General features: G+C 39.4%; 19 protein-coding genes and 2 long non-coding RNA genes across 26 annotated transcripts; 10 read left to right on the top strand and 11 right to left on the bottom strand.

Annotated features, from left to right (window-relative positions):
* Positions 1-19,255: 19,255 nt before the first annotated feature.
* On the bottom strand, positions 19,256-35,514 carry LOC139637491 (uncharacterized). Its single transcript, XR_011694602.1, has 5 exons — positions 33,843-35,514; positions 32,843-32,901; positions 26,683-26,753; positions 20,630-20,719; positions 19,256-19,920 (listed from the first exon to the last, which is right to left on the bottom strand). It is a non-coding gene; the product is annotated as an uncharacterized lncRNA (long non-coding RNA).
* A 773-nt stretch (positions 35,515-36,287) lies between these two features.
* LOC139637473 (replication protein A 70 kDa DNA-binding subunit-like) lies at positions 36,288-77,563 on the bottom strand. Of its 4 annotated transcripts, XM_071506208.1 has the most exons (18): positions 73,083-73,217; positions 72,543-72,590; positions 72,003-72,081; positions 71,717-71,825; positions 71,534-71,625; positions 71,340-71,438; positions 65,164-65,337; positions 64,983-65,133; positions 62,943-63,045; positions 62,758-62,826; positions 59,455-59,647; positions 54,691-54,827; positions 53,913-54,061; positions 51,972-52,101; positions 45,434-45,610; positions 45,173-45,280; positions 44,844-44,930; positions 36,288-37,044 (listed from the first exon to the last, which is right to left on the bottom strand). In XM_071506208.1, exons 1-18 carry the CDS (start codon positions 73,113-73,115, stop codon positions 36,943-36,945), a joined length of 2,040 nt encoding a protein of 679 aa, XP_071362309.1. In that variant the 5' UTR covers positions 73,116-73,217; the 3' UTR covers positions 36,288-36,942. The 4 variants fall into 4 exon arrangements, with proteins under 4 accessions (XP_071362309.1, XP_071362310.1, XP_071362308.1 ...); XM_071506209.1 differs by lacking the exon at positions 73,083-73,217 and adding an exon at positions 77,426-77,563 and having other exon boundaries at positions 64,983-65,337; XM_071506207.1 differs by having other exon boundaries at positions 64,983-65,334.
* Positions 73,355-81,668, top strand: smyd4 (SET and MYND domain containing 4). Its single transcript, XM_071506204.1, has 10 exons — positions 73,355-74,656; positions 75,038-75,182; positions 75,604-75,693; positions 77,286-78,309; positions 78,652-78,918; positions 79,302-79,483; positions 79,609-79,756; positions 79,867-79,983; positions 81,158-81,281; positions 81,457-81,668. Exons 1-10 carry the CDS (start codon positions 74,523-74,525, stop codon positions 81,578-81,580), a joined length of 2,355 nt encoding a protein of 784 aa, XP_071362305.1. The 5' UTR covers positions 73,355-74,522; the 3' UTR covers positions 81,581-81,668.
* Positions 81,669-90,819: 9,151 nt separating this feature from the next.
* LOC139637481 (olfactory receptor 2AT4-like) lies at positions 90,820-176,449 on the bottom strand. Of its 3 annotated transcripts, none has more exons than XR_011694600.1 (4): positions 176,168-176,323; positions 173,505-173,570; positions 173,234-173,318; positions 90,820-91,478 (listed from the first exon to the last, which is right to left on the bottom strand). XR_011694600.1 is itself a non-coding variant. In XM_071506218.1 (4 exons), the coding sequence occupies exon 4, from the start codon at positions 163,956-163,958 to the stop codon at positions 163,131-163,133; it is 828 nt and encodes a 275-aa protein (XP_071362319.1). In that variant the 5' UTR covers positions 163,959-163,978; positions 173,234-173,318; positions 173,505-173,570; positions 176,168-176,449; the 3' UTR covers positions 162,293-163,130. The 3 variants fall into 3 exon arrangements, 1 of the variants encoding a protein (XP_071362319.1); XR_011694601.1 differs by lacking the exon at positions 90,820-91,478 and adding an exon at positions 161,420-162,282; XM_071506218.1 differs by lacking the exon at positions 90,820-91,478 and adding an exon at positions 162,293-163,978 and having other exon boundaries at positions 176,168-176,449.
* tpbgl (trophoblast glycoprotein like) lies at positions 91,494-113,370 on the top strand. The gene is made up of 2 exons (XM_071506212.1): positions 91,494-108,343; positions 108,393-113,370. Exon 1 carries the CDS (start codon positions 95,991-95,993, stop codon positions 97,062-97,064), a length of 1,074 nt encoding a protein of 357 aa, XP_071362313.1. The 5' UTR covers positions 91,494-95,990; the 3' UTR covers positions 97,065-108,343; positions 108,393-113,370.
* On the top strand, positions 113,379-116,774 carry LOC139637488 (olfactory receptor 1M1-like). Its single transcript, XM_071506225.1, has one exon. The coding sequence runs from the start codon at positions 113,970-113,972 to the stop codon at positions 114,927-114,929; it is 960 nt and encodes a 319-aa protein (XP_071362326.1). The 5' UTR covers positions 113,379-113,969; the 3' UTR covers positions 114,930-116,774.
* On the top strand, positions 116,811-121,245 carry LOC139637487 (olfactory receptor 1M1-like). The gene has a single exon (XM_071506223.1). It carries the CDS (start codon positions 118,029-118,031, stop codon positions 118,986-118,988), a length of 960 nt encoding a protein of 319 aa, XP_071362324.1. The 5' UTR covers positions 116,811-118,028; the 3' UTR covers positions 118,989-121,245.
* coa4 (cytochrome c oxidase assembly factor 4 homolog) lies at positions 121,442-123,366 on the top strand. Its single transcript, XM_071506227.1, has 2 exons — positions 121,442-121,598; positions 122,732-123,366. The coding sequence occupies exon 2, from the start codon at positions 122,733-122,735 to the stop codon at positions 122,985-122,987; it is 255 nt and encodes an 84-aa protein (XP_071362328.1). The 5' UTR covers positions 121,442-121,598; position 122,732; the 3' UTR covers positions 122,988-123,366.
* On the top strand, positions 123,519-126,442 carry LOC139637480 (olfactory receptor 1M1-like). Its single transcript, XM_071506217.1, has one exon. It carries the CDS (start codon positions 124,902-124,904, stop codon positions 125,898-125,900), a length of 999 nt encoding a protein of 332 aa, XP_071362318.1. The 5' UTR covers positions 123,519-124,901; the 3' UTR covers positions 125,901-126,442.
* On the top strand, positions 126,454-129,459 carry LOC139637478 (olfactory receptor 1M1-like). Its single transcript, XM_071506215.1, has one exon. The coding sequence runs from the start codon at positions 128,389-128,391 to the stop codon at positions 129,457-129,459; it is 1,071 nt and encodes a 356-aa protein (XP_071362316.1). The 5' UTR covers positions 126,454-128,388.
* On the top strand, positions 131,831-134,267 carry LOC139637475 (olfactory receptor 1M1-like). The gene has a single exon (XM_071506211.1). The coding sequence runs from the start codon at positions 131,843-131,845 to the stop codon at positions 132,935-132,937; it is 1,095 nt and encodes a 364-aa protein (XP_071362312.1). The 5' UTR covers positions 131,831-131,842; the 3' UTR covers positions 132,938-134,267.
* Positions 134,328-139,782, bottom strand: LOC139637477 (olfactory receptor 1-like). The gene has a single exon (XM_071506213.1). It carries the CDS (start codon positions 139,124-139,126, stop codon positions 138,053-138,055), a length of 1,074 nt encoding a protein of 357 aa, XP_071362314.1. The 5' UTR covers positions 139,127-139,782; the 3' UTR covers positions 134,328-138,052.
* LOC139637474 (olfactory receptor 1-like) lies at positions 139,794-143,278 on the bottom strand. The gene has a single exon (XM_071506210.1). The coding sequence runs from the start codon at positions 143,208-143,210 to the stop codon at positions 142,044-142,046; it is 1,167 nt and encodes a 388-aa protein (XP_071362311.1). The 5' UTR covers positions 143,211-143,278; the 3' UTR covers positions 139,794-142,043.
* Positions 143,432-146,715, bottom strand: LOC139637479 (olfactory receptor 1496-like). Its single transcript, XM_071506216.1, has one exon. It carries the CDS (start codon positions 145,744-145,746, stop codon positions 144,721-144,723), a length of 1,026 nt encoding a protein of 341 aa, XP_071362317.1. The 5' UTR covers positions 145,747-146,715; the 3' UTR covers positions 143,432-144,720.
* On the bottom strand, positions 148,234-150,467 carry LOC139637482 (olfactory receptor 1f45-like). The gene has a single exon (XM_071506219.1). It carries the CDS (start codon positions 150,087-150,089, stop codon positions 149,109-149,111), a length of 981 nt encoding a protein of 326 aa, XP_071362320.1. The 5' UTR covers positions 150,090-150,467; the 3' UTR covers positions 148,234-149,108.
* On the bottom strand, positions 151,295-154,326 carry LOC139637486 (olfactory receptor 1-like). The gene has a single exon (XM_071506222.1). It carries the CDS (start codon positions 152,915-152,917, stop codon positions 151,946-151,948), a length of 972 nt encoding a protein of 323 aa, XP_071362323.1. The 5' UTR covers positions 152,918-154,326; the 3' UTR covers positions 151,295-151,945.
* On the bottom strand, positions 154,679-158,583 carry LOC139637485 (olfactory receptor 1-like). Its single transcript, XM_071506221.1, has one exon. It carries the CDS (start codon positions 156,786-156,788, stop codon positions 155,817-155,819), a length of 972 nt encoding a protein of 323 aa, XP_071362322.1. The 5' UTR covers positions 156,789-158,583; the 3' UTR covers positions 154,679-155,816.
* Positions 158,733-161,404, bottom strand: LOC139637483 (olfactory receptor 1E16-like). The gene has a single exon (XM_071506220.1). The coding sequence runs from the start codon at positions 159,729-159,731 to the stop codon at positions 158,760-158,762; it is 972 nt and encodes a 323-aa protein (XP_071362321.1). The 5' UTR covers positions 159,732-161,404; the 3' UTR covers positions 158,733-158,759.
* Positions 176,450-183,310: 6,861 nt separating the features above from the next.
* LOC139637492 (uncharacterized) lies at positions 183,311-185,669 on the top strand. The gene is made up of 2 exons (XR_011694603.1): positions 183,311-183,472; positions 183,888-185,669. It is a non-coding gene; the product is annotated as an uncharacterized lncRNA (long non-coding RNA).
* A 1,052-nt stretch (positions 185,670-186,721) lies between these two features.
* Positions 186,722-188,909, top strand: LOC139637489 (olfactory receptor 1E16-like). The gene is made up of 4 exons (XM_071506226.1): positions 186,722-186,969; positions 187,577-187,754; positions 187,882-188,185; positions 188,395-188,909. The coding sequence occupies exons 1-4, from the start codon at positions 186,747-186,749 to the stop codon at positions 188,686-188,688; spliced, it is 999 nt and encodes a 332-aa protein (XP_071362327.1). The 5' UTR covers positions 186,722-186,746; the 3' UTR covers positions 188,689-188,909.
* Positions 188,910-192,276: 3,367 nt separating this feature from the next.
* ubl3a (ubiquitin-like 3a) lies at positions 192,277-228,343 on the bottom strand. The gene is made up of 5 exons (XM_071505857.1): positions 227,784-228,343; positions 201,117-201,225; positions 198,562-198,648; positions 196,860-196,937; positions 192,277-194,237 (listed from the first exon to the last, which is right to left on the bottom strand). Exons 1-5 carry the CDS (start codon positions 227,808-227,810, stop codon positions 194,185-194,187), a joined length of 354 nt encoding a protein of 117 aa, XP_071361958.1. The 5' UTR covers positions 227,811-228,343; the 3' UTR covers positions 192,277-194,184.
* Between the last annotated feature and the right edge of the window lie 4,805 nt (positions 228,344-233,148).

Here is a 233,148-nt window from a genome sequence, read left to right as displayed (position 1 = left end):
CGGTGTGATGGTGTGAGGGAGGAGTCTTATGTCAGGTCAAGGTGAGGTCAAATAAAGAGCTCCCACGTGCCACGTCTACTTTGATTGTTTGCACGGTGTTCATATCCATGCATGTGTGTTTGTTCGTGGCATTGAATCGTTCTAGGCCTTTGTGTGTTTGTGTACTATATGTGCGTGTCCACCGGTGTTCAAAGTACGCCCACTGTCACGGCAGATCCTGGCTGACAGCCGGCTAGGGCAGGGTGAGAGGTGTGCCTCTGAGAGACAGTATCACTGCTCTGTTTGTAAAACAAAGCTGACAATTGGGAGAGAGAGGGAGAGAGAGAAAGAGACGGAGTAAAGCACAAGGATTTAAAGGCAGAGGGCTGGAGATATCTGCGAAAGAAATCCATGAAGGAGTTATCAGTGGCAAGCAGACCGGCAGCCAGTATATTATGGGTGGCTGCAGCATCTGCTTCGAGTTCAGTCAATCACACGTGTCCTGAACGAAGCCTGGGCTGCACTTTCAATGTGTTCATCCATCTATGGGCAGTGTGCACTGAAGATCGGAATTTAAATTAGAGCACAGAGCTTCTGTTTGAGCGAGTTTAGTGACATTTATAAACATGAATCCACTTCTAAAACAGAACTCACATCAGTAAAGGTATAGTAATTATGAAGGGACTTAAAATTAAAAGGGTATACAGCAGTAAAAAATGACTGGTGAGGCTGAGGGAGGAGACAATCAAAGGAGCAAGGTAATAAGGAAAGAAGAGAAGAATGAAGAGTAATAAAAAGAAAGAAAGATTAAAGATGCAAGAGTAAAAAGAAGGATGAAGCCAGGGAGGATGTCAAAAACAGAGGAATGAATCAATGTATTACTGGAGGAAGAAAGATGGCAGACAGGTAGTAAACAGCAAAGGGAGAAAGGTCAGAACGAAGAAAGAAAAATGTTTATGGCCAAAGAGAATGAGAAAGTATGTGAGGAGGGACTGCAGAAAAAAGGGGAAAGGAAACCAAAGTAGGGAAGGAAAGAAGGGAACAGTTAACGATAAATAAGAGATGGGAAGAGGGATGGATGAAATGCAGGAAAAGGGAGAGAGTTGAGAGAAAAGAAAGGATAAAGGTATAAAGCCAAGAAGGAAATGTGATAGAAGGCAAAAGAGAGACTATAAAGATGCAGTTAAGGTCAATCACAGCAAAGCAATAAGGTAAAGGAGCAAGAAAGAGAAAATAAGGTAGTGAGGAAGAGGAAGAGGAAGAGTTGTGGAGTGAGGGACACACAGGGAAAGAGAGCAATCATCCATAGAGATGCATGTATACAGGAGCACAGCTCATCCACTAGTTCAGTCCCTAAGCTGAGGATCTGAAATGGCCGCATGTGAATATTTATATATGCCTATGTTCCTTCCAAAGGCAAAGAGGCCAGGCAAAATTGATTTCTCTGTATGAATCCCTGTAGAGTTGAGACTCAGCAAAAGACAAGCAGAAAAGAGTGAGGGAGAGTGAAAAAGAGAGAAATAAAGCACCACTAGAATGAACAGTCGGAGATTTTGTGAAACGAGCGGAAAACTTAGAAATGGGAGAAACCTTCAGTGAAACGCAAATGCATGATGTTTCCACCAAATTGATGCATACACCATTTGTCTTGCAGAATGCAAGCAGAATATTCCCTCTGCGTGATTTGATTTTCATTCCCATCACCATCCAAGCACATGGCATCTATCACGCACCGGCTCACATGTCTTACAGTACCTTCCTGTAAGCACCGTTTAACACCGGCCGCCTCTTTTCTGTCATAACTCTATCAGGCTACATTACACTCATTATAGGCAGATATCTGATTCTAATTAGGAAAAAGGTCAAAGAGTGGAACCGTAATGGAGCAAATGAGGAAATGCAGCCATGAAACCACCAGCCCGTACCTGCTCCACTTGACTTAATCTGTCAGAAAAACGTAATACCCGTCTGTTTCAAATTAAAACTTTCATAACATTCACTCACACTCTCACGTCTCCTGACAGCTGCTTTTGCTCCATCTTATTCTTAAACCACCATACTGAGTGGTTCCTTTGTTAAATAGTCTACACATTATTGTCACTAGACTAAGTCCAAATATCACAGTTTTAAAGGGGAACAAAAGTTCCTGTGCATAAGAAGGGGAACAGTCAGCCACAGTTTGAAACATTTTCAATCTTTTAGCAGCAGAGTCTTAGACAAGGAAATCTGAGAAACGACACTGGAATATGCAGCTGATGTCTTCATCATCTGTTGTGTGTGTTTTCATCAGCGTTAGAGTCTTGCTGCAGCTTTATTAAACGTTTCATCATCCTGGATTAAATAAGAGAAGTCTCTGTATCTGCACTGTAACACACAGGCCTGTGTTGTCTCAACAATAACAATATTTGTGTTTCTAACTACATTTTTAATGCACTGTGCCCTCAACTAAACAATCTCCAAACAGATGTCTAGATTAATTTAAACACATCCAACAGTGACAGTTAGGGTTAGGGTCAGGCATTACTGTCACCATGCTGGTTCCCATCTGAGAGCTGAACAACACTGACAAACCATGACCGAGCAGGGCTGCTGCTTTCTTATTTGTGGGTGTAAATAATAAATAAATGTGGTGAGTGAAACAAAGAAGGAGTTGGCCCAAGTGTGTTTTGGACCAAACAAGACTGCACTTAAAAAGGTGCTATATTATATACAGTCGTCCTCAAAATTATTCATACCCTTGCTGATTCTTGTGATTTTTTTCATTTAGTGATGAAATAAATGCTTGTTTTCAAATTTGTGTTTTAGCTCCATGTGACCAACAATTGAAAGAATGACAACAATATAAAATAATTTTAAAAAATCATTTCTGGGGTATTTTATTAACGGAGTCCAAAAAAAATGCCATGTTCAAAATTATTCATACCCTAGTCCATCGTCTTTATTTAATAGTCAATGGCATAGCCTTTATTCTTTATGACTGCTTCCAGACGATTCTTGTACGTGTCCACAAGCTTCTTGCACGTCTCCTGTGGGATGTTGGCCCACTCTTCCTTGGCGAATGCCTCAAGCTGGGTCAGGTTGGTTGGTTTCCTCGCCATCACTCTGGTCTTCAAGTGATGCCACAAATTCTCAATTGGATTGAGGTCAGGACTTTGACTTGGCCATTCCAGGACACTGATGTCATTGTCCTTGAACCATTTCTTGACTACCTTGGCGGTGTGTTTAGGATCATTGTCTTGCTGGTACATCCAGTTTTGGCCAAGCTTGAGTTTTTCAGCAGATTCCTTGACATTTTCATCAAGTATCCTGATATAATCCTCCTTTTTCATGATACCTTGGACCTTGACGAGATTGCCTGTGCCACTGGAAGAGAAACATCCCCACAGCATTATGCTTCCACCACCATACTTGACAGTGGGCACAGTGTTCTTTGGTCTATAGGCTTCTCCTTTCTTCCTCCAGACATACTGGGTATCCATATGGCCAAATAACTCCAGTTTTGTCTCATCAGACCACAGGATGGTTGACCAAAAGCTGGGATCTTGCTTCAGATGACCTCTACAAAAGGCCAGGCGAGCTACCAGATGTTTTTTCCTGAGCAGCGGCGTCTTCCGAGGTTTACGTCCATGGAGACCTCCTCTGTGCAAAACTCGCTCAATGGTGGACCGTGACACCTTTGTCCCGGTCTGCTCAAGGGTTTGAATTAGGGCCTTGGTTGTGGTCCGTGGGTTGGTGTTGACCTCTCGGCAGATTCTCCTGGCAAGTTTGGGGGACACCTTACACTTTCGGCCACGCCCACTGAGGTTTTTGACAGTGTTGAACCTCTTGTGCTTGTTGATGATGCTCTGGACGGTTGAGACAGGGACACCATACTGCTTGGAAATGGCCTTGTAACCCTTTCCTTCACTGTGGGCCTGCACAAGACGCTGACGCAGGTCCTCACTGAGCTCCTTCTTCTTTACCATGATGACCAGAGATTAACAATGACCTGAACACTTTCCCACTATTTATACTCTTCTGGAAAGATGCTATTTTTTTAACCTTGTTTAACATTTGGTCAACAAAAAAGGTATTCATTCCAATGAGACATCATGAAATAACTTTGGGACAAAGATGAACACATTTGGGACATTTTTGTTGAGATATTGCCAGGGGTATGAATAATTTTGAACATGGCATTTTTTGGTAATCCGACAATAAAATACCCATGAATTTAAGAGTTTCTTGAATTGTGTATTGTTGTCGTTCTTTCACTTGTTGGTCACATATAATTCATAAACAAACTTGACAAAAATGCATTAGTTTCATCGCAAAAATAAAAAATCACAAAATTAACAAGGGTATGAATAATTTTGAGGACGGCTGTATAGCACTTACTTTAAAAAAAAAAAAAAAGCCTTTAATTCTTTAATTCTTGCACAAAAGCCACAAAACTGTTCAGATGTCACGGATTCTACCAGCCTCAGATCCTCAGGCAGCGAGTTCCAGAGCTGAAGGGCATCGACTATAAAAGCCCAGTCACCTTTAGTCTTGAGTCTGCAGCAGAGCCCTGCCTGAGGACCTGAGGCTGTAGCTCATAGAGGAGCAACAAATCAGCAATGTAGCTGGGAGCTGATCCATTAAGTGTTTTAAAGGTGATCAGTAAAATCTTAAAGTCAATTCTAAGACCAACTAGTAACAGTGAAGAGAGGACAAAACAGGGGTGATATGACCAGGTCTTCTAGTATTAGTTCAAAGCCAAGAAGCTGCATTTTGCACTAGCTGTCTCGTCTAGTCTGCCCTCAGTCCTACATGAGAGGATGAAAAAGCAGAACGGCCCAGAGGGCAAGAATCCATGTTCACCAGCAAAGAAAGAAGTGATAGTACAGAAGGAAACAAGGGATAACATCTGCATTTGTTTCAGCGGGTGGATACAGCTCTAAAGGAATGAAGTTTGACACTGAACTCACAACATTTCTTCTAGACTGGTAAGTAAACAGCTCTTAGTGCTAACTTTGGCTATGTAACAATAGTAAGACAAAATAAAACTTAGAGCTCCTTCAAACACAGTGTGTCAGCAACCTAATATGCGCACAATGACAATACCACTGTAACACACTCTTGTTTAGCCAGTTTAGTTTACGACTGTACATTAGTTTGTAAACATGCTAACAATTGTTAATTAGCAGTAAGCATAAAGTGCACCTGAGGCTGATGGGAATAGTTATGCAAGTCAGTAAGTACTGGACAGATGAAAACACAATTCATGAATGTCTTTGCAAAATTTCATGGCAAACCATCAAGAAACTGTCAAGACAATTCACTCAAAACCTCCAAAAGCCAACGTCCACTGGCACTAAAGGAAAAGTTACTGAGTGTGCCAGCAGTTGTTGAGATATTTGAATCTGGACTAAAGTGTTTTAACGGGGGACAAGCTGATAGACTGACCTGACAATCAATCAATTCAATGTGATGCCATCTACTCTAAACTCCTCCTACTAAAAACCTTCACTGAGAAGTATGAGAAAGACTGTATTTTTCTGTATTTTTTCCTACTTTTTCCTCGAGAAGAAACAGAGACGTTGGGAACATCATCCAGAGCTCACTCACTAATGGGGTCCTATCTATTATTTCTGAGTGCTCTGCTGTGCCGGGTGGTTCGAAACCATTCCTAGAGGAGACAGCATCTCACTTTTAGTCCTCCACCTGTCATCTAGATGCCGTCCCAACTCATTTCATACACCATAAGTCTTTCTATATTATTAATTATTTGCTGCTTTTTGGCAGTGAGTCTCTCTCTTTTTAGTTTTTAAAATGCTTAAGTTCACCTGCTGCATTTATAAAAAAAAAAAAAAACCTTGTCTTGATTTTTGATGTCACAACGTCACAACATCCCAACTTATGAACTTACATTCCTATCAAATTATCACACTTGTCACATGCAATGAATGCACAAGGGATTTTGCTTGGGTAAGCTGTGTTCAGTCATCTCCACTTCTCACTGAGACTGAGAGGGCGGATGTCTTTCTTACAGTATGAGATAGACTGGCTCCACTACCTGAAGTCACCCAGATCACAAAGCAGCTCCTTAAAACTAGGAAGTATTAATGAACTCTATCCATTTGTGAACCTCTCTTGTCAACTTCCACATTCATCCAGAATTTTAACAGGTTACAGTTTTTAACAGTTTTTCACTTTTTTCTGATTTTAGATTGAGGACTTCCTTACTTTTGAAAAGCTTTCAAAAATGTTACTGTAACTTCAAGTTGTATGGAATTATATTAAAAAGGCAACCATGAGGTTGTATGACTCTGAACAGGTCGCTAATTATCAATTAGAGCAGAACTTGCCTTTTAACTGGTGCAGACATTACAATGCAGACATCAACATGTGTGGGTATCACCCATTCAACACACTGTACACAGTCAACTCACACAGAACAGACTCATGTGAATACAGAATATGTGCAGAGCAGATATTTGACGTCTTCACTCTGATCTCATCGCTTTCTGCAATCTTACACTAAGCTCAGCTCAGCAGAGAAGCCACAGTCATGATAAACTTACTCCAAAACCACACTACAGTAGATACAGAGCCCAACAACAGATATTATTCGGATGTCATGTGGCTAATCCCCAAAAGAGCACCTCCAACCAGTGCAGGGAAGATAATATTTAGTGCACCAATATGGATAAATCTAAATCCAGAAATTCACCTGATATGCAGCTGCAGGATAAAACACAGCCCCTGTACATATAGTAATTATTCACTCATCATAAGCAAATTAGAAAATCAAACATTCATGGCTTGGCTCAGACAGTGATAGGCAGTAATGGTGACAGTAAGTGCAGCCACAGCAGCAGCGTTAACCATAGAGGAGAAGCAGTTAAAATGCAATTATGACATGAAGAATAGTAAAGCAAGATGTCACATAACCCCAAAGGTAAAATTTCTATCTAATGTTTGGCTGAATATGAAGCCTGTGGAAAAATATACATAATTGTATGTGTGACAAAAACATCTTCATCCTCACGTCCTCTGATGTGAATGTGCTGTGTACAAGACAATGGTCATGTTTACATCCCAGAAGCTGTGGTAGAGACTCAAGGCTGTTGCAAGGCAACAGGAAATGCCTTAAACAACAGCAACAAGCTGTAGTGTTATTAAAGGTCACAATACTCAAGGGTCATATTTCACCACTTGTAAATCAACACTATGAAAGTATCACAAAACACCAGCCAAACAACAGCCAGAGAAAAGGCAAAAAAGATCAGCCACAACATGAAAGTAAGTCATATTGAATACCAACGCAAATAATGTACTCTGTAATTTTATATTACATGCAAACACATACTGATGCCAAATAAATTAATAAATAGACTGCATTTAATTTCCTTTTAATATTCAAAGGATCTTTCAATTTGCCTCACATTCATGCAAATGACAGATTCAGTGTCTTGCTCAGAGACACTTTGGCATCTAAAGGCCAGCATCAAACTGCCAACCTTTCCATTAGTGGATGACACGTTCTACGTGCAGAGCCACAAATGCCACAGCCTCCCCAGTTTATCTGTAATTGGCTAAAATTGCTGGATAACGTTGTATCAGTCAGGATCTACTTGTAACAGTTCTGGGACAAAAACAAGACAGTAGTACTGGCAGCCATATTACCAAGCTCACAAACACAGACTGAGCACATCCCCTGACATCCATCCATGACATGCATTAGCACCAGTAGAGGATACTTACGACTGTAAAGTGAAGCAGTGACCCCTCGTATCTCAGCAGGGAGCAAACATCCAAGCTGGTGACAGGATCTTGATGCTAATAGCAGATATAACCAATGTCCAACAAGGTGAGTCACAGCAGCAGGGAATGGTGCCACAAAAACATCCTGGAACAACATGTTTAGACTGTTGGCTGTTGATCCTCTGTAGAAAGCCATGGGTGGATTACTGAAAGGGCCTGACAGTGGGCACAGACCCAGAGAGGTCAGGGGGCTCCTGGGCCTGAGCCTCTGTGTGAGGGGACTGTTAATATTTCTTATTTGGACATCACTCAGTTGAAGACAAAAGAACAACAAAAGGGTGAAAAACAATCCCAAGAAACGACAAAGAGACACAGAACAACCACAAAGATACACAACTGTCCTCTCCAGGTGTAGCTAATTAACATCCTAATTTATACAAGCAACATCATGATGGCGATACTCAGTCAAAGATTGTTTCATCAGGGCGACACACCACTCTCTATCTCTTTGATGGTTTAAATGGGTGAATGTAGTTTTGCGATTCAAAAACAGGAACAGAGTGGTGGGTCGCTCACTAAATTAATATCTAGATGATGAACTGTAAGTTTACTGTGTCTGGTGCAGAGTGAAGTATTGTTGGAATTAAAGTTTAACACATCAGATTGTTTTACCTTAAAGAAATGAATGTATGGTATATATAAATATTTACATTTTTCTAGTCTACTGTAACATTAGTTATATAATGTTTTGTAGCTGACCTGCCTGTAAAGGCCCCTACGCAGTTAGTCCACACCTCTGACTTTCAGTCATTTTCACTGCTTAATCCATCCATCCATTCTCTTTTCTGTTGTTTATCCAGGTCATCCTCATGTTTAATGATTAATTATATTATTCTGAATACGCCAATGACAACAAGAAGAAAGTTGAATATCTTTCTTCGTCTGTCTCTCACACAGAGCACAGCCTCTGACTGGGATCCACAATAGTTTAGCCTTTATTTATGCCTATATCTCAACCCCAGGACAGAACAGAACCCTGTAACAGACTTTCATTATTTGTAACTCCCTCTGATTGATATGTATTAGTGAAGCCTCTTGTTAGTCGCCTGTTTGCTGTGTTAAAGTTACTGCATTACATGTTAATACAAACTAGACACTTCCTGTAATTTCAAATGAAAAGCCCTCTAATGTTTCAGTGGCCAGAAAGCCTTTATGTGTTACAGTAACAGCTGTGCTGCCATAGGCTTATTGTTGCTTACATACTATTCAGATCTACTAGTTAGGTGGGTAACTACTACTACTACTACTACTACTACTACTACTACTACTACTACTACTACTACTACGTAATTACGGAAAAAGTCATCACAACCATATGTTTTTTCTTAGGTTCAAAATTCTTTATTATTCCACCCTTTTTTGATCCCTATGTCCTTCTAGATGCTTCAACATATGAACTCCATTCAAACTTTTGTTAAATTCAATTAGGACATTATCAGATATATTCAGGGTTTTATATATATTCAGCATTTTTCTGACATTTTTTCCCATTAACATGAATGGACAGAATGTTCAAAATCTCCAATTTTCCAAAACTTTTCATGCATTTTTCATTCCCCTTATACTCATTCATACTTTCAGATAGAATCTTATTTCAAAAGTCAAAATATTCAGAAACTTTCATTCATTTTTTGTTGTGTTGTGTTTGAAATCACATTCATACTTTTTACACAGTGACAAGTTTCATGATTGTTTCTGGAGCTTCTCAGATTGTGGTGGGATGTTCACTGCTCGAGGGCGTGACATCACACACAGAGTGGAGAGAAGCTGTTCAACTGGTCCGAAAATTTCCAATCAGAGGGGAGGTGGGTCTGTTGCCTTCAACAGCTTCTGCACCACAGATCCTGAGATTTTCAAGCCTGTGCTGTCATCTATCTTGAAAATTGACAACACCTTTGAGGATCATCTGTTGAAAGGGAGGCAACGGAGCAACCTGCTCTCTGATTGAACTCTTCTTCATGATTGGATGTCATTGTCCAATCAGATTCAGGTCTAAAACATGATCAAAATTCTACTCGTAACTTGTTACACAGTGTGTGCGAACTCTGAGTACCAAGTTTTACAGTATTCAGCTCAGTATCTATTCCCAGACTTTGACAAAAGCACTATAATTTGTTCACAGATTTGAATCACATCATCGTTTTTTTTGTTTGTTTGTTTTGGGGTTTTTTTTACAAATACAAATCTGTTTTTTAGTCCTCTTTTTCTTCTTTCTTTCTTAACACTTAATTACAACATCTTCAGCAGACAGTAGGGTAGTGATAATTTGGTTGCAGAACGCAAACGCACCTTATGACTGACAATAATACATATCTCTGAGTCTACTCCTCTAAAGGTTATGAATGATTATGAATCTGTAATCAGCAGACACAGGGTGATCTTCAGTTTTAATCCTCATAGTGAAAGGTTCAGCACTGTATCATGCCACTGTGATTGACTCTATCATGAACTTTGCAGATGTTATTGCACGTGTGATACATGGGCACACAGTGACAGAAATTCATAGATAATGTGGAGAAAATGGACTGCAGGAGAGCGGAGTAAACAGGACGACAATACCACTTTGTATTCCACTGTTGCAGCTCCAGCACAGCTATTAACAGTGGAGAGTTGAGAGTATCTCAAAGTGCAGTAGTAGTGTACAACAGGGGCAATCATGCCTCAGAGCAAATAATGCTGAGACTGTCCTTAAAGTCAAGAACGCCACGGATGCTGAATGATGTACAGCTGTAATCCTCTGAGTGCAGGTTTCAACAATGTGTTGCTCCATTTTGGTCACTCACATGACTTCACCCCCACTGATCAATAACATATTGTGCCTTTTTTCAATTTTCAATTCACATCTGGTAATCCAGAGTACATTCTGGTTCATTACATCTATATTTTCTGCAGTGTCTCCACCATCCTTTTCCAGCTTTTGATGTACAGGAATTTCATCATATCACATATTTTGTATTCTGTGACTAGAGATTGATATGGTTTTACATAATCTACTGTACGGATGTCAGAGGAGGCAGAGACCATTACCAGAGTCATACTTCTAATACCTGTGTCTGCACAGACATCTGAGCATGTATTCATTTTGAACAAATTGATTCCATAAGGAAATTCCCACTGGTGTATTATCTTAGAATACTGTGAATTATATTTGAAGAATTGGATGCACTTTTTTTTTGTTGTTGTTTAATTTTCAACATTATCCAGTGCAATATATATCTGGTGCAAAATGTGTGTAGAGTTGTAGGATGGGGTGTGGTTGGGCTTTGGGTGGATATTATGGTGGATATTATGTTGTTGAGAGGGAGAAAATGGAGCAGTCCTCAGGAGTAGTAGTTGATATTCTCAGAAATGCTTTCAGTCTGTTTCCCTTATTAATTAAATTCTAAGCATTTGGAAAATTAAAGCCACACAGAGGGAGAGAGAGAGAACAATAGCTTAAGTGCACCTGGTTTGTTCCCTCAGCTTTGTGTGTGTGTATGTGTGCACATTTTTTTGTGTTCACAAAATGGCAGGGAAAACAGTCAGGAGGAGGGAGGAAGAGAGAGAGCATGTTGGAGCAAGAGGAGGGGAAATAAAGGAGAAACAAAAGAGCTTCTTGTCATTCTTGTCCTTATCTCCTTCTCCTTTTCATAACTTCACCCTGTTTATCCGACTTCTTTTGCAGATTCCCTGATCCATCATGGTTTAATCTGTTTTTATGAGCCTGCCTAAGCTTTGTGTGTGTGTGTGTGTGTGTGTGTGTGTGTGTGTGTGTGTGTGTGTGTGTGTGTGTGTGTGTGTGTGTGTGTAACAGGGGACCGGTTTATTTGGTTATCGTCATTCCAAGTCACAAGACTACTCTGCGTCCTTAGAGACTGGGGGTGATGTAGCATTTACGAAAATCCTCAAGGCAGGAATACTACTGACAACATGTTGCCATGGTATTTATTGACAAATCCTGTGCAGGGATGGTTGCCACGGTATTTATCATTACAGATAAGATTTTTGTCGTTGGGCAGTTTATCTGTAGAGTGGCCGAAAGTAGTTTAGGAGGTGGATGTAAGCAAGCGTAACAAAACTCATCAGAGACATCATTAAAACCAGTCATCACTGGCCCCAATACACATATGTTTATGCTGTATGTATGTGTCTTTGCAGGAGAAACAAAGTGTTTCCTGATGATGCAACATCTGTATTCAGCATTGATATTTCTCTTCTCCTGTCCCTTTATTCAATCAAGTAAAGGTCCACTGAGATGGAAAACTTAAGAAAGAGATCTGGACAAGGGGGGGAAACATAGAACAGTGTCAAAACAGATCATAGAGCATAGAGAATATTGTAGCTATTTCAGGTTTACATACAAGTATTTACACATAAGCTTTGACTGAGTGTTGTACATGAAGTGAGTTCTTGCTTGGATGACTTCAGGTCCTTCTGTGCTCTGTTCTAGGTCAAGGAAACGTATATTATTATAAACCCAAAGAATTTTATGTTAAATTCTAGTTGAGATCCCAAATTTTCAAACAAGTGGAAATAGCACTACAATAAAAAGTTGGAATATGCACAAGCACTTAGAAGATATTATAGGAAAGTGTGGAATAGGCAGAACCAGGTAACGGGATCAGATATAGGGGAAAGAGGAAGTGAAACTGGGCCAGTATAAGTAGTGAGAACCTGATGGGAATGGGGAACAGGTGATTAGGACTGGTGTGAAAGTCCAAGGGCATTTGGTGGGCAAGTGGAGAGTAGCAGGTCTGGAAAGGTTCATAAGAATGCAGGGGCATAAGTCTAAATTTACCATCTACAGTAAACATCTGGGGGATTGTTCGGTGAATGTTCATATGAGCAAGTTGATTCTTGATCAGTTCACATGACAAAATAATATCAAGTCGCTTGGTTTGAGATTATTCTGTCATTTCATTATTTTTCCAGCTAGTAAGTGAATCAGGAGCTGAGATCATTTTGTCCCACAGTCATATAAATCAGTTTTGTGAGGGTGATAGAAAACTGTTGATAACATGGACATACTATGAGAAAACTGACCCCCAGGCAAAGGCAAGTAAAAGGCCCCTCACTCCTCTTGTTTAGGACTCCCACACTGAAAGTCTCTTTATGGTCAGGTTTTGTCTCTCGTCGGTCGTTTTGTGTTTCTTTGTGGTCGTTTTAGTCTCACTATGGTCATTTGCGTCTCTTTGGTGTCATTGTGAGTCTGTTTGTGGTCATTTTGTGTCTTTTAAATGAGCTCTGTGACTTTCAAACAGGAAAAATTAACTCTATAAAGCCTCTTAGTTAGGGTAAATGACTCAAGAGTAACATAAGAAGTAACACAGGCAGTGAATTCTTTCCCGTGGGTACTGGGTAAAGTTAACGTATTTAAAGTAATGTGTTGGTGTTACATTGTCACAAATTAGATCAGTTTTGACTGAGAGATTTTTTTGTGTGCAATGCATAATGAAAACAGGTCATGCTAGTTTAGAAAAAAATAACTCAGCTCATAGAAAATCAGACTTTTTTTGGCAAATCATTGAAGTTCTTATAGAGAAGCTGAACTTGAATTGAACCTGAATTCAAAAAGGCAGATGCAGAACTTGCAGGCGGCCCCTTGTAGTCTAAGCTCCCTGCGTTCTTACTTCTAAAACACAGAAAATTGTGTTTGTATGAGTTTAAATTTGCCTCATGCACGGCTGTCATAACATGCCTCAACTTTCTTCATTGTTTGCAAAAGACTGACTGAATTCTAAAGAATGAATTCTCTAGAAATGGAGGGAAACTACCCTAAACTATATGTTGCTGGTTCATGATATACACAAGAAAGGAATTGCTTATACTCCACGAAAAAAAAAACTCCCTGCAAAAAAAAAGTGATTCAACACTCATTGTCACTCACTGTTTCTCTCTAAAGCTTTTCTGAGCTCCCTGTCCAAGAGCCCATGAATATCTGAAGAAAAGCGATGGAAGTGAAATCTTTTTGTTTCTTTTCTCTCTTTTTACTGGACAGAAAAGCTGTCAGCAGATTATGTGGGAGGACAGAGAGTTGACAAGATTTGTCAGTTTTCAATCTCATCCTCCCTCCCTCCTGCTCTCACACATAAACACACACACACACACACTTAGAAACATGCATGCAGGAAAAGCCCATCACTCTTACAACCTCTAACCAAATAAATAAGAGGGACGTAAGGATAAACATGCTGATTTAAATGTATTACACTCGATTTGCCTCTTTTTCGCTGCTCGTTATCCCTGCCTTACTTGCTGCTTTTCCTTCCCTCCATCAAACCCTCTCTGCTTCTCATTTTCTCCATCACTCTGTCTAGTTTTGTCTCACTCACCCACTCTCTAACTCTGTCACCTCTCCTTATGTCTCACATCTCAGCCCCCCCTTCCTCCTCCATCCTGCCAGATGCCTATGATTCATATTCTAAGTGTTTATACCTCCTGCTGTTCTTATCTTTCCTCCCACCCTCATACTCTTACCTCATCCTTACGGGTTTTCTCTTTTGCCCCCCCCCCCCATCCCCCCCCCCCTTCTCATTTCTTCTTCTTCTTCCTCTCCCACTGTCTTCTCCCTCCTCCTGTGCCTCTTTAGATAACTGTCTTCACTGCTGACACTTTCATCACTGTAAGACCAATAGAGTCGGAGGAGGGCACAACACCCATCCATGTCACCCTGTCACTCCCCCTTCATCCCTCTGTGTGGATTCCTCCCATCTTTTCTTCTGCAGCAGCTTTCTGAGATCCATCACTTCCTCCGTCCTTGTCAATCACCTCCTCCCTTCTCTGTTTTTCTGTGAGACTTTTCTTATGTTCTGCTGTGACAAAGTTGCTCCAGTGGTGGCCTCAATAGTTGCTTTATATTGTGTATGTCTCAGCGGTAGTCCATCTGTCAACACAGAGCTATACAATGCATGAATCTGAAAGATTTTCAACAGGAATGATGCAGTTGTGTGTTCAGCTATAATCTTGCAGCATTGTCTCATTTTGAATTTTATGTCTTTGATCATTTCATAGGAGGGAGTGAGGGCTAAAAAAAAAGAAAAAAAATGGTTACCGTTATGATTATCTTGATAAAATACAATACACGATTTCAAGTTTTGGCAAAAACAGATCTGTACCTAACCTGAGGCTGCTTTTCAAAGAAAGAACAGGAAACAAACTTTAGTGAAAAACTTCTGAATTCTGAAATTAGCATAGTGAGTGAGGTAAGCTAACACCTGTCCCCATGGTTTAAATATGTCCACATTTGTTTCCGATTTTTAATAATGTGTGTGTAAACAGGTGGCTCATATACTGTCAGCTGTGCAAGTCTAGGGACCATAATAAGTATTATGATGTGGTTATTATTGTCTGTCTTTACAGCTGCTTTACTTTATGTTTTAATGTTAATGGTGGATCAAAAGACAATGTGTATGCAAAAGGTGTCACTCGAAGTGACAAACCCACAGGGAATTATCACTCAATTCTGCATTTTCCCCTCAGTTCTTCAGAGCGTTTCAGCATTTTTTTTTTCCCCCAACTCTTTGTTTTCCTTTTGCAGCCTGCAGCTCTCACCAGCGTTGCTTTTGTCTGCAGTAGGCAGCTGTTTTCAGCAAAAAAGCTCTAAAAAAAACCTACAGAACACGACCTGCTCCCAAGACCAGACACAGTTAGTGACTAGCCGGTGAACCTAATGGAGCATGAAGCAACTAAAGAGTCAGATTTCTCCCTCAGTTAATGCAGGTTTAAGCATACTTTTACCTAAGTATGGGAACACAGATGTGGATTCTTTCATTTGGTAAGTTTCTTTGGACAAAATCCATAACTCAACATGAACACAGACTGAAGACTCAACAGGCAACAACAGGATGAAGCCATCATCTATGATTTGTGATCTCTAACTTGTCTTGTATGCCTTGAAAACTCTCTTGATTCATTACCTCTGCAGGGACGTTTGAACAGATGTTGAGTATGCTGCTGGGCTGCATGTTTGTGCACTTACTGTATGTGTGCACTTGGGTTTATGGAGTCACAGACTTAGATTCAGGTGATATTACTGTGTTTTTCTAATATTTGATATTCATTGTGTTGTTTTAGTTTATTTAGTTTATAGCTTTTTGTTTTGTTTGAGAGTATTTGATGCAATAATCTTAACTTGTCTTGTTACTAGGTGTAATCTGTCTGTTTTTGTTACTTCCACACTGATGAAGACCCTCTGAGGAAGAAACAGGTCTAAATTTTTAACCATTACACCCAAATAAATGGCTTTTAAAATAATTTTTCTCCTTTCTCCACCAAGAATTGTCTGAAAAATGTTTTTTTTCTGTGTAAAAATAGTTGTTCTCACTAACAGTCATTGTTGTTTAAGCCCTCCAGCCTGATGAAATATCTGGCCTCACTGCAGGCAACATATTACAGCATCCAATAACCCCATCCAACTTCTCCCCAATCACTCCATGCTATGTGACTGCTGTGTGGCTGTTTCAAATTTTAAAAGAGAGCTCACAGAAACATGGCACATTTGCTTTTCATACAATTTCCTACAATTCACAATGAGTTCAGGCTTAAGTCACAGACTCTCTCTCTCACACTCACACACACACACACACACACACACACACACACACACACACACACACACACACACACACACACACACACACTTGGGTGACTCAGACAATGTGCTCTGGTGATACCAGATTGGGGGGGGGCTTACAGCAGACAAATACAGCTGGCCATGCTTGTACACTCCACTAAACCATTCTGCAAACACACATCAATGCGCCACAAAGCACAGAAACATCCACAAATGCTCACATGCATGTGAAGACGCTCTCTTGGCACCAAGTTCTGTCAAAAAATCCTGTCAAGTCATGATCGGTTACACAACACCATTCACTAGAATTAAAATCATTTCCAAAAAGGATGTTTTTCAGTTCTAAGGGCTGTCATCTATTATGATCTACAGCCCACTTAACCTTTTACTTTTGTTTTTATGATTTTGGTATATTATTTCTATCTAATTACCAACTGCAGTATCATTTTATCTGCTGACATTCAAATAATCCTGATCTGATAAGTGTCCAGACTGTTCCCATATGGTGACTGCTGAGCCATATGCATGTTTTCTATCATCCTCTATCTAACAGGCCTCCAGTATTTTTCCAGATCAGCATTTTCAATACTAATAAAGATTCCTCTATTTTTGGCATAAGAGACAACTGACAGAAAACTGACCCAAGCCCTCAGTTTTTCTTTCACATAACAAAATACTGCCCATTAGAAAGTCCAGATGAAGCATGCTGCGTGAAGTGAAGCTCCATCTGGCTCCATCCACAGTCCTCATTATTTCTGCCTGCCCAGTGGCCCAGCACCACACAGGCAGCTATTTACTGATGACAGCTAACTTACTCCACAGGCCGGGGAACTTTAGCTCATGTTTTCCCTTTGGACTTCTTGGTAGCAGAGCTGACCCCCCCCCACCCTCCACCCCCACTCACACACACACATATGCATATAAACATGCCTCTCAGGTATTGCTCTTTAGGTTATACACACACATACGTACGCACACATATTGTCTCTGGTGAATTGTCCCAGACAGATAGTCCTGCTCCCTCATAAATGCTAACCTACATTGTATGTGTGTCCTAGTTCTGCCTAGTGGGCTGCAAAACCCTTCTACCTAATGAACACACGCGCGCGCACACGCACACGCGCACACACACACACACACACACACACACACACACACACACACACACACACACACACACACACACACACACACTCACACTCTTTCTCTTTTGGCTATGAAGTGTAAAACCTAATGAGTCCTCTAAGCCAGTTTACCCTAAATTACTATTGTTAGTCCCACAGAAGTCAAGGATCTTCCATATGAAGGAAACACAGGTGTGAACATGGTATGTGAGGGTGGTGCAATAGTGCATATAAAATATCATGGGATAAAATACTAACACAACATATTTCACAGCGAAAAAACAATCAAACTGCGGCTCTGTTGGGCTGCATATAAAGACGTAAAGAATCCACACCCATCAGGACAGAAATGCTTCATCACAGGATAAAAGTGATCAGAACAAGTCAGAACAACTTTGTGTTGATTTATGGACACCCTTCCTTCTAAGGGTACTCGCCCACTTGTCGAGAATATGTTGAAGGAGGACTCATCTGATCATATCACTTTTCTCCACATCTCTGTAGACCAGTGCCTATATGGTTTTTGCACCACTGACCTCTTATATGTGCATTCATCTTTTTAATAAGGGGTTCATGCACTGCAACCCTCCTATAATATCCCTCTCTGTGCAACTATCGATGGACCTTTTCTTGCTGACGCAGTACGATCACATCCTGCAGAGAGATTCTCAGTTCTCAGCTCCTCTGTTCTTCCTCACATATCACACTAATGCACAAGCATCACGGTCATTAAGTGTGCGACCCTATTTACTGATGTCTTTTCCATAGATCTAAATGCAGATGTCATTTTAATTACTGTTCTTATTGAAACATTATCAAATTTAGTCTTCCTTGTGACTGAAGCATCTGCATTCACTGTATTTCTCCACTTATTAAGGTTTTTCTTTTCATGTGTCTGTATGTCTCAGCTGGACTTTCAAAAACCCGTCCATGCATTACCTTATGTACATTTACAGCTATCACACACGTGTCAATACGACAGCAGATCCAGACAGCCACAGCTGGAGTCGTCCCCAAAACCAATTCTCAAAATCAAGGAACTGATTTTAAAATTCATTTCTGATCAGCTGCTACATTATGAACAGTCCTCTCAGGGCGTCATTTTTGCTTTCTGTCCCCAGAGGCAAAACTAAATATGGAGAAGCAGTGTTCAGTGTCTATGACCCACATATTTGGAACAAACTCCCAGAAAAATTGAAGAGTGCTCCAACTCAGTCCTTTTAAATCTATACTTAAAACTTTCCATTTGTCACTAAAGATGAGATTATTCATTCATGCACTGTAACTGCAGTCTAATTTTTAGTCTCATGTTAAATGTTGTATTCAGATGTAGATTATTTAGATTTTATATTTTATTTTACTTTTTCTACATCATATTTGTATGTCTCTTTAAATCACCTTGCATTTCATTTATATTTTGTCTCAATGACCTTTCATGTTTCATATGAAATGCTAATGGTGAAGACTAAAGCTTTTATTTTTATCCTGTTTTATGTGGTCTTTCCACATCCCTGACCAAGTGAATTTCCTTTTTGGATAATTAAGAGTCACAAATGAGCAGTGAGTCCGCACATGAGCTGTAGTGAAATAAATCTTATTTATACAAAATAAAGTGTTCACAGAATGAACAGTAGGGTGAGAGATCAGCTACACCAGCAATGAAATGGATGTGTCAGTTATGTGCTGTGGAGGTGTTGAGCGTGCACAAGGAAAAGAAGATGATGCACAGTGGATGTCAGCTGAAGGAAGAGTGTGCCAGTCCGGGTGAACTAGATGAACTGGCAACCCTCTACTGTCAGACAGTTGTCTGCTGCCAGGCTTGACAAGGACAGTTCTCTGGACAACAAGAGGGACATCACACACAGCCCAGTTCATCCTTAACTTAACATAGACAGACAGACAGACAGATAACGCGGTCGCAAAAATGGCTTTAATGAATGTGTTTAGTCAAATCTGCATCTGGCAACAACAGCTGAGGTGTTAACATAGTCGTGTTCACAGTTTAAATTAATATTAATAGTAATAAAATACTTTTAACCAAAAATTTGTTAACGTTCAGTCCATACTTTCACATTTACAGAGACAACCAATGCTAGTATTGTTACCCACCAAATACTGAATACATGCTGGGAAATTTACTGCTTATATTTCTTTGTTTCATGCTGTTAAAGTCCTACACCTGCCCATGTTTTATCTTAGACCTCGCGCCTAATGTAACATCATACTCAACCCTGAGATCAATTGTAACCCAGACACTAAATCGCTCCACTGCTCTATGTATCACCTGGAATTCAGTGGACTCTTCATAAACACTTTGTGTTAGGAGTATCAGCAATGGACTATCCAAAAACATCCAAATGCTTTGCAGCTTACAGCTCAACAGAGGATTCAGATTCAGCTGTTGACTGCTATTAAAGTGGAAACAGGCTTCTCCCCCCGTTCAGCTACAACACAGGACACAAACCAGTCAACACTACACTGGAAATAAGAGAAAAGAAAGAAGCATGTTCACTGAAGAGGTAAAGTGAAATTGTCATAATTTGGTATTTGTTAGCAACATGGCCACGTTAACTGGGGAAAGCTACCGGGGAAAACAAAATCAGCTATCCTCTTCCTGTTTTAGTTGTGCAGTGGCAGACGCGCTTCCTTTAAGCCGTATATTGAGGCTTAATTTTCCTGTGAGATTTTGTGCCCAGTGGCAGATAGAATTACACAGTGAGAGCGAAGATAGAGGGAACCAAACACTGTGTCTTTGGTCTACAGCCATTACACTGTGCAATCAACATTTGTGTCATAATGATAAGTTAAAGCAAAAAAACGTGTCCATTTCCACTTCAAGATCGTGAATCAGTTTATTTTAGATTTAAATTATTATTCCAGTCTGGTGCAGGCAGTTACATATCATCAGTAAAACTCAGAGTTGATAGATGTCTCATGTATAAATACAGAATAATGGAATTGTGCAGCAGTTTCAGTGCAGTGCTGTAAAACCTGCTAATACAGTTCTGCCACGTTTCTCACTTAAATTTTTTTCTCTCTGTATCTTACAATCACACACTTAGCAGAAGGAGGTGTGTCACTGATTGAATCAGCCTACTCACAACATGTTTCTGAGTCAGTGCTTTTGGAAACATAACAGAACCATAAATTAGATTATCATTTAACAGCCACACTGAACAGTCATTACCTTACACTGCATGAGCCTGCTCCTGAATGCAGCACACAACATACAGCACGTACAGCGTTTCCCCTGCTCTTGTGTCTTCAGATCTGTGGTCTAAGGAATAGGAGGAAGGAACAATATCATTGAACAATGTCCAACTGCAGTCTTACAACAACACAATAAGTCACTATTCCCCTGAAAACCCTCAATACAAGACTATCTGTAATGAAATATGTTATTATTCCTCTGCGAAACACCTCTTCCAGTTTGCCTTCCCCAGTATGATAACTTTCCCTCCAATTATGTCTGCGCTCCAGAAACACGCTACGGTGGTGGGGTGGGGGGGGGGTCTTTGTGTTAAAGAAATCTACTGTGACTCTTGAAAGGGCACAAAAGAGATCAGCTTCATTTTAAAAAAGACAGACAGAGAAAGAAACCTTTTTTTTTTTTTTTTTAAATGAAACCTCCTCATGAATGATCTCAACATTTCATTAGTTTCTAAGTGAAATGGAATGCCTGATTAAGCCCAACTCATTAGCAGAAGGTGCAGGATAAATGGGAAGGCAAAGAACTGAGGAGAGAGCGTCTCTAATTAGACTGAAGACAAAACGACCAGAGAGGATCTCTGTTATGTTATTACAAAGAGGGCTATGTTTAAAAAGAAAAAAAGATGCTCACTCACAGGAGATTAAGAGTGGTGGTACTGTCAAAGGATAAATGCCCCGATTAAAGCACACTGAAATCTACACTGGCTTTTTTAGTATAAATTTTATACCTCATTTTATGGTACAACAAATAAGAATTTGCTTGCATGTTTAAGCTTTGATGAATGTGGGTGCTTGTTGCCTAAATCAAGTTTGTAAGATTTAAAGCAGTGAAATATCTGAGAAATTATTGAATAACATTGGGTCAGGATGCTCACATCGAGGTGAAGGGAGTTAACAGCAAGGCTGCAGAGCGCACTCTGTTATGTTTATACTGACCACATACTGAGCAAGATAGGTCATGGTCATACATAATAGGGATGTATGGAACATGTGAGTAACACGTGAACTCCGCGACTGCCTGGAGCTCTATTTTGATGCTGTGTGAAAGCTCACAATCACTAAATATGTTTTTCTTAAAGCAGATAGCACAGTCATTCTTACAGCATGTTTAAATGACCACTGAACAAAAGAAAAAAAAAACATCTGTGTTCAAACAGATGTTGCATTTCAGTCCTCTTTCACACCCCATTTATGCCCATTCATGCTGGCTTGAGTCATGCCTCACAATTGTTATACAAGAATCAACTGATGGAAACTGCAGTGTCTCTCCAAATTGCACCACGTCTCGCTCATGGGCTGAACAGAAGGTTTGAGAGGTTTGCATTTAGTTACAAGACGCCCACAACTAAAAGATTAAAAAGGTACAACAGTGGTAGAAACAAGACACTGGAGTTTAGGGATGAATACACTATACTGCTGTTTTTTTTTCTCCATTGTATTTCTTGACAGCATATGGTAAAACTGATAACAACCAAGGCAACTATCACATAAGTGCAGTTTTATTAACATCAAGACAGGTTAAAGTGGTTACAGTCTAATGGAGGAAATGTGGTGGTTGAAAAAGTTACTTAGTGAGGCGTCTGGTGGCTGAATGGATAAAGTGTACACCACAGAACTGCTAAGTCCACACTTTGATTCCTGGCTGGAGGACATTTGTTGCATGCACAGCCCTCACGCCGTCTCTGTCCTAGTTTCCTGTTTGCCTCTCTCCAGACTGTCAAATCTCAAATAAAAGGCAAAAATACCATAAAAATAATCTAAGATTTATTAATGTCAAGTCAGATCAAAGTGTGAATGGTTTTATTGTGCTATGACAAATGATCAACATGCTATTACTAAACGTGCACTAAATGAGGATTATGTAGGTGTAATCTACTTTATAGGCTGCAGAAATTTCATGGAATTTAGGATTAAGTCTAGAAGACACTGGACAATTGTTTTTAAAGCCACATCCCTAAAATGTATCATCAGAAATGGTGTTCAATCGATGATCAGCGATACCTAATTATACTTGGTGCAAAAGCAAATAACTCCTCTGTTGCCTATTGCTGCTTCAAACCAGGATCTTAAAATGGAGTTGGGCGAAGTGTGGGTGTGGCACATGAAAATCACACAGTGGAAAATAATTTGTCCAGACGGGCATTTTGAGGTTTATAGTTCCACTTCATTGTTCAATGCCTTCTAATCATGAGCTACAAAGATCAAAGTTTGCACAGTGAAGTTTGATGAAACTAGACTTGCCGGCTCACGGTTGTATGTCTCCACCTACCAGCCAAGTTACCGGACGCATGGTCACAACCTTCACTTCTGTTCCTGATTTAGGGCACTGAATATGGGCCAGAAGTGTTTTTGCAGCACTTTATGATGTCACAGTGAAGTTGACCTCTGACCATTTGACTGACAATGTAATTTTATTCTATTAGACAAGTTATGGCCAAAAACATGTTTTGTGAGGTCTGCATGACCAAGACCTTTAACCACCAAAATCTAATCATTTCATCTTGAAAACATAATGACTCCAACATTGGCTGTCACTGGCGCAGAAGCCTATAGAAAAAAAAGAAAAAAGACAGCAACCACCACGGCAGAGTGATTGCCTGTCAATCAAGCTAAGTATCAGACAAAACATACCAGCTTTTAAGCTTTTGCAGCTTCTGCGTGATCAGTAATTTTAAAAATTGTCTCTAAGACATGCAGAAGTGGTCTGAACATGTGATTTTTGCAGTAAAAAAGTGAAGGCGCCCCGTGGAGTTCATTGTATAACTTAGTTTTCAGAGTGTTCATCAAAAACACTTGGTGTGTATCTGTGTGTCCTTACTGTCCGATTTTATGCCTCATGAAACACTTGCAAAGTCTGTTTTGTATATTTTTAAACTTGCATTTTGAAACATGGAGACTTTTACACTGCATTAAGGCCACTGGCTCTCGATACGCTCTGTGCAGTCTGCAGAACTGTGTATCATGCCACCATGACATTAGGCCACACTGCAGCATGCATGTGTGGCCTCATGTGCCAGTGTGTGATACAAACAATGTGGGGGAACTGTTCATAAAAACACTGGTCAGCAGCGCCGTTGGTGGTGAAAAACGTCCAGTGTAATTTAGCCTTTACTTGCCACTTCCTAAAAGGATACTCAGTGTGTCCTCCAACTAAGCTGCTTTTTTCATTCTCTGACAATATTGGGACAGCCAGGCTGGAGGGGCAAACATCAATTTTTATGGAGGACAAAGAAAAGAAGCAGGAAGTGCAGAAAGAGGGAGACATTTGTACTGTGACGGGACACATCCCATCTGTCCTTTTCTTTCTCTCTCCAGTGTGCTGGGTGATGCAATGTGTGAAAGTGTTTCTTGATAACGTGTTGGTTGTTTCTGTTGCACGAGTGCTGGTACTGTTTTTGTAAAAACACAACAACATGGAGTCCAAGGCAAATTAACCTACAGGGATAATTATACAATGTTCTCTTCTCCTCTCTCTCTCTCTCCTCCCTGATGATTTAAAAAGGTGCCGCTGCAGTTTAGTACTTTCACACAGATCTTAGATTTTACACCTTATGTGAAATGGTGATAGGTTTTTGACTGGGGCTATTGTTATTGTTATTCCACTTTCTCTTTTGTGTTTTTCATCTTTTTCTGAGTGTTTGTGTGAAAACAAGGCTCAAGGCTATGACAATAAAGAAGACTGTAAATGAGCTGAAATCATCTTAGCATGTTAAGAGCGTGATTGGTGGACGGATTTTATGCATCTGCTCACATGTTTCATGCGAGTGTGGATCACATTCACGACAAACAATGTCTTTGAACAAGTTGATGTAATAGCACAAGGAAGAACAGATCATTTTTTACACATTAACTCGACTCTGACAGCCCTTACTCTCCAATCCCCCATTTAATATAAACTTCCTCCTTTTTTCCCCTTTAAAATCTAATTTAATACAAGGTTGTAAAATTTTCAGCAATCACCACCACCCGAGGTTGTGTGTCTAAGAATGAGGTCTGCAGCATTGTTGCTTGCTACCTCCTGCACTGATAATCTGGTTAAATGACTGAGCTTCAGACATGTGGTGCATCTGTGATTAGCCACGTCCCCGTGGGAGACAGATTTATGAGCTTCAAACCGCATTGTTTTATTCTAAGTCAGATACTAGGTATTGGAAAGCTAAGGCATGTTCCATTATGTTGGCTTTCTCATATGGCTCTTTTTTTTTCTTATTAATCCTGCTTTAACTGCAAGATTTAAAGGCTGTTTGAATGTTTAATTAATGTAAGCTTCGAGAAGATCCTCCCAACAGCACCTCACAGATGTACCTGTTATGAATACACACACACACACACACACACACACACACACACACACGTAAAGAGCCTCCACCACACTTCCCTCACATTCAGTACGTACTGCGCACTCAATGTGTAACTTCTCATAGGGGCATAATTACGTTTGTGGTGTAAACTGGATAATTAGCCATGTCTCCACTTAGCTCTCAGCTGGAGCCACGGAGAAGAGCGAGCACTGCGGCAGACAGAAACATCACATCTGCTGACTGTGATTCAGTAGCAGCATAATGAAATTCCTACACTACAAAACACATGCTAGCACAATGAGAATGATCCATATGTTGTATATACAATCATCATTTCCCCCTTTATGTTTAGCCCTCCACTGCTGAAGTACCCTTTATGTGAAAACAATTGCACTACTCAGTGTCGACGCCCACATGAATATGAGGATGGAGTGACCTGGTATTTGTATTCTCACACATTAGAGAATTTTAAGACAATCTTCTGATTCATCTGATTCTAATCAGAATCATTGGCAACTATCGAGCCAAACATCATACATCAGGTTTTCAATTGCATCTCAGTCCCACACCCCACTGCTGACGAAGAACTTAGACTACGATATGCGGTTGAAAGCTCCAGGAAACAGCTACTGAGTAGATCAATCAGCTCTCCCACTCAACCTATTTACTTCATGACTGACAGCTTTAGGCTGCTCTTAGTGTCATGTTAATGCTTTAAAAAATTAAGTATTCATGATTTTGACAATAAACTCTTCACTGAATCCACCTGTTTTGTTGTCACTCCAGTTTCCTTGGTGCTTGCACTTACTGTTGTGCATGTGCCTTTGTTCCTGACTTATGTTGCAATTAATTCACTTCAGAGGACAGTTATTTCCAACCAGAAAAATTACGAGCAACTCGTCTTCTTAGGGCAGGCAGGATATAAATATGTGCACAGTCAGTAGAGCGTAATTGTTTACACAAATGAAAGGGAGGAGGAAAAATGATGGATAAGGTGACAGGCTGTCACATAATATTTTACACTAATTTAGAGTCAGAATATTACACACAAAAGTAATTTCAAATGTTATTTACTAATCTAGCCTAAGTAATTAGTTTTCATCTTGAGTTTTTTTTTCTTCTTCATTTAATATTTCTGTGGACACTGTTATATTGAGGATATCATTCCATCATACTCTCTGAAGTAGGGGGTTATAACATTTGAGTTCTGAGTTGTCTAACACAGCATTAAAACCTACAGGTGACAAGCTGTTAAATCAGCATTTACTGATTTTATGGCCACCTGGGGCAGTGCAACAAGCTGCCATCTTATAAGGGTTTTTTTTTTTTTTTTGCAGAAAACAGCTGCCTGATATATTGGGAGATGATGCTGATAAGAGCATGAGAGTAGAGCTGAGCATTAAGACTGTGAGCCATAAAACCAAAACAAGCTGAAAGACTCTAAAGCACTCCGTGAAGCTGCAGAGCACTGCAGAGATGTGCGATAATCTGCGCATGAGATTCTTTTTACAAAGTAAATTCAAATTCCACAGTAATTTGATTAATTGCTAATAAAGTTATTGAGAATGCTGAGACAGACAGACTAAATATTTCATTTTGTTTTAACAAGTTGTACAGACAGCATGTAACTGTGTTTTACTATCAAGTGAGGCCTGAAACTTCAACAATGTGATGGTGAAAACAAGCCCATTAATCATGAATATAAAATTAGTTAAAATCGCTGCCATACCTCTCTTCCTCTTACTACCTGGTAATGGAAAAGTAGAATAAGTAGAGCCATCCCCGTAGGTGCATCTAATCCTGTAGATAAGCAAAACAAACAAGGAGTTATCACAGTCATCTCCCTCTGATCAGATTAGAGGTTATGAAGACAGAGGCTTACGACAGTTATCTACTGGCTCCTCCTGAGGACGCTACAGGTGCACATGGAGATCACATGGACTGACTGAAAAACACTGAGCCGCTGGGTGGGCACATTGCTAGGAATTAATAAACACTAGTATTAGTATTACTTTTTGAAATGGTCCTTGTCATCAACATCTTGCACAGTTGTCGTGTTCTTACCACTGTGAGGGAAGTGAGGTTTTAATGAAACTCAGAATTATGTGTACCGTTTCTTTTTTTGCTAGCAGGACACAGAATCCAGAATCAAGCAGAACCAACCACAACATGCAGAAAACAGGTGGGTGTCAAAAAAAAAGAAAAGACAAGGCAGCCTGGCCAATCTGACAAAGGCCAGCAAGAAAATGTCAGCTGTGTGTGTGTGTGTGTGTGTGTGTGTAAATGAGTTGAGGCAGACAGCAGGTCACAAGAGCTGATAAGGGAAACAGCGACAGGTGTGCAGAGGTGGAAGACGCTGAGGGAGCCTGGTGGACAGGTGAGGAATGACACTGTCAGTCAGGCCAGTGATGGTTCACCCAAATCATTCCAAAAAACACACAAAACCATCTTATATTATTTACTGTAGTCAACATGCAAAAAAGGTAGTTTAGGTTTATTTGCCCAGTTTGTAAGATTTTTGTCTCCACCTTATTACAATTGACAAGGATGAAATTTCAGTCTCTTACTTAGAAAGATGATTAATGATAGTTTTGGTATTCATTAAATTATACATGATAATCATCAGCATACTCACATTGTCATTGTGAGCATGCTGACATCATTTAGCTCAAGTATGTCATCACAGAGCCTCTAGCATGGCCGTAAACTTATCACCCAGGTTTCCTTTAAAATTAGATCTTTGTCACAAGATTTAAGGCATTTTTAAAAAATAAGTTATTACGATCACAATGATAACCGTTATTATGATAATTTGTGGTGTTCACAGCTTTGAGAATAAAATACTACCTTTCTGAACAATCTGTTTTCATAGGAAATACTTTCTAGTGAAGACATAGTCCTCATGAAAACTGCTGGCAGTGTGTGCTGTGGATTAGAGTAACAGTGACTGCTTCTGATTGATATTGTCAAAATGTTAATGTACCCCCCAGTACTTTAAAGCTTAGCAGAACTATAACCTAATTCTCATCAGTTTGATGTATAGAGTTAATTTACCTTGGAATAATGTAAAGCTTTGTATTCCTTTTTTGCAATTAAAACATTCAAGCAAAAATCACTCCCTCCAAATAAAAAACATAAGGATTGCTTTTGTAGAGGCACCCTTCTGGCCATATGTTTTATAATTATAGAGGGAAACATCCGAAGAAAAGGCGGCGTGCTCTTGGAGGCAGTAAAGTGACATTTAGTTCGGCCATCCACAGGTTGTTTTCCAGCCCACTGATATTTTATCAAATTACTGTGAACTTGACTGTGGCTGAGTGGGGGAAGCTGGATTTATAATTGTGGCAGAAGCAATCATAAGAGGCATTGCAATTTGGATGCCATGCATTACAGGTATTTGTGCTTATACCTCCCACCCACCACAGGCATACTGAAGCACAGGATGCAGGTTTGTTTTGCTTTGCCAGCCTGTGGTTGCACCAGGTAATATATACACATGCACATACAGACGGATGACAAATTACTGGAAAAAACGAAAAGAAAAACCAGAATACAACCATTAAACCAGCTTTAATGCTCCTTAGAATAAATCTACAAATCTGATCTCTACTGGAGGGATGAGCATTGATCCAGAATATATTCCCCCGTCTGGTGTTTTGATGAAGGTGGAGCCCACTGTCTAACCAGTCAGCCCAACATCTCCCATGGAAACTTGAAGCCTCCAGCTCACATTCACTCAGAGTGGACTTTTCAGTGAAGTAGGACTTGTCTTACACCTAGCAGTCCATCTTTTGGAACAGAACATATTTGCATATTCATAGATTTTATTCCCCCCCCCCCCCAAATGAGGGAAAAGAAGTAGCTGTACTTTCAAAAAATGTATTTCAGAAAAAATACCAACTTCTAAGATCCTCTCCTAACTGTACCACGGGCTGAACTGCATGAACCAAACCTTTAGAAACGAAAGAAAAGAGGCTAATTTGATTGATGACTGACACCGGCCCCTACCACATCTTAATAATATATTTCACATAATCACACCGTTTCCACCTGCACTTCAATTGTGCCACATGCCCCCAGCTTTGAAATATCCAAAAGTCAGCTACCACAGTGGGAGTGCAACACTCTGCACCACTGATCCTTTAGAACAGGGCCCAGAGACACCCATTTGCTGGTTGATAGCAGGCACAATAGACAAAAATATTATTACAGTGTTTTAAGTAATGCCTACTATTCACACATTTTTCTCTTAAATTTGTGTCTCCTGCTCGCTTGATATAACCACTGCTCTCTTTACCAACATTATAAGTGCAGCAAGTTCTGATACCATCCCTGAGAGGAGCTGCAAAAACATTCTAGTAAATCATTAAACAAAGAGGAAGTAGTCATGTGCAATGGTCCCAATTCAGCTCTATAAAATACTCTACACACTAATAAGATTAATAAAAGAAATAGTCAAACCATGTTGTATAGTGACAGATTGTGTAGGTAAAAAGCAAATCAAATGTTCCAAATTTAACGACATAATATGTGGTTGGTCCAGGCCGTCTAGAACGACATGCAGAAGTGTCTCCTGATCTGACGCCATCTTTGTTGAGGCTGGGCATCTTTGTCATGTTTATAATAAAACAAGGGGACAACTGTGATGGTTCAATCGCGTCTCCTGGAAATTAGGTTCATATTAAACTAAACCACAGCACCAAATTTTGTATGAAATGTAATCTCTGCCTGCATTATGTTCACATTTTTTGAATTAATGAAGCTGTGGTCTGGTTAGGTTTAGGCAACAAAAGCACTCTGGTTTAGGTAGGAAAGATTGTGGTTTTTAGGTTTTGTGGTTTGTATACATTATTACTGCATCCAGAAAAATCACCTTTCAAGTTACAACCCATCACGTGCCTCGATTCATGTTGTTCACAGCTTTATGAACTGACTCGCACTGGAAATTTAAAATCTTTCCATCTCTGAAGAGTTAACATGCAGAAGTGCAGGCACATAGTGTGCACTGTGCATGCTGGCCTTGGTTTCAGTATGGCCTCTGGCTCTCCAAGTGGAGCAGAGGAAAAAAAAACGTACATGAATGCCCTCAGGCCAAAACTGTTTATGATGGAGAGAGAGATGGCAAAAAGGGAAGGTTTATTTAACTGGTGGTGGGTAGGAGAGAAACAAAGACAAGATGATGAGAGGCAGCATGGGGTGGAAGAAGAAATCGATGAGGAGCTCAGAGAGAAATGATGATGATGTGGAAACTGTATGAAAAAGAAACACATACAGTAGGTGTAAAGGAAGGCAAGAGGGAAAGACAGATGAAGAGAATAATGGAGCAAGTGGGGTGTTGAAGGGGGTTTGGGTAATTTATGTAAGAAGTGGCAGGGGGCAAGAAGGAAAGAATGACCTCCTACGGGAGAGAAAAGTTAAGAGTTAGAGTGAGAAATCTGCACCGATGGCTCCCTGCTGAAAACATATATCATGAAAGTCCAGAATTCTGCACAATACATGTGCTGCTGCTGCTGGAGCCCTTTTATACTGAGATAACACAGATCATACATACATTAATGCACCACACACACACAGTCACATCACAGAAAATGGAGCCTATAAATACTCCCGTGGGACTGAAGTGACATTGATAACAGTGAAATTCTTGAGCAGAAACAGGCAGTCAAATCATCTATTAAAATATTCGGTAAGAGCAGTTGGCCAACTGATGAGCACAGTCCTCATTGAGCTTTGGAGAAAAACAATTTATTTTTCCTGCCAGTTGATGCATGTTGTGGATTAAACAAGATTTTTTTAGTTATGCACATCAATGCACAACACAGATAGCTGATGGGAAGCTGTGTGCTGGCTGGATTCAGTTTTTTTCCCTTGAATCTGACCCCCTGGAGCACTGTTCACAAACAATGTTCATATAATTGTTTGAGTATTTTTCAGACATTAAACAAATTGAACCCTCTAAAAGAACAAAGTGTGTGATATTTGAAATTTGCACTTTTCCTTTGTTTTAGACAAACAACCCCCTCATCTTCATTTACACTTTTGTTTCTTTGTATTACACTTTCCTAACACAGTCTTGTACGTAGTCTGACCTAGTATTGTACTTGTTGGATTTCAAATGTATTCAATATTGACTTGAACTTTACAAGAGCAGATCTTTTGTTTATATCTGTTTAATGGCAGGTTATATACTGCCACTAGAGGTCTAGTGAGACAACAGGATCTAGTCTGGGATCTATCTGGGATCCAAACAAATGCTTTGTAAGCTACACCTCCAGCCTCCCTTTGACCACAGCTACCCCTCCCTTCTTGTTCTTAGCAAGGTGTTGCGAATCCCAGAAAAAGCAACCCGTAAACACCCAATGAGAAGCACAACTATAAATAAAGTTATAATAAATTGTGTACACAGGGAATAAAGTTACCCTGTGTACACAAGAGCCAACAAAACAACCCAGCCACAAGCATTAACCCACTCTTGCATTGCTGTGATGTGCTCCACAGCAATGCTGATAATGAGCCAACCAGAGATAGCAACATTTTAGATATGTAACCGTATGTACACGACTTATTTACGCATCCAGAATAAGAAAGGCTAGTTCCAAACCAAGCTGGAGCCGTTTAGCAGCTCATAAGGCTCTCCATCTTGGTAAAGCCAGACCAGTATTGGCTTCATGGGTCGGACTGGAAAGAAAATCAGCCTTGGGCCCATTTGCAGGGAAAAGCACTGACGGAGCCGGTAAAAACTTAAAGGACGTTTTGATGGGCCACCAGGCCAGGATTTGAGCTGGTACTCCCCCTGGCCAGTCTACCTGTGCTCTGGTCTTATCTCTTTCTTTGTTGGAGACCTTTTTAAGCTGAAAAACTTGAGGGTTGCCTTTACCTTAACATTGTGTACTACACTGTCATCTTGTGTGCGGGAGGCCATGGTCTTTATATATGTGGGGAGGGCCAGCAGTTTCACAGATAGGGACTCACATTAACTAATACACACACCATGATGGATGTGTCATTAAGCAACTGTTTATTAACAAGTTCACCATATCAAAGCGACGATGTGTCAGTGTTGTGTTCCCAAACAGATACACAATCTTTAAATCGAATCAAATTTTGCTTTGGTCAACAGTCATCTGAATAAGAACGACTTAATGTAACTTTGTTTGCTTCAGTGGCTCAAACAGGGAAATAATACTCACATTTGTTTACCTAGGTAATGCAAATTATATTGCACATGCTATCACAACAACTACTCACCCAACCAAGTAGTCGTGATCGTATAGTGGTTAGTACTCTGCGTTGTGGCCGCAGCAACCCCGGTTCAAATCCGGGTCATGGCAATAATAGACAGGTATGTTGTTTTACGTATACTTACGGCATTTGACTTGTGTTCTCTACAAAATACTAAACCGCAACATTTACGTGCAATCCTGTCCCTGAAAAGAACTTGAATCCTTCATTCACAGCTTTCATGGAGCCACTGTTGCTGTTGTAGAAAGGACTTGTGGTGCAATGGATAACATGTCTGACTATGAAGAATATGGAGTGTGTGTGTGTATGTATATATATATATATATATATATATATATATATATATATATACACATACATATACATACATACATACATACATACATATATATACATACATATACATACATACACACACACACACACACAATATCAAAAATATATCTGTCCATATCTGTTGTTTCCATACCCACTCCTCTATATATCATGTATCAAAATATAGCAGTCAAATGGTAGGTAAATGGCTTTTTAACGGTTGCTAAAAATAGAGCCTGAATCCTTCATTCACAGCTTTCATGGAGCCACTGGTGCTTTTGTATTTAAAGAAAGCCGCAGAGGTGGAAACATGCTATATCACAACTACTCACCCAACCAAGTAGCCGTGATCGTATAGTGGTTAGTACTCTGCGTTGTGGCCGCAGGAACCCTGAGTCAAAAATAGGTCATGGCAACAATAAACAGGTATGTTTTACTTTGGTGCGTCACGTATACCTACAATGTTCTCTACAAAATACTGAACTGCAACATTTACATGCAATCCTGTCCCTGAAAAGAACTTGAATCCTTCATTCACAGCTTTCATGGAGCCACAGCTGCTGTCGTAGTGATGGCTTGTGGTGCAATGGATAACATGTCTGACTACAGATCAGACGTTTCTAGGTTTGACTGCTGGCTAGCTGGACTTCAATTTTAACTTGTAACCTGTCCATCATTTCCATACCCCCTCCTCTATATACCACAAATCAAAAGATAATAGTCAAATAATAAGTACATGGCCTTGCAACATGTGCTAAAAAGAGCCTGAATCCTTCATTCACAGCTGTCATGGAGCCACTGTTGCTTTTGTATTTAACTACTCGTCATATTAATTGTAAAGACAAAAATTGGTCCACGAAGAAAATATACAGTGATGGATCATATTTGGTATTCTTTTGTTACAGATAAAGTAGAGGAATCTTTGGTATTCATAGGTGGAAAAATGGTATCACGACAACAACTCTAATCCTTTATGGGACAGAAAGCAGATGTAAGGAAAGATATCACCTCCACTTCAGTATTGCTCTTATTTATGTATGTTTTTAAGCTTCAAGTGGGCAAGCACTGTAATAACAGAGAGAACTAAGGGTTGTATAAGTTTTTAGACTTAAGAGATGAAAAAAAAAGAGATATTAAACAATTAGAGGAGAGGAGAGGAGAGCGTTGGTAAACATTATGGACATCGATAAAACCAAGTTATGATGAGTACCCGTGCTTGTAGTTCTTTCATGGTAGCTGTATTATAGTCTCTGATCAAAAGGTCATAATTTAACTGTAAATTAGTTACATGGAAGTTTTAGCTAACGTTGGCATTAACATTTGTTTACTTACCAGTCTAGAAGAAACGTTGCCTTTCAGCGTCCAGTCGGCCCTGTAGAAGTAACGCAGCTCGGAGGACCTATGACCTCTTGTACTGTGAACACACTACTTAAAAAGCAAACATCTCCAGCACCTGCTCCCGGCTAGAAACCACGTTCGACGGCAGAGCAAACTTACATAGCTACAAAACTTACAAACTACATAGCCCCATTAAAAATCACAAAAAGGGGAAAATAAATCCCATGGACAACGTTAACTGCATTGAGTTACAGAGGCTAGTGAGCTAGAGTCAGACTTTGGTTCTTTGGTTCTCCATAGTCCACCTGCACAGGTGTTTTCAATTCTGCTCTCTAATTAGCTCTCTTTTCAAGAAAGTGTGGGCGTGTCAGTCAGCAGAGGTTGAAAGCACCTGTGTGGTGAACCGGGTTCAGGACCAGGAAATCTTTCCGTTGTAAAAACAAATGTTATTTGAATGATACATGTACACAGTATCGCAATGAAAAGCAAGTGTGTGGGAGGCCTGTGTCTCCAGTCTAAATGTTTGCAAACTAATGGTTTGGTGTAACTATAGGTCTGCATGTACCAGGTCTTTGGGCAAGTCTCGCGCTCACACACACACACACACAGGAGCACTTGACTGAACTACAGTGTGTTTTAAGATAAGACTACGGACAGATAGACTGTGATCGGGACTACAGCCTCTGAGATAACCACAGCTCATTTCCATTTGCTGTCCTTGTTGCCTCAGACACATTCTGGAGATAGAGACGAACTGCATATTCACATGACAGAAGGTCCCACATTCACAGAGAGAAGATATGACAACCTTACCAGCAATTCGGTTCACTACTGCTTAGCACATCACATTCAGATAAAGTTCTCAAAGGATAATACAGGAAGAAAAATGTATGGCTATTTTTCTTCTCTTAATCTTTACTATGTCCTCCCCTGTCCCACAATGCCTTAGGGCCGGCTGAGGCTGCAGAGTGACGTGTCTCCGTCTTAAGTCTCAATCACAACCAAGGCTTCAAGTTGGAAATGACTTTCTGATCTCATGGACTCGGTTGTAGATTTACTGAACAGAACACAGAGTTACTCTCACTTCATCTGCTTAAACCATCAAATAATAAATGTCTGATTAGATTTTTGACTGGGCAAAGTTACAGAGTAAAACAAACCTCATAATTAGGTGAATATTAGTTGTTTGAATAGTGTGGGACCATTTGTGTTTATCAGTGAATCCACAGCCTCCACGCACTACGAACAAAAGGAAGACAGAGATAATGGGACAAACCTGAGGGAAAGGTGACACTGGGATGAAAAGATCTGTGTGCGTGTTTAATCTCCCAAACCTCTGCACACAGCATGGCAGACAGCAGGCAGGAGATGGTACCGATGGTGCTCGGAGTGAGGGGAGCAGGCGGCGTGCTGCCAACATAAATCAGTGTCATGCCCTTGAGCCACACCTTAGTAGAGAGGCACGCCACTGAAGCGCTGTCCTTGCTTTCCAGTGTTTGTATGTGTACCCGTATTGAATATGAAGCAATTTGAAATGTTGATACGGACATTTCATTTCAAAGTGGTTCAACGCAAAACAGCTATTTATGAAAAATAAAATGCCTGATTCAATTTAATTTAGTACTTTCTTTGACACCACACAAGACACAAACATGTTTCACAGTCACAAAATATGAAGGTACGATGGAAAACCAGTAGGGACAATACGGCCTAAATTTATTATACAATAGTATATAACAATAATTCCTAATGATAGAATAAATTGAATTTATTCGACCTGAATTTATTCCTTTGAGTTTGTTTAAGTTTTTGCTAAAAATCAACAAGCTTCCTAGCTACAGTGACCCAGCAGTTGTGGCAATATTTGCAACAGATCCTACTTTCAGTTTATTGGCATTAGTAATGCATTATTTACTTTTTTCAATAACATGTACTTAAAGGATTACAAGTTGAAATTCAGTGTTTAGATTACAGATACTTCCCGGAAACTCTCCTTTACTTTGACATTTGGAGGTCAGCTTGTTCCCTGGAGGTTTGATACCAGACTGGATTCTCTGCATGCAAGCTTTCACATATTTGTGCACACTCAGGGGAGCTGGCGGGTGTGTTACTGCACTTCTGAGGTCGGGACTTCTGGAGAGCTCCGTGCACACTGAGGCTGGGCGAGCTGCAGGATGGGCAGTGAAACTCCAAACAAATTGTATGGCTGCTTGTTTGTTTAAGTGCAGTATCTTGTTCTCTATATCTGCGTGTGCTAAATGAAAAACATGAGACATGAGGTGGTGGAGGATTTGGAGTCAAACAGGAGATGACAGTTGAGTGTTGAGCAAGTTGCTGCTGAGTAATACAGAATGTTTTTACTTTTTCAATGAGTCATTTGTAATGATTAACTGATTATAGTTTTCCAGTAACAACAACAGCAACAGTAATAAAGACAAACACTGTTTACACATCTTTTTAATAACTTTTCTCTTCTTGGATATTTTTTTGGAGAACAGAAAGCAAACCAAAATGTACAGAAAAAATCAAACAAAGATCAGTTTAACAATCAATAGACACTGTGAATAGTTAAAAAGACATGCAAACACATGCATCTCCCACACACTTTTGCCACGCCTTCATTTTAAAAAACGAAACAATGAAAAACTAAATAGATCTGACTCATCTACATCTTACTCAGCTAACACAGAGCCTCATCAAGACACACTGAGCTCAAATGACATGAGTCATTTGTAAAAGAAAAAAGGGAAAGTGCAGCGATCTATTCAACACACAAAAGACATAAATGAAAACAGGTATAGAATACACCAATATAAAACAGACAAACCTCTTCCTTAAAATGTCATTAAACTAAAAGTTAAAAGTCATTAACATCACTTTTCCAGCGTTTCACAACTGTTCTGTCGAAGGAGTTGAACATCTAAATATCAGCCTTTTGTTTGGCTGCCATTTAGTCAGATGAATCACTGGCTGTCCCTCTGCTGCCTCTGTCAGATATGCTGTTATCTCACTAGTGGAAAAAGTCAGACTGGTCAGAGACCAGTCAAAGGCATGTTTAATTACCAGGCAGCCATTTGGATGACTGGGACCAAGTTCAGCTGGCCAATTTTCGGATGTTACTGAGGAGTCTCCTGCTGTATTCCCTGTGGTCGACTGGTTGAACTTCCATTACAGTTACCTTCACTCGACTTTCATCCTGAGGAGGGAAGAAAAACAGTCTTGAATTTCTAACACCTTTGATCAGCATCATTCAAAAGTGGACTCAAATAAATTCTATAAGAATGTAAACCAACAGATGGTTTAATAAGTGAATGGATTTAAATTGTAACCAAACTCCAAGTGCCAATCTGTGTAAAACTGGGTGCCTGATGGTGGTTTTGGTGGAGCACTGAACCGTCCGTCAGCTACTGGCTGCTCTTTGGTGCCTCACTATAGATCAGTGATCCCAAAATCTTTCAATCTAACAAAACTTGCAGATCTGAGTCCACAGACTGGCAATTCCTTGTCTTGTTTTTCCATTTATACCAGGGATAAGAAAGCTAGGTCACACAGATATAATGAGATTGGCAATACCACTCTGAATGCAACAACAACGTATATCCAGCTCCCAAAGGAAGCCAGCATCTGTGCAATGTTGTAGATTTTAATGTGCAGCCTAAGTTCAGTTTGGCGTTCCCAAGATACTGCGCTCTCAGGAATGGGACGTACGTGGGCTCACAATGACCTTGACTTTTCACCACCAAAACCTAATTAGTCCATGTTTGAGTCAACGTTCATGCTTGGCATTCCTGAGATATTATGCTCAGGAGAACACAGAACATGTGATCACGAGAACCTGAAAAGACATCCAGTCATAGCTGGCTGTCACCGGCTGACCGTGCTCAAAAGCAGTAACTTGGTCTAATGTATGACAAGACTTACCAACCTGACTGGACTGCTAACCAGCTAGCCACAGTTAGAGGGCATATTATAACCTCTTGTATTATAAATGCAACCATGGCTGAAGGTAAGACTGGTAAGTAGACAGCTGTTAATGCTAGCATTGGCTATGCAGCAATAGCAAAACTTACAAACAGCTCCTTTAAGACATAAAGCCAAGAAGTCATTTCCATTATAATTGCACACACAGTAAGTAGCATTAATATCGAGCCAGTTCATTAATCAATTAGCAATTCAGCCAGCATAAAGAGCATCAAATATTTAACACTTTCCCATTATCTCATGTGTGATTCAACACCTCTGCTTGTATTTTCAATTTGCATCTACCTGAGGATAGCAGGCAAATTAAACAATACGGGTTGCTGTCAAGACAAAGGTTCCACTTGATGAAAGGTGATAACTTGTTCAAAACTAATGGTTTTCCAAAGGACAGACTACTGTGAGAGAGAAGGTTTGTTCATTTAATGTGCTCGGACTAATATTCCACACCACATCACATCAAGAGAAAACAATTACTCAGTGGCCTAACATTCACCCCTGTTCTCTAACTCAGTTTCAGATGATAGGGTGAGGTCGGGTTCCTTCCCTGAGGAATTAAACAACACAACTTCTGGAGGTTGGCACACTGACAGAACATGTATAAACATGCAGCAAAGAGCCAATACACACCTCTTACTGATGCCACTGAATAATAAAATTACATAAAACAAAGGATCCCTGGAGAGAAATTTGTATAACAAAGCGGTAGATAATACTTGACAGCGATAGGTTAGATGTGATTGAGAATTATATCAAATTCACAAACTGCGTGTGTGGCTTTAATGACTTCTCTGTTAATATGAATGTACAGTATTCATTGAGACAAAATCAATTCATTCACTTCAGATAGATGCACAAACTGTTCATACCTGTGTGTACATTACTACTACAGTAGTGTCTCATAGAGTATCAGACAACCATACAGCCTGGAGCAGATATATAGGCTCAATAAAACTTGGACTCAATGTTCTGCATCTAGCTTATGGTTGGAAATCAGATGAACTTACCGAAATTCTTTATGCATCAATAATCTTTGATGGTCTTTAAAACAAATGCAAATAGATGCTTATGTGAAAAATGAGATCAATCTGTTTTTAGTAATTCCAATCCTGCAGGCCAAATCTGATCTTAGCCATTATCTGAACTCCATTAACTCTACCTGTAGCAGAGTGCAATGGCCTCTACTGCACAAGTATCTGATTCATTGCACACTCTCCTGTCTCTGTGGGGAACCACCTTAATGAAATGTGATGTTTTTCTGCCTCTCACAATGCCTGTAACTTTCTGAAACCAACATGACAATCTAGTCCAGTTCACACAGCAACGCGCCAAGTGTGTGGAAGTGAATGAAGTAAAAAGGAAACTTAAACTTCACCATTAAAGTGATGGTTCAGGTTATTTGATGTGGGGTGTGTAAGGTACTTATCTATAGTCAGTGTATTACCTGCAGTAGATTTGGATCAGCGTGCTCCCAGTTTAGAGAAGCAGTCATATTCCAAAGGAAAGGACTGATTGATGACAAGATGAAGTCGTGAAAATATTCAAAATAACACTTGAGCTGATATTATTTTTTTGTGAGTATTTCTTTTAAGTGGCTAAAAAACATTTTTTGTGGCCCCCTTCCACAGTGGCAAATCACCCAGCTTCTGTGCCATTGTTTCTGACTGCTTCTCTAAACTGGGAGTGCCCTTATCCAAATCTACTGCAGATAATACACTGACTATAGGTAAGTACATCACACAAGCTCACATCAAATAACCTGAATTATCACTTTAAGCTCTCTATTTTCATTCTTTATACAACTATTTATGTCAGTTTTCATGTGTACAACTCTGTGCAAAAACTGTGAATATCTTCCAGCAGAGACAGTCTGAAAATGTGCACCATCATCCACATATTTAAACATATAAATATAAACACTTTTGCCTTCCAATTAAAGAGAGACAGATCGTATATCCGACATACACCTGGAAAAAGAAGCAAATGCAAATCCTGCAGAAAACTGAAGTTACCAAGTACTGACTTAGTTGAGTGCCCAAAACCTTAGCACATGCCCTTTTTTTAAATTCACAAATTAAAACCTAACAGTGCATTAACATTTGAAGAAAGGCTTATTTCAGTGTCTGTTTGCTGTAGGGGTTGTTTACTTCTTGTGTGTAATTTGCCCTGTTTTTCTGTTTACCACACATTGTATGAAGTTAATTGATAAAACTAGCCATGGCATTTTTTTTTTTTCCCAAAAGAATCCTCACTTCATCTCACTAAAGCAGGTCTGGATATTTACACACTGGGGCAATGGATTACTCATGTATGTGGCCTGAGTATTGTAATGAATGTAGCCACTTGAACGCAGTTTATCTTATTTTGCTGTATTTATGTTTTAAATTGTTCTTTATCAGTTTCTTACCTCTTTAATTTTTTTCTTGTACTGTGTAACATGAAATTCCCCACTACTGATTATTAAGGTTTGTCTAAATCACAATATAAACCTAACAGACATTTATATGAAATTGTTGATTATTCATTTTCAACAAATCTGTGATAAACTGTAGTCCAATGTTCAAGATACAGTTTTTAAAAATGCAAAATCAAGCCTAAAAAGCAAGAGATGAACCAAAGAGTGCTGCACCACTGGAATCACCAACTGTATAACAATCAGCTACAGGCTCATGCATTTTAATATTTACAGTTGATGGCAGAAAAAACTTTTGGGGTTTTGAGTGCATTGTGCTTTTTACATCTAAAAATCAGTGTGTATAATCTGTGCTCTGCCATAAAATAATACAAACTTGAATTTATATGCAAAAGAAGTTCAAACAGAAACTTAAATATAATCCAAAACACCATTGTTCTTTCTCTGCGTGTCCCTGCTATGAAAAATGACAAAGTATAAATCTTGTAATTTCATTAGTCTTGTTAAGATCTGACATTTCGTCACATTAACCCATTTTTATGAAAACACTGTGGTAGATGTCAGATCTCTTCGTCTATGGGAAAGAGGCTGAGAGAGAAAAACGCTCTGTAAATCTCAAGTGAATCACAGACTCTCTCTGTGCTCATCTTTTTGGATCACTTTGAAATAAAAACAGTAAACCTTGACTAACAACCACTGAAAATGAGTACTGCATACACTGATTTGTACTGTACACTGTAGAAGATGTGTCTGCTCCGAGCTCATTATCTACTTTATGGAATACAGTAATCATCAGTTTTATTTTGTTCCTGTTGGGGATTCAATTCTTGCCAGTTCCTCCAACACAAATTAATTAGATGGCACAGGAAACTTGCAGTCATGATTTCGTGACTGTAACTGTAAATTCTGTTTGTGGTTTTGACATCTTAGAAAATGTCAACAACACCTGTTTGGCACCTTACTAAGGTACAATGTAACCTCTAAAGTGTGAGTTTTTCCAGTAATTGATATATTATGCCAATCTCATTATATTTTTTTAACAGTTAAATTAATTAGGCAACAATAATGAAGTATAGTTGTATGCAAAAGTTTGGGTACCGGTGGGCAAATTACACATTTGATGAGTTGTTAGTGTTTGAAGTGGTCTTCCAGAACTTCACTTCACTTTCACCACTCTGCTTAACGGCCACTTCAGACATTTCACACAGTGGAGATTTCAAACTTGAAGTGCTTTAACTACTTGTTAAGGCCTCTCCTGATTTGTAGGCATCAATTACCTTCATTATTAGATCCTTGGTCAGTTGCTTCGAGGAGCCTGTGGTTGTTGAGTGTCACCAAAATCTTTGAAGAGTATGAAAATTAATCAGCTGTGGAAATGTTATCAGCTGACAATTCTTGACCTGCCTCACAAGTCCTAAACAGTCAATTAATGCCTAACAAGCTAATGAAGCTCTGAGTGTTTTGTGAGAAGAAAGGTGCCCAAACTGTTGCATGTGCAACAATTATTGTTGAGTTTTTTTCTGAAATGAAAAGTAAGTGCATTAATATTTGAAGAAATAATTATTTTAATGTGTGTTTGCTGCGGGGGCTGTATTTACCTCTTTGCACTTCAAAAGTGAACAAAAAATATAATTTGCCCAAACATTTGCATACAACTGTATTTGTGAAGTATTAGCTGTCGGTATGGGCGTAACACACATCGCTAAATGACGCATATGTCTCACTCTCTATGCCTCATATACATCTATACACTGCAATATACAGACTTTAATCACACCAGGGTTTTGCTGCTTAAGAGAATTATGAGGTGGCCGCCTCCATTAAATTTCATGCTGCTTCCAGCTCTCGACGAACTCTGACGGGTTATTTTCTAACAAGCGTTTTGGTGGATTTCTGTGATTTGTAACTGCAACTGCTGAGTTACGCCAATTCAGTGGCGCTGTATCGAAGCCAGAACAGTGCAACTGTAAAGGTGCTGCTAAAACTTCCAAAGAAGAAAAGAGCTGCAAATTTCTTCCAAAGAGAGTCATTTCCCCACAGCAAGGGTGTGTCAGGTGGCAGCGCCCTGATATTTCCTGGCTGTTTAGACAGGTGAATATTGTCTCTTTTGCATCCAAGCATGTTCAGTTTCTGAAAAAGGTTTCCTAAATTCACGTTACATCCCAATCAGTTCAGAATCATGAGGGCAGGTGAAACAGTGCAGACATCACCTGATTTTTACAGACAGCTCAAAAAAAGTAATAATTCGTGTTACTGATGAGATGCTATTAATTTGTCAGGTCTAAAAACCTGTGCACAACCACAAGAAGTGGAAGTGAACTGTGATGGAGAGGACCAGGAGACAGGGCCAGGAGTCAAGGTGAGGGGGTTCCGGTGACAAGTCATTAAGAGTGTTTAATGCAAAGCTGATGTTTACATGATTTTAATGTCGTATTTTATCAATCTTCCCCAAAGACATTTTAATCTGCCTGATTTTAAACTTCCTCCGGAGACAAACATACATTTGTCTTTCCTTTGTTGTGGGGCACTGTTTGTCTTTCCTCATTTCAAAATAATCAATAATGTCTGGTGGTACAAATGTGTACCACCAGACATTAAATTCTTCATTCTGTTTGTTGTTAGCTCTTCAGTTTTTAAAATGTCATGAAACTGTGCCACATGCACAAGGTGACTTCTCTGAAATTGTTATTGTTTATTATTGTCCTTTTGGAAATTCTTCAGGATTCACTAGACCTCCTTAAATATGTTGCTTGTAAAAAGCGTTTACCTGAACTAGGTCAAGGCTCAGTTCATGTGCACATGTGTGCACATAGTCAGGATGGGCCCACCTCTGCCTCAGTACACTGCACAAGTGCTTATTGTGTCTTGTAAGGCAATTTGTTCATCTTAGAGAGATTTGGTACAGGCACAGACAGGGAACAAAGTGACCAGCCAGTCTGTTGTTTTGCTCAGTAGATTACTTGAAACAGCTGCTGAAACACTTTTGACATGTTCACTTTTCCATTTCCTTTTTTTGCCAGGTGGGGCCTCTGGACTGTGATGAATGTGGGTCTGTCTGTCTCATACTTTATGTCCAGATTGCTGTGGATTCTCATGGTCCTAAGAGGACAATTTACTGGGAACATTCGTGCTGCCACATATTTGTTTTCAATGACACCGTGACTCTTCCTGTAATGCAGCACCTGCGGACAAACTGGATTTAAGTTCCACCACTGCTAAGACTATAATAAAAGCGAAATCATCAGTATGTTGTTTATTCTGCCCAACACTTGTGTGTTGTGGGCTGTATTTTAAAATGTAGCCTCCAGCAGCTGCCAGTGGTGCTTCAGGCTTTCTCTCATTAGTTGGTCAGTAGCAGTGCTACGCTGACATTTGCTGTAAAAAGTCCAGCTTGTTTTAGTTCATACGTGAATGTAACTCTTTAGTGCAATACATATCACCATATGTAAAATTAGACTGCAGCTACAGAAAGTGTCACTTTGAGTGTATTAAGCCTGAATGGCAATACGTTGCCTAAACTTTGTGTAATTCCTCATTGAAAATGTTTAACATTATCCTCCGGACTAAGAAGAAATGTCTCATAAACTCTGAGTAACATTCCTTGTAGGTTTTCCTGCGGACAGGACACAGACTATTCACAGCTCATCCTACATCTCAATCATTCCCCTCAGACTCTTGGTATGTGCCCTCTGTAGCAAATTAGTCTCTGAATAATTAAGTTAATTAGGCTTAGACAGACAATAGCTAAATGCTAATTAGTGCCTAATTAAGAGAAATGAATCCACAGCTGTATTTGTTTTCTGTTATCCAAAGTGCACTGGCTACATAACCGCTCCCTCGTCACTGTGATACTAATTGAAATGATTTCGGATTCATGTTGTGTGACTGACAGGGTGTTGTGATTATATTGCATTTTACGCATCTTGTTTTGTGGCTTTACATGCTCGGGGCCAAAGTTCAGGGGGAGATAATAACCGACGATGAGTCTGGTCGGTACACATTCATGGATGGCCTGCAGCTAATTAACACTACACTGCAATGTAGCACACTTTAACACCAGGGGATGATTAACATGAAAGAATGAATTTTCACTTTTAGTTTCACTATTTGGAAAACATTTCACCTCTGTCTGCAACTAGTTCCTCCTAAAGGTTGCTGCTGATCAGTAAATACTTGATACCAATCAAAACATAAAATCTGTAGACACTGCAAGCATCACACGGTGTCAATGGAGAAAGTGCTACTTGGATCTGACAAAAACAGAATCCTGTGTGGTTGATTAATATTAAATGAAGCAATTTTCAATTACAATTTCATAACTAAGAAATGGTCACTGTCATATGAAATAAACTGCTTTAACAGACACACACCATTATTACTGTATGAGAGGAATAAAATGCCAGTTGGTTTAGTTTTTCAGAACAGCGATAAGTTTGTAATAGACATGAACTGGTCGATTAGGGTTGAGCACTCCTGCAAAGAAAAATCTTGCAGCTAGTAGGACAGTGATGAGCACCACTGTACTGTATGTCATTATATTTAGTTCTTTTAATCCTGGAAAATAAACTGCACTGTATCAAATTCTACTGTTTATAGCTACTTACATTGTACGTCTCCAGTTTGACTCTGTTTTTAAAGATGTATGTTGTGAAGGTAGCTTTCTGGAAGACTTCATCAAATGCGGTCTCGTCCTACACACACACACACACACACACACACACACACACACACACACACACACACACACACACACACACACACACACACAATAAAAACAGAAATGCAAAGTCAGGGTTTTCAGGAAGTAGTCTGTTAAAGTAAGACCTCCTGAAAAAGCTATAAAAGAAATTTTCTTGTCATATGTGAACAGACAAGCTTTAGAAGAACTATGGGTAGGAGTGTATGTGTATGTGTGTCTGTGCACGAGTCTCACTGTGTCTCTTAACTCTCCCAGTGTTTCTGCACTGTGACCCAACAGGACCTCAGCTGTCTCCTGGAAGCATGTCACCCACTGGTTATCCCCGAAGTCTGCTAAGTTGGCCTGAGTCAGACAGACAGAGATGAGAAAGGGGAGAGAGATTATTTATGCGTGTGTGTGTGCATGTGCGATCACAGAAGATACAATATTTCTCTAAGTCAGCATCACTGTGTGTCAATGTGTTAATGATGTGCACTGTATGCACTTTGCACTTACAGAAAGTAGGAGTCTGTATTTAAAGTTGGGGAACTCTCGGTTACACTTTTCGCAGCGGTACAGTCCGTTCTGTTGGTCTATGACCTTCTTGTTGCAGTCTGCAGATGGACAGGCCTGGTACAGACAATTCTCCTTACGAGTGTAAAGCACTGTCGCCACGCAGCTGAAATAGTCCGCCTGAATAGAGAGAACAAAAACAGGACAGGAAGAAATCTAATTATGGGGAGAGAACTGCACAATCAATAAAAACCACTAAATCACATCAAACTGCTGCAATTTGAACGTCTAAGAGGCTGCAGTTAATTTGCAGGTGCTGTCCCCTTACACAATATTGTGCTGAGGAGAAATCTAACCTGAAAATCAAGTTACATACTAGTGAAATCTTCCAAACCAAATGAACCTTCAAAACAATCATTTAACTGCAGAAAATGTTTGTATTGCATTTTGTATATTTTATTTTAAACTTAGTGATCATCAGTTTAACTGGCACCGCTCTTATTTGAATGTGGCTGCTTGTAGAGCTGGCAGATGTTAAAATCATGAAGAGAACTGTGGCTGTCCTTGTGAGTGCCTGATAGTTGCCTTGTTCAATTAAAATTTAAGAACATTTCGTTCGAGTCTTGAGTAAAAACTGTTACCAAGAGGTTCAGTTACATTTTCAATGTGACAAAAATAAATTGCACAAGAATTTAAGCTCATAAATCGCTGTATAGACATAGAACAGCTTCTCATACAAGGCTGCCTCCATGAGGCCACAAATGTGACTATTCCACATATCCCTCTCAACAGATAATTATGGACTTCTTAGCCTAAAAATTAATACTGAAAAAGTGTAATATTTATGAAGACAAAGCTCCTTTACTGTTGACATTGAAACTATCTTCTTCATTGAATATGAATATGAATATTAGAAGCTGGCAAAGTTTTCAAACTTATCTTCCTTTTACAAATAAATAAGGATTCAGTAGGTCTCATTTTGAGTTTGAATGGTAGAAAAAAGAAATGCTGCCCCTGCTGAAGAAGTGGATCCTGTCTGTATGTACAGAATTTCATCAGCAGGAGATACACAGGTGTGATTGTACAGACTTTAAAAAGCCATATTTCTGTGTGCCAGAGGTTTGAGTACTGCACAGAGTGTCGCTACACTTTAAAAAGCAGCCGTCCTAAAAGGTGTACGATAAATAGACCTGAAAAAGGCACCTCTTTAAAGTGTTGTTATGTAGGAGGCTGCATCTTGGTAGAGGAACAAGACACCAGGTGGCTCAGGCCACACGAACAAAATGAGTAAACACGAATCCACAGTACAAGAGTGAAAATCACAAGACATTTGTAGTGTATGATGACCAATTTCAGAGCACACAATGACTCAAACTCTTTCCTGTCAGGGTACAACTGCAGATAACTGGAAAAGGCAGCTCTCCTGCCCACCATAAACTAAAGCCTACTTTAAGTAGTCTAAAAAACATCAGTAAAGGACTGTTGCTACCTTAAAAAAAGGTCTGAGTCTGATGAATCCCAACCACAATGGTCAGCCACATGAAGTGATGCATCACACGCATGGTAACAAGTGTGACAGGCCATGCTCAATAATTATTGACCATCATGAAGCTTGGGTGGATTCTCTGTTCTCTTCCAGATGCTATGAGTTTTCTTTTGGCATTTTCTTGCATTGTCATTATTGGTATATTTTAATTATAACTTGGCAGCAAACAGCAAATGTCATAAAACTAAAGTCCATCAAACTGAAGGGAGATAAAAAAAACCAAACACGTAAGACATCAAGAGACAAACAGCTAGAGTGCTCCTTCTAGTGGAGGCAGGTACGACAGTTTTAAGAAATTAATAAGCTGCTTAGAATGAGAAGAGAAACATTAAATAAAATAAAAATAAACTCGGATCAAACTTGGCATCATAAGTACAACTGCTGCCAACGAGTCAGTCCAGCTGGTAGATGCACGCTGTTTACACATCTCTATTTGACTTCCAAACAATCTTGGAACAGTTTAAAAAGAGAGCAGAGGGAGTTTGAGAATCCTATGCATAATAGATGCAAGATGAGAAGAATCTCTCTCTCCCTCTCGAATACATAAATTGTGCTAATGTACACATACACACCAGCGCACTGACACATGCACATGAGTAACATGCAAGGTTATATGCAAAGACCCAAGCTTACACATTTGCAAAACTGATACAGTGAGCTAAACTTATTTCAGCTAGGAATTTAAATGAAAGTGTACACAGTCAAACAGAATCAAATTAAAATGCAGCGATGTGTTGTGGTAATTTAAACAGATATTAGCACCTTAGGCGGCAGAACTCACACTGGTAAAATCAACAGCTAAAAAGGAAAGAAATGCATATACTGGAGGGAAAAGGCTATTCTCTCATCCTGTGGAGAAGCACAGCATTTGATTTCCATAAATATAAATATAAAGAATGCACACAGCAGATGAACTGTGTCTCATTGGGAAGAGGCACATACGTGTACACGCCTGCATGCAAACAAACACACATGGATAGAAACAGACGCGAGCACCAAACCGATAAATACGATATACACGCACATGGAGGGAACCACAGAAAAATCCTTTTTCCGAGCTTCACCAGAGGGTATTTTGTCTACCAGGAGAGCAGGCCTTAAACAAGATGTTGGAATTACAGCCAGAAATTAAAATGAAATGCTTTAAAATGCATTCTAAACAACAACTACAAGCTAGAGCTGGGCCAGACTCATTACTAATGTTGGCCTAAATGAGTCTATCAAAGACTCTTTTTAGGATACAGGCCAAATTCACACACACTGACTGACTGAGCATTGCTGTTCCTTCATTACACAACCCACACTTTCTGTTAAGTGTTTAGTAAGAGCATCGAATGTGAAAAGGCCATTGTGTTCTCTGCATCCCCTGTGAGATAGCTGATGCTGTCCTATGTCCCCGCGACCTCTACGGATACTGTCAGTCAGACTTAGAGCTCTCTCTGACACTTTCTTCCCGCTAGCTAACACTGACTCACAGCCTCATAATCTGTCCAGCCATCCATCTACCCAGTACCCACGCCACACAGCAAGAACCCCCTCCAAAACACTTACTAAGAAGGTTTATTAATTAGGAGGATTTCTCCCGTAAGCAACAGCCCTCTCCTCTTCAACACTCCGCTCCCATGTTTCCGCCCGCGTGCCTGCCTCATCACATTTCGCAGATTAGAGCGCTGGAAGGCTGGAGAGGTGGGAAGGCGATGGGTGGGGAAGGTGGTAGGAGGGTGGACACGGCAGGAAGAAAAGAACAGGATGCTTTCTTTAGGGGCGTGTTGAGGGCTCCTGGTGTTGGCAGATGCTACAGAAAATGTGAGGTGGGAGGTCAGCAGGATGCGGACCATAGCACTTCCATCACAACAAGCTCACTCTAAATAAATCCCCCTGTATTTGCCATCATGTCTCCCCTTCTCCTTCAATTTTTTTTTTTTTTAACTCTCCCTCTGTACTCCAGCGTGTACACAGGGACCTTGAGGCAAAGTCTTAACCTTAAGCACACTGTAGAGAACCTAGAAGAGCAGCATGACTAACGCTGCACACAAAAACAGACACACAAAAACGCTCACAAACACAAAAATGTGTGCGCGGACTTACCTAAAGATTGAAACATGCAGCCACAGTCACACACACACGCACAAAACATTCTGAAAATACTTTTCATTCTTATCACAGTAAATCCCTGTGTCACCTTCTGGCACCTAAATGCAATTAAAATTTGTATGTGGAAGGGCAACCAAGTGAAAATCTACTTCACATAATTGACGCGTCTGCACATGCCAAATTTAATGCTTGTCCCAAAACCCCAACACGTACAAACAGACACACAGCTACGTTAATTAGGAATGGCTTGCACACTTGCATCCACACACACAAATTCTCATGCATACATGAGGCAAACAGGTAGAATGTCAAATTAGGTTCCTTCAACCTATAAGCTACTGATTTGGATTTCATTATTATGGACAACCTCCTTTAAGGTGTTCAATTACAGAAATGTTTGGGGGTTACATACAAGGCAGAGAGAGAAAAGAGGAGAAGACAAAGAGAAGAAGGGAAGGGAAAAAAACTGAAAAAAGGAGAGAAAAAAAAGAGCTTGAATTATTTACACATTCTCACATTTCAACTCCTTTCCCCACATCTGCCAGTGAACCATTCGGATCTGTATCCTTTTCTCAATATCCCTTGTCACTTGTCTCTATTTGTCACCACACTCTTCCCTTTTCACCCACTCCCCTTTTCTTCCTGTGGCCTTGTTTCCTTCCATCCTTCAACGCAGCTATGTAAGTGACAAGAAGTTTAAGTGGCTCTGCCTGGCTTGTCTACCCCCCCTCTCACTCTTCCATGTTCTCAAGTCTGCGCTACTTCCCTTCTGGTAACATTATGCCTTATAGGCTTCCTCCACCTCAAACACATAATTAGAAATTTTTATTAGAAACGACACTGATGTTGGAGCTACTTGTAAGGGGCTTCTAATTAAATGTGACGAATGAGGGAGACTAGTTGAAGATTAGTCTAATTAGATAGAAAGTTTTTGAGAGGCACATACCACTTACATGCACTCTACTTTTAGCTGAAAGCATGATAATACTGTGCGATGACACCTCTTGAAAAGGCACACAGTTAAATTTGAGAGTGCTCACATGCCCCTCCAACAGCAGAAAGCAGTCCATTCAATACTGTTAATATATGAACATCCCTATCTCCCTCCCACTGCTAAAACAAGAGAACCAACCTCTAATCCATGAAGTCAAAGCAAGGTGCAGCCTACAGTGGCTCTATTTACAATGAATGAGAGACTGGCTGTGGCTTTGTGTTTGTCTAAACGCTTACATTCAAATGATACTGTGAAGCAGTCAGTTTCATAAATCACTAAGTCCATGTTAGTTCACGGGAAATTATCTTTGGTAGTTTCAATAAGAGAACTTTAGTCTAAATAATAATTGATAATAAAAAAAAAAAACACCATTTAACATTTCACCCATTATATCCCTGTAATGTTTAGTAGCAGTTGTTTTTAGCCTACCTGATGTCAATTTCCTACCTAAGATTTCCTAAATTTTCCAAATGTATTTTGACAAGCCCTGTTAACAGATGATTGAGCTAAATTCAGCTGTGGTTTACACTACATGAGCAGGTAGATAAAACATGAAGCATAGCGATAAGGTAGTAAGAGCGAGTAAGTGAAAGAAGTTTGGACTCTTGACATTAAAGGTCATCAACATGATAGATTTTTTCTTGGTGTGACTGTGAAACTTTGGTGCAAAATAGTGAAGCTCTAACCCTTTGATTCTGAGGGACTGATACCAAAACCTGGTGTTTACCGTGCTCGTCTAACAACACTGTAACATTTTCTGCCTTCTAAGTCTGTTGTACTGTAGCCGTGCTGATGTTACGTCATCTGTAGGGGTGTCTTACATTCCTCCTCAAACAGTAGCCAGCTGCCTGAGTGAGAAGACTTTACTGACTCACACATCAATCTGCTCCTGGCCAAAGTTTTCATGAAGAACTAACTAACAAGATTTGCTTTTCGCTGTTACACACCTGGTAGCTCCATTTTATTTCATCTATTGAATATCCTCTTTTCTGTGACTCAAATGCAAGAGGATGAATCAATGTAAAGCTCAGAAATCAAACCTGAAATTACGCAGCCCAATAAAAACAACTAAAATGATTAGTGCCACAGTTGCTTGTGGTTCTCATAATGGTTCCTACATTCAGGCCCTTTATTGTGGACTGAACCGAATCATCCAAGTGTCTAAATGAATTTACACCCAAAGCCAAATACTATATACGCAACACATTCAGTGAAATGAACTAAGGTTTTATTGCTTTTCGTTGCTTGGAATTTCCACCATTCATTTGGTCTTCAAGTTTGAAGAGTAAGTAATAGTCCATTCATACTGTATTAATAAAATATGAGTTCCATGAATAAAAATGAACTCTGACTTATAGACCGATTTAGCCATAGTTTTACTGTAAAGCTGACTCTATTAGTCAGTTAACATAAAATTAAACTGCAACTATTTTCAAGTAAAAATTCCAAACATTCCCTTGTCTCAGCTTCCCAGTTGTGAGGATTTGCTGCTTTTCTGTGTTTAATATCACAGCAACATGAAAATCTTTAGGTTTTGGACAGCTAGTTGGGCAAAACTAGACATAAGAAGGTGACACTAGGGGAAACCTATACATTTTTCTGACAATTTATAGACCAACTGGTTAATTAGCTGGGAGAGAGAAGACAACACTAAAATCTATTTTATGGTGGATTTTTCTTTAAAATGGTCAGTTAATCCATATTACAAAAAACACCCTGATTTTTTCACTTACCTCTAATTGTTCATCTGCCCTGGTTTTGAGAATTCTGCCTCTGATACTTATTGTAATTTGGGTGAAACAACCCTTTAAAGAGTCACTTTTAAATGTAAGAGCCTCTAATACTGATCTCTGTTTTTGGATCAATTTCCTGCTGCATATATGCATGTAAGCATGTGGGTACTGCACCTTCTCTCCTTGTCCCATGTTTTCATTCTTAATGTCGCTCAGTGTTTTCCAGTTCATCTTTGTTCCACTGCCCACTGACCTCGTCTCTGTCAGGGATTGGCTGTCCAGCATATACCCTGTCCGGTCATACCTGGACATTAAAACACAAACACACGTACAAATAAAGGTATGTTCAAACACGCTTGTACCCTAAAATAACCATACACTCTTTCATATGATACACCATTATTATTAGACCTATGTGAATATCTTTTAATGAAGAAGAGATTGTGAAACCAGGTGTGTTTGTTTACATGTATGCACATACGTTACATTGCTCTGAAGCTGTATTACACACTACACTATATTTGCTACAATCTAAAGATAGCAATGACTGAATTTCACCCGTGATTGAACTGCATCTGTATCCTGCCACTTCTTTCATCTGATAGGGCTGACTATCACAGACAAATGTATTTACACTGTAAATCAATCAGGCTTTTATACTTACTTATATTTCTGGCCATATACACAGTTTCTTCACTGACGACAAACAAGGAACAAAAACTTGCCCATCTCTGTCCTTGTCTACCCACTTTATCTTTTCATTTATCTACCATTTTAATATTCCCTTTAAAGTCTTAATGCATCAGTGTGACTCCTGCTCTGTATTCTAGCCGAGCAGAACAATCTAATCAAGGCATCATCCAAATTCATCAGTTTTCTTCAATTATGCAAGGAAGCCTAGTCAAAACAATCCCACAAAGCACCACGTCGCCACAGGAACTGAAGTCAGACAGACAATCTTTCTCTTTGTAAAGCGCAGACGTAAATGTTAAAAAGGAGTGGAAAACACTCCGTCTGCTCCTTGAATAACATTCATTGTCATTTGTTCACCGCTGTCAGCATGTAAACTGGGGAGAAGACCAAACAGCAGCAGAGATCAGGGAAAAGCCAGGGATTAGAGAAGAATGGGAGAAGGAATGAAAGGAGGGAGGGTCCCAGCCTTTTAGTTATTTAGCCCTTTGAATGTCAGGATGAGATGGTGTATTGACCAGAGACTAATAAGAGCAAGATTAAAGCTGGAGCAATGGAGCCTTCCCCTCCTCTCTCCTTCTCTCTCTCCTTCTCTCTCTCTCTCTCACACACACACACACACACACACACACACACACACACACACACACACACACACACGCTCACTGTTGTAACTAATAAAAGGCACACACAAAAAATGGCCAGTGCTATTGTTAATGGAGCAATTAGCTAAATTTATAAACCAGACATTAACATCTGAAAGAGTGAGCAAAACAATGCCCACAGGTAGCAACAAATATGCCCCTTTATTTACTGGGTTCACACTGTGAAGCTGTGAGCATGCTGTTTGACGCACATTTATGCCTAAGAATAGCTTTCAGTCTAACACACAGGCATTCATATGCACACTGCAGTATCATGTACATACACAGAATAAAAGGAAAAAAAAAAAAGCACGTTTATATTTCAGCGGTGGCCAGACTTGGGAACAGCCTTAATGAGTGAATGAGTCATAATTCAAAATCCCTCCACAGGAACTAGAATCCAGTTTGATGCGGCTCGCCGTGTGCCCATCTCTTTGCGCATGTACAGTAGCAGTTCAGAGCTAGAATCCAGAAATATCCATGTTCTGTTTTTCTGTTATTCCCTCCATCCAATCCTGTCTACATCCTGTCTAGAGTCCCGCTGGGACTGAGGAAGCACATGCCACCAGTCTCCTGACACGTGATTATCAGGGCTTTGCACGCGGGATTGTTCATCTGTGTCTATGAGTGAACATGACATGTGTTTAGTTTTTATTATAGAAGATGAACATATACTGCATCTTCTGTGGTGCTCGTATCAAGTGTACATACACACTGCACATGCAAGCATGAGCACATCGTATGGACAATTCTATATGTGTTTTGAATGTGTGTAACTCACCAGCCCCTCAATCTAAAGGCCTCCGGTATGTCTGGGTTGACCAGGACTGTTGAGCTGAACAGAGCAGAGAGAGATCTGCCCCCAAAATCAGACAAGCGAGCTCCTTTGATGGCGACCACAGGCTGCCCAGAGCCGTCAAACTTCTCTGCCTGGTGACGGACAGAAGTGTGTGAGACAATAATTCAGGACAGAATGACAACAAACAAGAGACAGCAAAAGCACTGTTTTTTTAACTGTCCCTCATGTGTTCAGTCTGTGTCTGCAGCTTGGAAAGACCAGAAAGTAATATGTGGTATAGTTTGCTTTAATAATTGGACAACCTACAAGTTAATTTGAAAGTCATTTTTGGATTTTGGCAAAGAGGAGGATTAGCTCTTGCAGATTGAATGAGCTTAGAGAAGAATAGTGCCATTTCATGCACATTCGAGAGTTATTTAGCCTTCCGTCTCAAATCAGGGACTCTGGTCCAAAACACTCCTGAAGGTCACAGGAGTGATTTGACCGATCCAAAATTTTCAGCCTCAAAAACTCAATCAAACTGCTCTCTCACTACACACACACACACACACACACACACACACACACACACACACACACACACACACACACACACACACACACACACACACACACACACACACACACACACCTTCATAAACACACGATTAATTACAGTCTGCTCAACATGTTTTTATGTTAAACCATAAATCCATTCCTCGATAGAGGGAGAGCAAGGAGAGAGAGAGAGAGAGAGAGAGGGGGGGATTATAGTTATTACCTCCTCTCCCCACAGAGTGACTGTCACCACTTTGCCAGTTGTGTCTATTAGGTTGAGGGCCCTCTTGGAGACTTCTCTGCTGGTCTTAGTGGTGATACGGGATACATCCTCTGCACTCTTACACACTCCAATAACATCTACAGGCAGAGAGAATCATTTTATCTCCACCTATAGATAGCTCATGGATACAGGTAGAACAATATGCTTAGACAGACATTAGAAACAGGAAGCAATAGTGCGTTATTTGAACAGAGCCTTTTGAAAGGTCTCTACATGGTGTCGAGTGTAAAAATGCCCCCTAGATATTCTCTGCACACTGTGAAGTGTTATCACTCCCTAAGCAGTAAAGATCCAACCCAACAGAGAGTTGACACTCCCCTCTGATATTGCCAAGTCACAGCAGACTGACATAAATGTCATAACAGGCTGGCTAAAACCCAGGCCCATATTCCAAATCACAACAAACACACTCATTCCTCATTCATGTTTCCTGTCATGCTCAAGGCCTAAACACTTCACTCAGGATTACTGCACTGAGGAGCAGTCACTGCTGAGCTCTAAGAAGGTGAAGACCCTGCCCTTATTATGACTAAACTAAATCAGAAAAAGGCAAATTAATTTTTAAAGCCCTTATTGTACAAACATGATTTTAACAAGGTTACTGAAAACGAAAGAAACAAATGCATCAATCACGACGCAGTGTAGAAAAGATTAATGTATCTCAATACGGTGACAATTGTTAGATTTACTGTTACATTTTTAATTGAACGAATCAAACTTTGTGTGTGCACAAGGTTCCTTGTAATGTGCAAAGATAAAACAATGACAAATGCCATCATGTGATAAGCAGTGATGACTTTAAAATGCTTTTTTTTTTCCACAAATTACATTCATGTGAGACAAGGGAAAAGCAGCCATATTTAAGAAGCTGAGCAGCAGAGGTTTGTCATTTGTACTTGATTAATAACTAAAGGTTCCTTGTGGAGTTTTGTTGCAGGCAAAAAATTTTATATTTACATTGACAAGGCACTGTGAGTATCATTGGGGCCTGACAAATGTGTTCCATGCATTTTCAAATAACATTTACAAAGCCGATCTTTTGAATGCTGCCAAATTGTGTATTGTATATTTGAAGGTCTTCACGAAGTCTCCTTCCTTCAAAACTCCACAGAGCACCTTTCAATGGTTTAACAAAAATCACAAATTTGGTGGCTAATTTCCTGTCAGTCATCTCATGCCATCAGGACTGGTGCCCATGCATTAAATAAAATGAGTGAACAGAATTATTATAAAGACTTCTCAAAACCAGTCATTCTGTGAACTTCATCCGCCTGTCTGCCACCTCTGCTAACCTTTTTCTAAACCCCCACCTCCGTCCCTCCCTTGCTGTCTGTCTGCGCTCTCTCAGCTCTCCTTAATTCCATTATGATTGAGACGATGTCATCCACCTCTGAACTCCATTATCACCACAGGAACAGACTGACAGTTCTCATTACCATGTTATAATCCCCTATTTAACAAAGACGTGGAGAGAGAGGGGGAGTGGAGAGAGAGTGAATGGAGAGACAACAGATGATGCGCAGGACATGTAACGCTGCCCCTCAGCAACCAACGCAAACACGCTCCTCCAGGTAAACCACTCAGCGCATCCCTGAACTCTGCAGTGTGCTGCTGTGCTGGCAGGTATTGCTCATAGTTTACACTAATTTAATCATGTAATATTAATGCTCTAAATGTAAACCCACATTAATCTTCCACTTTGTAGGCTGCAGTATGTTGTTTACTTTACGACCATTAAGTTGTTCTCTAATACGGCATGTCCAACACTTAAAAGAATTAATGGCCCTGTTTTGCTTCCTTCCAGTAGCTGCTGTATGTTTTGCTGATTCTATGCAGTAGAGCACTTAACTACTATGCAATGCAAAAATCACATATGGATGCCTGATCTCAAGTACAAGGGACCACACAGACCTGTGCTGAAGGGTGTTGTGAGAAATGCAACAGACATGAACCTTTAAACCCACTGAAATCCATACACTTTAAATTCCACTGTAACCATGCTAATAACCCCCTTATAGCTCTTATCAGAATCAGAATTAGAATCAGAATCAGTTTTATTGCCAAGTATGTTTTCACATACAAGGAATTTTTTCTGGTGATTGGTGCAATTGAGGATCAGGGGGATCAGCAACAGTGGGGCTCTCTAGCCTTGTTGATAAGGCTAATAGCAGATGGGAAGAAGCTATTTTTGTGGCGAGAGGTTTTGGTCCTGAAGGACCGCAGCCTCCTGCCAGAGGGGAGTGTCACAAAAAGTTTGTGTCCAGGGTGGGAGGAGTCAGCTACAATCTTCCTTGCACGCCTCAAAGTCCTTGAGGCGTACAGGTCCTGGAGGGATGGAAGATTGCAGCCAATCACCTTCTCCGCAGAGTGGATGATACGCTGCAGTCTGTTATTGTCCCTCTCCATGGCAGCAGCGTACCAGATGGTGATGGAGGAGGTGAGGATGGACTCAATGATGGAGGTGCAGAAGTTCACCATCATAGTCCTTGGCAGGTTGAACTTCTTCTTATATAGCACATGCTCATCTTGCTGTGAAATCTGTTACCTTTTGGGTGCAGACTGAAATGTGTTTCAACACCAGATATAAAAAAAAAAAAGAAATGGGGGGCTGGAGCCAATCCCAGTGGACTTTGGGCGAGGCCGGGGTATACCCTGGAAAGGTCGCCAGTCTATCACAGGGTTGACATATACACAAACTGATACTAATAATGAAAATCTTTAAATGATAGCCATCCCTATTCATACTTTACAAACAACTGACATGATACGACAAAAATCACCTACAAATAGACAAATATTGTCACGTACACATTATGTCCTCACCTTTCAGCAACAGACTAAGAGCAGTCTCTAAAAATACACCTTTACTGCCAGAACTACAGAAACATCACTGTTGAACCTCTGCATCATCTCACTAATAACACTGAGCAGCAGGCTAACAGCACACTGTTGAATCACTAATTCCAACCCCAATCTACACGTGGACCATCCCAATTTACCTGTCGGAGAGATAAGACATTCCTGTCAGGCACAGAGGGCAGGCACTGCAGCTAACCTTCATGAAAACATTGGAATGAGCCTTATCCTCTTTTTATCTTTCTCTTTACTGTATGCCTGAATTAACCTTCCCTTTGACCTTGTCATAATGTATTCTTCCATGACATCTGGCTCACAACTGACTGGCATGTGCCCTTCTATTAGCTCAGGTTTTTTAATTTTTTTTTTAATCATTTATATTGAGGACTATGAATCGCCTAGGTTGACTGAGCAGTTAGAGAGATGGTCTAGTTGAAAACCCACAAAATGATAACATGTCCTAGCCTGACTGCATCAGCCCACTTACTCAACAGACCTCATGCAAGAAGCAGTTGTACAAATGGATTTGTTCTGAATTTTTAAGAGAATTTGTGGCATTTCTTGTACCAAGAACAAATGAAATTCACACATTGGCCTTGGTCATGCAGAGCTCCTTTTTTTTTTTTTTTTTTTTTTTAAATTCATTTAATTTTATTAGAATATACTGGTATACAAATTTCACGACTTACAAAATTGAGTAGTTGTTGGAAAATTCTCTCACTCCGGCAGTTGCCTCAGGGTCTTCACGCAGGTCGCTGCTGAGCATATTCCTCTCTCACCCAACAGTGTAACATCACCTACTAGAGGCTGTAAAACTCTCTCATCTAATGGCTATATGACAGTCATGTCACCGTCCTGCCCGCTTCTCATATTAGTCATGGACTGCTTTGCTTTAGAAAGACGTCAGAACAGCCGCTATTTATTTCTGTCACAGTACAGTGCTGCTCTGAAGACGTCATTGACAACTATTTATTGCTGTGTAATTGTTTCAGGTCCTCTACCACTATAATGACGCTGCAAAGATTTCGCTTCTGACAGAAGGACTTCAAGCTCTGTGGTGTGTGAGTAACATTTTTTTGAATGAAACTTACCCACGCATGGAGCAGAACGGGTAGCCTTATATAGCAGTTTTAGGGGGAAAATTTATGATAAGTTTTTCCAGTCAAGAGAGTTTGGTGAATCTAACCTGGGAAACTCGTACAAGCAAACATCCCAGAAAGATCTAGAATAAATATATGAAAATGTTCCTGCATGAGGCCCAAGGGTGTTTTTTACACTGACGTCAGTCCGAGTAACTTGTAGTGCAAAAGATTACTGACAGTTCACATAAATATAATATGAATCTCTTCTTCACTTGATTGGATTAATGCACCTCTCGCTGGGCTATTGCTGGTGTTTGCTTCTGATTTTCAAAACAGATGTACTAGCAGCCATTTGTGAATGTGGTAAAACGTCTCCTTAATTATCCACAAAAGTCACTATCTGAAGTCAAATCTGAATGTGTAGCAACAAAAAAAGAAACAAAAGCCATGCGGTTCCTGAATCACACCTCTACAACTTCAACTTCCAGTAGTTGATCAAAGTTTGGAGAGGCAGTGAGTCACATCATTATCTGAACACTCACCACAGAGTGCTGATTGGTTTGACACATACCTATCTGCATCAGATGATTATCAATGTTTTCGAGCCTTGATTGCATAAATTGAGGCTGAAAAAGTTGAGCTGCCACGTCTGCTGCTTTTATCCCAACTGTCCGTTGCACTAAAGCTCCACCTGCTCTCTCACTTTTTGATCTTTTACTGATAGAATGGTAGAAATAAAGTCTCACCGATGAACTTCTTCTCTTACCAATGATGGCGTCCTTGTCTCTGTTCTCCAGCTCTGCGATGGGCACAAAGTCACAGTGCACTGTGGGGACGCCCTGGCTGTCATTGCACGGTATAATGGATGAATGAGCATGGAGGGTCATCTCGTAGTCGTTCTTCAGCGTGCTGTACTGTTTGTTGGCTGCCTTCAGTGTAGCCTTGGAGATGTAGTACACCTACAGAGAACAGGTGAATGAGGTGTGCTGGTATTATAAAATTAGACCTAATCAAACTGGCTATTCTCAGTGAATTTGCAGCAACTATGACTGATTGAATTGAGCGACCAGTTTATTGATCCTGCTTAGGAAATCATTATTATAATAAAGCTTCTGTTCCATCAAAACCTCTTAATATGAATGGAAAAACCTTAAGGTCTGAGTAAGATGTGGTGTCATATCAGCCCCATCACTTCTCTAATTCACCAGAAAATAAGCAGCAGCTGAGGGTGAGTCTGCTAAACAGTACAATTTAAACTCGATCTGCAGGGCACACTTCTTCATTTACTCTCCCAGCTCTGCATCCAATATCCACTCTCTCTCTCTCTGCCTCTGAGTTTGGTTCTGTGGCTCACTCTTTCCTTTCCTTCATCCCTCTCTCTCTCTGCTTTACCCCACACAGAGATAGGAGCATGAAACTAATGTGATAAGCATTCTGGCCACACAGAGCCAGTCACACCCACTCACTGTTCTGTCAATACTCAGATCACGAAGCAAAGACGGATTCATTCCTTTATTTATCTTTGGAGGGCAGAGGGCACAAATTGGATCTGGGGCTGTGTTGGGAGTCACTGCCGGTTGCTGATACCTGAGCCAGTGTGACTAGCAAAATGATGGCCAGGGTTAATTGAGTTATTAAGCTCTGTGGGCCAGACTGAGTTGAGCAAGAGCTTTAGCATGTTCTACCTGGCTGTAAAAGCATAGTTTTAGGGAAACATGGAAAGGGCATGTTAGGACACAAACAACACACATTAATAAGACCTATTTTCTCTCTTGCATAAACAATAGCATGGTGATTATTCTTTCAGCTGGTCCCCAAGACTGGTGCTAACTCTCATTCTAGGAAAAAGTACAGCTATCTCTCACTGTGTCATCATGCATCTCTACACTTATCTTACATTTAACTTTTTATCACTTGTCTATTAATTTTGATTTTATTATATAAAGACTTAAGACTTAAAGCCCTCCACTTCTCACAGGTATCAATATAGAATTTTTATTATGAAAATGAATTATTCCTCTTAATATTCATGATTATTTAATGATATTACAATCTATACTTTCTAATTCTTGCATAAAATTCTGTTTGGTATGCAGTCCTTCAGCAAGGTCAGAGGTCATTGTCACTGTCAGTTGTGTAACAGGAGCTTGAGCTAGGCACTATATTTCTTACAAAAGGACAGTAAAACAGATGCTGGCTGACACAAGGTCCTGAACCAGGGCCCTCTGGTTGAAAGATGATCCTTTTAACAAACACTGCCTCCAAAACTCTTAGACCAACGGGTTTGGTGAAAAGATATATGTACAGCAGATTTTAACTTAAGCAAAGGAAAGGCGTTGATTTTTTTTTTTTTTTTTTTGGTCTAGCTTAATATGATATGCAAATGCCCATATATGTTGTGACAGTTGTTGGGTATTCATCATTCTCCTTGCGATGTGACAACAATGAAACTGAGACTAACACAAAGTTGCCTCTAGAAGTCTGAGTAAGTTGTCTTCCACCACTGAATACTTGACAATTTGTTAAATTGAGGCACATTTGCTCTGTAAGGAAGAACTCCATTCTGTCTGTCTGTCCTCTCACTGTGCCGTCTGCTCCCACACAACACACACGCACAACAAATAAAATGCCTGGAAGCAGGGTCTTGTCCTTGTTCCGAGCAAAATGCACTCTGAAATTTAGCCAAAGTTAATATGAGTCTTCAGTAGTCTGAATTTTTCCAAAGTTACGGCCTGCTTTGATTCTTTGAATGAAATTCCCTCTTTGTGTGTCCGTGTCTCCGTACACCATGTTCACACAGCAGGTCTACATGCAGCAGAGCAGCAACTGTGTGCGTCTACACAGGAGGTGTCCAGACACAGTTGCAGGTCACAAGCATTTTGGAAGTGCTCAGAGCAAAACACACAATCACTGTCGTAAAAATACACTTTGGGTTATGATTCTGTGCTTTTAGAACAAGTATTGCATTGATTAAAACTGAAGTGTATTTGTCCCATCAGACACGTGAGGTAGAGGCCTAAAAAATGCAGCTTAAATGCTTTCTGTGTAGGCACGCTCTTACTGAGCCACCACTATGGGATACATCCTTGGAAGTTACATAACCAGGACACAACACTGGCAATAAGCCAACATGTGACTACTAGAAGGAAGATGGTGATTTAATTAGAAGACTGCTGAAGCCTCGTATAATATAGCCTCTCTGTGACGGGGTTGCTTCATGGCCAGAATGGAGAGGAGGAATGATTACAGTGACCATTCATACTCGCCAAATATATACAGGCATGTTAGTAAAAACAGATAAAAATCCAAACCTATCCTTTAAAATCTTACAGGAATACTTCACTCATGAGTTATAATCTCAGTATCAATCACTTAAGCTCTGTAATCTGAAACAGTGAAAGCAAAAACTTAATACACGCATCCCCCATGGAGAGGCCTGCAAGACTGGCAGCCGTTTTTGATACGATGATGATAACCACAAAATTTAACAACAGCAGAACAATAAAACAATAACATCAGATTTTAAACCTTTTTTCAAACTGTAATTGGCTTCATATTCCCCGCCTCATACATCCACTCAACTTCTTAGTATGTCTCAAACATACATTGTATATATTTCAGTAAAATATGAGTTAATAAATCCCCTCCACAAAATCCTCTAATACTTGCCTGCAGCTCATTCATTGGTCAGAAGTCCTGCAGGCATGGGAGGATTTTGCAGAAAGGGTTTATTAGACACTATTTTACCAATGATACACTTGTTTGAGGCGCTGTGTGCATACAAAACAGATACCTGTCACTGAGGCTTAGTCTGCAAGTAGTCTGCAAATTTGTTATAGCCTGTAGATATTGTCTTGCTGCTGTCAAAATGAGTCTCGTGTTAACCACTGACCCAGCTACGTGTGGAAGCTCCTTTTGAAAGAATGTCAGTACAAACATTTACTTCCAGCACTCAGCCATCCTGGGCAAACGTACAACACATACTCAAGTTATCATTTTTGTGTGAAATTTCCAACAAGGTCTTATCACCTCAAGTGTGGATGGATATGGGTGAGTGGGACTTGCTCACCTGGCCCTGCTCCACCAGAGAGAAAAACTTGTCCACTTCCTTGTTGAAGGCCGTGATCTTGATTTCTCCCTGCACATTTCCATTAAGCAGCATTTCGTTGACCGGATAAAACAAAAAACAGCCATGTGTGACATGTGATAACATGCAACAGACAGATATTCAGACGTCTCTGCTCTTCTACTCACGCTCTCATCCACTATCTCAAAGGAGAAGAGCTTGCCCTCTCCTTTAGAGTTACTCCAGGTGCGGATATTGGACTTGTTGGTGACTCGGGCTCTGACAGTCCACCTAAGGATACACAGAGTAGACATCTGTAATACTTAATCAGAACTTACTTAAGTAACTCTGGTGTCAAGTGTCAACAGAACTTAATTATTCACAATGTGCTAGTGTGATTTTGGAGATATTTTTCTGAAGGAGAAAACTTGCCCAAATGCCAAATGACCAAAATCTAAGCTCAGCAAGTGTTTTGTTTAAAACATTTACATGAATGCCTGCAGTCAAGCTTTCATTTTCTATTTCCACCAACCGATTTCTTTTATGTGAGTGCATAAAAACACTTAACAAACAGTACATCCTTTTAAAGAAATAATTCTAAAAAGTTTTCTTTGACCAACACAGTTTCGTGCAACTTAACTAAAGGAGCTGCAGTCTGAAGGTCAGCACACACAGGGAGGAAAATGCTGCAGAGACATTTTAAGAACCTTCCTTTCTTTGTTAATGAGCATCCCACCTCAGCTCACATCACTTACCAATGTGAAACACAAGTGCACAAAAGAACAATTCCCAAGGAAACTGGATGGGTGTATTTTCAGTTTTTTAAAGTTCAACAAAAGAAAAAAAAAAGAAAAAAAGCATTCAACAACTTTCTTTTCAAAGAGTGAACTAGGTTTTATACATCTGCCAACTCCTGGATGCATTTAAAATGTGCTTCTCCTTCTGTTTTTAACAACAGCCAGCCAGGCGCGGCAGTTTATGCAGCAGTGAGCTTTTTGACTGCGCTGATAATTGTGCAGTGGAGGATATTCATACATAACTTTGCTTGCAATTAAATCCCCTATCATGAGAGCAGCTGCTTGCCCAGAGTGAACCCCATTCCCTGCTCAGTATGGATAAGACTGCTACACCGAGGTTTTATGGCAGCCAAAAGTCAATTATAGTCTGCTCTTGATGTTATTACTTAACACCAGTAGAATGGGATGAGAGAGCCATGCAAACGCCCATAAAAGACCATGTGCACATACAGAGCATCTCTATTTAATCTGCCGTATGAAACACTTTGTGTCACGCACAGACACACACCCGCACTTCTCATTTCATGCAAACATACATGGAAGAACCAGAGCTGCTGAAGTCATCCATTTCACTCACTGTAGGTACTCCCTAACTTCAAAGTTAGAACAGTCATCAGTTTATTACAACTCCTACAGGCACAGTTATCTTTACAGCTTGCAATTTCAAACAGAGCTACGTTATCAGAGCCCAAACATAGAGGGAGAGTTGACACGGTACTTTTACTCCAATCTAGACAACTACATCTTGCTATACTGTGCTCTTGTCTTTCTGTGGCCAACTTTAAGGTCAGAGACAGAGACTTAAGCCTAATGAAACGATAAGAAGCAAGAGGAGGGGGAAAAAAAAGCAGTAAAATGGAGCCCTGGAGGAGGTGAAGAAATTGTGAGAAGGAAGGAAGGGTGGGGAAAAAAAACGAGGTTGGTCAAATCCCCACTGGGCTAAATAACAGAATCAAAACCTTAGCAGCAGATCATAAAGACCCAGCAGTACCTGTCATTAAAGGGTTCGTTTCTGAGGCAAGATCGGTCATTTCATTTCATTTCCATGCAAATGACTAACATGCACAAATCCACACAGCTACATGCAATGACATAAAAAAATTTTTTTTTAAAAAGAATGCTCACACATGCATGCACAAATACATATCCACACATTTCCAAACATGCCCCAAAGTGCCACTCAGGAATGGCAGCAAACACGGACGTAGAGGTACAGCAGGAGAGCAAATAGCTGATGGTTGAGCAGAAGCGGGAAGAGAAAATCAAAGTGAAATCATATCATAAATGAACGTATACAGAAAAGATTTTCTTGAAATATGATTTATAACTATCCCCTACAGAATTTAACTCATGTTTAAATTCTCTTACAAACACCACACATGTATGTGAGAGCAGGCACATACAGACATGGACACACGCTCTTCAACTTACTTGCTCTGGTAGGGATTCAGGGTAGCAATCGGAATCACTTTTGTTGAAGAGCCTGGAGAACCTGGAGAACCCTTCATGGGTGAAAACTTTGCGGGTGAACCCTTCATGGGTGAAAACTTTGCGGGCGAACCCTTCATGGGTGAAAACTTTGCGGGCGAACCCTTCATCGGTGAAAACTTTGTAGGTGTGGCCTTCATGGGTAAAAACTTTGCGGGTGAAGCCTTCATGGGAGAAAACTTTGCGGGTGAAGCCTTCATGGGAGAAAACTTTGCGGGTGAAGCCTGCATGGGTGAAGCCTTCATGGGTGACTTTCCCACAAAACCACTTCCATGGCCCCGAGGAGGCGAATCGGCTGCTGGGAAACAAAGTGAAATACTTAAGAAGAACTCCAAATTAATAAAATGGCTATTTCATAGTGCTAAAAGATTAGTGAATTAATTTATTACTCAGAGATCTTTTCATTTACCAAGCAAACATACAACATATTTTCTGGTTCTACATTCTCCAATGTCTCCAATGCATTCCCCAAAAGTATGAATACTAATGCAGCGGAGTCTCTAAGCAGAGGTGAGGAGTGGGCTACAGAGGTCTGGCAAGATCATTTCTTTCTGCTGTGACAACCCAGCCCACTCTGTTTGTGGCTCCTAGTGTTTTTCCCTTTTCCTTCCTGTTTAAGAGGCTGGGCCAGGAGGCGTGTCAGGAGAGTTGAGCCACACCTGAACCCACTTCTGAAAGTGATATAAAGGGCTGGAGAAATCACTTTTCGCTCTCTCTCTTCCCAACAAGCAGGACTTTGGTTTGATTATGGTTTGGGTTTTGGGTTAGCTTAAGTTTATCATTTTATTGACTACATATTTCACTCACTCATGCACTCACCACAGCACAGAGCCTACTGATATACATGTACCTACATTTTATTTGCTTTTAACCTTCTTTCTTTGTGTGGTCTCCCTTGTTTTGTTTTGAAAAAATAAAATATGGCAAAGGTAGCATTTTTATAATTTGCTCTATTGACTGTACAGGCGTTCTGTACACTGTGAGGTAGTACATGTCAAAGTAATCAATAACAGAATCTCATGTTGACAAATTTATTTGCAGATACTGATATGTAACTGATAGAGCACCTACCAGTTTTACAAAGCTAATTAAAACACCCAGACAACACATTTCAACAGTTATTAAGTATCAGTGGTGGTGCTGTTATCTGATCATGTTAACAGCTGCCAAAATAATAAAATAGCTGAGAAAATAAAAACCCTCCTTACAGATCTCTCCAAAGTCACTCAACTCTCTGCTAATATCAGGTTGTGCCAATAATTTAAACTGTCTTTCCTCATGGGAAAGGCTGCCAAACAATTATTAATTTCATAATTACTGTTCTTATGCCTTTCAGTCATCGCAAAAATAATAATAATAATATTAATTACAATTTGTTATCAGAATACCAGTCTTGTGGCCAAGACACTGACATAAATCTGTAAACCCACGATCCACCATTCACACCCACTTCATGCTGTGATTGGTCAGCTGTGCTGAGGTGAGAAAGTACACTTGGATTGAACTTCTCTCTAGTGCTGTTTTTTCATTTGCTACACAACTACTTGTGGCACTTTTCACAAGGAACTGAGATCAACACTACGAGTGTCTTCCTGTAATAATTAATAATCATTATACCAGTTTTTAAACGATACTGTGTTGGCAAACGGCAAACTCTTCATTCCACCTTCAAGTGGGGCCTGAAAACTTAATTTCCTCTTCTTTTGGTAAACAATGGCAGAAAACTTGAACAGTTTGGACCAGCCCACAGAATCACAAGGTGTCTTCCCCAACTCGCACAATAACGTAGCATCAGCCCCAGATAGATAGCTGTTGTCAGAACACATTCTATGCAATGCCTCATTTTGGCATGAATGATCTGCCATATTGGGAAGAATTGTCCGGGACAAAAAGATGCAATTACACAGAGACCACTCGACCGATTTAAGCTCCAATGCTGGAGAACAGCAAACACTCACCTCTATGATACCCTCCTTATACTTCTGTGTGTGTGTGTGTATGTGTGTGTGTGTGTGTGTGTGTGTGTGTGTGTGTGTGTGCGTGTGTAGTAAATTCCTTAGGGAAATCACAGGTTGAACAGCTATTTTCAGGCGAGGGGTAATTAACATCAATATTCATACACACGCTATCTGGATAGAGTGTAAGAGGGAGGGAGCTGGTGGTGAAAGAAGAGAAGGGAAGACGATAGGTGATGGGAATGGGTGGAGGGAGGGTGAAGAACAGAGCAAAGAGTGGCACAGAGCTGTATCAAGGATCCTCATTTTTTGTGATGGAGATCAGAACATGCTCCTAATATGTATGCCAGTGGTGTTTGTGAAGCCTCCTTGGTGGTGAAGACAGTGTAGGAGAGAAATATATAGACAAGAAAAAAAGCAATAAACAGAGAAAGTGAATAAAAGCGAGTGTGTGAAGTGTGTGTGTTTATGAGAGACAGGGAGAGTAGAAGAGAGAAAGTGTTGTGAGGACAAAGGAAACCTGCAGAGAATGGTTACCAATGAATAATGAATATTTTTTTTTTTAGCTGCACTTCAGTGAGCGCTGATCTCACTGGAATTTAAATATCATCGGTGAAGCAGTTTGAAGGTAGTATATTTTAAGTGATGGCTGCTGATGAATATTCAAATGATAATACAGAACTGTCAGTGGCTACTATATCATGACCTCTGACTCCACATCACTGCTTAAAGACTGTTTTCTGTCTGTTATTTCAGAATATTAACATGATGTGTTTGGAATAGAGAGAGTACAATGTCACTTGTGACTGACATGATCAAACAGTATTAAATGCTCCACACATTTATAATTTGTTATTCACACTCTGCTGACACCTGAGGAAAAAGGTTCTCTGACCACATCCTCCCACTCCAGTGATGTCAGAGGTCACTACAGAACAGAATAGCTTGAGTTGAAAGGGGGGCGCTTTCCATTCAGCTAAGTACGCTTTTTTCTGTCCTCCAGTCCTTGACCTGGATTAAGGTCTGCCATCAAGGATGTTTCAACCCTGAAATACGTCTTGGAGAAGACAAGGCATGTGAGGGGAGGAGGGAGAAAATTTTTTTTTTTAAATTTAAACTACATAGCAACACTGTTTCAGTCCAAATCTATTCAGTGATTAGTCAGGTGATCTGATGAGACAGTAAAGGAGTGGACAGATGGACTGTTGTAGAAACAGCAATATTGTAATATTATTATTATTGCTTGATTGCATTACTGCTGAACAAAAAACAGCCCCAGTGATTGCTCAACGTTTTTCTTGTATAGCCAGGGAATCAAAATTATTAGATGTGTTTATTCTGAATAAGGAATGAATCAATCAGTCACAACCAACTGTGTTTTATTCATCGGTCAAAGACTTTTCCTTTCTTCTTCTTCTTCTTTTATTTTCTGCTCCAAGTGTATCTGAGCTTATTCAGGGAAAATGTTTGTGTATCCTAAATAGATGATAAGTCACAGAATTATTTGTCCTATAAAATCGAGCCTGAGCCAGAATAGTATGGGCTTAATATACCTGTAGCCTTTCACAGCCAAATTATTGATTTTATTTTATTACTAACTCTTGTCCATTCTATTATATCACTAATAAACAACTGTGTTTGTCTGCTGGTGTTATTTATATCGTGCTCTGATACAGCAATAGATCTATAATTGGTGCTGGAGCAGCAGTCATCAGGCCTCAGGTGATTTCTTTTGAAATTCCAGTTCAATTATTTCCACGTATTATGGGACTGTTGAGATGCTCTGCAACATGAGTAGTTACAGTCTCATGAAAATGATGTTGTAGTGAGTGAGGAGGTCTCGTTTGGTAAATGCAGCTCCTCTGTCTTTGCGTCTCCTCCTCGTGTCTTAGCTCTCTGCAGCATCCCCCTGGCAGGAGGTACTAAGACATGAGGAAGAGACGTAAGTGAAGGAAGCAGGGAGCCACATTAGCTAAATGGAAGAGCTCAGAGATTCAGTTTGTTGCTCAAAGACTGAACTCTTTATAGAGGCTTTAACCCAGACCCTCTGATGAAACTGCAGCCTCTTTAGTCATTACGTTGCCCGCAGCTCATTGGAAATGCACACAAATTTATTGACTTACTGCAAATGCAATTTACAAAATATTGGAAAGTAATCAAACACTTAGCTGCATCCAGTAAGAGAAAACTGTGAGACTTTATGCATCAGGCCCAATACAGCACCATTTAACCAAGAGAACAATTAAACTGAGCAGCAGGTTTTCTGTATCTGGTGAGATCTCTGAAATAACATGGATCAAAGGATATAACGAGGAGAGTCTCGGATGTGCTACTTAATGCAGAGCCTCCTCCTTGCTGAGTCAAATTGGTTGACTTTCTTTCTCTCTATCCGTCTGTGCATCGCGACATGGGGATTCAGTCGACAACACAATATTCATGAAGCCATGAACTGGAGGAGCCATCAGCCCACACAAGCTCCCTCAGTCACAACACACACATACGGACACACACCTACACATGCACAAACACACAACATATACCAAGCACTCATTATCCACCCACATGCCTACATCCTCCACTGAGGAGAATATTGGGTATGTTTCTGCCATACAACAAAATCAATGTCGATGCTGTGAGCAGTTGGTGGTATAAAACAACTGAGGGAACCAAAGGCTAAGCTAATAAAAGAAGATCCAATAAAACACAGGCTACTTTAGGCATGATACATGGCAGCAGCCAGTTTGGCAGGAAACCAAGTATCATTCGGGGCGTCCTATTTTGTTATAAAATTCTGGTTGGTATTAAAACAGTGAAAGGGTGAGTTATGGACTCCAGTAGCCGCGTTGGCCAGTGGGCAACAAGATAGTTTCCTGCTCTGATGGCTGAGCAGTAAATATGATAAAAGTGCACAATGTGATGTATAAAAAAGGCACTCGAGCTGAAGAAACTACAGTCTTCCATTAATTTAGCATTTCCTGTGGCTACCTTCAACTGCTTGAAAACCATGCTGTGCCTTCTGATCCTGTTTCATGTGGTTCTTCACCCACACTCAGACTACAGCCTTTCACCACTGAACGCTATGAATTTTTGAGCAATGAAAACTTTACTTTTTAGTCAAAGTGGTCAAAGTGTGGCATGGTAAATGATATTGAAAACTGAACAACAAAGACTCTGTTGGTCCAAAATGAAAGCTGCAGAACAACAGTGCTGAGGAGAAAAACTGGTGAGGGAGCTGCAAGTCATTCATCAGCACCCTTCCTTCAAAGGGTACATGGCTCCCTCTGTTGGTGAGATTAGAGTTTGTCAAATTAATCTAATATTCTCCAAAATAACTGGGGCAAAGCTCAACAATCTAACCAGCCCCCAAAATGTACTGTTATTCTGAAAGTACTATTAAGTTCTCACCACAGTGCAACGCGCCTGAATTATGGCTGGTGTAAACAAACAACACAACACTCATGTTAAGATGTGAGACTAACGAATGATCTCTGATAAACAGAGGATCATCTAAAATGAAGACACAATAACAAAGAAGATAACATTTTACAGTCCAAAAATGGTGTTTAATTAGTTATTATTTGCTTCAGTGGCTTCATTTTACTATTCATAGATATTGTTTGGTCTACAAGCAGCACGTTTCCAGAGCTGCCTCTCCAGAATAAAGAATAAAGTCTGTGACTTCCAGTTGACAAAACTGTTTTTAGGCTGAGTAAAGCCCTAATGATCAGTGCATTTAATTTGTAAATGAAGAAATAAGAACTTGTTTATATTAGTGAGGTATTTAATTACTGTAATCTGTTTAGCAAATAAGTAGCATTAATCTGTATGACATGTAATATGCACAAACATAGAGCTTGAGGGCCTCTGGGGGCATTGCTTTGTTGTTTTTCAAACGGATTTATTCAGACATCTCTGCCTTGCATGCAGTGGCTTGGAAAAGCATGCACATATATTTTTGGACGAGTGTCAATACTCCACGGGTGCTACTGGTTTATAAACCACAGCCTCGTGTTGCTTACTTGTACAAAGTGAAGGTTTTACTGTAGTATATTCTTAGAATATCTGGAAATGTGAGAGAACTAATCAATAGGTGTGTGTGTGTGAGGGTCCTGCTCCCCAGGATACATCATCTGTTCACTGCAAAATGCTAAACACTAATCAGACTTCACTTTAAATGCTGCTGTAAATGAGAAGTCAACGTTGCAAGAGGCTGTAATAAAGGCATATTTAAGACTAATACAGGTAAAGACTGTTAACACTGACTAGCACTTGAAGCATGTGTAATGACTGAGGGGATATAAGATCCATATATACAGAAGCTGGAAAACTTTGATATGACACTCACTGCTGTTGCTCATATAGGAGGGTCCAGGTTCTGCAGCTGATGGAGGGCTTGGTGAGACAGAGGTGCTCGAGATAGACTTCTGTGGAGATGATGTCTTATCTGTAAATTGAAGAAAACGCATAAAGGACCTGCAGAGCCTTTTCAGAGTATTAATGTTTATAACTTCATGCATGCACATTTCAAAAAGACCATACCATCTGTATTGAATGGAGTAGGATTTCCAATCTTCCCTCCGGTTTCCTCAGCTGATTGCAAAATATCCATGCCCATCACAACTACCACATGCCTGCAACACAACAAGGGGGAGAAACTAAAAATAAAGCCAAAGGAGATTACATGCAGCAAAAAGACAGGTGAGGAAGAGAGGAAACACATACCTGCCATCTGCCAATGTGTTGGTGATGGTCTTCTTCAGCATACACACACAGTTTGGTGCCAGGAGGTTCTCTTCTGCCAGATTGTTCAACTGGGTGGCTAACAGGAAGGCTACATACACAAACACATCCAAAACAAATATACTCACGTACATCTCAGAGCTGATCTTCTGAGCTGCAAAATTTCCTTAGCACTACTGCTGCATTTTATAGTTGATAACAACAACACATCAGAGACCTATCAGTGCCTTATCAAAGCAAAGTATCAAAGTTACCACATGATACTCACAAGACCAAAAGTGCAGACCGTCACTCATCATAAGCCTGAACCTGGGTGGGCCTGAGGTGTTACTGATCAGACGCATGTTCTGACAAACACAGGGAACAATACTTTATTATCACTCATTTTCTTTTATGTCATTTTGCCTTTACTTACTTCATAGTATGAGAGCACATATAAAAAAAATTATAGCAAAGACAGATATTCCTTTAATGTCTTTAGTTGTACTAGACCACTGACATCATTGAGTAAGACTGAGTGAAACAGCGATCTTGGATTTTTACATATTTGCATCAATGTGATGAAGTACCTTCAATTTAAATTCACAAATTTAATTCACTGAATAAGTCAAAAAACAGAAACTCCCTTCTACCTAATTTTAATCCATAACTGGTTTATCATTTAAAATGTACTATATCCCATTATACTGACATCATGATGTCAAGTTACACACACTAATAGATTGAATCCATGCACCCTTCTAAAGTGGAGTTCGAAATAAAATATAGCTGGACTAGCTGGCCAAGTGGGCTCCTAAAATCTACTCACCAGCAGCTGCAGCACGGGATTGTTCACCTGTGAGCCTTTGAGCAGGGCCTACACAACAAAACAATTTCATGTATCAGTACCTCCTGCACATCATCACCATCTTGCTGGTATAAAGTCAAATATTGGAGACTAATGAGATGCCAATAATTTTTTACTGCCCCTATCAGATAAACATTAGCTTGTAAGCTAAACGGAGATTCATCCACTCTCCGGACCCAAAATTATTGGAAAGAAGTGATCGAATATCAAGGTTTTATTCTAACTACTTAATCATAGCATAGTTGTCAATATTTGAATAGGTGGAGCACACCAGCATTTACTCGAGCACCATGTGTAGAGAAACTCTATTATCTGACATGTTTTGCAAAGACCACCAAAGTGAAAGATATGTGAGCTGTAGATGCAGCTGACTCTTTAAATCTCATTAGCTCACGGAGCTAGCATGGTGCACTTAGTAAGCGTTACGTGGCTAAACATCAGCCTGGCAACATCGAGTCAAGAGGAAAACGGCAACTCGGTTATATCAATATTCATATTTACTTCAACCGCCCCTTCTGTGAGTGTTACACTCATGTCTCCCCAGTAAAGTCGCTCCCAAAGCAGGCAGACTTCAGCTGTTTTCCTGTGTAACCCAAGGTAGAGGCGCGGGACTTATCGCGAGAAAAGCAAGGCAAACGATACTTTCGCAATGCCCACAAAAAGCTACGTCACGCAAAGGGGACTATACCGGATATGGTACATTTCTGCCTTCAAAATAATAGAGATGACGTGGCCAGGATATTGTGTGGCAGACATAATGGCACAGCACCACCATGAGCAGGGGTGTTGTAATTGAGGGGAGCAGAGGAACTAAACACCCAGGACAGCATCACAGGCACGGCCCTCAAAGAGCCTGGAATTACATTTGTTTTCATCTGCCATTTTTAATTTTATGTAATAGGCATTATAAATGTTGGCTGAATAAATAGTTTAACAATCTATTTCTTGTGGCTAAAACAATATTAGAGCCTTTCTCTGTATTGAGAGCAGCCAGTCTGTTTTATTGTGATAGCAGGTTCTAATCTTGTGCTGTTTGTTTACATGCTGGAGCTGCCTTTTCGTGGATTGTGCCTTTAGGTTTCTTCTAATGTGCAACCAACTGGGTAAACACTTTACTTCTATAAATAAAACTTGATTTCAGTGGAATATTACTTTGTTAACTTTTATTATTAAATACAGTAATCCTTTAGCAGTGTAGGGGCCAAAAATGGACTTTCAGCTTTGTCTTATGCTGAACCTTTTTAATGAAGGCTTTAAACCTGTCAGGATTAAGGTTTTATAAAAAGCTTTATTGCTTTATTTCATTTGTGTGTGTTAACATTTCATTACTGATAACCCTAATGGCCACTACAGATACATGAGTTTACTTGTTGATTCAATTATTTCTGCTGGTGGGACGGTGTATGTATTAAATGGGGTTGGTAGACCCACTGAGGCAGCATTTATATGTGGCCCAGATCTTTGGGTTACACAACTGACTACAAGTGATCCGATAAGACATAACATTACTTTAGAGTTCAGTATAACTGCGATTAGGAATGTAAAGACACCAGATTATTCATGTAAAATGTGAAAATTAACTAAGGTAAAATACTCTGGATTTGTTATTTATAATAATCTCCTACATCTTCACCTTTTTCTTGACCTGAGAAATCAGCTGTGTTTATGACAATGAATTTAAGGCATTCCAGAGCGTTTTAATTTGTTTATTAGCCATGAAGCACATTTTCCTCAACCCTTAATTATGCTTGTCTTATTTCCCTTTGTTTAGAAAGCAAAGGCAGGGTACGGGCTTTATTTTGAAGGTTCTTGTCGGAAACTCCCTTTGAGTCAAAGCCAGCTTGACAGCGATGTAGTCACCGCTTAAAAGTGGCGTGAAACGGAATCAAAATAAACCCAAAGCTGCCCTGCGGTGCACATGAGGCTTTCGTACACCTCCTGATGGATCCTCCGTGCGTCCAGTGGCAAGATCACGTTGCACAGAAATGGACCGCACTCGACCCCGAGTTAAAGGAGCATTTCACATCCCAGCTTGAAATAGATGATGTTTTTAAGTGTGCCTTAACTCTGGCAAGGTGAGCAGCTAGCTAACAACTGAAGTCAAGTACCAGTGGATTTAAAGCACTTGTCTGATCAGTTAGACCCCTGTTTATTATCCAACTGAAATCTTGGCCATGGGGCCATAAAACTAATTAAAACTTACTGTTTTGATCAACTACAAGAGGACACCGCATTGTAGTTGACTGAACCAATTGATCCACTTTTCTGATATTAACTTATCCAAAGCAAACTATTGTCCAAAGTGAATAAATTAAATAATTAATTCAATGGAGTCAATGAAGCCCAACTTCCTAGATAATGCTGCTGGGGAAAGTTTTTGAAGGTACTGCTTTAGTTCACAGACAAAGTGTTTCCTCTGTGTATTCTTATAATGGTATATATCTCTTGTTTTTCAGCCAAGATGATCTTGATTTTCTGCAGTCAATCTCTGCAGGATACTCAGTGCAGAAGGACACAGGGCAAGCAACCAAATGCAGGGAGAGGGGTAACTCCAGCTTCAAGTCCAGGGACTACGCTGCAGCTGCCCTCCACTATTCACAGGTGAGGTGAAAACAAACTCAAAGACTGGATAGATGTTAAAGTCCATCATTCCATTCAAAATACCACTTAGCTTTTGATTATGTCCATTGGGCATATTTTTTCGATCTTGTTACGTTAATGTTTACAGTTACTTTTATCCATGTTAACTTTCTAATTCATGTTTTAGTTGATGGTATTACAGTTGATTACATTTAATGTAATAATGGTTGTGTAATAGCTCTGATGTGATACAGAAGCACCAGTGTTCACCAGAGAAAAATGTTTTCATCTATAGCCATTATATGTCAGACATTTATATTTTGAGAGCAGTAGTCTAAAAATACATTTGGGATTAAATGGCAGTATGCCTTAAAGTTGACATGCCTCTCAGTCCCAATTAATTCACATCAACACTCAGCTTCTCTGTCTCCTGTCATGACAGGGTGTATGTTTTGCTCCCCAAACTTCGGAGCAGCTGTCTCTGTGTTATGCCAACCGCTCGGCTGCACTCCTCCATCTGCAGCACTACCAGGTGAGACGGAGCCACCTTCTACAACTAGATAATGAAGCAGTGTAGCACTTGTATTATCATTAAAAGCTGTGCAGACCAGTTCTTACAGTTATTGCATGAGAACAGTACCCTCGCAGGCTTAACTTTGCTGTTGAAACTAGTTATAAATAGCAGATTATTTGCAAGAGCACATAAATAAATGATTTTATAATAATTTGTCAGGATTTTGACCTTTTCACGTATCACAATAAACACTCAGTTGGCACTTTATTAGGCACATCTGCAATAGATCCCACCTTCATGACAGTTATAGTGTTCAGTTTGTGTTGAAACCATTTTAGAGAAGCGTTGATTCAACTTTATGGTCATTTTGGAGAGTGCAGTTTGTGGTGCTGTTGAACTGTATTGCATTATATATTACAACAACAAAACAATTTCAATAAAAGCTGAATCATATAAACCTCTTGAAGGAGGATTCTTTGCAGGGCTGCTGTATTAGACTGCATTAGGTTTAACATGGTGTACCTAATCAACTGCCAACTGAGAGTATGATTGGAGGACACACATTTTGGCTCTAACACCAATCTGTCGACATGTGGTCTGGAAGCAGTTTCACCATGAGCGCAACTGTATCCCTATAATTTCGCCCATTTCCATTGTATGAACCAGTGAAATATCATTGAGAGATCATTGTAAATATTCAGGTACTTGTGGAACCAGGAGCTCATCTTCTAAAATGCCTCATTTTATTGAGGCCGATCAGTCTCGTGATTGGATAATTGGCTCAACCTTGTTTCACAAATTCAATTTTTTTTTTTCAACTCTAATGAGGCATGTCAGGGACATTCCAGAGTCTGTTATGGACTGATGTTAGCGCTCGTGCAGGGCACATTATCTCTACAGAATAAATCTGAAACATGCAGGACAACCAGTTATTCTCTGGCCTTTTGAGGTTTAACTAACCCAGGGATGAAGCTCAGATTCCTGCTACTTCCTGCTTTGCTTCAATGACCACTCATCTCATCATATGAGTTTTAAAACACTCGCTGAGCTGTTGTAATAATCCTCCTGAATTTGTTACCTAAAGTGTAAAGAAGCCTGTATGATCTAGGTCTACAACAAGCAGTTTACTGCTGCTGGTCCTCAGCTTAACCCCCACTGACTGTGGCCAAGCCAAGGAAACATTCTCTCCTGCTGTTGCTCAGTTTTACTCAAACATCTCTCATAATCTTAGAAGTTCATAAAGATAGCAGAGAAGCCTACATAATATGTGAAACCTTGAAACTACTTATGAAGCAAATGAAAATTGGAAAGAATGTGAGCAAATTGCCTTTTCCAAGCTTCACACATTAGTTTGACTCATTTAGTTTCTTTTCTTTTTTTTTTTGCATCAGTCACAAGTTGTTCCAGTGTATGCAGGCAGAAATGGCTTTACTATTCCTTTCTCAGCCTTCTCACGACTTTGTTTCCTGGTTTAGGTTTAGATTAATACTCATTCCTAGACTTTAAACATTTTATTGCTAAATGATGACTTTTCTAAGTTGGTAAAAGTCAGTCATCTTATGTTTTGCTAATAAGTTTGGATTTTCTCCATTATTTCTGTTTTCCCTTAGGAATGCCTTGACGATATTGACAAGGCCGTGAAGAATGGCTACCCCTCTCATCTTTTACACAAACTAGAGGACCGTCGCTCACAGTGTCTCAAACAGCTCTCTGGAGGTCAAAAGAGACAAGAAGATCATCACAATCTTACCTCAAATCATAAAGGTCCAGACGTGGTCAAAGCACCATCTGTTGAGCGTCTCACATGTGGGATTCATCCCCAAGTTACCGTTGGCTACAGCCTGGAGAAAGGTCGACACTTGGTGGCTGCCGAGAGAATAGCAGCTGGGGAGGTGATCCTTAATGACAGGCCGTACAGCTGTGTCCTCATACCAGGGATGGAGGAGGTGAAAGGGAAGAGAGGAAGGCTGGACACAGAGAGAGGAGTGTTTGGAATAGAGCACAGGTTCTGTCACAGGTGTCTGACTGAGACGCTGTGTCCTGTGCCGTGTGAGGGATGTAGTTACAGCCGGTACTGTTCAACTGGCTGTCAGCAGGACGCCTGGGAAGAACATCACCGCTGGGAATGTCCACTGGGAGCAGATCTGATGGTGATGGGTGTGATGTCACAGCTCGCTCTGAGGGTCACACTAAAGGCGGGGTTAAGAAACGTCCAAATGGCCAGGGAAACAATCAGAGATGAGCACACAAAGTCAGAGCCAAGCTGTCTAAACAGAGAGTCCAGCGAGTCCAGTCCAAGTCATACAAATCAACCCGATCCTTCTACATCATACTTCGGTGACTCCTACCTGAGCGTGTTTCACTTGCTGCACCACTTAAATCGCCACAGCCCCGCTCTGCGTTTCCTGAGTGCTGTTACCGTAGCAACACTCTACCTGAGGCTGAGTAAGGCAGGACCTCCACCTGCAACTTGGGCCCTCAGTAGCACCTCAGGGGCAAATGGGCAATCACCAGACGAGGAGGGACATAATGCAGACTGGAGCGAGGAGCTGTGGCTGCTGGGAAGTGTAGTTCTGAGGCACATCCTGCAGCTTAGGTGTAACGCCCAGGCAATCCTCATGTTGCAAGATACAGGTAACTCTCATACAGAATATTTACCTTGCCTCAAATTTTGTCGCAATAAACAATTGTAATAATGTAAGCAGTTTCTTCCCTCTTTTAAAAATGAGTGTTGCATCTGCATTTGAGTTAGTTCGAACCAGTAATTTTTTTAATTATTTATCTAAAATTGTTGTCAAATTATTTTCTGGTGATCAACTTATTAATTGATTCAGTTCCTCTGTAAGTGCATCAATGCTTATAGTGTGGTACAATCCACTGTAGAAGAATTGGTGCCTTTTTAATAATCGCATCTCCTGCCATGAATGTTCTCGAGTCACACACTTATCTTTACTTTCTGGTCTTTGCATCTGACAGGAGCAGCAAACTCACCAGTGCAGTCCAGCCAGGAAATCCGCATTGCTACGGCAATATTTCCAACTCTTAGTCTTCTGAATCACTCCTGCTGTCCCAACACCAGCCTGGTGTTCAGCACTGGAACGAGCATTGATCCCCTTGGATTGGATCTGTCTGCAGACTTCAGTGAGAGTGTAGCCGAGCGCGGAAGCTCAGCGCGCGGAGTCACTGTAACTGTCAGAGCAGCCAAAGGTATCACTCCAGGACAGGAGATCCTGCACTGCTATGGTAAGAAAATGATTATGAACATTTGTATGAATCAGAATCACTTTGATTGGAGATTAATAGATGTCACTGTCAGGGCGCATACAGATGTTAAAACACAGTAGTAGAAGTACAGAGCAATACAGAACCTGAGAACACAGAATGTTTATATTTCAATGTATTTTTGTAAAAATTGTGCAGATTTATTTGTCAAAAAACAAACTGGTATCTCTAAAATATGATCACATTATTATATCAAAGGATTACAGAGCACTACAGCACTCTCTATAGAAATGATCATGTCGTTGTTTACAACTTGCTCTGTGGTTCTATAACCATCTTATCACCTTGTTGATCTTGCTTTATGTATAAGTTATTCCAGTATCACCAAACTGTCTCCCCTTCAGGTCCTCACAGCAGTAGGATGGTGACCCGAGAACGCCAGCGTCTCCTGCAGGAACAATACTATTTCCTGTGTCAGTGTGAGGCCTGCACCCAGACCCAGGAGGTGGAGGAAGGTACAGAGGGCAGACAGCAGCGGGCGGGCGGGTCTGGACTCCTGTGTGGAAAGTGCAGAGGATCTGTCAAAGTGCGTGTTAGTTTGTGCCACTGTGGATTCTTCTTTACACTTACTTTTTTTTTTTACTCTCAAGATTTACCCTACTGCTGCTGACATTTCCTTCTGAATCATTTGAGACACTGTATGATTTTCAGAAAAGCGGTGTGGACAAAGGCGCAGCATTTATTTGTTCGCAGTCATCCTGTGGTCACTGTATATCCTCATCTGAAGTGAGCTGCTGGCTGCAGGAGATCAGGGTCGACCTGGAGAAGGCTGTGGAGCTCATGGAGAGAGAGAGGCCGGGTGAGAAACAACTGCTGATACAGAATGTAGATACAGTAATGTGTCATTGTCATTTGTTCAGAAGGTCTTTGTTACATCTCCATGTTGTTCTGCTGCTCTGCTTCCCTCAGACGAGGCTCTGAGTCTGTTGAAGAGGGCTCAGTGTCAGTCCGGATTAATCCTTGCAGAGACACACCCCGTACACGGGGAGCTGGCTGATGCAATGGCCAGAGCATATGCCACAATGGGTGAGAAATATAATGCATGAGTAGTTGCATGTGAGCTGTGTGGTTAATACAACCCCTTCCTTCACTAACAGAGTCAGGGGTTATGTTTTTGCTCTGTTCTGTCCTGTTCTGTTTGTCTGTCGGCTGGATATCTACATGTAGTTTCTTAAAAACTGGGTTAATCCTCTAATGGTCACACAAATGTTTGACTTGTCCATTAATGCTTAATGTGCATCTCTGCCAAACAGTAGGAATGTCTGTCGGTCTGAATAGAATGAATGGCAAGTTTCCATTTTAAGTACAATAAAGGCTATTTTTCAATTCCCCACCTCTCTTTATGAACAAAAACAGTATGGAAAAAAGTAAGAAATAAAATATGTTACAAATTGCATAGTTGAATAAAAAATGGTCATAATATACAGTTCAGTCAAAAATGATACTGATAAAAATTTACAGACATGTACAATATGATAACAGTTTAAAATAAGAAAACATAATTAATTTTACGTGATATAATTATATTATTTATTATCCATGGGAATATTCAGTTTTTATAAGATGGACTTTTACCATTAACGACCATCTCTACTGTTGTATAACACTGTATAGTCTTTAATCGTTAGTCGTTAATTAACTTCCTGGATGGTTGGCACATGACATCTGGTTTCTAAAAGCCACAGTGCAAACTGGGGATTGTTTGAGGCTAAACATACTATAATCATGTGAGAATAGAGATGGCAGAATCAGGTTGAGTTTATTTGATGTAAAAGATGTCTATAAATATGCTCCGTCAAACAGTAGAGAAGACCATTAAAAACTGATAGGAACACCATTAGCTTAATGTGCTTTTCCAGCAGGTGTAAAAGCATTGCTGGCTGGGGCAGCAGTGTAGCAGTGGAGGGCTTATTTTTAGGTCAGAAATAACCACCTTGACACTTTTCCCAAAACCAGGTACAGACTTAAAAAGAGGAGTAATCCTGGCAGCTGCTGAACATGCACATGGCCACATGATGCTGTGATAATCAGCAGAAATGTGTAATAATGTCATGTTTAATTTTAGATATAGTAGCTAAAGCCAAGAAACCAATAACGGAACTGTCAGACACCCTGGGGTATCAAATAACTTCCAGCTTTGGTCGTGACGAGAGCTGTGCGTAGTTATGACTTTGCACTCTCACTGCTTTGCTTCCTGTAGGTGATTGGAATAATGCAGCTTCTCACCTGGAGCGAAGTGCCGTAGCTATTTGCACCCAGTACGGAGAGGACAGTATTGAACTGGGTCAACAACTCTTCAAATTAGCTCAGCTACACTTCAATGGGTGAGTAAGTCATACTGTGGACAGAGAGGGAAATGTATGTGTGAACTCACAGTGCAATTGTACAAGTAACTCTCTTAACCATCTTAATTAATCAATTAAGTAACTATCTTATTGTTTTGACTGATATTATAAGTAGAAATAACAGCTCTGTGTCTTTCCCCTCTCCTTCTCCCAGTGGTGCCAGAGACCCGGCCCTCTCTGTCATCCCCAAGGTCAGACGACTGCTCTGCCTTCACTGGGGCCCTCACTGCAATGAATTACAGGAGCTGCAAGCCATGGAGGACTGTCTGCGAGGGTAGCCTTAAATAATCACAAGAGGGAACAATTTTACAATTTAATTACAGTTTTGTACTCAGTGAAAATGAATAAAACTGTGAAATTATCTGATGTAAGCGCAAGCATTTATTACTGCCTTAATAATAATACTGTTTTGGAAGCAGCGTGTAAGTCTGCACAGATGCCAAATGACCACTGGTACACATGCAGTGCATCGTGGCTCTCTGACCCCTTGGTGTCAGAATGTATCCATCAATAATTTCAATTTCATGCTTCAGCGGTGGTCTTGCAGTGTGAGTCAACTTATCCACCAGGTGCTTCCAGGTTAAACGTGTTTCTCTAAATGAAACTGAAGTGTGTGTGTGTGTGTGTGTGTGTGTGTGTGTGTGTGTGTGTTTTTCATGATCTTTTTGTTTGAAGCCTGTCAAGAAATGCTTCAAATTGTAGCAGCTTAATCTGTCTGTACAATCTGCAAATACATTTCAGCTGCATATACATACAGTAGAGGTAGCCTTCTGACCTTTAGGTGGCAGCAGTTATCCTCTGACAAATTCAATTTCATGCTTGGATGGCTGGAACAAAGATGTAGCTGTGACTCTTGAACCTACAGTACCCACCTTTGTGTCCTCCAAGACCTCTATACCTTGATTTTAAAAGTCTTTATGAGACAGTTCTATTAAAGCATTATGTCAAGGCTTTAATTTTTTTTTCTCTTTAAGCTTTCAACTATGTAACTGGTGGACAAGAAATAAACCCTAGGGTGCCATATAAACAACTTAGTAATAAGGGGTTGGAATTACTGTAAAGCTCTGCTGTGGAGGCTTGTTGGTTTTCTAAGATGGATGAAAGCTGATGTTCAGCAGGGACAATAAATTCTCAATCACAGCTGGAACTCCTGAGGCATCTGCCAGTTAGACATCACCAGTATCTGGAGGCCAGCCAATCTGACAGATGTGGATGCGTGCATAAAGAAAGTCAAGGTCAAGATGAATAACTCAGAGGCAGATGGTGAAATTAGCTGAGGAGTGGTGTAACATTTAACCTAAAAGGCTCCACTGGGCAGGTTTCTGCTGATTGCTGTGGTGACAAGGTCACTGCAGGGTACCAAACCAAAAAATGTAAAGCAATTGAAGAACTGTTGGAACTAAGCTGAAGTCAGCAGAGAATGAAAAACAGTGTGATTGTATCACAGGAATTAATCCAAGGGGTTTATTACTCTTTCATTAAGTCTTTTCAGAGACAATTATTTTCATTGTCTATGAATCTTCTGATTATTTTCTCAATTAATCATTTGGCCTATGAAACATCAGAAGGCACTTACAAATGCTCATCAAAATATCCTAGAGCCCAAAGTCACATCAGTAAATTCTTGTTTTGCTTGAAAAATTACTTATCACTTAGTGATTATCAAAATATTTTTCAGTTTATTTTCTTTCAATTGCAGCTTTAACTGAAATTATGCACAAGTTGATGCAACCTTCTTGAAAACATAAATATTAAAGGCAAATATATCCTCTGACAATCAGTGCTGCAAACAGAAAATTGTATCTTCAAAATCAATTTTCAATTACCCCGGATTAGTTAATCTTATTTTGTGTTAAAATATTGAATGTTTACAAATTCTTGTATATTTTGTTATGTTCCAACTAGCTGGCATGAATGAATGTGAAACCACCTCAGTTTGCCACTATACAAAATATAAGAAAAACATACTTCAGGATGCTATATTGTAAAGTAAAAGTGACTCCAAGTTGTATTTTTAACAGGTAACTTTCTCGTATAAATCGCTGATGTGGCCTACAGTCTGTTGCCACTTGACAAAGTAATGTCCCTTTTTGCACAGTTTATCCTAATGAGCTACTGTATATTAACATAATGTTAACATGACATGACAGATAACAGGGGAAGAGTCACAGATGTAGCCTAAAAATCTATAAATGCAGAGCCAGAGATAAAGTGGTACAGCACACAATAGATGTTCACTAATGCATCTTAACAACCCCAAATGCAGAGCGGGTGACAACATAGTTGTCACAGTATTCGTGGAGATAATAAAGCTACAGTATCTGAATGTTAAAATCCAGGAACATCCCCCTGTAACACCCTGATCAAAGACAAGTTAAAATGGCAAAGTTTCTCATTGGTATTTTTACCACAGAGGAATAACCATCGACCAGCGCAGATTCCCATTGTATTTGTGTGTACACTTCCCGTGTCTGAGACTCTGTATATCTCTGCTTATTCTGTCTTCCCAGCTATTTGTTTGTTTGTTTGTTCTTCCTGTATTTGTTTGCTCAGTCATGTGTGCTTCTATATCAGTCAGGAGCTGAGAGGGAAAACTTGAGCTCATGCTGAACAGGAGTCAGACGAGTGAAATAAGACTGTGCAGCGGGGAGGGACGAGGAGGATGAGAAAGAGAAACGCAGTCGGCACGGATAAGCCGTCTCCTTGCTGCTCCAGTATCAGATCACAAGTTACTAATTTGACTGCCCAGTGCCATTTGAGGCCATTTCCAGTGGCTGTGATCTCAGTCTTATCAGATGTCTTGCTATACATAATGCAATCAAAACTGGCCAGACCGCAAAACAAAGAGCTGTTGCCTGTGTGTGTGTCTTCTGTAACAAGGTCTGCGTCGATATCTGTGACACACACTCAGCTTGTATCCCGTAAGCTGTTGGTCCTCAACATGACAACCACCCCTGCATGAATTATATACACAGCCGTAACCATAACAATGAACTCTGACCTTGAGTCTGAAGGTGTGGCTGGAATGGTAAAGTGAAAGAAAAGACCAACATACTGACTGTGAAGTCCAAACACTTGCTACTAGCATCTGTCAGTGGTAGACAAAGTGCTCATGAGTAAAAGTACTCATGCATGGACCATTCAGAAAAATATGTATTATACAATCTGAATCTGAAAAATGACTAGTAACTAAAGCTGTCAAATGTTTACCTTTGAAATGTGGAGTGGAGCAGAAGTATAAAGTTGCATAAAATAGAAATACTCACATAAAGTACAAGTACCTAAAAACTGTATTTGGGTAAATGTACTCAGTTAATTTCCAACAGGATGAGAAATGATGTATGTCATTACTGCTGCGTACCTTTGACAATGCAAAGACATCATGTGATCACAAACCAAACTGTCATAAGAAGAACCTGAAACTAATAAAACTGCACAATATTACAACAACTTGAGGGGTAAAGAAACTGGATTAGTGTCACAAATCACAGTAAAGGAGTATTCCAGCAATTTTATACTGCTCTGCCATTAATTTGGGGGAGATTTCAAAACAAAAGCTCACAAATCATGCAGCAGAGGCTGGGATGTCCTGACTTTTAGGCCTTAATATGGGGGGACAGTTATAGCCATGCTTGTGGCATGATAATGTTGGTTGGTTGGTTGTTTGGTTGGTTGGTCGTTCCAGCCTGAAATATTTCAACAACTGTTGGGTGATAGGTCATGTAATTAAATAAATAAAGATATTCATGTTCCCCTGAGGATGAAATATGACTTTGATGATCCCCCAACTTTTCATCTAGCACCACCAGCACGTCAAGTTTTAGTTTGTTACCCTTTTTTTGTTGCCATTTCACTGGGTTTTCAAATTTTTGGGGAACCTGTGTTCTTTATTTTGGTGTTTAGTTTTCTAGGCATGACTGTCAGGCTGACAGTCCAGTTGATGACCAATAGATGAGCAGATGCCTGATTCTTAAAATCATTGTCTCCATATCATTCCCAAAGATGCTTTAGTCAAACTGAGAAACACAGCCCAAAAGCTGAATACCTAAAGCAACAGGTAAGCAAAGCAGTCAGTTTCACATTAAGCTCTTTGTCATTTTTGTCGCTTTCATCATAACGTCTTTTCATAGTACATAGCAATGATCCCACTGACCTCCCTTTCACCACTCATCCATCAACCTGCGCTTTGTATAATCCCTGCAGACCCCTGTGTAGGGTCTCATGTTAACCTTTATCGGACAAAATATCCCCTCTGACCACCACACCCGCATCCTGATAGTTACATGAGCCCCTCACTCCTCACTCTGAGAGCTCCAACCCCCTCAAACTCTCCGATGTCTGCATCTGCCTTTAAGTGGATTTGTTCCTTTAGTCAGCCTCCTCCTATGCTCCATCTTTCAGCCCCTCTCTCCACAGCGGAGGACATCTGATACATGATGCAAATGATGGTAATGTGGCTGGTGCTCATGTAAAAATAAAATCCCCATCGCTCTCTTACACAGGCAAGGTTATTACCAACTATTATGGAAATGGCTGACAGTAAATCATAGTCATGCCCGACTGAATGTTAAGTACAGTGATGAATTTAAAACAGTTTGGATAGACTCAGTTGCTCTCAATTTCTGATGGAGCAAAAATAGAAACATTCATTAGTATTTTTTGCCTGCACTTGTAGGCTGCAATTTCAACATCCAAATCATTGTTAGAAAGAGAGAGACAGGGGTCATAGGTTGAATGAATCACGATCTATGTGTATGAGGGCTGATGCAATTTCAGCTGTGGAGAGAGAGGGCCTTGCTAAATTTGGCACGTGTACACCACTGGACAAGGTGAGAGTCAGCTGGCCGACAGACCCACCAGCAATCACTCTCCTAAAAAGACTGTTCACCTTGCTAGAACACAGTCACACACCTATGACTAAGCAGCTTGAAAACACAAGGTTAGGCTTTGACTGGCACTCCAATCTTCTGCACTTTAGCTCTGGGGATGGCAATGTCGGTCTGTCGACTGGTGGGCCGGCGGGTCGCTCCACCACTTTGGTCCGGACTGAAATAATCTTAACTGTTGGATGTATGGCCGTGACATTTTGTGCAGATATTCAACAATGAATCCTGGTGATCCCCTGACTTTTTCCCTATAGCACCACGGTCAGATCAAAGTTTTGACTTATGAACTTATTATTGTGAGCACAACAGGATCATAGATGTGGTTCACATGCTGAACTTTGACTCTTAGTATAGTTGTTTTTGGTTTTTGACTTTGGTCAGTTAAATTGGACTTACGTCAGCTGGTTCTTGGGATTTAAACCCTCAACAATTTTAGTAGCTCTTATTTGCATGTTGCAGTTTTTATTTAATAATTATCTAATTTTGGTTTCATTGTGGTCATGTTATCTTCCACAGTCAGAGGAGCTGTTGTTGACAGGCTCTATAGAGGAACGCACTCTTCCATCTCCTGACTAGTGTCTGCTCTCTTGTTATGATGTTCCTAGATATGAAAGCCGAATATTGCTGACATTATTCATCCCACTCCAGGGGACAATAACAAAGGTGACATACTTCCCAAAAAGCAAATAAAAAAATATTGAGGAGAAAGTCGCCCTTGGGGAAATTTATTTATTTACTTAGTTTATATTCTGTGGCATCAGCAGTCCCCTCTGCCTTCTGGGGAACTAAATATGTTTAGTGAGGAATAAAAGGCCTTCAACTCTTTTTGTTTTCTTTTTTCATAACTGCCATAAAAGTGTACTCATCTGACAATCTCATAATAATTTCAAAAGAAGTGGATGTTTTCTTCTCTTTTGTGTGTTTGATGAAGCAGTAGTTTGGGCTCACATAAAACTGTAGAGCTATCTTGTCGACCAGCCATAGGGGTGAAAGCTAAGAATAGGTCCCTCTCTCTCTTCTCTCCAGATAAAAATAATGACCTCCCCTGTTTAATTTGCTCCACCATAATAAATGTAAGATAATCTCCTCCTCCTCTTCGCCCATCTATCCCCACCTTCTTTTCTCTGTGAATGTCCCCCACTGTTCTCAGCCGTAATGGCACAAGTATTTTCAGCACTGTGGTGAAACGTGGATGGATGATGAAGACATTTACCCCTATGATTGCTCATGCTTCTTATTAATCAGTTATCCCTCCCTGTAATGTAATGTGATCCTTTATTGCTCTCTGTAGGGAAATTTCCTTTTAACTTTCTCCCTGCAAAACAAAAGTGTGGGATCAGCTGCAGAACAGGTTGGGATTTGGTGTTGTGTTCAAGGACATCAGTAGAGATAATGCTTGTTGGTCCTCCTGTTAAAAACAGGTCTCACTACTGCGATGATTCCCAGAAACGCATGTCAGCACCAGCAAACAAACACACATCTAAGTTTGCTTGAGGTTCTTTTTATCCAATAGTTAAATGCATCTGTCCCCACTGATACCATCATTTCTACTGTATGAGTCTTCATGAGCTTGGTCAACTGATTATCTGGTAAAAATACTCCATTACAAGTAAAGATCCTTCATTCAAAATCCGATTTAAGTAAAAGTACTAAAGTATTATCTGCAAAATGTACTTAAAGTATCAATAGTGCCTCCTGTGGCTGATATAATTATACAGTATATGAGATTATGAGACTGTTCCTACTGATGCATCAATGTGTAAGCAGTGTTTAACTGTTGATGCTGGTCAAGGCGGTTTTAATTACTTTATATAGAGTTGGTTTTTTAGTGCTCCTCGACCTAGGGGTAGGTCACCCTCCAATAGGGCACAAGATGAGAGGTCGTTAGATGATTAATGGGACAAGAGAGAAGCAGAAACAAAGTTCAGCCACAAGAATTCGCATCCATATTTTAAATTTTTTCTTGTCTTTGTACTGTTGGATAATTTAACCTCTCTGGGATTTGAACAGTTATATAATAAAACCAGGTGAGAGATTTAGTGGGGAATTGTGTCTTTGTTGGACCTTCAACCGGAGACGTAGACCTGATATATAAATGCAATGTAACTGGTAAATGCAGCTGTCAAGTAAATGTTGTGGAGTAAAAAGTACAATAATTCCTCTGAAATGTAGTGAAGTAGAAGTATAAAGTAGAAGAAAATAGAAATACTCAAGTGAAGTACTGAAATTCTGCTTAAGAACAGTATTTGAGTAAATACACAGTTAATTTCCACATCTGTTTGGTGGCTGCTAACTTTTCCTAACTTCCCTCTTTCACCACACACAGTTTTGGAGTTCTCACATCGCACGTCTCTAAGCAGCTACAAATACATTAATTATTGAATAAATGTGAGACGAGAGCCGTAGAGTCTGGTCACTCGTCGTCAATCTCCACACTATCCCACTGGCCTGGGTGCAGAGCAGATCAGCGGCAGCTTGCCCCAGGAAAGTTCACCCTGACTGTGGGTGGAAGTGATGAGCAATCTAGCTGCTGATGGATGGATATGATTGCCTGGCCCTGCCAAACATAAATATCATCTCTTACTTTGTCTGTTCAGGACAGCCTGCCAGTGCCAAGGTTTACTGAGGGATGTTGAGAAAGTGATGTCAGGATGGCAAGGCCACAATCGGCATGTAAATGTAAATGGCTCTGTTCTGCAAAGATGGTTTTGTAGTCCTTTATCTGTCCTTTTTATTTGCTATATTTTACTGTTTTTGGATAGATGAGTGCAGGTATTTAAGAGTTTGGTAACAAAAGTTTAAACAACATTGTCACTTGATTATCTGATGACCTCTGCAAACACTGGAAACTCAAACTCTTGACTTAAACTGAACCCAAATGAGAACCCTGACCCTGACCCATGTTAATCCTGACCCCAGTTTTAAACTTAAACTAGACACCAAACTACTGTCGAACACCTACCTCAGTGTTATATTCCCTCAAAGCAAACAGCCTGTAATGACACCTGATGGCCTTGTAGTGGTTTGAAAGTTCAGTATCAGCAATGTACTACTGTATTAAAATAAAATGTGACCAAAAATAGAAAGCTAGGATAGGGTATTATGTACTCAAATGAGTGACTGAGCACATTTTGTAAGGAAAGAAAGAAAGCATGCAATGCAGTATCTGTAGCGCAATTATCTAACAGACAAATGGAAGTAAATCCCATTTTCCAAAACATTTTATGTGTATAGTGGTACTGAAACAGTATCACCCAGCACTGGGACTGATTAACCCCTTCTAACAGGACTGGCGGGAAGCCAGTGTCTTCCCCTGACTCAGGTGGTTGGTCCACTTTCCAAGGTGTCACTGATACACTTCACCCCTCAGCTGGAGTGTCTCAGCTGCCATGAGGGCCTCGATATTGTCAGTCAATGACAGCCAGAAGGACAAACAGCGGTCAGCTGAACATCAGATATCAACCATTTTGTAATTCAATCATTTGTTTGCTTCGTGATCGTTAGGAACTTAATGTTCTTTATGGACCAGGAAGAGATGTAAACCAATCCAAGTGGCTACTGGAGGAGTCAATACTAACTGTGTAAAACCATAACAGCTTCTGGGAGTTAAAAATATACAGAAAATCATGAATGTCTGTTTATGTGTGTTATCACCTCCTATCTCCCATGATTCCTTGGTCATATTCATTTGCACTGAAGTCCTCATATCCTAAGGGTATACTTGCAACTAAATAAACAACATGGCTACACAACATACAAGTTAAATAGGTATTAGAGGAACTACAAACATGTTTTTGACCAAGACAATGTCATAATAACCCTGAGGGACTCTTGTGTGACTCTTGTGTACTCTGTAATTCAATCTAAATATCCTCTTAGCAGGTCAAGTACCCACATCCACTGATCCACTGTTACATGATCATTTTCAAATCAGTGTTCCATAACTGAACTGTAACTGTTGAATCACCTGAATTTAAAGAGCCTTATATCTATTGAGAGAAGAAAGTGTGTGAACATGATCTTCACCACTCCCCTGACCTATTGATTCCCAGATCGTATTACATTCAGATTCTAAAACCTAAGAGTTTGAGGACTATGGATTACCGCTGAATTAATGTGATTCATCACATGGAAAGTACACCCCCCAGTCAAGACTGTAATTTAAAAAATGATGCATTTATGCATCACTGTGACTGTAAGGTTTGAAAACATCCTTCATCTGCAACCTTGAAATTGAATATTAAGTTTTTATTATATGGCGGATATTTGATGGGCATGTAGGATGGTTAATGGAATATTATATGATTTAAATAAATCATTTTATATTACATTATAATATCATATATAAAGAGAAGAACTAACCGAGAAAAAGTTGTGAATTTATATACTGTACTTTTTAGTATGTTTTTTTTTTTTTTTTTTTTAAATTTTGGGGATGTTTTTGCCTTTACTATAGCTGCAGTGAGAGAGAGAGAGAGAGAGAGAGAGAGAGAGAGAGAGAGAGAGACCAGAAAGTCAGGAAGAGAGAGAGAAAGAGGGGATGACATTCAGTAAATAGCCTCGGGTCGGACTCCAACACAGGCTGCTGCAGTAATAAGCCTTCATGATATGCATTCTACCGGGTGAGCCACTGGGGCACCACCAGTTATGAACTTATATAGCCTTCATACAGCTCTTTAATTTGCTTTTAATATTCTCTTTTATGTTGTTTTGATGTGCCAACTTTTTCTGACTTCCGATGCTTTTGGCCTATTTTTAGAGATCCCATATCGAATATTTTGTCTTTTTTTATACCCTTTCTCATTATCATTTACTGGTGTTGTTTTGAAGATGAAATTCTGATGATATTATAATATATATAAGATGATATTACTATTATTTTATAAATTATCCTACATATGCTCCTCCATGTGTCTCTGAAAACCCAAGAATCCAACAAAGAGAATATATCTGTTATATGTTTAATCATACCTTGACTCAGTAATAGTTTTCCAGTGATCAGAAGCCACAGCTAATTCCTCTGACCGAGTGACTTGGCTTTGTTTGACCGGTTGTGTCTGTCTGGCTGCGGCTCACTCCATTACAAGTCTAAATGACTAATTAATGGTCCTGGGACAGATGACACCGGCTCCTCAAGATCTATTTACACCCTGATCCCCACACAGCTCTGACTGGACTCCACTGCACTTCTTCACTTCTCATCCACTTCCATCCTCTCCTCTCCTCCCTCATCCCCTCATCCCCTCATCTCTTATTCATCCAGTGGCGGAGTACTGTTTAAGGAGCAGGTCTGCAGATAGACAGATGGACAGATTGAGAGACGGGCGGACAAATAGAGGTGCAGACTGCATCTGGGATGGGAGGGAGTGTGAAATAGAAAGAGTGAGGTGGTTGATGTGTTACTATCTTTACAGGTCTTCTGCAGTAGTTTATCTGGAGGGGAGATAGATGAACCCTGATCTCTGCCTGCCTACGTTCACAGCACACCCACTCTCCTCTTTGAAGAGGTTTATGCTGGGTCAGATAGATAGTGCTAGACCATGTGCGCGTGCATGTGTGTGTGTGTGCGAGCGTGTGTGTGTGTGTGTGTATATAAACCACATTATTCACAGTTGCTACAGAGTCCTTCAACTTCTCACCACAGCTGCTTTTTCTAAGTGAAGGACACTATCAAACATACACACATAGTGCAAGGAGAAACATTAAAGAAGATTTTAGATGGAATTACTGCTACTCATAAGCACTCTGGTGTACCACAGTATGTCCCCTGGCACCCAGTCTCTGCCGAGAATGAAAGAAATTTTCACTTTTATTAAAGTTTGTCCTCAACTTTAACTCCATTTCATGCAAAACCTAAATGAATATTGCTAATCCCTCAAAGGTAAGAAGGGCAGAATCTATTGAAGATGTAATACGGCAAACTGTGAGAGGCAAAAAGCGGTTTGACATAACAGCTAGAGAGACCGCATTCAGAATTGATTTTCTGAATGCACCATTAATATGGGAGAAGTTGGAAAGAGGAATTGGAAGAACAAAACTGTTTTACTCCTTAATACATTGTAATAACACAACATCTCAAACTAGAACCTAAAATATTACCTGAATGAGTTGAGCATCTCTTTCCCACTGTCACAACCAAAACTGCTCATTATAAACATTATTAGCACAGAGATGATCAGCTAAAAATGTAAATGTGCACTCAAACACTCGTGTGCGTTCTGTCATAAACATACTACAAAATATACTACAAAGTTACCGCAAAATTTCTGAGCTACAGTATCTTCTTTCGTTGGGTCTTCACACAGTATTCTTTCTATGTGATAATGTGCCAGAGAAATGATCAAGGTGCAGGTACTGTTTCTGATGTGCTGAGACATTGTGTTTACCGATGTGTGAAGATCTAAGCTTACATCAACATTTTTGTGTGTTGTGATACCCTCAAGCATGGAGGACTGTTTCTGCAGTCTTTTTACTCATGCTTGTGTCCTTTACTTGGGCCATATTGGAACCTATTAAATCATGACTAAGTCCAGTATGTGTCAGTCATGTGCCAGCTGGAGGGAGGATGAAGGGAAGACAGGTTGGCTGTTAAAACAAGGTTAACGAATGATGAATGACAAAGCAAGGACGAAGGAGGAAACCAAAATCTGAGAGTGGAATGCAGGAGCATTTTGCAGTGGACATACAACGCACACAAAATGTCATTATGCGTACATAGCGCACAGTACATGTACACACAAAACAGCTGCTAATTTAGCATGACGCTGCTAATTTAGCATGTGCACCAGAGCTGTCAGAAATAATGACACTGGAGGAAAACTCCACTGCCAAGGTTATTGGCAACTGGTCTCACACACACTCTCTCACACACACACAGAGACTGTAGACAGGAGATAGGGATGGGCAGCCTTGAGTAAATCAATTACGAGGTTCAGAGTCAAGTTGAAGGCCACAAGGAGGGCACCATAACAATATCCCAGCAGCAGCCTGTGAATAGCTGCCGCCACTAAATCAGCTCTCTGCACAGGCAGATAGAGCGAACACCCGTGGAGCAGGCGCCGGGGTCCTGAGCGGAGAGGAGGACTGAACAGATGTCCTTGTTTGTTTGGAGGAAGAAATACTATCCCATATGCCTGAACAGGGAAAACAACCTGACGTTAATATGGCCCTTTGTGCTTATCAGAAGCACCAGCAGCAGGGCTATTCTCCATCATTCGCTATCTCTTTCTGTCTCGTTGTCCCTGTCTCAGCTCCTCGTTCTCTCCCTTTCCCAGTGTCTATATTTACATTCCTTCCACAGCCATTTCTGTCCATCCATTCCAAATGGAGTGCTACAAAAACACTAGGCCTAAGGTTCCTATTGACCTTTAGAGGAATACTTTGTCATTTCGGGAAATATGCTTATTTACTTTCTTGCTGCAACTTAGATGCCTGATACCATTCTCACATCCATTACATTCCCATTTCTTTATTATCTAAGACGCATCAGAGTAAATTGTGAGTAAGAATTTATATACTGTATATACACTAAAGTGCAAAAAGTATGAGGAAATACCAGTCCGGATAATTTTGTTTGCTTCTGTTCTGAGGTTGTTTTAAATGGTTTGGGACCCTTAGATCAAATTATGTGAAATTTCAATATTACAGCATTTATATAGATACTCTAGACAACATGGTGCTTCTAACAATTTGGGGAAGATCCTTGAATGTTTCAACAGCACAAACTCAGGTCAATAAAGAAATGTTTTACCCAGTTTGGTGTGAAGGAACTGGATGAATTGAGACCTAGGTAGGTTGTTGCCCAACATCACTTCCTAACCGCTGGTGCTGCTGTGGTGCTGCTGTGGCTTCATTCACACAAATGCAGAAAAAAAGTGATAAAACTAATTCTCATAGTTGTGCTCATTGTGCCAGAGACTAGGTGTCATTAAGGATGATCCATGACTAATGACAGCTTACTGTTACTCTGCAGCTGCTTAGATTAAATAAACCCCAAATCTTTTGATTTGAACTGGAAAATGGAACCAAACTTGACTGTTAGGTAGGATTCCTTCATTCAACTATTTTCTGTCGTGTTTTACTCCTCTGTGCTATCCATGGTCCTGAATCTGTCTTTCTCTTAAATGCTTCATTCCTTCCAACTTTTTTATTTCTTCTCTTTTCTTCTTTCTCCCTGCACTGAGAGCTAACTGTGCTGTGCTGCCATGAGGAGCTGTCCATGGTGCTGAACCTTTCCCTGACCTTTCTCTGTTCTCTGAGAAACTGTTCTCTGACCTTCTCCCTGTCCCCCTCTTCAGATCTTTTCTTCTTCCTCAGCTTATGTTGTCTTTGTTGTCAGAGAAACAAAATCATCTTCCTCTTTTCCTCACCCATTCTCTTCATCCTTCCATTTGCAGCCCACTTCTTTCATTTCTTCCTTCTAGGCACAGAACAAAGCAAATCTGTGCATAGTGAAGTACTGTAATGAACTGCTGAACCTTTCCCTCTGTCAGTCTTACTCTGGGCAGATTTTCCTTCGATCTCTCTTTCTTTCTTGCTGACTACTAAAATACTTTATTAAACTGATACATTCTCAGTGCTTCTACCTTATCCATGTGTCCTCCACTAACCACTGGTTTATTGATAAACAGTCTAAATATTGTCACAGTGTCTGGTCAAGATAAAATATGTATTGAACTTTAGCAATGTACTTTACTGTGACGCCCTAATACTAAAGCTTCAAGCCAGCCAATTTCTTAATTAAAGCATAATTCACTTCACCCTCATTATTTCCAGACTTAAATGTAAAACCCTGTTGTTTAAGCTCCTTGTTTCCAGTTGAGTTATGAACAGACACAAAATGACAGATCAGTCCCACATGGCAGTCCAGCTCCACACCCCAATGCAAATCTCTGAGTTGGAAGCGGTTTATGTATTCAAGCTTATTGACCTGTTTGCCAACTCTATACTGTAGACGTGGAGAGCGTGAGCAACACTCTGAAAGTGAATTTTCTTTCTTTGGAAAAGGGATCAATCGGAAAGAACTGACCAAGGCCCCATTAAACAGGCTCCACTGCCCTCATGTAATTACAGCAGCTGATTTGCAGCAAACATAATGGGCTGTAAATCAAGGCTTTAACAATGGAAACCTGATGAACAACTAGAGTTAAAATATCAAGGCATGATAAATGGTGCAATCATTTGTGTTCAAACTGGTGGAAATGGGTTTCACAGTTACATTTCATACAACAGTGAACTCTTGAGATTATCGAGAAAGGCCTCCTCACTTAGTCTGTGATACTGAGATTTTTCCATAAGCAGATCAAGAGTATTTCCTCAGGCAACACTGAGTGAACGTTACCGTCATTTCACTCTGAATAACTTCAAGTATTCAAATCCTCTCCATATTACATTCTCCTCTGAAAATAAGAAATAATGTTTTTAAATAATGAAACAACGAACGGAAAATTAGGATTAATCAAAAGCAGTTGCGTTGCAGCGTGTATCTCTCGCTCTCTCTCTGTCTCTCTCTCTCCCTGTGTGTGTGTGACAGGCGTCAAAAATACCACCAAGGGAGCGCGGATCAGCAGCTTTACCACGTAGCCCCACTCGGCTCTTGTCCACCGTTCCGATGCGTAAATATCTCTCCAAAGAGAAACACGCAGCACCGACACCTTAATGGATGGAGCGTTTTTTCCGTTCTGACGGTTCAAAGTAAGCGATGCCGGACTGATTCGACTTTACATACCTCAGAGGGTTGTAGTCGGTCGCCTTCATCTTTGCAAGACACACCGGCACAGCCTGTACCTGCTTTGAGATCAAAATGAGGGAGAAGATGTGGATATTTTGCAGTGCCACTAATTCAAAGCGTCTTTTTTCTACTTGGAACCTGTGGTGTTTGTGTTTCGCTGCAGTGGTGTGTTGGTTGATTTCGCCGGTCAGGACGGATGATGCTTGCCCGCCGTCCTGCATCTGTGCTAGAGACTCGGGGACGGTGGCATGCCGTGACGGGGAGGACACCGAGGTACCAGGAGACATACCAGAGTGGACGTCCACCTTGATACTCAAGGGGAGAAACATCTCAACTTTACAGCGCGGTGCGTTCATGACCAACGGCACGGAGTTGGAAATGACAACACTCTCACTGTCCTACAACGGGATACAGGCTATTGAACCTTACGCCTTCCTGGGGCTCCCCCGACTGCATTTGCTGGACCTGAGCCACAATCAGTTGGAGTCTATCTCAGCCAGGGCTTTCCACGGATTACCTGAGCTACGCTCTCTTTACCTGAATGAGTCTGTTTTGCCCCTGGCCACGGCGCAGCTCTCATATGCGCTCAGCACACAAAGTTTGGGCAACCTCCACAGGCTGGAGTTGGCGGGAAACAGACTGAAGTCCATACCTCTTATGAGACTAGATATCTATAACCTCCACGCGTTAGTGCTGGTAAATAACTCTATAGAGAGCATCGGGTGGGAAAACGTGACCAACCTGTACCAGCAAAGGCGCATACGCGTCTACTTGTCATTAAACCCGTTTCGGTGCAACTGTGAACTGGAGGCGTTTTACTTCTGGCTGAAGAACTCGTCCCAGTGCCCAGATGCAGGGCGTCTCCTGTGCAGCGAGCCGGAGGCCAAGTTGGGGGTTCCGGTGGAGAAGCTCCGGGAAGAGGACGTGGATTGTATGAACGAGAACCTTGAGGCGGTTTCATACGTGTTCCTCGGTATAGTGTTAGCTCTGATCGGGGTGGTGTTTCTAATGGTGCTGTATCTCAACCGGGGGGGCATCAAACGGTGGCTCAACAACATCAGAGAAGCGTGCCGAGACCAGATGGAGGTCTACCACTACCGCTACGAGCAGGACTCAGACCCGAGACTGGCCAACGTGGCTGTTTAACCTACGGAGTCATCAGGCCTGTGCTGTTCAGTGAGGAGACACGGGAGGCAGTGAGTCAGCTGGAGAAGTGCTTTCTCAAAAAGACTGCGAACATTCCCTGGCACTGTCCTGTCACAATCAAAATCAATAGTTTCTAAAAAACAGTTTTGTCATTTTCAGCAGCTGGGCCATGAACTGCAAGTGGTAGGCTATCCCTCTCACTCTGGGATACGCACTGAGCCAAAGACAGTTAAGAGACTATGAAGTGTTCATCTTGCACAACTGAACGCTCAAGCCTCTAAGCGGTATTGTACATATTGTATAGCCTAGAAGTATCTCCTCAAGAGAGAAGCGCTTTTCATGGATCATGTTAACTTACACAGTCTAACTTAGTATTATTTATCTTATGAATAATCAAGAGACAAATATACAGTAATGTACAGACATTCAGATTTAAAAAGCTTGAATGGCACGGTGAATTAGTGGTATTGATAAAAACTGCAGCCCTTGCAAACTGTCTACATTCAGGAAACCCTGCAGGGAGAACAAACAAGGTGATTCTACTTGTAATCTACTGAGGGAGAGAGATGATGGAGAGGGAGGCTGGTGCAGGCAATGAAACTGACATGTTTTTTGGAGGAGGCAATATTGGAGTAAATTGTCCTATTTCATCATCAGCCACATGGGATAAGTTACCAACCTTGTCTTTATGAACAATCTTCGACCTCTAAAAATAGCAGACATGCATCATTTGACAGCAGGTCAGTTTATCAGTAAAGGTGCTAAAGAGAAAGAGACTAAATCTAACCATGCATGTGAGTGTTGTAGGCACAGAAAACCATCCAAAACATGAATAAAAGGTCAAGTAGAGATGGGTGAGTTAGCAGTGTTCTTTACATCAGTGCATTTTACCATCACTGTCAGGAAATGTTGACTTCATGCAGCACTGTGCCAGACATAAAAACAGAGGAAATGTTTCCCTGTTGTATTTTGTAAAAATAAAATTTGCCAGCAGCAGGTGTGAGTGAATGCCTCTGCTCTCTGTGACTCATACTCTGAACTACAGTAAGATGCCACGTCGTGGGCTCAGCAGAAAAGGTGTAGACTAACTCACCTGCTGTTTTTGAAGCACCAGAGGTGCAGCGTTAATCTCCCCAGGACTGTGACTAACGAACCATGGAGAATGACGATCGACCTGGGAAGTCAGTGTCTCTCTTTGGCCCAGAGCTCATCCACTGTGTTAACTAAGGGTCTATATTACAATCACAAGGATTTTGGAGCCAAAATCAAACATGAAAACCAGAGGAAAAAATAGGACAGTAGGTGTGTGTGTGTGAGTGAGAGACAGTAATGGTACAGTAATTTAAGTCCTGTATGTAAACTCGTAATAGCAGAGTTTTAAAAATGTAAGGCAAAGGACAGATTAAGTGGATGTTACAATCAAATTTTTGTGATGACTTTTCTTTCATAAACAAGTAAGAGTCCGCCTTTGTTCATAACTCACCAAACATCAGCAGTGGAGCACGAGAGCGAGTGCTTACGCAAATGACATATGGCCGACAAAACTATCCAGAATCAGTGTGAGTTCACCTGCTTCCACTGTCCTGTAGGTCGTAATAAACATGATTAACATACCAGATTTCAGACAATGAGGCATCTACAGTAGAGTGTGATGATGATTAGCTGGAGAAACTTCCAGCCACAAAGACAGATGAAACCCAGAAGAAGATAGATAGATAGATAGATAGATATTTGTATGCTCTTGATGTGAGTACTTCACTACATCAGCAGTGCAGGAGCTGCCTTTATATAATGATGACATCAAAAAGTACGACACAGTCACTTCTTCTGTACCATAAACTGTCATGTTGTATATGGAGGGAGAAGAGATAAACCCAATCATATGGACAGCAGTGTTCAAGCATAAAAGTGTTGACTTGATTCATTTTGACATCATGTACTTAACGTATAGTCATAAATGAGCATACAGTCCCAGGATGGTGTTTCAAGGCTTTAAGAGATTCATTAACAAAAGAACAAAATATACAACGCAAACACCCACTTGTGTGTGATGGGGAAATGTAAAGTACAAGTCACAAAATAAAGTACCTCCACGTATGGGACTGAAAAAAAACTCACATCGTGCAAATTACACATGACAGTGAATGAGAAATATGTTGTGACAGAAGTTGTAAAAGTTGGAGGAGTGTGTGTCCACGCATGTGTTTGTGTGTTGTGTAGGATACATGTCCCAGGTAACGAGAGTCCACTGCTGTCTACTCACAGTAGTGCTTGGAACTAAATGCTAACATCAGTGTGATAACCTGCTCACAGTGTTAGAACTAAACACCAAGTAAAGCTGAGGCTGATGTAAATGTCATTAGATTTGCAGGTATATGGTCATAAACTAAAATATTGGACAAATTACAGTTTTTAATTTGTTGATTGTTCTAGAGGAAAAGTTTTGGGGTCACCAAAGTGATTAGAAATTATCCTGGAAGGTGGGGGCATGAAAGTCCAGGGAATCCATCTAATAGTTGTTAAACCTTACAGTGGTGGTGGAGAAAAGGTCAAGGGATTAACAAAATCCTCAAGAGTTATCCTTTGTAAGCCATGAATGTTTCATGGAAGTCCAATCAACAGTCTCTGGGATATTTCAGCTAACGCCAATGTCGTGGACTGACCAGCCAAGCAGCATTGCCACCCCCACAGCGTGGCTAGAAATTAAATTGTTAGGCTTTATAATAGCCCAATGTTGATGCGCAACTATCCACAAACATCTAATGTGATACATACTGAAATGTGACTGTGTCTGAAACTCTCCTGTTGAGGTCGTTCTTAGAGTTTGGGGTTCATCTTAGAAATGGTCCAGGTCACATATGCAATAAATAGTGAAGCGACACATTATTTCCATCTGGTATTTAATTAAGCAGAGTAACATTGGATCATTGTGGGATGAAAAGCCAAGACATGTAGATGATAATGTTAAGCTCATGCAGAGCGTGAATGAAACAAAAGAGAGAATCTTACTGTATGTCCACAAATGTTGGGCTTCATGGTTCTTTACTGTACCTAATATATCGAAATATAAGCCTCGAATGATCTTAAAACACACACACACTTCAGTGGAACCACAAGCACTCCACTGGTTTGGAATCACATCTTTCCAGACTATTCTCTGTTGTCTCCTTCTTTAACACTCATTACCCAGTCAACTGGACACTATTGTACATAATTAACTGATATTTGATGATCTTTTCTTTGTTATTTTAACAGTCTTACCCCAGCCTGTCTTTGACTGCATCTCCTCTACCTTTCTTCTGTGTGGCATTAAACTCTTCAACCGTTGGCTTTCTCTACTTTTTGGGATTCGGGGATATAAATAAGGAAGTAGAAAAACCACAATATTCTGTTGTTTGTCAAAAAGACTGACTTTCTCATTCGAAGTAGTCAGGCTTCAACTATCTCGCTGTCTCTCCATGTACTTCACTTGTCATTGCTCCATTTCTTTGTTCTTCTTCCATTTTGCTACGTTCTCCTAACAAATACAGCATTTGTCAAAGACTTTCTCTCTGCCCCACTCCCTCCCTCCGTCAATTCCCCTCTCTCACTCCTCTTCATTCAGGTAAATGACTTTATCCAGCTGAGTGACTTTGTAAGGACGCAGGGACAGGGTTTAAGCTGAGCCCAGCAAAAGGGAAGAGCGGCAAAGGAAAGATAAAGAAAAGGGGAGTAGAGAAAAGATTCATTAGAGTTTTTTAGTCCAGGCACCAAATGTCCTTGCCTTATGCAAAACGATGACTCATCGTCTCGCTCTATATATGAATGTCTGGGAGGCCAAATCCCGACTATGAACTACGGGGGTGGTCTGAAATGAATGTGAAAATATAATGTTGAACAGCTGCTGCTATCAGAGAATTCAATCATATCCGAGCATCTAAACTTTAAATGGCCACCATCTTTCCTCCCAAGGAACACTTTCATCATGGCGTGCGTGTCTAATGTCGCACAGCCCATCAACCCTTTGACTGAACAGTATGGCCACCTTTAAACATGCACCACTAGGTGTTGCAGGCGGAGGTTACAGCAGTGCCGTCCCGTCAGGACAAGCATTGACAGATTAAAGCTAAAAATAGAAATCAGAACAAAACCAAAGTGAAAGCGATATCTCTCACTACATCAAAAAACACCGTTGTGTCCCATGAAGAATTTGATATTGGCTGTTTGCATCCATCTTGTAATTTAGTGCCCTCTTATGGCTGCAGCAGGCTACTGTGCACTATGGTGCACAGGTCAGGTCAGCTGAATGTATCAGAAAGAGCTGAACTTCACTTTTTTTTTTAATGGCAGATAAAGCGCTGAAAATATCCCAAATGAAGCGTACATCTTAAAGGATCTTGGATTGTTTTGGTTGGCCCCTGTGCACAGCATCACATCATTCTGCTAGTGTGCCGATGCTCTTTGCTTCCTCTCCGAACTGGTGAAGATGATCCAAATCATCTGCACTGACTATGTATGACTACCTCACAACCCCATGTCAAATAACCCAAACTTTTACTTTAAGAGAGATTTACCACTGCTACTGCCATGAAAAGCTACATTTTTGTCTGGTGCATTTTTCTCGTCAGTATGGTAAACAGCTGAATCGCACATTGAAATGATGGTTTGTGGAAGGAGGGGGGACAGTTGGCCCACATAACCAAATATAGGTAAATGTTCACGGCCTGCCCAGGTGAAATTACTGAGATGCTGAATGTAAGAAGTATGGAAATGAGTTTGCTAGTTTGTAGAATGCTGATTATGGGTTATTGATTGCTGGATGTGCCTCTGCCAATGGGGGTGCTGTGGGCAGGAGGAGGTTGAAAGTCAAATCTCTTAGAAAATGTTTAAATGTTAAACTTTCTGGAACATCCAAGGACAGTTTAGTGTTTCAGAGCACAATTTCAAGAGTAAAAGAGCTAAACTGCAATAGAAAAGGTAAATATGACCTCTCTATTTGAAGGAAACTGTATGGAATGAAGTGATTCGTTTCTGCTAATAATGTCCTATCAATTTCCAAAACTAGCGAGCATAACTTTCTTCTGCATCTAAGAATAAAAGAGTGTATTCTGAAACATCAATCTTTAGCATACTGCCACAACAATGAGACATTTATTGCAATTCTGATTCATTGTTAACAGAAATGGTTATGGAGAGAACGAGAAAGTAGCTGTTAATTTGAATGAAAGGGGGTCAGTGGAGGGCATTTCATAGTAACTGAATCATTTGACATTGCCTTTTACTTCTCCTCTGGGTATTACAGTACATACTGTGGCACTGTACATCATACAAGCAGCCACTGACAGAGTGAAGGAGCAGCGTCTAATGGGCACAGAGGACTGAAGATTAAATGCATCTTCCCTCAATCACTTTGAGAATAATTAAAACCAGGTTGAAGAGTAAGGAATACATTTTTGCAGATTAGTTACTTTCTGTTAGTTTTCTCACACTGCCGGAAATGAAACTTCAATACTTTTTGGATACTGACAAATGTTTCTCAATACCGGGACTGGTATTATTTTCACCTGTGTGTGTGTGTGTGTGTGTGTGTCTGTATGTGTCATACTGTAGCAGGAACTACCACAGAGGCGTTTTCTTTAACCTTAGAAAACCAGTCATTCCTTGTTGGCGTAAAACACATCGCTACCGGTGGGCCAGTGCAGAAATGTTGACACGAGATTTCAAACTTCAGCATGCTGCTAAATACAGAGAGATTTACCCGGTGCTTCATCAGCATAGTGTGATCTCGTTTGGCAAGAGCTTGACTGTAACAGATGCTCATTTATATGTAAAAGTCCCACACACAGGCTTTAAGTACCAAAAGTTGGCAATGAACATCCAGTCACATTCTAGCTCTTATTCCTGTATTAACGTTTGTAATTTTATACTGTATTTCACAGCAGATTACAAACAGATTACAGTAAAATTTCTATTTTATTAGAAAATATCATCAAAAAAAATATTGTCTTGTATTACCACTGAATTGTATTTACATCAGCACTAATGATTTAGACCCATACCCAGCTCTATGTACAACTGTATACTGTATCACTTGTTATTCCACCGTATGGAGGAAATAATGAAAGATCAGACTGCATGCTGAGTAAATATGCTCCTCCAGTGTCCATCATTGTTCACTGTCTCCCTTAGCTCTTGAAAGGTCAATTGCACAGAAATCCACTTGAGATCTGACTTGAGATTTCAGAGGATTGGATTGTCATTTACAGCAAGACAGTGATGGGGATTCCCACAAGAGGAAAAGCTGGGGGAAGTCAGTCAGGACCTGTTAAACCACCACTGAACGGCACACAGCTCTGGATATGTGGCAGAGAAGGATCATAAGCGATTTGACAAGTACCATATTTACTTGAAATTACACAGCAGCTTTCAAGACCAATCATAATGACTCATTCTTAGTATGCACCCCCACAAATTTCTTCTCCGTTTTAATTGTTAGAGTGGAGGCGCCTAATAGGTTCTTAAGAGATTAATTAGCTTAAATTTGAACATTTGTTTGTTATAGGAAAGGTCATTAACCGGCATTAAGTGGCAAAGTCATCACAAACAGCTCATTAGAAAGACTCCCAGGAGTCAAGAAGGCACAAGTGAATCTTTTGTGTGGGGTCACGCTGTCCTGTTTGATGATAAATGCACCCCCAGGGAATACTCTGCATTTTATCAGGTCATATATTTTGTTGACTCACTTCATACACCCAAAGCGCCCACACAGTGGGATAAGTCAAACAGAGACTATCATAAAAGTATTGCACAAGACTAAATTAACAAACATCTCAGTCAGGGAGACAATTCTGAAAGCAGCTTCCACCTCCACTACTTCTGTCAATATTTCCATTTTATGTCTAGTCTGCAGTATATTTACAAATCATGGGAACTAGTGTAGTCTGATATTGTGAACCCTTATCTTGCCTATGAGTACAAAGGCCATGGTGGTTTTGATCAGGAGCACATTGACAACTGCAGTCCGGCCCTGGGTTTTGATTCATCCTGGACTGTGGATAAACACAGTTGGCTGGTCGATTGGCCTTTGAACAGGAGATCAGATACAGTCTTAACAAGCTGTATAGGTGTCTCAGATCTACACACTAATTAAGACAACAGACTTGTCTGCCAATTTCTACAATGATATAGTCAGCACTGTATGAGATAAGGTGACGAGAAAGATACAGAGATCAAGTTCTGACCTTAATCTCTCCTCTGAAGGACAAACATTCATTCCTAAGATTTCACATGTTAATTTCAATCATGCTCTTTCCAGCTAGGGCACAGGTGCACATTCTGGACTGGTTAATTTGGTTAACAAGGATCCTTAACATCGCAGGCTAACAGCATGATCAAAAAGGTGACATTGATGCACAGGATATAATCCAGGCACCATTACAGTTATCAAAATGTGTCTCAGAAGTCAAATATCCTACAGAGTATTGGCTCCCAACCCTTTTGGATTGTGACTCCCTAAAACCAGGCACCTGTGAGCCGGTTGTCACCAGCTGCATGTCTATAGATTTTGTCCAGGTCATGTAGAAAGTGACTTTTACCTGCTTTATTTGAATAGTCTGTAAATGATTGAAAAGCAAAAACTATTCAGTAATAAGCATAAACAAAAAAACAAAAAAGAGGAATGTCAGGAAAAAAACTGCATGTTGCACTGCATAAACATTTCTTTCTGCTGTGTTAGCCTGTTAATTTGCTTTGTGTCACACCCTGGGTTGTGACGCCGAAGTTAGGAACCACTGCTTTAGACCTTACTGTGGTTGCTTCTCTATGCAATAAAAATAAACGTGCTGATGACTTTTTTGTACTGTGATTTCATAGAAGTCTTGTACACAGCAGTTTGTACAAGTTGGTACTGAATATTCCTCAGCAGCTGTCTTGGTGCAAGAACTATTTAATTAAACTTTTATTGTGTAGACTGTCCTGTCAGTGACAAGAGGGCAGTATAACCAGGAAACACTTCATCAATACCTAAGAAATAATTAGATAACTGAGGTGTGCTATCACTGTGCCATACTCATTAGCAAATTCTAGAGAGCACACTTTCTGTTGCTTAGTTTGAAACCTGCTTGATACTCATTTATTTATGAATACAGGTCACTTTTTATACAGGGACCATAATGCACTATACAGTGTCCAGATTAAGAAGTTATTCTTGTTGAGATGAAGAGAAATTCTCATCTAATCTGATATGAAAAATATCCATAATGTCTTGGCTTTTACATATCAGCATTGTACAGTAGGTACACACAACATTCATATGGCTGAGTTTCTAAAACAGAATTATACTTGATGTGTCAGACAAACAGCACACCACTGTGGCTTAACAATAGTTTAAATACAGTCACAAAAAAAATGTAATTCAGTAAAATGTTTTTGGTTTTTTTTTGTTTTTGTTTTTTATCACTGAACCGTTTCGTGTATTTAGATGCCTTATAATAATTATTCATCCTAATTACTTTGAAGTGTTTACTGCTCATTAAATGTCATTCCCATTAATCACACCACCATCTACTGTAGCTCTGCTAATTAGCTGCCAGTGAGTCTGAGCAATATTTGTCTGTGATGGGCAGCGGCCGTCTCATTCAAATGGCTGTGAAAAAAAATGCTGTCTCAGCAGTTTGAATATTTCATGCTGTCCTTCACTCAAGAGAAGGGTGCTGATCTTCTGACCAGTCATAACATTGGCCAGTTAACTCTCAGAGAAAAGCATCTGCTCTGACAACCTGTCTGTCATTTTCTGAGCATTCAAAGAGTTCTCTCTTCTCAGCACAATCTCAGGCCAACCTGAATTTCAGCATAGAAACACAGTGCACACCTGTAAAGTACAACACTTTTGCTGTTTTTACCTCTGCCCATATCTATTTGTATTGGAAAAAAGTCATGTAAAACACATGTGGATGGAGCCGTTCTGTCAAAAATAGTTTAATGATTTTACCACACTCACATAACATCTGTGATGGATCCTGTATCCTGTACATGCTATAACACTGAACTGATGCATACAGCTCTAACATTATGTGCCATGGGCTGTCGTTTCCTCTGTTCAGAAAAGTACAAACATACCATATCAGTCAGTGGGCACATGAATGCATGAGAACTTTTTGCACCCTCAGTGGCCATCACCATTTAAAATCTGTGAACCACTGCCCCCGTGTGGCCATCTGGCTACAAAGCAGCTGCACAAAGTGTTTTAACGTTAACATCTTGGTTGAGTGCCAATCTGCTCACTTATCCCAGTGTTAAGGTTGCCTGAAAGTTGATTGAATCATCTCTCTGACTGGGTAATTTTCTAATTTGTAGTAAATTATTATTTACTTACTTCTTTATGTATTTGCTGTCATTTCTCACTGCTTACTGTTCTGTTGTATTTTATACAACAACACTAAGTAAAATTATTTGATTAACTGAGCCAGTACAGTGTAATATTCTTTGATTTGATTATTATTATTTTACTATTACTGTTACAAGTAGTGAGCTATTAAAGGATCTGTGTTGTATTTTTTCAAGTTGACAGGACTGAGCTGAACATTTTTGCAGAGGAAGCTAATCACCCATTTCGACCACATGGTGGAGCTAACACAAAATATCTATGGTTGTTTTACCTTTGATGTAGTCATGGCACTAATTCTGCAGTATGCACATATTGGGGGCAAAAGAGACTACGAGCTAAAACATTACCGCAGAGTTGAATCAACATGTGTCACACAGTCTCAGCAAAAAGCTGAACATCACAACCTGGAAGCTGCCAAAGAGTACCAGAGTCTGATCTGTTGGCCACGGAAGCAGTGTGAGTGAAGACCACTATTGTGGTTTACTGCACCATTGTACTGCTGTAACAAACCAATAATATCTAACTCCCACTTATTAAATGATTTAACTGTCTCATGGTTTAGCAGCAATGCTCACAATTTCAGTGTTTTCTCCATTCTTCACAGGCTTCACTCATTCTTCTCTGTACGCACCCTAATTCTGACAGTACTACATCAAGGCTTCATTTATTCATTCACCCCTGTTATTATGTTTATTTTTTGATCCAATGAATGTAGAGATTGCATTCATCTCTGTGTAAAAATATCTGGATGAAAACAACTGTGTATGATTTCTTGTCTATGTTAATCAAGGTCTTTTTCTATACAAAAAGCATAAATAACTTAAAAGATTTTAATTGGGAGATTTCATAGTGGGTTGAGTGCTTTGCAATAGTGGCAAATGACATTAATTAGGATGGAATCTAAACAATAAAAGGATTTGCTTGTTACAGGCAAGAACATTAACCAGCATTGTGTGCAGTCAGACTACATCACAAATGAGTCATAAATGAGAAAGGCTCCAGATGTCAAAAAAGGCACCTGAGGGCACCTGTCTGATGATAAAGGTCCTGTCAGGGAGCACTAGGGGATTCCATCATATCATGTTGGTCATACATGCACACTGTGCACAGGGTCTAAAGTTTCTAAGTTACCCAGTAAATTACATACATCCCATTGTTTGTGATAATTATGAAGTCAAAAAAAAAGTTGCACACTGATTTATGAACTGAAAGAACTGTATGAAACAGAGGCTTAGCTGATTCCTCCAGAAGAGCTGATCAGTACTTTATAGCACAGCCTTTCTGCAATATCCAAGTTTCTGTCAATGATGCTTCACAGTCTCATAAAAGTTGACTTGAGACTTGAAAATTCTGAACAGACAAGAACAGCTAACTTGTAAGAAAAAAATGTTTGTTCAGTGGTTTCTATAGCGCCAGTATCATGTCCCTTAAAATATCTGGTTGCATTAGGTCACTGGAGGTAATCTTGCTCATCAATGTTTTAATTTACAAGGTTTTGTTATTAATGCAGTGAGTGAAGTATCTTGATATGTCAGGTATTTATTTTCATTCAGTCCGCCAAAACTATAATTATGGTTATTTCATCTGTAAATGGCACTGCATTATGGTAACTACTAACACTATGGCTGTGTTGTCTCCTCTTGATGCTAAGATGAATATCATGTCCTCCTATTATTTTTTTAGAAAAAAATAAAAAAGTAAACACAGCCAGCAAAACCACTAATGAAAGAGATAGGATAATTCACAGTAGGTCTTTCAGGACAAGGACAGCAGTGTTTTTATCAGGCAAAGAACAGCCGTTACCAGTGTAGCAAGTGCTGTTGTTGGAGAAGTTAGTGTAGAATAGAAGGGTAAAGTGTATTGGAGCTCACACAGCTGAGTGGCACCTGTGCCAACTGCCATGTCCCCAGAGAAAGTTAATTATATTTTAAGTTTCACAAATTAATTTCACACTGTCTCTGCAGTGAAAACACAAGTGCTCATTTTACATCTATTGGCTTGGAGCGAAACGAATCATAAATTAAAGTCAGGATAAGACAAATGTAGATCAGGCAGTTTAGGCACAGCCATAAATCATAGCAGCAGCAGCTGAAGTTTGTTAAAATGTTACTCTTAAAACTCTGCATAAAAAGTTGTTGATTTGAGATAAAGCCACCTTTGACAATTAGAACAAGTCTTTCTTTTTGAATTCCTCCTCTCAAGTCTGCAGGCAACTGTTTCACAAAAACCTGTGCTATAAGTCTCTACCCATGCTGCTCCTGAAACTTTAAAATCCACTGTTGGAGCTCTCCTCTCTGCTCATATTAATTCAAGGAGCTTTTCTCTGCCTGCGCTTTATCAGTAGCCTGCTGTCCAGTCATCTGTTTTCACCCGACATAAATCAAAGCTCAACCTAGTATTTGACCGTGCTCTGCGTTACAAGGTCACCAAAGTCAGTCTGCTATTTAAAAACACATCGGCTCTAAAATACAAAGCATTATTTATTGCCTTACCTTACAATGACCTATATTTAGTTTTGTCTGGCAGTTTGACACCTTCATGAGAGTCCTCTTGGAATTTACAAATTACATTCATTTTACTATCAAAAATAAGACGTGATGGCCCAACTCCAAGATTCTCTCTAATGAGTCCCAGTTGTGATGGCGCCACTGGGGAATGATGCCTAATGACTTCGCCAGAAAACAAACAAATCCTCTAATGTTGAACCTTTTGCCTAATTAATCTCTTCCCTCATTCATTAGAAGTGGATGGGATGGTGGGAATGCCAATATATCAAAGAAACAACACATTCGGAGGAAACCTTTATGCGTAACATAATCAATCATCGTCAAGTAGCCAACATTTGTATAAACCCTAACAACCTGAAAACTAAGTCTTACAGTTGTTCATAAACAACAATTGTAGACCAAAAAGAGCTATTTTAACTGAACATGCCATAGGATCCTAGGTTATTATTTAGAATGCACCCATCCAATATGCTGGAAAAGTAGGAATACTGATTTGGTTCTATACTGACAGGGTCAAATATCAGCCAGTTGAGCTTGATCCACATTAAATACAGGTTCATAGGCAGTGTCAGTAAAAAATTCAGTGTTTCAGCTATCATTTACATTCTGTCTTGGCAGGCCACTGCCTCACTTTTTAGATCCACAGCAAGCTCTGGCCACAGATTACCTTATATAAAATCATTCTCAATGAATTCCAAATAAGAAAGGACTAGAGATTTTAAATATAGGAAAAAGAAAGTACTGGTTTTGGATCAGTACTTGATATTGGCATTTATCTTGAACTGAGATATCAAAATTGCCGTTGAGAAAAAGTTGCATTGGTGCACTCCTAACTATTAGCTCTCACAAACTTGGCACCCCATCTGGATCTTCCTGATGTTTACTCTCTACAAGAAACCTCTGAACATGAGGTGAGTCTTTGAAGTCTCATTGAATAGTTGGTCGAAAATCAGTGTTGGTGCCTCCAATATTTTCTTTTATACCATGCTGTGGATATTTATGAAAGCTCACATACCCCTTGCTTTAAATACTTAACATTTATTGATTGATTCTGATTACCCAGAACATCATTACCAGCAGTCGTTAATTTTTTCTGGTTGTTTCGACACATTGTGAATGTTCTGCTGCTGCACAGAAGTAACTTCTGCAGTACAGTTTGTGTCCAGTGCCAATATAGCAAGTAACTATGACCACAATCTGAAGTCTAACTGCAACCAAAGTTTACTTGTCACACTTAGCCCACTAATTACAGAAAGAAGACTTCAGAAAGGGCGTCAGGGGTATGTAGAGGCTGAGATCGCAACCCTTCAGAGAGGAGGTGACTATCAGTCAATTAGGGTGTTTACTTGAGCTTTTCAAGAACACTAATGATTTAAATGCCAGTCCACTCCCCTTACCATTACAGTACAGTTTTAATTGCAAGAGTGGAAACCTCCTAATGGATGCAGATGAGATTAATTAGGCTTAAGTCTGAACAGTAAAAGGATTGTTTGTTACAGGCAAGGTCATTAACCAGCATCCTTAGGTAATAACATCACAAATAGGGCTCATTAGTAGGGTTCCCATGAGCCAAAGAGGCAGCAGAGAATCCTTTTGACCTGGGTCACAGTGTCCTGTTTGGTGATAAAAGCCACCTCAGGGAATTTCATTCATTGTCAGCGTCATTGCATTTTATTGTTAAGTCACTTCATACACTACAAGTGTATACGAAGTGTGGATGTTTTTTGAAGTTTGAGTTTTCTGTGAGAACATCTTGGTCTAACTGTACCAATCATTGAACTCTACTGTTTGTTTTCAGTGTATAGTCACAGTCGATGAATATTATATTTTTATTACTCATACTTGAATATGGGCATGTGATTTTACTGTTGTGACAATAAAATCACAGCTGTGATCATTTATTGATTGTCTATATTTACAGTCTATTGTGTATCAAGATAAAATGGAGTGCCTGCAAAATCAAATGAAGTCTTATTGTTTTAGTCCAAAGAAACATATTTTCTTCAGAAGAGACACTCTTGGGAAAAAGCAGGCCGTGCACAACAGCCGCAATTACCCATCCAGTCTCCTCCAACTGTGCAAGTAGTAGTGCAAGTGTCCTCCACGCTCACGCTCAGCACCGGCTCCCCACAAGGCTGGTGCTGAGTCCTTTAGTGTACTCACTCTACACATATGACTGCACACCAACTCACCCCAGCAATGCCATGATTCATTTTGTAGATGACACCACTGTGGTTGGACTCATATCAGGAGGAGATGAGTCCGCCTACAGGGATGAGGTCCAGAAACTGTCAGCATGGTGCTCAGCAAATAATCTCATAAGAACTCATCCTAGATTTTAAGAAGTGCAGAGCAGACCCACTCCCACTGTACATCAATATAGAGTGGAAAGGGTTCACAACTTTACATTTTTTAGGAACCCCCACATATCAGACGACATCACCTGGTCTGTAAACACCACAGCTATTGTTAAAAAAGCTCAGCAATGTCTGCACCTCCTGAGACTGCCCCGGAAAAACTGTTTGCAGGAAAAACGTCTGGTGGCCTTCTACCGCTCCTCCATAGATAGTCTGCTGACATATTGTATAAGTGTGGTACACAGGCTGCTCAGCTGCAGACAGAGAAGCACTACAAAGGATCAACACTGCACAAAAAATCACTGGCTGTCCTCTTCCCTCCCTGGAAGACATCGCCTACACCCGCCACCACACCAGAGCCAAGAACATCACTAGAGACACTTCACATCCCGGACATTACCTGTTGGACCTGTTGCCCTCTGGCAGGTGCTTCAGGTCACTCAAAACCCAGACAAATAGATTCAAAACCAGTTTTCCTTCCACAGGCAATCGGTACTTTAAATACCTTTAAATATCTGTGCAATATTCATTTATAGTCTTTATAGCCACTTTTATAATTGTATTCATTATTGTTTTAACCAGTTTGAAATGTATATGTGTGCGTATCTGTTTCTTTTGCTTGTGGCACCATATGGAGTAGCACTCTAATTTTTCTGCAAAACAATGACAATAAAGGCTTTCTATTCAATTCTATTCTAAGTACAAGACCTGCTAATAGATACAGGTGAGATCAACTAACATTCAAACAGCAAAAGTCTGTTCATTACAGGCAGGATCGTAAATCACCAAACTAGGATGAGGAAAAATCAAACTGGGCTCATTAGAAGGCCTCTAAGGTGTCAGATACAAGGTCAACTCTTTTTGTCTGGGGTTATTATGTCAGGTTTGATGATAAATTCTCCCTCAGAGAGGAAGCTAGATCAGGTATGTCACCATATTTTTATTTTTATTTTTTTTGTGTTCACTTTATACATCCCAAATTAACACCAGCCATCCGTAGAAGATATCACTCCTGTCCTCCAGCAGCTGCACTGGCTCCCTGCAAAACTCTGCACTGATTTCAACGTTCTGCTTCTCACTTTCAAGTCACTTCGCAACCTATCACCTCCACATCTCTCTGATCTGCTCTGTATCTGCACAGCTGCCTGTACTCTTACAGCTTCCTTTTCCATTAATCTCACTGTCCCTCCTGCCCGTCTGACCACCATGGGGTCTAGAGCCTTCAGGCGTGTTGCCCCTCACTTCTGAAACTCACGCCCACAACATATTCATGACACTGATTCCCTTCCTATTTTCAAATCCCACCTCAAAGCACACCTCCTCAAGCTCACTTATTCTGTTTAGCTCAGGAGTGTTTATTCATATTTATTTTATGTATTTATGTATGTATGTATTATTATTATTATTATTACTATCATTATTATTATTATTACAACCCCGTTTCCAAAAAAGTCAGGAAACTGTGTGAAATGTAAATAAAAACGGAATGTGATGATTTGCAAATCATGTAAACCCATGTTTAATTGAATATGGAACAAAGACAACATATCAAATGTTGAAATGCTGAAAATGTATTGTTTTATGAAGAATATATGCTCAATTTGAATTTTGATGCCAGCAGTAAGTGTCCCAACTTTTTAGGAAACAGGGTATTATTATTATTATCAATTAGATCAATTAGATCTAGATCAGAACAAGCTCTGGTTTCCATTAGGACAGTTGTGACACCTGAGTGGTCAAGAGGTTTCTGACCAGGTCTTTGACTTAAAAAGTCCTTCAGGTGTCTCAGGTGGCCATTAACTGCCAGTCAGTCCCATCTATCACCCAGTTTCTATGTTGGATTACAGACATGTTTGAAACAGGATGTTGTAAGCAGAGCGGTGTGTGTGAGCAGAAGGTGGGTGGTAATAAATTAATATACATAGTAACTATTCCATTTTTATGAGCGAAATACAAATTTTTACACATTCTCCTAAAACCATGATGATAGAGTTATAGCTGCCTGTCACTCTACTGTCTCAATGAAACCAGCCTCTTGGTCAGGACAGTATAATCTAATCTCTGTCTGTCCTTATACCTTATTAAAAGTCACAGTCAGACAAAAAAAGAAGGGTCAACCTACATTCAAAGTAAAAACACACATATATATAATATATTTTGATATTTGAAACATATCCTTATAATATCTTAATAATGGTTCAATTTGTATTGGCAAATCATAGGTACATTCTGTGTTGCAAGAAATGTCCACAATGAGAATAAGTTTTATATATTTTATAAATCCTTAACTTCAGTGATAGGGTAGTACTCATTAGAGAAGGTTGTCTCTGGAGATGAGTGAAGAAAGTATATTTCTACTGGGCACTGGTCAGACATGCAGACAGTCAGTGGCTGCTACTGGTGGCAGCATCATATGGAGTCACCCTGTGTATAATCTTCAGCAAACCAGGTGCGCCAAAGTGTAGTACTGTATTCTGTGTTTGACTTCATCTATATTCATCATAAGATAATATCGTTTCATTAACATTAATGCAAAGTGTTTGTCAGAAGTATGATATTGGAAAGAGTAATGTGAGAGGTGATAAGATGTACTGTTCTCCTCTTGTTCAGACTGGAGAGATTTTACACACCATGGTCCAGAGGGCGTCCTCCAGCAAGTAGTCTGTGGAGCTCAACTATGTCTTTTCTCAGGACTGTTTTAAACGACTCTGTCATCATTCATCCTCCAGGCTTCTATATCATCGGATTTCAGACGTTTCCCTATATCAGTGTCTACATCATCTTTCTAGCCTTCGTCTATGTGCTTACAGTGGTGTTCAATATTTTATTGATGTACATCATTACCCTTGACCGTAGATTACACACTCCAAAGTTTTTGGCTGTGGTCAACCTCGCCGTCATTGATGTAATGTTGAACACAAGCACTATTCCCAGCATGATTAAGACTTTCCTCTTTAACGACAACTTTGTTTCATTCAACCTATGTCTGTTACAGATGTATGTCCACTATGCTTTTGCAGCTCTAGAGTCATTTGCACTCGCTGTACTTGCCTATGACAGGTTCATTGCAATATGCTTCCCTCTGCGTCAGAACCTCTTCAACACACTGCTGATCATGTCTTGTATTATAGGCGGGACCTGGATGTACTGTCTGGGATTACTGGCATATAGCACAGCAATCATGACTCGACTGTCTTTTTGCAATTCTCTCAGAGTGTTTAGTTATTTCTGTGACTATGCACCTGTGTTTAGACTCGCCTGTAATGATTACTCATTGCAGTGGTCCATGGCTACAGCTTCTTTGGGTAATCTAATTGGCCCCTTTTCTTTTATTATTCTGTCCTATCTCATCATCATAGTGACCGTGTGTAGGATGAAATCAGTCAGCAGTAGGATGAAAGCTCTCACCACTTGCATTGAGCACCTCATTCTCGTTGCTATATTTTATATTCCTATATTCAGCATTTTCTTATTTGGGCTGTTTATACGAACCATTGACCCAGACCAGCGTGTGCTGAGCCTGTCCCTGGCCTTTTGCCTCCCCCCCTGCATTAATCCTATTGTATATTCCCTGAAAACAAAAGAGATCAAAAACAGAGCCCAGGCACTGGTCTGGAGAATGAAAACAAACCCCTGACAACTTTCTTTTCTGTCCTAAATCAATGTTTAGAGGGTTTTAATACTGTTGTGAAACTGTCAAGACTGTGTGTGTGTATGTGTGTGGTGAGAGAAAATGGGGCTTGATTTACTGTTTGTCGGAATCATAAGCATTTAATGGACATGTTTAAAAGTAATATTATTTTTTCTCTATTACTCCATAATGTGTTTATCTTAATATGTATTTTTTATATTGTATCATTATTTAAACACTCACCAAATTGAACAATGTGTACAGATAAAGTTTACTTGGTTGTACTTGAATGTAATTTTATGATATTTGTACATTTGACTGTTTTTGTCCTGATATGATACCAGAAGACTTCTATCTGAAAAACTCTAATGACTGTGTAACTGTGTTTAGCCAAGGTACTTGCAGAGGCCCCTAAACTGTAGAATACACTACCTCTACCTTTTAGGCTTTTAAATTTGGAGAAATGTTAAGTCTGAGTCATGTTGTAGCTTGTATATGTTGTAGAATTTTATTATTGACTTTTACTCATAATTTCATTGTTTTATTGTAGTCAATTTTAAATCTTGTATAATCATTGTGTGTGTGTGTGTGTGCGTGTATGTGTGTTTTGTTTTAACCCTGCTAAATAAAGTTGAGTTGAGCTGAGCTGACCTTTCAAGTCAGAGTGGTAGTTGCTACTCATCAAAATGCATTTTGTAGTCATATTGTAGTAAGTCAAACTAAGGTGGGTTCAAAGGGGGAAAACACAGGTTGACTTCAGTGTTTTGTTCGTCTGTGGTTCTGTTCTGTAAGATTATATGGAACAATAAGAACTTGCAAGAGAGAAAGAGGCATTGTATAAAAAACACCTCCAATTACGCCCAGATATGTACAGTGTGCTGTCATTGTGTTATGACATCACTTTCTAAAGGAAAACTTCAATCCCACTTCTATAGACACTGGATGGATGAACATTAACTACTTAAACAGGAACGTTTAGTTTTCCACTTTGGCGCAGTGCTCAAAGAGAATATGGGCAGAGAGATAACTGAAATACATGTCTCTCAATATGAAGTGACCCAGTGACTTCATTAACCAGGGTAAAAGAACCTATCAAGCCGAAAACAACGTGCAAGATTAAAAGAATCCAAAACCAAAAAGTCAAAAGCTCACCAAGAACAACACATTTAAGTGGTTGAGTGAGCTGAAACTACACACATAACTGAAAACTTTTACTGTTCACCTGTCCATGATTCAAATGAGCACCACATCAGACAAAATGAAAACAATGACAAATAAATATTTACTGAAATAAGACCTGTAATTGAAACCTCGTTCTGTAATCACAAGAGGAGACTTGCCTAAAACAATGGAAGTACAGTAGTAACCAGTGGTTAACTGATTTAAGTCTGAATGGAGGTGAGGGTTTGTCAGGCCTTCAACAGGGACTAAAGTTATAAAACAAAGCAGAACCAGTAGGTTAGAAGTGAAACATCTCATTTGATTGAACAAATAGTCACCAGAGGGCACCTGGTGGAGTATCAAGGCAAAAACCTCTGGCTTTTCTCTTGAGGCTCTTTGAAAGCGGGTGTAATTTGATTGAAATGACAGTCTCACAGAAGCATCAGTGTACACCCACACACGTATTTACCTCCATGTTTAATTGTTTTTATTGCTAATAGGTGCCACTGAGATTAATTAGCCTGAAGTTTATACAGTAAAAGGTTTGTTTGTTAAAAACAAGGTCATTAACCAAAAATCTCTGGTGATGGCATCAGAAATTGAGCTCATTAGAGTCATTTTGTTTTGGCTCACCATGGCCTGTTTAAAGATAAATGCATCCTCAGGGAACATTATGCAACAGACAAGTCATCATATGTGTCTGTGACTGTTTACTCACTTTCTACAAACACAGTTCACAACCTGTCTTGTAAGTTCTAGCACTTGCACAGAGCATCTCATGAAAATGTCACAAAAGTTTTGTTTTGTTTTTTTACACAGTTTTGTTACAGAAATCGTATTCAATAATGATTTCTGCCTCCTCTACATTCCCTAAAACCTACATAACTGTTCAGATTAACCAGTGGTTATACTGTGGATGGTCCTCAATTCTTTGAAAGGTTTTTGGCACTTAATAAATAAAATATAAATAACAGCAGGCCTCACAACAGGTACACTAACTAAAGGTATGAATAGGGCTAGGTGATTTCATTATGACTGTTTACTGACATTCAGTGGAACTGCACAGTGACAATATTTCAATTTTATAATTTTACAAAAATATTTTGTCCAAATTTAGGAATTTTGGCAAATTTTGATTAAAAATTAATAAAAATGTGTCACAGATTTGTTTTTTCCTAATGTAATGTATACATGCGGGTGATGGAAAGGAACTACATACGTTTACTCAAATACAATTCTGAGATACTTGTTATTTACCTGAGTATTTTAATTTCTTTTGCAACTTTTGCTACTTCATGCTTCTACATATCAGAAGGAAATATTGTACTTCTTATGCCACTGCATTCATTTAACAGCCAGAGTTAGTGGTTACTTTGCATAGTACAATGTACAAACCTATGTATCCCCTTATTATATAATGTATTTTGATATTTGAAACATATCCTTATAATATCTTAATAATGGTTCAATTTGTATTGGCAAATCATAGGTACATTCTGTGTTGCAAGAAATGTCCACAATGAGAATAAGTTTTATATATTTTATAAATCCTTAACTTCAGTGATAGGGTAGTACTCATTAGAGAAGGTTGTCTCTGGAGATGAGTGAAGAAGGTATATTTCCACTGGGCACTGGTCAGACATGCAGACAGTCAGTGGCTGCTACTGGTGGCAGCATCATATGGAGTCACCCTGTGTATAATCTTCAGCAAACCAGGTGCGCCAAAGTGTAGTACTGTATTCTGTGTTTGACTTCATCTATATTCATCATAAGATAATATCGTTTCATTAACATTAATGCAAAGTGTTTGTCAGAAGTATGATATTGGAAAGAGTAATGTGAGAGGTGATAAGATGTACTGTTCTCCTCTTGTTCAGACTGGAGAGATTTTACACACCATGGTCCAGAGGGCGTCCTCCAGCAAGTAGTCTGTGGAGCTCAACTATGTCTTTTCTCAGGACTGTTTTAAACGACTCTGTCATCATTCATCCTCCAGGCTTCTATATCATCGGATTTCAGACGTTTCCCTATATCAATGTCTACATCATCTTTCTAGCCTTCGTCTATGTGCTTACAGTGGTGTTCAATATTTTATTGATGTACATCATTACCCTTGACCGTAGATTACACACTCCAAAGTTTTTGGCTGTGGTCAACCTCGCCGTCATTGATGTAATGTTGAACACAAGCACTATTCCCAGCATGATTAAGACTTTCCTCTTTAACGACAACTTTGTTCCATTCAACCTATGTCTGTTACAGATGTATGTCCACTATGCCTTTTTAGCTCTGGAGTCATTTGCACTCGCTGTACTTGCCTATGACAGGTTCATTGCAATATGCTTCCCTCTGCATCAGAACCTCTTCAACACACTGCTGATCATGTCTTGTATTATAGGCGGGACCTGGATGTACTGTCTGGGATTACTGGCATATAGCACAGCAATCATGACTCGACTGTCTTTTTGCAATTCTCTCAGAGTGTTTAGTTATTTCTGTGACTATGCACCTGTGTTTAGACTCGCCTGTAATGATTACTCATTGCAGTGGTCCGTGGCTTCAGCTTCTGTGGGTAATCTAATTGGCCCCTTTTCTTTTATTATTCTGTCCTATCTCATCATCATAGTGACCGTGTGTAGGATGAAATCAGTCAGCAGTAGGATGAAAGCTCTCACCACTTGCATTGAGCACCTCATTCTCGTTGCTATATTTTATATTCCTATATTCAGCATTTTCATATGTGGGCTGTTTGTACGAACCATTGACCCAGACCAGCGTGTGCTGAGCCTGTCGCTGGCCTCTTGCCTCCCCCCCTGCATTAATCCTATTGTATATTCCCTGAAAACAAAAGAGATCAAAAACAGAGCCCAGGCACTGGTCTGGAGAATGAAAACAAACCCCTGACAACTTTCTTTTCTGTCCTAAATCAATGTTTAGAGGGTTTTAATACTGTTGTGAAACTGTCAAGACTTTGTGTGTGTGTGCGTGTGTGTGTATGGTGAGACGTTTCCACACATTTGCAAAGTAATATTATTTATTCTCTATTATTCAATAATGTTTTTTTTAACATGTATTTTTTATATTGTACCATTATTTAAACACTCATAAAATTGAACAATGTGTACAGATAAAGTTTACTTGGTTGTACTTGAATGTAATGTTATGATATTTGTACATTTGACTGTTTTTGTCCTGATATGATACCAGAAGACTTCTATCTGAAAAACTCTAATGACTGTGTAACTGTGTTTAGCCAAGGTACTTGCAGAGGCCCCTAAACTGTAGAATACACTTCCTATGAATATTAGATCAACAAGCTCTCTTCGTATTTTCACAAAGAAATTAAAGACCTACATTTTTAATTTGGAGTATGTTATAGCTTTTGCTTTAGTTTTTAACAACTGAATGTTTTTGTTTTTTTTTATTATTTTGGGCTTTTTGTGCCTTTATGATAGATCAGTGGAGACTGACAGGAAAGGGGGTAGAGAGAGAGGGGAATGACATGCAGGAAAGAGTCAGACCGATTGGGAGTCGAACCAGTGACTGCCTGCTAAGAGCGTCTTGTGCTCACACATGGTATGCCCTAACCATTCGACTAACGGGCCGCCCCAACTGAATGTTTTTTCATTGTTCATTTTATCGTTTTATTGCAGTAAGTTTTTTATCTTGCATAATCTTTTTGTGGGTGTGTTGCGTGTGTATTGTTTTAATCCTGCTGTGTGAAGAAATTTGGGCTACATAAATAAAGTTGAGTTGACCTTTTAAGTCAGTGTGGTAGTTGCTACTCATCAAAATGCATTTTGTAGTCGTATTGTAGTAAGTCTAGCTAGGTTCAAAGGTCCATCACACCACAAAGAGGGCACAGCCCTCCATGTGAAAACACAGGTTGACTTCAGTGTTTTGTTCGTCTGTGGTTCTGTTCTGTAAGATTATATAGAACAATAAGAACTTGCAGGAGAGAAAGAGGCATTGTATAGAAAACACCTCCATTTAGGCTCAGATATGTACAGTGTGCTGTCATTGTGTTATGACATCACTTTCTAAAGGAAAACTTCAATCCCACTTCTATAGACACTGGATGGATGAATATTAACTGCTTAAACAGGAAGAAAAGGTTATTTCTGGGGTCATATGATTTCACTGTAGATGCTTTCAATGGTTTTAAATAATCTTCTTGGTGTTGCTTTAACACTTGTCCCATCTGGTCATTTTAATCAAGGTTATTCCACACAGTGGAACGACTGCAGATGAGTTGGTGCAAATACATTTTAGTAGTTTAAAGGGATTGATCATTTTAATCCTAAAGGGTCAGCTGGTCCTCATAAACCATCACTAAACTGCTGGAAGAACAGCATCTTTGCTTGTGAGATTTGAAATTCATTTAGCATGATAAAGGCAGCTGTGTCTGCAGGTTTGTGTTCACAGATGTGGCTTGTCTTCAGATGTATTGTGTACCTTCTAAGATGACAAGTGTGGAAAATGTGATGCTTGTGATGAGTTTTGACTAATTTAATTAGGCACATTAGGCACTGCAGAACCTCATACAACAAGCTGTCAGTAAGACAGAGGTGGATGGTATGACCGCTACAGCTGGTTCACACAGCAGTTAGACTTGACATGAATTTAAAATTGCCCTCCAGGATAAGCACCAACAATATGGTCACTGGTAATTTTCCTTAATTGGACATAACAAATAGACTCAGCTCAAAGTGTGTTCTTGTGCCATTTAAAGCAACACTGTACAAAACATAAACACATACATATTGTATTATATTACAAATATTATATAATAAATGAAAAAATAAAAAGTTGTATGTATTATTTTTTAATAACTTTGCAAAAAATTCTTACAATTTGTTTTCCCTTTGTCATTGTGGTGTACTGAGAGTAGATTGATGAGGGAAAAAACATATTTTTTAATATTAGCATGGGGCTGCAATGCAACAAAATATGAAAAAATTAAGGGTTTAAAAAAAAAACTTCTTAAGAGTTTACTGTTATCAACAAACAATGACATAACTTCTATATACTCTTATTGTTATAGTAATATTACGACTGTTCCACATCCTTATGTGGTGAAAAACTGTGAACATAACAGTGTTCAAGATAATAACTCCTGCTGATAGAACTTGAAAAGTTTTCTTGGTAATTCAGAAACACTACATCGAGGTTAGAAACTTTAGGCCACGATATCTTTCGAATATACTGTGTGATATAAAATTCCATAATAGCAAACATTTCTTAAGCCATTCGATGTTAAATATCCACATTCACTGAAAGTTATGGCGTGAATGTCCTCATCGTCATCAGTCGTGCTCTTGCTATTCAGCGGAACTGATGTCTGCATTGACGGAGGTATTTTACAGCGACACCTTCGTCCTCTGCTCATGTGTGTCCTCCGCGTCACACTATCAGAGGACTGTGTTGTAGGTTGTGTAAAGTGCGGAGTCGTGCGGCTTATGAAACTTTATTTTAGTACCTCGATGGACAGATTCGCCCAGAGAGAATAAACAGGTGAGGACAACGGAGAGAAACGCGGACATTTGTGTTGGCAGGAGACAGTCTCGATCATGTTAGATAACGGCTAAAAACAAGGCCGGTTGTTGCCGGTAACGTTGCTCAGTCGTGGAGAAAGTCTTCTTATATGTGCTGCACTCAAGCAAACATAGCCATCCTGCGATTAAAGAAAGTATTCAGTACAAGTACAACTCCTGCATTCGCACCGAAGGGAAAGTGCGGAAGTAGCTTACTTCACTCTGCAACATGTCCCCTTTCAGAGTGCAGTACAGTTTTTTGGCACCTCTGGGCAAAGTGAAAGAAGTAAAATACAACTCCACCAACGAACAGACATTAAAATGAGCCTTTCCTCAGATGTTAATTCTCTGTTACATTGTATTTTTATACATTTAAAAAATAGAAAAGAAAAAAAAGTAATTGTGACACGTAACACTGAAGCACTAAAATGCAGCAACTGGTCGAGCTCATTTGAACTGTTCGCGTTTCATCATCGCATTTGATAATATATGTTCTGTATGAAAAATGTTTATCTGCAAAGTAACTGAGATCAACTATACTGCAGTTAAATGTACTGGACCAAGTACAGTGTAGTGGAGTGAAAGCTGCATAAAATGGAAATTCACGAGTAGACTGTAAACACTACATTAGAACCCTAGGTAAATGTACTTGAATTCAACCACTGCTGTTGCAAGAGGTTAGGGACAAATGTATATTGTTCACAAAAGATTTTTAACAAATTAAAAAGATACTATTATTATTAAAAACATTAAATTATTTTTTTGCAAAAGCATTTTTTTTATATGTAGTTTAAAAGTGCCACACGAGACATGAAACATGTACAACGCACACCAACCAAAAAGACTCATAAAAAAAAAAAGAAAATGCGATTAAAACTGAAATACAACATTATATTATTGATACAATATAGCAGTACCATATTAAGTGTCTAAATCCCTGTCAAAATTCTCTAAAAAGGCAGATTAAAGGAAGTGTGTTAAATTACTACATATTTTACAGGAAGAGATGTAGAGATAAATTTCACTGCTAAGAGGCCTGACCAACAGAGGAGGCAGCTACAACGATGTGTGGTTGTTCCTAAAATGTGTTTTCCTCACGGTGCATTTAAACAGGATGGCGTCCCCTTCACCCCATGACCGCAGACGGAGAGACGAGGATGAGGATGACCCGGTTGAACAGATGATCTCTCGCACTGGCTGCGCCGAGCTGCATTATGCTGTGCAAGAGTGCATGGCTGAACACCAGGACTGGCGAGTGTGCCAGAACCAAGTCCAGACTTTCAAAGACTGCATGATGAATTTCCAAAAAGCCAGGAAAGAACAGCTGATGAAGCAGCAGCCATCCTCCACTGAGTCTGCACCTAGCTGAACTCGCCAATTCTCACACACACACACACACACACACACACACACCACAGGCAGGGGTGTGCTCGGGACCTGCTTCACAGGACTGTAACTAATTTAATAATTCAGGGTGGAAATAAAGTATAAGCAGCAACATAAAATCCTGGCTTTGACTTTCAAATGTGTGGTGGAGAGCTGACAGATACTTAGGTTTTATCAATCAACAAAAGTGTATCATGGACTTTTTGTATTGGTTTATATGTTGGCTGATTAAGTAACAAGAAACTGGAGTACAGAAATGACCAAGACATGTTTGAGGAAGTTAATTTTTCAATTTATATATCCTGCTCAGTAGACACTGGGTTCATTACTGTGTAACTTTGACTGCTGTCTTGATGGCCTAAGGCTTGAGTGTATGTGCTTAGTTCAGGAATATGAGTTATTTATCTATGTCAGGTCAGTTGTGAGTTTGATTTACTGTTATATATTTATGTGTCAGTCCTTATGTTTCAAATTTAAAATATTAACAGTGGAGGACATATTGGATTCCTATGTGGAATCAGGGAATTTATTTTGAACATCATTAATTCGCTTTTTTTTCCTATTTAGTCAGGCAGTAATGCTAATGTCAGAATTATAGTCATAAATATGCATTGTATATGGCTCAGTGAGTGCAGAGACAGATTAAAATCATCTCTCACACCAAAACCTCTAAAGTATTGTCTGAGCAACAGACATGAATAAATAATATCTGCCACAACCATAATTTCCTTTATAAAACCTCAGTCTGTGAACTGCACAAAATCCAAGTTTTACCATGAATGACACAAGTCAGTGACTCCAAAGAGCAGCTGCTATTTTCATTTCAGTAAACATTTTAGTAGTAGCAAAATTTAAAGGTTCTCTGAAGCGCAGAGGACATTATCATGTACCTAAATAAATGATAAAGTTAAAACTGTGAAAAACCATATGAAGAATCAGTTTGATTGATGAGTGTCTTAGAACTTGTCAACTTATTAAACAAAGCGACAGTTGGCAGAGTGGAGAAGACTCTATTCTGCAGCCAAATGTTGGTAAGTAAGTTTGCTGAATAACAAGTTTTAATTTAAGTTTTAATCATAAAACGTATTAATAGGTGCAGGGAGATTAATTAGGCTTAAGTTCACACAGCAAACAGCAGTATGGATGGTGCAGATTTTAATGTAACTCGAGGAATCCTGGAAAGTAATGGACCAGTTGTTACTGTCTGCTGCACAAGAGACAGTTTGGATAAGGAAATCATCTTTTTTTCATTGAGCTTAGGTTACACAGAGTTGTGGTGGAAGATGTGCCCTGTGTGTGTGTGTGTGTGTGTGTGTGTGTGTGTGTGTGTGTGTGTGTGTGTGTGTGTGTGTGTGTGTGTGTCTCCGTTGTGGACGTTGAGCAGTTGGCCCCTCTCTCACACGCTGACAAAGGAGGTGGTGACCAGTCTGTGTAAGTGAATTTTGAGTGACAAGAATTACAAATCTCTTATCAGTCCTGACCAAATCATCATTCAGAACAATGCTTAGATGTTTATTTTGAACGCGAGAGATGTTCAGTCAGTGCAAGTTCTAACTCTGCTCTCCGTGGATCAAATTAACGTTATTAATAGGGTACTGCAGAATGACTTTCTTTGTATCAGAAGGAAGCTTTATCTCTGGAGATCAAAAGGTGGACCTGCTGCGTTTGGATGCAGTATTAAATAGAGCTGCTGCGAAATAATCTTTACCAGAGCATCAGGTATGGAACAGTTCGCATGTGCTTATCAAACTGGCATGAAAATTATACATGTGATTCATGGCATTTGTAGAGGATTTATAAGGGTCTAATGTACAGTATGATATGATTACCTGTTCTTTAGACTGGAGAGCTTTTTTGTAGAGAGCGTCCTCCAGCACACAGTCTGTGGAGCTCAACTATGTCTTTTCTCAGGACTGTTTTGAACGACTCTGTCATCATTCATCCTCCAGGCTTCTACATCATTGGATTTCAGACGTTTCCCTACATCAGTGTCTACTTCATCTTTCTAGCATTTGTGTATGTGGTTACAGTGGTGTTCAATAGTTTGGTGATCTGCATAATTGCCTTTAATCATTGTTTACACACTCCAAAGTTTTTGGCTGTGGTCAACCTTGCAGTGATTGACGTATTTCTTAACACATGTACTATTCCCAGCATGGTAAAGATATTTCTTGTTAAGGACAATTTTATTCCATTCAACTTATGTTTCGTACAAATGTTTTTTTACTATGTTTTTGGGACTTTGGAGTCTTATGCACTTGCTGTACTTGCGTATGACCGTTTGATCGCAATATGTTTCCCTCTGCGTCAAAACTCAATCAACACACTGCGGAGCATGTCTTGTATTGTCGGCCTGACTTGGTCTTTTGCTCTGGGAGTAACAGCATTTACAACAGGTATAATGACTCGACTGTCTTTTTGCAATTCTCTCAGAGTGTTCAGCTATTTCTGTGACTATGCACCTGTGTTCAGACTCGCCTGTAATGATTACTCAATGCAGTGGTCTGCAGCTTCTTTTCTCACTGTTTTACTCCTTGGAGGACCCTTTATTTTCATTCTTCTGTCTTACATCACCATTCTTGTGATAGTGTTCAGGATGAAATCATTAGACAGTCGGGTGAAAGCTTTGGCCACTTGTGTTGAGCATATCATCCTTGTCGCTGTATTTTATATTCCTCTTCTTGTCATTTTCTTAATTGGGTTTTATCTGGGACTCATTGACCCAGACCAACGTGTGCTGAGCCTGTCACTGGCCTCTTGCATCCCACCCTGCGTCAATCCTATTGTATATTCTTTGAAAACTAAAGAGATAAAAATCAGAGTCCTGGCACTGGTCAGGAAAAACAAAATTGGCACACAACAAAGACACCAACAAAAAACTGTTTTTGGAAGGTAAATTAAAAACAACAATAATTTAGGGCCAATATGTTAGAGGCTGAACTGTGCAGTGTGTACATGAACAGAAAGGTGGCAGTTGATTTAGGTCACTTAAATTTTACCACCTTTATGTAACATAAACTGATACATGAAGGTATTGGCAAAAAACTGTTCAAAGTGTCTGTCATTTGTTTCACTATATATCTGACTTTTTACAGAAATTATAATCATTCTGAATATACTGATTATTCTGGGGCAATGTGATATCACTGTAAATAAAGTAATATATTATAAAACTAAGTAATTCTGTTCATTTCTAATACTTTAAAAAATGATGGCACCACACATTGGTTTACGTGCTCTGGCTTTCAAAAATAATTTGGACGTAGCTGCCTGAAAAAAATAACATGGCAAAATAGTGCAGCTCCACTGGGGACCCTTGAGGCCCTGTTGCTCCTCATACCCACCTGAAAATGGTTTTGGGCACAGACACTTGCGTATGCAGGTTTGTCAAATCTCTTCACTATGGTGATGTGTAACTGATGAGACATATCACTGATAAAAACAGATGACCTGCTCTGGAGATAACCCTAAGACACAGAGGCTTTAAGTTTCCCCTTTAACATACTTTTCTTTACATATCCAGCAGTCCTCAATGCATCAGGATTTCAGTTTACAATTTAAAAATGCAGTAATTCTGGTTTTCAGACCAACAAAAACATATATCAGACCTTGCAGGAGGCTTATTTGATTTTAGGTGTTAACAGGAGATACATATGCAAAAATGAAAAATGACCACACTGTTGAATGTATAATTCACGAACTATTTCAGTAGGGTCTGTAAGCTGCTATGCAAAAAGAGTGCTTTACTATGAACATGAAAATCAAAGGTGAATAAGGTGTTAGTGCCCCCATCAGACAGATCTTTTATAACTTTGAATGACTCCCATGCACACCCAGTTGAACAAAATATTACAAATACATTTTTTTTTAAACTGTTAATTTTTTTTTTTGACTTAACTGTAGTTTTCAAGTTCTAGTCACGCAAATTAAAAATGAGTTTAACAATGCCAATGGTAACCGCTGATGTCTTGAGTTTAACTGGCAAATGGAAGTTAGTATAAAACCTCTAAGAGGGAAGTTGGCAAAGTGGAAAGTCAACTCTAAGCATTCATCCTCCAGGCTTCTATATCATTTGGATTTCAGTCACTCCATAATTTGTGGCTATGGTGAACCTCACAGTAGTGGATGTAATCCTGAGCACATGTACTATTACCAGCATGATAAAGACATTTCTCATGGATAACTTTATTCCATTCAACCTATGTTTTGTGCAAAAGTATCTTTTACATTTGTATCATTGTAGGCATATACACTTGCTATACTTGCATATGGTAACCAATATGTTGCCTTTAACTGGTGAATGGAAGTTAGTTATTGTCAGACCTTTAAGAGGAAAGTTGGCAAAGTGGAAAGAACATGGCCTCTGGCTTTTCTCTTGCTGTCCTTAAAAAGTAAGTGTATTTTAAATGAAAGGAAAGTTTCATAAATGCAGTTATTGTAAACTTCCACCTATTTCCTTTAAGTTTTTAATTGTTTTTATTTTTAATAGGAGCAACTGAGATTAATTAGTCTGAGGTTCAAGTAGTAAAAGGTTTATTTGTTACAAACAAAGTCATTAACCAAAATTCTCTGGTGATGGCATCATAAATTGAGCTCATTAGAATCATCTTGTTTTGGTACAAAATAGCCTATTTAATTATAAATACATCCTTAGGGAACATTATGCAATAGAGTCATCATACTGCACTGTTTACTTTGTGTAAACCAACTTTGGTAAGTTTTTACAGTTTTATGTAATGTCTCGTAAACATGTTGAAAGAGTAAATTTATATCTTTATTAGCAACATAACTCCTCCCCATGAGTTTCATGTGTCCAAACCAATCAATGACTGAACTGTGGATCTTCCTGATTTCTTCATTTAGTCACAAAAGGTCATAGAGGTCATGCTTAGTACTCTTGGACTGGACTCTGAGATATGCAGCACTTTGGATGATCACAGGTGTTTCCAACAGACTCGGACTTTGAAAAAGATCTGTTTGACTGTGTCAGCCACTAAATCATAATTCAAAACACTAATTAGATGTTTGTTTTGAGGGCATAATACATTTAATCATAATAAGCTACAGCCCTGCTCTCCAGGGATCAAATCAATATCATTAAAAGACTTTGACTTCCTTAGTATCAGTAGGAAGCTTTATCTCTGGAGATCAATGAGGAAGGTATATCTTCCACTGTCAAGAGGTCAGATGTGCAGCCATCTCCATACTGCTACTGGGGTCAGCATCACTCAGGATTAATGTTAACCTGGTGATCAGGTAAGCTTAGTTTACTGACTGTTTGAATTTACTGAGGATGTATTCTAAACACCGTTTGTATGGAATCATTGTAATGCCATAAATATGAAGCAAATGCAACCTTAAGAGGTCAATGTGTGTAATTTGATATGATTTCCCTATTTGTCAGACTGAAGGGCTTTTATTCAGAGCGTCCTCCAGCACACAGTCTGTGGAGCTCAACTATGTCTTTTCTCAGGACTGTTTTGAACGACTCTGTCATCATTCATCCTCCAGGCTTCTACATCATTGGATTTCAGACGTTTCCCTACATCAGTGTCTACTTCATCTTTCTAGCATTTGTGTATGTGGTTACAGTGGTGTTCAATAGTTTGGTGATCTGCATAATTGCCTTTGATCATTGTTTACACACTCCAAAGTTTTTGGCTGTGGTCAACCTTGCAGTGATTGATGTAATCCTTAACACATGTACTATTCCCAGCATGATAAAGATATTTCTAATAACTGATAACTTTATTCCATTCAACCTATGTTTTGTGCAAATGTATGTATATTATACCTTTGTATCACTGGAGTCTTATGCACTTGCTATACTTGCGTATGACCGTTTGATCGCAATATGTTTCCCTCTGCGTCAAAACTCAATCAACACACTGTGCAGCATGTCTTGTATTGTCGGCCTGACTTGGTCTTTTGCTCTGGGAGTAACAGCATTTACAACAGGTATAATGACTCGACTGTCTTTTTGCAATTCTCTCAGAGTGTTCAGCTATTTCTGTGACTATGCACCTGTGTTCAGACTCGCCTGTAATGATTACACAATGCAGTGGTCTGCAGCTTCTTTTCTCACTGTTTTGATCCTTGGAGGACCCTTTATTTTCATTCTTCTGTCTTACATCACCATTCTTGTGATAGTGTTCAGGATGAAATCATTAGACAGTCGGGTGAAAGCTTTGGCCACTTGTGTTGAGCATATCATCCTTGTCGCTGTATTTTATATTCCTCTTCTTGTCATTTTCTTAATTGGGTTTTATCTGGGACTCATTGACCCAGACCAACGTGTGCTGAGCCTGTCACTGGCCTCTTGCATCCCACCCTGCATCAATCCTATTGTATATTCTTTGAAAACTAAAGAGATAAAAATCAGAGTCCTGGCACTGGTCAGGAAAAACAAAATCAGCACAGACCCTAAGAAATGTTGCAAAAATTCAGGCCTTTAACATTTCAGTAGTGCATCAAAAGACAGGCTCCAATATTTTGTTAAAACAGGTTTAGTAAGATCATTTATAATATGGTTTATCATTTGACACTACAGATGCTGCTTGTAAAATTGCTTGAGAGAATTGTCTATTTTGATTTCTAAGCAGACATGGTCAGAACATCCTCAAAGGCTTAATTCTGGGGTCATGTGACAAATGCATACCCATCATTTTGGCTGTGGTGAGTCAACTGCTAACTACAGGATTCAAAATGAATAAAAGTATAATTTGACCCTTTCATTGTACCACCTTTACAAAATGTGTTTAAAAAAATTGTTCAAATTGTCAGTGTCATTTGTTCTCCTATTTATCTGACTTTTTACAGACATTATATTTACTCTGAAAATACTGATCATTGTAGGCCAGTGTGATATAACTGTAAATAAAGCCTTATATGATAAAACCAAATAATTTTGTTCATCAGTAATACTTTAAACACTGATTGCACCACACATAGGCTAATGTACTCTGGCCATTTTTGTCAGGTATCTCAATGTTATGTAAACATTCATAAAAAGTTTTGATGCAGCTGACTGAAAAAATAACATGTCAAAATAGTGCAGCTCCACTGAGGAGTCTTGAGGCTCTTACCCACCTGAAGGTGGTTCTGGTCACAGACACTGAAGGAAAACTCCCCTCTTGTTAGCGAGACTACAAATAAATCCCTACAAACATAAGAAAAATGTCCATGTTGTTGAATTTAAGATTTACCAACCATTTCAGCATCAGTAATGCCCAATGAAAGTTACCCATAAGCACTGGCACGTACCATATGCCTCAGTGATTTCACCAAACACGTTTGAAGAATCTGTCAAACTAACAGCTCAACTGCTAAAACTATAATGTTTCAGAATACCAGAATGAAGAAACTCTGAAGCTTTATTTATCAAACTACTATAAAGGGTCTGTAAGCTGCAATGCAAAAAACAGTGCTTTACCATGAACATGAAACACAAACCTGAAGAGGTTGTTAGTACCCTCATCAGAGACATTCTTGACAACTGTCTATAATTCACTTGCACACTCTATTGAACAAAAAAATACAAATAAGAATTTTGTACATTTAGTTTTCAAGTTCTCATCACTGATGCAAAATTAGTCAAACAATGCCAATGGAAACCAGTGGTGTGTTGAGTTTAAATGGTGAATGGAAGTTAGTTATTGTAAGAAGGTAGTTAGCAAAGTGGAAAGTCCAAGCTACTGGTCTTTCTCTTGCTATTTCCCCCAAGTTTTTAATTATTTTTATTCCTAATAGGAGCAACTGAGATTAATTAGTCAGAAGTTCAAACAGTAAAAGGCTTATTTCTTACAGCCAAGGTCATTAACCAAAATTCTCTGGTGATGGCATCACTATTTGAGCTCATTAGAATCATTGTGTCTTGGCTCACAATGGCCTGTTTAATGATAATGCATCCTCTGGGAACATGAGTGTATGTCATCACACTGCAGTGTTTACTTTGTGCAAACCAAGTTCTCAAAGGTTTGGTAAGTTCTTACAGTTCTATATAGTGTCTAGCAAACATGTTGGAAGAGTACATTTACATATATCTAAATAAGCAACATAGTTCGTCCTCCTCTGAGTTTCATGTCACCAGGCAGAAGTGTCCAAATCAATCTGTGACTGAACTGTTGGTCCTGGTTTCTTTATTTAGTCACCAAAGGTCATAGAGTTCATGCTTATTAGGTTGGAGCAATATAGTTCTCTTGGACTGGACTCTGATTTATGCAGCACTTTGTAAGGCCAAAGTTGACTGGATCACAGGTGTTTCCAACAATCTCTGACTTTGAAAAAGATCTGTATCTCAGGCAAATTCAGGAATCAAACCTGGTCAGTGGATTCCGTTTAAAGGAAGTCAAATGAGTTATGGTTATGTTGGTGGCACAAGGGTACAAGAGACCACTCAACCCAACATTACAGAAAGATAAAGATGCAATCTTTATTAGTTCTACAATTTAAACCCTGTCGGTTGGTAAACACTAATTGGGTGTTTGTTTTGAGGTCATTATAAGTTTAGTCATCATAAGCTACAGCCCTGCTCTCCAGGGATCAAATCAATATCATGAAACGACTTTGACTCCCTTAGTATCAGTAGGAAGCTTTATCTCTGGAGATCAACGAGGAAGGTATATCTTCCACTGTCAAGAGGTCAGATGTGCAGCCATCTCCATGCTGCTACTGGAGTCAGCATCGCTAAGGATTAATGTTAACCTGGCAATCAGGTAAGCTTAGTTTACTGATTTTTGTCACATTTACATATGTTTGAATTCACTGAGAATGTATTCTAACCATTTGTATTAAATCATTGTAATGCCATAAATATGAAGAAAATGCATATAATATGATATGATTTCCCTTTTTGACAGACTGAAGGGCTTTTATTCAGAGCATCCTCCAGCACACAGTCTGTGGAGCTCAACTATGTCTTTTCTCAGGACTGTTTTGAACGACTCTGTCATCATTCATCCTCCAGGCTTCTACATCATTGGATTTCAGACGTTTCCCTACATCAGTGTCTACTTCATCTTTCTAGCATTTGTGTATGTGGTTACAGTGGTATTCAATAGTTTGGTGATCTGCATAATTGCCTTTAATCATTGTTTACACACTCCAAAGTTTTTGGCTGTGGTCAACCTCGCAGTGATTGACGTATTTCTTAACACATGTACTATTCCCAGCATGGTAAAGATATTTCTTGTTAAGGACAATTTCATTCCATTCAACTTATGTTTCGTACAAATGTTTTTTTACTATGTTTTTGGGACTTTGGAGTCTTATGCACTTGCTATACTTGCGTATGACCGTTTGATCGCAATATGTTTCCCTCTGCATCAAAACTCAATCAACACACTGCGGAGCATGTCTTGTATTGTTGGCCTGACTTGGTCTTTTGCTCTGGGGATCATTGCCTTTTCAACAAGTATAATGACTCAACTGTCTTTTTGCAATTCTCTCAGAGTGTTTAGTTATTTCTGTGACTATGCACCTGTGTTCAGACTCGCCTGTAATGATTACTCAATGCAGTGGTCCTTGGCCTCTTTACTTACTTTCTTGCTCCTTGTTGGACCCTTCACTTTCATTCTTCTGTCTTATATCACCATCCTGGTGACAGTGTTCAGGATGAAATCATTGGACAGTCGTCTGAAAGCTTTGGCCACCTGTGTTGAGCATTTAATTCTCGTTGCTGTATTTTATATTCCTCTAATTACGATTTTTACCATCGGGTTTTATTTGCGACTCATTGACCCAGACCAGCGTGTGCTGAGCCTGTCACTGGCCTCTTGCCTCCCACCCTGCGTCAATCCTATTGTATATTCTTTGAAAACTAAAGAGATCAAAACCAGAGCCTTGGCACTAGTAAGAAAAAATAAAATTGCCACAGATCAACCCAACAGCAAACCTTGGAGAGTTGTTCAAAAGAAAAAAGTATTTACTCCATAATTGTTTGTGTAGAGAGAACAAAGGTGAACAATGGTCACTTTAGGAAAGCCAGAGCCCTGGGACTGGTCATAAAAAAAATTAAACTGACACAAAATATTGTAAATTTTGATTTCAATAATTTATCCTCTGCCTTTCTTTGGTTTTACTAATTTCCAGTAAGAATAAAATGATCCGACTATAAAAAGGGCTTTCACAGTAGGCCAAACTTAAAACAAACAAATGATCAATTTACAGGTTTTTTTTCTTTGGAAGGTATCACTCAATAACTGTCTGCACTTTTCAAGTTTGTTTACTTTTCAAAGATTACATTTTTGCCTTGTCATACAGAAATAGCAGCAGTAGCAGCAGCAGCAGCAAAGAAGTCTGAGAAACTAATAAAACAAGATGGGTTTTTTTTTTTAAGATATTTTTTTGAGCATTTTGCCTTTAATTGATAGGACAGCAGAGAGTGACAGGAAAGGAGCAGAGAGAGGGGGAATGACCTACAGGATAGAGTCAGACCGGTCAGGAGTTGAACCGGCACTTTGCCTGCTAAGAGCATCAGCTCATGTGGTACGCGGCCTAACCACCCAGCTATCGGGTTCCCCTATAAAAAAAACATGGTTGATTTTGTTGGGGGAAAAAGTAAAATCATCTCTCATTGGAAAGGAGTTGGATTTACTGTACGCGCAGTGTGGCTTTGTGTCCGGCTGAACCGCAAGACTGATGTAAGTAGGCAGACTGGAAAAGTACAAGACTTTTAAGGAGGCAATTTCTAAAGTTACAGACCTTGGAAGAATGAAAAATATTTGCAGTGCCAGTCAGAGTCAGTGGCCTCTTATCTCACTGTGCTGCTTAAGGATGCAATCAATGGAAAGTCAAGTGAAAGCTTTGGCCACTTGTGTTGAGCATATCATCCTTGTCGCTATATTTTATGTTCCTATTCCTGTTGTTCTCGTGATTAGGTTTTATGTGGGAGTTACTGGCCCAGACCAGCGTGTGCTGAGCCTATCACTGGCCTTTTGCTATTCAGAAAATAGCCTTAGCAGGTCCTCATGATCCTCTGAAGATGGTGTGAGCAGAGCAATGTAACTGGAGAGCTGTTTGTTTGTTTTCTTTGTGTCTGCTGGTTTGTTTGACTATGTGACATGGTTCCAGTTATGTTGTGTACCTTGAAGATGTCCGGTTAAGAAAAATGTTATGTAATTTGTGTTGATGACATGTAACCAACATTTTCCAAATACAATTTCCAAATTACATTAAGAGTTTTGTTTTTTTTTAGAATAGTGTGATATAATGTACTACAGTAGATAACTATGTCATATTTTGTTAAAACCAATATGTTAAATTATATGTCATTTGTCCTGTGCTCTTGTAGCCCTACAAGATTAGGGTAAAGTATAACACACTGTACTTATACGTTACAGAATGGTATCATGATGAATGCCTGCCCTCTAGTGGGTTTATGTGTATAGTGCAAGCTGTACCATGAGTGACATTTCGTATTCTATGCAAGCGCCACATGGTCAACTGCTACATTTGAGTCCACACTAACTGCCATATGAATGGGACAATAAATCAGTCAATGCCTCTGCTGCAGAATTAATATTACTAGTTGAAACGTTTGCTTTCATCCCCTGCCCAAATATTTCTTCCATGACGCAATATGATGACTGACAGAGTTGATATGAAAGTTATGGATCCCTAAAATTCTGGCGCCTTGATGAACAAAATTGATGTGAGAAACTTGGTGTAGGATAAAACTTGGTGTAGGATAAATAAAGGGACCAACTTTAATCCCATTCTCAATAACTTTACCTGAAGGCACATCACATTAACTATACAATGTGTTTTTGTAGAAAGGACAGCCTTTTTACCCACTGTCAATACCTGGTATGAATATTCTATATAAAACAATCTAAAACCCTGGCCTGGGGAGGGATCACTGGGATATTAAGATGCCAAAGAAAAAAGCCCAACACTTTGCAGTTGCAGTTGTCCCATAAACCGACTAAAACATTTCAAGTTGCACCATGACACCATCTGGATTAAACACCGTCCCTGCTTAATGACTTGTTCGTAAGATAATAAGCTTCTTCTTTCTAAAAAGACGCTTACTTGTGAATGTCAGTCAGTTCAGTCGATCAGTTTATTTTTAGTCCCCAGTATTGACTCAGCCTCCCAAAATGTCTGTCAATGAACTGAGAGAGTTTTAAAGTATCAAAACTGAGGAGATAATGGATCTAAACTGAACCATTGACTTCAGAGATTTAGAGTTGAATCATGAGATCCTGTCCCACATCAGTGAACCTCACATTCTTCACCACACAGTTGTTTTCTGCATTTGAAACATCCTACAACCTAAAACCTTTGAGATCTAAAGTTTGAAATTTGAGATTTGGAATTAGCTTTTGTTGACTGAAAAGACAAAAGTGGTCAAATGTGAAATCTTCATTACTATGACACAGATCACAACGATTCATTATCAAAGCATTACTCCTGACTTTATTTTTATCAGTCACATTGTATGCAACCGACATCATCTTGTTCTCACAAACAGATAATGAAGAAGCAGGGTATGCCATTCTTTAGTCCTTTTAACTTTAAAAACTTAAAGAATACACCAGGGACTAAAAGTTAAATAGTTACTAAAATAACTGCTGATGCAAGTAGAAATATAGAAGACATTCTGACACAGGAAACCATCCTACTGTATCTCTGTCTCAGTTGATATTTTGTAACCCACTTAAGTACAAGTACAAACCACTAGATGGTGCAAGCCTACCAGAGTCTTCCATCAAGTGCCTCTTTTGGTCAAAACTGTTTACATCAAATTAAATTATCATATATTTGTTTACCAAGTTTGAACTTTCAAACAATCAATCAATCGTTTTTTTTTATATACCGCCAAATCACAACAGAAGAACAGGCACTTTTCAAATAGAGCAGGTTCTAGACCATACTCTTTATAATATTATTGACAGAGACCCAAAAACTTTGCAAAAACTCTGTGAGTGTTGATGAAGTTTGTTTTTCCCACCCTCTGTAAGTGAATGGAATATAAAAGTTTAATGTATAATGTGAGCCCTCTTACATTCTCCCAAAAACAGCTGCACAGAGTGATATTAGTGAAGACTAGACACAAAAGAAGTATTAGGTCATAACAAAGTAAAGGTAACAAAAAATGATCATATGCAGACAGATTAAAGTGCCACTATGGCACAGAAGTATAATAGAGGAACATTTCAGACTGTATGGGTTAATTAAATTGAGTAAGATAGTGAAACATGAATTGAAAAAATTGGACACAAATGCTACTCAACTGAATTCTTAAAACAGTGCAAGCTTCACAAAGGTGCAGTAGGACCTGGACAGTTGCACTGGCTTAATGTTTCATGGTGTTTCATAATACTGGGCTCATCTTTCTTTCAAGCATCTTGTTTTGGTGAAATAGATATTATTCGTGGCACCTAGGATGATTAAATATGTCATATTGAAACTGTAAGCCGGTGTTATATATTCATCCATAATAAGTGCAGTAAAATTTAGAATGAAACTGTCAGGGATGGATAATTACTACCTGACAACACAATGATGTAGTTTGATGCAGCTGATGCAGTAGCTAAATTTTAAGATGATTTCTATTTTATTGGATAAATGAAGAAAAAGTTCAGTATTATTGTCTCTGACTTTACATGCTTGATCCTCTGACATTTATATGTCAATGAATAACAGTATGATTTCCAAGATTTGAAAACCAACGCAAGGAGGATGATGTAATGGATTTTTTCTCTTAGTTTGCTTTAATTCTAAAAAATTTATATTCCATTCACTGCCAGATGGGGTTAGGATTATATTCAAAAATAGGTATTGTTATTGGAGACACTTGCTGAGAGACTTTTATTAGGTAATTGTTTCAAACCTGCTCTTTCACACATCTGCAATAAAGTTTTTTCAGAAAAGAGCTGCAGATGGTTAGATTTTGTACTTATATTCTTGCCATCTTCTGCAGTGTTTATTAGGAATATTTGAAAATCCCTTATTTCATATTGCATTGGAGATCCTAGTATATCCTAGTGCTGTACAATTAACCCAATTCCTTTGGTATTTAAATTTAGCAAAATACATGAAGTAACAGTGCCTCATGTGTCAATACAGCTGTGATGAAGAATCCTGCTCAGTGCTATGGAAATACTAACATATGTGATTACTATCAATACAAGAGGACAACAGATTATATAAAGTAATATATGCCATTATGTAATTTTAAGACGTGTCATTACAGGCCAGACGGTATACTGGTCCATGATCACAGAAAAAGCTTTTTATCACCACAGATCCACAGAAGGAAAGACGATCAATGAGTTTAACAGTAATCGTTACTTGGCTCAATAAAAAAAACCCACATGAACAACAGCATTGCAACAATAGCTGGTTTTGTCACAATACTGTGGTACCTTAAAGGGAAGCAAATTGCTATAAATCCTAATATGCCATAGTGACAAGTGTCCATGACTGCACATTTACAAAGTGTAGAAACTGGACAAAATTAGTTACTGCAAGCTGCACCAAGAGATGAATCGCAGGGTTGTTTTTAACCATGTTGCAACATGGCTCTATGGATGGAAATGTCATTCTGTCACAGTCCACCACTTTGGTCCTGACTAAAATAAAAATAAAATAAAAAATCTGTCTCTAACATTTTAGTTTTTGACCATATATATCTGCAAAACTAATTACGGTCCCATCAGTCTCATATGTAATTTGTGATTAGTGCTAATTATTAAATGTTAGTATGCTAATAAAATAGAATATGGTAAACATTATTGTAGCTAATCGTCAGCATTTTAGCATCATCCCTGTGAGCATGTTAGAGTGCTGATTTCTCCATTGAGAATATTTGGCAGTTTTACTGATAAAATACCTAAAACCATCTATCAGTTATCAACATAGCTGCCAATTCATATTTTGGCAGTCGACTTGTTAATCATTAGAGTAATCATTGTAGCTCTAGTCAAAATCAAGATTTCAATTTCATATTGCATGGGAGATCATAGTATGGCTAATGCAATACAATTAAACCAATTCCATTGGTATTTAGATTTAGCAAAAATATATCAAATAACACACCATGTGTCAATACAGCTGTGAGGAAGAGTTCACCTTTTTGGATGAGGTTATATTGATAAGCCTATTTCTTTTGCAAAGCTTCCTGATAGAGTTCAACACTTCTTCTGTCTTTAAAGAGTATACAATGGGATTGAGCAAAGCTGGTATGGTGTGTGTCAAAGAGGAGTTTATGATCCTGGCATTAGGATGGATGTAGGAGGCCACTGCAGCTATGTTGGTGCCCACAAGTGGTAGAAAGAAAATAGACACAAGGATCAGGTGAGAAGTACAAGTTTTCAGTGCTTTGAGTCGTTCCTCTGCTGATGCAATCCTGCTCAGTGCTATGGAAATATAAACATATGTGATCCCTATCAATATAAGAGGACAAACAATCAGTATAATGAAAACAATATATGCCATTATGTTATTTAAAGAAGTGTCATTACAGGCCAGACGATATACTGGTGCATGATCACAGAAAAAGCTTTTTATCACCACAGACCCACAGAAGGAAAGACGATCAATGAGTCCAACGATAAACGCTACTAGACTTGACAAAAAAATCCATGCAAACAGCAGCATTGCAACAATAGCTGGTTTTGTCACAATACTGTGGTACCTTAAAGGGAAGCAAATTGCTATAAATCTGTCATATGCCATAGTGACAAGTGTCCATGACTGCACACTTACAAAGAACAAAACAAAGAACATGTAACTTAAGCAAGCCTCATAGACAATATATCTCCTGTCAAACAAAAATGTGTCCAAGAGTTTTGGGATGAGAGCAGTGCTGCCACACAAATCTGTCAAAGCAAGATTGAACACAATCATGTATTTAGGCGTATGAAGAGTCTTGACCAGGTAGATAACTGAGAGAAGCAGGCCATTCCCAAGAACAGTTATGATATAGACAAAACACAGGAAGACATAGTAATAGGTAACATGAGGGATGTTGGAAAACCCGTTCAGATAGAAATTTGCAGGACGAACAAATGTGGCATTAAATATGGGAGCAGCTTTCTCTTCCAGGCCCATTATCAGTTTCTGTTTCCTAAATGATGAAAAGAGAAAATAACAGAATATATAATAAAGGATGAACATAGTTGCTTGATAGCAGCTGCTGTAACCAAACTCACCTCAGACCTCAGTGTGCAGTGCACTAAAGTGAGTTGTCTGTGAGAGAACGATCATTTATATTTCATCCCTTTCATTGTGGGACAGAAGAAATGCAGGTGGCAGTGTCACATGGTCATGAATTACTCACTAATTTACTTACAGTGTGTAACTGTCTCATAGTTTGTGTCATTGATGTCCTAATGGATTCAACTAAGTTAAGCACAGTTGCCATGATAGTGAATTATTTGTTAATAGCAAAGTGTAGAAACTGGACAAAATTAGTTACTGTCACAGTCCACCACTTTGGTCCTGACTAAAATATCTCCTCAACTATCAGACAGATTTGCAGGAAATGTCATACAGACATTCATGGTCTCCAAAGGATGGATCCCACTGACTTTGGTGATCCCATGACTTTTCCTCTAGTGCCAGCAGCGGGGTGACATGCCTGGTTTTTAGTCAAACATTTTGACAAACTTTTAGCTAGATTTCCATTAAATCCTCTTCAGGCATTCATGTTCCCCTCAGGATAAACTGTAATAACTTTGGCGATATCTTAACCTTTCATTTAATGCTATCATCAGATCAAAATCTGTCTCTAACATTTTGGTTTTTGACCAAATATCTGCAAAACTAATTAAGTCCCAGAGCTCCAACCTACTAACACTTGTTGATTTATGTGTAATTTTCTGTTTTAAAATGGGTGGAAACAAAATGATATATTGTTTCTTTATCACAAATAATTGCTGCCTTAAACAGTGTATTCATTTTTCATGATCATTATGTAGAATGACTAGTAAAATATAATGTATTCATTTTATCTGGTCTTCTCCCATACCAATGACAAACAAGGTACAACATAGTAACCATTTCAAAAAGTATAATTATACTGCTTATACATAAGCAGTAAATAGTAAAAAGTGATAATAACATTTATTGTAATACCCCTTAATGTGAAATTATAGTAGTATAAAAGAGTTCACCATTTTGTGAATATGTGGTTACACCTATTTCTTTTGCAAAGGTTCCTGATAGAGGTCAGTACTATCTATGTCTTTGAAAAGTGTCAAAGCTGATGGAAGGCAGCACAGGCAATGTGGGCCCAAATGCAGACATACAAGATAGGCTGTTGCAGTTAACTTACTTTATTATATGAACAAAAACTGGCTTATAGGCAGGTGGATGGATAAACTTCACTTACACAAATTGACAATGAGCTGGTGGCAATGGCAAGTATAGTAGCTAGGGTGATGAGGGAACTGGGTTCAGGTGTGTGAGTGGACAGGGAACAGGCAGGTAATAGCAAATGGAGAACCAGTAAGCAAGTGGAAATGGGGACAGACAGAAAGTTAGAGACATCTGGTGGATGAACAGAATATGGCAGATAAATGAAGGGACAAAACATGGTCAGGGAGAAGTAAACAGGGGCTGAGGGAAACTGAGAAGAAGATGATGATAAAGAGTATACAATGGGACTAACCAAAGTTGGCATGGGGTACGTCAAAGAGGAGTTTATGATCGTGGCATTAGGGTGGAAGTTCAAGTCCACTGCAGCTTGGAATACGGTAGATTGTATATTGGTGCATGATCACAGAAAAAACTTATTAACACCTCAGATCCACAGAAGGAAAGGCAATTGATACTGTAAGTCCAACAGTAAATGCTACTAGACTTGATAAAAAAGAAAAAAAGCAAACAGCAGCATTGCAACAATAGTTGGTTTTGTCACAATACTGTGGTACCTTAAAGGGAAGCAAATTGCTATAAATCTGTCATATGCCTAGTGACAAGAGTCCATGACTGCACACTTACAAAGAATAAAACAAAGAACATGTAACTTAAGCAAGCCTCATAGACAATGTATCTCCTGTCAAACAAAAAAGTAAAAAAGCAGAGTTAAAAACAGAAGGGGTGCATGTTAAAACACCAGTGGAAACACAAGCTCTCAAATACTGTACATAAACACCTCTCTCAAAACAGATTCATTCCGCTGCTAATGCCAGATCAAACTGGCAACACTCCAGTTTAAGATCCACTTCTCTAGCGTTAAGCCTTTTACTTTTCACTCCACTGTTGTATTGGTTTGCAACACACTGCACCTTTTTTTCATGATATTGTGTTAATTGCCTGTACGGCTTTTGAAACATCTTATTTTGGTAAGGTAAAGGTAACTGACGCTGTACAGAAGGATGAATAATGCTTCATGGTGATATGAGTGTCTTGTGTTCTGCATTCAAATTTTTTTTAAGTTTATACCTAACATGAAACACAGGATTTAATGTTTTAACCGATGATATTATAACTGAAACGATATAGGCAGAAATCTTTTGTATGTACAATGCCTGAGCCACTGTAGCTTTCAGAGTGACATGATGATTTCTGTTTTACTCGATAAATCAGGGTGATGTTTGCTGAGACCTGCAGCTGAGTACTGATATTTTTAAATGTTCTAAAAATTGTATGGTATATTGATCCATTTATTCTAATTATTCTTAAGTTGATTCAGTGTAACTTAGTGACCCTGTATGAGACCTCTGACCTATTAATATTATCAATGTGCACTTTCAAAGATTTGAAAACAGATGTAAACAAAATATGTACCGTATTTGTGTTTAAAACTGTTACATGTAATATTATGTAATGTTTTAATATATTTATATACATATATTGGTGAAGTGGTGAAGTATTGTACAACAATTATGGTTATGCTTTCTTTTTCCAAAATGATCAGCTTTGCATAGACAAAACATCTTATCTTTATATGTCTACTGCAGGAGCAAAATACAACAAATTACAAGAAATCATATCACAGCCAAAACTTAAAAGTAAAATCGTAGTATTTAAGAGGGAGAGGTTAATAGCAAAAAATTACAAAAAACAATCATGCACACTTTGAACTGTGTTACTGCAGCAGTGATGAAGAGTTCACCTTTTTGGATGAGGTTATATTGATAAGCCTATTTCTTTTGCAAAGCTTCCTGATAGAGTTCAACACTTCTTCTGTCTTTAAAGAGTATATAATGGGATTGAGCAAAGCTGGTATGGTGTGTGTCAAAGAGGAGTTTATGATCCTGGCATTAGGATGGATGTAGGAGGCCACTGCAGCTATGTTGGTGCCCACAAGTGGTAGAAAGAAAATAGCCACAAGGATCAGGTGAGAAGTACAAGTTTTCAGTGCTTTGAGTCGTTCCTCTGCTGATGCAATCCTGCTCAGTGCTATGGAAATATAAACATATGTGATCCCTATCAATATAAGAGGACAAACAATCAGTATAATGAAAACAATATATGCCATTATGTTATTTAAAGACGTGTCATTACAGGCCAGACGAAATACTGGTGCATGATCACAGAAAAAGCTTTTTATCACCACAGACCCACAGAAGGAAAGACGATCAATGAGTCCAACAACAAACGCTGCTAGACTTGACAAAAAAATCCATGCAAACAGCAGCATTGCAACAATAGCTGGTTTTGTCACAATACTGTGGTACCTTAAAGGGAAGCAAATTGCTATAAATCTGTCATATGCCATAGTGACAAGTGTCCATGACTGCACACCTCCAAAGAAAAAAACAAAGAACATGTAACTTAAGCAAGCCTCATAGACAATATATCTCCTGTCAAACAAAAATGTGTCCAAGAGTTTTGGGATGAGAGCAGTGCTGCCACACAAATCTGTCAAAGCAAGATTGAACACAATCATGTATTTAGGCGTATGAAGAGTCTTGACCAGGTAGATAACTGAGAGAAGCAGGCCATTCCCAAGAACAGTTATGATATAGACAAAACACAGGAAGACATAGTAATAGGTAACATGAGGGATGTTGGAAAACCCGCTGAGATAGAAATTTGCAGGACGAACAAATGTGGCATTAAATATGGGAGCAGCTTTCTCTTCCAGGCCCATTATCAGTTTCTGTTTCCCAAATGATGAAAAGAGAAAATAACAGAACATATAGACAGTAGAGGATGACACAGTTACTTGATAGCAGCTGCTGTAGCCAAACTCACTTGAGACCTCAGTGTGCAGTGCATTAAAGTGAGTTGTCTGTGAGAGAACGGTCATTTATATTTTATCCATCTCATTGTGGGAAAGAAGAGATGCAGGTGGCAGTGTCACATGGTCATGAATTAGACACTAATTTTCCTCAGTGTGTGACTATGTCATTGATGTGCTGATGCAATCGATTAAGTTAATTACTCTCAACAGGATACTGAATTATCTGTTCAGGGCACAGTGTAGAAACGGTACAAAATTACAATATCAACCACAAATTACAAACAATAAATAATGATTATATGAAAGCATTATATATATCTTATCATAGATTTTTTGCATTAGAGTTCAGTTTCTGTTTTGTTGCTGATAAAAGAGATGAGGAATGTACATTATCGGTATGTGAGTATTTTATTAAGCCATAGTAGGTAGGTTTGCCTAATTCAGATTAAAAGCTTCAAAATACTACTAAAATTTAAAAACGTAAGTTATATTAAAATTCACCCCGTGTACAGCTGTCATGAAGGAGGAAATTAGCTACAGTGACCAAAACCATTTTTTGTACCAGGATGTAAACATGTTTATTTCTGCTGTAACGTTGTACATTTTAACATGGGAGTCTATGGGGATTACCTGTGGCCAAAGGGAGGATCTGGCTGTTTTGAGAGAGAGAGAAATATTCTTTAATTTACTATGTTTCAAGCTCCCTGCCACAGTGACTTAATCATACTCACACGAGTTGATCTGTCTTAACATAAGTCAAAAAATTTTAATTAGTAATTTTACATGGACAGATTTACACTCTGCTTTACTGTGTGGATGTAATGAAAGAAAATCACGATATAACCTATTATGTATTCATTGTACATTATCTTCATAAACTTTAAACGGAGCATCTTGTTTTCAGTATCATAATTTTGCTGCATTAACAGACAGACAGACAGACAGACAGACAGACAGACAGACAGACAGACAGATAGACAGATAGATAGATAGATAGATAGATAGATAGATAGATAGATAGATAGATAGATAGATAGATAGATAGATAGATAGGAGGGCTTTTGTAGTCTATTACAAATTCTAAAACACAAAATTTACAAACACTGAACAACACTAGTTATCAAACAGTAACAGTACATGTAGTGTCTTGAGAATAGAAAATGTTTAAGATTCTATAGTACTATCATCACAGTGATATGCATGACCACACAAACTACTATGGGAAAAGAAACACATTGGTTATAAGATGTGAGAATAAAAGTAAAATGAATCTCAGATGTTAAGGATATGATCCGTTATTATGACAAATTACTCTCAGTCACAATTAATCAGTGTGGTCATACATCATGTAAAAATCATCTATCTGCTCACAGTTAATTGTCTACATTGTAGTATAGATGATTAATTTCAACTATATTTGTTCTTTAAAAGCAGAAATCAATGTAATTAAAGAATGATGACAAACATAATTTATACAATTTATTTTTGTATGATGCTGGTGCAAAATTTAAAATTGCTGTTGATCACAAAATCTACTTTTACAGCATATGTTACCATTAAGGACAAAAGTTGAAGCCTACATGTGTTTTGTTGCAATTTTGGATTGGCCTCTGGCCATTTTTAACAATTTTTTCAAAGATTCTGTTATTTCTTTTGTCTGAAAAACATAAATAATTGGATTTAACATGGGAGGGATGACAGCAGTCAGAGACAGGTTTATGATCCTGGCATTTGGATGTATTGTTCCCGAAAAGCAATATACAAATATGATAGGGAGGAAATAGATTGCCACTAATGACAGGTGACCTGTGCATGTTTTAAAGGCCTTCACTCTTTCCTGAGCTGTGGAAATTTTTGACAATGAATAGGCAATACAGCAGTAGCTTGCCAAGATAAATATTAGTGGAAGCCAAAGAATAAGAACTGGTAACAAACCAGCAATTGCACGGCTAGGGGTAACATCATTGCAGCTAAGCCGGTATACTGGGCCATGGTCACAGAAATAGCTCTTAATAACCACCGAATTACAAAAAGAAAGTCTTGTAAGGAGGCCAACTGCAATAAGTACAACAGTAATGACAAAGAGCCAGAAAGAGGTAATCAAACAAAACATGAACCTGTGGGTCACCTTCACTTGATAGTGCAGTGGAAAGATGATAGCCACCAGTCTGTCATAAGCAAGAGCAACCAGATTAAGAGCCTGCATTGAAAAGCAGGTGAAGCAGAAAAACATGAATATCAAGCAGTTGACATAGGGGATGTAGCGATGGTGAAACAGAAAGATGTCAAGAACCTTCGGCACCAGAGCACAGCTACCAAACAGGTCCACAAATGCTAGGTTAAAAACTGCAACATATTTAGGAGTTCTCAGATTATGATCCAAAATAATTACAGTCATCACAGCTGTGTTTCCCAGCACTGAAACAAGGTAAATAATAAAGAGAAAGACATAGTAATACATTATATTAGGTATGCCAATAAAACCACTTATTACAAAATATGCAGGACGCACAAATGTGATGTTTTTCCCAAGACCTGAATTGAAAAACTCCATCTGAAGGCTTTCTGTCAGTTCGATATTGTTTGCAGCACAGTACTTCATGTAGAGATCAGTTCCCTCTGTGTTTCACTTGGAATGCTGGTTGTCTTATGTAGACAGAAGCAAGCTCCTCACCCTCTCTCTCTTTCTGACAGAGCTGTGTCAAGCTTCAACAGTAGTAAGAGAAGTAGTTCTCTTTTTTCCTCGTGTGCAGTTTCTTCAGGTTCAAGCTGGGTTGCCAGGTCTGTGTGACAAAACCAGCCCAAAAACCAGCCCAAAAACCAGCCCAATCCCAGAAGTCAAAATAGGCCTCTGCCAAACCATATACACTGCTTTCTATGTCCAACAGCATTGAAAAGAGTTCTTTCGCATTGGTCCTAAAAAAGCCTTTTTTCATTTGGTATCATTAATTAGATATTATAAATAAAATATAGCTCTGTGGTGCAGTGCAGTAGTTCTCAACCTTTTTGTCGTCTTGTCTGATAAGATTTAGTTACTAGATTAGTTTAGTTACTCAAATAAGTTTTGTGTGTGTGTGTGTGTGTGTTGCTGATCTGGAGTCAGTTTGTGGGATTTGGTTATAAATAAATCATTTAATTCAAAATTGGATTTTTATTTATAGATATCATTCACATGATTTTCATGGAGAATAGGTCTACCCAACCAGCAGACAAACACAGCCCACTGCAACACTTCAAAGGTAGCCAAGTTCCACTGGAAAACCATGGACCTGGCAACCCTGGGCTCTTAGACTGCAAGTAAGTGGTAGTGGTAGAGACCGATATGATGATAATAAGGTTTTTTTTCTGAAATTAAATCTATTTGAAATTAATTTAAAAACTAGAATTACCACCTCACGATTGTGTGCCTTTGCCAACTGGCCAAGTTGCAGAAAATATGCTCACAATCTCCCTTTCCTGAGTTACATTATTCAATAATGGCCAGAGGTGTTTTTGTAGAACATTACGATGTCACAACGTAGTTCACCTTTGACCATTTGGATAAAATGGTCATCCCTTCATTTTATCCTTAAAATGGGATAAAATCTTTGAGTCATAGTGGTCTTTTGTGCCAAATCTGAAGAAGTTCCCTTAAGGCATTACTGAGATATCGCATTCACAAGGCCAAGACCATGTTTTGTGAGGTCACTGCAACATTGACCATCGACCTTTGAAAACCAAAATCTAATCAGTTCATCCTTGAGTCCTAATGAATGTTTGTGCCAAATTTGAAGAAGTTCTATCAAAGAGTTATTGAGATATCGCATTCACCAGAGTGCACCAGCACAAGCTGAATCTGTATGGGCAACAACTACCTGGAAAATATTTGCCATTTGAAGGGGTTGCTAGTTTTAATCTTTAAAGAACCAATTTACCATCATTCATTTGGATGACAGGTCAGCTATTTTTAATCAATTAAGCAATATTTTTTGAAGTAGAATTATTTATGTGAAGTTCCATAATTTTTTGACCATTATTACAATACGTGTTTGACTAAAACTACTATTAGTTTTTCACCAATATTTTAGTTGTTCCTAAAGTTCTAAAGTCTAAAAGCCCTGAAAATATATTTTCTGAATCAGCTTCTTACTACTGTATGAGCACTGGGATCATACATGAACAAAAGCTTTTCTGCCATAGTTTTGCTATTATGTTTATTTCAATTGAGAGATTTCTGCTTGTGCTGTTGAGTCAGTGCTCTTCTCACTGAAATGAGGTGGGCAGCGCTCACTTGGAAAAAGGTGAATTTCCTTGCTCCAGTCAGAATTTTAAACAGGAGGTGGAGCAACTGGTGCATAAACTTATGTCAATAATTAACTTAACTATGATAAACAAAATGGCTATTGGCACCTCCCAAAAACATTTACACCCGATGGGAGAGCCTCTCATAGTAGAAGTTCAGCCAAAACACAGGTAACCTCACAGAAAGTTTTTCAAAGGGGCATAAACATGCTTTTAGTGACTTTAACCTCCACTGGACTACCTGCTCTTCCAACCTGCTCATGGCTGGATAGCTCTGACCACCAGCACAATAGTAATACACATCAAAATCAGTGCTACACTGTACGGTTTTCAGACCATGGGTCAGACTGTGACCCCCACATCTCAAAACCCAGTAACAGTCAGCAACTACACTTCCTCTTCCAAAATGCCTACCATGGTCTGTTGTCTTGATCCAGTAGATGTCAGCAGCATTTCCTGTAAATTTATTGTGTTTGGGTATGCAAACTAGATCAGTAAAAGAGGAGCCAACAAGGAGCAATAAAAACATTTGTTTAAAAATCACTATCAAAATAAGGTTTTTATAGGGTGAAAATCTTCCATCTTCAATCTTCAATCTCCTCAAGAGACTCTTACTGTAGGGTTAAGTGACGTACTTACTGATTTCTTACAGTCCAGCATGAATACAGTATAATGTTTGAATTGTAACACTCCTGCTAAGCATAGTCATGTCTTTTGAGCAAAAAATTCTTGACTTTTCAGCCACGTTTTTCAGTCATCCGTCTCATGTGCACCCGCTGGAACAGATATGCTCTAATTTTAAAAGAGTCCAGCTCACGACAAAGGCTGCATAATGGCCTATGTTTCACTTAATGCAAGCCAACGTAACCTGACAGAGATTTTTGAGGCTTTTGATCTTTACAAAATGAGCCGATAGGTAATCTGTGCAAGCAGTTTATTACAACCCACAGCATCTGTAGTAACAATGACAGGAGCAATATGTTTGTATAAATAATGATTATTTTTATTCTGAAAAATAAAGTTAATGTAAAATTATTGTTTAAAAGAGAATGCTCCATCATGAAAATGTTATTGCAATGAAAGATTTGTTTCATCATTGACTTCAGACATTCAAACATATATATATATATAGACTTAATATGGAGAGATAGAAACTGTTTGATCATAATAACTTAAAATGAATACATAATAAACTTCCAGATAGACAGTAGGCTGAATACTTCATCAAGGTAACATGCATATAGACACAATTAGATTGATCACAATAACTTGTTTGCACAATTGTTGATTTGAAACAATAAAAAGATGCGTTTTTAAGGTTTTGCTCACAAAATTATGTTACTCTGTAGGGAATTACTTAAGTTTACGCTGCTTATTATTCTATAACTCTGACAAATAAAAAAGAACAATGAATCACACATTCTGCAACACATAAGGACAAAAACAAGCAAAAAATGCATTCACTGGATATTCTATATATACTTTCATCTGGCTCTCTTTTTAAGTTTAGTTTTGAGAACTTCAAAGAGGACAGGCATAGCATTGTGGAGACATTCTCAGTTTGCAGTTATTTTTGTTTGATATCTTTTTAAAGGGTTGTTTGATTTCAATACTAATTTAAAAAATGTAATTTAGTCATTGTTGAATGAATTTGCATTTTGGTTAAATCATCAATTTGATTTCTTACATGATTATTATTTTATTCATTATTTTGGACTTCCCTCTGATTTTCAATAACCTTTTCAAAGATTCTTTGATTTCTTGTGTCTGCAGAACATAAATGATTGGGTTTAACATGGGAGGGAAGACGGAGGTCAAAGACAGGTTTATGATCCTGGCATTTGGATGTATATTTTCCATTAAGGTAAATGTGATTAACAGTGGAATGAAATAGATGGCCACCAATGAAAGATGACCAATACAGGTTTTAAAGGCCTTGAGTCCTTCTTGAAATGTGGCCACTTTAGTCAAAGTACAGCCAATATATAGGTAACTTAACAAGATAAAAACAAGTGGAAGCCAGAAAATAAGAACGGGGTATAAACAGCTAAGGACATAATTGGGGAAATGGTCATTGCATGAAAGCCGGTATATCTGACCATGGTCACAGAAGTAGCTATTAACAACCACAGACTCACAGAAGGAAAGTCTTGTAATAAGGCCAACTGCAATCAGTACAGCAATTATAACAAAGACCCAGAAAGAGGCAATCAAAGACAGCATCAATCTGTGAGTCACCTTCACTTGATAGTGCAGTGGAAAGATGATAGCCACCAGTCTGTCATAAGCAAGTGCAACCAAATTAAATGATTGCATTGAAAGGCAGGTGTAGCAGAAGAAAAGGTATGTCAAGCAGTCATTGTAGGGGATGTAGTGGTGGTTGAACAGGAAGATGTCAAGAACCTTCGGCACCAGAGCTGAGTTACCAAACAGGTCCACAAATGCTAGGTTAAAAACTGCAACATATTTTGGAGTTCTCAGATTATGATCCAAGTATATTACAGCCATCACAGTTGAATTTCCCAGAACTGAAACAGTATAAACAAAAAACAGGAAGATATAGTAATGTTTTATATTTGGGATGCCAGATAACCCACTTATTATGAAATATGCAGGATGCACAAAAGTGATATTTTTCCCAAGAGCTGAGTTGAATAAGTCCATTGTAAAAATTGTCCAAAGTGCAGTGGTTTCTGCAGAGAAAAATCCTCGTCTGTGTCAGCACTAGAAGGAGTTGAGCTCTTCTCTCTCTTTCTGGTGATAGAACTCAAGCCTCAACTGTTTTGACAGAGGTGGTTACCAAATAGGCGGCCCTCTGCTTTTCAGTCAAATAAGATTAAGGTCTGTTCCCCTGTGTCTATTGTCTCTAAGCCACTCATCTTCAGACAAGCCCATTTCAGTCCATCTTGCTGACTGCAATCCTGTAATTTACCTATCACAAGTCTATGCTGCACCTATACCACATTATTTGATTATTAGAATTATATTTCTGTGAGTGACCTCTCTGTTTAAAAACAGCTTTGATCAATATTTTTACAACAATAATGCATCAGAGTTTCGGTTACATTATTGTAAGGGATGTGGTGATTGTTACATAGACAGATGTCAGCAACCATCAGCACTAAAGCAGAACTACCAAACAGGTCCACAAATGATACCTCAAAAACAGTCAAATCATTAAATAATTCTCAGATTAAGATCCAAACATGCTACAGCCATCACAAGTGTGTTTCTCAACAGTGAAACAATGTAAACATAAAAGAAAATTATGTAGTCATGTTTTATATTTAAACACTTGTTATGAAATGTACAGGATACACGAAACTGATATTTTTTTTGAAACTGCTGAAAATGTCAGTCGTGAAATTCTTAAATTTCAAGTTTATAGCTAAAGATAAGATAAAGAGTTGGTAGAGTCCAAAAACAGAGTTAAAAGAGAGAGAACATTTGATTTACATATATCCAACTGGGTAGCCAGAGACAGCTTGCGCTTATTTACAGGATGTGTAAATAAGCAACTGTTTAATAAGTTTGCTATATCAGTATAAAGATGCTATATCAGTATAAAGATGTTGATATGCTTATACTGTATTCAAGTCTTTTCACCCCTTGGGGTGAAAAGACTAAACAATTCAACAATTCAACAATTGCTGGTTTAAATGCATTGATTTTTAGCTATTCTGAGAGGATACATTGAATAAATATTTCTGACCAGTCATTGCGCTGTACTTTTTATGGCTGCAATGACAAAATTGAATTTGATGAAAAAAATCATACAAATGTTTATCTCCAAACTTGCCTTGAATATAACCAAAATATGTGTCAAAGTACACTGCAGTTACATACTAAAAAGACACAAAATGTCACATTGGGCCTTAGTGAAGCAAATGTGACTTCAATTCTTTTCTGATAACAACCTCACTCTGTATCAAAATATTTTTTGAAGTTATGTTCAAAAAATGTTCATTTTAATACAACACATTTAAAACATAAAGGCACAAAATGGGCACAGTGTTTCCACAATATACATTTTGCAGCACAGGTCTGGGCAATGTTACAAAGTTGTAAGTACATGGCTCAGCAAATACAGGAACTGTCTGTCTAATTCTGACAAAGCGAGAGTAAGACAGAGAATGAAGAGAAAAAGAAAGATTAGAGAGAAAGATAGATTTAACTACCTAACATTGAATTAGATACATTTTAATTACCTATTGATATTTCAGTTATTGTTCTAAAACGCATTGTTTGATTAATGTAGACAAACCCAATTTTCAGAGATCTGTGTTGTTAAAAAATAAGTCTAGTATATGAAATGACTGATTTACTTTAATGTAAATTATGCCTAAAACATCAAACACATTTACATTTACTCATTTGGCCAACGATTTTCTTCAAAGTCACTTACAAGTGAAGGAAATCACTTAGGCTTCAGTGAACTAGGAGACCTTGGTGTAAGTACAAAGTACTATATCTATTCAATAAGTAAAGGAATGTACCGAAAGTGCAAACTCACTATACATTTATTTCTTAGTTGTAATTTTGCAATGGACTCTGATTCTAAACAACTTCTTTACAGATCTTTTGATTTCTTCTGTCTGCAGAACATAAATGATTGGGTTTAACATGGGAGGAAAGACAGAGGTGAGAGACAGGTTTATGATCCTGGCATTTGGATGTATTTTTTCCATATACGTAAATGTGATTAATATAGGGAGGAAATAGATTGCAACTAATGAAAGATGAGCTGTGCAGGTCTTAAAGGCCTTCACTCTTTCCTGAGATGTGGCCACTTTACTCAAAGCATAGCCAATATATAGGTAAGTACATAAGATGAATATCAGTGGAAGCCAAAGAATAAGAACTGCTGACAAATGACCAATAGCATAACTGGGTGCATAGTCATTGCAGGCCAGTCGGAATATCTTGCCATGGTCACAAAAATAGCTATTAATGACCACAGATTTACAAAAGGAAAGTCTCGTAAGGAGGCCAACTGCAATAAGTGTAATAGTAATGACAAAAACCCAGAAAGAGGCAATCAAACTAAACATGAACCTGTGGGTCACCTTCACTTGATAGTGCAGTGGAAAGATGATAGCCACCAGTCTGTCATAAGCAAGTGCAACTAGATTAAGAGCCTGCATTGAAAGGCAGGTGTAGCAGAAAAACATGAATGTCAAGCAGTCATTGTAGGGGATGTAGTGGTGGTTGAACAGGAAGATGTCAAGAACCTTCGGCACCAGAGCACAGCTACCAAACAGGTCTGCAAATGCTAGGTTAAAAACTGCAACATATTTTGGAGTTCTCAGATTATGATCCAAGTATATTACAGCCATTACAGCTGTGTTTCCCAGAACTGAAACAATATAAACAAAAAACAGGAAGATATAGTAATGTTTTATATTTGGGATGCCAGATAACCCACTTATTATGAAATATGCAGGATGCACAAAAGTGATATTTTTCCCAAGAGCTGAGTTGAATAAATCCATTGTAAAAATTGTCCAAAGTGCAGTGGTTTCTGCAGAGAAAAATCCTTGTCTGTGTCAGCACTAGAAGGAGTTGAGCTCTTCTCTCTCTTTCTGGTGATAGAACTCTATCAAGCCTCAACTGTTTTGACAGAGGTGGTTACCAAATAGGCAGCCCTCTGCTTTTCAGTCAAATAAGATTAAAGTCTGTTCCCCTGTGTCTATTGTCTCTAAGCTACTCATCTTCAGACAAGCCCATTTCAGTCCATCTTGCTGACTGCAATCCTGTAATTTACCTATCACAAGTCTACGCTGCACCTATACCACATTATTTGATTATTAGAATTATATTTCTGTGAGTGACCTCTCTGTTTAAAAACAGCTTTGATCAATATTTTTACAACAATAATGCATCAAATAATGTAGAAGGTGTCACTCGTAGTGATGAGGACAGAGGGTTATCACCTGAATCTGCAGCTCCCCTCAGCTTTATGGAACTTTATAGTTTTCATCTCATTCATTCTCATTGTTAGGGTGTAAGGCCACGACTTTATAGTTTTGGTTACGTTATTGTAAGGGATGTGGTGATTGTTACATAGAAAGATGTCAGCAACCATCAGCACTAAAGCAGAACTACCAAACAGGTCCACAAATGATACTTTAAAAACAGTCAAATCATTAAATAATTCTCAGATTAGGATCCAAACATGCTACAGCCATCACAAGTGTGTTTCTCAACAGTGAAACAATGTAAACAAAATAGAAAATTATGTAGTCATGTTTTATATTTAAACACTTGTTATGAAATGTACAGGATACACAAAACTGATATTTTTTTTGAAACTGCTGAAAATGTCAGTCGTGAAATTCTTAAATTTCAAGTTTATACTGCTCTTAAGAGTTGGTAGAGTCTAAAAAGAGTTAGAAGAGAGAGAACATTTGATTTACATATATCCAACTGGGTAGCCAGAGACAGCTTGCGCTTATTTACAGGATATGTAAATAAGCAACTGTTTAATAAGTTTGTTATATCAGTATAAAGATGTTGATATGCTCATACTATATTCAAAACCTATTTGTGAGGACCCCAAGGGGTGAAAAGACTAAACAAATCAACTATTGCTGGTTTAAATGCATTGATTTTTAGCTATTCTGAGAGGATACATTGAATAAATATTTCTGACCAGTCATTGCGCTGTACTTTTTATGGCTGCAATGACAAAATTGAATTTGATGAAAAAAATTATACAAATGTTTATCTCCAAAATGGCCGTTAAATCAAGAAAAAACTGAGGTCATTGTTTTTGGCAATAAAGAGAAGAGGGTTGCTGTCAGCAAACACCTTGAGTCACTGTCTATAGAAACTAAAGACCAAGTCCGAAACCTTGGCGTGCTGATGGACTCAGATCTGACCTTCAACAGCCATATCAAATCAGTCACCAAATCAGCTTTTTATCAACTTAAGAACATATCCAGAATTAAAGGTTTCATGTCCCAAACTGATCAGGAGAAGCTGATTCATGCTTTTATCTCCAGTAGACTTGATTACTGTAACGGTCTTCTGACTGGACTCCCCCAAAAAAGTATCAAACAGCTGCAGCTCATTCAGAACACTGCAGCTAGAGTTTTAACCAGAACAAAGAGATCAGATCACATCACCCCAGTTTTCTAGACCTTACATTGGCTCCCAGTCAGCTACAGAATAGATTTTAAAGTTCTGCTACTGGTCTACAATTCACTGAATGATTTAGGTCCAGAATACATGAATGACATGTTAGTAGAGTATAAACCCAGTAGAGCTCTGAGATCTACTGACTCAGGTCAGATAGTGGAGCACAGAGTTCAGACCAAACATGGTGAAGCAGCATTTAGTTTTTATGCTGCACACAACTGGAACAAACTACCAGCAGAACTGAGATCAGCCCCAAATGTAAGCACTTTTAAATCCAGGTTAAAAACATTTCTCTTTTCACGTGCTTATAGCTGAGCTCTTTTTAAGAACTTAAAACTCTATTTTCTTCTATTTTACTTTTTTGCCCCTGCTTTTAACTCTATTTTTTCTTTTGTTTTTATGCTGTTTTATGCTGTTCTTTTGTTGTCTTTATGTAAAGCACATTGAGTTGCCTTGGTATGAAATGTGCTATATAAATAAAGATGCCTTGCCTTGCCTTGCCTTGCCTTGCCTTGCCTTGAATATAACCAAAATATGTGTCAAAGTACACTGCAGTTACATACTAAAAAGACACAGAACGTCACATTTGGCCTTAGTGAAGCAAATGTGTCTTCAATTCTTTTCTGATAACAACCTCACTCTGCATCAAAATATTTTTTGAAGTTATGTTCAAAAAATGTTCATTTTAATACAACACATTTAAAACATAAAGGTACAAAATGGGCACGGTGTTTCCATAATATACATTTTGCAGTACAGGTCTGGGCAATGTCACAAAGTTGCAAGTACATGGCTCAGCAAATACAGGAACTGTCTGTCTAATTCTGACAAAGCGAGAGTAAGACAGAGAATGAAGAGAAAAAGAAACATTAGAGAGAAAGATAGATTTAACTACCTAACATTGAATTAGATACATTTTAATTACCTATTGATATTGCAGTTATTGTTCTAAAATGTATTATTTGATTTATGTAGACAAACTCAATTTTCAGACATTTGTTTCATTAGAAAATAAGTCTAGTATATGGAATGATTGTTTTACTTTAATGTAAATTATGCCTAAAACATCAAACACATTTACATTTACTCATTTCGCCAACGATTTTTTCCAAAGCCACTGACAAGTGAGGGAAATCACTTAAGCTTCAGTGAAGTAGGAGACCTTGGTGTAAGTAATAAGTATTATATCTATTCAATAAGTGCAAGATGATCAGATAAAAAAGTGTACCGAAATTGCACACTCACTATATGTTACTTCATCGTTGTAATTTTGCAATCGACTCTGATTCTAAACAACTTCTTTACAGATTTTTTGATTTCTTCTGTCTGTAGAACATAAATGATTGGGTTTAACATGGGAGGAAAGACAGAGGTGAGAGACAGGTTTATGATCCTGGCATTTGGATGTATTTTTCCCATATATGTAAATGTGATTAATATAGGGAGGAAATAGATTGCAACTAATGAAAGATGAGCTGTGCAGGTCTTAAAGGCCTTCACTCTTTCCTGAGATGTGGCCACTTTACTCAAAGCATAGCCAATATATAGGTAAGTACATAAGATGAATGTCAGTGGAAGCCAAAGAATAAGAAATGGTGACAAATAACCAATAGCATAACTGGGTGCATAGTCATTGCAGGCCAGTCGGAATATCTGGCCATGGTCACAAAAATAGCTATTAATGACCACAGATTTACAAAAGGAAAGTCTCGTAAGGAGGCCAACTGCAATAAGTGTAATAGTAATGACAAAAACCCAGAAAGAGGCAATCAAACTAAACATGAACCTGTGGGTCACCTTCACTTGATAGTGCAGTGGAAAGATGACAGCCACCAGTCTGTCATAAGCAAGTGCAACTAGATTAAGGGCCTGCATTGAAAGGCAGGTGTAGCAGAAAAACATGAATGTCAAGCAGTCATTGTAGGGGATGTAGTGGTGGTTGAACAGGAAGATGTCAAGAACCTTCAGCACCAGAGCACAGCTACCAAACAGGTCTGCAAACGCTAGGTTAAAAACTGCTATATATTTAGGAGTTCTCAGATTATGATCCAAGTATATTACAGCCATTACAGCTGTGTTTCCCAGAACTGAAACAATATAAACAAAAAACAAGAAGATATAGTAATGTTTTATATTTGGGATGCCAGATAACCCACTTATTATGAAATATGCAGGATGCACAAAAGTGATATTTTTCCCAAGAGCCGAGTTGAATAAGTCCATTGTAAAAATTGTCCAAAGTGCAGTGGTTTCTGCAGAGAAGAATCCTCGTCTGTGTCAGCACTAGAAGGAGTTGAGCCCTTCTCTCTCTTTCTGGTGATAGAACTCTATCAAGCCTCAACTGTTTTGACAGAGATGGTTACCAAATAGGCGGCCCTCTGCTTTTCAGTCAAATAAGATTAAAGTCTGTTCCCCTGTGTCTATTGTCTCTAAGCCACTCATCTTCAGACAAGCCCATTTCAGTCCATCTTGCTGACTGCAATCCTGTAATTTACCTATCACAAGTCTATGCTGCACCTATACCACATTATTTGATTATTAGAATTATATTTCTGTGAGTGACCTCTCTGTTTAAAAACAGCTTTGATCAATATTTTTACAACTATAATGCATCAAATAATGTAGAAGGTGTCACTCGTAGTGATGAGGACAGAAGGTTATCACCTGAATCTGCAGCTCCCCTCAGCTTTATGGAACTTTATAGTTTTCATCTCATTCATTCTCATTGTTAGGGGGTAAGGCCACAACTTTATAGTTTTGGTTACGTTATTGTAAGGGATGTGGTGATTGTTACATAGAAAGATGTCAGCAACCATCAGCACTAAAGCAGAACTACCAAACAGGTCCACAAATGATACCTCAAAAACAGTCAAATCATTAAATAATTCTCAGATTAAGATCCAAACATACTACAGCCATCACAAGTGTGTTTCTCAACAGTGCAACAATGTAAACAAAATAGAAAATTATGTAGTCATGTTTTATATTTAAACCCTTGTTATGAAATGTACAGGACACATGAAACTGATATTTTTTTGAAACTGCTGAAAATATCAGTTGTGAAATTCTTAAATTTCACGTTTATACTGCTCTTAAGAGTTGGTAGAGTCTAAAAACAGAGTTAAAAGAGAGAGAACATTTGATTTACATATATCCAACTGGGTAGCCAGAGACAGCTTGCGCTTATTTACAGGATGTGTAAATAAGCAACTGTTTAATAAGTTTGCTATATCAGTGTAAAGATGTTGATATGCTTATACTGTATTCACAACCTATTTGTAAGGACCCCAAGGGGTGAAAAAAGACTAAACAAATCAACTATTGCTGGTTTAAATGCATTGATTTTTAGCTATTCTGAGAGGATACATTGAATAAATATTTCTGACCAGTCATTGCGCTGTACTTTTTATGGCTGCAATGACAAAATTGAATTTGATGAAAAAAATCATACAAATGTTTATCTCCAAACTTGCCTTGAATATAACCAAAATATGTGTCAAAGTACACTGCAGTTACATACTAAAAAGACACAGAACATCACATTCGGCCTTAGTGAAGCAAATGTGTCTTCAATTCTTTTCTGATAACAACCTCACTCTGTATCAAAATATTTTTTGAAGTTATGTTCAAAAAATGTTCATTTTAATACAACACATTTAAAACATAAAGGTACAAAATGGGCACAGTGTTTCCACAATATACATTTTGCAGCACAGGTCTGGGCAATGTCACAAAGTTGCAAGTACATGGCTCAGCAAATACAGGAACTGTCTGTCTAATTCTGACAAAGCGAGAGTAAGACAGAGAATGAAGAGAAAAAGAAACATTAGAGAGAAAGATAGATTTAACTACCTAACATTGAATTAGATACATTTTAATTACCTATTGATATTTCAGTTATTGTTCTAAAACGTATTGTTTGATTAATGTAGACAAACTCAATTTTCAGACATTTGTGTTGTTAAAAAATAAGTCTAGTATATGGAATGATTGTTTTTCTATAATGTAAATTATGCCTAAAACATCAAACACATTTACATTTACTCATTTGGCCAACAATTTTCTTCAAAGCCACTTACAAGTGAGGGAAATCACTTAGGCTTCAGTGAAGTAGGAGACCTTGGTGTAAGTAATAAGTATTATATCTATTCAATAAGTAAAGGAATATACCGAAATTGCACACTCACTATACATTTACTTCTTCATTGTAATTTTGCAATCGACTCTGATTCTAAATAACTTCTTTACAGATCTTTTGATTTCTTCTGTCTGCAGAACATAAATGATTGGGTTTAACATGGGAGGAAAGACAGAGGTGAGAGACAGGTTTATGATCCTGGCATTTGGATGTATTTTTTCCATATACGTAAATGTGATTAATATAGGGAGGAAATAGATTGCAACTAATGAAAGATGAGCTGTGCAGGTCTTAAAGGCCTTCACTCTTTCCTGAGATGTGGCCACTTTACTCAAAGCATAGCCAATATATAGGTAAGTACATAATATGAATATCAGTGGAAACCAAAGAATAAGAACAGGTAACAAAAGACTAATAACATAACTGGGTGCATAGTCATTGCAGGCCAGTCGGAATATCTGGCCATGGTCACAAAAATAGCTATTAATGACCACAGATTTACAAAAGGAAAGTCTCGTAAGGAGGCCAACTGCAATAAGTACAACAGTAATGACAAAAACCCAGAAAGAGGCAATCAAACTAAACATGAACCTGTGAGTCAACTTCACTTGATAGTGCAGTGGAAAGATGATAGCCACCAGTCTGTCATAAGCAAGTGCAACCAGATTAAGAGCCTGCATTGAAAGGCAGGTGTAGCAGAAAAACATGAATGTCAAGCAGTCATTGTAGGGGATGTAGTGGTGGTTGAACAGGAAGATGTCAAGAACCTTCGGCACCAGAGCAGAGCTACCAAACAGGTCCACAAATGCTAGGTTAAAAACTGCTATATATTTTGGAGTTCTCAGATTATGATCCAAGTATATTACAGCCATCACAGCTGTGTTTCCCAGAACTGAAACAATATAAACAAAAAGGAGGAAGACATAGTAATACTTAATATTAGGTATTCCAATAAGACCGCTTATTATGAAATATGCAGGACGCACAAATGTGATATTTTTTCCGACAGCTGAGTTGAAAAAGTTCATTGTAAAAAAATTTCTCAAGCTTATCCTATCCACAGTGCCTCTTCTCTTTGTTATGATGAAAGTCAAGCTTTAACTGTTTTGACAGGAGTGGCTAATCCTCCTGAGTTCATGGCAATTAGGCCAGTGTTTGATCCCCTGTATCTATTGTATGTAAGCCACTCAGCATCTAACAAATGTTTTTTCAGGTCAGTAAACTCACTGTTCTCATTCAAACTGATTCTTAGACATACATTTCCACTAAAAGCCAATGGAGTATCAAGAGTATAGGCTATAACACAGTTTCGTATACACTGGCAAGTGTCTGAACCTTTTCGAATTACCAAGTTTTTTTTGCATAGATTGATCATAAAATGTGATCTGATCTTCCTGTAAGTCACAAATGTAGACAAATTTCACACAAACAAGCTAACACTACACAAACAAATATAATCTTTTGCATATGTATTAATCAAATCTATATATTTTTCACTGTGCTGGTTGACAACGTAAGTGAACCCTTGGATTTAATGACTTAATTACTTAAATGTTTTAATAGCTGGTCAAACCTCCTTTGGCACCAATAACCTCAAACAAGCTCTTCCAATAGCTGCTGATTAAACCTGCACAATATTCAGGAGGAATCGTGGACCATTGTTTCTGACAGAACTGCTTCAGCTCAGCCGTATTGTCAGGATGTCTGGTGTGAGTAGCTCTCCTCAGGTCATTCCACTGCATCTCTCGTGGATCAAGAGTTGGGATCTGACTGGGCTACTCCAACAGGTGAAGACATTCTGTTGAAGATTTACTTTGATGTTTACAATCATTACTCAGGGGTACTGCATTACCCAGCTTCTACTGAACTTCAGCAGGGGGACAGCCAGCCTGACATTATCCTGTATGATGCCTTGATGAACTTCAGAGTTTATCTTCCCCTCGATGATGTCCAGCTGTCCAGGCTCAGAGGCAGTAAAGCAGTCCAAAATTATGATGCTTCCTCCACCGTACTTCATCTTGGGCATTATGTTTTCATGTTGGTATGTGGTGGCCTTTTCACACCATCGTGCTGCATGTTCTTCCCAATCAATTCAAACTGTGTTTCATCAGTCCACAAAATATTTTTAAAGTAGTGTTATGGAGTGTCAAGTTGCTCTTTGGCAAACTTCAGGTAAGTAGTGACATTTTTTTGGAGAGCAATGGCTTCCTCTGTGGTGTCCATTGATGACACTATGCACCATGCAACCATAGACCATGATTGGCATATGGTAGACTCAATAACAGAGATGTTCAAATGATTCCTTTAAGTCTTAAGCTGTTACTCTGAGGTTCTTTATTACATTACTGATGATTCTGCATTGTGTCTTTATAATAATCTTAGCTGGATGCCTCAGAACTAAATCATTTCCATTTATTGACAGTTTGTCTTACTGTCCACCGATAAATATCTTAACTCTGAGATGATTTTGTTACCCTTTCAGCTTAATAAAAACAATTGTTGATCATCTTCTGAGCTCTTCCTTATGAGGCATGGTTCACAGTGTTCTCAGTGTTAGGGATGGGTACCAAAACCCAATATTAAATGGGCCCCAGGGCTGAATTTTTAAAGACCATAATATTGATAAGCTCCAATTTTATCAGCTCTGCTCTCGGTACTGGAGAAATTAGGAAAATAGATTTCCTATTCATTATTGCTACACAAAAGTGTAGTGCAGCATACACACACAAACACACAGAGACCCTGCTCTTCATGATGATGATGGAGAGAACAAAAATTCTAGTGTGTGGCTACACCTTTTGCATGTAAGGGTGGAAATTCGAGATATCTCTTGGAACAGCTAGTGAAAGTCCATCACATAGAGACAGAGAATCTTACACTTTTTGACTGCCTAGCACGTAGTTTGTCCATATGCTAACAGCCTGGAGAGTTAACTTTCTACACAGTTAACTAAATTATACAAATATGGTTTGTATAATAATTTTCCATTCTGGTGGACATTAAAGATTTATTCTATTCTATTCTATTCTATGGTTTAGTGATGAAAGTAACCATTAGCCAACTGATTGTTATGGGTTTATTCTTAAATTCAATCTGAAAAGATCAGAGCATCATCTGAATGTTCAGAAAATCAGTTTCAGATCACTCAGAACAGGGGTAACACACAATGTCAGTGTTTCCCACAGGTTGAAAATGTACTTGTGGTGGTAGTTGGCACGGCGTGTGACTGATGTACATGCAGAGACTCATGCAGTTTAGAGGGGAGGGGGTAACCCTGGTTATTTTCTGTAGCTACAATTGAGATGTCCCCTAAATGCCTCTTATGCAGACTATCAGTAGATACTGGCTAGGCTACTGTGAACAAGCTTCTAGTCCCCACTGGGCAGGTCCCCCAGCTAGAGTCAGTGGGAGACGATGCAAGAAAAATAATTTTTCTTCTATAAAACACAGTTCTGTGCCGACACGATAGCCAAGTGGTTAAGGTGCATACCTCATGGGCATGAATGCTCTCCTGACCGGCCAAACTTTTTTGCCCCTTCTGTCTGTCCCATTTCCTGTCACTCTCCACTATCCTGTCAACTAATAAACACATAAACTCTATTTTCTTCAGAACTGCCTCCCAGTCAACCATGGTAATATGCATCAAAGCATGATGCAATTACATAGTAAAAAGATGAAGAGTCTCATAAGTGATCTATATAGCCTGAATCTGACCTCAATATGTGACGATAACAGCCTCATTCTAGATAAACATGTGAAAACATTGGGGCAATTTTGCTTTGTTCATTTTAAAATCTTGAGATTCACACATATAGTATAATCAGAAAAAGACCAGGTCTCCTCCACATAATCTACACTTTTGTAGCTGCTTCACTATAAAATTCTTCAAGAACATTCATTATGTCCCTGCATGGCTGGAGAGGTTAAATGTGAAGTATTGTTTTGTTAGCAAACAGACTAATACAGATGAGTGAAGCAGAAAAGAAAACAAAAAGGCTCTCATTGCTCTTTAAATGCCACTGTGAAGTGTCCATGACCATAATGAAGCAAAAATAATCAAATTGTATTGTAATAAATCCTTCTTGTTTAATCACAAATCAAACAATCATCAACATTCATCGTATGTCTTAAGTTTTTCACCAAACAATTAAAATAATATAACTATTCTGATATATAGCAGACTCCATTAAGACAACATATGCAGAGACACAAAATGTTTGATCACAAGAAATTGTTCTCAGTATATCAGACAAGCACTTAAGTACAAATTAATTCAATTAGCAGAAGCTAGTCTATTTGTAGATATGTCACAAGTCACAGTGTAGACTGTAGTTACCATGTTGTGCTAACTTTAATATATTTTATTATACTAATGTGCCACATACATAATGTCCTAAACAGACAACCCAAAATTTACAAAAATATGGTCATTTTATGATTACCTTCTTCACTGTAATTTTAGATTGCTTTCTGATTTTTAATAATGTTGTCACCGATACTTTGATTTCCTGTGTCTGTAGAACATAAATGATTGGGTTCAACAGGGGAGGAAAGACAGAGGCCAGAGACAGGTTTATGATCCTGGCATTTGGATGTATCTTTGCACTCATAACAAATGTGATTAATATAGGGAGGAAATAGATTGTCACTAATGAAAGATGAGCTGTGCAGGTTTTAAAGGCCTTCATTCTTTGCTGAACTGTGGCCACTTTAGACAATGCATAGCCAATACAAGTATAACTGAAAAAGATAAATACCAGTGGAAGCCAAAGAATAAGAACTGGTAACAAACTACCAATAATAATGTTTGGAGTTCTGTCATTGCATGCAAGCTTGTATATTTGGCCATGGTCACAGAAATAGCTGTTAACAACCACGGACTGACAGTAGGAAAGTCTCGTAAGCAGGCCAACTGCAATAAGTGTAACAGTAATGACAAAAACCCAGAAAGAGGCAATCAAACTAAACATGAACCTGTGAGTCACCTTCACTTGATAGTGCAGTGGAAAGATGATAGCCACCAGTCTGTCATAAGCAAGTGCAACTAGATTAAGAGCCTGCATTGAAAGGCAGGTGTAGCAGAAAAACATGAATGTCAAGCAGTCATTGTAGGGGATGTAGTGGTGGTTGAACAGAAAGATGTCAAGAACCTTCGGCACCAGAGCAGAGCTACCAAACAGGTCCACAAATGCTAGGTTAAAAACTGCCATATATTTTGGAGTTCTCAGATTATGATCCAAAATTATTACAGTCATCACAGCTGTGTTTCCCAGAACTGAAACAAAATAAACAAAACAGAGAAAGACATAGTAATACTTAATATTAGGTATTCCAATAAATCCACTTATTATGAAATATGCAGGACGCACAAACGTGATGTTTTTTCCAAGAGCTGAGTTGAAGAGGTCCATTGTGAAAGTCTTATCCAGCTCTCTCTTGCTCTCTTTTGATAATGAAGCTCTAACAAGCTTTGCAGTCCTCCTCTGTTTATGTCAAATAAGTGCAGTGTCTGATCCCTTGAGTCTATTGTTTGTAAGCATCAGATTCAAACATTTTCAATCCAGTTAATTTATTGCATATATGCAATTTAATTATAGGATTCTCAAATACAGCTTTCTATTGAAAGCCTATAGCTCATCTAGTTTGAAATAGTTTTTATTGCATGTCAGTCCATGATTGTTTAGTTAGTTTCCTGTTTTGAATACATTTGTTTTCTAAACTAAGCACAAAAAGTAAGGAAATTTGTGTTTGGTAGATTATTTCTTTGTTGTAACAATGCTTCTTGGCAATAAAACTTATACCGTTGGAAAGCCTGTTTATTTCCCTTTTAAATGGTGCCACATTTGTAAGGAACATGCATTTGTGGGACGAGCAGCAGTATGTGGGTTGCGCCCATGAAAGATTTGCCAAATCTTCTCTGCCAATGCCAAACAGTTTTCTTTTGCTGTTGACTCTTGTTTGGTGCTGCTTGGTGGATTGGATGATTGAAGTCTGAAGAAACAAGACATTTTGACAATTTAACAATTTATTCAATTAACAAACAGCTTTTTTCTTGGTTTTCCGATGGTATAAGATTTATTGCCAAGAAGCATTGTTGCAACAAAGAAATAATCTACCAAACACAAATTTACTTGCTTAGTGTATATATCCTGAGAGGATACAATGAATAAAGTGGATATAGCGGAATACAGAGGAAACAAAAAGCCTTGAAATGAATGTAACAATCTTGTGTTTGGAGGGATCTAATAAGTTGCCCAACAGGTTACCAGCCATAACATAGCCAAATATGTATTACTTACTTTCAAATTCAAATTAATAGTATTGTCCCATATTTTTCTTATGGTCAACAAATCCTATAAAAATACCAAAATCAAGAAGACAATTGTCCATCTCCCATTCATGTGTATTTCTTGAGAATATTTACTGCCATGAATTAAATTGGCACAGATTTGAAGTACTATTGACTGTTTGTCCCATTATTGATAATGTATATGGGATTGATTGAAAATAAACCACAATGGCCATATCCATCCTGATGAAGGAACGTCATCCAGTGTAATAATGTGGCTCATTAATGTATTTTCAATATTTTGTATAATATAGGAATATTGTTGTCAGAATAATTATGTCAGGCTACACAAGCAATGCTTTGAAAAAGACTGGAAAAGTTGTGTGATGCTAAAGAAAACACTTTGTTGAATATCTTACAACTAATTAGGTTAGAAATCTCTGTAAGTAAGGGACAAGGCCGAAAACCAGTATTGGATGGCCTTGATCTTTGGGTCCTCAGGCGGCACTGCATTAAAAACACACATGATTCTATAGTGGAAATCACTGCATGGGCTCGGGAACACTTCTGAAAACCAGTGCCCATGACTTGGGTAGCTTGCACATCTGGGAAGGCACCATTAATGCTGAATGATATATACAGGTTTGGAGCAACATATGCTGCCATCCAGACAACGTCTTTTCAGAAAAGGCCTTGCTTATTTCAGCAAGACAATGCCAAACCACATTCTGCACATATTACAACCGCATGGCTCCGTAGTAGAAGAGTCCAGACACTAAACTGACCTGCCTGCAGTCCAGACCTGTCACCCATTGAAAACATTTGGCACATCATAAAATGAAAAATACCCCGAACTGTTGAGCAGTTGAAATCCTATATCAGACAAGAATAGGACAACATTTCACTTTCAAAAGCCTAGCAACTGATCTCCTCAGCTCCCAAATTTTTACCGAGTGTTGCTGGCATCAAATTCAAATTGAGCATATATTTTTCATAAAACAATAAAATTTCTCAGTTTCAACATTTGACATGTTGTCTTTGTTCTATTTTCAATTAAACATGGGTTTATAAGATCACATTCAGCATTTATTTACATTTAACACAGCATCCCAACTTTTTTGGAAACAGGGTTGAACATCTTTCCTAATGCTTTAAATGTGTAATACTCCTGGAAGCACACACAAGCAACACAACTAGTAAGCTGTTCTCACAACATGGTCAGTTATTGGTAGTAGAGAGGCTTTAGTGTACCGTATTAATAATTAATGGGTTTCCTATTCAAGCTAGGACAGACGTAACGTTTGTGGAGGCCATAGGAGGTTCTGTGCCCTAGGTGAAGGCTCTGTCAGTTTTAAGTATTTTTATTACTTCTGAAATTGGCCCTTTGGGTTGGTATTGCTATATAAAGGTCAATGGTGATGTATGCCAAAGGCTCTCCTGAAACACATCTTGTAGGGGTGAGTAATCAGTCAATTCACATAAAAATCTTGATTCTTATCTTCTATGATTCTGAATTGATTCACAAATTTTATTTTTATGAATTCCATCACCCAATCTGCCGAGTGTGTCAGCAAAGAAAATTACTAATCCCTCGTCTATTTAATCTCATACACCCATACAGTATTGTGGATGACATTAGGTTTCCCTGGTACTGGCACTGAAGCAGATAGGATTTCTTACACTGCTGGTAACACAATGTTAGAAACAACAAAGCAGAGACAGACTCTTTTTTAACCTTCTAACCAACTACTGTTTTTCAACAAAAGAACCATGCATAACCAACATATAACCACTGCTATGAGTCAGTAAATCATGCTTTAATTTATTTTCATTAGTCTCATACAGGCAGAGGGCGATAACATGTTTCCAACTTACTGCCTTTAACCTTTTAAAAGAACTCAATTCTATGATCTCTTGTTTTGTTTCACACAGTAACCTCCATAAACTGCATCAATTAGCCTAAGTGCCAGTTATGTTACATATTTTACAGTTTCACAGTAGAGTGGACTATAGAGTTAAGTGAGTTGTTTGGCACACAGGTCACTGGATTGAGAGCCTGAAAATAGTGCCCTCTGGTAATATTAATTATTGATTATTTCAAAGCTTTACCTTGATTATGATCAATAAATGATTACTTTGGAGTTCATCGGTTTCTCTCTTTTTCTGAGCCATGCATTCTTCATATTCGCCAACATGATTGTTCTTCAACTGATTAAGCAAATTGGTGGCACAACGAGGGAGCAGAGGGCATCCAGAATCCTCACCTCACGTTACCCACAAAAGCAACATGGAATGAGTGTCCCTGACCAAAGTGACGAAGCTACAAAGCATCTCAGTATCATTCATAAATGAGATTAGCACAGTGTGCGATTGACAGGCAAGCTGGAAGTGTTTAGAGTCATAAAGATGTTGCTCCAGACCCTCATGGTAAACCACGATCATTCATTTTTCCCTCACTTGTTGTCATGACCTTTCAGCATTAACCAGATGGATAAGATCCTGCTGAGGACCTTCTTTTGATGTGTAAGGGTATTTTAGAATATGCCCAATGCGACCGAAAAATAGATTGCGAATGCATCTAATGTGCTTTTTACAGAATAAATACTGAATGTCCATAAATCAAAAATTGAGAAGGATCAAACTTTTTTTGTTGCTTCATACTTCTGACTTCTGACTACTTCTCTCTGATTGTTTGCTTTTTGCAGTCCTCATGAATAAGAGGTTCACAACTGAACTATACTTTACTCCCTTGTCGAAAGCTGGAGCATCTCTTCCTAATGAGGCTGTTAATGAGTTGTTTGTTGACACTGCTCTGGCAGGATGATGACACATCCAGAAAAGCTAGGTAAACACACTGTCCCAGACTGCAGGGGACAGTCAAGAGAGAGCGGTGGGGTTATGTTAGGTAAGTTGGAAGACATTGCCTCATGAAGTTAGAAACTTTCCATGACTCGTGGAATTATTCATATTGGTTGAGTTACTTGTTAGTGAAACTAATCTGAATCATCAGAGGACAGTTCTGCATTAAATCTTCATCAGTGTAGCCAATTAGTAAAGAAATTATATTCTATTCCCCAGGTATCAACAACTCAGCTGTATCCTGTCCATGAACTCTACAGTCTATGCCATGAACTGGGACTGTACATAATGAGTGAAGGAGGGATTCACATATCTATTGCAATTTTTCATGTTCTCAAATACCAAACACCACTTTTTTATAACAATTTTAGTTAATAACATGTTGACGTAATTGAAAACATGGACCTCAAATGCACAGGCACAGTGCAGCACCAATATTTTGTGAATACTTCCTTTGCTAATGTTGAGCAGTTGAGCACTGAACTCCAGCACTAGCAAACAAGACTGACTGACCAACATACATTGCACTTCTACAATAGTGTTCTGCTTTTTGGGTCCAGATTTATTGACAAAAAACCTTAAATAACTAAACATAAGACATACTGAGCCAAACAAGCAGGAACGTGAGATGGAGAGAGAGGAGTTATTGGTAACTGCTAAAGAAATTAGCAGAGCTGAAAAGAATGTAAACAACAGAAACGCCAGCAACCAAAAATGAGACAATAGGCTTCCTGCAGCAAAGCAATAAAAGTCCTGTTAAGAGATAAAGGGTTTCTGCCCATTGAAACGCTAGAGGGCTTTAAATTTGAAAAAGTTACAGGAAGTGATTCTATGTTTCTATTAACTTGTAATGTAGTAACTTTAACTCGCCAAATGGAAATGACTGAAAACAAGGCTTTGTACTAAAATACCACTATGACCAATTCTACATATCAAACAGAGAGAGTTAGACATAAAGACCTGCTTCAAATGAAAGTGTGTTACATTCTGGAGCTGAGGTAAATAAAGGCTAAACTATTGTGGATCCCACACGAAGACTGCTGTGTGAGAGACAAATAAGGAAAGAAATTTAGTTGCTTCTAACCACTCACTGAGTGATCATTTTATAAGTAAATATAGCTGAAACCACAGCAGAGACTTTGTCTTTAATGTATGTTTTGGGTGATTTTGTTTGATGACATGATTATAAAATCAGTATTTGACCATAGGTGATCCGGCCATATACTAGGTTTTGACCTAGTCTTGTTTTATATCAAGACTGTTGAGCTCAATTTATTTATGGTTCATGTTGCATTTCAGTGGACTAAGGCAACAAGTACAATGAAGTAAGAGTAAGAGAGTTTGCCATGCCAAATATTTATACACCCTAAAGCATTCACTGTGCTGGTGGTGGAGGGTTCAGTGTCTTGTTAAAGGACAGTTTAATTAGAGTTATGCAAGGAAAGAAATGTTATATATCCACATTCCCCTGCAAAATTCTCCCCGCTGATCAGGAGTTTTAAAAATTTTTTCTGAAAAGAAATGTTAAGGGCTCGGGGAAATAAACTTTTTGAATTTAGGTGTTAGCTTTAGAGGTGCTGGTCGGCATTTTTTTTTTTTTTTTTTTCCTTTAGACTGAGCTAGGATAGCAGACATGACAGTGGTATCAATCTATAAGCATGGGTCTCAAAATGTAGAACTATTCCTTTTAGTTAAGTGCACATACCTAAAGATGTATGTGTGGGTCATAATTATGACTGTGAAAAAAAAACTGAATTTTTTGTCTTACTGTGTGGCCCTGCTTCGTTGTCAAAAAAATCTTTACTAGGACTTTGTCATCTACGGGTCTCATTAGAGACCTAATTAACTAGCAGAGCATTTAGAGCGAGTGGGTAGTCTATTTTGCTTTACACAAGATACAAAAATATTTAACTAATTTAATTTGCAAGTAAATTAGTGTTTTTATTTGTCTTTAATTTTTTGTGTAATTCTATTGGATATATAAAACAATAAATGAAGTGAAAAGAAAAATAAATCCTCAAATGCATTTTATCTCAACTCCAAAATAAGTACTTTTTGTACTGTACTGTTTGTAAGTACTGTTTGTGTGCGCCAATGATCCTTTAACCACTTAAAAATGAAAACTGGATAGAAAATGCTGACATATTTTTATACACTATAAAACTACAATCTATTAGGTTAGGTGAAAGCAAGAGAGAAATGAACTAAACCATACCTCCTGCTTTAAAGAAAGTGCATTGCAAATTCCTGAGATGCATACATTCTTATTTCTTATTAATTTCATTTGCTGTGATTACAACAGTATCAGTACCTGCTCAAGAGATTATTTTAGCTCCAGGGACAAACCACACCACACAAAACATCTCAAACTATTACACAATAGTATCTGTAGGGATTTACTATTAAGGTATTGTGGCTAAATTAATGAAATTAGCTCCCTGGGTATATTGCAGGCGTTAAGATTCTCCCACAGAGAGACATCTCTGAAAATAAAAAAGCATGGGATCAATTGCCTCAGGCCTGCAGGGAACAGTTCATTATATGTATGTCCTGCACAAAAAAAGTCTTGAGGGAATTAACCACCTGTTAATTTGACAACATTATAATTTCTTATATGATGTCCAAGACACTTGCAACAACACTATGTTTCTAACATACACAGGGCTTCAAAATATTTTCCACCCTTATCAATGTATTTTTAAGTTAATTTGTTCAACAAATCTTTTACAAGATGTCTGAAAACTCCTTGTTTCTTTTATAAATAGATAAGGTAAAGGAAAGTTGCGAATCCATACTCCTCAAACTGGAATTTACAAGTGCTTGGTTTTTTTTATTTTGGAAATTACTTCAAATAATTAATCATTAAAATTGCTGTTGATCCGTTTTCTGATTTTGTATCGATCATCAACTTAATCACTTTAGCACTTATGTCAAATATGCATTAGCATTACTTGTTGTCTTAGTCAGTGTAAGTACAGTATTATTACTAGCTTTAGATGTAGTATACATATGAAGCAGTTATGCATCTAGTAGCAATCAAAGTTACAATAAGAGTTGTAGTAGTTTCAGTGACAGTAATAGTAATAATAGCAGAAATATAAGTAGTAGTTATGTTGTCAGTTGTTATAGTAGTAGTAGTAGTACTAACACTGTTGACAGTAAAAGAAGTAGTGGTATTAGATGTTATTGGCACATAACATTCTATGAGATGCAAACACCATCTCTTGACTTAAAATTGCATTGATTAGACTAGTTAAGTAAAGTTGAGAAGTATAGAAAGCCTAAAATGATCATTGTGGATTAAAGAGTTAACATGACCTACTCTCCTCAGTTACAAACAGGTCTGTCAACCCCCTTGCAGGCAGACCCAGGGGAATCCAACCACAATAACAATGTACATCTGCCCTCAAGAGACACCTGAGCTGTTTTCCTCTTCATAACAGGCTGTTTCCCGGAAGACAACAGTCTTGTTTAAACATGTTGTGACCAAACTGTCTAATTGGTCCTGAGAGGGTGTGTGCTTCACCCACCCGTAACAGAAACACAAATGTTTATCACACAGATGTTGCAGCTTATTATTGTTCAAGTACTTTTGTTTATGTAAGTCTCATTTAAGAGTTTCCACCATAGGGATTTTTCTTACACTATGTGTTCTCTCAGACATTTCTGGTCATCAAATAAGATGTATATTATTTATTATTTTGGTTCAGGCTGTTGAACCATGATGAAGTGGAATACAGAAAATATACTGATAATCTTAATTTGCCATAATATGGCAGCTCACGTCCATTTTTGCAAAGGAATACTTATAGTAAATTCTAAAGGGTAATTAAATGGGTGGCACTGTGGCACTGTGGTTAGCATTTACATGAAAGCCCTGGCATCTTGGCACATGACCCTCAACACTGTTTGGAAAAGGACATCAATTACCTTCAAACAGCACAGAAAACTTAAAAAGAAACTATTTATCACATGTTGGCAGGCGTGTGCCCTCTGTGCATCAAAGCAGTCCTATTACACTCTTCAATAAATAATAATTAAAAAAAACGCTTTACCTGAAGGAACCCTGACTTGCTTATGACTTTCAGAATAAAGTGTTCAAGTGGCCAATTAGGAAAGAGTGAAGTTTAAAACTTGCCCACAGAGGTAGAAGAAAATGCAACAGATACTTTCTTAAACCTACACAATAACAAAATAAAGGACCTTCCTAAGAGCAAGAGCATTTGTTGTTGCCATGAGTTCATACCATCACTTATCACAGTGTGAAACATAAATAAAAGAAAAAACAACCCTCCCACAAAAGGAAAATGAGGGAAACAGATAAAGGACACAGGCATTATTACTGCCGAACTTTCAGCATCTGTGGTCACTTCATACTATAGCATGTATTGAGCCCTAAAGCAGCACAATATTTCATTTTGAATTTTTAAAATCAACTGTATGCTCTGGTGTGACTCTAGGATGCAGTAATGTTTAATTGTATTTTATTGGTTAATCTAACTTCTTTGGTCCTTAGCCTGAAGCTGGTGATCTAAACTGGTGGTATTCTTATTCATTCGTGAACTCACACTATATGTTTTAATTTGTCTTTCTGCACACCCAAACATACAACTTCTGTACTCACACTGTACAGATCAGTTGGCCAGTCACAATGTGGGTGCTCACAGAGGTTTGTCCTGAGACAATTCTATTAAAGTTTTATTCAAACAAATGACCATGTCCTCAAAAATGTTGGCAAGAAAGGAGAAATGCAGAGTTAGTGTTATCTGAGGAGAAATAAAAATATGGATCTGCCATTGGCTTAAAAGATTCAGACAATATGGTCTCTCTGATCTGCAGCAAAGATTTTAATACTGAATATGACAGCACAGTCTCAGTCCCGACTACTTAGCTGTAACATGTAAAATACTCCAATGATATCAAAACAAGCTCACTACAGTTTTTTGACAGCAGCCCTTTCGGATATCAGAACCCTGAAGCTCTCAAACTGCACAACAGCCAACCAAAATTTCTGACCTGCCTGAAATTCACGCAGTTGCCCAGTAGTCAGATTGTTGACCCCCGAGTGAACTAAGCAGGCACCTCAACCCCCCTCAATCTGAACATCAGACACCTGATTTGCCCGGCAGATGTTTGAATGAAATGTGCACAGCATCAGCCCAGCATTACTGTAGTGGCCTTTGTGTATTCTTGGTAGTGTTGAATTCGGAGCTAAAGTTTTGACTTAAACTGGTGAATTAATTATTAATTTGGAAAACCAAACCCTTGCTTCTTAGCATGATGAATGAAAGTGACCTGATGCTTTTGCAAAATCCCATTTAAGTTGTCTCAAAGCTTAGTTTGGACTTCAGTTTCTGAAGCCTGTCTAGGTTTTATACTTACTGCTGATATGTGTTTCAAGAGGGTCTTAGGTCAGAGTGATTGATCCACTTCTCCATTCTGGTCCTGCAAGACTTAGCTGAGCCCACTGTGAGAAATGGGGACAAAATCTATTTTACATTTCAGCCAAAGACAATGTTTGCAGTTTGAGTGAGCCAATTTAAGTGAATATTATCCAGAGTTGCAGTTTTTACTATGAAATTCCTTGTTTTTATTTTATGACCACAACACAGCAACACAATATGATACACAGATGTTGGAGATCACAACTCACCCTAACTGGATGCTTGACAAAACAACTTAGCCCTTAGTATCTTCAGTGTGTTGTGTTGTGTGACTCCTATAGGAATAACAATAAGTTATGTTAAATAAATAACATAATATGTTCAGTTCACATTAGTCAAAACATTTCTTTTACAAATTGCCCTGAATCATCCAAGGTGGATTAAACTTTGGCCACCAGGGGACAGAAATACAGAACAGTGTACACACAGTAGCCATTAAGCATACCAGCTAATGTTGACAAACATTTCTCAATGCTTGTCAGTATGAGGTACCTGTAACTTCAGTAATCATCTATACTAAAATATGACAATCAATTTAATGCATTTATTCAAAAAACATACAGTCTCTTTAAATACTTCCTCGTGTAGTGTTGTCATATTCCAAGTTAATTTACGTGAAAGATCCCATTGGTTGCTAGTAACTTATCTTCAGGTTTGTCCCAATCTTAACAACAATACCTCACTGGACTGTAACCATATTTAATGTAATAACTAAGTCAATTATCGGCACAGCTTCCACAGACATTTTGGCTTGTCAAGGCAATAGGAAAGAATACTTTGTGACATTTAGGGCTGCAACTACAGATAAAGTTAATCATTCCATTTGAATGGAATATGATTTTTTTTATTATTATTATTTTTATAGATGAAAGGGGTCACAGTGGAATAATCTCAGACAGTTGCTGTGGATACAAAAGTAGACAAATGTTTGCCAACACATAAACTGGTGATAAACTTCATGGTGAATGTGTATATGAAAGATGTTGTGATGTGTTTCTGCCCTCTGGTGGCCAAAATTTAATCCACCTTGGATGACAAAAGGTTCATTGCAAGCAAAGCCAAGGGTGACATCATCAGATTGTTTGTTTTGTCTTACCAACAGCCCAAAACCCAAACATATTAAATTTTACTATCAAATAATATGAAGAAAAGTGGCACATTCTTACAACTGAGAAGCCGAAACCAGTGAATGATTGGTATTTTTGCTCAAAATATTACATTGCAGGAATTTATTGAATATTTTTCTATAGTTTTCTATTTGACTTAGATTAAATTAACAGTTAGACTTCAAATCACTTTAACTGGAAACACATTTGCTTATGTCTTTCAGAATAAAGTGTTCAAGTGGCCAAAGAGGGAAGAGTGAAATTTCAAAACTTGCTCTCAGAGGCAGAGGAAATGAAACAGATACTTTATTGAACCTGCACAATAACAAAATAAAGGACCCTCCAAAGAGCAAGAGCATTTGTAGTCGCCATAAATTCCAATCATCACTCATCAAACAAAGCTGTCTAGTTCTTTGCTATCGTAGGACTCATTTGCCATGGATTTTGAGTAAATAGTTTTGTCAAATTAAAAAAAAAAATGACGACACCAAACCACTCAGCTCTTTTCACTCCATAAGAAAATATTTGCTTTCAAGGAGAATCCCAGAGTGAATCACACAATTTACTGGCAAAGACTCAGCAAAGACTGCAATAATACGAAAATCCTCCAGTAGCATAACATGTCGACCCAGCACAGACCTGTTGCAGAGCTGAGATGCCATGGCTTCCTAATGCAGCAGGGCATCTACTCAATAGTCTCCTTTTAGCAAAGTTAGGGATTATTTAGGGATTATTTTCAGTATTGGTCAATTGGTTGATTATTTTCTAGATTAATCAGATAAACATTTTATTTATAAAACGGAAGAAAATATAGTGACATATGACTGCTATAGTTTACATAATCCAATTGTCTTTGTGTCTTCAAATGTCTTGTTTTGTCCAACCAACAAAACAGTTTACAATCATGTACTGACAATGGAAAACACCAAATCCTCAGAACTGAAAACAATTGGCAAATACATTTTTGGCTTTCTTGGTTTAAAATGACAAAATCTAATAATTATTTAAACAGTTGCTGATTTGATGGCGAATCAATTAATCAATTTAGCATTGCAGTTCTAACAGTTAGATAAGGCCCCAGTCAGATGCTCTCTTGATTGAGAAAAAGCAGTGAAATCACCATTCTTCTCAAACAGTGTTAATGCTGTTACCATCATGTCTTGCTTCTGTTTCTTAACTTTAAGTGGTGTAAAAATGGAGAAAAAACACAAAGAAATTGAAAATTCAAAAGCAATGCTATTGCAATTTTTCTGTTTTCACAAAGAGAACAAAGGTTTTACAAGTCTGTAACTGTTCTCCTGGTTAATCTAGTGCTGATTTGACACATCTAGTGGTTTTTTATCTAGATCTGGTCCAATGTGGTCTAGATGGGGGAAATTAATTGTGTTTTCACCAAAAGAATAAAGGTTTAATTTATCTAAAACTGTGTTTTAAACAATATGATTATTCTCCTGGTTAAAATAGTCCAGATTTGATAGCGGCTTTGGATCTGCTCTGATGTCTAGATGGAAGGAAAAGTATTTAAATAGACTTTTTTGGCCTTGCTTTGCTATAGGTTTCAGTGTGAAGGCATTAACAGAGATGCCTGATACCCTTTCACAATAGGTGGATCAATGTTGTCATTTAATTTCCCCATGTCATCTAATCTGCAAGTTCAGCTAGCTAGCTTCGGTGTTCATGTCGGACAGTAATGTTCGCTGGTTCTTCTGTAGAAGTTAAACATAATTTATCTTAAAAAAAATACTGAAAATTAAGAAAAACCTCACCTTTGTGGCTTTTAAGAGTACATTCTCCAACGTTGCTGGTAAGGTTTTTGGTTTTTTTATTGTTCACTGTTCTCCTGTCAAGCGGTCGAAATAGTTATCTAACCGTTGACCGTTAATTTTCAATGGCGTCTCAAAAGCCGCGCACTTAAAAAAAAAAAAAACTTGTGCGCACGCGTGACGCATGCGCACAAAACAGATACACGACCGGAAATTCGCTGCGGAGAGTGTCTGTTCACCTTTTCTGTGCACTCGCAGTGTTTTAACACTCTCTCAGTCGACCCCAACCCATGCCACCGCTACGCACTCTCTAGTCAAGTTGACTATTGAGACTTAGGAGGCGAGTACAATGGCCGGTGTCTCCGCTACATTGATTGGTCATTTTCAACAACAGACGCCACATTCACCGCTGAATCGGACGTCAATGTCGCCGCCATATTGGATCTGGCAAGACCGGCCTGTACAAAATAAGGAGTAAACGGGAGAGCTGAGGTTTTTACATTTCTCCGCCGATTTTAAGGGTTTATGATTACAGAAGAGGATCAGGGTCACAATTGATTTTTTTTTTTTTTAATTCTGATTTAAGAATTCAAAATTCTGAGAAAAAAAAGTAAGAATTGGCCCTAATCCTCTTCCGTCTGTGATCTATGAGGCGTAGGAAAAAGTTTTATCTTCAGTTAATCAGAATCGTGATAGATAGAAGAGAGAGACATTACATAAAATATATGTATTTTTTTTTTATCTTTATTCAACATTTTCAAATGACATGTGGTGTGGTTGTCAATTTATTAGGAACACCTAAACTAAGTCAGTTTAATATAACAGTCCAGCAATAAATCCTCATTCATGAAGGTTATAATTTTTTGTTGAAACTGTTAGTGTTGATTCGACTTATTATTTTATGGGCTGCTGTTGAACTAAATTGCATTACAGAGAGGTGTGTATGTTTTTTTACAGTACCCTCAATGATTTGAATGTGGGGGACAAAATAAAAGGAAAACCTGTCAATATAATGCAGTCAGTTCAACAGCAGCACAGACTGCATCCTCCAAATTATCTCACGGCTGAATCGATACCTCTTTCTTCAGCTTAACACCTGAGAGACAAAACATATAATCAAGAATCATCAAGTGCAATGTCCAAACAACAACCTCTTGTAAAAAGAAAAAAGGCTTGGTTGTCGAAAAACTAAAATTTAAGCACCAATGGGAAGATACAATCAAGCAATTCAACCTTGCTCTAGGCTGTATGGCTGGGTGCTCCATCCATTAACTCTAGGGCTTATCTTCTTTCCATCAAGCTCCATCAGGACTTTTTGCACAAATTCGAAGAAGAAGTGCATTTTTTTCTGCCATTCTAGGTTGAGTCTGTATATGAGCCTGAAGAACATGGTAAAAGCTGCTACAACTGAGGGCAACTTGCTCAGGACCTCTGTTCCTTGTTCCATGTCTTTCGGTGGATAGAGAGGATCGTCTTCCCGAATGACAAAGATTGCCATAGTTGTCTGCTCCAGTTCTTCAAGCTAACGTTCCTGTACGTCCTGCAACAAAACAAAGGAATACATGAGGACAACTCAAAGAATACACAGTTCAGAGCAGGGCTGCAGTCGAAAAGTCAAAATAATATCCTCTCCTAACCATTTTTCCTACAATGCCATGAGGTTGAGAACAGATGTGGACAAGAGTTCATAAGGACTTAGGAAAAGACTTAGGAGAGAGAATCCAGCTGCACTTTCACTAGACTTTTTTAAACTAACTTTATTTATAACACATTGGCGACACATACTCCTTTTCTAACCACAAAAACAAAACGAAAAGGATTGAAACCAAATACATGAGTAGAGCCATTAAAATAATAATTAAATCAAAATAAGGAATTGAGCAAGAGGCCAGAATAAATTATTTGAACATAGGAGTTTCCTGAGATGACATTTTTATACATTAGTTAAGTGGAGAAAATTCCTTATTAGTGCTTTACATGATGGGAAGGGCATTCAGTGAAACATTTATGTATATAATATTTTGTTATGATGATGATATTGTTCACTATAAATTCAATATGCTTGTTCTTCATGATGACTCCTGACTAGATTTGAGAGAGAAGAAATCTGATCATGGAGCTGGAGCTCAGCCAATCAGGCAAGGATTTCGCAAAGTGTTGGACTGCGGCACAAACATATAGATGCCCTGTTGTTTTTACATTGGTGAGGGCTACTGTTATGAAACTACAATGGTGCGATGCTTTACATGTTGCTGTGGCAAAGAATTGTGGGACAGCATTCTCTCCTTTCCTTTCATAAAGGAAGGTCCAGTGTTTCCTATGCTAAAGGAGATAAGATAGGAAGCATTGATGCTCCTTTCCTCATCGCTTAGAGGAGAGGTTTTCAAAGTAGGAGGCGGGCCTTAACAAGGGGGCTCCAAACAGTTTCTAGGAAGGCTCAGTGAATGGTAGGGAATTAAAACAAATTATTGTAGTAGTTATTAAAAGGAGGTTACGTAAATTAGCATAAACGTGTGTGATTTCATTAGAGACATAGTTCAGAGATATAGTGGTTTTCAGGAATTTCAGGAATTTTCCTACTTTCCCAGAGTCAGAAAGTAGTCAAAGCCTCAGGACAGACATTTTTTATGTATTTGGTTTAGTCTCAAGTTATGTCAAACTGCAGTATTAGGGTATCTTGGCACAATTATTGAGTGTCTATGGGATCAAATAATGTGATTCCCTAGGCATCCAGGAATTGAGCGAAACAAAGCAATTAAACTAAGGTGGGGTGAGGAGGCGCCTCTTTCCAAGGTTTGTCTGAGGGGTCCCACAGCCTCAGACTTTGAAACCCCCTGATTTAGAGAATTCACCCCACTCTTATCATGGCTGCCACTTAGATAATTCCAGGTCATTTCACTCTGTTAGGTACCTTCCAAAGCAAAAAAGACTTGTCAACAGCAGCCCAGGTTTTCGTGAAAGTCTGCGTGTTTTCAACATAGTATTACAGATGGACTCAGATGGTTGCAGTTACCATGGCGCGGATGGCTGCCTCGGTGTGTTGGTGCGCACTTTTTTGCCTTATTTTCTTTGTAAATTCAGTTTTCTGCCTTGGTTTCCGGAGCTCTTTCACCAGAGAAGAGCTCATTAACATCAGAGAAACAACTCCAGGGGATTTTTTCCACCTTTCTCGACTCACCTGTGGAATTATTGGACACTGACAGTTGCTCTCGCAGTGAAACGCCGGAGGAGAGGAAAACGCGCCGGTGCGCTTGCGCGTCTCCGCCGGCGCGGACTCCGCACACCGCTCCCAGGTATCTTTCTCTCCAAGGTGCGTTCACTGCCCAACAAGCTGGATGAACTTCAGCTACTGATGCAGAAAAACAGAGACTTTTCTTCATCTGCCGTCCTGTGCTTCACGGAGACGTGGCTGTGTGGATCGATCCGGACTCTGCGCTGGAGCTGGCCGGCTTCCAGCTCTTCAGAGCGGATCGCGACACAGAGCTGTCCGGCAAAACCAAAGGTGGAGGAATCTGCTTTTATGCAAACAGTGGCTGGTGCAGAGACGTGACAGTGATCCTGCAGCACTGTTCTCCTGACCTGGAGACTTTCATCATAAACTGCAGGCCCTTCTACTCCCCCCGTGAGTTCTTCATTCATCCTGGTCGGTGTTTCCATCCCACCACAGGCCACAGCAGATACTGTGTGTGGAGCGGACCAACCCGGACTCCTTAGTTATTGTCCTTGGTGACTTTAACAAAGGTAACCTCAGCCACGAACTGCCCAAATACAGACAGTTTGTTAATTGCCCGACCAGAGAGGGGAACACTCTGGACCACTGTTACACCACAATCAGTGGTGCTTATCCCGCCGTCCCCCGGGCTGCACTGGGCCACTCTGACCATGTCATGGTCCACCTGATTCCCACATACAGGCAGAAACTAAAACTGTGTAAACCTGTTGTTTACAAGAACCTCCAAGAACCTCCAACTGCACCAATCACCAAAACAAATTCCTTGTATGTGGAAACATACTTGGCAATAAAACTGATTCTGATTCTGGACAGAGGAGGAGTGGAATACACTGCAGGGTGATAAATAGATGGTGTGATCCTTTTGGCTGTTGTAAAACTAAACCCGTCCTAAACAGGTTTTTTTTTTTTACCTGGTGGACTTTAACATTTGCTGCAGAGATATTACTTTATTTTGAAGGAGGCTCAGTTAGTTTGGACTGAGTCTGTGGATCACCTGGAATATTTTTGAAAAATCATATGAAAATGGGGTAAATTTATTCAGCTTTCGCAGCAAAAATCCCCAAACACACACCAAAAAACCTATACAAAGCAGTACTTCAGTCCTGACACTAGAGGTCACCTCAGACCTGCACCTCAGAGAGGAGCCTGGCTCCTGTGAGCTCTCTGTGTGCATATGCTCCTAAACTTCGATTTATCAGTCAAATAACTGATAACACAGTGAATGTTGAGTGACCCCAAGTGTTGCAAAATAGGGACGACATACATGTTGTTTCACCTGCATTTATTCAGATTTGTTATTCTGAGCTGACTGTGTGTGGTGTCATCATTAGAGGTGATCAAATACACATCAACCTGATATCATTTTTACACATTTTATATTTGAAACAGATTCCAGATCCAAAGGCCCTGCTGACCGAGAAGAAGAATGCATTCAGGTCAGGGATCAAGGAGGAGCTGCAGGGGGAGCAGACTGAGCTGAGGAGAGTCGTACACACAGCTGGCTGCATCTCTGCTGTGAACTGGGATCAGAAAAACTACCAGACTCATGTTTCTCAGCATCTTACCACATCTTGTGATCCATTGAGTTGTACTGATATAAAACACAGTTTCATACACAGACAAAATGACACATGACAGCGCCACATCCTCTCTGATCACCTGCCTTGATGAGAGGACTGACAGATGCATTTTCATTTTCATGTTGACCCCTAAAGAGTGGAGTGATATGTAAATGTAAATGAATGGACTGAGGCTGCAGTTTGCTTATTGTATTTGAATATTGCCACTGTAGAGCAGGTGAAAACTAATTGTCAAACAGATTTTCAACTTTCATTTTGATATGGTCACAGAGCGCCCACATGAGTATGTGAAAAGCAAAATGCTAACTGGATTACTGCATTTTCTTTTGAATTTTTACTGAACACATCCTGTTTGGGGTGGTGTCACATGACTGCTGACCTGAACAGCACAGGTGTTGCTGACTGGGCAGCTCACACAGGTGCCTTGAGTTTTCTTTGTTCTGTGTCCTGAGCTCATTCTCTGTTTGTCCTTCAGCTGAGCTGCTTCCCTCCATCATTTCACCTTTGTTCCTGATGTGTTGAGTGAGGAGTTTATTTCATTGTATTCATTTTGTTGTATTGTAATCTAATCTAATCTCATCTCATCTCCTTGGTTTGTCCTCTCATGATTATTCTGTATATTCACAGTCAGAATGAATTGATGAACTGATTTTGATCTAGAATTGTCTGTTGCTTTATTCATGATATGATCCGACCTGTATGTTTGCTTTCTTTCATTTGACCACTCAGCTGTAACCGCTCACACCTGACTCACTGCTGAAGATTAAAGATTTTCAAATGGAACCTGCTGACTGCTTCTCCTGCTGTGCTCTTATTCATTAAATCATGTCCAGTGTAATCCTCAAACACATACATATGTGAAAAATCATTTGAATCAAGTCCCTTATAGGCTTCTATAATGACTTTAACATCTCTAATTTGAGTCTGTTATTTCTTTGCACCAGAGTCTTTGAGGATGAAACCACTATATGATATTCCTGGATTGTGCATTTAAAGGAGAATCCAACCCTGTTTTAAGATTTCACATTTCTTATTCCTGTTCCTCAGAACAGTTTGGTCAGTATTTGTGAACATGCAGCTCTCTCCTCTGAAGTTAGGGAGAACCTTAAAATGTGTGATGTTGTATAATAATAAATGGGGCTCTGACACTGTGAGGACATAAAATGTTTGTAATTTCTGACACCAAAAGTAGTGTTTCAAATTGTACATCCAATTTAAAATCTGGATGAGACCTGTGAGGTGGTGCACTGCACAGCTCCTGTAGATTATGAGGTTAGTGAGGGAACTCATTGCCCCCAGTGGCTCAAAGTAACTTCAGCTGTATACAGTAAATTCAGTAGCCTGACTGATGAGGAGCCTTTGACTTTTTTAGTCTGACATTTCCAAGCAAGTCTACACTTCCAGAGTCTGTTTTTTCTGCTGTATAAGTTCATCATTTGCACTCAATAGCTCCTAATGTGGGGGATTCACTTAAAGAGCGACTTATGACATTTCATGGGTATTTTAATGGAATACACAACTGCTGATACTTGACAGTCAGTGACCCTTGTATTGTCTAAAGAGTGGCCTGATTTGAGGATGTAGGACAGATAATATTCTAAATATAATGTCCTTGGGCTCAGGAATAACATGTGACATTTAAGCCTGTAATTTAGTCATAATTTCTTTCAAATGAATGAATTGTATATTTATGAAAGTTGTGATGATTATTTTTTCATTTGAACTTCATGAACAGCTGCTGTTGGTCTTTGGCCTTCACTTTCTGCTGCAGCTCATGAACTCTGAACATTTCCTTCACTTTGCAGCTTAAGTTTATGGATTTTGCCCCCTGGGGGTCAGGCCCGTCCAGCCTCGCGCCCTGCTAGCTAGGCTAATTGTGCTAGCTATGCTAATTGTGCTAGCATTGGTATGCTAACTGAGTGATGATATTTCCACCACTGAACTGGTCAACTCAATTTTATTTACAATTTGCCAAATCATAAATTATAAGTTATCTCAAGGCACTTTCCAAATACAGGTCTATTGATTGCAACACTACTTTACGGCTTATACTGAACAGCTCTTTCCTGCTTCCTGTTTGTAAAGTGTCACAGACACACGCTTTATAATCAGCACCTCACATGACTCACTTAGAAGCGGTTACACATTGAAACCGTGAAATCGCAGAGATGTCACAGAATACAATCTTGTGATGGAGAATGTAATATGGAAAATATTCTTTTACCAGGAAGTGGGGAAGAAATAAGAAAAAAAAATTTCCATCATCACGTGTCGTGTTGACCTTCTTGGACACACAAGCTTGCATTACTTGTTTATCCATTGAGTGTCAAATGTCATCTTCAGCAGGAAGCAGGGCTCGGTGGAGACAAGTGGTTTGCATCTGAAGAAACGGCTTTGGTTTTCCAGTGTGCCATGTGGGAGTAAACCTTCCCAGGAGGTGCCATGCTAGCCACACAGATGCCAGACACGACACCGGAGGCTAAAGGTGTCAAACAGGTAAAACTACACCTTGTAGACCTCTCTTCTGTCTGGTTGTTTTCTCGTGTACTGTTGGTGCTATACCTCAGGTGAAGGTGTCAGAAATGGCCTTTTTTGGTTCTTTTGGTTGATTTTTGCTAAACCTGGTCAGACTGTGACATTTAAGTAATATACACTATATTGCCAAATATTTTCACTCACCCATCCAAATACTTGAAATCAGGTGTTCCAATCACCTCCATGGCCACAGGTGTATAAAATCAAGCACCTAGGCATGCAGACTGCGAGGCGTCTGTCGGCATGGCCCCCCGGGGGTCCCGCCACCTGCCTCGCCCCCCCATGCTAATGCTAATGCCAATGCTATGCTAACTCATGCTGCGAGCTAACCCCTTTTGTTTCCTCTTTTTAATGCTTCCGTGCCGCCGACGGCCAGAGCCTCAGTCAGTGGGTATGTATGTATCTCAGTCACCACCTGACTCCACCTGGCGATGGTGTGTTTCCATGAAGAAGGATGAGCAGTGCCATCGGGACTCCGCCGTGTTCCACCTGGAGGCAGCAGTGCTGTGTGATGCCTCTGAGGCGTCCAGCTCGATGGCTGGTTGAAGGTCAACGTTACAGTGACGTCACAAAATGTGATTTGTGCCAAATTTGGCACAAATGTCCACTTGGACTCAAGGATGAACTCATTAGAAATTGGTGGTGAAAGGTCAAGGTCACCTCACAAAATGCAGCTTTGGCCTTGTGAATGCCCTCTGGGAATGTCTTCAAATTATGTCAAGTTTAATTTGTTGACATCTCTGCATTGTGGATAATCCTGGGATCTGATGGCTGACTACCCATAGAGTGCTGCAGGAATGAGTCCTACAACAGGCATTCAGAGCAATTATGCTGTTGTTTTGTCCTGGTTGTATAGATAAGTTTGTCCCACTGAATTAACCTTATCTGAAACATTTAACCAAAGGGAAGCACAGTAAATTGCAGACTGAGAAGTTAGTTCTGTAGTGAAATGATGCTTATGTGTCAAACCTGTTGTCTTCATTTTAATATGTTTCTTTATTTTTTGGATGTCAATTTTAACAAACATTAAAATACAATAAAGCACATAATAACATAGAGACTGATGTTGAATTAAAAAAAGATGAACAAAAGTTTAACACAGTAAAAATACACATTAGACTGTCTGCTGACCAACAGGAGTAAGCGAGGCGACTGCAGGATCCCTGTCTTCATTGGTGGAAAGATCAACTGCATTGACACTGAGTGTTGTGGATGGAGCCCTCCGAGTCTCCTGCTTCTACAAAAAGGTGAACATGAGGCTCACAGGTACAAGGTGTGGCAGCAGACACCTCTCCTGTACTGTAGATGATAAACATGGTCGCCCTGACCAGTTCTGGACTTCTGAGGACAATAACAGTTTTGATATTTCAGACTTTGATTTCATGACAAACCCCTAAATTTGGTTGTTGAATATTTGCGACAAAGTTGTGGGCTGAGTCAGTTTTTTATTACAATAGATATTGACCTTTGACCTGATGTGGTTTCAGAGTAATTCCATCGTTAATATATTCATAAGCTATAAAGTTAGAGTTGCTGTTTTTATTGTGTATTGTTCCCACAATATTTTCACTCTACCATCCTGAATTTTTTTTTCCCCCTGATCTTGCACATAAAATGTACCAGGTGTTGAACTATGGTTTCCACTGCCTGCATAATTGGTATGCAAATCTTTGGATATTAGACTGAGACAGAACAAGATATATGAGGACGTCATCTTGACCTGTGGAAATTATAAATTATAAAGGGCTTTTTTCACTACTTTAGTATGTAGTATGTAGTTGTTATATATTTTCTTAAATTTTTACAGACAAAATGATTGACATCTTTTAATGAACCCAGACATAACCTACTAAGAGCATTGATGTGTTGATGTTTGGATTTGCAAAGAGAAACTAGAATAATATAATAACTACATATACTATAATAACTAATAATAATATACTATAATATTGTTTTAAAAAAGGCTTGAAATGATTGGAATGTATGATCCATGTTGGTTGATATAAGTGTAGTTGTGCTTTTTGTATTTTTAATGTTTCCAATAGAAATTCTACATGTCACTCGTCATGCCACAAGACAGAGCCAGTCACATAACACACTTCTGTTGGAAAATTGTAGAAATGCTTGTATAAAACTGTAAAATAAAGATGGTTCTTTATGGGTGGATATTGTCATTATTGCTTCCTCTTGATCTTGGTGGTGTTAAAGTTCTGTAACAGTATATTACAGACATGCTCCAAATCTGCCTCAGTCTGCTTCCTTCGGTGGGATCGCTGCAAACGCAGTCCCACAATATGTTTTTCTCAGGTTTAAAAGTACTTTATTATCCCCCCTTCATTGGATGTATTCAGTTTTTAGAATTTCATACTTTCCAAAATATTCACTGTTTCTCTGACATTCAGATGAATGGACAGAATGTTGAAAATCTCCAGTTTTCCACAAATTTCATATATTTTTCAACCCTTTCTACTTATTCATACTTTCAGGTAGAAACTCAATTCAAAAGTCAAAATGTTAAGAAACTTTCCTTCATTTTTGGTTGTATTCAACTTTAAATCCCATTCATAGTTTTTACACAATAACCGCTCAAGTTACATGAATGTTTCTGGACCTTTCCAGATTTTTTTTTTTACATCAGTTGGTGAAATGTTCACAGCTGGAGTGAATAACACAACAGGCAGAGTTGGGAGAGTTCGTATTCGTGCCACTTTACACTCATTCCCCACAGTTAAGATTTAGGTTACAATAAGATATACTGTACTTTTTACTCCTACGTTTATTTGACGGTTACTCACCACTAACCACACCACACCAAAGATGCTCCTCTGTTTAATTTTGGCAGAGGCTAAATCTAAAGTAGGTAGAGGAGAGCCTACAGTGCATTTCCATATATTTCTTTTTTTCTCCCCACTTTGTGTCATTTAGCCAGGTCAGGTTTTGCATCCAATAGGATTCAATTTAAAAATAAGATATTACAAGGCTTTATTTTAACCTCTGACAATACAATTATCAGGCAACCTGAGTGTGCTACTTTTTTTTCCTCCACCGGGACAAAGTTGTATCAACATCTTCCTGCCTGTCACAAAATCGTTATAAAACTGAGAGGCTGCTGCTTGTGTTTGTCCCACTGTGGAGGGCGTCCAGTGAGGTAAGCACTGATATGCATCTCAAAGTCTACCTTCCCTCTGTGCTGTAACTGTACTGGTAACATTATCTGCCTGACTCTGTCTCCAGTATGTTTCAGGTGGATGAGAACTACACACGTGTGTCTGAGTTTGTTATTGTGGGCTTCCCAAGTCTCCAGCCCGACTATTTTGTCCTAGTGGCGTGGTTCTTCTTCTTCCTCTATGTGACCACACTGGTGGGCAACCTCCTGCTGGTGGTGGTGTTTACTTTGGAGCAGAGTCTTCAAAAGCCCATGTACATCATTATGGTCAGCCTGGCCCTTTCAGACACTGGTAAATATGGTTTCAATCATTTGTCTCACCCAGCACCTGTCTTCTGCTCTCAGGATCTGGTGTATTGGGTGTCAACATTGCTTTTATGAAAAAATGTAAGTCATCAGTTGGTGATTTGAAACAGTGAAACAAACATTGATACTCTTCGTAACTGTACAAATTTCTGTTGCTGACCTTGAGTATAGCAGAGGCAATAGTGAAGCCAGCCTGGATTCAGTATTTCAATAACACCTGCCCTCTTGATCTTTTGATGCGCAGCAGTTTCACCGGGAACTGTGAGAGAAACAATAGAAAAATAAAATTTCGATCTCTGATCCTGTTTCTGAAGGACACCAGAATGGACCAAATACTGCTGTAAAAGTCAGCTGCCATCCCAGTTTTGTTTAGAGTAACTGGTGTTAAGGATTTCAGGCTGTGGAGTGTATACTGACCAATATTAGTCTCTCTGCCATTTAATTTAAAGTAATGCACCTAAGTGTGACATGACATTATAGGTTTAAAAATTCATGTTATTTTTTTATGTATCTTTTAATTTGTGAACAGATGAACTGTGAAATGTGTGACCTGCTTTGCCTTGACCTCTCTCACTTTTCTCTTTTTCCTGTAGGTTTCGCCACAGTGGCTTTACCCAAACTAATTGCTCGCTACTGGTGGAATGATGGGAGTCTTGGCTTTCACGCTTGCCTCTTCCAAGAGCACATGATCCACTATTTTGGCTCCTTGAATTCCCTGATCCTATTGACCATGGCTCTGGACAGATATCTGGCCATCTGTTTTCCTCTCAGGTGAAAAAAGAAATGCAGCTTGATTAGTCTGACCTTTAAGTCCCTGAATTAATTCTCTTTTTTCTTCCCCCCTCACTCTTCTCCTGTCCACTATTCCTTCTGTTTCTGCCTCCCTTCCTCTCCTCAGATACCCGATGATGATGACAAACAAAGCCATGACAGGCCTGACTCTCTTCTGCTGGGTGGTGGCACACATCTTCCCTGGCATCAGCACCGTCAACTTCACCATGATGCCGTTTTGTGGGCCCAACCAGATCATACATGCCTTCTGTGACACCATGTCGCTCACACCTCTAGTGTGTGGGGACCCCAGTCGACAATTCAGCGCCGCCTTTGCTGCAGCGATGTTCATTCTTTATGTTCCTTTAGCATTCATCGTCTTCTCTTACATTTGCATCATCTTCTCAGTATTGCGCATGGCCAGAGGACAGGTGAGGCTCAGCTCTTTTAATCCCAACATAACAGTGTGTTTTTTCAGTGCGCTCCATCCTAAAATCTCTCAGGTTGCAGACATTGCCAGGATAATAGCATTTAATGTTTTGCACAGCAGCTACTGCTTTTCTAAGTTTGCTGTGTATTTTCTATCTTTCTATTTTATTATTCATAACTCATTTTAACCCCAAGCTGCTGTTCTCCTCAGGGGAGAATGAAGACCTTCTCTACCTGTGCCACCCAGGGCTGTATCATTTCTATCTACTACATACCACGTTTCTTTGTCTACTCCACACCTTTCTTTCCTAACCTGACAATGACCCCTGACAAGCGTATAGCCACCACCCTCTTCTACAGTCTTCTCCCTCCAGTGATCAACCCGTTCATCTACTGTCTGAGAACCAAGGAGATCCAGCAAATATTCAGACGCTGGGTGCAGAAAAGAAAGGGTGTCATGCCTACGAAGCACGGCCAAATTGTCACTGTCGCTGTGTCACACTGACAAGTGATCAGTCACCTTGTACCGTTGTTTTGATGAACATAAAAATGAAATTATTGATGTGTGTATATGGCTATATATATGGAAAGAGGTTCAACAGGCTTTTTTTTGTTTTGTTTTCGTGGGAAACCAATACATATTTATAAGTCTTCCGTCTTTCTTTGTCCTGCTTTCACTTTATCTGTATGTGAACCAATAGTGCTTTAATTCCAAAATACATTTTTAAAAAAAGCCATTCTGTATTTATAGTATGAATTTCCTGCATTTAAAATGTCAATGTAAAAAGTGCCTGTAACTCCTGTAGTTGCACTGGTATAACACAGCAGGAAGAAGCAGGAAGTTTGGGTACACTGATAGCATCAAAGTAGTTTGAAACATTATACTGTGTGAACAATTTGGTGCTGGGCTGCGAACACACTGTAAGAAAAAGGCAATATTTCCATTTGCTTGTAAATCAAAACAAACATAGAGAGAAGATGCAGACATATCAGATGTGGGCTTTCAATTCCAAACACCAGACAGTAAAAATGTAGAATTATTGCATGAAAGAGACACAAAAGCAAAAGGAAGGAGAAGTGACTTAATAGAGACTCTCCTTTTTAATGCAGAAGTGTTTATATAGGTACAGGTATACATTTAAACTAATCCATACACTTGAAATAACACTTTGCCCTCACATACAAAACTGAGACTGAATTCAATGTAAAGATTTTTTAACATCATGATGACAGAACCTCTGTAAATCTGTGTTTATGGAAGTCCTGAAATCTTAGTCATCCAGGTTTTCATAGACTTTTACCAGGCTTTTTTTAAAGGGCCAAAAATTTCCAGTCTTCCTATTTAGTTATTATTTTACCATTTTCAGTAGAAACTTTTTTGTTAGAAATCTTTTTTTAAAAAATTCATTTATTATTGAAATTGTAAAAAAAAGAAAAAAGTTCTTTCTTCTAAAGGAAAAATAATACATATTTATGTGGAGTGCGGGGATTTGACTGACATCATGATCTGAAAATGAGGCTGCAAAGAAAGAAATGATGAATTCAAAATTAAACAAGACATCATAAAATACATTGATCTATTACATACAGACATTTTAAAACAAACAGCATCATAGATTTCCTCCCAAACTATAAGCTAAATGAAGTATAAAAGAAAAAAAAAACGTGTTCTTGGGGAAAAGGACAATTGTAATCATCAGATCAATCAGATAATGAGGGGTTTACTAAAAAATAATCAACCCCATATAAATAAAAGACAGGTGGAAGATTTTATCCAAAAGATCTACTCTGTATGCATTTATAATGATGCTATACAGGGAATGTGCCAGAAGATGGCAACATCCTCAAATCTTAGTGCAATGGGTTACACACTGAGCAAAGAGAATCATGTCTTTGTTGTTTAGCCTGGGGAATGTTACCCCATAATTATATTTTTGCCTGTGTGATCCATTCAGACATGACTAATGAATGTGTAGCTTCATGAAAGAGATTTCCCTTACACACCCACCCTGCCAGTCCTCTCCATTTTACACTCTGCTGTTGTAGTCAGACGTTAGCATCAGATAAAGGAGATCGCATCAGTTTCATTCTTGTTTGTAGATGTAGTTGAGCCGTAGATTGAAATGTCGCTGTTTTAAATGCCACATATTTAAATTTTGCTCCAAAGTGTTTGCTCATGCAGACGTACACTAGTGTTGAAACAATAATTTGTCTGTATAAAGAGACTGGTGTATTGTTCAGAGGCCGGGCAGCAGCAGCACTGAGTGGTTTAATGTCACACAAATAAAAAGACTGTTCCCTCCTGAGTGGTACTACTGTGACCACAATCCTCTCTGCCTGCACCCAGACTCTTTCTATGTGTGTGTGTGTGTGTGTGTGTGTGTGTGTGTGTTTAAATAACAGAGGAATAGTTGTATTCATGTTGAATATCTGGCCCACATTACAGTCACTGTGTGGTGGACACAGCATGACTGCAGGGAGGAGGAGAGGAAAAAACTACACAGGAGTTCAGTGAAGGCAACACAAGTACAGTCGTCACCTTGTAGTCAAATATTTTTTTTTTTAGCAAATAAGAATACCTCTCATGCTATGCTGTCAAAGACTCCCATATTTTATTCATTTAACTTTAAACTGTCCCCACAGTAATGTAATATCTCGTTTAGGATGCATAACATGATGCTCTCAGATCAGCAGGCTGGACTGTATTCTGTCACTGTGTGACTGTTTTTCCTGCTGCACTTTGCCCTACTGGCTGTTATTCAAACTGGCCAAGTGACTCAACAGCATCACAGGGTTGCCACAGAAAAATTATGCAATTTATTTTTTATTTTTTTATTGCATTAAGATTTCGTCAACTTCAATGTTGAGTGAAGTGAGCAAGCCTCAGTAAGTCTTTGATGGTCCACTGCTGATTCATTTATCTCAACTGACGAGTTAACATATTAACTATGGGTTAACTTTGATGGGGCATCACAAGTATTTATCAGGTGAGAATCTGTTGACTGTCAACTCACTAGAAACACATTCCTGGGATATAACTGCTTTTTTTCTGTTTTTTTAGAACCCCAGGCCGCTGCGGTTAGGACTAAGCCTTAATGGTACACACTTCACCAGGTCAGCCACCAAGGCGCCCATAACTGCCTAACTACCTAAGTGCTACTTACAGTTTTGATATGAGAGCTCACCCAAAAAGTTTGGGAACCACTATTCTTTAAAAATACATGTATTTTAAAAGGTTGTTCACCTTTTAATGTATGTCTACTTAATCTGAGAAGGAACTACATCTGTCATTTAAATGTAGTGGAGTAAAAAGTACAAAATGTCCATCTGACATGTAAGTGAAGTGTAAGTCTAAAGGAGCGTGAAATAGAAACACTCAAGCAAAGGACAAGCACCTCTAGAATGAACCTTAGTATTGTACTCGAGCATGTACTCGCTTACATTTTCCTATGATAGCTACCCAGCAGCTATTAGTTCCTGCAAAAGAGGAATGAAGTCACCACATGTTCTGTAGTATAGAGTCTCACAAGTACGTTAAGTGGTTAAAAAATTTGCTCCATCCCATAAAATTGATGTAAAATATACATATGGTAGTATACCACTCTAAAAACATTCATTCTGCATAGTGAGTACTTTACTTGATACTTCCGGTACATTTCACTCAACCACACTGTACTTTTATTTAGGTAAATGCAGGACTTTTACTTGTGATGGAGTATTTTAAGGTAAGAAAAGAATCCAACTATTTAATTTCTTCAACAGAAATGAGTCAGCTGATTTACTGTAGCAGTAGTCTCATGTGTAGTCTCATGTGTGGAGAGACACCAACCAAGGTTTCTCTGACCTTCATCTGCTGACAGTTTCCCCGCAGACAATCAAAGTAGTTTCTACATAAGTACTTCACTGTCCACTTCTACATAGTTGTCAGAAAGGTGAACTTAGGTTGAAGCAGCTAAACAAATACCCATCTGATTTAGCAGGCTGCTGAAACCCCGTTAAATATAATTGCTGAGTGTCAACAGTGAACGCCGTCAAAACCAAGTGACACTGACGATTTTATGATTTAATCGCAGTGAGTCATGACAAAAGGCCGTGCACTTCAATAACCTTTATTTAGTTTACAGATGTATTCCATTTTGAAGTTTGGAGGAGGGAGAGGGAGCATTAGTGCTATTTACAATTGGTTTGAAAATGTTTATCTCTGTACAGATTTGAACCCTGATCAATATAAACAATATCTTTTTTTAAGACCTAGTGCTGTTACAAAGCGATTCTTTTTAAAGCAAAAAACCACAAAGAAAAAGGATTACATTAAATTATAAACAAATGAAAAAAAACAAAAAAATAATAAAAGAGCACAGAAGAAAGTAAATGAAAGTACAGTCTGTCGATGATTAGGGAGGTTTTGCTGCTGTTAAGCACGAGACATTGTCAGCGAGTGACTGTGAACTGGCTAGAAGCTAACCGTACACACAATCATAGACTAAACACCAATATACTGTATATCAACAAGATCTAGATTCATCATGTTCTATATAAGATTCATATTAAATATATTCTACACGTTACCTTAGTTTGGAACATTACTTCCATTGGAAAAATATAAAATAAAACCATAAAACTTTTTATACATTTTCATTAATCTGATGAAGGAGCACATGCTTCAGTTGTGCAAAATGGATTCATTAATGCAGAGAGAGAATTAAGGAGAGAGTAAGAAGCAAATTAAGACAAATAAGGATCTTTTTTTCATTCAGAGTTAATTTCCCCGCTAGAACAGCAATTGTCAGGGAGAGATCCGAAACAACACTGTTTAAAAAAAAAAAAGGAGCACAACAAGCCTTTCCCTAAGAAGGGGGGTGGGGGGGGGTGGGGGGGTGGGGGGGGGGTGATGCATCAGGGAGGGAAGAAAACTGACGTGATGTTTTAATAATCACAACACTGGTCGGTCAGCAATATGCATGGACTGTCAAAACACAGTCACAAATGTCATGGACAAACAAATAACCAAAAACAAGACCACCAACATCGGTTGTTTGTCTATTTGTTTGCTTGTTTAGGCTTTGTTTGGCTGAGAAGCGACGACTGCGAGAGGAAGATGTGTTCGGCCTCTACAGCGCTTTGCAGATAAAAAGGAATAATTTCTCTCTTGTGACCTTTCAGGACACGTGCAGAGGAGGGCAGTATAAAGGACACAGGTGTGTGCATGTGTGTGTGCATGTGTGTGTGCATGTATGTGTGTGTGTATGTGTGTGTTTGTGCGTGTGTCCTGGTTTGAGTTCTCTGAACAGGCACGTCTAAGCTTCATCTGCTGCACTGAGGGAGATCACACAAGCACATATGGCTGGATGTGTAGACAGGGTGTCATCGCATGTGTGTGTGTGTGTGTGTGTGTGTGTGTGTGTGTGTGTGTGTGTGTGTGTGTGTGTGTGTTCGTATGTTGGTGAGTTGTTAGTGGTTAAAATTCTCAGCGGTCTGTATGAGAAAACAAGGCCACACACACAAACTCGGGCACTGCATTACTATTACAACCAGCTAGAATGAGGAGCCAGTTAGAGACTGACTTTGAACAGACCAGCTGAGGGTGGTACGACAATGTGTGTATGTCTGTTGTGTATTCGTGCATGTGTATGGCAGAAGGCTTAAAAAGGTGTGCATTAAGAAAAAAAGAAAAAACAAACAAACATGCAACTCCAGTTCCTTCCTCTAATTTTCAGTTATGACAACAAATCAAGTAACAACAAGGGAATCAACTCTATCGTTAATCAATTTCCTGCTCCCGACTCTGAGTCCTGGATCAGCCTGAGCCTGCTGTCTTTCCTTGTACGTGTGAGTGTATAAGAGAGGGAAGAAAAAAACAAAGTGTGTGTGTGTGTGTGTGTCTTTGTATGCATATCCGCTTTGTGGACAGGCTGCAGGACAGGGGACAAGCTCATTAGGTCCAGAACGTTGAGGGTGAGAGCAGATGAGGAGGGTGGGGGGCGGCAGCGGAGATGTGTATTTACAGAATGACACAGCAGTTACTCTCCCCGGTCTTCTCTCTATTCCTCTGACCTGGGAACACACACACACACACACAAACATCATCATCAAGACAAACACCGATCCTACACAGTCAGATAGGTGAGCAGATAAATATATATGGTGAGAAAACATTTGAAAAGTTTTCACTTTTATATGTAATTTGAAGCCAGTTTTACAAACATACTGGTCCATAGAGTTAAGCCAGTCATGCAGTTCTTCCACATTAAGCCAATACATTTGTAATGCATTCAGACTAAAGCGGCAAGTTTCTCCCTCAAACTTGAAGAGCCTCCAGATTGTGTAAAAAACACCAGGTTGGTGTTTTCAGTGTGTGCGGCGGTAAACAGAAATCTGCAGCTGTGGGTCGGTAAAGTTAAGAAGGCATCCTTCAGTCGCCGCTGGTTTCCACTCTGATTGAATATGAACCTCTGAATTTGTAACAGAGCTGCTGTCATTAACCTGGAGCGACGCTGATTTTCTCGGATGATGTGATTTTATCATTGCAGCTCAGCAGCTCCAGAACGACTGCTGATTAACTTGGACTGTCAATGGGCCTCAATTGAAAATCACAAAGTCACACTTTTGAAGTTGTCTGACAACAAAAGGAGACAAATATGTAAATGAGGTCGACTACACTGCGACATCATCTGCATTAAAACAAAGTGCAGGTGTCAGTGGTTGTGTGGCAGCAAAGTTAAGAAGATAACTCATAACTTTATTTGTAATCACACGTGTCATTCATCTGTATTAATGTTGATTTTGTCAGACAAATCCAAATCTGTTCCACTGTTTGGCTGTGACGCAGTTTTGTTGTTTGCCAACTGAAAAGAGGGTGAAGAAGAAGAGATTTAGCCGTTTTGATGTTCAGGCGTTTCACTGTGGGCAGAGATCTCTGCAAAATGATCTGGAAACACTAAATGTGGGTTCATATAGTTTTTTACAGCACAACAGGCTCCCGCCAAAACAACACAGGGTTGTGTTAAACCAGGCACAACTTTTACTGCAACCACAGTGTGATGTGATTGATGGCCAATCAATCAGAGTTCAAGCCCACCGTCCCCTATAGATTACTTTGTGACATGAGCGCTGCATTTCAACAGTTCATCTCACAATCAGGTCGACAAAAGATGCAATCAGTGACGCCATAATAACTTCCTGTCTCATAGTTTTAGAAACCGTAGTGTAGCATTTTGGCTTCTGATTAGCCTCCCATCCATGGACCTGTTACTCAACCAGGACCTCCTGGACTGTACTTCATGTGTCACTGGTGCGTGAAGCAAAACGCCTCCACCGATGTGTTTTTTTTTAACTTTGTCTTGTAATTGCTCATCCACAAGCCACAGGTTTTCTTCTGCAATCAGGTAATTATTTATTTCACCTAACTTTACCTTTGGCTCATTTTACCCAGAAATACTAGCACATTAGTCCCACTGAAGACAGTCGACTATCGCACTTTGTGCAACCAGTGAACTCTGATGTGTCTCTGAACCATCACCTTTTTTTTTGAGACAGCAAAAGTAAGATGTTGTGTATGTCCACTTGCCCCACATCTTTCTGTCCTCATTCATATGCACGTGTGTGTGTGCACACATTTGCACATCAAGAGCCTGAATCTGCAAAGACTTTATTGAATATGTGTTTGTTGATATAACTTGCCTGGAACTGGATTTGTATCAAAACATTACAAGAAGATACATGTATAAACACCCGCAGGAAGTGTGCTTCTCTGTTTGAACCAACTATCTGCTGTGAGTCCTTTCTTAAAATCTCACCTGACATTCAGCAGCTCTCTCCCTCTTCCAGTTCACTGATTTGGGCAAAACAACTCAAGTGTCTCATGACAGAGACACAGCGAGGGATGGCATTAAAGAGTAAATATTTCTCCCACTAATGTCAAATAAGATAAATGTTTGGATTGAATCCTATTAGCTTAGCTCAGCTGTTATTTAAACTTTAAAAAGGACCTTATGAGGTCCTGGGATAAATTATGAGCTGGAGTGATAAAGTTGTTTAATAAAATGACTGAATGTCTGAGCACAAATCACTAACTCCTGATGTATAATAAAATATCAGCTCTGTGCTGTTTAAAACATACAAACAATAAATACTTATTGCTTCATCATTCATTACTAACTCCACTACTGGCCCTGCTGGGCTGCAGCTGGTCAACAATGTGTAATACAGTTGCAGGTTGCCAGATCTTAGCGGCATATCCACCATATCCCAATTTTTCACTCTCTATCATAATAACTAACATTTTACAGAAAACAAACAAACCTCTGACCTGAAATTGGTTCGGACACGTCCCTACTGTCCTCACCCAAATCTACACCCATGATCTGACCTCTATTTGTTAGGTCTAATCCACAGCTGAAGTCAGCCCCCCCGTCTCTATATAAAACCACCTCTTACTACACAATTACAAAAAAAAGAGACTTGTCACCTAATATGATTTATATTAGCTGTGTATTCTACACAATGTGCTGTATCTTGGGGATACACTTCGGGGGGCCAATTATTTGCACCAGTGGCTCTTCCTAAAACAGAAGCCATGTGTAGAGATAAATAATGGCTGGGAGCAGAACGTTTAAAGTTGTTCAGAGTGTGAAAAGGCCGCCTGAAAGGAGAGAAGGGAGACGGAGAGCTGGTTACCTTGGGAATTTGGCTCAGGCAAAGTCTCTCTGGCAACTAAATGCATCACTGTGGTCCTCCCCAAGGGCAGTTTGAGGGCTAGCAGGGGAAAAGTGAGAGAGGCAGACAGAGAGTTAGAGGTTATTCAGTGAGCTACAGTGTATGTGTCTTAACAAAGTCATTCGCCATCATTATCACCCGACTCTCTCAGATAGCAGAATACATTTTATGCTACACTGGAGAGAATAAAGAGTCAAGGTAATGAATCATAGGTACAAAGCTACTAACTGCATTTATGCTGCATGATGAGATAATAAGCTGTGGCTGAAGGTGCCTAAATATACGACTGCACCTTCATGTAAACCAAACATTTGAACAATGTCAGTTGTTTCACACAGGCTGACTGGCTGCTCCTGAAAGTCAAAATGTCTCCCACTGCATGAAATGTATGTCACTAAATCACTCAGCAAATTCTTGGGAGAAATGACAAATGTCATATGAATTCAGTTTGAACAGCAGTGTGGGATAAATCAGGAGAGAAAATAAGAATCAAAAATATATTGTCATGACATAATCATGCTTTTTTTTATTTTGTCCAAATCAATGATTACCTATTGGCATTTTCACTTTACACACAGGAAGGTTTTAATCACATGCAGGACATAAAATTAGAATTGGAAAATTGGAAAATTTTTCACATGTATTTGCCATATCAATGTCAGAAAATATCCTTGTCAATATTGTAATATTGATTTCAAGCATACTGCACTGCCATGTCCTACTTTCATCTCCATTACCACATAACAGTAATGTAACTTGGACAAAAACACAACATCTGATGTTCACTGTGATGGATTACCTGTCTAAACCTGTCTATCAATTTATTTTTATACCAAAATGTAAGGAAATCAATGGCTACCAGGTAGGTGAGTAAAATTCATTCTACTCTAACTATTTTATGCTTTGAAATACATCATGTAACACTAGTCCTGCTGTGATATTTGATTAAATAAACCCGCATGTGCACCTTAACAATCACACATTAAATTGTAGATGATCTCTTTGCTGCAATACTTACTCAATCATGTGATGTACCCCTTCGTGTGTGTGTGTGTGTGTGTGTGTGCGGTGTCTGTGTTTGCATTTAAAAACCACTGGGAGTTTTGGCTGGACTTTAGGAGGATTCTGTCTCTGCGATAAATCAACGATAAGAGAATCATCAGATAGGTGGCAGTAATGGGATGGGTGTGAAAGCGTGATAGCGGGACGGCAATAACCCCGTTAACCACACAAACCACCAGTCAAATCAAAATTGGGTTAAGTAGACGAAAAGGCCTAAAAGCCAGGGGGGAGTGAAGAGAGCCGCTGTAAAAGAAGACATCTTCTCTTTTCTGTTCACTTATGGCATTCATTTTCACACCCCCCTCCCTTTCTGCCTCTTCTTTGTGCTGCCTGAGGTCTCCTCCAACGCCAGCCTTGCCCCTTTCCTGACCAGTCTCTTTCCCCTCTTTTTCTGTATTTCCTCTCTCCTCCCTCTCTCCGTCAAAGCAGGCTTGTCCAGAGCACTGAGGTACCTCTGTTCTGCGGCTCAGGAAAAGGATGAGAACAGCAAAGAACTTTCCAGCAACACACTGCTGTGATTTTGTGTGTATGTCTATGAGCACATAAGTGTTTTTTTTTTTTTTTCTTTGGGAGGGGAGGTGTACTTTCTGTGTTTTCTCACCTCCTAGTGTTACGTTGCCATGTAGAAAGCGTCCCTGGTAGATCAGCCTCAGGATGTTAGGACTGCTGACCTGCTCTTCCTCCCAGTCTGAAAGGAAAAAAACGGACAGAGGGAGATGGAAAGAAGGAGTTAAAGAGAAAAGTCAACGTGGAGAAATATCAGTGGAAATCTTCATATATCCTGCTCATCCTTCTTTGTCTTCCTCCTCAATGTCACTGAAAGTTAGACTAAATTTCCACATTAATTTTACCTCTTTCCCATAAAGCACCACCATCATCATTATTATTATTGTATCGTCTATAAAACACCAACTGAGAACATGCAGGTTAAAGAACATTTCACGACCTTTTTGTTGCTCCCTGTGACTGAATTTGCTTTAAAAACCACAATAAATGAAGTCAGTTTCTGACTGAACATAGTTAATGAAGGTTCCCACACTCTGGACGACCACTTTAGAAAAGGACACAAGGAATGTAGTTGTTAAGGAGCTCCAACCTCAGTTCAGCGGAGCAGATATGATGAAAAGCTACTACGTTCTGCGTCAATCTCAGACATTCAGTATAATGAAAAGAAATCTGTCATTGCATCGTGGAAAGAATGACCACCAGCAACCGCAGTCAAGATATTTTAAGACATTCATGGCCTTTATTTTAGATTATTACATGCAGAATGTATAATATGTGGGCTTTGCGGGATTCACTACAGAATGTGAGAAAGAGTCGGAGCGAGAGAAGAAAAGGTGTGGCTGGGGAAGAGCTGGAGACAAAAGTGACGGCATTAAATGAGAGAGAAAACAGCAGGAAGGGGGGTGGGGTGGGGGTTGGGGGGTGCACAGCAGCAGAGTCTGGCCGCCAGATGTTTGTCTCCAGCTAAACAAGAGGGTGTTGGTGCTGACTGAACGCCTGCTCTGGGTCTCACAGGGCTCGGATCTGTTGTCTGGGAGGAACACCTCTGAAACTGACAGGACAGAAAGGAAAACTCCTCTTGTGGAGAAGAATCGGATTCCTTCAGTATAATTTATAGATTTTCACGCAGGGTGGGCTTCTCCCGAACCGCTCTACACTCACAGCACCGTGGGAAAAGGCTGCACTCTGTTCAGATCTTAAGGTGGTATAAGGTCGGCGGTATCAAATGAATTCTAACACTGGTGTAGCAGCACTTAGGGAGTGGTTGTATTATAGAAAGGAGGTGGCTGCACTGCAATCCAACATTCCTGTATGCAGTGATAATCAGGCTGAAAGGAGGAGAGCGATCTAATTACCCTTCACCAAAGATTTGCACATTCTCATACTGCTATACAGACCTACATGTAAGTAATTAGCGGTGGGTTTGGAAACAGAGTACAGCTCCTCCACTGCCTTTATCTTCGTTATAGAACAACACAGCCAAGATAAGTTAGATCATCTGGTTTCCAAGTGCATTAGCAGCTAAATTAGCAATTAGCACTTGTGCAAACATACTGCAGCTGTGCTTATGTAATAATGTGATTAATTACAAAACAACACGATATGGGTCTAAGTTATCAATGTTCAGAATGTGGGGAAACAGTAAATGCTTCATTAAGCATGTCAAAGACTGCATACCAAAATCTGGTAGTTTACATTTTGCAGTTAATGTGAAGCAGACATGCTAGTCACACAAGCGCATAAAAAATAAATAAAATAATAAATCATGCAGCTTGGAGACAGGTATGCTTTGTGCATCTTAATACACAAGGACAGAGACCACTATGGTAATAAAATGAAATCAGCCCCACAGCCACGATAAATCTTATATACTTTCTTTGGGAAATGTATATATTTAATAACCATGTTGGAAAAAAGGTACTCAATAAAAACTAGAAAGGAACCAAGCAACATTTCACATGGACACAACATGAACTCACCACTATTACTTTTAGCATGTAACTGCATCTGAACAGTTTTCATAGCAGCGTACCTAAATAATTGATAAGTTGAATCTTGTTGATATCTGTCAAAGCAGGATGTAGAAATTTGAGATTTGGTTTGACCATCTGATTCAATGCGATAAACAACAGATTTTGTTACTGTGTAAATCTGAATGTTTCAGTGAAAATCACAGCATAATGATATCAAGAGAAATGCTTGGTAATTATTGAGTAATCACTGCTGCCTTTGGCCAACAAACTGTCAACCCTATACATATCTCTGTTGACTTCCTGCTGTCGCATTAAAGCTGCAGTAATGTTTTTTGCCCACTATCAGTGGTGGACCGTAACTAAGCACAATAACTCAAGGAAGTGCTGTATGTAAACACAATTTAAAGGTACATGCACTTGACTGTGTAATTTCTATTTCATGCTACTTTGACTCCACAGCATAACAAAGGGAAATATTGTCCATTTTACTCCACTACTACATTATTTCACAGTTATAATGAAGAAAAAAGAAATGGCTCCATCACTCCAGGATGATTTTATTCAGCACAGAGGAACTTTTTCATTATCTTCACCATGTGACTGCACATGCTTCTGTAACTGCTGCCACTTCTTTATCAGCTAGCGTTGCCAGTCACTGCAGTATCTGAACGCTTACCCATCGGCCAGTTGTCATAGACGTGTTTGGCAATGTCTGCAGCCGAGTCATTGGGAGAGAAGAGGAACTCTTTCGTCTTCCCACTGACTAAGATAAGCCGCAGGTTTATCTGCAACACAGACAAAAAAAAAAAAAAAGGAAGGTATGTTAAAACTGTATATGAGAAACACTTGGAAATGTTAAATGGAATATAACAAAAACAACTGTCCACACATATCACATTAAACACAGTGGAATCAGGAAGCACACAAAAGTTATTTCACAGGCAACCGGAGAAGGATATGAGGACCCTGAGGAGCGTCTTTCCGCAGGATCAGCTCCCATCTGTCTCCTCAACTTCCTCTTCACTTTTTCTCTCCCTCTAACTCTGTTTTCTCTTCTCTGGTTCCTAAGTCTGTCACTGACCGGCAGTCTGCCACCTTCTCACCTAAAACCACTCACCAGCCAGCAATTTGCTTTGCCTCACTCTCCTGCCTGTACAACTCTTTAAACTTCATCATGTTATATTCATCGTGTGACTAAAATGTTTCCTCGGTGCAACACAAATTAAAGGCCGTGTGCACATTTTGTCATCTGGTCATCTGGTTTTCTTCATTTATACTCAGAGGGATAACTGCATTTTCCAAATAACATTTTCACTGCCATTCTTTTTTTATTTTCTTTTTTAATTTCCTGGATAGGACTACTATAATAAAACCGTCTGCAGGCTTGGCTTGGTATTATTTCTGAATGAGACTGAGTATCTTTGTAATTTCAACACAACCAAACTTGACTGTCACTGTGTAAAACAGCCCACAAAACATGTACAATTAGCTGGTGAAATACTGAAGGCTGGTAAAGTGTGCACCCTGCCCCAAACAGCTCACCCCAGTAGTCAGTGGTGACAGCCAAGTATAACAATAAATGACCAATGCTGTGAGACTCTTGTTCCCAGTAGGCCAGTCCTCTTTCCTTTGTCCCCTTTACACAGAGGTCAGGGGTCAGAGTCAGCTACTGAACAGCACCTCTGGAGCTGGTAGGGAACCAGTGTCTCACTCAAGGACACTTCAGCAGGTCATTATGGTGTCTCCTTAAGATTAACATTACTGAAACCTACAGACATGAGATACCCCGCACATAATGAGTATTTCCACGAATACTGACAGCCAGAAAAGAACAAATATCAAAGTTCAGAGAACATTTAGAGGACAACAAACTACAGTAAGAGGCAAAACCCCCCAAATCCTGATAAAAACACAAATTCTTACACATTTCTGGACCGCAAACAGAATTACACCCCATTTATCTTGCTAAATTATGTTGCCGTTTTATACAAAAAATTTGGGAAAAATGCTCATTTTAAATGAGGAGATGGGTGGAAAGATGAGGGCATCGCAGACTGGAGTAAACTCTTCAGTGAGAGGTGGAGGTGAGTGAACTTCAGCTGAGCAGCGTCTCTGTACTGACACCTATCGAACTGGATCATTCTCTCTCACAGGGCGCAGCTATTTTCCGGATACTTCACTGTTTTCTGGCTGTTCCATTATCATTATTTCCCAGCGATGAAAATCAAACATTTTTAAAATACTGTGAATGAACGACGAGCAGTGATTTGATCAAAGGTCAAAGACTTACAATCATTACACACCACAAAGTATATGAGCATCAACAGTATCCAACTCCGTCTAAATAATTCAAGTTATTTCCAATGCCCAAAACATAACTATCATCAACCCAACAATCAGAATGTGTGTTGCTTTTCCTCACTGTTTTAATATCACTTTAAACATTGCCAACAATCAATTAAGACAGAGAGAAAAATGTTATTGTTACATTTCGTTGGTGTGACTTCGCTGGGAATAAATACACAAAAGTGGAGAGACACAGATATGTGTTGCTAAGTACAACGTCTCGTTGCTCGTCTCTCGCCTTGAATCAGCCAAATACAGAAGTAAACTGAAGTCAGTGAGATGTTTTGCATTTGCAACCATTAATTTGAATGTCTATTAAAATGTGTGGCATTAGGAGGCAGATCAGGCGTTATCGCTCAGCTGGCATGACGTGTGTTGAGCAGTGGTATAGTGTGCCTTTAAGAGCCAGAGCAAAGGTCCGTGGTGTGTGTGTGTGTGTGTGTGTGTGTGTTTGCCTTTGCTTACTGTATTTGTGTGTCTGGCCTGCAGTGCTTGCGCATGGCACAAGCACGTGTGTGTCATTGTTGCCAGTGTGTTTCCATGTGCCGAGCGTCTACAACCCCCCACCACCAAACCTACTCAGCTGAGCAACACACACACACACACACACACACACACACACACACACACACACACACACACACACACACACACACACACACACGTATACGTATACACACATACTCACACTCAGAGCCTGCTGCAGTGATGTAACAGAGCTAACACCAACGGATTGAAACAGAGATCTCTGTAAGCACGTTATCAAATCAGCTTATAGGTTTAGGCGTGGAGGAGCCATACAGACACATATACACACACAGACATATGTACAAAACTAGGCAAACACATTCACACACAGAATATTTATATGTATAAATGTATATGTGTGTGTTTGTGTGTGTGTGTGTGTGTGTGTGTGTGTGTGTGTGTTTGCACTTCTTACATTGCATTTATGAAGGGACGGGTTTAACCACCAGGGACACTTTTAACTACACAGACAGAATATGATGAGTGATATTCACTGAGTGGAAAATGTATGTTATTATATCTGCTGTGTGTTTTTCACGTACATGCACCCTGAGACAATACCTGAGACTGACACTGTGACTGAGGCAGATGATGATGAAGAGCCACGCAGAGGAAGCACCTTTACACAAGCAAGGTCTTTTCTCCTTCCTGGTTGAACACCTGGTCGTTACCATGGTGTCTCCATGGCGACAGCCAGTGGTGGGTGGCTTAACCTGATAACACCTACAAGATAGCTTTACACCCCCACCCCCCACCCCTCCTCCTCCTCCTCCTTCCTGCCCATTTTCCATTGTGTCACATCATATTGTCTTCCTCTCCTTGCAGCAATCTCTGCATCCCCTCCTTCGCTCTGTCTGTTTCACTCTGTCTCTCTCTCCCCCACTCTGTCAATCTCTCTTGCTGCACAATATATACAGTGGAGGAATGTGCAAGGACAGAACAACAACAGGCACTGAGCTAGCATCAGTTAAACAGGGTAAACTCAGCCTTTCTCCGCCTATCGTTAACCCCCATGACTTTCATTCTCTGTATTTGCTTCTCGCCCCCTTTTCCACCCATCTTTGCTTTCCCTCTCTCGCTCCATTTTCTCCCTAGTGACATGTGACAAATCAAAGGAAAAACCTAATGGAGACACCATCCTCCATCATCATTAACAAACCAAATGAGGGAATATCTTTTAAAAGGATGGTGTTCATCCCTGCAGCGCAGTCCAGAGACTTTAAAAGTGTCCTGGCAGCTCGTGTTAGAACAGCACCTTACCACGACACGTCAAGGTTGGATTTTCCATTAATTTAGGGAGAGCTTTTGCTGTCAATTTTTCTTCTCTTTCCATGCATCCCCCTTTATTATGGTTCTGATTTTAACTGAATCAAGCTCTTGCTGCTTAACCCCACCCCCCCTCCCTGAGGGTCACTGAGCCATCTCCCTGGACTCTCTTCCGCAAAGGGGACTAGTAATGTGGTTTCACAGCCAGCTCAGGGAAGTATATTCAATTACAATCTGTTCTCTGCAACAAACACAATAGCTCCAGGTAAACATAAACATACATATACAGTACAGGACGTACACACATCTGCAGACAAACTGTCAGTCACTCATGCATACGCAAAGCATTTCCTCTCAAAGAATCAGCTGTATGAAGTCATTGCCAGTTTGCAGAGCAGGTGGAAATGTGCAAAAAGCAACATACCGAGCGTTTCACTTCCCCAAGTGTGAGGATGTGAAAGCATTTGTGACTTCTAGTATCAAAATGCTGAGACATCCTGGTGCAGCAGCTTCTATTCCTGGCTACCTCTGAAAATAATCAAAAAACAAAACAGGCTACTTGTACACAGAACTGGTGACACAGCTCCCTGCTTGTCAAGCCTCCTCTTCAGACCAGACATTCAGACACACTACAATAATGTGACCCTGCTGCCAGCCAAGCAGTGCTATGGTGCAAACATGTGAAGTAAGCAAACCCTCTTGGCTAAACACTGTTTGTACACGATGGAGAGCAGGAAATTCAATGGCATCTATAATTATTCCTCCTTGAGTACCGCTCTCTACTCGTTCTCATGGCGATAGTGTGTGTGTGTGTGTGTGCGCATGTGTATGTGTATGTTTATGCTTGTGTTTATAACAGCATTAAAGAGCACTGCTGCTCCTTAGACCCACTGCAGCAGTCAACAAATTACAGAGTGGGAAGTCTTCCTGTGGGAATATATTAGAGCAACTTTATATGTTGTCTGCGCAGTAAGGTTAGCCACTGCTGTCAGAGTGGATTCCTAACTGTATGAATGAATTTAAGAGAGAAGGTGGGTGATTAGCCCCACTGTGGTCTGTTTAAAGTAAGCCAGCTGGATCCAGGGGCCGACCGCTTTGACTCGGCCATTAAATCTGGAGAAAATTTGACTGTAAACTCAAGAATGTAGCTACACAGCACTTTGACTACACAAATCCCACATGAATTATCAGTCGCTGATTTTATTGATAATTACTTGTAGGCACTTTTCTTTCTGGCACTGCTCTGAATTTCAATGAATATTAACAGCTACAAAAGAGCAGACATACTATAACAGGCTATTTGTGGCTTGTTGGACCAAATGTAAACAAACTGTGCCTTAAGAAAAAGAAGTAAAAGAGCAGCCTCGACGCCACTTCTCCCATTTTTAATTAGTCAAAACTGAGTAAATAAAACAGCTTTGCAAGCTCTTTGTGATATTGCAAATTATACTGCAATTATTAGCTCCAATTAGTTTACAAATTCTATAAAAGAGCCACTGTGTTCTTTAATTAAAAAACACTGAAAAGGGTGTTTTTGGAGAATCACTGCACATGAGGTAACAAAAGGCTGAATGCATGTTTCAGGAGCTGCAGCCTCAACTCCTCAGATGTTAAAATTGCAAGGAAAACAAACTCTTTTGATTTGTCAAATAGCCTAATTCTGAGTTTGACATATTGAATTTTATAAATAGAGTTGTTTTTGTTTGTTTGTGCGCATTCCTTCCTTTGTATGCACACATACACACAGAAAGAGCGGTTACATAACAGTGGCTGACTGATAATAGTGTGATACGAGAAACAAAGCCTAAGGCAAGGATTTGTAATCTCAAAGTCTCTGTGGGTGTGTGTGTCTAAGAGTTGAGGGGAGTACTTTATTGCAGTTTTTAGGCACTTTCTCAAACTTATTTTGGATGATTTCATTTTCTGTCCTCAAAATTTGGTCTCTGTAATATTTATTTTAAAACCTAACACATGACTAACTTAAGATAAACGTACCAGCTGAGACTACCAGCTGGCTATTTTCATTCTGGGAGGGATGAGGGTCTTCAAAATAAAAGCAGCAAAGGTTCAGCTTCAGAATTTCTTTACAAAGAAATTCACTACACTTAGTTATGTTTCAGAAAATACAAACTTCAAAATTTCATTTCAGCAACTTGTGGGTTACACTACGCTCATGCTTTTGTGCCATTTAGGATTAAAAATTTGATTTGATTAAAAAAAAAAAAAAAACACATTAGGAATCAAAACAAGGTTACTAGGCTACCTAAATAGAGCTTTGATGTTAAAACACATAACCAAATGTGCTTAGCACGAAAATCTGCCTATCTACAATCTGCTAGTGCTGAGGGACGCAACAGACCTTTCCAGTGCAGTAAAGATCTAGGAATAAACAGTAGGACCTTGACCTAGCTGAAATTTGTGTATTATTAACTTAACAATCTTTATAGGGCACTTATCTATGGTGGCCAATGCGTCATGCCTTGTTTTGACCTACTTTACCCACAGCGGGTAACACACAGCTCGCACCACATGCAAAACATTGGCTACCTGTAGGTTCCACTTGTATATTCTGTACATCGACCACATGCCAGGTCACGTTCTCCAAACTTTCATATCGAGACACTTTTTTTTTTTTTTTTTTTTTTTGCTCTTAAGCAAACAAAGAGAAAGCTGCAGCCAAGCAACCTGACTGTTCAAGATTTATTGAAACTCTCCTGATTATGCCTACAGTCATGCTCTGCTGGTTACCATGCCAACACTTGTGGTAACCAGGGAGCTAGTTAGTCATCTGTGCTGTTTTGTCCTGTTTTTATGCATATACACTAAGTGGAAGCCATCTCAGACTGTGATAATGCATTCGGTGCACAAAATAATAACGCACCATAATATCATAACAAGACAGACAGGTCTTTAATGGGATTACATGTGCTTTGGTACCTTTGGTCACACTGAAGAAGTATCTCTTTCTGTAAGTTGTCTGTGCCAGGCGGCTTCAGATAGTTTAAATTACACTAATGAAATGTGGCATTGATGGAAATCTTCATTAAGCCGTGAAAGCTGTATTTCATATTCAGTTTTTTGTATTTAGGTTTTACCCTAATGCCTGATTGTGGATAATGCGTTAGGGATCTGGGGTTGTTGTAGACAAACCAGGAGTGATAAAGTGAAGACAGAGCTATGCGTTGTTTCTTATGTTTGCGTAAAATTGTCTCAGAACTCTCAGTATGTGGTGATATGGTATGGGAGCCACGAGCTTGCTGATGGATACATTTGGTTTATGGTATATATTTAGAAATACGTTGCAGTGTAGTGCTGCTGTTTGGAAATTGTCAAGAAAAATGGTCAAATGAATTATTAAGCAAACCAAAACTGAGAACATCTTGTGTTATTGCACTCTTACCATCCCAATACAAGCAATATGTCACCTTTAAACTGACCACAGGTCAGAGGTCTGCTGGAGCACAATTAAGATCTGGCATCTGGCATCTGGGTATAGTGCATTCGTGGTAGATTTTTTTTTTTAACATGCTACAGTGCTTTACAAATTTCACATTTCATTTCATTGATCAGCTTCAGTAACTTGGCACCAACAGTGAACACGTGGGTTCAACACCTTCAACAACTTAGTGAGGAACATTTATTTTATCATTCATCAGGTAGAAATATGTATATTCTTGCAGACTCTAAGCTGGAGGTTAAATGTGACACATGCATAGAACTTAGTGTCCTTTTCTTCTGCCTTTTAAATCAAAAGTCCATTCATCTAAAGTTCTTGGTGCATCAGTCTACCTCAGCCCTGAGATGATTTAACAATGAGTCCAGTCAAAGCTGATTTTTTCCTGCTCTTCTTGTCCTCCAAAACATGAGGGACGTTTCAAATTTAAACGATTTTAGGAATTCAATAGACAAAAACCACATTGAGCAAACATCAGAAAATAGTTTTTTTTTAAGTAGTTGGAAAATGAGAGTTGACATACTTTTGTACCTGTGTTCCAGGTTCACTAACTGAACCTCTCTCTCAAACCATGACTGTTAGCTGATTGTTAGTCCATTGTCAGTTCACTGCAGTACATGCCTCAGTTTCAGAAAAAACAAACAAACGCCATCAACAGCATTCAGACTTCCTGTTTTCACAGACATGATCATTCAGTGATAGTGATGAACTAGCCCACTATCTGGCGAACAAAGTAAAACAGCAGTTTCTCAGTTAGCAGCAAAAGAGCCAGATGTTTCCTCCGGAGATTGTTGAGACCAAAAACAGAGCTAAAAGGTGGACAGAAACACGACTCTAAAGGAATTATACTGTTATTCTGTGACTGTTGAAGCAACTGTTTGCTAACATGTTCTGCACTGGTGATTAGATGCCACTGTTTTGTTCACAACTTGTTTCCACTGCCCACAAGTGGCCGAAAAAGTCGGTTATTGTAGGTTTATTGTCTGTAAAGCAGAAATGCATCATGAGGCTTTAATATTTAGTGGCTAACTCTCTAACTAGCCACATGTGTGACCCTGTTTGCCTGGAATTAAAACCCAGAAGCGTTTTCCTTCCTGTGGTTCCCTGTCTCTGTACAAACAGAGTAGCCTGTTGAGTGGACATAAAACACAGAGCTCCTTCCTGTTGGACTCTTTACAGCCATTAATCATTAAAGAGAGTATCTTCTGTAAGAGAGGTTGTGAGAGCCAACACCACAGACCTTTTCTGCACTTTTCTGGTTCCGCTTGCTAACTTCCTGTGGCAAAGGCAGCTAATGGCCGCATTAAATGTCTAATAGCGTTTGTAAATTAAGGTTTCTTTTCTTCACAATAGCATCAAACATTCTGTGGCAGATTAATTGCACAGTAAAGTAAAGATGCCCTCCATCCATAGCTCTTCTGCAAGGCCTAAAAATGTGCGCTTTAATTATTACAGAAAACTCATTATTTGATATTGAATAGTTTTGCATTTTAATGTCTTCTTTTCTCAAAGTTTAACTCTGACCCTTTAGTGTCATTAAAGTATTGGGTTTGCTGTCACTATTTCCCTGCCGCAGTTTTGGATCCAGGAGAAAGTGCTCCCTTCTCCTTTTATCTGCACTCACTACTATCAGTCACACTGTATGTTTCATTACTCAGGTGCCTCATCGTAGCTCATATCTCTCCAAGCCCTTGTCCTTTTGTACTGTCATTCAGAAAGACCCGTCCTTTGATATGCTGACGTCCTCATCATAGCCAAATCCACTCTGCTCCTCTTTTCGCTCCCTCTCCTTCCTGTCATGAGCATGATCAGCTGTTACAACAGCGCTCCAGCCGGCACTGTACCTGACAGCTCTCTGCTTCCTGTCCTCCCTCTTCATCACTCCCTTCTCCACGTTAACATGCAGATAACCCTTTAATCCATCAGCTGCTTCTCCTCTCTCCAGAAACAGGTAGAGCTCCCTTTCATGCTGTCATCCCCCCTCCCAGTCTCTTTGAAAACTCACCTCGCTTAACTCGCACGCATCCGCCCAGGGCTACATTCCTCTCTCCTGACAGACGTCAGGTAGGTGCGTTTGATCACTCGTTCCTCCTATCGCTTCCTCTCTGTGATCAGAGCTGTCACAAAGGGTTGGGTTCAGGTTTGTCTCGCATGGCGGCCTCCTGCCACTGCCTCCACTCTACGTCTCTCTTCTTCACACTTCCAAATGGCTGTTCAACATCCCAGGGCCAAACTGAAGTAACATGCTATACAAACAGGAGCCAAGCCAAACCTGAAGTAAACTATCCTGCATTACCCACTGGCGCCCTGCACACTGATGGGATGCTGTGTGTGGAAGCAAGCGGATCAAAGCTGGCTTTGTCCAACATTACTGTGCTACGTTACAGAGCAAGAACAGTGTGATGACAATGGTATTACACAATTCAGTGTTAGCTAGCCTGATGAAGAGGTTCAAGCACACCTAAATATTTACACAAAGGCTCTTGTTTTGGCTTTCACATCTTTGGCTGCCCTCATTTTGATGCTTCTTCCCTTTTACCACAGAGACAACCTGAGCAATGGGAAAACCATAGTTACAGTGTGTAGGTATTAAAGGGGAAATAAAGAGTGGAGAAAAGCTCAGACACTGAAAAACTGAACTAACTGAAGGACTCAATGACAGCAGAAAGAGGAGTTTGATATTTTGGGTGAGCCTGATAGCGGTTAGCTTAGCCTAACCTAGACCTTTAGAGATGCTGAAAATGTGTATTTTTGGACAGAGCCAGTCTACATGTTTCCAGTCTATATGCTAAGCTAAGCTAACCTGCTGCTTGAAATTTAGTTGGCATCAATCATTTCATCCAGGTCTCGTAAGATGTAGGTGGATTAAGCATCTAAAACAGTGCCCGTGGATCAACCTGACAACCTGTGTCTCAGCGTTACATCCTGTTGTGTGACTGACAAAACAGGTATGACGTTAAGATGTTTCAAGAGATGAACAGCTGGTTAACTTTGTTGTGTTGAAACACTCACCACAAGTTCTCATTTTGACATTATCTGTGAGACATAAAGATGCCAGCTGCTGCACTTGCACAAATCTAATACTCTCATGTTGGGAACTGATTGCATGACTGTATGACACAAACACTTGTTGTGATTCCACTGTTTTAATTTTCATATGCATCTAAACTGAACTGTTTACTATTCTTCTTATTCTTTCTTCAGTTTTTATCCTTCGCATGTATTCCTGTTTTTCATTCTTACGTGTTTTATAGGCTTGGACACCAGAGAAGACAGCGAGCGTGCATCTTGTTTCTCTGTGCAAATGGAAATAAAGCCGCTGTCTCACTGCAAATCTACGCACATCACTGAGACAAATATAAACACACTCTCTGCACTCAGAACCAAGTTGCATGACAGCATCAATGAAAACACATCCCACTTCCCACCACACAGTGGTTGACATTACAGTGTGCCCGTGTGCTAAAGCACAGCCACAGGTATGAAGCTGCACGCCACTAGCAACCGTTTAACAAAACATACACAAACATATACACACGCTGTCAGTTATTGTTCATTATAAAGAATGCAACTGCCGTGCTCAGCTCTGCCCAAACTAAAATTACTCTCTGATGATTAATTAGCTGCTGTGATTAATGACACGTCATCACCCCGACGTGCTGCTGCAAGCGTGGGACATATCATTCAAATTGACCTGTTCTTGGATCCCAGTGAATGGCAGCGCCTCGACTCTTCCCGCTCATTTGTCTGTCGGATAAAAACCTACTGACAGTCAACACAAGTAGTAGTAAGGAGACGTTATAAAAGTCTAAGAGAAAGGTGACGGTTTCATCTCCACTGCTTTACTTCCAAGTGTCTATAAGCATCTGTAGCAGTTTTGGGCTGAAGATATCCCACCATCAGGCTCCGCTGTCCTCATCTCATCAGGGAGAACAAAACCCCAATAAACACATTCAGACAGCGAGAAATGAAACAGACACGGACTGTGTGACATGAAAACACAAAAACAACATAACATTTAACAGTTAGAGGAGGGGAAAAAGACTACGAAGATCTGCAGAGCCCTGTATTACACATCGCCACCAAAGTGCTGATGCTGTACAGACGCCATGACAGTGACGGCGAGGTCTGATGTTAAAGGACGACAGAGGAAACGCTGACGCTTCTGCAGGCAAGCCCAAGGGACCCAGGGAGGAAATGAGAGAGCACGAGAGGGAACGGAGACAGACTCAAAGAGGATTCAGAGAGGGAACAATGAAGGTCAGAGAGAGAGAAACGGCGTGAAGAAGAACCATGAATGTGAATAAGGAGGTGAAATCCACTTAGTTCTTTTCGATTATCCACCAACTAATTGGCGCTTTACATCCACACACGTGTGCACATGCATTAACACACAAATATTTGCGGACACACTCAAGATGCCTGCCAGTGGGGCCGCTGAGGCTCTACTGAAGCTGTGGGCCGGGACGTGAAATTGCTCTTGTGTGCTTCAATCGATTCTCCTCTAATCTTTCTGTCAGCGTCTAGACTGTCTGTCCCTCTCTCCCAGTGAAACACAAGGCAGGAGAGCGACAAGGTGCTGAACAGTGAAATAAATATGTAACGGGGGTTGTCACGGTTGACTGAAAACAATGAAAAGAAATAATGCGAGATTATGCTTTCCCTGATTCACCTGGGAGTCAGAAGGTTAGCTAGAGAAAGCACCTCTGGAGCTGAAAAGACTTGATAAGAATTGATCCGCCTTCTTCTCCAAATACAAACTGTTTGAACAAGCTGTTTGAAACTGTTCTCAAGATAGTTCTGGCTCTGGAAAGGGACAATATGGACGGTGCTAAAGATCTGTCGAGTGGTTGAATAGCATCAAAAAACCTTCCTGACTCTTCTTTCCTACAGTCAGAATTTCTGTGACTTCCTGAAATGGACAGTCTGTCATTCACTTCCCCTTCACACAGCGACTGGCCAGCAGTGTAGACGAGTAAGCTTGAACTTCACTTTTCATGTGTCCAATTGACTGCAACATATTAATATTGTATCTTCCCCTTTTCACTCCGCCTTCGAGTGTGGCCTTTCTAAACAACTACGTAATGAACAACACATCATATTATGGACTAGTTCTTTAACGCAACCTTCCTTCTGAAGTCCAAGCCTGTTTTTCACTTTGCAACTCTCTCTCTTTTCACAGCACAGTGCAGAGTTGCATGATGTTCTCTGTGTTCAAAATGTACCCTACCCTAATTTATGAGCGCAATGATGGTTACATCTGGTCCTTTGTGTCTTCTCAATGGAGGGAAAATTGACTGCTGGCTGGGAGGCAGAAACAAAAACGGAAACCAAACTACAGAATTTGACTTTCATTTTTGTTTTACATTAAAATGCAACAAACTACTGTTGAACAGAAAGTGAAACTGAAAGAAAACACGAGAGCTGTAGTGTTTGAGTTTTAATTCTGTATTAATCTGAGCTGAGTTTTCTTTCTGTGCAGTTAAGTTTCCAGAAATGGACATCATTTGCTGAGTTGCTGTTCAGCCACCAGCAAACACACAAACCCAAAGGCCAACATGCCACATGTCGGCATGCTGCTGGTGTGAGGGGACCACACAGAGGGTTGATGATCCCCGATGAAGGCTTTGATGAAAGGACCTCCTGTCCTTTACCTCCTTCGTCCCGCCATTTGGTCTGAAGCAGCCCTGTCTGTTCACGCCTCCTCCTCCTCCTCCTCCTCTCCTTCACTTCCATCACAGGGTGTTTCACCAATGTGGCTTCCTCCCCCCGTGTTTTCCTGACCCCCGCTATGTGAAAACCCTGCAGTCAAATAAAGCATCCCCATGCTGTTCTCCCCCTCCCTCCCAAGAGAACAACCTACTTTGCAGTGACCTCTGCCTTGCCTTGTCTCCACACACCCACCCCCATCCTCTTTCCTAGGTGGTCCCCCCAGCAGTGCATAGTTGATGCCCCGCAGTCAGGATTAGCTTGATTTGTAACCTTTCAGGTTGTCATCTCCAAGCACTAGCTTTTCCTGTTTGTTTTTTATCTGTGCATCTAAAATCAAGGTCTAGGACACTGAAACCTGTTTCTTCTTAACAGGTAAATAGATTCCATGTATTTTTACATTCACAGCTGGACACAGATAATTAAAAATAAGCCTTGTGGCAAAGTGAAGTAATGCTGAAATGATTAGTCAATTAATCAAAGGCAGTAATTTTGATAGTTGATTAACCATTTAAGACATTTACTAACCCAAATGCTGATCCCTCATTGGTTCCAGCTTCTCCAGTGTAAGTATTTGTTGCTTCATTCAGCTTTATATTATTTTATATTGAATATCTTTGGGCAGAAATTTTGCCACATTTTGGTAGGACGAAGGAGGTAGGGAAACTGTGATGAAAGTTTTTATTATTTTCTTACAAGTCTATACTAAATAATAATAATAATAAAAAAATCAGGTAATCAATAATGGAAATAATTATGAATTGCAGCCCTTAAATCATTTTCTTTTCCTACCTATGCAGGTAAAGGTTTTGATTGAGACGGGTAAATGAACCTCAGCCCAACATGCCATTAGCATATCTATCCTGTGTTTAATGCCACTGCTGCCAGGGGAAAGTGCAGTTTTATTTGTGGTGTGGGTCCGGGGTAAGAAAAATTAACGGTACATGTTTCTGTGAGTTGAGAAAACCTTTTAAATCCATTATGTGGGAGAACATGGTTGCCTTGTATATCTGATTCTGTTCCTCAGTCCCTGACAAGATGTTGTTGTTTTGTACATGTTTTCACCCCACAGAGGAAGAACAGCACAATGCTGCAGATAATGAGGTTCCAAAAACCATTACTGTCTCTGTCCCTTTCCTCAGGTGCTATAAAGTCTTAGCAGCAATTTAAAGGAAAAACTGATGGATCATACAGAGAGAGAAAAGGAGAAGGAATGGCTGCAAGATAGCAGTTACATTCACCACACTGCATTTCCTTTTCTCCTCCAGAAAAGAGCACTGCCCTCCAGTCATAACTCACGTGATGCCATGTGTGTGTAGAAAAACAAAATGTGTCTACATGTATGTGTGTGTGTGTGTGCGCGAGAGAGAGAGCGAGAGAGCGAGCGAGAGAAAGGCATACAGATAGAGACGGCTGGCAAGCTAAAACGCCCTCTGTGCTGGAATTTACCAGATGGCACAGGACAGAAACAACCAGGGGTATTATTACCACACACACGCATGCACACACACATACACACACCGCATTTTCTAGGCCTGTTTGGGAAAGAAGCGGCACGCGGTGACAGGGATGGATGCAGGTCTACATGCATGTTCAACACTAAACATAAACGAGTCCTCTGGCAGTTTACACCCAAAAACACACAAAGAAATCACACACGTTATAAAACCAGCACACCCTGTAGAAAAAAGCAATAGACACTGAAGTTTGCAAGATTTAGTGCAAAGAGCAGACACATTAGAGATTACAAACAGACAGACATGACACCATACAATCCTGTATAATACAATACAATGCAACATCCCCGCAAAATGATGTCCTGCCTGCAATCTTCACCTTATGTTCAGACACTGTTGGAAAGGTGTGTATTCAGCTCTATGGCTGTTTTGAGGCAGTTAGTGGTGTTTCATTGTAGTTAATTATAATTACTATTTTGTCTAAACTTTACAATACAGTGCATTTATTGTATTGCAACACTGTGGCCTCAATAATTATCAGAGTTGATTCAACAGAGAATGCACCTTGGACTACTAAGCCAACAGGATGCCCTAGTTCCTGTAATCTGTATGGACATTAGGCAAAGTCATCTCCATTCACATTTAAGAAAAGATTAAAGTACCAAAGATTATTAAATTATCACACAAACTTAGACTGTCTGTGTTTCCATTATGTAACATGCATCTATAGTGGTTTCCTTTTGTTTTGCTGTTGTTTTTTTTTTTTTTTTTACATTGCAGCGTGGTTAGAGATCTGATCTCACCACTGCTTATGTTTGTGTTGCGCACAACAGGAAAAAGGCAGCCTCAGTGGGGAGACAGTGGAGGCAACCGGTTACACAAGCAGGAGGAGGGGAGCGGCTGGGGACCCAATCAAGATCTATGACAAATATTGTTCCACACGGAGGCAGAAAAAAAAAAATACGATACAGATGATATAATCAGGCAAGGCGAGCTGGTTAGTGGATGTTGTGCTGCCTGTTACGTGACTATAATGAAGATGTTTACAGCCATGCAGTATAATGAAGGATTTGCTTCTCATACATCCACCTGGGATGGCAAAGTAGCTTAAAGGTTAAGACCACTTTGAAAATGGAGCCCCATTGGCTTCATAGATGTGGCCCTGTTCATTCAACACTGTGACCTCTGGATTAAAAATGGGGCAGGATTACTCTAACTGCCATCTCTGAGCCTTAATGTTGTTGTGAGCCTTAAACCACGCTGTACTATGAACTGCAACTGTGCTAAGATCAGCTGACTGAGCTATTCTGTGCCATGCTAAATGGAAGTCAGCTAAACTTAGCTAAAACATGCCTTACTCACCCACTATCACCTGAGCTTTCAAACCCACTAGCCCAGATTACTGTGCGCTGCTGTTTTTCTCTGAGCTGTATATAAAGTCAAACAGTCTCTAGCTCAGGAAGGCCACTTCACCAAAGCGTGTGCTTAAACTAAGCTTTAAGTGAATATCTGATGTCCTCTGCGAAAGTCGAAGTTCTGCTGCTTCCCCCAAGACAAACCAAAGCTTCCTCATTACAAGAAACTGAGAAAAAAAATAGATGAAAAGCCCTCAGTCATTCTAGTCCAAGGTCCAATGCTTCATTACTGCTAGCCTGCTCAGATAAGAACACACACACACACACACACACACACACACACACACACACACACACACACAAGACACACACAACCCCTGCTGGGATCATTAGAGATATTCATAGTCAGAGCGCTCCATAGCATCCAACATGCAATGACACAATTTGTGCAAGACAGCGTGAAGGCCGAATATACCCTCTATCCACGCTTCATACACACACACTATCTTTAACTCTTCAGTGACCTCAGCCTCATATTGCTCTCTGTGCATCTGTCTGAATATCTTAAAAACAGAGAAGAAGCCAAAAAACCGCAAATTGGCTTCTTTACCATCCATCCATCCATCCATCCATCTCCCTCTGACCGTTTCCTCTGATATCCTGACAAGCTTCCAGCAACAAGCGAGAAGCATTTCCTGCAAAAAAGTACACGCTTCCAGAGCAGTTAAGATATGAAGAAAATGAGCAGGACCTCTGCTGTCGTTACTCTTCACACAGTGACCACTGAAGGGCTCAGTATTGAAGCTGGCTCGAGCTACCAGCTGAGGATTAAGGCTTTAGTTTAGATGGTGGTTACCTAGCAACCGTTGCTCCGCTACAAGTCAGTTGATAGCGTTGCTAAGGAGCCGCTGGTTCCGCATTCTTTATTCCGATTTGGAATTCCTCCTTAAACAAAATATCCGCAGTATGACTTTACACAGAGACACAGAGCCGTCATGGAGAATGTGACGAGCCTGTAGGTTTGTGTTACGGCCACGAGTTTTAATGTTGTCAACTCACTTTCTGAGAGGTCGGGTTCTGTCCATCAGCTTGGCATGGCGGACAGGTCTGAAGACTACAATACCCATGAGGTCCAGTCAGTTAAGCCAGTTAGAGGCTGTTGTTGACCGTGTGGAGAAAACACAGCACCACAATTTTCTGCATCAAAAACTGACTCGCAAATTTCAGCTTTCAACTATTTTTGTACTGATGGTTCATGGTGATGATGATTCGAGTTTCACGCCCATCTAAGCTGTAACAGAACACAAGCTACCACTGTCTTTGGAAAACGGATGTAACTTTTACATTTGAAAACTAAAATAGCTCATACTTTGCCATTTTATAGATTATGGAGCGGAAAAAAAATTTGTCTCCAACAGATTCAACATTTGAGTCATCATTTGAGTCATTTCTCAAGCAAAAAAGCCAAAAGATTTTTTCCAGCTCTTCAAATGTGATGATTTGCTGCTTTTTGTTTGTTTCATCTCACAAAAAGATTGAATCTCTCTCAGTTTTGAACAGAGAAAAAAGAGGCAGACTGAGGAGCTTGCTGTGTGGTCTGAATTTGTCTAATATTTATCTGACATTGGACGGATTAAACAATTAATCAACTAACCACAAAAGTGAACAGTTTCATTGATCATGAAAACAATCATTAGCTGTGGCCCCTCCTAGCAACAAATCGACGAGCTTGGCATGTTGCTCCGCATCCACACCGAGTTTGGTTCAAGTGCAAAAGCCTGTCGGATCATTTACATTTTGAAAGCAGAAAAAACAGTTAATTGACAGCCACAGCAGAGCAAAAGTCTGGGTTAAAGGCATGACAGCGAGGAGCGGAGGCCAGCTGATCCTGCTGGAACATCCAGTCGATGAGGCTTGACCTTTGGATGACTGCTCTATGGCTCATGCCTGCTCTGTCTGGGACCTGAAGAGTCTCAACACTGACCCTCTAATTCCCTCAGTAAGTATTGTCTGTCTGACTGCGCTGGCACAGGACGTTCGAATATCAGGACAGATTTAAGCACTGATTTAGAAATGGCAGCCTGTCCCAAAATGTATCAGGAAGAGGGACAGTTGACTCTTGCTAGCTAGCTGCTCTGACGCACTCACTCACTCACTCACACACACAGACACACACACACACACATACAGTCTGTGCTGGCAAGGCAAAGCTTTAATATAAATGTCCCCTCAGCTGGAAATTGTTTCCAGTGCAGCTGAAAGGCTCCTTTTATTGAGCTAGTCAAACACCACCACCATCCCCTACTTCTCCAACACACGTGCACATGCGCGCACACATGCACACTCACTCTCTTGCTACTCAACATTTAGACTTACAAAGAAATACAGTGTGTTTTTTTTTTTTTAATTAAGTGCTTTTGTTTTACATCTATTTAAACAGAAACACAGACAGGAAAAGTGCAGCTTTATGGGAAGCTGTCTTCCTCTAACGTCCCTCGAATGCCAATAACATGAAAAAACAGGAGACTATATTAAGATGGCTGAGTTTGTCAATGCAATTAATGCGCTGTTGTAAAACTGAAATCAATACTGCACATGCACTGATTGCATTGATTGAGCACATTATAACTTATTATCTGAAAGGAACATATAAGCTGCTAAATTAGTCCACGTTTGCAATTAAAATTCACATTAGTTCACATTACAGATTGGCAAAAAAATGACTGCGGGTAGAATATTTGATAAAGCTGACAACAGCTGATATAGAAATTAAACAAATTAACAATTTTTTTTTTAGACTTAGAAAAATAGACTTTTCTTCTCTGAGTAAAGTGCAGCAAGACGAGCTTTTGTTTGGCTCATCTTCATCTTGTTGTCTACATTCCATGTCTCTGCTTTCACAACTCCAGTTTCACTTCCTCCTTTTAGTTTCTCAAGACCACAGCATCCTATGAATATCTTGTATCGGGAGGCTGTAACTCATCTTCTTCTCTTTTTTTTTTTTTTTTTTTTCCCAAACCAAAAAACTTGGAGTCAGGACCGTAGCTGCAATGGACACCAGGGTCATAAGTCTGATACTGTATCTAATGACCTGCGGAGGACTTCACATTCTACAGTCACACAAACATAATGTGTTTAGGGGTAAAAACAACACTTAATTTGGATTTTATATTTCACCACCATAATTATATTCTTCCTCGTGTCAAGGAGTCATTTTCCAGGAAATATAAAATTAATAAATAACATTTGACAAAATAAATAAAAAGTCAAAGAACTGCTGACTCTCTGCTGGCCGGTCAGGCTTAACAGAACTCCAGGAACCAAATGGCAGAGTGCCAAAGCGTAGAAGCACAATGAGCAAACATGCAAACAATGGCCTTTAGATGCAGCTTAGTTTGTGCTGGTATCTGGAGCAAAAGTGAACTGGAGTGGGTGTTGCTCCACTGGCGAAGCCGACAGCAAACACGTCACTCTTAACAGGAAGAACAGGTTGTGCTCTCGCTGGTTCCTCTGTGCAAATCTGTGCATGCATAAATACGGGAACAAAATCCACACACGTATCTCAAAAGTGGCTGCAGGCACACAGAGTCTAGTTAGGATTACTTAGTCGTGTTAGCGCCATCTGAGAGCTCACATGTTACTCACATTCACACCCACTCATTTATGTCATGCACTGACTGTAACACTTGGCATAAAAGCTGAAGTGTATCCTTACTTTACTTCTGTCCTGGGGTGTTCAGTGTCCAGCATGTACTGCAGAGACTGCTGGTGTGAACGTGGGGTACATTACGTCACTATCACTGCTACTGCAACTGATAAACAGAGACATACAGACAACAAGTGCCTATTCCCTGTCAGGAGAGAGATAAGGACCAGAATCAATAGCGAGGACCAGAAAGTTTCCCCTTGAACTGGGACCATGGGAGCCCCTGAAACGGTGAAGTAGTTCAACACATTTCTCAGCCTGAGCGAAGCCATACCTGCCAACAATGACTGCTGAACTGAAAAGAGGGGGAATTTCCCGCAGAATGAGCCCTTATCCCAATTTACACACACAGCCACTTTTTCATAGAGACCCTCCAGATTACTCACAGAACCGTTCACACTTCTGACTGGGCTGATCAGAAATGCAAACTGACGACAAAAGCGATGGGGTCTCACTTTGAAGCCCGACGTGTGAGGAAATCTAATAGCTAGCTTCATCCTGAAGATGGAATCTAAAGATTGCTTTGTGAAATATGTCTCTTGCCTGAATCATCACGAGTGCTACCACCATCAAAAACCCTCCTAACTCAGGTCTTAACTTGATTACCCACAGCAAACATCCAAGTTAAGGTAACGGTTCGATTCTACACACGTCCAATAACCGAAGTTTAAATGAGCTGTTAAGCGGATTGACAGGAAAACATGATTTTTGTGGAAAGATTCTGTGACTTTGTCAATGTTTATTGTTTTTGCTTTCAGCTGACCTCAAATCAGCCGGTGTGTTCATCTATTTTGAACATCAGGATAACATGCCAGCTATGAAGTGAAGGTTTTTCAGCCCCCGCAACTGCTACCAGTGCCACACATTCTTCACCCACACCATTTTCCTTAGTTTCACCGTGTTAGCTTTGTGGCACATGCACGCAAACAAAAGAAACCAGGTTAAACTGTACACAAACACACGGCTTCAAGAAAGGTAAAGTTTATTAGCTCCTGGAAATGTGATATATTGGATGTTTTTCCCCAACAACTGCAATATATATTCCATAACCTCATTATACTGTATGACTCCCACAGAGGAAACATAAGAGCATATTATGAATATATTGTTAGGTGGAGCAGACCTCGAGGATGGAAAGTGGAAAGCAGGAATGTTGACAGGTATGTACAACTAGATCTGTGCAGCAGATACTCATAGCAACACACGGGGACGCACATGCACAGACACATGCCACATTGAAGAACACAAAGCCAAACACAAGCAAACCAACAGTTACATAAGTGATCAATGGATGAGAGGCTCTCAATAGGACTTCCTGTTGGTGTTGGTGCAGACATGCATCGATACAACTGAATCAACTCTACACAGTCACAGAGGACAGCTGGACATACACATTGACAAAAGGTTTGCTAATACCAGGAGCTGTCAATACAAACAGGAAATGTACAATCGGTCTTAGTGAGACACAGCAGAGTCTCACAGATAACAGAAATACCACAGCACAGTTTGCAAATGTTCACAGCTGTATCCAGTTCTTTTACATTTATACAAATAAATAAGAACATAAATAAGAATAATAAAACCACAGACTATTAATACAGATTATTAATACAATGAAGTATTCACATCATTCATCTTAGGCAGAACAGATATTTTAGCTGCTGCATTGCAGAATCTGCGTTTCCAACTTTGACTCATCAGTTTCCTGAAATGCTTGAAAAAAAAAGGGTAACATGAATTGAGCCCAACTGCTGCACCTTCAGAACTCCTGTGGGAAGTATCCGTGGCGCTCCAAGGCCTACATGTGACAATGTCAGGGTCAATATATCAACTCCAGCACCCAGGCGGGATGATGTAATCCTGATCTGTGGCTCAGAGTCACAACACATGGCATCGGTAACACACACACGTATTCACTGACGTGCCTCATCCGACTCTGGCTGTCAGGACTCAGCGGTGTTCTCTCCCTCTCCCTCTGAATGTGCCAATCAGAGCCCTGTTAGTGCCTCCTGCCTGAGGCTGAAGAACGCCTGCAGACCTCTCTCGGCCTCCAGCTACTCGGTGTCATACATGCTGAGCTAAGCTCGAGTGGGTAGAGGAACACAGAGTGCTGTTTTCAGCAGCAAGGATTCCCCACCCATTGTTCTTTCATCCGTGGCCAACACACCGCTGACCTCTGACCCTAACCTTTGACTTCTCTGTGTGTGTCTTTGCGGGTGTGGGTGTGTGTCTGTGTTTATGTGTGCCCAAAGGGGGACTCTTGACAATGTGGGGATGAACTATAAACTGCTTTGAAAGCACCAAAATTATAATTAGCCACACACAGAATAGCAGCGATAACTCGTTTTTAGTGCCCCGCTGTTGCAGTAAAACCAAAAAAACACTATTCTGAATAGAGTTTACTAATAGATACACTGATACATTCACAAGCAGAAAGCTATAAATAACCATGAAGCTGAAACGACTACTTGATTAATCAGTTAGTTAATTGACATAAACTGATTGATAATCGATTCATTGTTAAGTCTTTTTTAAGCCAAAGATTCACTTGTTCTAGCTTCTTAAAGTGAATTTTTGCTAGTTTCTTTTCTTCTGCAATAGCAAACTGAATATCTTCAGGTTTCAGACTGTTCATTGGACAAAACTAGACATTTAAAGATATCACCTTGGGCTTCAGGAATTCATTGTTATTATTTTCCAACATTTGAAAGACGTGATTAATCGAGAAAATTATCAGCAGATTAATGGAAAATAAAAATGATCTGTGGTTAAGGTTTATTGTAAAAAAGGGAAGGAATCAAAGAAGCCCACCCATCGTGGCAGCCACTTGTACTAACTTTATTAACACTGCTTTCATCAAAGGACAACAGCAGCACTTCCAGGCTCCTAAAGTGCAGGCGCTGTCTGTCTAAATGAATGAATGAATGATCAATATTTCAGTATAAGGACTGAATTTCAGCCTAAAGACTGAAATATTGTAAATAAAGTGAAGTCAAGTGATCAGGTGTTTCAGATGCTTTGGTTCTGTCTCAGTCAACAGTTTATGATCCTAAGCACCTGTCAGTAAGAACCTTTGGTGTGTAAGACGACAAAAGTTCTTACCAAATTTCAAAATTGCAATTACCGCAAACCTCCGTAATATTACAGATGAACAATTTCACCCACAGGGTTAATACATTCTGTCGTACCTCCTGCTCTGGTTGAGTCAGGGCTGTGATTGCCACCTCCAACGCAAATTAACACATAGTCACCACTGCACAAATGATGGGGTGTTTGAATACTACCCACTGCATGAGTGTGCATAAGTGTGCACATGTGGTGTTTGACAGTGTTTGATTCTCCGTATCATGTCAGGATCAAATATGCGCCTGTAGGCCGTTAGTAGCCACTTCTGACCAGGGGTAGAAGCCACACAATCATGTTGCTACCACTTTCTAATAGGGCAAGATGTAACTATTGGCTTATAGATGCCAGGTTGTGTCCAGGTATATCAACACTTAACTTCTGGAATATCAGAAATATGCTGATTTATGAATGACTATTTCTTTACTTAAACCTTGTATAGCTGCTCTGATCAGATAGCTGCTAACCCAAAAGAGTGGCGGTGAGCGACTGTGGGAACACTGTGACGCCTGCACAAGATGAGGAAATTGTGGTGAAAAGAGCTTTAACAGCATTGGTGATTTGGAAATGGTTTGAATTTCTAAAGCTAGATGAACAGCAGAGCGACCGGTGCTGACGAAGACAGCAAAGACAACAAAGCCTCTCCACCTTTTGAAAAGGTACAATCCCACGAGTGCACAGAAAGACAAAGTGTGCGCTCCCGAACTGACAGCACTATAGCACCAACAGCCGAGCTCGCAAACAAGCCTCTTTAGTTCAAACCCCAGGAGCGGTCGCTCCCGTCTGCCTTTTCACTCAATGATGGGAAACAGGCCACTAGCTTTTTATCATTTTATACATCACATCTTTCCAATTTATATATTTTTATTCAGTATTATTATGTTGCACATTAAACCAAAGTGCTAAACCCTTATTAGAAAGTGACACCATCAAGTACTTCTCCCTGTAGATATATATATATATATATATGTGTGTGTGTGTGTGTGTGTACCTGGATCTCCCTGTCCTGTCTGCTGTGCTGGGAGATACTGAAAGCAGTGATGTTTGAAATTCACTCTCAGCTCTGTGGGACTCTCAGTCATGTCTGGAGTATATTCATTCAGCGTAGCTTATCTGAACTGAGGTGCTTTATTCTTCTCCTGCTCCTGCACCTCTCTCTCTCTCATCTGTTCCTTGTTGAAAACACACACACACACACACACACACACACACACACATACCTGCAGTGCACCTCTCCCCAGTCCCTCCACGCACTCACACAGGCATCCAGACTTTAGATCCGAGCGTCTCGCTGTTGCCATGGGGACCATTTCGACCTTGTCAGCACTTCTGAGATCTGCCTGGGGCGAGGTAATTTGCCTCCTCCCCATGCTTCACTCTTCCTATCCCTCCTCTTTTTCTCCTTCCAAAAAAAAAAAAAAAAAATCCCATCCTCCATTCTCAAGGGGCACAACTATTCCTTCTCCTTTTCTTTCTCTCAGATTCATTCAGCCACAATGTTTGGCACCAGCCATCTCCTCGCCTCCTACTCTCACTCCCACTCTATACAGCCTTTATAAGTGTGTGCATACACTTACTCTTTCCACAGACCTCGAGAGGAACTGGGGATTGGTGGGGGGTGGGAGGGTTATGTGCATCTGCTGCTGATTCCAACCACACTGGATGAGTTAAATGCAGATAGCTTATATTTCTCCAGATTTCCTTGGGGAACATAATGAGGTAGACTGATGTATAGACTGAGCTAAGCCACAAAGAGAGGCAATTGCTCTGAAGATTTACCCTGGCAGAAATCCTGAAATGTCTTACTTATGTGCAGAGTTTGACCTTTACATTTCTGCTGCAGGCATGTTAATAACATGAGCCTGAAGACAGCAGCTCTGGCTTGAATAAAACCCATTCAAAACAATGTCTTAGAGATGGCAGTTTAAAAAAATATATATTTTTACTTCACCGTCAGAGGAATGAACTTCATGCCACAAGCATAAAATGATGCAATAATAATGTGATACTTCCCCCACAGGGAAATACAGATCAGGGTGAGGAATAAACCAGCTGGCAGGGATTCAGTGTTTTGCTTAAGGAAACTTCAGCAGCACTTCCCTGGCTGAGTGATTATCTTATGGTGCAGCTCTAATACACAAAAAAATACTGTTAGGAAGAATTTTACAGTCAATACTAGAGACGGGGTTTGAGAGCATTTTACTGAATCTGAATCTAAATCCAAATCCACTTACTGAATCTTTTTAAGTAGTTTGTTTGTTGGGGACAAAATTAATTGCATTTACTTTGTATAACAGAGGACATAACTTGATATTCAAGATATCTTAGAACCACATTAATAACGCAACTGGTCATTTTCATTGTGATTTAGGGACCAATTAGCAGACCAGCATGACACTGACGCTGATAGATACTGTGGTAATTCACTGCCAAACATAAACCTTGGTCATTCTCCTGTGTTAAAGGATTGCTGGGCTTTCACCACATATATGTATTTTTTTTGTTCTGCAAAACTTGTCCTTTTCAAGTTATCAAAAATGCCACAAGTTCTTATTTCAGCATGTTGGACAGAACATATTTAAACAAAGGTCTTGTTGTTCCCCTCTTTGTCGCGAGTAACCCTCCTGCAGATATTTCATTTTGTGGTTGTCTCGTTGACTTCCACGTCCAACTGAGCCGCCTATCGGCGCCCATCTCTAGTCAACATAAGTGTAAACTGAGCCATAACACTGTGCCTGCGTTTCATATGAAGCCCCCACACATCCATACAGATGGTGACATAATTCAAGACCTTCTATGAAGGTTCTTTAGGATTCATGAGGATTTAAATATCAGTCATAACAGATCAGAACATGAAAGATTCTGCTCACGATTATGTCCCTAATCCATGGAAATGTCTTGCGACGTGCTATTCTTAGATGCTTTAGCTTAGACTGGACCATACGTAGAGGCCGGCTCACCTCTTACTTCCTCACAGCATTATCTCGACATCCTGACAACATAATGGACCCGCTGTTCAGAGGATCAGCTGAACTCGGACGGGCAGGACTACAGGCACAGCTGGGATAGCTGATCTCTGCGTGGAGGGGCATATTACGTGGTTTATCCTTTCTATACATAGACCTGGAGGTATTCTTAGAGCCACCACACACTAGCAGCAAGGATGACAGACGTAAAACTGCCAGACAGAGGGGGAATATTATGTCTAAGACTGGGTAAACACATTTTATGCGCCTTTTAATTTGTGGAATAGCTTACCCACCAGAGGCTGACATAAACCTTAATGATGAGGGTTCGTAATAACAGAACAGTCAGTAAGCTGGTGTAAAACAAGTAAATAAATCATATGAGGATAACATCTTGGGGGATATAAACTGGTAACATCACCTGATGATGACCACAGACTAAAGGTCGCAGTTTAGCCTCCTCTTTAAGGTGCCACCACACCAGTAGTTATGACATAATGGGGATGTAGCAGTAATGCAATTACCAGTTACTGCACACGCAAAAACCAGCACAGAGGCACCTAGTCTTCTCCTAAACACCAGTCTCTTCACAGCCTTGCTCTCTGAGATGCTACAGGTTCACAGAACGTCAAACATGCAATACACAGAAGACACCAGTGAGGGGACAGAGCCTTGAACTGGGTGTTCAGGTATAATTCAGGTATAAACCCGACAATTAAATGTACCTGTTCCCATAGTGGTGTTACAAATCACTTATACCAGACATCCCAGCTAATGGTTTTGTAAATCACGTTGCCTTTGAAATGTGGATGCATTTTGTCTGCTGGCCTCTGCTGATTTACATATGAAAATCAATTAGTGTGCTTCCTTGAGTTGTGTTGTCCATCGCAGTGAGCATTAGGGCTGCAACAAAACAATTAGCTGTCTATAAAATGTGAGATAACACCAAAAAAAAAACGCATCATAGACTCTCTGAAGCTGACTATACATTTCCTCGATGCGGTTTCATCATTTCACCTTAAGTGAGCATAAATCCAAAATCCATTTTTGTCAAATTTATATTATCATCATGAGGGAATTCACATTTTTCACATCTTTTTGGACGTAAAATGCCTGAGCACACAACTACAATGTGATTCACACCGCACATAAAGGCAGACTTGATGATCAAGGGGGTGCTAATAGACTTTCATGTTGTAGAAAAATCAATGGAAGTCAATGGCAGTCTGGAAGTGAGGGGAAATAGTGTAAGAGAGCCTGGAGGTCCGCAAACGCAACTTTGGGAATCAGCAGGATTTAAAGTTCAGAGGAAGTATGGTCACTGAATGAGGAACATGATCTGCTGTTCAGCATTTTTAGACAAACCTTAAGGATTAAATGGATGTTAATAGTAAAAGTATATTTAAAAAAAAAGTGACAGTAGATCCTCTCACCATGTCTCCTGGGGTGCTGCCCGTCATGGTGAAGGTATACCCGGTCCTCGGAGGGGTTTCGGACTCACTCACACTCACACACACACAAGGCAACAACACAAATATTCCCTCTTTTCGTCTTCCCTTGTAAAAGCTCTCACAAGCTCTGAAAAACACGTCGTTGTTGTGGGTTTTTTTTTAGAGGAGGAAACACCGAGGTAGTCGAGACGTACAGCGCTTTCTTCCTCTCTTATTGCACAATCATGTCGTGGGTCCGTTTTCCTTCGCAAAATCGGTAAATGCGGACGTTAGTGGGATAAACTGTCGACCCGAGGGCCTCCTCCGACCCCACCAAACATCAAGAATATCCCGCTTTAGAAAAAGGTGCCTACGCCATGCGAAAAAAAAAAAAAAAAAAAAAAACAGCACTACTGGCACATCCGGACACCGACCTTTTCTCTCTCTCTCTCTCTCTCTCTCTCGGTGGAAAAAGAACAAAAAAAACAATAATAAAAAAAAATATCCGCAAGGTTTAACGGTTATCGTCCTCTGATAAACTCAAGAGAAAAGGCGTCAACCGGTGAAATCTGTCGCTGCTTCTCTTTACGACGGGAGTTTGTAGCGACTGTCGTTAACGTTCCGGACTTCACGGCCGCTCAGCTGTCACCCTGCCCGCAGACCTAACGGCAAGCTGCTGACGTAAAGCGACGGTGGACTTCCGGGGTTTTTTTTTCAAAATAAAACCTCTTTAACGTTTATGGCGCAGTGTTCATTTATTTTTCTTTTCTTTTGTCATTTTATTTATATGCAAGTGTTTTTTTGTTTTTTTTTTTGTTTGTTTTTTTTCATAAGTGAGTTACTTTGTCATTCAGGTTATTAGAACGAAATACAAAGGCACTAATAAATCAGAATCAGAATCAGAACCAGAATCAGTTTTATTGCCAAGTATCAGAATCAGAATCAGAATCAGAATCAGTTTTATTGCCAAGTATCAGAATCAGAATCAGAATCAGAATCAGTTTTATTGCCAAGTATCAGAATCAGAATCAGAATCAGAATCAGTTTTATTGCCAAGTATCAGAATCAGAATCAGAATCAGAATCAGAATCAGAATCAGAATCAGTTTTATTGCCAAGTATGTTTCCACATACAAGGAATTTTTTCTGGTGATTGGTGCAATTGAGGATCAGGGGGGTCAGCAACAGTGGGGCTCTCTAGCCTTGTTGATGAGGCTAATAGCAGATGGGAAGAAGCTATTTTTGTGGCGAGAAGTTTTGGGCCTGAAGGACCGCAGCCTCCTGCCAGAGGGGAGTGTCTCAAAAAGTTTGTGTCCAGGGTGGGAGGAGTCAGCTACAATCTTCCTTGCACGCCTCAAAGTCCTTGAGGTGTACAGGTCCTGGAAAGATGCAAGATTGCAGCCAATCACCTTCTCCGCAGAGTGGATGATACGCTGCAGTCTGTTATTGTCCCTCTCCATGGCAGCAGCGTACCAGATGGTGATGGAGGAGGTGAGGATGGACTCAATGATGGAGGTGTAGAAGTTCACCATCATAGTCCTTGGCAGGTTGAACTTCTTCAACTGCCTCAGGAAATACATCCTACCAAAAGCAAATTCCTTGTATGTTTCCACATACAAGGAATTTGTTTTGGTGATTGGTGCAGTTGGAGGTTCTTGGAGGTTCTTGTAAACAACAGGTTTACACAGTTTTAGTTTCTGCCTGTATGTGGGAATCAGGTGGACCATGACATGGTCAGAGTGGCCCAGTGCAGCCCGGGGGACGGCGGGATAAGCACCACTGATTGTGGTGTAACAGTGGTCCAGAGTGTTCCCCTCTCTGGTCGGGCAATTAACAAACTGTCTGTATTTGGGCAGTTCGTGGCTGAGGTTACCTTTGTTAAAGTCACCAAGGACAATAACTAAGGAGTCCGGGTTGGTCCGCTCCACACACAGTATCTGCTGTGGCCTGTGGTGGGATGGAAACACCGACCAGGATGAATGAAGTATGGATGAATGAATGAATAAATGGTGATATATGATTACACTGGGGAACATAATTTTTGTTGAGTTAGGCCTGACAGCTGTTTTTAACTAATTTCTGGGTGCGGAATCCAAAACTGATCTCAGTTTTTCTCTATCATGTCAATTTACAAATATTGACATACAATGAAATATGAAAGAAACAGGCATGACTGCAATGAAACTACCACAAATATAGCAAAAGGAGTCAGGGTTGTTTAGGCATTTACGACGAGAAGTAGCAGGAGCAGACATGATCTGGAACAAAGGAAATATATACCTATGTAAATAAAACACTAAGATGGAATAGTTACAAGCTTTGAAAACTAAAAAAAACAGCATAAAACGAAATAGATCTTACAACGGTATGCCTGTGGTTACAAGGTTAAGCGAAAAGCCAGCACAAATCCTCTTAATTCCTACTATGCCAGCTTTCTGTTTGCAGATATTGATGGTACTGACCTATTGGGAGCTGCACACACCTCTCACCGCACTGTCTCAATTGTGACTGCACAAACAAGTCGCCAGGTAGCTGTTGATGAGTCCAAGTCAAGGCAAGTCTTACTACAGCTAACCAGTGGAACTTTGCTTATCTGGAGGGTAAGCTGTGAAGAAAAAACTTGACGTGCTAGAAAAAAACTGACTGCAATTTTGGAATCAGCATGCCAATTTTAGTTTTAATCAGCATAAAATTTCTAACTCAACAGAATTTTTTTTTTCAAATTGTTCCCCAGTGTTGTAGATTAAGCTACCTGGTAGTATATGAAACAGTAATCCGGCGATTCTGACATGTTTTTTTTTTCTGAAATGGACAATTCTTCACAGTTTACTTGCTAATTTGCTTTTGGTACTTTAGGTCTATTTTTGATACAAATACATAAGTAATTTTTACTTAAGATTTTGACTTTTACTTGAAACATGGTATTTTTTACAGTACTACATCTTCCACCACTGTATATATACACAAACATATTGATCACAAAATGAATTTAATGTATTAAAAGTTAAAACAGTCATTATGCAGAACGATCCCTGTCAGTGTTACTTTGTTACAGTATTGAATGATTATTGATGCATTATCATGTAAGGAGTACAGGAGATAGTGCTTGCTAACAAGTTTCATATGAAAAGAAACACAGTGGTGAGAGGTGGTGGGGAAAAAACAGAAATTCATCACATTTAATCTTTGACAGCATGCTATTAATGTTCTTATTCAAACCTCATCCAAGCGTGGGAGTCTTTGTTTTGCTGCTACAGGAAATTTAATCAAGCAATTTCTAGGCTTTTTGTCTGATAGCACAGATACCATCCTGACAAATACAATTACACATAACATATTACATAAATATGACACGTTTTGTACCTGTCACCACTGGGAAAACAGCTGCAGAGCAGTGCTGCTGGAGCTCAGTATTTCTTTTTTCAACCTGAGTCTTCTTGGATTCACTGTAGTATTCAAACCACAACTGTTTACAGTTACATTTGCAGTCATGGGGGCAGTTGGGGGATCACTTCTTTTAGAAGTGATTGGTGATCAGAGAAAACAACACAAAGGCTGCTCATCCTTGATCCTCTAATGACTCAGTCAATCAATGATCATTATTGCCTGTGTAGTCATGAAGAGTGAAGAGTCGTACATATCTGAAAACTATAAAATAATGGCCTTTATTAAGCAGTACAGGAGATTTCTGGATGTTAAGTGCTGGTTTTACTGTATATATAACATGTACTGTGAATACTATATATATTACGTACAATACATAGTAAGTATCTTAATAAAGACTTGAAAAAAGACATGACAGCTTAATAATATTAGTTCAATATGGTTGTGGGGATATTTATAGCATGCATCCAATACATATGTAATGCAATATCCTGACCTTGGTGAAGTGCTCTGCCTTCTGTTTGCGCCTGTCTGTGTGTGCGTCTGTGTGCGTCTGTGTGTGTGTGTGCGTGTGTGTGTGTGTGGGCCCTGTTTCCGTCAGAGGTCGAGATGCGTATCAGCAGCAGGTTTGTCCTCTCGCTGGTGGCCTGAGTGAAATCCATTGTGGCATCAGGAGTGGCTTTTTCTCTGAGATCTACAGGATTAACTACCTAATCTCCCCATCATAAAGGGAGAGTGGAGAGGGGGTAGAGTGTCTGACACACACACACAGACACACACACACGTGCACACACACACACACACACACAAAGGGGTAAGCATGTCTGCACAAACACAGTGAGGTGTGAATGTGTTTTTTTTGTTGGCTGTGTTTTTAAAATTAAGGTCAGTGCATGATTTTCGGCTAGTGAGCCAAGTAGGGCAGGAATGAATGATTATTGTCATTACTAATTCATCCCTTGATTATTTTCTAATATATAAAATGACAACATAGCAGAAAATAAAACTTGCCCATCAAAATTTCCAGTCCAGTCAAAATTTCCACAGTCTTAAAGCAAAGGTATGATATAATAATAAGTATAAAATGTGACTGTAAAAACATGATTATATAAAACCAAAACTGCGACACCTAAAATAAACAACCAATTGGTCATTGAAATTGTAGATTCATTTTATGTTGATTGACTAATTAAACTTTTTGTTTAAAACCAAGACACACACATCCCTTTTCTTTTGTTCTCAAACTATATGTATACCAAACACACACACACAAACACACGCACACAAATGAGATATTTCAGATCAGTTAACAATCACGCAGACTTCACATAAATGGATAAACACAAGACATTTTTAAAAAATTGTTACTTCCATAGTACACACTCAGCATACTTGAGAGGAACATATGTAATATGGGATTGGTATAATATACAGAATATAATCAGATCACCTACTCTGGGGCACTGGGGGTTTTAGTATGAAGTTTCTACTTGGTATCGTTCTTGAGTTATGGTGTTCACAAGAATAACAACATAATGTCCCGTACGCCAAAAAGGCAAAAAGAAAAAAGAAGTTGTTTAGTAAAGGGCTGATGTGTGTGTGTGTGTGTGTGTGTGTGTGTGTGTGTGTGTGTGTGTGTGTGTGTGTGTGTGTGTGTGTGTATCCAGCCTGTGTTTCCCTCCTCAGCACTTGCTTATATTTGCTCGACAGTGCAGGTCTGTGTAATATGAACCAACAGGTCACCTTTACAGTCCCTTACCTCCTCTCTTTAAGGTCTGCTGATCAAATATAAATGTTACATTTTGTGTAAAGACAACACAACTCAGTAATCCTCTAAGCCTCTTGACTATGTTCCCATTTAGATTTTCATCTGAGCACCTGCCACTCAGACCACACACAGACATATTGTACACATGAAACACACACACATATGTACAACACTAGTCATTATTAGGAAACAACATTAACGCAACGTTATTTTCTGT

The sequence above is a fragment of the Trachinotus anak genome, unplaced genomic scaffold, assembly GCF_046630095.1.
Source record: "Trachinotus anak isolate AG129_WGS33_773 ecotype Australia unplaced genomic scaffold, CSIRO_AGI_Tana_v1 ptg000020l, whole genome shotgun sequence".
NCBI classification, from domain to species: domain Eukaryota; kingdom Metazoa; phylum Chordata; class Actinopteri; order Carangiformes; family Carangidae; genus Trachinotus; species Trachinotus anak.
Note: the sequence above shows the minus strand (reverse complement) of the source record. Positions and strands in the feature narration are given on the sequence as shown.

Bases quoted from the DNA above. Each gene is read 5' to 3' on its own strand.
- LOC139637481 (XM_071506218.1), bottom strand. From the start codon at position 163,958: ATGACTGTAATAATTTTGGATCATAATCTGAGAACTCCAAAATATATG.
- LOC139637486 (XM_071506222.1), bottom strand. From the start codon at position 152,917: ATGGATTTATTCAACTCAGCTCTTGGGAAAAATATCACTTTTGTGCAT.
- LOC139637487 (XM_071506223.1), top strand. From the start codon at position 118,029: ATGTCTTTTCTCAGGACTGTTTTAAACGACTCTGTCATCATTCATCCT.
- smyd4 (XM_071506204.1), top strand. From the start codon at position 74,523: ATGGATCCTCCGTGCGTCCAGTGGCAAGATCACGTTGCACAGAAATGG. The intron at 75,694-77,285 runs GTGAGACGGAGC...GTTTTCCCTTAG, and splicing joins TCCATCTGCAGCACTACCAG to GAATGCCTTGACGATATTGA. The intron at 78,919-79,301 runs GTAAGAAAATGA...TCTCCCCTTCAG, and splicing joins GGAGATCCTGCACTGCTATG to GTCCTCACAGCAGTAGGATG.
- LOC139637477 (XM_071506213.1), bottom strand. From the start codon at position 139,126: ATGTTCATCCTTTATTATATATTCTGTTATTTTCTCTTTTCATCATTT.
- LOC139637474 (XM_071506210.1), bottom strand. From the start codon at position 143,210: ATGACCGTTCTCTCACAGACAACTCACTTTAATGCACTGCACACTGAG.
- coa4 (XM_071506227.1), top strand. From the start codon at position 122,733: ATGGCGTCCCCTTCACCCCATGACCGCAGACGGAGAGACGAGGATGAG.
- LOC139637478 (XM_071506215.1), top strand. From the start codon at position 128,389: ATGATTTCCCTATTTGTCAGACTGAAGGGCTTTTATTCAGAGCGTCCT.
- LOC139637482 (XM_071506219.1), bottom strand. From the start codon at position 150,089: ATGGACTTATTCAACTCAGCTCTTGGGAAAAATATCACTTTTGTGCAT.
- LOC139637485 (XM_071506221.1), bottom strand. From the start codon at position 156,788: ATGGACTTATTCAACTCGGCTCTTGGGAAAAATATCACTTTTGTGCAT.
- LOC139637489 (XM_071506226.1), top strand. From the start codon at position 186,747: ATGTTTCAGGTGGATGAGAACTACACACGTGTGTCTGAGTTTGTTATT. The intron at 186,970-187,576 runs GTAAATATGGTT...TTTTTCCTGTAG, and splicing joins CCTGGCCCTTTCAGACACTG to GTTTCGCCACAGTGGCTTTA. The intron at 187,755-187,881 runs GTGAAAAAAGAA...TCCTCTCCTCAG, and splicing joins GCCATCTGTTTTCCTCTCAG to ATACCCGATGATGATGACAA.
- LOC139637479 (XM_071506216.1), bottom strand. From the start codon at position 145,746: ATGAAGTACTGTGCTGCAAACAATATCGAACTGACAGAAAGCCTTCAG.
- LOC139637473 (XM_071506206.1), bottom strand. From the start codon at position 73,115: ATGAGTGTAACACTCACAGAAGGGGCGGTTGAA. The intron at 63,046-64,982 runs GTAAGTTGAAGA...GTGTATCCTTAG, and splicing joins CTGAATCCCTACCAGAGCAA to GTGGACTGTCAGAGCCCGAG. The intron at 44,931-45,172 runs GTGAGACTCGTG...GTGTGTGTGTAG, and splicing joins TGGGAGAGTTAAGAGACACA to GACGAGACCGCATTTGATGA.
- LOC139637475 (XM_071506211.1), top strand. From the start codon at position 131,843: ATGATTTCCCTTTTTGACAGACTGAAGGGCTTTTATTCAGAGCATCCT.
- ubl3a (XM_071505857.1), bottom strand. From the start codon at position 227,810: ATGACGGGCAGCACCCCAGGAGACATG. The intron at 201,226-227,783 runs GTGAGAGGATCT...TCTGTGTTGCAG, and splicing joins GCAGCACCCCAGGAGACATG to ATAAACCTGCGGCTTATCTT. The intron at 198,649-201,116 runs GTAAGCGTTCAG...TTTTCCTTTCAG, and splicing joins CTATGACAACTGGCCGATGG to ACTGGGAGGAAGAGCAGGTC.
- LOC139637480 (XM_071506217.1), top strand. From the start codon at position 124,902: ATGTCTTTTCTCAGGACTGTTTTGAACGACTCTGTCATCATTCATCCT.
- LOC139637483 (XM_071506220.1), bottom strand. From the start codon at position 159,731: ATGAACTTTTTCAACTCAGCTGTCGGAAAAAATATCACATTTGTGCGT.
- LOC139637488 (XM_071506225.1), top strand. From the start codon at position 113,970: ATGTCTTTTCTCAGGACTGTTTTAAACGACTCTGTCATCATTCATCCT.
- tpbgl (XM_071506212.1), top strand. From the start codon at position 95,991: ATGAGGGAGAAGATGTGGATATTTTGCAGTGCCACTAATTCAAAGCGT.